General features: G+C 43.2%; 1 protein-coding gene, 1 long non-coding RNA gene and 1 pseudogene across 2 annotated transcripts; 2 read left to right on the top strand and 1 right to left on the bottom strand.

Annotated features, from left to right (window-relative positions):
* The first annotated feature begins 53,043 nt into the window (after positions 1–53,043).
* LOC101518752 (14-3-3 protein zeta/delta-like) lies at positions 53,044–55,341 on the top strand (annotated as a pseudogene).
* An 8,547-nt stretch (positions 55,342–63,888) lies between these two features.
* On the top strand, positions 63,889–179,165 carry CCDC3 (coiled-coil domain containing 3). The gene is made up of 3 exons (XM_004578843.2): positions 63,889–64,462; positions 67,734–67,908; positions 178,828–179,165. The coding sequence occupies exons 1-3, from the start codon at positions 64,089–64,091 to the stop codon at positions 179,098–179,100; spliced, it is 822 nt and encodes a 273-aa protein (XP_004578900.2). The 5' UTR covers positions 63,889–64,088; the 3' UTR covers positions 179,101–179,165.
* On the bottom strand, positions 129,867–234,930 carry LOC131481271 (uncharacterized). Its single transcript, XR_009246203.1, has 4 exons — positions 233,430–234,930; positions 200,654–200,771; positions 178,794–178,854; positions 129,867–129,967 (listed from the first exon to the last, which is right to left on the bottom strand). It is a non-coding gene; the product is annotated as an uncharacterized LOC131481271 (long non-coding RNA).
* Between the last annotated feature and the right edge of the window lie 432 nt (positions 234,931–235,362).

Consider the following 235,362-nt stretch of genomic DNA (forward strand, 5'->3'; position numbering starts at 1 on the left):
TGCTGGGCCCTATATAGTATTTGAAACACTTTCTTTGGATCTTGAAGCTCGTTTTGCAAATGAAAATCAGTGTTATTAATATGCTCAGTATGTGTATGGGTACACACATGCCAGCTGTTATATATCAATAATACAGTAAACTGATTATATTTTAAAATTTTTGTCACTATATACAAATCTAAATAAGAAGATACTGCTTTGGTATACTGGTGCTGTGGCCATTGTTAATGTTTAGATATAGTGCAATTATTATGCTAATTATAAAATATATAAAACATAAAAATAGGCTTTGTGTCTAGTGTGATGGCTAACTGGCTAAATAATCACCATGCAAATGCCGGGATCACATATGGCCACTTGTTCATGATCCAGCTACTGCACTTCCCATCCAGCTCCGTATCTGTGACCTGGGAAAGCAGTGGAGCGTGGCCCAAAGTCTTGGGGCCCTGCACCCGCATGGGAGACCCAGAGAAGGCTCTTGGCTCCTGGCTTTGGTTCAGCTCAGCTCCAGCCATTGCAACTACTTGGGGGAGTGAATCAGCTGATAGATCTTTCTCTCTGTCCCTCTCTGCTCTCAGTAAATCTGATCTGCCTTTCCAAGAAGAAAAAAATTAAATAGGCCTTATATCATGAGGCTAATAGAGCTTTCCTCACAGGGAAATGCTTACCTAACACTTTCATCCTTTCTGTTTGTTTATCTTTGACTAACTTTCTGGAAGCAATCCTCAATTTAGAAAGAAGTCCAGGGTTCTAGTGCAAGGAAGGCAGGAAAAATGTAAGGAAGAGAGAGAAGAAAGAATGTTCTACATACCTACAATATAACATTTGTAGTCTGAAAGTTAACACCCCTACATTCTATCCTGTAATCCTCAAATGCTTTTTAGCCGTCACTAATGAACTGTAGGTCCTTCATGTGATTAAAAACAAAATATCATTCAAGTCCAGAAATTGCATTTAGTTGTTGTATTTCTTAGTTTCCTTCTGTCAGAATGATTCCACAATCTTTCCTTGACCTTCATAAGCTTGAATCCTTTGAGTAGTGAAATCCAGTCATTTAGAAAGTGATGGTTAGGAGGGTCAGGAGACTGTAGTGCAGGAACATGAATATGACATCTGATCTGATATGAAGGGTTTAACATTTCCATTGCTTGCTCTTTGAGGGAAAAGACCAGTAACCATGTAGGGAGAAAAAAACCTAAAAAACCTGGGTGGTGATTGGCATAGTTGTAAAGACTCAGATGCCTGTGCTCCTAATCAGAGTATGTAGGTTTGCGTTCTGATTCTGGTCTGGAAGGCAACAGGTGATGACATAAGTTGTTGGGTCTGTTCCACCCATATGGAATACCAGGAATGGGTTTCTGGTTCCCAGATTCCACAACCACTTTGGGCATTCAGGGAGTAATTGGAGGCCTCATTTGTGGAGAGGAGCTTTCTCTCCCTACACCTCAAATAGTATCTGAAAATAGATCTACCATTATGACCCAACCATCACGCTTCTGGGAATTTATTCAGTCCAAGTCCACCTTAGTGCATCCACAGATCCAGACATTTGCTGCAAAGCTTGGCCAGGAGAGTTGTCCAACCTGTTCTGTTTTCGATCCCCCTATGTCCTCTGTTGCCCTAGACGAGCTGGCTGTCATGTCCCCATGTATATCTGGGCATGCTGTTGACTGCGCAGGAGTTAGCAGCTGAAGAAGCCTAGTCCTAACACATGCACTCCAAGGTCAGATGAAAGATCCTGTGTTTTCTCTGTGACCAGAGTCTGAGTCTGGTGGTCTAGTTGGGAATCCCTCAAGAAATCTTGCTTAATGACCTCAGACTTAACTCTTGTATGCACCAGCTAGTGCAAGGTCAGGTATAATCCATCACCTGCACCAACACATATACTGGTGGATGCAAGGTGCCTGTTCAGTTCCATCTCATTCCTGTATCTCATGTGAACTGACAGGTGATGCACCATTACCTAGCTGGGATGACCCCAAGTAACCCCCAATAGGCCTGCCCCCATCCCTGGTTTTGTGTGTGCCAGCCTCCGCTTTGGCCTAGCCTGACCCAGCTCAAATCCCATCTGACCCTCATGAGCACCTAAGGGGGTTGTGGCCTAGTTCAGCCTATCCTGCTCTCAGGCCTGTTCCTAGCCCCCACCTCCCGCAGTGCAGCTCTCACTAGCAGGAATAGCACCCTAGGCCAGACAGCCTACTCTTAGCCCTTACATTAAACTGATAGGTGTTGCAGTCCAACCTGGCCTAGCCAGTACTGCATCCTGGCTCTCACTCATGCCAGTGTATGCTGTGGAATGACTCTGCTTGTCCCACCTCCAGACCCAGCTCAAACATGTGCTGACAGGTGCTGCAGCCAGCCTGCCTTGGCTTACTCCCAGCCCAGGCTCTTGCATTCACCAGTAGGTGCTGCAGCCTAGCAGAGGAGTTCCCGAGGTTCTCCTTTCAGGTCTGCTGCTAGCCCCAGATCTTACATGGGCTGGTTGGTGCTGCTGCCCAGACTGACATGGATGGCCCCCTGTCCTGGCACCTACTGGTGGGTACTGTGGTCTAGCCCAATTGGCTTGCACCCATTCTGGCTCTCACTAATAGGTACAACAAACCTTATTCAGCCTAGACCCAGATCTCATGTGATCCAGCAGGTGCCACAGCTTAGCCTGGCTTGGCCCCAGACCTGGCCCACATACGTGCTGTCAAATGCTACAGCCTTGCCTGGCCTGCCTCTAGCCCTAACTCTTGTACTCCTCAGCAGAAGCTGCAGTCTAGCTTCAGAGTTCCCTAAGTTCCTCAACCAAACCTGCTTCTAACCTGGATCCTGCATATGATGGTGGGTGCTGCAGTCCTGCTTGGCATGGTCTTCTCTCAGTCTTGGCTTTTGCATGTGCCAGTGTGATAGCCCAACATCCTACCAGCCCAGCTCCCATGAGTGTCAGGTGAGTTCCTGTCAGGTATGTTCTGTGGCCGACCTGGCATGGCCCATCACCACCTGCAGCTCTTTCCATAAGCCAGTGGGTGCCACAGTCCCACAGAGGCAAGCCCACAATTCCCCTATAGAATCTGCTCCCGGATCTGGTTCTCCTGTGTTCTGGTGGGTGATGTGTCTCAGTGTGACCTGGCCCACCCCCTGCTCCAACACCCATATGTTGGTACTAAAGCCTAACCCAGCCAGACATGCCCCCTGCAGCCCAGCTTTTGCATGCACTGGTGTTTGGGGGGGTGGTGGTATTTAGCCAGGCCAGGCCTCCCATGTGGGCAGGTGCCTTGGCCCAGACATGCCCTCTGGTACCCCCACTCCAAACCACCCCATCTCAGCTCCCTTGCCTACCAGCAAGTGTAGTGGCCCAGAAGTTATCCTCCCCTCTCAAACATGCTGTCAGCTGCTGCTACTCCAATATGTCTCCAGACCCATTCCCTGGGTGGTTCGAAGTGCCCTAGCCAGGGGTAGTATAGTTTGTCCCAACCCGGTGTCCCTACCTTACCCCCAAACAACTAAGCCACTGTTCTGGCATGCTGGTATAGTTAATGCAAATTTGTCATTAATCAGGCCCAGAATGCCCTCCAGTTATTAGCTGCTTTTTCCCAGCAGAGTAACACTTGCCTGGGTGCGAAGCAACCTAGGCAGGTGCCTACAGCTGAGCAATCTGTATTCCTTTACATAAAAATCTCATTTCTTTTGTTTCTAGACAAAAGTTAGGGTGGAAAAGGAAAAAACCTCCTGCTTTTTGTTTTCAAGAATAATGTTATTTGAAGCTTCAGAGCTTTCTACCTGAATTTCCTAAAATCTCCAGCTGGGGAAAGGAAATTGGATCACTGCGCCCTCTGGTGTACAAAATAGTGAAGATACCCGCCCCCCCTTACAGATTTTAGGAGTTCTTTTTTTTTTCCTGCAAATTATCTTTAATATTTATTGGATGCATGCCCTATTTGTTTTTCTAGTAGCAAGAATAAATTCTTTCCCCATCATTACAGTCTCCTGCCTGTTTTCCCCCTTGTGAGCAGGTGGGTACATATATAAGGAAGAGATGAGTCTGTTCTGTGGACACAGGAAGAGAAAGCCAGTGGATCCTCCCATAGGGAGAGTGGATCCTCATAACTTATTTTGCTTACACGGCCTACTAATAGACTAACTGGTAGATAAAGACTGCAAATGATACTTTATAAATGATAACACTAGCTGTGATGGAAATCCTATTTATAAGAGGTTGCAGTCATTTCTAGTTTGCTTTTGCTTTAAAGATTTTAGCAAAAGCTACATATTTGGTTAGGACATTGTGTTACTGTAGGCTCTGTATGAACCACAGTATTTAAATTGCTTGCATTGATGGAAACACAACTTTTGGGGTTAGTAGTTTGGGTCTCCATGTTAGTTGAAAGATGAAGAAGTGATAATCATCTATAATTAAACAATGATAAATATTTGCTTAAAATATGTTGCTGGATTTGATATAATGAATTTTTTTTGGTTATGGAAATTCTGTTTTAGCAGACTGTTTTAGAAAAGACAATAACATATTAGAGTTTGTGTTTAAGTTTTCTTTATAATTTGCTTTAGTACCTCCATGAAGAACATATTAGCACAATTCAGACTCTCTTATCCTTCTTGCTCAATTAAAAGAAAAGATGAAAGAAATTATCAGGCACACTTTAATTTTATGTATGCCCTGAAAATTATTGATAAGTTGAATGTAGATAGAATACAAAGTTTAATATTAGAAACATAGATTTGGGATATGCATTCAGCATAGCAGTTAAAATGCTGGTTAAGAAGCTAGTTTCCTGCCAGTGCAGACTGTGCGATCTAGCATGTAATCATTTAGGTAGTTGGATCTGTACACTCATGTGTGAGATCTGAATTGAGTTCCTGGCTCCATTATACATTCCCAGTCCTGACCATGCAGGCACTTAAGTGAGAGCTGGCTCATGCCCTGCCACGTGAATAAATAAATAAATAAATGTTTTCCCAGGTACTCATCAAATTTTCCTTAAAACAACTTTTTCTCTGTTTGTAAAGTTATTGACTTATTGTTATTGCCATGACGATGGTGATGATTATAACTCATTACTGCTGTTGTTACTATTTTTATTATTTTAAACCATAGCAATATATGTGGCATAAAAACACTTTCTGTCTAATCCACACATTGTCTTGAGCTTTAGATGTCTTCTGAGAAGTTCCTGTCAACTTGACTCATAAAACATAATTGACTTATCTCTTTACCCATTAAAAGTGTTCTTTTTAATTTGTTTATTATTTTATGATACAGTTCTATAGGCTCTTGGATTTCCCTTCCCACCTCCCTAAATCTCCATATCCCCCACTGATCTCGCTTATATTATTACAATAGTATAACCCTTCATAAGCAGTCATAAGGCCATCATTTGTGTCCTGATATTGTCAGTGCAGATAATGGCAGAGTCTAGCATCCTATTGTCAAGATAAACCCATCAGTTTCATTGCAAGTCCATCTTTGATTTGGAAGTAGAAATACATACTGCATTGTATCCTCACATCCGGATATGACATCCTCTATTATACAGTCATTATACATTCCCTTAAATGAGAAGCCATGAAAAAAAATCAGGAATAAAGTTTAAAAAAATTTACAGCACCATAGATTTAAATAACATGCTGCTGAATGATCGGTGGTGTTGATGAAGAGATGAAATAGAAAATATTCTTGGAAAAAACGATGCTACTGTGTGATCTATGAGTCAATGAAGAATTTAATAAGAGAAAAAAACTATTTTTGAAGAGATGAAAATAAAAACAATATCAAAACGCATGGGTTGTAGCAACAATAATATTAAAAGGGCTATTGATTTTGTATTCTGCTTGAAGGTTGCCTTATGTCAGAGGAACATTATGGTATATGTCCTTTTGGGTTTGATATATTTCACTGACCATAATGGTGTCTAGTTGGGACCATTTGGTTGCAAATGATAGAATTTCATTCTTTTTAATGGCTGAGTAGTATTCCATGGAGTAGATGTACCACAGTTTCTTTATTTACTCCTCTTTATTGAACTTATATATTGTTCTTTTGGTCTCTACTTTTTTTTTTTAATTTTCTATTTGGTTTATTTGTTTCCTAATTTTTCCCCCCATCTTGGGATTGCTTTGCTGTTGTTTTTCTAGCTCCTTCAAATATATGGTTTGCACATTTACTTAGTGCTTTTCTAATTTCTTAACATAAGCATTGATTGAAATTAGTTTTCTTATTAACACTGCCTTGATCATATCCCATACACTTTGATATGTTGTGATTATATATTCATTTGTTTCAAGCAATTTTCTTGTTTCCCCCTTTGATTTCCTCTGTAACCCGTTGTTTTTTTAATAGCATATTATTCAGTCTCCAGGTATTTGCGTGAGTTCTGGGGTATATTGACCAGTTAGTCTCCAGGTTCACTCCATGATGGTCTGAGAAGATGCATGATATAATTTTGATGTTTTAAAATTTGTTGAGGTTTGTTTTGTGGCCTATAAAATGGACAGTCCTGGACAAAGCTCCATGTACTGATGAAAAAAAAAAAGCCAATGTATTCTCTGCAGGATGAAATAGCTATCTATTAAGTCCACTTGCTCTAATGTCTGGGTAAGCTCTGTTGTTTTCTTGCTGAGTTTCTGTGCCATTGATCTGTCCATTGATGTTAATGGGGTAGTAAGTTCCTCCACAATTATTGTACTAGAGTTTATTTCCCCCCTTAAATCCATTAATGTTTGTTTCATGTAGCTAAGTGCCCTGGCATTTGTTGCATATATATTTATTATGGCGATCTCTTCTTGCTGAGTGGATCCTTTGATCATTATTTGGTGTCCTTCATCTCTTTTAACATTTTTCATGCCAAAGATAATATTATTGATATAAGAATGGCTGTACCAGTTTAATTTTCATTTCCATTAGCCTGGAATATATTTTTCCATACTTTCAGTTTTAGTTTCCACTGATCTTTTTTGGTGAGGTTTGTCTTTTGTAGGCAACAAATTAATGTTTTGTTTTTTGATCCAGTCTGCATATCTGTGACATTTGTTTGATGAGTTTAAGCCATTTACATTTAGGGCTAATGTGGATAGGTAATAATTTGGTCCTGTCATTTTAGCAATGCTTTGTTCATTGTTTGATTTAGTCTTCTGTTGTCATTTTGCTGGGATGTTCTCCATGTTTGCCTTTGCTTTTGGCAGGTGATATTCCTTTTCTCTTACACAAGAACATCTTTAAGTATTATTTGTAGGGCAAATCTGGAAGAAGCATATTCGTTGAGCTTTTCTTTCCTGTGGAAGAATTTTATTTCATTAAAAAGACAAAGGAAAGTTTTGCTGGATACATTATTCTGGGCTGAGAAATTTTCCCTTAAAATCTGGAATATGTCACTCCATTCTCTTCTGGCCTGTAGAGTTTTCTCTGAAAGGTCAGGACAGTCTAATTGGTATTTCCTCTATATGTTAATTGAGTTTTTGATGTGCATATTTAAGGATCTTTCCCTTGTTGTTGACTGAAGAGATTTGCATGTCTCATGGTGAAGATTGCTTTTGGTCAATCCTATTGGAGTTCTGTTTCTCTCTTGTATGCTGTTTCCCAGTTCTTTATTCATATTAGGGAAGTTTTCCATTACTATTAGATTGAATACATCCTTAACCCAGCTTCTCTTGCTGCACCCTCTGAAACTCTCATAACTCTTATATTTGGTCTTTTAATAGTTAATTAAAAGATTCTTGAATACTTTTTTTAGTTTGATTCAGTTCTTCCACTTTTTTTTATTGTGTCCCTATTGTGGCAAGAAATATCTTCCAATTCTGGAGATTCTTTCTTCTGCCTCCTTCATTCTATTATTGAGACTTTCCACTGAATTTTTAATTTGCTCCATTGAGTTCTTAATTTCTAACATATCAGCTTTCATTCGATTCATTGTTGCTATTTCTTGCATAACATATTCCTTTAATTCCTTGAACTCCTGTGTGTGCTTCTCATTGTTGACAAGAAGATTTATAACATGGCAAGTTTAAAAAAATTATTTATTTCCCATTTCCTTAATGTATTAATTGCACATTAATTCCCATTTCCTTAAATGTATTCCTTAGTTAACTCTGAGGTTGCTAAAGGTTTTTTGCTTCTTTGCAGTAATATTCATTGTACCTCTGTCTCTTCTATTGCTCCTGGTTATTGCACTTCTGGTTAGCTGATTCTGTTCCTTAGGACAGATTTCTAAGCTGTGTTGCCCACAGCTCTACGTATCAATTTTACTGGTTCCTTTTGGTACCTGGTTCTTTATTTGCAGTCACTCATGCCATTCCCTTCAGGCCTGGGATCCTATGCTAGACTTCCACCAAGGTCTCCATAGCCCCAGCTCCTGGCTCACCACTCTTCACCCCATGTGAGTCTATGCTTTGACCCTACCGTTGCCCGCACAACTTTTCTCCCACTCCCAGCTGAGGCAGTGCCCAGGAGTAGGGAGTCACCAGTTGTCCTAAATCACTGGTGCTGGTCTTGTTGGAAACTTGCTGGTCATTAGGACTGAGGGTCGCCTGGACCATTTTGGTTGGAACCTGTAGGAAGCCAAGTTGGTACTGTTTTCCCTATGGGACCAGTGCAATGCGCTGAGGCAGAAGTGGATTCACTTCTCGCTCTGTGCATGGACAGCTCGCGGTATTCCCTCCAGACCCACAGCTTTTGACACAGTATACAAAATGGTGCCTGATATGGCACTGGTGGAGGTCTGGGCTGTGTAATTGTAATTTGCCTTGTGCCTTTAAGGCCGCTTGAGGTCTGCGGCTATGTCTCTGTTTGTAGTCGTATAAAACAAATCAACAGGATAGCATTTCTGTATCTGGGTTCACCTCTTGATCTCCCCTTCCTATCTGGTTACCCGTAGAGCTCCGATCACCAGTCGCTGACAGCTGACCACCACTGGAGCATCTGGTCACTGCTAAACTGCTCTGTTGTCTCAGCTGCTTCCCCATGTTCATGGATCTCCAGGTACCCCTCTGCCATCGGCCCATCCTCTACTATTTCCTGGAATCTGTCTTCTCTGCTTCACTCTGGTTAATTATTCTCCATCAGTTTAACCCTGTCCTCACCCTATGCTGCCATCTTAAATTCTTTCAGTGTGTCTTTTGGTACTATTTTCAGTTTCAAAACCACGAAGGAAAAGCTTATAATTCATTTATACAGTCACTTATAGGGAAATAATGAAAACATTTTGCCTTCTAAGTAAGCTATACAGTTTTGGTCTTATGGTTGTTTATTTTGTTTTAATAGTTGAGTCTTGTGTTAACTCTTTTCAGGTAATAAATATAACCAGAGAATGTAATTGATAATTCCAAACTTCATCCAGAAAAAAAAATTCCAAAACTTTATTGATGAAGAATGGAAATTTGTTATTAAAACCTTTCAGGCTATATTTCCCATTCCAATCCATCTACCCACCAACCCACCAACCCACCAACCCACCAAGGCTTCGGGCTGTTAAAGATGGCCATTTTATCTTTAAAAATTGCAGCCTCTTAAACGGATTAAAACTACTTTCTTTAAGTCCTCAAATATTTTGTTATTTTTTATTTTCATTGTTTTTTTCTAAAAAAATCATCTTTTATTTTTTAATTTAAAAATTATCTTCATTTTATTTTATTAATTTGAAAGGCAGAATTAGAGAGTGTAGCTGGGGAATAGGGAAAGGTCTTCCATTTTGCTCCCCAGATAACCACAATGACCATGTCTAAGCCAGACTGAAGCTTGGATCCTGGAATTCCATCCAAATCTCCTATGTGAGTGGTAGGGGCCCACTACTTGGGCCATCTTCTGCTTTCCCAGGTACATTAGCAGGTAGCTGATCAGAAGTGAAACAGCCAATGTTCTTAATGGTTGCTGGCATCACAGCCTGCAACTGAACTTGTTGTACCACAATGCCAACCCCCAAGATGCCACGCTTAAAAAAATTATCGGGGGCAGTGTATGATCTAATGACTAAGACATCACATGGGTGGTTTGCATATGATGTCCAAGTGTCTAGGTTCAAGTCTGCATGTTGCTTCTGATTCTGGCTTCTTGCTACTGTGTAGTCTGTGAGGCAATATCTGATGAGTCAGTTACCTGGCTCTCTGTCTGCCATGTGGGAGGCATGGATTGAGTTCTAGGCTGCCAGCTTCGACCTGGGGCAGACCTGGCAGGTATAAACATTTGTTGTGTGAACCAGCTGATGGAAGATCTTTGTGTCTATCTGTGTCTCACTGCCTTTCAAATAAGTAAAATTTTAAAGATGTTTTAATAAAACACATCATTCACAAGCAAAGTTTAATCCTCTTCAGTGCCTCCTAGCAGGCACTTATAAATCCAGCTTCTTCTAAGCCTTATGTTCAGCTAGGTAAACAGCTAGAATGTCCAGTTTCTCTTAATTATTCCCAGATGAGATTGCAGATTCCTAACCTTAACCACCAAATAAATATTCTCATAGAATCATAATCTTGTCTTGTGGCGTCCAAATCAACATTCTATGTCTGCATCGATTTAAAATTTAATTTCCCTTTTTTGTTGCTTCGGAGGCATCTTTGCATTGGTGTACTTTGTGGATATTTCATATGTGCAAGAGGAGCTCAGTGATCAGCACGCATACAATCTTTTTTCCTCTCGGCACATGCACAGTGAAGGATTCACAGCTGAATGCATGGCCAGTTCCCATTTGTAGTGTTGTGGTGAATGGTTATGACTTAGAGATTACACATTAGTTTCAGTAATTGTAGATTCCATATGCTTTGGTAACATGTCATGACTGCTGCATGCCACTGCTGAAATTACTCATCTGCCACGAGTGGCAATGATTATAGTAATAGCATTGATTCTCGCAAAGAGTAGTGATAATATAATAACTGTTTCTGTAGTAGGGGAGGTAGTGCTTATAAGTAATATGATTCCCTCATTTCTTAATGATTTGTTTCCCACTTCCTTTTGTCTTTCTTAGCAGTTGCTTTCTCAGTGGAAACTCTTCAGGTCTTCCTCGTCTAAAATTTCATTTGACATTTGTTATCTTCTTGCCCTAATTTATTTTTATTCCTTAGCATTAACCACTACCACCTGTGCTATGCAGTTTTCTTTATTTTGCATATCATCTGTATCTTCTACTGGCGTGTAAGCTCCTAGACAAGGATTTGTGTCTGCTTTGCTTATTCCATGTGTCTTTAGTGCTTAGAGTAATCATGGCACCCAGTAAATTTAGTTATTAACGTTTGGTTAATGAATGCATGATAAAAACAATTTTTGAGTACTTTCTATGTGCTAGCTACCGCACTTGGTATCTTAGCTAGATTATCTCACTTTATTCTGAAGTAACACTGCAGCCTCCTCAAATTATTATCTCATCTGAACCATACTTTCTCATGGTACACTTCTTCACAGAGGAGTCTAGCCTTATATGCTCAACTTACGGGCACTGTGAAACTCACATTTAGTCTGGTTTCCCCTCTGCTGTTCTGCGAACTGTTTTCTAGAAGGCTATTAGTAACTGCTACTGCTGCTGCTGCTGCTGCTGCTGCTGCTACTACTACTATTACTACTTATTTCAGTTGAAATTTTTTATTTAAAGCTAATCTTAATTCTATTAACTTCACAAATATTCTCATTTAAATATCCAATCCTGTTTATGTAAAGTGCACATTGAAAACATACAAATACCCTCTCCACATGTCATTGCTCCCTTATATGATGGTTTGGAAATGGGAAGAATAGGTTGCCATTAATCTACATGTCAATAAATGTTTTCCTACAGTTAACTTTAGCAAAATTCATACAAAATGGTAATTAATTATGATCTTCTTTGCTTGTCAACTCACAAGGAAATAGTTTCAAAACTGTGTTATGTTAAAGATTCTGTACTAAAGTGTGGGAAAACTGAATTGCACAAATACTGGAAAGCTAAGAGTTCCTCATTTTTTTTCATTCCTACAACCACTGCCACATTTACAGGGCAATATAATGATGTAATGAAAAGAAAAAGGTGAAGCTGCAGCAGATTAAAAGAGCTCAGGAAAATGCATCTGGTTGACACTACATCGCATTAATCAATAGCTGTGCATTTTGTAAATCATACCTATGACAGTCCCAAATAAGAAGCGTTCCTTGACTAAGTTATAGTGATTTTTTTGACCATCAATCATCACTTCTTCTCTAAAGCATTTGGAACAACCGTCTCAAAATAACGTGTCACTTTCCTGACAACCCTCCACTTTTTCTCCTACTAAGAATTGTAGTTTTCTGCTGTTTTTAGAACCTTCTTCAACCATACCTACCACTTTTACTACCAAATCCATAACTATCATCATAAGGATTGCCTGAGCTTCTTCCTCCAAGGCTACCCCCTTTCACGGGTCTGTAATTTGATTGTTCATTTTCTGTCTCATTAGGGCCTGTCTGTTAAATGTTAGTGAGTCTAGCCTCTGCCTCCTTCTTAATAAATGTTTGCTCCTGATGTAGTTATAAAGATTGACTTCTTTCTAAGCTTCTTCTATTGCCTGCTGTATATGTTTGCTTGGTTTACCCTACGTCTAGCTCTCCCATGACCTGGTTTCGTGTATGCTGTATTCACAGCCTCAAGTGATGACCCTGAAGTACCCCTAGCTGACTAACTTGGAAATTCAGGGGTCATCTGGCCACAGCCAGATCTACTTGTCATAAACATTTCTACTCCATCCATTCCACTCCTTCTCTGCTGTGACTCCTTGGTCTAGCACTGATATTCTTGCTCTGGACTGTCACCAAACCATAGCAGGCTCCTTTCCTGGTGAATAGGAATTATATTCTTTACCAGAATGGGTTGTAACATAAAGTTATTTACTTGCAGCAAATAAAAAGATACTAGCATTTCAAGCCATGGATCTCCAAGCAAGGGAAATGGGTATCTTATTTGAGGGGGAAATGAATATTCAGTAGAAGAAGTTTTTGTCCTCACATGTAGAGGTAGGAAGGTATAGGTAGAAATATGCTATCACATACAAAGCATGCTGTGATAATAGGTCTTAAGCTGATCCTGGGGTGCTGTTAATATTAAAATGGAGAGTAGGACTTCTGGACACTTTGATCCATTTGTGCAGGAATTGCTCTTGTCTGTCCTGGTTCATGGTAGTTGGTGGTTGTATCTCTTCCTAGTACATAACTGAAGAGCAATCCATTTATTTGACCAAGGGCATTATTTGCTGCTGTCTGAACATTCATGCCTCCCCTCCTAGGGAATGGTCTACACCTTCACCAGGATTTCTGATGCTGCTTACAAGGGATGTTGACTGGTCCTGAAGGTATACTTGCTACATGGTGAGTGTATATTATTAAATCCAGTTAGAACAGAAGTTTGCAGAAAGATGTAACAATGGATATGAATTACAGTAACTTGAAAACAGCTAGAATCTAGTATACATCACCAAGAGAAATTATACGAGAAGTATATACAAGACAAAAAGGGAAAGAAATAACAAACTCAGGCTAAGGGAACAAGATCAGCAAAAGGAGCTCAGGCATTACATTTAATTCAATCTGGAACATTACTATAATTCACCAGCAGATGGCAGAACAGAAAAAATATTTTCCTAGACATTTTTTCTAAGAATTATTGTAAAATACTGAAAGTACCCAGAATAGTAAAGGAAAAAAAATTAAAAGTGACCTCTAATTTTACCACCTAGAAATTACTGCTCTTTCTCTTAGTCATGTTAAATACACATATTTGATGTAATTTTATATATACAGTTTTTCCTCATAATTATAGAACAAGCAGATCCCAAGGCTCTTAAAGAACTTTCTGAACTTTGTTTCTAGTGACTGTCTAGTGTTCCATCATATTATTATCCTCACTGATTGTTTTCTATTGCCATTTTTATTGTTGTTTTTTAAAGGTGTAGACAGAATGATGAGTAGAGCTTTAAGTTCAAATGAAAGCACGGACAAAGAACTGAGATAGAAAAAAGGGCTGTTGGATTTGATCACTTGAAGATTGGAGGCTAAGCAAATGGTTGGGAGATGGGACTTGAGCAAACCCATATTATTTGGATTTATTGTGTGATAAGAAAGGGTAAGAAATACAGAGGTTTGACAGGATAGTGTGTTTTCTTAGAAACAGTGAGGGAGTGGTGTGCTAATGGAGGGAAAGACCTGCAGGAAGGAAGGACATGCATGATGACAGTGGGGCTTATTGATGGCATGTGGTCCTTCAGGTCAAGGGAGAGGGAGTCAGAAGCTCTTGGTAAGGTGCTATTCCAGATGTAGCAAGAATATTTCCTTCTCAGACACTTGAGAAAAGAAGAAGAGGGTTGAATGTTTGCCCTACAGTGTTCAAGTCCTGGTCCCAGTACTGTGTTTCACTTTCTACTAATGTATGTATGCATCAACAGGAGCTTCACCATTAATTAAATACATAGTCAGAATATTTTTTTTGGAGAAGGTGAAAGACTTAGTGAAGCTCAGATGAAAGTTTAAAGTGAAACACAGATCCATATATCACTGAACAACAGCTATTAATATTTTGGAAGGTAGAGGTTTAGTGGAATATGTTTACTGTAATTTTTTTTTACTATAATGAATAATAATGTCAAGTTGTATTTGATTGACATTACACTTAAGAAAATTACCTTAGTAAAACCGATGTGAGTTGGGGATCAGTCAGATCAATATCAATCAGAAAGAGTGATATGATTTTATGAAAAGAGAATGGAGATCTAGCTTTGTGGTGCAGGTTAAGTCACTGCTTGGAATTCCAACATCCCACATCTGAACTCTGGTTTGAATCCTAACCTCTCTGCTTCTGATTCAGCTCTCTGCTCATTACCTGTGAAGGCAGAGGGGGAGTGAACCAGTGGATGGAAGATCTCTTTCTGTCACGCCCTCTTTCACTGTCACTCTTTCAAATTAATCTTCAAAAAGGAAGAGAAGGAAAGTTAGTGTGAGAGCTGGCTTCAGACGTTTGCTGTGACAAAAAGATTTGCTTGTAATGTGAGACTCGGCCTATGATGTAGCATTATAGATTTTGAACTCCTTTCACTATCACTGAGAAAGGTAAATGAGCTTATAATAAGGACCTACCCAGGCATTTATGAGAAAAGTACTAGATCATACTTGCCTTTATCAGCCACCTAACGTCTGCTGCTGAATGCTTGCTCACCAGTGCATACCATCTAAAGCATTTATACAGGTGCTTTGACCAAAGATAATGCCGTACCCAGCTAGATTTCTTTTTCCTTCTTCCTAGTCTCTAAAAGACTCAGAACATCCACATCAGGGAGTGGCACACTGGGGCAAGAGCAAACAACACTTGAAAAGATGTAGTAGTGGCAATTTACTCTTACACAGGGTTTACTGTTTCCTAAACTCTCACAGGGTAGGGGAGAGGCAACATAGAACAGATACCCATAAAGGCTCTACAATCAGAGTTCTTGGATTGAAATTCTAGCTTTTCTTTCTTTTTAAAAAAGATTTATTTATTTATTTGAAAGTCAAAATTAGACCGGGAGGAGAGCTAAATATCTTCCATCCTCAGCTGGACCAGGCTGAAGCCAGGAGCTTCTTCCTTGTCTCTCACATGGTGTGGGGGCACAAACACTTGGGCTGGGGCTTGGGGCTTGGCAGCGTGGCCTGGTGGCTAAGGTCCTCGCCTTGATCCCATATGGCTGCTGGTTCTAATCCCGGCTTCTCCACTTCCTCTCTGTCTCTCCTCCTCTCAGTATATCTGACTTTGTAGTGAAAATAAAATAAATCTTTAAAAAAAAAAAAAAAACAACAAACACTTGGGCTGTCTTCTGCTGTTTTTCCTCCACTAGGGTCAGCTTCCCAGGTACAGAGTGGGTGGAGAGTTAGATTTCATCAATATGGGAGTTTTGCCAAGCAAGCAGAGCAGAATAATTAGCATGTCTCGGATGGGGTATCTGCTTAAAAGAAAGTGTTACTGCCTTTTAGCACTAGCCTGCCCTTTCAGTGTAACCTTAGAACACACATACACACATATGTGCGCGCACACACACACACACACACACAAATCCCAGTTTCTCCAGCTGTGTAACTTGGAGCCAATTTCTTCAGTTTATTCATCTGAAAAATCAGACAGTAACGTTTCCTTCAAAATATTGTTTGGATGTTTGAATAGAAACTGAATCTAAACCACACAGCACAATGACCCGCATGTAATGAGCATTTAATGCTTGGCATTCTTAAAACCACAGAACTAGAGAGCACTTAATACAAATTAACCCCTGGCATAACTTCTTCCCATCCAAGTACAGCAGACTGTCAGACCTCGTTGAGATTCTCCCCCGTCTGCTTTGCGTACTGTAAATATTACATGGTTTGCTTTAGGCTAGAACTCTTTGTATATGTGGTATTCAAGGCTACTAAGTGATAAACTCCTGGAGAACGATGACCATTTCTTACTAGTAACCTTGAGGAGTCCTGGGTATGAACTCCTACACATCTTATCTTTAAGAAAATACCTATGGATTTGATGAAATGTTCATGTATCTTGTTTAATTAAATAAGTATTGATCTGGAAAGCAGATGCAAGGAGAGATCTCTTATCTTTCCTTTGAGTCCCAAAATGCCCAAAGTGGCCACAAACCAGATCAAGTGGTTAAAGCCAAGAGTAAGGAATTCAATCCAGGTCTCCCACATGGGTGGCAGGAACATAGTTACTTGGACTATTCCAGTTGTTCTGCAGTAAAGGGGAGGTGTAGTCCGGAGCTGGAACACTGCATCAAAACCAGGCACTGCCATGTACGATGCGGTATCCCAACTGGTGTCTGAACCACCAGGTCGAACGACTAGCCCTTATCCAGTTTTTAAGGAATTTTTATTCTAAAAGCAGTACTTGTTCATGGGTAAAAGTAATTCTAGCAAAACAAATAAAAATCATATAGATATAGTTTATAAATGGGCTCATATATCACATATTCTTGCAGTCTTTTTAATTTAACAGTATATCTTCAATGTTGTTTCTCTAAAGTTCTTAAAAATTTACCACAGGCTTTTTTTTTTAAGATTTGTTTTTATCACAGAGTCAGATATACAGAGGAGGAGAGACAAACAGGAAGATCTTCCATCCGATGATTCACTCCCCAAGTGACCGCAACGGCCAGTGCTGCACCAATCCAAAGCAGGAGCCAGGAACTTCTTTCAGGTCTCCCACGCGGGTGCAGGGTCCCGACACTTTGGGCCGTCCTCGACTGCTTTCCCAGGCCACAAGCAGGGAGCTGGAAGGAAGCAGAGCAGCTGCAGTACAAACCAGCGCCCATATGGAATCCCTGTGCTTGCAAGGCAAGGACTTTAGCCACTAGGCCACCGCGCCTGGCCCTACCACAAGCTTTTTAACATGGAAAAGACTTACATTCTAACATTGCCTTATTGAGATGTACCTCAGTTTATTTAAGGTTTCCTATACCTGGCCATTTAGGATACTTCTAGAGCTTCTTAAGTTACTATAACTAGTTTTACAATGAACACAATGAACACATTGCTGTCCTTCTGTGAAGGATTGCAAAATAAGTTTCTAGAAGTGGTGCAAGGACCCTGGATTTTAAAATGTTACTAACTGTATCACTTACCATTCAATTAGCGAAGACCATGCAGTTTGGAAGGAATTGGCTACACAGTTCTGGATGGAATACGTGATTGTTAGACGTAGGAACAGTGCTAAGATGATTTCAGTAGCTATTTTAGTGACCTGAGTCTAAGTCAGGCAATCCCTGTCTAAAATGGAAGATGCTAATTTAGTTTCCAACTTCAGAGTTAGTGTATCTGCTGCAATCAGCAAGTCAAAACCAACAATAAGTCTCCATAAAAGAAACTTATTACTTTCATGACAGTGTTTCTAACTGGAGTGAGAGTATGGTTTCTTCTGCTTTCCAAAATTCAATTAGTAGAATCCAACTTACAAACAAAAATCTAGCTGCAGGGGGACCTGGGTGATGTACATTTTAACTCCTGCCTCTGCAATGCGGAAACTCACATGAGGAGGTTGGAATAGATTTTGAGTTTCACACATATCCACCGCACTTGTTCTTTTTAAAAATTCTTACATTTTGGTAATCTTTACATAGTTGATTAGGGCACAAAGGGTCAAGGGCTACAGGAAAGTGGGTAAGACCATTGTTTCCACATTAATATTTGTTTCCGTATTCACAGTAAGGGAAGAGTTAAAGGGAAAAGTCCCCCCAGCCTCCCACCCATCCCAGGTCTCCGATGTGGGGCATGCTCTGAGGGTCCTGCTCAAGCAGTTTTGATAGTCAAACAGTTCTGAATTGCTGTCAATCTCGCCGTTCCAATCATGATGAAATCTCTTCAGAGTCCACTGGCTGACAGAGTCTCTTCATGGTTGGGGTTCTGAGATCAGCAGTTCAGTTGGAGGGATCTCCAAAGAAACTTTGTCTGAGGTGATCCCAGACCTGATTCTTGTGTGTGCTTGCTAGTACAGGGTCCGGCACAGTCTGTCAACCCAATCAGCTTATGCGCATGCTGGTGGTTGCAATTGCTGAGTCAGTTCTGTTTCCAGCCCTGTCTTCCATGCAAACCACTAGGTGTTGCAGTCCAGCCCGATCCTGCCCACTTCATACTTGTCCTCACGCAAACCAGTGGGAGCTGCAGCCTAGTTGGGGCGACTCCCCATAACTCCCCCAAGGACTCCCCCCTACCCTGGTTCCCATGCTTGCCAGTATGTACCGCAGACTTGTTCAGTCTGTCCCACATCCCATTTAGCTCTCATACATGTCAATGAGCATTGAAGCCTAGTTCAAACCAACCAACCCTACAATCAAGTCCACACACAAACTGGTGGGTGCTTTTCTGTCTAGCCACTTCTACACCTGTCCTGGTTTTCATGCTTCTCCAGTGGGAGTGGTAACCCTAGAGGGAGGTGCTCACTATGCCCCTCCTAGGACATTCCCACTCCCTGATTATGCACTCTCCAGGTGGTTCTGTGATTTAACTTGACAGAATTAGCCCCCAGTGCCAGCCTCTGCCAGCTGATGCTGCAGCAAAGTCCAACCAACCCTCACCCCCTCTAGTTTTTGTTTGCAGCAGTTGGAACAACCAGCCCAACCTGGCTTTTCCCTGATCTGGCTCACATGAGGCTCACAGGTGTTGTATCCCTGTGTGGTCTGGTCTGCTCCCATCCCAACTCATGCTCTCCAGTGGGAATGGCTGTCCAGCAGGGAAGCCCTCCACATTCCCCCTGCTGGCTTAGCCCCCTCCCTCCCTGATTCTCATGAGTGCTGTTTGGGTGCTGCGGCCACATCTGATACAGCTCACATCACCTTGGCACTTGCCAGTGGGTGTTGTAGCCTGTTCTGGTCTGGCCCACCCCCAATTTCAGCTGACGCTGGTGAGGGTTATAGCCTAGCCCAGCCCACCAGGCATCCAATCCCAGCCATAATGTGCACTGGTATGTGTTGCAACCTAACCTGGCTTGACCCACATTCTGTTCTGGTGCTCGGATTCTCCAGAAGGTAATATGAACTGGTTCAGCCTAGTCTGCCCCCAACTTATGCCAAATGTATGCCAGTGGGTAAATTTCCCTGACCTGTTCTGGTCTGCTCCCTATCGTGGTTGTTGCCCTTACTTGCAGGGACTGTGTCCTGCCAGAGGAGTTTCCTAGGCTCTTCCATCAGACCCCTCCCATTGCCAGATCTCGTGCATACTTGTTGGTCCATGAACCAGCCCTACTTAGTCCACCTCCTGTCCTAGCAGGAACAGTGGCCTTTCCTGACTGGCCCATTCTGAACCCATTCTGGTTCTTACTGTTGGATGTTTCTGCCAGCCATGGCTCATCCATACCCAGACACAGCTCACACATGACTCAGTAGGGGCAGAGACCTAGCCTACTCAATCCTACATCTGCCCTGGTCTCCAGAGCAACAGATGGTGCTGGCGTCTAGCCCAGTTAGGTGTGTTTAGTTCAGTCCACACTTGTGCCAAGGGAGATGGCAGCTGTGTCCAGACCAGAACGCAGCCCCCACTCTAGCTCCCACACCTACCAGTAGGAACCCCAACCCACTTAGGTTGTCTTCTTAGCTCCCCAGTCAGACCTGTTCCCAACCATAGATCGTGTGCATGCCAGTGGTTGCTCTGACCCAGCTTGGCATAGCCCCTCACCTGTCTTGGCCTTTGCCTCCGTTGCTGTGTCCTAGTATCCCTGGCTCATGCAGACCAATCGGTATAAGAGCCTAGTTCAGCATGACCTGTGCTCCATCCTGACTTCTGTTCTTCCTTGTAAGTTTAGGTTTGACTGGCCCTGTCCGGTCTGCCCCCTTCCAGTTCTTGAATTCCTTCTAATGTCTGATAATGCAATATCTCAGTATTTTAGTTTTCCCTTCATTTAGTTATAAATCAGATCAAAGGTGTTTGTATTTATTGATTGTTGTTTCTTTTTACTATTTTTAACCCTTATCCATGAACTATTACCAAGTAACAAACTACTCTAAAACTCAGTGGCTTAAAATACGAACCTGTAGGACATCTGGGTGGTTTTGCTGATTGGAGCTGAACTTAACTTGTGTTAGTCAACTTTTCATTGTTATAACAAACACTCGACACACAGTATGTGTGAAGGAAGGAGGTTTATTTGAATACACAGTTTTAGAGGGTCACAGTTGACAGCCAGGCAGCCCAGTTGGTGTGGTGTCTGATGAAAGTGGTAGATGGTGGAACATGTGTATGGAAAGGATCATACTTCCAGCCTGGAAGCAGAGAAAGACAAGAAGCATGTTTGTGGTTTAATGTTTATAAAGTCACCACATTTAGATCATGGGAACTCCACTCCAGCAAATTGATCCCATCTAGTCACTTTCCAAAAGCTCCCACCTTCACACACTGTAGTTAGATTTAGTTTCCATCTTTAATCTAGTAAGTGTTAAGACTTTAGGGACCAATCCCCCAGTACATTAGCCTTTGGGGGAACCCCCAAACCAATATCCTATCTGTATCATACTTGAACCCAGCTAGGTTCACTGATGTATTGGTGGTCAATTGATAGATTTCTAGAGCTGGCCAGTGGATGGCCGTGGCTGTACTGTGTCGACCCTCCACCCCATGGATTCTTCCTATTTTGGGCTAAGCTCACCTAATTTTCATGACAATGGCTGAGATCAAGAGAGAGGACAGGTTCAAAAGATTTTTTTGTAGTGTCTGTATAGATGTTCCTATCTCATTAACCAAAGTGAGTCATATATATGGTCAAGCCCGTAATTAGTGTATTTGGGTACATCCCAAAGGCCTGGATTCAGAGAAGCCATTGATTATATCCTTAATGAAATAAGTTCTTGTATTTTTAAAGAGACCTATTTGAGAGGCAGGGAGTCAGAAAAAGATAGCTCTCATCTGTTGGTTCAATTCCTGTATGTCCTCAACAGGTGGGGTGGGACTGAATGAAACCAATGACCAGGAACTCAGTCCAGGTCTCCCATATGGATGGGAAGAATCCAGTTAGCTAGGCTGCCTCAGTGTCCTCCCAGAGTCTGCATTATAAGGAATCTGGAGTGAGAGACTGAATTTGGGTATTCTAACATGGGACATAAAAATCATAACCACTGTATCAAATGCCTACTACACATTAGCTTTTGACCATATTTTATTTGTTTGTAAGAATAATTTTTATATTGATTTAAGTACCCCTGGGCATTATTTCAAGAAACAACAATAAAAATTTTAGTAGATATGTGTAAGTAAAAAGAAAAGCAGCAGACTACAGAAATAAGAATGATCTCCTACAGATGAAAAGTTCAAACAACATGGAAAGTATGTATTATAAAAAAAAATGGTTTTTAATTTTTTGCAACAAAATGACATTTAATTGCATCTTCTACAACCATTTTGAAGTACTTTTTTATTGGAAAGTCAGATATACAGAGAGAAGGAGAGACAGAGAGGAAGATCTTTCGTCCTTTGATTCACTCCCCAAGTGGTATCAACTGCTGCAGCTGAGCCAATCCGAAGCCAGGAGCCAGGAGCTTCTTCTGGGTCTCCTACAAGGGTGTAGGGTTCCGAGGTTTTGGGCCATTCTCAACTGCTTTCCTGGGCCACAAGCAGGGAGCTGGATGGGAAGTGGAACCGCTGGGATTAGAACTGGCGACCATATTGGATCCTGGCACATGCAAGGTGAGAACCTTAGCCACTAGGCCACCCTACTAAGCCTGGAAGTGCTTTCATGTCTGCTTTTAGAAAATCTCCTTTCAGGCCTGTGCCATAGTGTGGTATATTAGGCATCCACCTGCTTAGCTGGTATTATGGAATCCTGTTCATGCCCTGCTTGTTCCACTGCTAATTCAGCTTCCTATTAATGGCTAGGAAAGCAGTGGAAAATGGCCCAAATCCTTGGACTTCTGCACCTGCATGGGAAACCTGGAGGAGGCTCCTGGCTTCTAGCTTTGGATCAGCCCAGCTCTGGCTGTTGCAGCCATTTAGGGAGTGAAGCAACAAATGAAAGATCTCTCTCTGTCTCTCCAAAACTCTGCCTTTCAAAAAAGTAAAAGGTAAGACAAATATTTTTTATACACATCCTTTGAAGACTCTCAGTATTAGCCTATAGTATGCATGATCTTTATTTTTCTCAATTTTAAAACTCCACAGTCAGCTAAGATGTAAGCAAATATACAACATCTTGGAACAAGTTGCAGCCTACAAGTCATCCTGCCCCTTGGGTTTACAGTGGTGTGTTTTCCATCTCCTCTCTTTTCTGCTGACTGATGCAGTCATGTGTAATTCAATTTTATAACTTAATGTTAAATTGAAACAAAAAATTTGCTTAGGAAGAGAGGTGTGTAGGTGAAGAAAAACATACATGCTCCAAAGAGCAAAGGAAAGTTCATCATTTGCACCCCACTTGGCTAGATACTATCTCAACCTTCTCCAGCCAACTTTGCTGCCATCATATATACACAAACACATGAACACAGGGAGGAAGAACAATACAATTGTTTTCACACGTAAGTACCCCTTCTCAGAGTCTGCATAGCACTCTGCTCACACTTCATTTGTGGCTAGCATTAGTTGGATATGAATTCTGCAATGAGGGACTGGTGTTGTGGTAGTGCAAGTTAAGCCACCACCTACACCATATGGGTGTGTGTGTGTGTGTGTGTATGTGTGTGTGTTTTGGCTGTTCCACTTCCAATCCACCTCCCTGCTAATACACCTGGGAAAAGCAGCAGAAAATAGCTATGCTAGTGGGTCCCTTAGAGGGGGCTCCTGGCTTAGGCCTTGCCCAGCCCAGGCTGTTGAAGTTATCTGTGGAGTGAACCAATGTATGAAAGATCTGTTTACCTCTGTCTGTAACTCTGCCTTTCAAGGAAATATTTTAAAACTCTGCATGTATAACTAATACCCAAAGTAGCACTGACATAAACTAAAATTGATTCTATCTCCTATTTAAGAGTCTGGCCATACCCAATGAAAGGATTGGGGTATTGGTCCCCCTTTTTCACGCTAAAGAAATACCTGAAGCTGGATAAGTGTAGAAAAACGAGGTCCATTTAGCTCACAGTTTTGGAGGCTTCAGGACATGGTGTGCTGGTATCTGCCTGGCTCTAGTGAGAACCCCACGGCAAATGGCATCACAACAGCAGGAATGCATAGTGAAGGAGATCACATCTCCAGACAGGAAGCCAGGGAAAGGGGAGGGATCAGACTGGCTTCTTATGTAACAACTCCTGCGAAATCTAACCTGGAAACAAACAAAAACTACCTGCATGCCTTCTGAGGGCATTGACCCTAATAGATTCCCACTAGACACCATGATAAAAGGTCCTCACCACCTGACATTGCTATATCAGGTGTCAAGCCTCCAGTACACGTTTGACAATGTCCATACAAACCTCAGCAGTTTGTTCAGTAGATCCCAAGTGTGTGGTAATTGAGGTTCTCGCTAATGGTTCTGCTATGTTGATTGTGTTGTCTCTTGTGTGGTTAGTGGCTATTCTCCAGCCTATAGAGGAGCCTGAGTGTGAAGGAAAAATGATGCGCCCCTTTTAAAGACACACACACACACACACACACACACACACACACACACCATTTCCATTCCATCATGTCCCACTGGCCACGTCTCAATCACATGAGTTCTAGAAGAGAACTGAAGAGAACGTAGTGCAAAAAGTTGAAATGTTAGGGACAAGAAAACAACCATTTTTTAAAAAATTCTTCAGTGTCACACCATGTGCCACGCTACATTGTGTATTATTTAAGGGGTCTGTTGTGAAAAATGAAAACAAAACATAAAAGTCAAGAAAACATAAAGGTAAGGCTGGACCAAGGTGGGGAGAAGGAGTCAGTATTGAGTGTGCTTTCATTGCTTCTGGATTCTTAGCCCCATGTGGTCATTTGGGAAGGCAGCATGCTGGTAACTCAGCCATCCCTAGCTACCCCATCACCTTCCAGGCCATCCTGGATAGTGACATTTAAAGAACTTAGCTATTTTTTCTTAATGCAGTTGGAAACAGTACACCCTACTATCTCTTTCACTTCTTTGGCCACAACATGGTCACCTAGTCCAATCTAAGAAGGAAACAGACCACTTACGTTCTGAGGCAGAAGCAGCAGCAGTTGCATTGATTAACCAGCAGTCATACCTCCATGTCCAGAACTGTATAAGTCACATGCATTCACAGATTGACTTTGGGCCTGACAGCACATAGCTCATCCTCATTAGGAAGAAGAGTGGGAGGATATCTGTGAAATTTAGACAATGTTTAGCAGAAAGCTTGAGCAAGTTTTCCCCAACAGTGAATAGAAGACACCTTTCCAGGTTGTGCACAACATCACCTGCAGCCCAGAATAAAAAGCAGCAGGGAAAGTTGCCCTGCACTTGGGATCAGAGTAACCAGAGAATAAGCATCAGAATTTGGCACTCTAGATTCTCAGTTGGCTTGGTAATCACAGCAAATGAGGAAAATCATCCGGACAAATACAAACCAAAATTTCTGAGGGTTGCTGTAACGAGTTCTTTCGCTGTATTTTTTTGTTTGTTTGTCTTCCTTTGAAATTCAAGGAGGAGTTGAACACAGGAACAATAATCTGATATGGGAAAAGGTTGTCCTAAGCAAATCTTAGCTGGCACAGCAAATGCCAGCCCCTCAAAGGGATATTAAAAGGCTTTTTACATCAGTTGGCTCAGCAAGCAAAGCAATGTGCTTAAGTTAAAGGAAGAGGCTATATGATGTGGTTAAGTTTATGAGTCAAGTAAGTAACTAGTAAGTTAATGAGAACTATTCACTGTAGGAAAATTGTTTCGTAAAGCTTTCCAGCAAGAACTTGCCTCCTTGCTGCATACACCTGTTTCTTTTTCATCAGGAGGTGGATTCCATTTCATCTTCTGTTGATTCTGGGCTGGCTGTGTGACTTGCTTTGGCTGACAGAATGCAGCACACAGGCAGGTTCTAGTCCCTTGGCACCCAGTGGTTATGCTGTGAGGAAGTGTCTTTAGGAAGGGGGAAAAGAGAGGCCCAGCCAAAAAGGAGTACCAGCTGCTTGTCATCTGGGCAAAGTCTGCATGGATGTTCTGGCTCCCAGCTGCCTAAGTGACTACAGTTCACACTACCCAGAACAGACTTGTTGATCTAAGGTCTGCCAACCTACAAAATCGTAAGAAATAATAAACGATGTTGTTAGCCGCTTCAATAGTGTGCTTTGTCCTGCGGCAGCACGTAATTGAAACACAGGATAAGGAGGATGGCCGAGGGCATGGCAGGGCATGAGACATGGCAGGGTGGACAAGACAAGGAGGCCTAATGAGCACTGAGATGAAATCCCTGTCTCCCATGGCATTCACTGAGAGATGTGAAAATGCAGTGTATTGGGATACTGGGCAGACACAGCGAGGTGGTGGGGAGGGGAACAATGGAAGCTATCCATATCCAAAAACTTAAGCAGAATTTACAATAAGACTTGATGAGCTGCTGGAGGGGATTGCCATGAAAAATCAAAAACATCACAGGCAGAAGGCAACTGCACAAAGGCATGAGAAGCAAACATAAGCGAAGGGCTACCTTGGGCTGAGTGGGGGAACACCTGGGGAGGTGTGTCCTTGCAGAATTCCCTTGTTCTGTGCCCCACACACTGTTGTCTGCCTGTGCTCTGTACCACATGATGCCAGGCAACACCATGTGTTGTGTGACCTTCACAATTGCCTACACAGCTTGTCAGGACCAAATGAAGCAGTCCTCATTTGGGGCAGAGTATTAACACAAATAGGGTGTCAGGTTCATGTTTGTAAACAACAAATGAATCTAAAGGGCCCTCCAGTCTGCTCAGCATCCTGCCCTGGAGAAGTGGTAGCCTTCATTGTTTTTATTGCCTCTGGCTTTGTCACACACACACACACACACACACACAATTGATGTGAGCTCTTTTTTTGGCACATAAAGCAGTGGCCATCAGATGTTTTCATCCCACTAATTTTAATTTTGCTAACTACAAGAACAATGAAAAAGCAACCTAATTCTTTTTCAAATTAGTTATTAGCAGAAAAAAATGAATTGCTTTTCTCCTAAGATTGGAGGGGGAAACCTCTTTACTTGATACCACCTCCTGTTTGGGGGACAGAAGAGTATCCAAAATTGGGTGTGTAAGAGGATTTGTGGGGATTTAAATGACCATTGTAATTTACTTGTGTGGGTTTTTATTTGGTAAGTACACTAAGCATGAAATAAAAAAATTTTAAGTGCTCAAGTTGAGTCTAAACATGACATTATGCAGCAGATCTCTGTGTGCTTGTTTTAGTCTAAGCTACACATAATGTGTAGCCAGTACTTATATATTATAAATCATCTTCCCTATGTGGTAGGAATCTAACCTAACCAGATAGGCACTCAACAAAGCTTGCTGAGTATATATGCTAGCAACCTGCACCTTCCATGCTCCTCCTAATGTGTCGTCAGGAGGACTCTTCTCTCCTCACTCTCAGTTGAGCAGTTGCACACACACCTGCAGGACGAACCTAAGGCAGCGTTTCTCTACCCCCCACAGCAGTAGGATCCTTGGCTCCAGCTTGTTTCTGCCCTGTTTTGTCTGCTCCCCATATGGTTGAGAGCCGTCTCTCCCAGCAGGTGACTTCACCATGAGACTTATGTTATTCTTTACATCCTTTCCCTTTCACTATAGTGGCTGGGGCACTGATTGTCAGCTGTGCCAGGTATAATCCTCCCTGCTGTTTCTAGCAGCCTCTCTTCTACTTCCACTCCAGCCTTGGCCCATGAATCAGTCTTGGTAACACTGAAAGTTTGTTCTTGACTAATGTCTCACCTAGGGATAGTATTTCCATTTATTTTGGCTTATATAGTCTGAGCTTTTAATGTAATTACACACGCACACACAAAATTGTAAAACACCAAAAAAATAATTGCCAAGGTCATTAACAAGGGGATTTCCTCCTCTTCATATGTTCTCTGTCAGGAATTTGATAATTTTAGGTCTTGTGTTTAGGTCTTTATGTCTTTTTTTTTTTTTAATGTAAGGGAGGAAGAGTATCCTGGTTCAATACCCAGATACCTGAAATGACTTAAGTTAGGATGGGCCAAAGATTGGATCTCAATTTAGTTTGCCCACGTGGGTGACAGGAACCCAGTTACTTGCACCATCATCTGCTTACTTTTTAGGGTCTTCATTTCCAGGAAACTGGAATTGGGGGAGCAGGAGCAAAGGCATAAACCCAGGTATTCCAGTATGGGAAATGGATATCATAACCATTGGGCCAAACTCCTACTCCCTGAAGTTTTGTGATTTATGTATTTATTTATTTTGCTTACTAAAAATGAGCTTATTTGTGTGTGCTTGTTTTTAAAATGAAATCATGTTCAACATCAAGGTGCTGTGGCATTTAGGTTCTGTGATAAAGATTTTGAAAAATAGCATTGCATCAGGAAGTCAGCCTTGTGGTACAGCAGACTTAGCTACTATTTGTGATACTGGTGTCCTGCTGGAACACTAGTTCCAAGCCCTGCTGCTGTGCTTCTGATCCAGCTCCCTGCTAATGTGCATGTAAAGCAGTGAGAAGATACTCCTTACCATCCATGTGGAAGACCCAGATGGAATTCCAGGCTACAGGCTTCCATATGGCCCAACCCTGGCAGTTCCAGCCATTTGGAGATTGAACCAGTTCCCTCTCTGTAACTCTGCCTTTCAATAAATCAGTGAATAATTTAAAAAAATGTTTGAAAAGGTCATATTGGAATTTGATTTTGAATATTCGATATTTTTTATTTGGCGGTTATATCCTATATAAGCTCAGGATGAAACATTTTAAACATTTAATTTAAAAGGGTGTGAGACACCATATAATTTTCAAAAGATTTTCAGAGATGCCCAAGCAAAAATTTAATTTTGCCTCCAAAATATCACTTTTTTTTAAATTGTTTATTATATAACTTCATTAATTGCATTGTATTATGTGACACAGTTACATAGATACTTGGGTTCTCCCCAAAATATCACTTTTGAATGAAAAATCGGGACTTAGAGATGGAAATTATATGGTCTGGATGATGCTTTGACATGTTCTTAACATTTCTTTCATATTTGATAACAATGCTGACCTAGACAGTTTTTCCCAAAGCTTGTATTGAAAACTCAGTCCCGGCCAAACAATGTTGGTTGGTGAGGTCTAGTGAAATGAGTAGGCCATGAGGACTCTCAGAGATCAATGGGTCAGTAATCATTACCATAGATGGGACTGGGGGGTCTTTCTTTTGCCCTCTCTCTGCCCTGCTGCCATGGGATGACGTAGGGAGGTGGCCCTCATCAGCCTCATCAGTCTTTGATTTTCTAATCTCCAGAGTGCTGAACCAAGACATTTCAGGTTTATTAAGATTTACCCAATCTCAGGAATTTTGTTATAGTAACACAAAATAGACTAAGATGTCACCTCATAGAAATTGTCCTGGGAGTGTGGTGGTATCCTTTGCTCCATAATACCCACCTTATTTAGCTGATAGCCCAAAGATGGCCTTTGTTCCCATGCCCTCTGCAATCACCACCCTCTCAGTCATCAACAGCCACCTGAGGATTTGCAGTTTTCATAGTGCTTGGGGCTACATTTTCTATTTGTTCCCCACTACAGCCTGCTGTGATGAATAAAGAAATTAGAGCACAGAGGATCTAAATGATTTTCCCAGCAAAAAATGGCAGAGTTGATACCTGGATCCAGGCCATCAGTCTCCAATAAACCTCCATACATTTTGTTGTTTCTGGGGAAGGCTGTTGTAATCCCAGGGTAAAGCAAATCATCAGGGATCTTTGAATCTGGGTGGCCCACTCATTACTCCTAGACCACCCACTGGAGATGGCAGAGGATGTTCCTCATCTCCTTTGATGTCTGGGCAACTTTCTGGGATCTTCCAGTGAGAATCTCCACCAGACACTTGGAATAGACTTAGGAGACAATGAGGGGAAAATCAACATACACAGATAGTTGACATTGAACAAGAAATCATGGTGTGGAGCCAAGACAAGAGGAACACAAACATTCCACATAAAAATCGAGAGATTTACTGTGAGTGGTGTTTTAGTCTATATAGTTGTACCGGAAATGAGACTTGGTCGGATGTCAAAATACCAGTCATCTAGCTTTAGTTTTTATTTTTAATGGAAGACAAAGGAGTTTAGAAACCAGTATAAGCACACAATCTGTTTCCAGTTAGCTCAAAGGGTATCAAAAGGATAGGTATTTCTGGATGAGTAAGCTGACTTCATGCTTTGTTATTTTTAAAAACTTCTGAGGATAACATCTTTATTGTAGTCCCTAAAAACACTGATAAAAACATATTGGATAAAGAATTAGTCTTTGTAGTCTCTGTAGCTTGATTCTGTTGTTGTTACTGTTCCTTGATGAGAGACATAACTTTTTAGTCTGAGTTCTCAAAGAACATTATAAAATCATCTGGAATTTCTAGAAAGGATTTATTCTCTAAAGTCTTAAAGGAGTAAATCTAAGTATAATTAGCACTAGAGAAAGAAAACAGTACTGTACTCATTACAAGGTCACCTTCAAAGGCCAGCTGACGTTTGTGCATGTATATGGCCAAGAGCTTAACAACATGTAATGTATCTCACATGTTCCCCATCTGGTTTGCTCCACTGCCTTCCTTTGAGTACAACCCACAATGCTGATTAGTCATCCTGTATTTATAGGTGAGATTATCTGCCTCTTCTCAGAGTCTATCTTGAGAGCTGATGAACATATTATCAGTGTAACAAATACAGATACTCTTCTACTTATGGTGGGCTCCTGTGCTAATAAAACCATCATAAATTGGAAGTATTTGTAAACAGAAAAATGTATTGAATTAACCTACCCTACAAAGCACTCCGTTTGAGCAGCACAGTGCACTGCAGAGCCTTGATTTCCCACCTCATGATTCCAGGGCTGACTGCAAGCTGTAGGAATCCTACTGCAGATGGCTGGCCAAGGGGAAGGTCAGTGTTCGAATTTCAACATACACTACTAAATACACATTATTTTCACAGCATCATAAAATTGAAAAATTATGTTGAACTATTATAAACTGGAAAGGATGTATATTAAACTCTGTATGGAACCTGTAAACAAATCTGGGCTGAAACTCTGGGGCTTTTCCCAAACAGAGTGTAGAAATTCTAAACAAAACAAACAAAAAAAATTTGCAAATGGTAGCTTGCATCCTGATTTTCTCTGCCCATCTTTAATTTCTGAAATGTCTTCATCAAGCTTTGTGCACATGGAATTCAACCCATGCAGACTTCAGTCCCTATTGTGATTGGACTTGTAGAGACTAATACTGACAGACTGTACACTGCTAAGATGCTACGGATTGTTTACCAGTGTTGGTGATCACCCATAGTGCTCTGGGCAGCTCCAGAAGCAAGATTTTCTTCCTGTAGATTTGTGTGTGTGTGTGTGTGTGTGTGTGTGTGTGTACGCATGCTCGACAAAGAGCATTCTGTCTCTTGCTACTACTTACATATGTATCAGAAATGCATGCAACACAGCTATAACAATTGAAAGACTGGGCATAAAGGGAGCAAACGTCCTACTAATTTAGCAGACAGTGCTTTTCAGAAAAGGCCTCTGGTTTGACTGTGGTTTGAGAGGGGACCCTAACGGTGTGTGTGTTGGAAGCTTGTTTCTCTGTGTTGCAGTGTTGGGAGTTGGTGGACTCTTTAAGGAGTAGGGTCCAGTGAGTCAGGTCTGCAAGAAGTAGATTAGTTCCTATGGATGTGGGTTGTTGCAAAAAAGCACATGTGGCACCTTGCCAGTCCCTTGCTTTCTGTCTTACTAGGTTATCTTTTCTACACTTGATGCCATCTTTATGTCTTCCATTGTGAAGACTTCACCAGCACCAGAGTTGGCACCATACTCTTTGGTCTCCAGAGCTATGAACTAAATAAACCTCTTTTCATTTATTTTCAGAGATAGATTCATGTATGTATATGTGTATTTGCTCATCCATCCCCTGGTGCACTTTCTGAATGTTTGAGATAGCCAGTTCTGGGCTAGGCCAAAGCCCATAGCCTGGATCTCCTATGGAGGTGGTGGGAGCACCAGTGCTTATGCCCTCTTACACTGCTTTCCCAGAGGCATTACAGGAAGCTGGATTGGACATGGAATTGTCAGGACTCAAAATGGCAGTCATGTGGGCTGCTGGTATTGCAGGCGGCAGCTTAGACCACTGCACTACAATGGCAAACCCATACACCTTTTTGAAAAATGAAGTGTTTAGCCTCAGGTATTTCATTAAAGCTATACAAAATGAACAAAAACAGTGAGGAAGCCAAGACCCAGGGAGGAAGAATAGCTTGTTCTCTTTCCTTTCTCTGTCCTTCCTTTAAAAGGTCAACTCAGTCACAAATTCTGAATTTGTCTCTGAATTCTTCTCAGTCTAATCCTTATGAAATTGTTAGAAAAGAACAGTCTAATTTATCTACTATGCACAGCAAATATTTAAAAAATGCTCTAAAGTCCTAGCAAATTGTATTAAATAGCTACCTCAAATAATGTATTAGTTGTTTATAGCTTAAACACTATTTGCATGGGTACAAATGGCAGGAGAATCATTTAAGTTGCAATCCACTCTGGAAGTACTTTTCCTAAAAAGATATTATCAGGATTTCACAGACTATTCCATGAGTGAAAATTCCTTGTCTGTTTATATACCCAGTGCTGAGCACCACATTGGCACCATGCGATGGGTGGCTAGTGTTTGCTCATCTGAACTGAAATGTGGGCATGCGAGCTGCTGCTCCATGTATCTCATCAAAAGCGTTCTTCTGAGAGTTTCTAATTACCTCGTGGATTCTCATTTGAATTCTTCTGAATTATGGGGGAAACCGGATCTTCAAAAGTAGCCCAGACCTGGATAGGAGCTATGAGCAGGCATGCAAAACGTGACCAAAAGGAGGCATAGGTGCTGCACACACACACCCACCCACCCACCCACCCACCCACACACACACACACACACACACACTGCTTACTGCTTCTTTTCTGATTCTGTGTTCTCTGTCTGTCAATACAAAGGAAGGGGTGGGGCTGGTAAGACAGAAGCCAGCTATGCCCCTGTGTTTGTGGGGAGAGTGGTGAGTTCTTCAAGACAATGAAGTCACTTTCTTCAAATGCCAGTTCCTTGCAGAAAGTGTTCTGGTTCTGGCTAAAATGTGATACTTCAGAGAATTAATAACCTTATACGAAGTTTCTGTTCTAGTTTTTAAATTGTTATTATTTTCCATGATACAATTTTGTAAGTATAGGAATTTCCCCCTTTCCCTCCACTTTGTCCTTCCCCACTACCCCCTCCCACCAGTTTCCCCCATACCATTACAGTAGTATAGTCCTTTAGTAACAGTCACAAGTTTAACATTCTGCTATTTATGTGCACTCCAAGGTTGGACCAAATATCCCATGATTTTCCCTATAGCTGGGGTTTAAGTCCAGTGCTTTAGTAGGGGAATCCCCCAAGAAACCTTGCCTGGGATGACCTCACACTTTGTTCTTGTACATGCCAGCTGGTGCAAGGTCAGGTTTGGCTCATTATATGCACCAGCCGACACGTGATGCAGCTGCCTGCTCAAATCCAACCCCAGCAACGTCTCACACGAACTGACAGGTTCGGCAGCCCAGCCCAACCTGCCAGAGGCCCAGCCTTCACACACACCAGCAGATGTCATAGACAAGTCAGGGTGACCCTCAGCTGTTCCCACCAAGACTTCTCCCAGCCCCGTTTTGCATGTGCCAGCATATGTTGGGGTCTAACCCAGTGTGTTCCGTATTCCACCTGGTTCTCATACACATGGGTGTTGTGGCTTAGCTCTGTGCACCCCGCCTCCAGATCCGGTCCATAAATATGCCCACAAGCACTGCTGTTTTGTCCAGCTTGGTCCACCTGCAGCCCTAGCTCTCATGCTCAGCAGTAGGAGCTGCAGCCTAGTAGGGCAGTGTCCACAGTTCCCCTACCAGGCCCACTCCCAGCCCTGGATCTTGCACTTGCCAGAGGGTACTGTGGTCCAGCCTGACATGACTTGCATCCGGTCCTACCTTTTGCCAGTGAATGCTGTGCTGTAGCTCAGCTGACCACACCTATTATAGCTGTTACATGCACTAATTGGTGCAGCAGCCCAGCCTGTCAGCCCGGTCCTCCTTCAGACCCAGTCCACATGCTGGTACACATCGAGGTCTCTAAGGCATCATCAGATGACAGTCTCCCACTCTGGGTACTGATGTAGTTTGACAGCAAGGAGTGACCCTTTCTCCTCTCTCCCCACTGACCCTGCCCTGCTGCCTCACAGATACAGAATAAGAAAAAATTAAAATATCTCTTTCTCCACATTTGACCTCCTCCCTAATCTGAGACCCACGTGGTATGTATCCCTCTTAACTATGTAAACAATGTTTTTAAAAAGATTTTTAAAAACTCTGCTATTTAAGTGCATCATGCCATTGTGCATATAGTCAAAGATAGAAAATCTAGTATGCTATTGTCAAAGTATATTTAACTGTTTCACTGGGAGTCCTTCTTCTATTCAGGAGTAGAGGTGCCTACTGCAATGTATCTTCACTTCCTGGTCTGCTAGGCTCCTTACACAGTTCATCTGTAATAATTTATGTATACACATGTTTACTTAATATCTATTATTTTGCATTTTGTGTGAAGGTTGCCTTATATCAGACAGAACATATGATATTTATGTTTCAAGTTAACTTTTGACACAAATATTGGGGAAGCTTTTATGAAGGATCAGACATCTTATGATTCGTTTTGGTGGATATGCTAATATCATTATGGTTGTATAAAAAATTAGCTGTTCTTTTGAGATGCCAAATGAAGTATTCAGGGTAAAATGACTTGAAAGTTTGAATTTTCTTTGGACCACCTCAGGTTAGAAAAAGTGAGGATAAATTAATCAGGTATGTAGGGCAAAATGTGGATGATTATTGAAACCCCTGTGAGTTTGTTCAATTCTTTTTTTGGGAAATTACTGTAAATTTCTATTTTAAAAAGTAACATGGAAGGAATTTGACTATTTTAATGAAAAAATATGGATGTTAGTTATATGATAATGACACTCAAAGTATATAATACCTTCACTTTGTCTCTGGTTTACAGAGAGCAGCTTTTGAGAAGTTGTCTGATTTATGCTCTTTAAGAAAGAGAATTCTGTTTGCAAAAGTTGCCATAGTTTGCATGAAGTTTAAAATTATGGATTTTGAAAGATTTATCTATTTCTTTCTTTGAAAGGCAAAGTGATAGAAGGAGGGAGGGAGGGAGTGAGAGAGAGAGAGAGACTATGGCCTTGGACCTGCAGGTTCACTCCATAAATACCCACCGCAGCCAGGTTAAGGCCAGAGCCAGGAATTTCATCTGGGTCTTGCACATGGATGGCAGATGCCAAAGTGCATGAGTTGTCTTTTACTGCCTTCCAAGATGCGTTAACAGGGAGCTCAGTTGGAAATGGAATGGCAGTGGGGACTTTGAACCAGCAGAACAGTGTTGGACGCAACATCGTAAACACTGATTTAACCCCCTAAACCATAATTCGAAGTACCGATTTTATGGATTTTAAAAAAGGTTTTGAGGGGAAAATAGTAAATTCGTTGATGTCAACAGTTTAAAGGCATTGGGCAGGATCCATCCTACCTCTTTCCATCTACGGCAGTATTTATTCCACATTTTTTTCTTATCATGTCATAGCATTTCATGACAGTCACTTCCTTATGGTATCACAGGCACTTCAGCTCTTCTTTTTTTGCTTAAAACATGCATTTTCAGTCGATGGTTTGTCTATTCAAACCCATTTTATGATGAGGCTTTCCAAGTTGTGCCAATTTCAGGTTCATTTAAGCCAAGGAGCCTTGAATTGTATATAAATAGTCACCATGACACTGCCATTTTCTACCTTTAAGACTTACTGATTGATTTGAGAGTTTTCATCTGCTGGGCACTGCCCAAAAGCCAGTAATGACCAGGATGGGATGAAGCTGAACTCAGCAACTTAGCCATGTCTCTTGTATGTGTGGCAGGAACCCAATTATCTGAGCCATCACTGCTGCTTTCCAGGACTGGCATTGGTATGATGCTGGAGTCAGAGGCTGGATCCTACTATTGAACCCAAGAGTTCCTACATAGACCATGGACATCCTCTAGATCAATGTCTGCCTCAAGCTGGATATTCTTGAGATTAAAGAAAAAAAAAACTGGGGGAGATAATATGGCCATTTCTTTAATAGGATTTGAACAGAACGTATTGAGTTCCATGGAATATTTGAGGGTACTTCAAAAAGTTTGTGGAAAAGGAAATTAAAATAAGTTTATTTGAGCACAAAAAATTATTTTCTAAAACTTTTTAACTTTATTTTTTTTTTTATTTGAAAGACAGATCTACGGAGAGGAGAGATAGAGATTGTCCATGCACTGGGTCATCCTTAAATGCTGTAATGACCAGAGCTGAGTCAATCCAAACCCAGGAGCCACAAGCTTCTTATAGGTCTCCCATGTGATTATAGGGCCTAAGAACTTGAGCCATCTTCTGCTTTTTCCCCAGGCCTTAATTAAGGAGCTGGCTTGGAAATGGAGCAAGGTGAAATTATCCTTTGTTTAATTGCTCATGAAGATATGTGAAAGGAAAGGAAATCTCAGATCTGGTAAGAGACTAGAAGTGTTCAAGAGGAGGAAAGGAGAGCGTGAGGAGTAGCCTCCTCAGGGAGGTCCCGGACGGCACTGTTGAAATCATGGAGTTTGTGGGAATGTTTTCTATTAGCCAGATCACTTACAGTGCCTCTCAGATGCATGCCAGAGTGAAGTCTTTTTTTTTTAAGCTTCTGTTACATCAACTATTATAAGATTAAATTAAGACATTCTGGGTGGGGATGGGAACCAAATTGGTCAATATCTGGCTGGGTTTAAAATTCATTTTAAAAAATAGCCTGTAGTTTAATCGAGGATTAGGTAAGAATGTAGAATATTTCTAATGTTTTAATGAATTAAGTCACTGCAGGGTTTTTTTTTTCAATCTTTATGTGAAAAAGAGATATCCCAGGTATTCAGTGCTAAGTATGGACTGTGTAACTTTATGAAGCATGAAATAGTCTTCTCTAAATGTATTTAAAGCTGTAACATGTCGCAGAGAACAAAATCAAACCTCTATTTAAAAGCTGCATCTTTGTTCAAAATGTTCTTTGGAATGACTACGAGCCTTTCAGAATTAATTTCTGCAGAAGAGCCCTACTAAAGCAGTCTGTAAAAGCTGTAAGTCATGAAGGCACAAAAAGAAAGCTCCACTGTATGTAATTTCAAGCCACACTCAGCTACCAGTGTCTTGTTACAGAACCGGTGAAAGGGTAAAGTGACAAACAAATCAACCCATCCACAGTATGACGCAGATGTTTGGTGGTGTTATGATGGTGGTATACCCAAGGACCAGCAGTCCCTATTCTCTCTTTCTTTTTTTTTTTTTCTGTGTATACTTCCTCCAAAAAGTGGATTTTCCTGATCTGTCTTATTTAGATGCCACTGTTGGTGAGGAAAAGTCTTCCCTGACAGGCTGTCTCCATATGGGCCACAGGAGGAGGATGAAGCAAGCCAACAGCACACCTGTGTTGTCCTCAAAGATGACTGGTAGGTGTGACTTCAGGAATGCCCTGTGCTCTCAGCAGTAAAAATGGTCCTTGTTCACCTTGTGGGAGTAGTGAGAAAGAAGAGAGGCAAAAAAAGAGGAGTAGGGCAAGAGGACTGAGTCAACCTATGTCCTCATAGGATTCATCGATTTGGAAAGAACAACCCATTTTAGGATGGGAAGTTAGGAAGCAACAAAGTCAAGAAGAGGCAGATTACTCCATAGTTCTTTCTTCATTTACAAGATGTATTTATCTGAAAATTGCAGTTACACAGAGAGAGGAAGGAAGGAGAGAGAGAGAGAGAGAGAGAGATAGATATCTTACATCTTCTGATTCACTCCCACTGTGGTTACAATAACCAGAGCTGGAATGGGCTCTTGTGTAAGCTAAAATTCTCAGAACTTCTTGCTGAAAAAGCTGCAGGACATTCTGAAGCTAACTTTGCCCAGAAGTCTTTGGATGGAATTAGGAGGGAATTGTCTTTAAGGGAGGATCTGGAGATCAGTGTGAGATTAAGCTGTGATTGACAGGAGTATAAAGATGGAAAGAAAACAATAACATGTTGAAATAGCTTATTTTATGAAGTTATTCCAGGGCAGACACTTAGCATCCCATTTTAGATGCCATTGTGTTCACAATCCCATATTGGAGTGCTAATTTTGAGTCCTGGTTCTGTTTGCAGTTATAGTTTCCTGCTAAAGTACACTTTGGGAGGCAGCAGGTAAATAACCCAAGTAATTGGGTTTCTACTCCCTGCATGGGAGACGCAGATTGGTTCCCTACTGTTGATCTGAGCCAGCCTCAGCCTGGCTTAGCCCTAGTTACTGAGGGAATTTTGGGAAAAAAAAAAAAAAAAAAACAGTGGTTAGGAAATCTCTGTCCATCTGTCTCTGACTCTTTGCTGTTCAAAATAAATTTATTCCAGAATTGTATCTAATTTTATTAGTGTTAAACTACTTATTTCCACTAAGAACAGCATTTTTTCAAGCAATGTGTTTATCATTATTTATCAAGCCAGTCACCTATTTGAGTTGGCACATACAAGCTAAATATGTAAGAGCATTTAAATTGAACATGCAGTTTTCGTGCTGAATAAGACTCCAGAAAGCTTAAGCTATTGTAATTTCAGAATAGACACATTCACTCACTCAATCAAGAAATATTTGAGTGGTTGAGCATTACCAGTCATTATGTCTACTGTTCGTAATATTAATGCAGGTTTTGGAAACTTATATTTAAAAGGTATAATGCATAAAATCAGGGCTGGCATTGTGATACAGTGGGTTAAGCCACTTCCTGAGATCTTGACATCCAATATGGGAGCATTGGGTAGAGTTCTGACTGCTCCACTTATTATCCACCTTTCTACTGTTGTGCCTGGGAAAGCAGCAAAAAATGGCTAAGTGGTTGGGCCCAGCCACCCATGGAGAAAATTCCCTGGATTTCCTAGCTCTTGGTTTCAGCCTGACCAAATGCCAGCCACCTTTACCTTTTGGGGAGTGGACCAGCAAATGGAAAACCCCTTTCTCTATTTCTCCATCTCTCTGTGTCACTCTTCCTTTCAAATAAATAAATAATCTTCTTTAAAAGGAAGTATAGGTTTCATCAGCCTAAACTATAAGATTTTGAAACATAACAAAGCCAATAATGTAAAATTCAGGGGAAAAAAAGCAGATATGCTACTACAAAGTACCTTAGGGATGGAATTTGCTGAAATATCCATCACATTATGTGTGCAATTAGAGAACAAATAGAAAGGTTAAGAAATGCTGAGTGTCGGTAAAAAATGACTGAGAGAAAAGCACACTCTATGTGCAATGCCTTTGGGGTTTGTTATAAACACGCAAGTTGGACTTTCTCCTGAAGTCAAAATCAAGGGCTGAGATCAGCACCATCTAATTTTATTTATGTTTCACAACCATCTTTAGTAAGTCCTTTAACACAGTGCGTAAATGGTACAAACCACTCCCCGAACTTCTACACTTTTCTGTTCATTTCTCAGCAGTTCATCACATGGTCTTACCAAGCTGAAAATCCCACAAAACCCCTTTCCTCTGCAATCACAATCCATTTCTCCTACAAGCCTTTCAACAGAATTTTGTCCTCTGAGTAGCTGGCAGAGTCCTTGAGTCAGCAAATTGAAAACACACTATGGTATGTGTGCTTAGAACCTCCACGAACTTTCCCATGTATGCTATTGCAGCAGCATTGCACATTCCCTAGTAGATACCAGTGTGGTGAGATGGCAGGCATGTGAGTCAGAGGTGAACACTGGTCTAATGTATATACAGTTTGTGACATTTCAGTCCATGGAGCCAGCCCAGCTGTGGGTCTTCCCTTTGGCAGGGGTGCTATCTGCTTTCATGAACTTTCTTCCACTTTGTGCTGGCCATGGCTTCTACTGTCACCTCCCTGGGAGACTTGACTTCCTATTGGAAAGTGGCCCTGGTTGACAACATCTCAAGGAAACTCTTATGATAACCTTGAAGTTTGCCCCCTCCCAGAACACGGGATTGTTTCCCTACCCCCACGCACTTCATTCCAAGGATGAGGTCATGAAAGTGAGCTCAGTGAAAACTTGCTCTCTGTTGGGTAAGAGCTCACCTGCAATGGCAAGGACTGCTTCATAGAGGTTCTCTTGAGGCTTGGGCCTACTTGATCTCAGTCTTACCAGTTCCATGAAAGTTTGAATGAAGATGTTCCAGAATTTGCAAGACATTATTTCTTTTTTATTTTTTAAATATATTTTAACTTGTTATTAATTATTATTATTATCATTTTATGATACAGTTCCATAGGCCCCAATTCTTTCTCTAGATTAGGGAAAATTTCCCTTATTATTTCATTACATACATTTGTGAAGCCAGCTTCTCTTTCTGCACTTTCTAGAACTCCCATAATTCTTACATTTGGCCTTTTAATAGTGTCTTTCAATTCTTGTGTACTTTTTTTGGCCTAATCCAACTCTGCTTCAAGCTTTTTGTGTGTTTCCCCCCTAATGACAGAAAATGTCTTCTAATTTTGAGATTCTTTTTTCTGCCTGTTTCGTTCTATTTTGTAGACTCTCCACTGTACTTTAATTTACTCCACAGTATTCTTCATTTCTAATGTATCAGCTTTCATTTGATTCATTTCCAGTGTGACATACTCCTTAAATTCATTCCTTAAATGACTGCTTTACGTGCTTCTCATTGTTAATTAGAAACTTTATAACAAGTGTTTTGAATTCTGTATCCTCCATCTTCTTGATGTCTTCCTCAGTTAACTCTGAAGTTGGCATAGTGTTTTGTTCCTTTGTAAGGGAATTTTTGATAATATTCACTGTGCCTTTGTGTCTTTTTTTGCTCTTGGTCATTGTACTTCTGGTTAGCAGAATCTTCTCCTTGGGGCAGGTTTCTGAGCTGTGTCATACACTGGTCTACAGTTTGATTTTACTTATTGCATTTGGTACACAACTCTTTGTTTGCAGCCAATTGTGCCACTCCCTCCAGCAAGTTCCAGATCTGGGTCCTTATGTTAGATTTCCACCATGGTCTCCATAGCCCCAACTCCTGGCTCACAAATCTCCACCTCCTGTGATACCGTGCTGAGGCTGCACCGTTGTCTGTGCTTCCCACTTTTGGTTGGAGCAGGTTCCAGGATTAATGAGACACCAGGAGTCCTATTTAGCTGGGTTGTTGTTGGTAGTAATCTTGCAGGAATTTGTTGGCTGTTAGGTTTGAGGGCCATACTGACCTATTTTGACCTGAACAATGCCACAGTCGGTATTATTTTCCTGTGGTACCAGTACAATGTACTGAGCTCAGTGAGTTCTCACCAAACTCAGCACATGCGCAGCTCACTGTTCCTGCAGTCCTAAAACTTTTGCCACGCTGTACAAAATGGTGCCTGATGTGCCATTACTAGAGTTCCTGATCTGCTGACCATCAGGTCTGCGGGCTACCTGGACCTGTCTGTAGGATGCCACGCTGTTGCAGTTTGCTGAGTCAGAAATGAGTTCACTCCCAGCTCAGTGTATTCTCAGTCCTTTCCCTTGCCTTTGCCTCCTTAAACAAAATGGTGCCCAATTTGGCTTTAGGGGGCTGACTGGGCTATGAAATCCACCCTGTTCCCACACTGCCTGTCTGGGATCTGGTGCTCTGTCTCTCCTCCTGGTCAAATCAAACAGACCAGCAGGATGGACAGTTCTTTGTCTGGGTTCACCTTCTGAGCTCCCAATGAAAGTCCCTTCCCACGTAGTTGCTGATGGAGTTCCGGCTGCCAGTAGAGTTCACATCACCCATTTATTGAGTGCCGCTGGAGTATCAGTCACTGCAACACCACACCATTGTGTCTGTTGCTTCCCTGTGTCTGTCAGTCTCCAGGTACCCCTCTGCTGTTGTTCTGTCCTTTGTTATTTCCTGGAATGAGCCTTCTCTGCTTCATACAGGTTAATGTTTCTCTATCCGTTTAAAGGTGTCCTTACTCTATTCTGCCAACTTGATTCTTCAAGACATTCTTTCTTTCCTAAGTAAAGCAAAGGACTACAAATGGCTTTGTCCACAAATGGCTCGTGTGTTTTCTCAGAATCTGTAGTTCACACCAAATTAACTGTGGCCAAAAGTAGGCCCCAAGAGGGCAGTCTCCTTGCCTTGTTCGTTGTTCTATTTCCAGTGCCTAAAATAGTGTTCCGTGCATAGTAGTTGGAAGGTAAACATTGAAAGCTATCTGTTGAGGAGCCAGTGTTGCTCAGTGAGTGGATTAAGCCATGCTTGGGATGCTCACATTCCACAACAGAATGCTGGTTTGATTGCTGATTCATAATCCTATTACTGCATCCTGGGAGGCACGAGGTAATGGCTCAAACTCTTAGGTCTCTGCTATCCACGTGGGACAAAAAGATGGAGTTCCAGGCACTTGGTTTCAGCCTGGCTCAGCTGTGGCTGTCTTGCAGGCATTTAAAAAAATTTATACATTTTTATTAGAAAGGTAGATCAGATTTATGGAGAGGAAAGACAGAAAGATCTTCCACCCACAGGTTCACTCCCCAAGTGGCCACAACAGCCTGAGCTAAGCCAATCTTAAGCCAGGAGCTTCTTCTAGTTCTCCCACACGTGTTCAAGGTCCTAGGGCTTTGGGTCATTCTCTACTGCTTTCCTAGGCCACAAGCGGGAGCTGGGTGGAAGTGAAGCAGCCAGGGCACAAACCAGCACCCATATGTGATCTCATCATGTTCAAAGTAAGGATTTAGCCAGAGAGCCATCACAGAAAACTCTGTTGCAGGAATTTCAAGAGTGATGTAGATGGAAGAAATAGGTCTCCCTCTGTGTTGTAGGACTTTTTGACATAAGTCGCAGCAGCAACCTCAGTTCTTGTCTCACATAAAAGAAGAATGTTCATGTGGACACACTCTAGTTTGCAAAGTATGATTTATTTAGGAAAGAGAGAGTTCCTGCCTTAGTGACAGGAGAGGGCTCCAAAGGAGGGGAAAAAAACAAACAAACGAGGAAATGGTGTCTTTTATGCACCATCTCAGGGAGAGGGTTTACATGAATCAGCCCCAAGGGCAGAAAGAAAATAAAAATGTATTCATTCATGACGGGCAATAGTTTGTACTGCCTTGCCCCAAAACAAAAGGTCAGACCAGTAGCTTCCTTTCCCCACCCTGAAGATAAACTTTTGACAGTGAGCAAAGTGGGCCAATCTGCTTGCTAAGGGATTGGGGTTGAGTTGTTAATCCTAGGAATCCTTGTTCTTTTGCATTTTAAAAGGTAGTTTTACCAGAGGAGCACAACTAACATGTTAAAGGTTACTTCACCAGGGACCAGAAAAATCTTTGCCCGCTGTCCTGACTCCTCACGCATGTGTCATTCTGATTTTCAAATTAAAAAAAAAATCAAGAAAGACATTTTGAAATGAAAATTTTAGTTGCAAAACAATTATAGAGTGTGAAAATGCTTATTCCATTACTAGTATTTGCATTTTGTGTCTAAAATTTTAAGCAAGTATATGTTGGTAATTTGGTTTGGTGACTTAAAACAGGAACCCTCTGAACTTCAGATTCAACCAGTCTCTCTATTTCCATTTTTTTTCCCCAAGTGAAAATTGCCTTGGCAATGTCTTCATCATGACTGCAGAATGGGGATGCAAGCAAACTGAAGGACTTAGAAGAGCTGAGAATGAGCAATGTGTTTCCATGAGGTACTTATCCTTTCTCTGAAATGCAAATGGTTAAAATGGCAAATATGATTTTATCAGGGCTCAGGCACCTCGCTTTGTACTCTCCTGGCAGAACAGAATCATTGTGTACTCACTAGTTGATCATTCACGCTAAATATTACTTCCTAAGCTAGATGAAATCAGACTGATCATAGAGAATGGTTACATGTGCTAAACCACTTCCTGAAAATGTAGTGTGCACCAGTGTTCAGGGGAAGAAAATGTACATTTTTTTTTTTGCCTCCACGCTCCCATGACATTCCTTTTATAGAACAAGCCTCCAGTGGAATTTTAACATGCTAAGTAATGTCTTGGGAACAAGTCCCCCTTTGGGAGCCAGAAGACCCCAGGCAGGGAGTCCTAACCTCAAGCCCCATTCCCAGCACCTCCAACTGCCTGGTCCTAGGCAAGGCATTTAACCTCTGGAGACTCCAACTTCTTTGCATATTAAACAGTACTGGCTTCCTGCCTCCCAAGGATATCTGAAGGAAGAGTGAGTTACCTTTGACACTGCCCCCTGGAAGCCTTCCAGGAGGGCCCTGCAGGCCTAGGGAACGTGATATCACAGGAAGAGTGTCTTTTGTTTTTGAGCTGTGCCTCTCCATTTAGGCTCTCTGTTTCCTAAGAATGATATTAAATTAGCAGGCAATTGTAAAAGAGAGTTCTGAATTTAACTCAGGGAGGCACACTGGAGTTACAGCTGTTGGGGTTTTTGTTTGCTCATTTGTTAACCTTGGTGTTAAATTTGCTGACTACCTGGGAAAGAATTGCTCAGCCAAATATAAAAAGAGTTTAGATAGCCTTCATTTCAGGGAACCATGGTCATGGGCTTCCCTTCCCAAGCAGCAGAAAGACAGATGTGTGAAGAAGTGGGCTACAAAGGAAGAAGAGCCAGGAAGAGATGTGCAGGGGCCTTTTAAGCTCTCCTTAACATGGAAGTTGAAACGGGGGTTGCCTCAGCCCTTATTTGGTGATGCGAATTTGTGCCCCTGATTGGTGCAATGGTAGTTTCACAGTCTGAAGGGTCCGCCAGAATTTTGCCAATGCTGCCCTCCTCTGGTTACCATGATAACCATCATTCCGGCCTCTTGGTAATAAGAAAGAGGGTGACCAAGTTGATTTAGCTACTTCCTGCTGAAGGGGGACATTTTCCCCAAGTGAGGTCCAGAAGAGGTTCCACGGACACCAGAGTGTGGGGGTGAAGCAGCATTCGGTTGAAGGTGGTCCATGAGTCTTTTTCAATTTTCTTCTGAACGAAGCTTAGGAAACAAGGGGCAATAGTTAATAAGAGACATAATTACTAGTGGAGTGAGCACTGGAATAAGCTATGATATGAGCGGTGATCCCTCAGTATCAACACTGGAGTTGCTTCCTGAATGGTGCAAATTGTTTAGTCTGTTTAGTTAACATGAGGTAGAAAATTATTAGTAGGATCGGAGGCAGGGGAGGCATTCTGGAATGATTGGGATAGAAAAAAAATGTTACATTTGAGTGGGGACATAGAAATGGAGGGAGGAGTTACTTATCCAAAGTTCTTTTGAAAATGTGTCTGGAGTTCTTCCTGAAGCTCATAGGAATATGTACTCTCTGCGGGTTGATCTTGAGGCGCTTCTGAGGGGTGTCTGCTGGTGGATAAATCATCATGGCAGGTGTTGACCTTCTGTGCAGACTCTGCATTCCCACCATTTTTGGATGGAGTGTCTGTTTGGCTTTGGAGGGAACTGGGGTCACTTCTACTCAACCCCAATACTTGGTAGGAGGCAAATGGATTGTTACTAGAAGTTTCTACATTTGGATCATGTTTGGACAAAAGCAGCTAGATCTTATTGTAGAACAGTGGTTGGCACAGATGGGTCAGTCTGTATTTGGAGCTCATCAGGATGGTAAGTTTTTGTAGGGTAGGAATTGTGTCTTCCGTGTTCATCTTTTCAGTGTCTGACACAGTTGCTACTGAGCTTGTGTTTCTTTAATTACCAGGCTTTGGCAGGTGCGTGTCTCTTTTCCTTCATAGGAAAGTCAAAACACTGTCATGGCTATTGTGAGGGCTCTGGGTTTTGTGAACTGCTCTGTACACCGACACACAATTGCACGAACCCTTGTGAGGACTGTTAACTCTCCTGTCTGTGCCTGGCCAAGGACATGGATGAAGATACGTATCTGCTGCTGGAGAGCAAAGGTTTACCCCTTTTGGAACATGATTCCTCATCTGTGTAAGAGGGTGCTGTCTTAATCTACTGAAAAGCCGAGTCTCTAAAATAGAAGGGGTCTGTGACAGGTTCATGGGAAAAGGCATATTATGGAAAAATTATGCAGGATTCAAAAAACTTTCTGCACCAAGTGAACTCATACTAACACATTATCACAGATCTGAACACAATTTGGTTTGAGGTACCAAGAAGGATAAGATATTAATACAGAAAAATCCCTATCAGAGTAATATGATTTCCGCAAAAATTGAAACAAGGACAGACATCCAATGAATGGTGAAGCTTGGTGTAAGAAAGGTCAAATCACTGATGCTTTATGGAAAGTTGATGAGGATAAAGCTCCAAATAAATTGGCAGTTCATAAAAAAACTTGTTTTAAGAAGGGATGAGATGAGGTTGGTGATGAAGCCTGCCACAGCAGATTATCCACATCAACTTAGGAGGAAAAAAGTTTTTTCCATGCTCTCCTTTAAAGAGGACCAGTGATTGACAGCAGAAAGTTCAATCAGCATCATAGACTCCCAGCTGGTTCTGCTGACATAATTCTGGCTGAAAAAGTGGAGCAAACTGTTTGCTTGATGGGTTCCCAAAGTCACACATGCAGATTAGTGGCAGATAGTGAAAAATGTAAACAAATGGGGACAAGTAGCAGAAGCATTTCTTCGAAGGATTGGGACAGGACACTTTGTCAGTACTTTCCTGAAGACAAAGAAATGGCTACCAAGAGATGGAAGTAGTGCAGTAACAATTTTGGGGATGCTCATAGCATTTTTTTTTTATTGTTGCTGTGTTTTTCCCTCAGTCTTTTTTTTAAAATTAATTATTTTGCATTATGTGACAGTTTCATAGGCTCTGGGAATCCCCCCACCTCTCCCCATGCCCCTTCCCCCGGTGGATTCCTCCACCTTGATGCAGTATTACAGTTCAAATTCAATCAAGATTCTTTCCTTGCAAACGTATACCAAGCATAGAGTCCAGCTACTTATTGTCCAGATGGGTTGAACAGTTTCTTGGGGAGACCATTTCCGGTCCGAAGTTAGAGCTGGTAGAATATCATCCCAGTCAATTAAGAGTCCCAGTATAACATCAACAGCAATTTGCAACATTATGGAATTGACATGGTTTTGAGTAACCAGTATGTTAAAAAAAAAAAAAAAGCAAGTTCTTAACCACAACCTATGATTAGCTCATTGACATTTCAATTTTAGTTTATATACAGGACCGGCTGCTATATATCTTAAAATGGCTATAAGGTACCATTCAGCTGTCTCGTGTCTATTTCATTTTAGTATTTAGCCATTTGTTGTGTTGAAGTATAATTTTGCTGATCTTGGCAAATTTTAGGATAATCTAGACTGGCTTGTAACTCTAACAAGACATTTGTGGACAATTAAGGTGCAGAACATTTTTTTGGGGGGGTGGGGTGTGCAGGAAAATCCCCAACACCATGGTGAGGAGTAACTAATCTTTGTGTCCCACCCAGTGAGGCAGCTCATAGTATTTTGATTGTTTCTTTTCTAAAGGATTGAAAAACAATTACATTTGTTTATTTGGAGAATGTTTTGGAAAAGTTAGACAAAGCTCTGTCAGAAAAATTTCTAGCCAAGTTTCCCTGAAGGGTCCTTCTTCACTGTGATATTCCTGTTCTTTCCTCTCGTCAAACAAGGGCAATTTTGTGACAGTTGTGTTGGGCAACCAGAAGGCATTCACTTTGCGTTGTAACTTTTTTCTTCCTAATATTAAAAAAACCTTTTAAGGACACTCATCTCACCTAACAATGTAAAAAAGTTGCATTGTTAAGTTCTCAGGTCCTTTGAATTCTTAGGGATGGACTAAATGGTTAGTATTATCACCAAAATGTCTTCAACTTGATAGAGCTTCTATTGAAAAATTAAATTTGTATTTTAAATTTTCATATTTTAATTTTATTTTTCTTTGGATGTTTTTGAAGTCCTGTTATATAGTCCAATATGAAAAAGAGCCCCAAACATATATATATATATATATTTAATTTTTTAAATGCAAGCTTTATTTTTCAACATGAATTCCATCAAATTTAAGACACTTTTTCATAAGTGATGATATTAGTTATTTAGCCAGTCCCTAAAAAACTGAGATTCCTGGGAATTAATGACATCAATGTAGTCTTTTCTGCATTGGTAACTGAATAAAAATGGGTATCCTTTGAAGATTTTTTAAGATGAGGATACAAAAAGAAATTAAGGCAGGATTGTAAGGTAAATGTCTTGGATATCCTTCAAAACTCTTGTGAAATCATTCTTCGCTGATAAACTGAAAAAGCAAAAATATTGCCTCTGGTTTAAGGCTTTCTTGGGAATTCCATTTATTTTTGCACATAGCTGTCTAGTTAGTAACTCTGCCCCCCCCCCCAATATATATTTTAAAACAGTGTTTAAATGAAACAGGAAAATGCATTACAATAGTGGAAAGGAATATGCAATCATATAACTGCCACCAAGTTCAAGCAATGGAACAGTGCCCACAACTCCCCTGTATTCCCTTCCATTTGATGTTAACCATTTAGAGTGTTTAACAATATATTTATGGCAGGCTATTTAAGAATATGAATATGCTACAACTTATAGACTACTCTCTGTCAGTGTGAATTGTTCTACATGTTATATTGAGTTCATATTTTAAAAGATCTGTCTTCCTAATATGGCTGTTGATTCTTACACTGTTTCAAACATAATCACTGTGCAGTATATCTGGAAAGGTTAGGCTAGGACATGCTGGGATGCACAGAAAAACAGAACTTGGGGAAGGCCTGGTGAGGATTTTTTGGGCTGCTCTGGCTGGATCACAGCACTTGCTTGGTGTGTGTGTGAGGGGCAGTGTGAGGGGCAGGCATGTAGTAGGCTGGACAGGGCTAGGCCACAGCACCCGCTGGTTCACGTGAGCGATGGGACTTGGAACAGAACTGACCATGCAGATGCATCTACCAGATTATGCATTGGCTCATGCGGGTGACAGACTGAACCTGACCCTCTACTGGCTAAAGCACACAAGACAAGTGTAGGGTCACCCCAAGTACAGGGTCCTGGGGGACTACTTATCTAGAATGCTGGATTCAAACCCCAGCCTCATGGAAAATCACGATATATGTGGTCTGACCTAGGAGAGCATGTATTAGGCCTTTGCCTCCTCAGATTCTGACACCTATGCAATAGAGAACATACCCATATGTACACAGAAGAGAAAACAGCCAGTCCATCTTAAGTCAAGAGAGGACTTCCAGTGCCTCATCAAAGATGGAAATCAGAGCAGGTTAAACAACTCTCCTGGCTAGACTTTTCAGGCAGATGTCTAGGCCTGTGGATTTACCAATGTACACCTGGTCAGCTAATATACCCTAAAAAGATTTTCTCAACCCTGGTGTGATGATGCTGACAGTGTCTTGGCACTATTAAGATCACTCAGGCAGCACCCTTGGAACATTGAGGTGACAGCAAATGATTGTCTCCACCCTGGATGCTGATGTAATTTGACAGCAAGGAGCAGGACCCTTTCTCGCCCCCTCTTCCCCTGAGGACACAGAAGGAAGGAAGGAAGCTGAGACATTTTTGCCACTTACCATCCTTCATACTTTGACCCTCCTTACCCTAACCAGAAGCCCACATGGGCATGCATCCTTCTCAACTATGTAAACAATATTAAGAAGAAAATTAGAAACTTAAAAATACATATATTTGATATTTTTCATATTTGTATTTTGAAACATTGGTATGCATATATCATAGAATTAACCCTACATTATATTAGATGGCACATATACCAATTTGTTTCATTACTCCTGATATTTAGTTTAATAAAGGTAGTATTCGCCAAAATCCTTCAATTTATAAAGTTGGTCTTGTGCTCTTTGTTACAGGTAAATATTTTGTTGGAAGCTACTGGTAATTATGCAAGTATCTTTAGACTGTCTCAGTGTTCATTTGTGTATTTACTAGAAAGAAGTCACAGTTTTCTTTCTTATTCTTCGAGTATGTATGTCATTGCTATCAGTATTAATTTTAAGTAATCACGAGGAGGGCCTTCAGGTACATGTGTTTATTGCATGTCTCAATTCTGTGAGCACTGCCTGACTTACTGGTACAAAATACCCCTGGCTCATCCAAAAATCATCGTGTCTACTCAACATCTACTCTCTGGAATGAGCTACCTCTCCAAAGAACTCAGTTTCCCTTTACTGAACAGTGATATTTAGAAACCAAAATGAGGGTGCTAAGTGCTCTCCTTGTTTCTAGAGTAGTTATGCTCTTGGGCCCTCCTTGTAGACAGATTTAGGAAATATCTATGTGTATGTGTATCTATATGTACATATAACAGGATGTCCCAAAAGTTTTAGTGTACTTTGAAGCTTTTATAATTTCAGAAGTATAAATGCTCTTAGCTCATCAACAACTTATTGATATATTTAGTTACTTATGCTTCTTTGTATTTAGTTTTGCAAGTATTGCATGCTAAAATTTTAATATAAAGGCTTACTTCGTGACACCTTTGTAGGTGAGAATTTCTGAGATCAGTGAGTTAGTACAAGAAGTATTCTCCTACTGTGTTACCCAGTCTCTCTCCAGGAGATATGTTCCTTTGGAATCACATCAGAACTGACTTGTACATATCAAGACATCACTTAAAAAACCAAGTTAGATCATCTAGATGGCACAGACTAATTTCTAGTGAAGCTCAAGCTAGCCAAACTAATGTCAAAATGAATAGAAAATGTTAGTGAATATATAAGAATAAAGAAATTGAGTCAGTTATCAATACATCTCCCATGATTTGGAACAAGACAGGGATGCTCACTTTCACTGAAATTATTATACATAGTGCTGGAAGTATTAACCAGAAAAAGTAGACAAGAAAAATAAATAAAAGACATAAACATAAGAAAGGCAGAAGTCATAGTATCCCTGTTTGAGATAATCTAATTCTAAATATAGAAAAACATGAAAAACCTCACTTGAACACTAGTGGCACTGATGAGTTCAATAAAGTTGCAGGGTACAAAATGAACACACAATCAGTAGCATTTTTGTATGACAACAGAGAGCTCACTGAGAAATAACAGTTTCATTCACAATAGCTACAAAAAATTAAATCTTTTTGAATAAAGTTATCCAATGTTCATTATACCATTTTTTTATTTGGTATAATGAAATTTACCAAAGACTAATGAAAGCAATGTAATGACACACAAAATGTAGACATTCCATGTTCATGGAGTAGAAGAATTGTATTATTGAATTGTATGCTTTATTAAAAGCACACACAGACCTAGGTTCACCTAACACAAATCCCAGAAGTAAATCCACATACATGCAGGCAAGTAAACTCAACAAAGCTGCTAAGAACTCAAAGGGGTGCAACAACAATAACAACAACAACGACAATAACAACACATTTTTAAAACAGCCAAAGGAATAGACACTTTTCAGAAGATGAAAGACAAATGGGAAAAATAGCTCAATATCAAGCACAAAGAAAATATTAGCCAAAACCATAGTGAGAATTCGAAAGAAAAAGTTAAGAAAAAGCAAATAACGCATGCTGGTGAGGATATGGAGAAAAAGGGAATTTTGAAACTCTGTTCAAGGGAAGCAAATTAGCAAAGCAATTATAGAGAAAAGTATGAATGTTCCTCTAAAAATGAAAAGTAAATCTAAAACATAGTCCATCCACCTAGCCTCTGTCTAAGTATAGGTCTCAAGGAAATAAAGTCAGCATATGAAAGAGATATCCACACTGTCCCAGGTTTACTGCAGCACTATTCACAATAGCCAAGATGTGGAGTCAACCTAGATGTCCATCAGTGGAGAAATAAAGAAAACATGATATGTTTACATTTACAATGGAATGTTATCCAGCTCTAAAAAAGAGTGGTATCTTGTTATTTGCAGCAGAACAGATAGAATATAAGATCATTATATTAAGTGAAATCAGCCAGAGAAAGACAAATACTTCATGTTCTCTCTCATGTTGGAGGTTAAATATTTTTTTTTAATCTGAATTTATAATACTGACTACTAGAGATCGGAGGGGAGGAGGAAGGCAGATAGAAGGAAATTGGATTATGGTTACCAAAGCAGTTAGAGTGAATTCTAATCTTCTTTAGCAGAGGGTGTAAATGAGAGTTCACAGGAATATTTGAGAATGAATGTGAAGAAATAGAAGACAGGAGTTTGCAGACTCTAAACAGAAAGGAAATATAAATATTGGAGGTTCTAAATATGAGGCCGGTGTTTGGCTTAGCAGTTAGGCCATGGGCTAGGGTGTCCGTATACCACACTAGAATGCCTCGGTTTTGTTCCTCCCTGTAGTTTCTGATTCCAACTTCCTGCCTCCATGGATACTAGGGGGCAGCAGTAATGATTCCCTTTGTTGGGTTGCTCATCCCCAAGTTGCAGAGTTGAAAAGGGCTCCCAGGTCCTGGTTTTGACCCCCTCACAGCTATTGGCAGCATTTGGGGGAGTAGAGCATTGTTTCGAGATTTCTCTTTATCTGTCTATATCATATTACTTCTTAAAAGGAAATGCTCACCACCTGATTGGACCAGTGCGCACTGTATGCTTGTGTTGGAATATTGCACAGCACCTGTGCAAATGCAGAGGTGTTCCAGGTTAACCACAAAGAAATCAGTTTAATAAAGGACAAGCTCAGCAATATGTGGGTTCACTGGTGATTTCTACCAAACATTTAAAGAAGTCACAATTCATAAACTCTTCCAAGAATAAAAGATGAGAAATAAATAAGAGGATTTTTCTGTCTCACTCCCTCAGGCCAGTATTACCCTGATGCTAAAATCAAATAAATACAGCAATAAGCAATGAAACTGCACACCAAGATCTGTTATGAGTACCAAAATGTCCAACCAAATAGTAGCAAGCAGAATCCATTAAGAAGGATTATTCTTCATAACAAAGTGAGATTGATTCCAGGAATTCAGTGTTGACTCAGCAGACAAAAATCAATGCATGTTATTAATAAAACAAAGGACAAAAGTCATATGACTTGTCAATAGACAAAAAAATTGACAAAGTCCAATAATCTTTACAAAAATGCATTCACAAATTAGAAGCACAAGTGAACATCCTCAGACTCCCCCTGACCAGCCCCCCAAATGGCCATAGCTAATGCATTTAACAGTGAAAGACTGAAAGCATTTGGCCAAGATCAGGACAAGGAAAAGGATGACACTCTTGTCATTTGCATTCAGTATTGCAAAAGTATGGCCAAAGCAATTAGGCAAAAAAAGAGAAACAGAAGTCATTGAGATTGGAAATGAAGTAAGTCTGTCTCAATCTGCCAACGAATGCTATTTCAGAAACAACATTCTAATAAATGACAGAACTGTTACAGTAAATATAAAGCCAGGGCCAACACAGTGACTCAGCAGGCTAAGCCACTGCTTGCTAGTGCTGGCATCCTAAATGAGTGCTGGTTCATGTCCCAGCTGCTCAACTTCTTGTCTAGTTTCATGCTTGTGGTCTGGGAAAGCAGCAGAGGATGGCAAAGTCCTTGAGATCTTGCACATGGGAGACTCAGAAGAAGTTCTTGGCTGCTGACTTCAAATCAACATAGGTCTGGCAGTTGCAGCCATTTGGGGAGTGAGCCCATTTTTAATTTTATTTTCATTTTTTAAATTGTAAACAACGTTTAAGGTCTAAATTTGAGACCTTAAACGTTGTAACTTCTAGAAGGTAGTTTAGTTGTATATCTTTGTTAACTTTATTAGGCAATGCTTTTATTTTTTAAGAGGTATTTATTTGAATGGCAGAGTTATAGAAAGAGAGAGAGAAAGAGGGAGAGGGAGAATCTTCCATCTGCTATGTCACATCTCAAAGGCTACAGTGGGCAGGGCTGGGCTGGGCAGAAACCAGGAATCTAGAACTCCATCTTATTCTCTCATTTGGGTGACAGGGAACCAAGAAATTGGATCTTCATCTGCTGTATTTCCAAGTACATTAGCAGGGAGCTTAATTGGAAATGGAGCAGTCGGGATATGAGCTGGTACTCATATTGCATGATAGCATTGCAAGCTATACCATATGCTAGTTCCTAGACCATTATTTCTTAGACACCTAAAACAAAACAAAAAAAAAAAAAAAGAAAAAATGGGGAAATGGCATTTCATGAAAATTCAAAACTTTGTGGGTGGAAGCTGTGGTATAGGGAATTAACATGCCACCTTGATGACCACATCCCATTTAGCAGTCCTAGCTGCTCCGTTCTCTATCCTGCTTTCTGCTAATGCTGCTGGGAAGGCAGCAGATGATGGTCCTAGTACTTGTGTTCCTGCCTCCTGTGTGGGAGACTGAGATGGGAGTTCTGAGTTCTGCCTTAGCCTGGCCCAGTTCTGGTTTCCATAGACATTTTTGGCAGTCAATTAGCAAGTGAAATTTCTCTCTGTCTCTCTCTCTCTCTGTTACTCTGCTTTTCAAATAAGTAAAGTTACTTGAAAGAATCTAAACTTTGTGCTTCCCAAGAAACTATCAACAAGTAAAAAAGACGACCCACACAGTGGAAGAAAAAACTTGGAAATCATATATAAATATCTATTATCCAGAATTAATAACTTTTTAAAATCTTACAAGTCAACCATAAAAAGAAAAGATACAGTTAAAACATGGGCAGAGTTTTTTTTCTTTTTTTTTTATTAAATTTATTCATTAATTACATTGTGTTGTAATTACATAGAATCTGGGATGGGCAGTTTTGAACAGACATTTCTACAAAGAACACATACGAAGGTCGATTAGACAAGAAATATGTTCAATGTTATTTTTGATTAGGAAAATGCACATCAAATGCTCACACCCATAAGGAGAGGAAGAATAAGGGCTGGAGGGAGGCCAGTGTAGAGCTGCAAAGATTCTAACGTGTAAATATGTACAAGCAGACCTAGGTGATGAAACCCCAGTGTTGCATTCTATAATTGGATGTGGTCAACTTATGATGTATGTTCTTGTTGATTGCTGGGTTCTGTTCCCCTCACATCTCTCTGTCTCTACTCGGCACAGCCAAGTCCGGTACATCTCCCTACTCTCTCTCTTTCTTTCTGCACCCTCTTCTACAACAACCCAGTGTCATAGATAAAAATGAGCTGATGCAGAAGGCCAAACTGGCCGAGCAGGCGGGGCGATATGATGACTTGGCAGCCCACATGAAGTCTGTAACCCAGCAAGGAGCCGAGTTATCTAATGAGAGAAGCCTCCTCTCCATTGCCTATTAAAAATGTCATAGGAGACTATAGGTCATCATGGAGGGTCGTCTCAAGTGTTGAGCAAAACACCGAAGGTGCTGAGAAAAAGCAGCAGATGATTCGTGAATACAGGGAGAAAATTGAGACTGAGCTAAGAGATATTTGCAACGATGTAGTGTGTCTTTTGGAAAATTTCTTGATCCCCAATGCTTCACAAGCAGCGAACAAGGTCTTCTATTTGAAAATGAAAGGAGGCTAATGCCGTTTACCTGGCTGAGGTCACCGCTGGTGACCTGGTGACGACAAGAAGGGGATTGTGGATCAGTCACAACAGGCATACCAAGATGCTTTTCAAATCAGCAAAAAGGAGATGCAGCCAACACAGTCCATCAGATTGGGTCTGACCCTTAACTTCTCTGTGTTCTATTACGAGATTCTGAATTCCCCAGGAAAAGCCTGCTCTCTGGCGAAGACGGCTTTCAATGAAGCCGTTGCTGAACTTAATACGTTAAGTGAAGAGTCATACAAAGACAGCATGCTAATAATGCAGCTACTGAGAGACAGCTTGACATTGTGAACATCTGATACCCAAGGAGATGAAGCTCGAGCAGAAGAAGGGGAAAATTAACGAGTCTTCTGGTGTTTGTCTGCCTCGTGCTAAAATTTACACAGTGAACCATTTGTCATCCATGCTGTCTCACAATTAGTTTGTTTTTGTTGTTGTTGTTTACAGTTTATGACAGGTTTATGTTACTTCTATTTGAATTTCTGTATTTCCCATGTGTTTTTATATTGAATATTAGGGGATTAGAGCCAGTTAACATTTAGAGAGTTATCTGTTTTCATCTTGATGTGGCCAATATGGGAATTTTTATATAAGTTATAAATGTCTGACATAGTACTTTTGATACATTGTGCCTTTACAAGGGCCAGTGTTGAAACTGTTTCCATATCTAAGCAAAGAAAACTGCCTGTATATGGGTTTGTCCTGGTGGGGAATAAAAGGGAGATACTGGCTCAGTCCCAGGTGTACTTCTTGTGGCTACTGGAAGGTTTGAACCAGTTAACCCCGCTGTGGGAGAGCAGGTGCTTCATGGGGGTTGCAGGTTGAGCCAGGTGGATGTGCGGGATGCTCGGTCGCAATGAGCACACCTTGGACTACAGCTGCAGGCCTGTTCCTTTAGACAAAGTTGGGACCTAAGTTGCTCTGGATAAGAGCAGAGACGGTTCACATTCCATTATTTGTAAGGTTACCTAGTAAAAATGCAGTAAAAATGAATCGCTTGATATCTATTACTTCATTTATGTATATCAAGCACAGCAGTAAAACAAAAACCCGTGTATTTAATTTTTTAATTTTATGTTTTTTTTGCTTTTGTGTTTTTTTTTTGATACCTGCCTAACATGTATGTGCTGTAAAAAAAATAGTTAACAGGGAAATAACTTGAGATGCTGTTTAATGCCTTATGAAATTTTCATGAACAATCCAAGCATAATTATTAAGAACATGTGTATTAAGTTCATGTAAATGGAATTAAAGGTTTATCCATGGACTTTTCAACTACTTTATAGCTTTTCATGCAAATTAGTCTTTTGGTTCTGAAACTTGGCTAGAGAAAATTGTACATTTTTGGAAATTTATTCCTTTTCCCCTCTTGGCAGCTAACGGGATTTATCCAAGTTTTAAATACAGAGTTTATCATAACAGCAGAAGTACTACTAATGACTATCATTCTCAACTCTTATATTCTTCTCTCTTCTCTCACCAAAAAGAAAAAAAAAGTTCTGGGGGAGGGTAGGCTAGTTTTTAAAAAGTATGTGTTCCATTTAAGATTTTGGTACATGGCATTTTCTAACTTAGGAAGCCACAAATGATCTTGGCCCGTCATGACACAGGGTAACATTGACTGTAAGTTTTGTGCTTCCATATGACTTTTGGTTTTTAAGAATGTCTTGTTAACTCTGAAAGCTTGGCTTTGATTTTGGTCCTTTATTCTTTCAATGTGTCAGGTGTAGAAGATTACCTTCCTTTTGAAATTGTCTATTTTGTCACTAACCGTTCCTACTGAGAGGCCATGGACAAGGAAAAGACTGCATGTTCTCTCTGGCTCCCCTCAGTGTCAGAGCCTGTGCTTCCTTTGCTCATGCCCCACACTCCTCCCAGATCCTCTTGACTGCAGCCAATCCTTCCTCAGTTGATGAGATCGTGTTTATCTACCAGTAGACACTGCCTATCTTGAATGGTCTATCACTGTTTGCCTTTTTTAAAAAAGATATATTTATTTTTATTGCAAAGGCAGATATATATAGAGCAGGAGAGACAGAGAAGATCTTTCATCCGATGATTCATTCCAAAGAGACCGCAACGGCCGGTGCTGTGCCGATCTGAAGCTAGGGAGCCAGGAACTCTTCCAGAGACTCTTCCAGGTCTCCCACACAGGCGCAGGGTCCCAAAGCTTTGGGCTGTCCTCGACTGCTTTCCCAGGCCACAAGCAGGGAGCTGGATGGGAAGTGGAGCTGCTGGGCCTAGAACCTGCGCCCATTTGGGATCCTGGCGCATTCAAAGCGAGGACTTTAGCTGCTAGGCCACCACGTTGGGCCCTGCTGTTTGCCTTTAAAATCCTTTCTTCCTGTCTTCAAATAATGATGATGCTAAATTATACCCAAAGCTCACCCTCTCAGACATTTCCTCAGTACTTTGCAGAAAACACCAAACAGCAATGAGATTTTAAAAGAGCTGTATTTTTTTCTTTTAGAATGTGCGCTCTTCAAGTGCAGGGACAATGTGTTTTGTATGTTCTAGTACACTGTACATGCTCAATAAATACTGATGGTGGGAGGCAGTGAGTGTTGATAATAAGGGTGAGAAACAGAAATCTCAAACACTGGTTTACTGTTTATTTTATTTTGACCTCATTAAATTGGGAAATACCGGTCCTTTTGGATAACTGTCCCAAATATCACATCAAATAAAAGTGCAATGGAGGTCTAATAAAAAGAAAAGTTTATACAGGAGAGGAAACAGCCAAAACACATTGATTTTTTTTTATTTAGTTGCTCATCTAAATGGAAAGAAAATTCAGGGTTCTGAAATGTATAGAAGTAGCCAAATCTTTTCCAGGCTTCTGAGGGATTTGAAGACACAGATGAAATTCAAAAGGTAAACTTCTTTTCTGTAAAAGTGACAGCATTGGACTAAAGTGGACTGGGGCTTCTAAGTAATATGAAATTAACATTAGGTCAGTTACACACTCATTGAGCCATCACTGGTGATAATGCTGCAGTTATTACTATTCATATACTCTCTATACATCCACTTTGGCCCTTCAAACATCCTATTTGTGTCTCTCCTCTTAGTGAGTAGTGATTGTTGAAACTTGAATCCTGCCACTTGCCAGCTCTGTGATCTGAGTAAGCCCTTTAGTCTTTCCTTACCTGTGAGATGAAGAGAACAGTCATATTTGTTTCAGACTGTTGTGTGAAGAATTAATTAAAATAACATTGATAAGGTCCTTATAACGACGTATGGCCCAGAGTAAGCAAATGAACAAATGCTAGTAATTGTTAATCCTACAATTTGGCAATGCTTACCCTGAGTCTGTCTGCCAGGAGGCAAACCCTATCCCTCCTTCTATAAACTAGCGAAACACCTGCTGAATCATTGCTGTGGACTGAGCTATATGCACAGCCCCACCCCATATTTTTGTATTGAAGCTCTAATCCCTCACTGTGACTGTATTTGGAAAATGGACCTTTATGGAGGTCATTAAAGTTACATAGGGTCATAAAGTGGTGTGTGTGTGTGTCTAACCCTGCAGGACTGACAGTCTCACAAGAAAAGAAATGGATACCGGATCTCTCTCTCTGTACAGCACACAAAAGGAAATACGTGCAAGCACATAGCCAGAAGGTGGCTGTGCACAGACTAGGAAGAGTGACCCCTCAGCAGATGTGAATGTGAATGCTGACACCTTGACCTTCAATGGCCAGCTTCCCAATCTGTGAGCATAAACCCACCCACTCTGCCATGTTTTGTTATGGTGGCTCTGGCAGGTACATGCAATCATGTGCTAAAATTTCAAAGTTGAGAGAAATCAAGATGGCGGAATAGGGTAAGGACACCTTTATACAGACGGAAAAACATTTAATCAGGATGAAGCAGAGAGGACATATTTCAGGTTGTAGGAAAGGACAGAACAACAGCAGAGGGGTACCTGGAGACTGACAGACACAGGAAAGCAGCGGACACAATGGTGTGGTGTTGCAGTGACTGATACTCCAGCACGACAATCTGAACTCCACAGCAGCCAGAACTCCACCAGCAACCAGGTGGGAAGGGACTTTCACTGGGAGATTGGGTGGTGAACCCAGACAAAGAACTGTCCGTTCTGCTGGTTCGTTTGATTTGACCAGGAGCAGAGACAGAGCAGCAGATCTCAGACCGGCAGTACGAGAACGGAGTGGATTTCACAGCCCAGTCAGCCCCCTAGAGCTGAACTGGGCGCCATTTTGCGTAAAGAGGAAAGGGCAAGGGAAGGGACTGAGCATGCGCTGAGCTGGGAGCTCATTTCTGTCTCAGTAAACTGCAAGGACCTGGCATTCTACGGGTTCCACCCGGGGAAGGTCTGGGATAGCCTTCGGATTTGACGGCCAGCAAATCAAGAACCTTAGTGGTTATACATCAGGCGCCATTTTGGGTACTGTGGCAATAGTTTTGGGAATGCGGGCGACAATAGTGAACTGCGCAAGTGCTGATCTCGCGAGAACTTGCTGAGGTCTGAGATTGCACTGGTCCCGCAGGAAAATTATACCGACTGTGGCATCGTACCAGCCAAAATAGGTCCATGTGGCACACAGACCTAACATCCAACGGGTTCCGAAAAGATCAGCACCACCAACAACCTAATTATATAGGACACTTGGTGTCTCTCTAATCCTGGAACCTGCTCCAACCGGAAGTGGGAGAAAGGTTGCAGAGACAACAGTGCAGCCTCAGTATGGTATCACAGGAGGAGGAGAGTGGTGAGCCAAGAGCTGGGGCTGTGGAGACCACGGTGGAAACCTGACATAAGAACCCAGACCTGGAACTTGCTGGAGGTTGTGGCACAAGTGGCTGCAAGGAAAAAGGTGTGTACCAACCGCAATAAGTAAAATCGCATTGTAGACCTGTGGGTGACACAGCTTAGAAACCTGAGCAAAGGAGAAGACTCTGCTAACCAGAAGAACAATGATCAAGAGCAAAAGAAGAGACAAAGGCACAATGAATATTGCCAAAAACTCCCCTGCACGGGAGCAAAACCCATTGCCAACCTCAGAGTTAACTGAGGAAGACATTGAGAAAATGGGGCACACAGAGAAGGTGAGTTTGCAAATGTATTTAATGAAATAATAAAGGAAAATTTCCCTAATCTAGAGGAAGAATTGGGAAACAAGTTCCAGGAGGGGCACAGAACTCCCAACATGCTTGACCAAAAGCGATCTTCACCACGACATATGATAATCAAGCTCTCTTCAATTGAACATAGGGAAAAGATCCTTAAATGTGCACGTGAATAAAATCAATTGACATATAAAGGAAAGCCAATTAAGCTCACAGGAGATCTCTCACGGGAAACTCTACAGGCAAGAAGAGAATGGAGTGATATATTCCAGATTCTAAAAGAAAAAAATTGTCGGCCCAGGATAACATATCCAGCCAAGCTTTCTTTCGTCTTTGAAAATGAAATAAAATTCTTCCACAGTAAAGAAAAGCTAAAGGAATTTGCCTCTTCCAAACCTGCCCTACAAATGATACTTCAAGATGCTCTCTTGACAGAGAAGAGGAATAGCACCTACCAAAACCAAAGGCAAACAGGAAGAACATCCCAGTAAAATGACAACAGAAGACTAAACCAGTGAACAACCCATTCCTAAAATGACAGGACCAAATTACCACCCATACATATTAACCCTGAACGTAAATGGCTTAAGCTCAATAAAACATCATAGATTAGTACACTGGATTAAAAATCAAAACCCATCTGTTTATTGTCTGGAGGAGACACACTTCAACAAAGATCAGCAGAAACTATATCACATGGGTTTTGTTGTTTTCTGTCAGTTTCATCTCTTCAAAACACTTCCTTCTGATTAAATCATTCAATGACTCGTAGATGATGCAGTGGCATCATTTTCGTCAAGAAGGTTCTTGATTTTCACTTCTTCAGCTACACATTAGTCATTTAATAGCATGTTATTTAACTTCTTGGTGTTGTTAATTTGTTTTTGCTCCCAGATGTTGATTATGTTTTGTGGCTTTTCATTTAAGGGGATGTATAGTAGCTGTGTAATGGAGACTGTCATATCTAGTAACATATCATTTAACTTCAGGCATTGTAAATTTCTATTTTTCTTTTCATTGTTGATTTTGTATTATGACTTTTCATTTAAGGGGATGTGCAGTAGTTGGGTAATGGAGACTGTCATATCTAGTAACATGTCATTTAACTTCATGGCATTGTAAATTTCTACTTTTCTTTCTATTGTTGATTTTGAATCATGACTTTTCATTTAAGGAGATGTACAGTAGCTGTGAAATGGAGACTAACAATCAGATGTGAGGATGTAGTGTTGTATGTATTTCTGCTTCCAGACAAAGATGGACTTACAATGAAACTGTTTACTGTATCTTGACAATAGGATTCTGGACTCTCTGCCATTGTCCAGGCCCGCAATGATGGACATATGACTGTGTATGAAGAACTGTATGTTAGTAATGATATAGAGAAACTGGGGGGGAGGGAACTGGGGAGGGGATAAGTGAATATGAAACTATTAAAAATAATAACAGTAATAAAATGTATTAAAAAGTACATTTAGAAGCATTCATCATCTTAAAAAAATTTCAAAGTTGAAATATTCTGCAAGAGACCAGTTAGCAGTGCTGACATTCAAACTCTGATTGCATCCTTGAACACCATCTACCCACTGGGTGGAGGTCTGGTACCTATTCGGCTGGTCAGGCCACATCTTCTATACCATTGGGTCTGTTGTCTGCTTGAATCATGGTTTGATAACCAGGCTTTCCCTTACAGGGTTTATTGAGTCTGGATACTAGATACACAGGGACACCGCACTGCCTTTGAGGAATTCTCTCTTCTTCCCACTTTGGGGCCTGTCATCAAAGGTTTGTGAGAATAAGAATTCTGTTGGGGGAGTCATGACAAGACTCTGAATGAGGGAGGGTGACCCTGCCATCAGTGGGAGCATTCCAGTCCCTCAGGAGCCCAATCAGGCTGCCTGGAGTTCTCATCATATCACTGTAAGGGGGAACCCCACCAATCAGGCTGCCTGGAGTTCTCATCATATCACTGTAAGGGGGAACCCCACCAATCAGGCTGCCTGGAGTTCTCATCATATCACTGTAAGGGGGAACCCCACCAATCAGGCTGCCTGGAGTTCTCATCATATCACTGTAAGGGGGAACCCCACCAATCAGGCTGCCTGGAGTTCTCATCATATCACTGTAAGGGGGAACCCCACCAATCAGGCTGCCTGAAGTTCTCATCATATCACTGTAAGGGGGAACCCCACCAATCAGGCTGCCTGGAGTTCTCATCATATCACTGTAAGGGGGAACCCCAAGCCCCCCTCCGATTTCCTCGGATTCCCAAGAGCACTGTGCTTCCCACAGCCCCACTTCCTGCATCCTTTCCACAGAGGCTGAACTTAGACCTGAGTCACCTGTCGAAAACTATGTCCACACAGCATTCCTGAATTTAATAATTACAAATGACATTTTGAGGCACCTTTGAAAGAGAGTTATGGGGAGGGCAGGTGTGGCCTTGAATTGTATCCCCTGACTTCAGTAGCCTTCCTTCTCTTTGCCTGACTTCCGCATTGTCCCAGAAACTTGCTTTTTTCTTTACAGTTCAAGGAAGAATGCAACTGGTTCCAAGGCTCAAACTTGCAGAAATCTAAATTAGCAAGATGCTTGCAGAACAATCTTTCAGGTTAAGGCATGTTCACTTATAAATCTATTTACATATATAAAATTATAGGTGATTTATAATATATACTTATAAGATACAAAAGTATAATTTACAATCTTGTAAATTTACAGTTTTATAGAAATTATAATTTTTGCAATTTATAATACTCATGATATGCATATTATACAAATGATAGTAGCATGATGTAATTAATGACTATACCATCAACATAGCTATAACTAATAAAAGTACTTTTTTTTAACTTTAAAGATTTATTTTTATTTGAGAGGCAGAGTTAGAAAAAAGACAATCTTCCATCTGCTGGTTCACTTCCCAAAGGACCACAATGGCTGGAGCCAGGCCAGTTTGAAGTCAGTAGCCTGGAACTTCTTTGGAGTCTCCCATGTGGGTGCAGGGTCTTAAGACTTTGGGCCATCCTCAGCTGTTTCCCCACCCACAAGCAGGGAGCTAGAAGGGAGGTGGAGCAGCTGGGACTTGAACTGGCACCTATATGGGATGCGATGCTGGCACTACAAACGGAGGCTTAACTTGTCAAAACAAGGTGCCATGCCCAACTTATTGTTTCTTCTTATAGGGAATAACAAGGACCCTTTCAAAAGCAAATTGAATTGTCCAGATCTGCAATTCACTGCATTGGGAAAGGCTGTTCGGAATTAGTAAATTGACTTCTCACCAGGTGTAGCTGTAGGAAAATCAGGGCAGAATGCCTCTGAATCTGTTCTCAAAGGCTTTGTAAGATAATTATGGAAAGGAGGAGAGGCAGAGAGGGAGAAAGGGCGAGAGGGAGAGAGGGGAAGAGGGGGAGGGATGAGAAGAGGGAGAGAAGGAGAGATAGTTTATTATCCCACTCTGAACTTCGCAGGTAGCCTCTGGGAAGTGAAATTAAGATTTGATTCACGTGTGTTGGACTCCACCTGAACTGTGTAGAAAATGTAAAAAAAAAAAAAAAAAAAAAAAAAAAAAACCTGAAGGACAGCGCTGATGCCAGCGCACCGTAATTATTTCGAGGACGCTAGCCTTTTGGAACCACGTGGGCGCGGGGCAAGCTCTGATTCCAGTGGTACAGGGGCGCTCGGAGGGGGGCCTCGCAGCGCTCAGCACGCCCGGGTCTCCGCCCCGCGCGGACCCGCCCCTCCCGGGCGGCGGGGGCAGGACTGGGGGCGGGCGCCCGGCTCTGCGCTGCCGTGACCCCTTTAAAGCGTGGCGGGCGAGGCCGGGCATGGTGAGGCCGGCGGTTGATCGAGCGGCGCACCTACCTCCTCCGGGTGCGGCTCCAGCAGCCAGAGCACCCAGGGCTGTCCCCCGCGGGCCTCTCCCGCACCCGGCGGCCGCCCCGCGGGACACCGCCATGCGCCCGGGCTAGCGCGCACCCGCCGCCGCCGGCATGCTGCGTCCGCTGCTGCTCGCCGCGCTCTGCCTGGCCGGCCGCCCGGCGCCCGCCGGTGCCTGCCAGTTGCCCTCCGAGTGGAGACCCCTGAGCGAGGGCTGCCGCGCCGAGCTGGCCGAGACCATCGTGTACGCCAAGGTGCTTGCGTTGCACCCCGAAGTACCCGGCCTCTACAACTACCTGCCATGGCAGTCCGACGCCGGCCAAGACGGACTCTTCTACTCGGCCGAAGTGGAGATGCTGTGCGACCAGGCGTGGGGCAGCATGCTGGAGGTGCCCGCCGGCTCCAGGCTCAACCTCAGCGGTCTTGGCTACTTCTCGTGCCACTCGCACACCGTGGTCCAGGACTACTCCTATTTCTTCTTCCTCAGGTGAGTCCTGCGCCTGGCCTCTGTCACCTGGCAGATGCGCGCCTCCCCCGCGGTGCCGTTAACCTGGAGCCTGCAGGGAGCCCTGCAGAATTTGTGTTCTGTACAACTGCCCTGCCCCTTATTAGTTCTCTCTGGCTCCTGGCTCCAGCAGTCAGTGGCAGGCGTGCCTTGGTGACCTGGTGCCTGCTTGAAAGTTATAGGAAAGCCTCCCCAGGGCTTTGCTATAACCTACTTGACTCATCTTGTAAAAAGTTGGTTTCCCTGAGAGCAGTGATGTTCCATTCCCAAAGGCCTGTAGTCGGTAGCCCCGGGCTGGCCAGGAACTTAACCCAGGTTTCTCTAGTTTGGTGACAAGAGCCTCCCACCGTCTGCATCAGCAGCAGCCAGAGCCACATAGGGAACCCACCTACTCCCACATCGGATGCTGATTTGCTAATCACTCCTCAAAATACGGCGTCACTGATTTCTGAGCTGGCTGCTTACCATCCCAGGAGCCTCCTCCCCTGCATGCAGTGAGAAGCACGGTGGGATGTGAAGAGAGCATTCACTCCTGCGAAGTGTGTGGTGCATGGTAGCTTTGCAACAAGTGTGCACTCTCTGATCTGTCACCCGTTTCATTGCCAAGATGGGAATGGTATGGAATGTGGTCTGGCTGGCCACTGGTTTCACTGTCTCCTTTCAGCTGCCAGGTTTTTCAAAATAGCTGGGGTTATAGGAGTCCTGCTGGGGGTAAGGACCCCCCCCCCCTTGCTCACAGTGGTTTGAGGAGTCAAGAAATTGAATCGGGCAGAGGCCCTCTCTGACTTGTTAACTCCTGGAATCCAGTGAAGTCTAATGAAAAAATGATTCCTGTTTATGATGGAATTCATCTGCATCAGAATTCAGTCAGTGCTGATTGATAATTCAAAAACTTACAAAAGGGAAGAGCAGGTGCAGCCCTGGATTTATCAGTTGTCTCCTGTTGTGATACAGACAGACTGAAACAAACAAGCAGAATGCCAATGTGGTATGTGAGTTCATCTAAAAGTCCAGATCCCTCATAGTGGTAGTCTTCCCGGTCTGTGAGCAGCACATCATGGATATTTGCAATGGTTCTGCCCTGGGTCTGCAGATTCACTTTTAGCTCACACTGCTCTGAGAAAGAAAACAGTTCCACAGAGAGGCATTGGTAAGCTCGCGGTGACACGTGTTTTCCATAGTGAAGCCAAAATATCTAAGTTTAGAACACATGTCCTGCTTTGTGTTGGTTTGAGCGGTTTGGTGAGATTATGTTGAACTCTTCCTTAAAAAAAAAGTATTGCCAGGGAAATAGTTTCTAAATAAAGTAGGCAAGAACTTAGGGAGTATACTGCCATATGCAGGGAGTTTTGACACTTTTATTTAGGGAAAAACCTGAGGACTTGGCTATAAAGTTATTTAGCAACAAGCTTGGTTTTCCAAGGCACAAAGATCCCACAGACCTGCACACACGTTGCTACTGTAGCTTTTAATCCTTACCACTTCGGTCCACTGGTGGCTGCGGTGATCAGCTGGCCTCTCTGTCTTTTGCTGTAATTGCCTTCCAGAAGGTGGGGGCGGAGATGCAAAGTGAAACAGAAGCTTGACAGATTTCCTTTTCCAGTGTTGTCTTGCTCTGAGGTGTCTTAACAACTGCACACAAATCATCCTGCGTGTGTTGTTCTGGGACCCAGGGAGACGAGAACAGACTCTGTTCCGTGTGTAGGGTGGCGGTTAGGGGAAGGTGGACTGGGGAGCACAGCCATGGGAACTTGCCTCACAGCTAGCTGCCTTTCCTTTGTCCTGACTTTCTTAGCTAACTATCAGGCTAAGTGAGGCTCTGGAACAATGTTTACTGATGTTTAAGCTGCACACACTGTGCTTTTCCACAGTTCCCTCCTATCCACCCCAAGGTTCCCCTATCAAGCCTGAAACCACAGAGTACCAATGTTATATACACGATATTTTTTTTCTACATATGCATTGCCTGTGCTTACTTTAATCTTTTGTGTTTCTAATGTATAAGTTAACTACAGTAACTCATAATGAAATAGAAGAATTATATTTCATATTTATAAGCTTTTTTTAAAAATACTTTTTAATCTGGGATGGTTGACCACAGATCGTGGAAATCATGGGAAGTGAAAACCTGGGTGAGAGGCAACAGCTGTACTTACTTGGGTGTTTTAATGCAGTCCTGACAACACCACTGAGAAAGTACTGAGGTCTTTTTTTTTTTTTTAAGATTTATTTATTTTTATTTGAAAGACAGATTTTACAGAAAATACAGATTTTCCATCTGTTGGTTCACTTACCAAAACAACCACAATGGCCACACCTAAGTTGATCAAAGCCAGGAGCCAGGAGCTTCTTCCCAATTTCCCATGTGTGTGCAGAGGCTCCAGGCCTTGGGCCACCCTCCATTGCTCTCCATGGAATGTTAGCAGGGAGCTGGACCAGAAGGGGAGCAGCCAGGGGCCCAGCACAGTAGCATAGTGGCTAAAGTCCTTGCCTTGCAAGCACAGGGATCCTATATGGGTGCTGGTTTGTATCCCAGCTGCTCTGCTTCCTTCTAGCTCCCTGCTTGTGATCTGGGAAAGCAATAAAGGATGGCCTCAAAGCCTTGGGACCTTGTACCCGTGTGGGAGACCTGGAAGAAGATCCTGGCTCCTGCTTTGGATTGGCTCAGCATTGGCCGTTGTGGCCACTTAGGGAGTGAATCAGTGGATGGAAGATCTTTCCTCCCGGTCTCTCCTTCTCCCTATAAATCTGACTTTTCAATAAAAATCTATTTTTTTTTAAAGTAAAACAACCAGGATGTGAACAGGTGCCTGTACTTCAAGTGGAGGCATAGCAGGCTATACCACAGCACCAGCCCATGCACTGAGGTTTAGAGAAAAAAATGTTTTGTGTTATGCAGCAATTAAGTGACAAAGCAGGACTTGAACCCTGGTCCCTGTAACAGCTGCCTTTCATCAGGAAACAAGGAGCACTGTGTGTTTCAGAAGGAAGGTCTATGGGGGGAAGGGGCACAAATGGACAAATGCTCACACATACACATACCTTCTCCTTTACCTTGGCCAAACTCACGTTTTTGAAAATCCCAAAGGTAGAGGTCGTCCCTGGAGTAACTCCTGCAGTGAGAGCCATGGGAGGCATGGAGGAGGGGCGGTGGGCAGGCCACGCTGGCTCAGGCTTTTGTGACTCCTGACTGAGGCCAGACCCTCCCCAGCTGCCCAGTTCACATCTCCATTGTTTTTATGTCCCCCTTTAGGATGGACGAAAACTATAACCTCTTGCCTCACGGAGTTAATTTCCAAGATGCCATCTTCCCAGACACTCAGGAGAACAGGAGGATGTTTTCCAGCCTTTTCCAGTTTTCCAACTGTTCCCATGGGCAGCAGCTGGGTACTTCCTCCAGTGACTGGGAGATTCAGGAAGACAACCGGGTAAGAACATGCCGCAGAGAAAGCAGAAGTGTGGTTACATCCTGTTTGAGTTTTGGGGTCAAAGGAATTGAGAATATTCATCCAAACACTGTTACTCTTCCCTGTCTTTCTGCCTTCTTCCCAACTGTTAGAAAACGTGGGTCAGAAATGTTGGAATCTCGAGACTCTGCTATTCAATAAGAGATTCCTTACAAAATATAAGATGGGATAAAGGGTGGCACAGATGTGCCTCAGTTTCCTTTTTTTTTTTTTTCCAAAATGGAGGCATTTGTGGCATCTATGTCATGTACTTCAAGTGGAGGCATAGCATGATTCGAGTATGTAAAGAACGCTCATGGATGAATGCCTTGGCACAGTACATGAAAGGAAGCTGAATACGTGTGAGTGGGTTGGTAAGACTATCGTCATTACTGTTGCTGATGGCATAGGGTTTTTATTATTTTGCATTACGTGACAGTTTCATAGGCTCTGGGAATCCCCCCACCCCTCCCCACTCCCCTCCCCCTGGTGGATTCCTCCACCTTGATGCAGTATTACAGTTCAAATTCAATCAAGATTCTTTCCTTGCAAACATATACCAAACATAGAGTCCAGCTACTTATTGTCCAGATGGGTTGAACAGTTTCTTGGGGAGACCATTTCTGGTCCGAAGTTAGAGCTGGTAGAATATCATCCCAGTCAATTAAGAGTCCCAATATAACATCAACAGCAGTTTGCAATATTATGGAATTGACATGGTTTTGAGTAACCAGTATGTTAAAAAAAAAAAAAAAAAAAGCAAGTCCTAACCACAACCTATGATTAGCTCATTGACATTTCAATTTTAGTTTATATACAGGACCAGCTGCTATATACCTTAAAATGGCTATAAGGTACCATTCAGCTGTCTCGTGTCTATTTCATTTTAGTATTTAGCCATTTGTTGTGTTGAAGTATAATTTTGCTGATCTTGGCAGATTTGGGGATAATCTAGACTGGCTTGTAACTCTAACAAGACATTTGTCGACATTTAAGGTGCAGAGCATTTTTTTGAGGGGGGGGTGTGCAGGAAAATCCTCAACACCATGGTGAGGAGTAACTAATCTTTGTGTCCCACCCAGCGAGGCATGAGCCAATCCACGCCAGCTTTCCTGTCAGATTTCAATCTCTACTTTCTGTTGTTTGTCTATTTATTTTAGGTTTTTTTTAGTTTGTATGATTGTTTGCTGTGAGGGGTTTTCGAAGCAATCCCGATGGTCATTGCGAGGGAGGGCGGGGGTCCAGAGTTGGAGCCAGGCTCGGACCAGAGAAAGCTCTCCTCCCTGGTCCCGAAGGACATTTATTGTTCTTCTGTTTCTGCGGACCGCTCAGGGCTTCTGGTTGTCTTTCCGATGACGTTGGTTTCTGCACGGTAGTGTTTGGACTTCTTCCATCCCCTGTGGAAGCTCCGGTTGGGGGTGGGTGACCTCAGAGTACTCGGCCTCCGAGGGCATCCAGTTCCCTGTGGCCTCCTTGGCAGTTGGGATATAGTCCTTGTTGCTCGTATTAATAGTTTGTGGTGAAGGTCTGGGAGTCTTCATGGTTGGGATTCAAGCTTCCTCCTTACCGCCTGCTCCACTCTGGAGTGGATGGCATAGGGTTTTGAGGACTTGTCATGGAGTGGATAAAAGCTCCCAAAAATAAAACCAAGTAACTATGACAGCTGACAATTCCATGGTTCTCCACTAAGATGCAGGTGTGTGGAGTGGCCAGAGTGTGTGGAATGTAAGGGTCGCGAGTGTTTTGAGTGTGAAATCAGAAAAAGATCTTCCAATTTGAGTCCAGTGCCAGAAGCACAGATGGATTTTTGAGGACTGTCAAAGCTGTGACACTGCCCCAACCACAGGCTGGCATGATAGGAGGGAAGGTGGGGTAGGTCTAGCTTGGTGAGATGCTGGCCTGTTCCTCCCAGTCCCCTACTGCAGATGTTTTTAGGACAAGGTAGTAGACTGCTGGAGAGGGTTCTAGAATGGGTATCCCTTGAAACCCTTTGTGTGTGTTGAATCACCTGCTTTTTACTTGCAAATGAAGGGTTTGAAGGAAGTGCCTTCCTGAACATCCAGGAGGCTGTCTTGTTCTTTTCAACCTCTTCATCTTCTGCCCAGCACTTGCTGGCCCCAACTTGCCATCTCCTCCTGGATGGAAGCTGTTCACATAATGGGGAGAGCTGTCTAACAAAGGGAATGTGTTTATTTTCTACCATCATTCAGAGTCTTGCTCTTTGGCTTGGCAGTGTTGACAATAACCTGGGCTCTTTTAACCCTCCTCCAAGCTTTGCTAGAATTTTCTGAATGCTTGTCAACAGGATTCCAAGCACCTGTTGCTTTTCCCTCCTTAATTGTTACTGTTTGCTGCCCACTCCATGTTAAAATGGATGTGCCAAGTGCAAGCCTGAGTCACCTCTCCTGCATATTGCAGATGTAGTTTTGCCAGACTTGGCCCGTGGGCCTGCTGTTGTGGGAGCTTTGCTTATATGACTAGATCCTTGATAACAGATTTATGTCAACACATCAGATACTATTCCAAAAATACCTCAGTAGCTTAGCCCAAAAGCTCTTGAGCTGCATAACTTATTAGCTCAACGGTCACATAATGAAACTATTAACATATTCTGGGAATTAGGTTTTTCCATCTTTTTGGGTTGAAAAAAAAATAGAACAATAAAGCCGTGGAGCATAGTTTCAGTGTGAAGGCAGATCTATTTTTGTGGATCAGATGTTGATCTTGGGGAGAATTCCTTTTCTCTTTCCTTTGATTCTCCTTGACCTCCTAGATAACAAAGTGTGGGAGAGTCTGAATTTGAGGGCAGAAAAAATCGTGGCAACAGATGGCCGAACTGCTGAGAGCCCATTTCAGAAGCTGGGTATGAGTTCGGTTTTTACTCCTTGCTGGCTTTGAAAGGGACCACATGGGAGCCACATTAAATCAGCCCCCTACTTTCGCATTTTAATTGACAGTCGATTGAACTTTCAAGAATTATGTAGCCCTCCTTAGCATAGTTTAGCATACTCGAGTGGTTGAAACAGGTGTTGATCCAGAGTTGATTCAGATTGATCCAGTTAGGTAATTATTGATGATTATTCCTCCTTAGAAGATCTAAAACTTTCTCTTTGGGGAAAGTAAGCATTGATTCTACCTAGGATTCATCTGTCAGAAGCATCCTGCTTTTCTTCAGCTTTTGGAAGGATCGGAATTATTACTCAGGTCCCTTTGTGTTTACTGCTGTCCCTGCGGAGCCTGGAGGTCAGCAGAAAGAGTCAAGCAGGAATAAGGATCCAGAGACTTGCTAAAGAGAGCACCCTTCCTGCTTGGCATGGTCTGAAGGTGGTTTTGAGGGGCTCTGGACTTTGCACACATACTTTGCTTGGGTTAGGTGCTGGGCCTCAGATTGCAAATGTCCCAGACACTCTAGCAAGCTCTGGGGCTTCTGTGGTCGAGGCTGTTGCTTTCTGAGCTTCCCCTGGCTCGGAGGGTGGATCCAGACTGTAGATACAGAGCCACATTTTGTTGTCTTCGCTCTTGCCTCCTCTTTCTCGGAGGAGCCCAAGAATCTGGGACTCTCAGTGGATCTTGGGGTGAAGAGTTCAAAGCAGAGGAAAATGTTACGAAAACTCTTATGATGCACTCTCTACTCGCCTCCACCCCAGGGAGACATTCTACTGGGGTTGTAGGAGCAAGGCCCTCCCACACCATGGGTGCCTTTCTAGCATTTTCTAGTGTCCCACCCACACCTTAGTCAGTAAATGCGATCCTGCTTTCAAAAGTTGCCAAGAAGTTAGTGTCACTGAGTATGCTCAGCACCTCTCCAGCATGGTGTCACGGTGTTAATGGGACTTGGGATGTCCTTGGCATGGCAGATCTCTTCCTGGCAGGCTTCACTTCACATCAGCCAAGGACATTCTTCCTTCCTCTTTGGTCTCCTGCCAGGCGAGTGTAACAGTCAAAACAGAAGTTGGATCCGTTTTGCTTTCAGCCAGCACTGTCCCCTAGGACCAGGTCTAGACTAACCCATCCTCACATCAGCCTGTCCCACAAATGTCATGGGATTAAAAAGGCATCTGGGAAGGTCTTGCTGCCCTCACTTTCTCTTGTTCCTTCTCTGGAGTGGGGCCAGATGATGGGGTGGGGTGAGGGGTGAGGGGTGGTGTGCCTAAACCACAGTAGCAGGAATGTTGGCCTTTAGATAGGCTCTGCCCGTTCCAAAAGGACCTTGGTCAGGTCTGTTTATTTCTCATGACTCCAGTCTTGGCTATCTATAAGACTGTAAGGCATAAAGTAATTAATATAGTGAGGTCTTTGTCAGGGCCTCATTAGCGCTCCTGAAAGTACTTCATAAGCTGTAGAGAATGATCCCAGGGTTTATGACTGTAAATTGATGTTATATATTACTTTGACATTTACAAAACTAATGATGTTGTACTACTTACCTGGGAGCTCCTAATATACTGTATGACAGAATGGGAGCATCAGGAGTGACAGGGATACAGGCTAGAAATGGTAACAGAGATGAGTAATTACACATATCTGTTTTTGTAAGATTTACATATTGATTTGTAACAGTGTCAGAAAAAAATGAAGAGACAGAGTTCTTCCATCAGCTTGTTCATTCTATGAATGACCACAAGGATTGTGACTGTACCAAACTGACACCAGGAGCCAGGACTCCATCCTGCTCTTGGACTTGGGTCATTGTCCACTGCTTTTACACGTGTCAGAGCAGGGCACTGAGGACTTGAACCAATTCTCTGGTACAGGATGCCTGGGATGCTGGCATTTAAGCAGTGGCTTAATGCACTGTACCACGATCCTGACCACATACCTCTTTCTTGTTCATCAAAATTTACTGGGTTCATGCAAGGGACACTTAAAATGTGTATGTAAATTATACACATAGAGCATATTGGCATGGCTTGCAATCTGAAAGAAAAAAACTGATAGCTGGTAGGGGTTCTTTGCTCCCTCCAATACTGTCCATCAGTTCTCGCCCATTTTCAAAACCAGGAGCTCGCATTACTAATTTCTTGCATAGATATTGTGTGCTTTGAGCTCACAGAAAATCAGAATAGACAAAAATGGTAGTGTGTCATGCAGGCTTCACCGTATTTTGCTTTATTTACAGATCTTTTCTAACATTTTAAAAAATTTATTTTTTATCGGAAAATCAGATAGAGAGGAAGATGTTCCATCTGTTGGTTCACTCCCCAAGCTGCCGCAATGGCCAGGGTTGTGCCAATCTGAAGCCAGGAGCCTCTTCCAAGTCTCCCACGCAGATGCAGGGTCTCAAGGTTTTGATCCATCCTTGATTGCTTTCCCAGGCCACAAGCAGGGAGCTGCATGGGAAGCAGGGCTGCTGGGATCAGAACCAGCACCCATATGGGATCCCGAGGCACACAGTATAGAATCCCCGCTGCTAGGCTATCACACTGGGCCCCGTTTATAGATCTTAGATGTTCAGTTTTTAAAAAGATGTGTTTATTTATTCCAGTGCAGAGTGGCACACAGAGGGATACACATACATACAGAGGTGTCTTGCAACACTAGTTTATTCCCGAAGTGCCTGTGACAGCCCAGACTAGCCTAAGTCAAATCCAGGATCATGGAACTCCATTAGTGTCTCCTGTAGTGGGTGGCAGAGATTCAAGTACTTGAGCCATTAACTGCTGCTTCTCAGGATGTATGTACATGAGCAGGGCACTGTATATGGAAGTAGAGTGTGGACCTGAAGTCAGGCACTCTACTATGGGATGCTGGTGTCCTGGGCAGCAGTGTAGCCATCATTCCAAAAGAATCTTGGTGAGGAAAGAAGTTTGGGGTCAGGTGTGTCAGTCACAATAGGGGAGCCTACCTGGCAGGGCAAGCAGCAGATGGGGAAGGGGGGAGAGCAGAGCAAGGGACCCTTGGAGCTGTATTGGGAGTATAGAGCAAACAGGCAGGTGTGAGCTCTGGAGTAGGCTGTGATTCCCGCAGTCCATGTGGAACAGGGTGGGGGTAGGAGCAGTGGAAGACATAAAGCAGGTTGGACCGCAGGCAGTCACAAAGGCATTGACCGTGTTGAGAAACTGCAAAGAAGTAGAGAAATTGGAACTCGGTCAAGGGTGACTGCACCATGCCCTTGGTGTGAGAAGGGTCAGCTTTTGTGGAAGATGGATGTCAAGGCGATGGAAGATGACCAGAATTCATTATATGATGTGAACGTGGGAGATGTGTGTGATGGTCTGGATTCAGATGGTAAAGGAGGAGGGATGGTAAGAGATGACCCTTGGATTCCTGACGTGAAAACTGTGGCCCAGCGAAGTGGCATAGAGGTTCAAGTCCTTACCTTGAACATGCCAGGATCCCACATGGGCACCAGTTCTAGTCCCAGCAGCCCTGCTTCCCCTCCAGCTTCCTGCTTGTGGCCTGGGAAAGCAGTCAAGGATGGCCCAAAGCCTTGGGATCCTGCACCTCTATATGGGTGACCCAGAAGAAACTCCTGGCTACTGAGTTTGGACTGGCTCAGCTCTGGCCGTTATGGCCACTTGAGGAGTGAATCAGCAGACAGAAGATCTTCCTCTCTCTCTCCTCCTCTCTGTATATCTGCCTTTGCAATAAAAATAAATCTTTTTTTTTTTTTACATGTGCCAGCACACACACTGAAAGGTTGGAATGGGGCTATTGTGGGAGCAGTCTGATTTGGAACATGAGAAATCAAGGTGTTTTGAGACAGATTCTGAATAGCTGATTGGACCTGGAGCTCTGGAACCTTGAGGAAAGCTCTGGGTGGAAGCTACAACTTTGGGACTCAACAATACTGAAATCCCTTTGAACCTGGGTGGGAGTGATATCCAAAGCAAGAGTACACAGACATGGGGAACTCTCGAATACTCTTTGGTGTAGCCATGCCGAGCCATCTGCAGACAGGACTGTGTTCGTGGGAGGGGGAAAATGGGTCAATGAATCCATAGCAGGCTAAGTGCTTTTAATTGGTAATTTTGCATATTTCTATATGAATGTCACAGATATCTGAATGGCCCTTGTCAGAAAAAAATCCCTCTCTGCTCCCCAACAGAGTCAGAAAAGTAAATGCCCTGTGCCATTTTAAAGATGGAAGCCACCCTGCTCAAATCATTCTGGTCTCCATTTTCTCACTCATCCAAAACTGTTTACTAGTGTGAGCCGAATTGGCCAAGGGCAGGAATCTCTGGTAGGTATGCTTTTATGTATTTGGTGCCTGTTTATGCTGTCTGAGCCATCCTGAAATGAATGTCTTAGCTAAAGAGCTGTATGGCCCAGCTCCACCCCTCCTCTCTTCTGAGTTTTAACTTGTCTATGCATACACTTCTCATAAACATTTATGAGCTAGACACATGCATGTGAGTGCACAATTACAAACACAGCTGAGAGCAACACAAACTTCCCTTTGTCATCGGACCCTTCCCCAGGCCAAACTCCCAGCTGCCACTGAGTGGCTCACCATCACTCCTATTTGGCCCTTTCCAGAGCGCCTTGGAAATGGCTAGAATGCCTTTGTAAATTTGGCTGCTTTTACTTAGCACCATGGACTTGGGATTCCTTCACATTGCAAGTATCAGTACCTCACTCCTTTTCATTGCTGGGAAGTGTCCCATTGCATGCCCACTATTTGTGGGAATATTTAGGTCATTTCTGGCACATAGGATCAGCCTTTTGCATGAGTGCAACCTTCATTTCTTTTGGGGAAATGCTTAGGAGGAGATTGCTGGATCCTCTAGGAAAGGATGTTTGACTGTATATAAAAGTGCTAACCAGTTTTCCAGAGGGGGTGCCATTTTGCATTTGCATTAGCAACATCTGAGAGTTACTCTGCAGTTACTGTGTCCTCATCAGTGCTTGGTATTGTCAGTTATTTTCTTAAATAAAAAAATGAAGGATGGGTGTTTTTCAAACAGTGAAAAGGGCTGGTAATCCATTTCATGTAGCATGTATTTGGTGCCAGCCTCTGACTCCTAACTTCAGCTTACTGCTAATGCAGACCCTGGGAAGCAGTGGTGATGGCTCAGGTAATTGTTTCCTGCCACTCATGCCAGTGACCTGGATTGTATTCCCAGCTCCCAGCATTACCCCCGGCCAGCCCTGGGTTTTGCAGTTATTTGGGGAGTGAGCCAGCAGAGAGGAACTCCGTTTCTGTCTTTTAAATTAATGTGTAGTTTTTGCCCAGAGTGGACATCCTGATTGGTGTGCCGTGGCATCTCATTGCAGCTGAACATGCATTTCCGTGATCCTTGAAGATGACTGTTTTCGCTTTTTTTCTTTGGGCAAATTGTCTATTCAAGTCTTTTACCAATTTTTAAATTGGATCTTTTATATATATGTATATATATAAATAAATACATATTCTTTGTATGTTTTAGATATCAGTCCTCTGTCCAACATTCTTAAGCATTTTCTTCCAATCTAAGACTTGTCATTTTATTTCCCTGTTCACAGGCTCATGTCTCACATAGCAGATGTTTTCAATTTTTATGTTCCAGTTAATCAATTGTCTTTGTTTCTGGGTCATGCTTTTGGTGTTATATCTAAGAACTCTTATCCAGCCTTATTCTTAGAATAAGTTCTGTTTTTATGTATTTACTTTTCAGATAAATATTATAGTCAGTCTCTCTCCCTCCCTCCCTCCTCCCCACGTTTGCACATAATACACACACACACAAGTTCTGTTTTTATGTATTTACTTTTCAGATAAATATTATAGTCAGTCTCTCTCCCTCCCTCCCTCCTCCCCACGTTTGCACATAATACACACACACACACCACACGGCAAGAGCAAGAGAGCCACCATGTGCCAATTCATTCCCCAAACTGCCTGACAGCCATGCCCTCCATCCTGTTCCCCACTCTGGGTGGTAGGGACTTAGGTACTTGGACTATATTACATTGCCATCCCAGGCACATTAGCAGGCAGCTGGACTGTAAGCAGAACAGCCAGGACTCGATCTGACTCTCAGGTATGGAATGCTACATTGCAAGCAGAAGCTTAATGCACTATACCACGTTTCTGATCCCCAAATCTATTGAAGTTATTTCAGATGAAGAGACACATAAATATCCTATTTGCTAATTCATTCCCCTAATGCTGCAGTGACTGGGGCAAGGCTGAGTATGGAGCCAGGAATCAGGAACCTCAAGCCAGGTCTACCATTTGAGTGGCAGGAATCCAATTCTTTGAACTATGATCTCCACCTTCCCAGGGTCTGCACTAGCAAGATGCAGCAATCAAGAACTGGAACCAGGAATTGAATTGAGGCATTCCAATCTGGAATATAAATGTCTGAACTGTAAATGTCTAAATGCTTGAACTGTAAGCCCCAATTTTTGTATATGTCTGGATTTCACAGGCTAATTTTTTTACTATATTTGTCTATTCATGAAGAATGTTGGTGTGTAGTTACCTTGTGATAAAGAGCAGAATATCATGGCAATGAAGATCTTGCAAAATGTATTGGAGCTGTTCTTCCCTCTGTGTGTTTGTGTGTATGCTAATCTCTCTCTCTCCCTCCCTCCCTCCCCACTCCTATTTTTATTTGAAAGGCAATTAGAGAAGGAGGGGGCAGTCTACCATCTACTGGTTCACCCTCCCAAATGACTGGAGCTGGGCCAGTCCAAAACCAAGAGCCAGGAGCTTCTTCTGGGTCTCCCACATGGGTGCAGGAGCTAGATTAGAAATGCAGCAGTCACAATATGAACCTGTGTCCATGTGGGATGCTGGCACTAGTTTAGCTTACTATGCTGTGGCACTGTTAAGGACTCCAGATGGATTGGACTAGGGGTGTTGTCATGCAGTCATATCGTGAGTCTGGGATTTAGGACTTCAGCATATGAATTTGGTCGGTTGGTCTATTTCTGCCTATAGCAGCCTAGTAGATTTTCATCAGCTGATAGCCTGGGCCCAGAGTTTCCATTGTTTGGAAGGTTATCTCTTTGCTTGAGCCACTGTGGCAGTACAGATGTGAGAGTAGGCTGACTTTAGTGCCAGGGTGGATAAGAAAGAAAAGTATGGGAACAAGATGAGAGTCAGGCCTTCTCCATATACTGGGAATCTTTTTGTAGGTCTCTGGAGGGAAGTAAGGGTTTTTCCCTGGAGTTTTGGCTGAGTAGTCCTATGCTTCAAGTTTCCATTGCTCTAGTTTAATTTTTTAGGGTTCAGGTTTTTTTTGGTATCCTGTACAGAGACTATAGCTTCAGGTGATAGGAAGTCAATAGGCTATGGCCAGCTTACTGGCTACGGCCAGCTTACTGCATCTGGACACTACCTGGAAGCTGAAATTCTTATTAAAAATATCTAGTCAAGTGGTGATTGCCTATGGCACGAAGAAGGAAACACACCGTGTTTACTTTGTCTTCCGACAGTTGAAAGCAACCAGGAATGAGAGAATCTGGAGTTTTGCAAGTGAGGTTTGAGCCCCCGAACAAGAATGTGCAAATTCAGGTCATCCAGAACTTCCAAAATAACCCTGGAAATATCCAACTGAGGGAGTCCCTGTGAATGACAGCCTGATAGGTGATTTGGAGAACAAAGGTGCTTATCTCTTAGGGATGCTCAAGTGGAAGTTTTTGTTCAGAGTATCTGAACACTGATAAAGTTTTCTTCTCAAACACCCAAAAAGGCCAGACTGAGGCAGGAACTCAATCCAGGTTGTCCACATGGGTGACAGGAACCTAGTTCCCAGAGTTGGCACTGTTGTTACCCTCCAGGGTCTACGTAAGCAGGTACTTGGAGTTGGGAGCTGGGGGTAGGTATTGAACATAGGAATGTAGGCATCTTAACCGCTAGCCCACAGCTCACACCTTACCTTTGTGCTTTGAGTGGATTTTAAAGATTAATTTGTTTTTATTGCAAAGTCAGATATACAGAGAGGAAGCTCTTCTGTCTGATGATTCACTCCCCAAGTGACCACAATGGCCGGAGCTGTGCTGATCCAAAGCCAGGAGCCAGGAACTTCCTCCTCCAGGTCTCCCATGCAGGTGCAGGATCCCAAGGCTTTGGGCCGTCCTGAGTGCTTTCCCAGGCCACAAGCAGAGAGCTGGATGGGAAATGAAGCTGCCGGGATTAGAATCATTGCCCATATGAGATCCTGACATGTTCAAGGCGAGGACTTTAGCCACGAGGCCACTGCATCAGGCCCCTGAGTGGATTTTTAAAATCTACACATGATTTCATTACTTGAGGCATTGGCCATTTGGATAATACTGATCCACAGCATCATGTAGATCTTCCAGATGTGACTTTAATCCTGTCATCTAAAAATCTTAGTCTCACCACTGATATCAGGAATGTCATTAAATCTTGGAGACAAACTCACTGTGGCAGCTTTTCTAAAATTCGAGATTTTGTTTGAAAGCTCAAATTGTATCACAGGCCACATACTGTCACTTGTGTGCTTTGAAGTGACAGGCTTGCTGGATGCCTTTTTGAAGATGTCTATCAGATGCTCACAGCTGAGTAAATGTGGCTTGTCAGTCTTTCAAACGTGGAGCTTGGTGAAGAGAGCTACTGGTTAGACTCCACTCAGTCCTGTGCATGCGTTTACTTGAGATGATCGCTATCCTTGTGCCGGCCACTAAAGTGCTTTTTGTGTTTGTCCCCATTGCTTCCTGGAGTAGTCTCAAAACATGTCTATCCAAGAGGCAGCATTTAATTAAGTTAATAGCTTGTACCGCTCCTACAAGTACATTGTGATACTGTCATTGTCTTCTGTCAGCCCACAGTGACCACTGGTGTAACTCTTGATTTGCACCGAAGGACCAGAAGTTTAACTCACTTTTGCTTTTGTACCAGTAGTGTCTGTGTTAACACAGCGGAAAAGACATTGGAATTATTCTGAAAATAGTTTTGATCTCAGTTTGCACTGACATGGTCATGGAAAGTCCCAGCTATTGTTGCCACTATGGACCAAGAGCTGGAGAATGGGAGGGGAGAAAGTGTTGATAGAGCCTAGCTCTTAAGATTGGGAATATTTAATGGTCTGAAAAAACAGGGTGACCTCAGTTTGGAGGCCAGAGTTTCAGAAGTACTGGAGTAGACACAGAGGGTAGAATGGCGTCAGCAGCTGGGGCTTCTTGGGGACAGTGTGAAGTCACACAAGTAAGGTTGTCAGGGGCTGTGACTATTTCTGAGGGTAATCCAGGGCCGCGAGTCAGCACACATGCGTTCCCATCTGGACTGAATCCATGGGGCTGTCTGTGATCTTGGGCGATTTAAGTTCATCTCTACGGATCTTTGCACTCAGCACATAATTAATACATACTTTGCTTATGAAAATAATCTTCCTTTCTGGAGAAGAAAGAGCTGTTTTCTTTCCTTGATGCTTCTATAAACACTAAGCATTGATTCTGTCCTGCATATCACTGGTAAGTCCATGGAGGTTCATGTTCATTGGAATATGTATGTAGATAACAGCTGAAGTGTAAGGCCTCCTGGCTAAGTTTCTTGCTGGTTCTGTGTTGTTGTTCTTGTTGCTTTTTTTTCTGAAGACTCATTTTTGTTTGAAAGGCATATTTACAGAGAGAAGGACACACACACACACACACACACACACACACACAGATGGAGCAGGAGATGGAGAAAGACAGATCTTCCACCTGCTGGTTCACTCCCCAGATGGCCACACGACCAGAACTGAGCTGGTCCAAAGCCGGGAACCAGGAGCTTCTTCCAGGCCTCCCATATGGGTGGAGGGGCCCAAGGACTTGGGCCATCTGCTGCTGCTTTTCCAGAGGAGCTGAATCAGATGGAGCAGCTGGAACACTACCAGTGTCCATATGGGATGCTGGCATCACAGGTGAAAGATTCACCTACTGTACCACCTTACCAGCCCTTGTTTGTTTTCATCATCCCACCTGCTACCTGGTCTTCTTTCTCCCAGAGCTGAGAGATTTCAGCTCACAGAGTAACTCTGCCTTTCCTGACCCGGTGCCACCTGCTTTCATTCCTTTATCAGTGATCTGGTTTTGCCGTCATGCAGTTAGTGAATTTTCATTTTTTCCTGTGGCTCCTATCCAAGCAGGTGGAAGGTCTTTTTCCGTCTCCTGCTCCATCTGTGTGTGTGTCCTTCTCTCTGTCATGATTGCCAGATCTAGTGGTTACAGATTTAAGCCCATCTGATTTGCAGAATGTCAACTCTTTTTATTGTTTTCTTCCTAGGACCTAGCACAGCTCCCTGCATTTATTAGGCCTTCGTGCAGATGAATGGCAGATTCAGTAAAACAAAGGCAATTATTATCGCAAGAGTGGTATGGACAGAAACAACTGCAAAAGGGTCCTCAAGTGATTACCAAGGCTTTGTTTATTGTAGGAAGATTTCAGAGAAAAATAGGACTGGATCTGGGTCATCTTTTGGAATGATCAAGGGTGCATTTTTCTAAAAATTTGTGGGGCAGAGAGAGATGCTGAGTTAGCTAGCTCCCTGTTGCTGATTCATTCTTCTTCTTTTTTTTAATTAAGAAAAAATTGTTTTTTCAAGTTCGACCCTCTTCTAGTGCTCCACCGGGGCTGTGGGCCGACCCCGGCGGGGCCAATCCAAGGGCCTCACTAATGCTGATTCATTCTTTAAATGTCTACTGGGACTGCGGTGAATACAGAAATGTGACCTAGGTCTTTCATGGGATAACAGGGACCCAATTACTTGAGCCATCATTGCTTCCTGCTGGGGTTGGCATTGGCAGAAAGTTGGAGGCACAAACCACACTTAAGCATTGTAGTATGGGATATGGGTATCTTCATGCTTAGGGTAAACACTTATTCCCAATATACTGTTTTCAAAATGCTTTTCAGATATCTAGCCTCATGCAGCTCATTACCATTTGTGTGGAAGCTATTAACCTATTGTCATTACCAGAGCACTCATCTAGCCAAATCTAGTCAAAGCTATGAAGTAGGTTGCATGGTGGTGTCATTTTCATTCATACCTTTGTTCTGTATGAACAAATATGTATGAAACATCTGTGTGTCAGTCATGGGGATGTATACAATATGACAAGAAAAGAACTTCACTTCCAGAAGCTTGTTGTGTTGGGATTGAGACGGACAATGCATCAATCAATATATTGGTCAGTAAGATAGGTTCAAGCTCATGATAAGCACTTGGGTAACAATCAGAAGAGCATAATACTAGCTTTACGTTGAGAAGGTATCTGAGCTGAAATCTTAATGGCATGTGGTGAGCAATACACACATTAGGAAAAAAAATACAGCTAGCCTCCAGAAGAAAACAGCTTGGTGTGCCCAAGAAATAGGAAAGAATGAGTGGGCTGTTGATGGATGGGGCAGGAGGAAAATGGAGTTATTGGGAGAGATGAGCAAGCAGAGGTTGAGATGTTGGTGCTCTGGGGAGCCACTGGGTAAAGTGTGCATCAAAAGGATTAGTTTTGTCATGCTCTAGCTGTTGCATGAACCATGAACTGTTGGGTGTCATGGGGCAGCAAAGAGACCAACCAGGAAAGCTAGGAAAATGACAAGAAGATCCAGGAAAAGAAAATGGAGGCCTAGTCTCGGGTAGCAGGCTGCTGGAGAGAACTGGCTGGGTTCAGGAGAGGTGTGAGAAGTGGAGCTCTGCCCGCATCCTTCCCATGTGTCCCTGGTCACAGTCCTCTCCTCTGGCCCTGCCTGTTAAGACACTTACATTCTGTGTCCTCCTCCTGCAAGGCCTCAGCCTCCCCCAGGCAGCTGGCTAATGCCATGTCTTATAAAATGTTAATGCTTCCTTTGGGAATATTTGTGCCATTAATACTTACCCTGTTGAAAACAAAGTTTTAAGGCATCATTTTGCAACTTGATTTTTCTTTAAAAAAACATTTATTATGATTTGAAATAAAAAGTTACATGGAAAAGGAGAGTGAGCTTCCATCCACTGGTTCACTCTCCATATGACTAACTGCTGGAGCTGCCGCTCTGAAACAAGGAGTTTCTTCTGGGTCTTTCACATGGGTGCAGGGGCCCAAAGACTTGAGCCATCCTCCACTGGTTTTCCAGGCCCTTAACAGGGAGCTGAATTGGAAGTAGTAAAGCTGCCAGAACTTGAATTGGTGTCCATATAGCATTCTAGCACCACAGGTGGAGAGTGTGGGCTATGCCATGCACTGATATCTTACTAGGTTGGCTTCTTCCTATCTTTCTCTTTCTCCTTATTTCTCTTTTCTTTCTTTCAAGACTTATTTCTTTTATCTGAAATTCTGGTTTGGAGGAAGAGATACAAAGATTAACAGATCTTCCATCCACTGCTTCATTCCCCAAATGGCTGCAATGGCGAGCTGAACCAACCAGCAGCCAGGAGCCCAGGAGCTTCTTCTGAGTCTCCCATGCAGGTACAGGGTCCCAAGGTTTTGGGCCTTTCTGTGCTGTCTTCCTAGGCATAAGCAGGATGTTTCAGAAGTGGAACAGCCAGGACATGAACTGGCACTCATATGAGATGCTGGAGATGTGGGTGGAGAATTAAACTTTTATACCACTTAGTAGAGTTTTAAAGTGAAGTCTCACCACTAGCTTTGTGACTGGCTACCACTTGACTATTCTGAACTCCGTTTCTTTTTCATGATGTAGGTTTAAGTGCACCCAGTTATTATAGTGCTTCATTTGCAGCGTTGTAATTTTCAAAACAAACCAACCTGAGGTAATAATCAAATGGTGCTTGTGTCCTGTTTTATCCATAAGATCTTGATACACACGGCCTTTAATCTACCCACCTGCATCTTTAAGGTTTCCCATCTATATTCTTAGCATTGTGCCACACATTCTGGAGAACATCGAAGAATTAAGACTTGCTACTAACTCGGGTTACTGGATAGAGTGCATTTAACTCACCTGGAAAAGGGTATGCTTATGCTGGGCCTTATAAGATGGGAAGGGTTTGGTGGAGATGGGAGAAGAATTCAGAAAGGGAAGAGCAGATATGAAGACTCAGAGGCAGGAGTGAAGGTGCTGAGGAAGAAGGAGGTGACACAGGAAAGCGGGTACAGTGCTGGAAGCTCTGCGCTTAAGGGAGAGGGAAGGCTTTGACTACACTGCGTAGGCTACCTTCTCCTGTTGAACAGAGACTTATTGAAATGACTGCAGACACATACATACACAATCTTCCTTCTCGCTGGGGCTGGTCCAGGCCAAAGCCGGGAGCCTGGAACTCCATCCGGATCCCCCACATAGGTGGCAGGGGCTGAAGTTCTGCAGCCATCATTGCTGCTTCCCTACGCTGCATTAGCAAGGAACTGGATGGAAACCTGGCAGCTGGGAGTTGATTGGATGATCTGATGTGGAGTGCCCATATGGCAACAGCAGGTTGAGCTGCTGTTGCCACAATGCTGGCGCCAACAGTCATTGTTAAACATTGGCTGATGTTCTAACTATGCCTAAAGGAAACTCTTCATTTTGATTTAATTAGATTCATAAGCCGTTGTAAAGGCAAGTCATAAATATTCCTCATCCATCTCCCCTAACATGGATGTGTTGTGTAACTGCAGTACAATGTCAAAGCCAAGTAATGAAGGGGGCAGGAGTTTGGTCCAGCCTGTATTTGGGACAGCTGTATCCCTCAGAGAAATGTCCAGACTCATGTACTTGGATCCCTGTTACCTATGTGGGAACACGGATTGAGTTCCTGGCTCTTGATTTTTAGCCTGGTGCAGTCCTAGCCCTCAGGGGCATTTGGGAGACACACTAGGAGATGAAACCCATTTTTCCCTCTGCCTATCTCTGTGCTTATTCATGTATTATCAGGTAAACAGATGTGTATGTTGGTAAGGCCTTATGCCTTTTTTGTAATCACCACCGCAATCAAGATACAGACCTGTCCCTTTACCACATAATTCTGTCATGGTACCTATGAAAACACCTAAAAGTATCATTGCTGAGTTGTATTGTAAATCCATTTTTTGTTTGTTTTTAAAATAAGCTTCTAACCTATTTTCCAAAATGCCTGTACAATATTATTTACATCTTGATCAGAAAAATATGAATGATTTAGTTTTCTGTGTCATTGCCAGCATTTAGTGCTACCACTAATTTTAAATTTTGACTGTTCTGATAGGTAAGTGCTGCTATCTCATTGTAGCTTAATTTTTTTTTTTGCAATAAGAAGTGCAGAGTTTTTAGGTTCATATATATGACTGTTATCACTTCCCAATCCCAGGGCATTTTCATAACCCCCAAAAGAAATTTCATTACATCCAATTATACCTTTCTCCCAGCCCTGGAAACCACTGTTCTCTCTGAACTTACCCATTCTTGGTGTTTGATATAAGTAGAGTCTTACAATATGTGGCTTTTCTGCCAGGCCACTATCATTTGGCATAATTTTTTAAAGTTCCATCCATGCTGTAATCAAGACACCATTCTTTTTTTTCCTTGCTTTTGAGAATCTATTTTTTAATTAATTATTTTGCATTATGTGACAGTTTCATAGGCTCTGGGACTCCCCCCACCCCTCCCCACACCCCTTCCCCCTGGTGGATTCCTCCACCTTGATGCAGTATTACAGTTCAAATTCAATCAAGATTCTTTCCTTGCAAACGTATACCAAGCATAGAGTCCAGCTACTTATTGTCCAGATGGGTTGAACAGTTTCTTGGGGAGACCATTTCTGGTCCGAAGTTAGAGCTGGTAGAATATCATCCCAGTCAATTAAGAGTCCCAATATAACATCAACAGCAATTTGCAACATTATGGAATTGACATGGTTTTGAGTAACCAGTATGTTAAAAAAAAAAAAAAAGCAAGTTCTTAACCACAACCTATGATTAGCTCATTGACATTTCAGTTTTAGTTTATATACAGGACCAGCTGCTATATACCTTAAAATGGCTATAAGGTACCATTCAGCTGTCTTGAAGACACCATTCTTTTTATGGTTGAGTAATATTCTGTTATGTTGCTCTCCTACATTTTGTTTATTTACTGAATGACATTTGAGTTTTTTCTACTTTGGTTCATCATAAAATGTTTCTGTGAATATTCATCTATGCATTTTTACATCAATGTAGATGCGTTATCTTGGATAAGTAACTGGGAATGCAATTGCTAGGTCATACGTTATTTCTGTGTTTGTCATCTCCAGGAATTGCCCAGCTGTTTGCTAATGCAGTCCCATCATTTTCCATTTCCCCCCAGTCTTGCATGAGAGACCGTTTCTCCCCAGCTTCTCCAGGTCTCGTATTGTCTGACTGATCCTAGCCAACCAAGTGGGAGCTGAGTGGGATCTCACTGGGGGTTTGATTGGCATATCTCTAATGTTGGGCTTCTTTCCTGTGCTTATGGGTAATTTAATGTCAATTTAAGTCCTTTGTCCATATGGAAGTGAAATTTTCTATTGTCTAGTTGAAATCACTTTTTTAGAGATTATGGGTGCTAGAACCCTATCAGGATTTGAAAACATTTTCTCCCTTGCTATGGATTGTCTTTACTGTGACTGTAATTATAATTCCCTAACGGTTAAGGATGGTTAATCATCTTTTCAGCTACATGTTTAGCTTCAGACTTAGTTGATGTTTTTAAATGGCTATGTATGAGAGAGAGCACGTGACGTTTGTTTTCCTATATTGGCTTATTTCATTTAGTGTGTTAACCTCGGTTCTATTCATTTTGCTGCAAATTACAGGGTTCCTCTTCCCACCCCTGCTTTTAATAAGACTTTTTTTTAAAGGCAGAGTTACAGAGTTACAGGGAGAGAAGAGATAGATACAGAAAGATTTTCTATTGGCCAGTTTACTTCCCAAATGGCTGTGTGGTTGAGATTGGGCCAGGCAGAAGCTAGGAGCTTAATCCAGGCCTCCCTTGTGGGTGCAGGGACCCAAGCACTTGGGCCATACTCTGTTTTTCCACGCACATTAGCAGGGAACTGGATCTGAAGGGGAGTAGCTGGGACTTGAACTGGCACCCATATTGGATGCTGGCATTTCAGGCAGCAGCTTAGTGCGCTATGTCATGATATAGGATTTCACTTTTTAAAAATAGCTGAATAATATCCCTCTGTGTGTGTATGTGCTGCACGCTTCATGAATTCATCCATTGATAAACAACTAAGTTCATTCCACATCTTGGCTATGGTGAATAGTGCTGCAGTGAACATGGGCCTGTATTTCTTGGTTATGCTGATTTGATTTGCATTGGGTAAGTATTCAGAAGTAGGACATTTATATTATAGATTTATGGACATTCACGTTATAGATTTCCTTTTAAGTTTTTGATGAACATGGGTGCTGTCCTCTACAGTGACTCTGATTTACATTCCCATTGTTGTTTGTTTGAAAGCAGCCCTTCTGACAAGTGAAATGATATCTGCTTGTTATTTGGATTTGCATTCTTCTCGCAGCCAATGATACGGAGCATTTTTCATGTTTGTTTTTTTTTTTTCCTGGCCACTTAACATTTCTTTTGAGAAATCTCTATTCAGGTCATTTCCCTCTTTTAAAAATTGGACTTCTGGTTTGGTCTCTTGAGTTCCTTCTACTTGCATACATTCATCAGATGGACAGCTTAGCTGTACTGTCCCCAATTTGTTGCTTTCTTTTTGCTGAGCAGCTTTTCGGCTTGATGTGGTCCTGTGTGCCCATTTCTACTTTGTTGTTTGTGCTTCTGGGGAGCTTTATCCTAAAAATCTTTGCCTATATATATACCAACATCTTGCATTTTCTTTTAGTTGTTTTGGAGTTTAAAGCTTAGGTTTAGTTTTTGATCCGATGTGTGCTATTTTTGATACAGGACAAGTAGATTTGGTTTGGCCTGTGGCTGTCCAGTTTTCCTAGCACTGTTTGTTGAAGCTGTGTTTTCTCCGGTGCATGTTTTTGTCATATTTATTGAGTGTTGGTTGGCTGGGATTGCATGGACTCATTTCTGGGATCTGTATTCCACTGGTTTGTGTGTTGGTTTTTATGGCAGTACCAAGCTGTTTGGGTTACTATAACTCCATGGTATATCTTGATATATTGTGATGCCTTCAACTTTGTTCTTTTTGTTCAAGATTTCTTTAGCCATTTGTGGTCTTTTGTATTTCCATATGAGTTTTGTATTTTTTTCTATTTCTGTGAAGAATATCATTAGTATTTAGATAATTGACGCGTTCAATGTAGTCATCATTTTGGGTAGTATACTCTTTCGTAGTATTTGAATTCATGAACATGGGTGATATTTCCATTTGTGTGTTCAATTTCTTTCATTAATATTTTGTAATTTTCATTATAGTGAAATTCATTCCAAGATATTAATTTTATAGCCATTCTGAATGGGTTTACTTTTTAACTGTTCTCAATAAGCTTGCCGTTGGCATGTAAAAATGCTGTTGATTTGTATATGCTGATCTTGGTAAACATCTTTGTCACTGAGTTTATCAGTTAAAACTGTTTTGGTGAATCTTTAGGTTCTCTGTGTATTGAATTGTCTGCAGACGGGGATAATCTTTATCCTTGTCTGCGTATGTGTCTTGTCTTTTTTTCTTGTGCCAATTTATTCTGGCTAAGACTTCTAGTACTACAATGAATAACAGTGGTGAGAGTACACACCCTTGCCGGCATGGGAGGGAATGCTTTCAGCTTTTGCTCATTTATTGTGCTGCTTGGGTTTGTCACAAAAAGCCCTTGATAGATTGAGAGGCGGGTGTTCCTTCTAAGTGTGTTGAGGGCTTCCTTCTCTTAATCATAAATGTATGCTGAATGACTTTTCTGAATGTATTCACATGACCTTTTTTTTTGTCCTCCATTCTGTGGATGTATGTGTTGATTACATAACCTTGAATCCCTGAGACAAACCTCACGATTATGGGAAATGTTCTTACAGTTGTGTCCTTTGCATTTGCTGATCCTTTGTTTAGAGAGTTTGTTTTTGGCATCTATATTCATCAGCCTTTTTTTTTTTAAGATTTATTTATTTGAACGGCAGATTTAGAGAGACAGAGAATGGGATCTTCCCTGGATAGATCTTCCCTCAAATGGCTGGGGGGAGGTCTGTTGCCTCTTCTCAGCACATTTGAGCCATCCTCTGTTTTCCCAGTTTATTAGCAGCGAGTTGGATTGGAAGTAGAGCTTCCAGGATTTTTTTTAACATATTTTTATTGCATTTCATTTTTTTAAAATTAATTACATTGCATTATGTGATACATTTTTTATGCACTGGGATTCCCCCCCGCCCCTCCCCACACCCTTCCCCCACGGCGGATTGCTCCACCCTGTTGCATTTCCATAATTCAAATTCAGTTGACATTCTTTCATTGGAGGTATTTACCAAGCATAAAGTCCAGCATCTTATTGTCCTGGTAAGTTCAATGGTTTGTTGGTGAGACCATCTCTGGTCTGAAGGTAGAGCCGGCAGAGTATCATCCCAATCAATTAAAAGCCCCAACATAATACTTCCAACCATTTACAACATTATGGCATTAATTGACATGGTATTGATTAACTAATATGTTACTAGGAAAATGCAGGTTCTCAACCACAACCTGTGACTTCTTCATAGACATTTCAATTTTGGTTTATATTCAACCATGTTCTATACACCTTAAAATGGCTTAGATTGCTATTCAGCTGTCTCATGCCTATTTTAATTTTAGTCTTTAGCAGTTTATAGCATTGAAGCATGTTTTTGCTGAACCTGGCTGTTTTTCAGGTGGTCTAACTCTATAATTCTAACAGGATATATGTCAACAGTTTAGGTGAGCATGTTTAGGAGGGGTGTGCAGAGAAATCTTCCATACCCCAGTTAGGAGTAACTAATCTTTGTGTCCCACCCAGTGAGGTATAAGTGCATCCCCGCTGACCGTTTCCTGTCTGTTTCTGAGCTTTCCTTGTTGTTCCTTGTCTATCTATTCTAGTATCGTTTGTTTGTTTGTTTTGAGGGGTTTCTGGAGCGCTCCTGATGGTTATTACAAGAGGGAGTGGGGACCCAAAATTGGAAGCAGACAAGGACCAGAGAAAGCGCCTCTCCCTAGTCCCGAAGGAAGTTTACTGTTCTTCTGTTTCTGCAGACCATTCAGGGATCCTGGTTGTTGTTCCAGTGACCTTGGATCCTGCAAGGCAGAATTTGGGCTTCTTCCATCCCATGTGGTAGATCCAAATGGGGGTGGGTGACCTTAGAGTTCTTGGTCTCCGAAGGCACTCCATTTCCCCGTGGTCTCCTTGGCGTAGGGATGTAGTCCTCGGTGCTCATACTGATAGTCCTTGGTGAGGATCTAGGAGTCTTCAGGTTTGCTTCCAGGATTTGAATAAGCACCTATTAAAATGTTGGCACTGCAGGTAGCATCCTTACTTGCTGTGCCACAGTGATGGCTCTGCTATCGAGGTAAATCTGGTTTTAGATTTTCTTGCTTTCACTTTTATGGAAGAGATAGAGAAAAAATTGGTGTTAGATCATTTTAAAGGTATCATAGAAGGTGTGGGAATTCAGCCTAATTGTCAAAAAAACATGTGTGCCATGCCAGAGTGTAAACCTTCAGTTCCTGACTCTGGCTTCTGATGCCAGCTTTTTGCTGGTATAGACCCTGAAGGTAGCCAGGAAGTCAGCTTCCGAGTGGAAGTGCATTCCCAGCTCTTGGCCCCAGCCCTGGCCATTGCAAGCATTTAGTGAGTTAACCAGTTATTCAAACAAAACCCAACCTCCTTCCCTCTCCCATGAAATCTACTCTTAACAAAATTTAAAATGTTTTACAGTATTCTTCACTTGATGTACACTGTGGTACATCAGATCTCTAGAATTTATTTTCCTGTCCCAGTCCTGACTCTTCCAGTTCTGGACATCACTGTTTGACTACATGGTGCTTCTTGGAGTGTAACTCCTCAAGATGTCTTCTGTAAGTGGACTCATGGGCTATGTATCTATTCTGTGACTGGTTTGTTTCTCTTAGCAGAGCGTCCTCAGGGCTCAGCTGGACTGTGGCACATGACCATAGCCATGGGCTTTCACCCACACTCTGCAGACTTGGATTTTTTTAAGCTCAGTGACAATCATGTAATCTCACCATCACTTGGTTTCCCCAACAGCAAAGTAGATAAGAGGAGGTTGTGGCGGGGGTGGGCCTGGTGAGTAACTGAAATGGAAACTTTGTGAGTGGCTGGTAACAAAGTCCCACATGCAGCCTCATGAACAACCGCGTTTGCAGTGCCTTTGTCAAAGCCACAGCCACCAGCAGAAGAAGCCCCTAATCGCAGCTGACTGAAGGAGGTCACAGTGGGACCATATTTCTTCTACATTTTCTATGTCTTTCCCTGTATAACCAATTTCACTCTGTAGTCCTACAAGCCTTTTGAGAGCAAACATCATCTGCTTGGGGTGGAAAGGAAGAGAAGCAAAAAAGGTCTGGTCTTCTGTAAAGGATCTTTCCTAACCCCCAAAGAGGAGGCAAATCAAGCCAGCCTTCACTGGGGCCCCATGACGCATCCCATCCTGGGATTGTTGCTATAGAAACATACCCCACTGCTAGGAAGAAAGCTTGAGAAAATGGAAATGCAGCATTCCAGAAGTCTTACACGCTGGGAAATGCAAGTTCTAACTTTGTTCCCAAGATCTCCTTGCAGGGACTGACTTTATGAAGCTCTCTCGAGGTCTCATTGTTGCCATGTGGATATGGGGGTTGAATGCATTGATTGACTTTGCAGGGCCTGTGCAAAGAATGAGATTTCATGAGCTCTCTGGGCAGAAAGTGGTGGTTTCAGATGATAAATGATTTGTCTCCCCTCTGTCTTGGAAACCAGGACATTTGCCACTCTGAACACTCCTGAGGAGTATTGGGCCAATGCCAGCTCCTTGGAGGGAAGGGAACCAGGATCTTGGCTTTGATTCTGTTGCCTTCTCCTCACCTCTTCCTCACTGGGAGCCCTAGCTATATATCATCCCATCTGGGAGTTGACCGGCAGCTTCAGTTCTCTTCTGACTCTGCACACACTGGCCCTTGGAGAACTTTCTGGAAATGAATTGCTGTAGTTAAAATAGCCCTGCCTGTGAGTCCTGGGCCGTAGGAGCTTTGCTCCTGCATCCCCAAATGGCATTGTCTCCCACTCGGCAGACCCGGGTTGGTTTTCAACTTTTAATTAAATTAAAAAGAAAAGTGTCACACCAGACATGCTTCTCCTGGGGAAATCTAACCAAACCCAGATGCTGCCTGCATGTTTAGGGACTTGGGGTTCCCACACATGAGGCCCATGTGCTTACTTTCCATGGACACAGGCTGAATGGTGCCACGGCCAGAAGGGATCCCAGAGACACTTTAATGTGACCTCAAAATGTAACATCCTGTAAGGACTTTAAAGGGAAATGGAGACCCACTGCACAGCTACCATGGTTAGCCTATGGCTCAGCGATGCTGTTGTAACTCATCTGAAGTTTAATGATGAGATGATTAAGACTGTCAGCTGTGGCTGGCATGGGATTCCAGAAGTGCAGAGGCCTTCGTCACATCTTCAATGCAAAAGCAAAATTGTCTGAAAGTTGAAGAAAGGCAGCAAATGCACATACACAGCAAAATGTGAAGAGCAGAAAGGAGGCATTGGTGAAGCAGCTGGGTTGCTCCAGGAAGCTTGCATTCCCTGTTGGAGTGCCTGGTGTGAGGACTCCCAGTTACTCCGTCTCTAGTTCTGCTTTTGCTGGTGTGCATTCTGTGAAGCAGCAGGCGGGGACTTGAGTACTTGGCTCCCTGCCACCCACATGGGAGACCCATGTGGAGCTCCAGGCTCCTTCTTGGCTTTGATCTGGTCCAGCCCTGACTATCTTGGGCATTGGGCCTGTCAGCCAGCACGTGGAGGATTCTTCCCTCACTCCCTCTCTCCTTCCCTCCCTCCCTCCCTTCCCCTCTCTCTCTTTCTTTCCTTCTTTCTTTCTCTCTCTCCCTTCCTTCCTTCCTCTCTTTCTTCCCCTCCCTCCCTCCCTCCCTCCCTTCCTGCTCTCTTGCTCTCTCACTCTCCTTTTCCACCTCTCAAAATAAAGCAAAGTAAATTCAAATTTTTCAAATGGGACGAAATTTTTAAAAAGTGAGGGAAGAGCATCCTCTTAGAGTACCAGGTGGTGGCCCTGTTGGTACTCTGTAACTTGTTTCTCTATATTTGCTCAAGGAGAGGACCCTGATACCATCTCCTTATTTTGAGGCTCCAGAGAAGGGTAGATTCCCCAGTGGTCAGGGAAGTGTTTGTAGCTGGATCTAGACCTAGCCAGTGTCTGACACCTGATTTTTCTATCACTTTCCTACTTCTCCCTGCATGTTCCAGGTTGACTGCTGCTGCAGCCCACCGTGCCGCTTGTGGGTTTTCATTTGCAGTGCTCCTAACGTCTCCCCTTTTCTTCCTTCTCCTAATCTCATCTTTTTCTTCCTTCTCCCTCTCTCCTTTCCCTTCCCTTTCCTCCTCCTCCCTGCTCTTCTCGCTCCCCTCCCATTCTTTGGGCCCCACAAATTGTTCTTGCGCTTCCAGTACCTTCCTAAGGTACCTTCCAGAACCCTAAGGTTCTGTTAGACAGCTGCACCTGAATCCATAGCACAGTGGGAGTTGAGGCGCTGGAGGGTAGTGGAAGAATGCATGACCTCCTCTTAGTCTAAATTTTAAAGCTCTGACCCTGTACTCCTAAAATGTGAGTGGAACTGGCATTTTGTGCAGGAGTGGGGAAAACAGCTTTTCATTTGGACACTGAGTTCCACAAGCCATATAAACAATACCATCCATCCACCCTCATGAACAAACTTTGGCCCCAGTTTACTCTCTGCTTTATTTCTGGGAGAAGGTTAAGGTCACGCTCATTCCCATCCATACATTTTGTAAATGTTCATGTGAACCAACTAATAAATAGCATTCCAATCTTTTATATCAAGTTCATTTCATGAACAAGAGAAATTTATGTGTCTGTGATGAAACAGTAACATCATTTTAATGGAATCAATAGTCTTTCCTAGCACTTAAAAACTGCATACAGTCTTACTGGGGGCAGGAATTTGGCCCATAGTGAAGCCAATGTCCCATATCAGAGTGCTTGGGTTTGATTCCTGCTTCCTGCTTCCAGCCAGTGAAGACCCAGGGAAGCAGCAGGTGATGGCTAAGATGACTAGGTTCCAGCCTCCCATGTGACAACCTGATTTTGGTTCCTGGCTTCCAGTGTCAGCATGGCCCAGTCCTGAGTGTTGTGGGCATTTTTGCAAGAAGAACTCACTCTGAAATTAAACTACAAAGAGCTGTATCTTCTTAGATGGGTCCTATGAGGGCTTAAATTTGATTTTAAGAAGATCACTGATTAATTCACTAGTGGAAACCCTCTGTGAGGGTCATCTGTTTTTTTTTCCTTTGGCCTCTCCCCAATCCTTATTGCAAATATGGTTCTCTCATGCCTGAGTCTTTGTGCTTTCTTTTTCTTTTATCTTTTTAAAAATTTTACTTTTTATTATTATAATTTTATGATACAGTTTCATAGGACCTGAGATTTCCCTTATCCTCTCCCCAATTCCCTTCACCCTCACTGAGTTCCCCTATATCATTACTATAGTATAGTTTTTCTTTTTTTTTTTTTTTGTCAATAAATGAATCATTACTTTTTTTTTTATTAATTATTTTGCGTTATGTGACAGTTTTATAGGCTCTGGGGTTCCCCCCCACCCCTCCCCATGCCCCTCCTCCACGGTGGACCCCCCCACCCCGTTGCAGCATTACGGTTCAAATTCAATCAAGATTCTTTCCTTGCAAACAGATGCTAAGCACATAGTCCAGCTGTTCATTGTCCAGATGGAATGTACAGCTTCTTGGGGAGACTATTTAGCTGCGATCGACCCCAAGTGGTTTTAATATTTCTCTAGATATGAATCACTGCCAGTCTCGCCACTCCCATTTTGATGAGGTCGATGTAGAGTTCACTGGTTGACACTGTCCATCATAGTCTTCATTTGCCCGGTTTTCGCTGCCAACATATATCTGAGATGGTTGATTGTCCCATTCTGTCCTCTCTTTTCTAGGCTAGGGTTCTGAGTCCAGCTGGTCATCGCCACAATCAGCTTGTAGGTGCAATTTCTGGACTGGTTTGTTTTCGGACTGGAGTTGCTCTGGAACCAGTGGGTGCTGCAGACTAGGTTGGTTCTGCCCAGCACGTACTCGGCACTTGCGTCAGCCAGTGGGGGCTGCGGCCTAGTCGGGGTGACCCACAATAACCCCCACCAGGCCCGCCCCCTATCCTGGTCCGCCTGTGTGTATAGCAGACTAGTCCAGTCTGTCCCACATCCCATCTAGCTCTTGCACTTGTCCCTGGGTTTCTTTTCTTTTTTTTTTTTTTTTATTTAACTTCATTAATTACATTGTATTATGTGACACAGTTACATAGATACTTGGGTTCTCCCACCCCTGCCCAAACCCTCCCACCATGGTGGATTCCTCCACCTTGTTGCATAACCACAGCTCAAGTTCAGTTGAGATTCCCCCATTGCAAGCATACACCAAACATAGAGTCCAGCATCTTATTGTCCAGTCAAGTTCAACGTCTTCTTAGGTATACCCTCTCTGGTCTGAAGACAGAGCTAGCAGAGTATGTCCATCATTGCGGGCATGGACAATGGCAGACAGTCCAGCATCCTATTGTCAAGATGCAGTGAACAGTTTCATTGGAGGTCCATCTTTGTCTGGAAGTAGAGAAGCATACTGCATTGTATCCTCACATCTGGATATGTTAGTTTCCATTACACAGTTAGTATACATCCCCTTAAATGAAAAGCCACAAAACAAAATCAACAACAGGAAGAAAAAAATTAACAACACATAAAGTTAAATAATATGCTACTGAATGACTAATGTGTGGCTGAAGAAATGAAAATCAGGAACCTTCTTGAAGAGAATGATGCTACTGTATGATCTATGAGTCATTTAAGAATTTAATGAAAAGAAAGTGTTTTGAAGAGGTGAAACTAAAAAAAGAAATAAAAAATCCATGAGATATAGTTTCTGCTGATCTTTTTTGGTGAGATATGTTTCCTGTAGGCAGCAAATAGATGGGTTTTGTTTTCTAATCCAGTCTACTAATCTATGACATTTGATTGATGAGCTTGATCCATTTACATGAATATGAATGGGTGGTAATTTGGTCCTGTCATTTTTAACAGTGTGATGTTAATTGATTTAGTCTTCTGTTGTTTTACTGGGATGTTCTTCACATTTGCCTTCGGTTTTGGTGAGCGCTATTCTTTTCTGTGTGAAGAGAACATCTTGAAGTATCATTTGTAGGGCAGGTTTGGAAGAGGGATATTCTTTTAACTTTCTTGACTGGAAGAATTTTATTTCATCTTCAAAGACAAACGAAAGTTTTGCTGGATACGTTACCCTGGGCCGACCATTTTTTTCTTTTAGAATCTGGAATATATCATTCCATTCTCTTCTTGCCTGTAGAGTTTCCTGTGAGAGATCTCCTGTGAGTTTAATTGGCATTCTTTTGTATGTCAATTGATTCTTTTCATGTGCACATTTAAGGATCTTTTCCTTATGTTTGATTGAAGAGAGCTTGATGATCATGTGTCTTAGTGAAGATCACTTTTGGTCAAGCCTGTTGGGAGTTCTGTGCCCCTCCTGGATCTCGTTTCCCAATTCTTTCTCTAGATTAGGGAAATTTTCCCTTATTATTTCATTAAATACATTTGTAAACCCAGCTTCTCTTTCTGCACCTTCTGGGACTCCCATATCTCTTATATTTGGCCTTTGAATAGTGTCTTTCAATTCTTGAATACTCTTTTTGGCCTGATTCAGCTCTGCTTCCAGCTTTTTGTGTGTTTCCCCCGATGACAGAAATGTCTTCGATTTTTGAGATTCTTTTTTTCTGTCTGTTTCATTCTATTTTGTAGATTCTCCATTGTACTTTTAATTTGCTCCACAGTATTATTCATTTCTAATGTATCAGCTTTTGTTTGATTCATTTCCAGTGTGACATATTCCTTAAATTCCTTGAATGGCTGCTTTATGTGTTTTTCATTGTTAGTAAGAAGTTTTATAACAAATGTTTTGAATTCTTTATCCCCCATTTTTCATATATATATATATATATATATATATATATATATATTTTTAGTCATTGATTACATTGTATTATGTGATACATTTTCGTTGGAACTGGGAATCACCCCACCCCTCCCCTCGCCCTCCCCCCATGTGGAATGTTCCACTTTGTTGCATATCCACTGATCAAGTACAGTTGAGAGTCCCTCTTTGCAAGCATAAACTAAACATAGAGTCCAACATCTTATAGTCCAATCTAGTTCCTCAGCTTCCTGGGGAGACCCTGTCCAGTCCCAGGGCAGAACCATCAGATTATCAACCCGATCAATTAAAGGCTCCAACATACCCTCAGCAACAATTAACTTCGTTGTGTAACTAATAGTTATAGTATTGAGTAACTAGTATGTTAAAAGCAATTGCAATTTCTTAACCATCTTCTGTGATCACCTCATTGTCAATTCAGTTTTAATTTATACACAACATATAACATAATATACATAAAATAACATGTTTTACATAACATCATATCCTCTTAACGCAAACATGTGGTATCTGACCTTTTGTATCCCCCATTTTTCAATGTGTTCCTCAGTTTGCTTTAGTGTGCACCGGTGAGTGGTAGTCAACTGTCATCCATGCTAACTAGCTCAACTCAGGTCTCCCATGTGGGTTAGTGTATCTGTCTGACCCATAAAGATCTTCCAGCTTCCCCTCTCCAAACTGCTCGGTCTCAGCCCCCTCGCTTACATGCCAGTACAGTGGCTTTGTCAGTGGGAATCCCTCAGAACTCATTCCTCACCTACAACATACTCCCTCACCAGTCCTCCCTCCTCCACATTCCCTTGCCCCTTTCGCTGATCAGTCCACAATCCCTGTACCCAGGAGCACATGGGTTCTCCAGCCCAGGCTTCTTAAGCCCAGCTGTCTGTGGGGTGGTGAGCTAACGTGGAGTTCTGCTCCCAAGCTCTCAGCATGTGTGCTTGCCTGGGACCTTAACCCCCCACACACCCAATATCCAGGTCCATTCCAAGTTTCCCCAACCCAGTCCATGAAGTACACCAGGCCAGTATGCTAATCTGGGGCTCTCCCTTCCCCTCCTCCTACCCTGCCCAGGGCCAAGCTCATGGGTATTTCACCTGCTTGGGTATGATCCTTTAGGTTGCCACAAGCTCCCACCAGTGCTATTCCCCTTGTTCTGCCAGCCCACAATCCCAGGCTTCCATGAGCTGGTCATAGGTAGCGGATCTGCCCCCTGCCACTCAAGCACAAAAAGGCATCCTTTTTGTTCAGCTGTCTCATTCTTCTTCCCTGAGTCTTACTAGAGTTTCTGTAAGATTTTGAATGTTTTAAATTCATAGACAACATTTATATCTATTTATTTGCCAAATAATCTTATATCCACATATTTTAAACCTCTTTATGTGTATTAACTTTCACATATGAGAAAAATCATGTAGTATTTCTATGTCTGGCTTATGTCACTTAGCACAACAATCTCTAATTCCATCCATTTTGTTGCAAATGCCAAAGTTTCTTTCATTCTTATGGCTAAGTAATATTCCACTGTGTATAGATTATTTGTGTATATGTGCTATGGATTTATTTCCATTTGAGAGAGAGAAGGACACATGGAAGGAGGGAGAGAGAAAGCCAGAGAGAGGGAGGGATGGAGGGGGAGAGGGAGAGAGAGAATGCTTCCAGCCTCTGGTTCACTCCCTAAATGGCTGCAAAGAGCTGAGCCAATCTAAAGCCAGGAGCCTAGAGCCTCTCCTGGGTCTCCCATTGGGTGCAGGGGCCCAAGCATTTGTTATGTCTTCTGCTTTCCCAGACACATTAGTGGGGAGCTGAATCAAAGTGGAGCAGTTGGGGTACAAATTGGTGCTCAGATGGGATGCTGGCACTGCAGATGGAGGCTTAGTCTGATACGCCAGAATGCTGACCCCTATATCACATTTTCTTTACCCATTAGTCTATTGATGGACATCTCAGGTTGGTTTCACATCTTTGGTTTTCTGAATTGGACTACACTAAACATGGGAATGCAGGTGCCTCTTTTATATGCTGAATTCATTTCCTTGAATTTATTCCCACAAGTGCAGTAACTAGATTACGTGTTTTTAAAAGTCTCCATACTGTTTTCCATAATAGTTGTACTAATCTGCATTCTCAATGGTAATGTATCAGGGTACTCTTTCCTCCACAAACTTGTCAGCATTTTTGATATTATTTTTGTAAATTGTATAGGGTACCTTTTGTGTGTATGCCTGTGGTTCTGACATTGACTGTTCTGCCTCGTGTGGTAGCATTCTCTGCGAAAGCTGGGCCATCCCCTGTCTGACCCTTGCCACTTGCATCCCAACAAACACGTTAGCTCTGTTACACCAGGGCACTGTTTCTTCGTCTTGGTGTCCTATAGTCGTCCAGCCAAAAGCTCAGTGAATGAATGATCAGCCACCAGCTCCTGAAACCTCACTTCTTTCATTCTTTCCTTCTGCTCCATGATCATCTGCTGACCTCTGCCACCCTCTACTCCCTCTTCTGCTACTGCCCTTATCCATTCTCTGTCCACTCATCAGAGGGGAAATGAGGCAGAGGTCAAGTCCCTGAAGGTACCCAGATGTGGCTTCTCTGTCAAACTTTGTACTTGTCCCTCCAAGCAGAGGAAACAAGGGCGCTGGCATTGTTGGTTAGGATGTTGCACTAGTGCCTACTCCATCCTGGGAAGCACAAGATTAGAAATGAATAACAGAGAGCTTACTTATGTAAGGATTCACATCTCCTGTGATATAGAAAGGTATGTTTTGGGGCCCATGATCATGATGGGTCATGTCCTGAATTTCCATCCTGGATCATTTCGTTCTTGAAACCAGGGTAAATAAAACTTTATAGCTTCAAATTGAGAATTGATCTCTTTGGGATAATGGAAAGAAAGGAGTCTTTCTGTGATAATTGTTGGTTACATCTCTATACACACACCTGCCAGGGATGTCCCCTTTGTGTGGCAGAGGGTGCTGGAAACTGGAGGATGACTCCTAATAGGGCTCATCCACCTGATGCCCTGCAGGTAGGCCACTGCCTTTTCAGAGCCACCTGCTGCAGGCCTGGTCATGTGCACAAAGTGGGGTTGACCAGCCTTGAAACCATGGGCAGGATGCTTCAGTACTTATCTGCCCATCGTTCCCCCAAGTGTAGGAACATGCTGGGGTGAACTGAGCAGGTTTGTTAACTCTTCAACAGGTCTTTCCTGTCGAAAGTGATGAAAACTCACGTTCTTACCCCTTTACAAGGCTGAGCCCAGCAGGTGGCGTTAAGGTGGAGTGGGATTCTGGATGGTTTCTGCCTATTCTTAGCTTGGGCTAGAAGACAGGCCTTACAAGAGCCTTGGCTTGTTTTCGCTGGAGGGAATTAGGGAGGCTGGGACCGTGTGTGTAAGTGGAGGGAGACAGCAGGGGATGTCTTCCTCACAAGTACTCATTCTCTCTTCTCCCATCCCCTTCTTCCACTGTGGCTCGGAAAAGCTTCCTTAACCACGGGAAGAGGAGAGAACTGCAGGAACCAGATGTTGGAGGACTCACATCTTAACTCTCAATCTTTTGCCCACTCATCTTGGTAGATTGAATGAGCACAGCATTCTTCCTGGTTGCTTGCCATACATCAGGTCTTACTCTCTGTAAGGCTGCACAGCTTCAGGGTTCAGCAAGAGACTGTTTCAGGAGGTTCTCTGGGACTGAAAGAAGGTGAGGCAAACATTGGCCCCATGGGGTGCACCATAGGACTTCTTTGGATTTCCAGGAAGAACTATTATTCAACGCTCCTCCCCTCACCCCAGATTCCATTTAAGATTCACAGGGGAGATTTGTCTCTCTGGGAAGAACGTGGCGCTCTCCTTGATCTCATCCATCCTTTTTTTCCCCTAGAAAGATGGGGCAATCATGTTGGCCTTGGAGATGAACCCAGCATGGACTTGCCTGGATATGAGCTCAGCATCCAGCCCCACTGTGACTCACAAATTGAACTTAATCCATCTTCTGCTCCACGCCCTCCTCTTCCTAGTGCCTCATGTTCCTGCTGGATTAGAATTCCCTTTCCATCCTACCTCACCCATCCCCTGCCTTCTGAAAGATACAGGAGGCTGAGTCAAGGTGGCTGGAGCGTGAGTTACAAATTCTGTACATTTGATTATATTTGGTAGTACCAAAACATAGAGATCTACTGGCTGCTCTGTCACTTCTGCTGGTAGAGATAACAACTGTGTAAACACACTTAGAAAGGGGAAATGGGAAGAGAAGAGTGTGGGTGGTCTGTGCCAGCATGACACTGGCAACCTCTGGCCTGTGCTGAGCAATCGTGAGCTTGCACTGTGTGGATGATGCCTTGTTTGCAACACATTGGCCAGACTGGCCTAATTCAAAGAGCAGCCTGTCTCTCTCAAATGGAAACTCCAGATGAGAAGTTTGCAAATCTGGCCCTGCCTCATGGGATGAACTTTTTCTCCCCGTAGCCAGCAGGCCTTTGCCAGCCAATGTTTTTCGTCATAGTAACCTCAGTTATTTCCGATTCTGTCCCTTGCCACTTACCTCCCACTGCTGAAGGGGCAATGGAGTGTGTCCCTCCTGGCCCTTACTCGAATGCTGCCTGGCACCTTGGGTACTTTGCTACTCAAACTCAAAAGCTTCCATTTCATGGAGTAGGATGTGGAGGTAAGTGACCTTTCCAGGGTCACAGAGATTGGTGATGGCTTGGAAAGATGTCTTGAGTCGGCTTGGTGCTTGGTCTGTGCCTTTTCCAATGTATCCTACTATTTAAAGGAAAAAGCTAAGGTTAGAAAAAGAGTTTAGGGGATGGAACACCTGAGCCACGTTTGTCTGTAGCCTAAACCCAGTGGAAAATGGGTGACAGGTGCAATAAGTACCTTACCCCTGGTCGTTGAGATGGGGCTAGCAACAGTTTTTGCTGATGTTTGGAACCCACCAAATGGTCACTTCTGGACCAAGAAGCCACTAGAGGAGACTTTCGTGTTGGAGGAATACATTTGGCTCCTGCTATATTTCCCTGAAATGACAGGCAAGAAGCAGTGACTGCCCCAGAGGAGTACCCTGAGGTCTTGAGGCTGAAGCTAGTATGTCTACTGTAGCCTGGTACCCAGCTTCATCCCTTGGTTCAGCCCCTGCCCTGCTGGGTGGTCTCTATTTCAAGGTTCTCCTCTATTCTTATGACATGTGCTGTAACCACTGATGCTGTCATTGGGTTCAGTACTAGGACACATGGTTTGGGAAAGGGTCTTGCCTTGTGCTGTGTTATTTTGTTGCCTGTATCTCTAAGGGCTGGTCTCGACTCTCTAGGAATTTGTATTTTCACTTTTATTTGAATGGCATGTGAAGAGAGACAGATCTTCCATCTCCTGGCTCACTTCTCAATATACTGTAACTATTAGGACTGAACTAGACCAGCATCCAAGAACTCTATCCAGGTCTCCCATGTGGGGGACATAGACCAAAGCATTGGAGCCATTGTCTGCTGACTTCTGGGTTGTGTTTTTGCAGAAAGCTGCATGGGAGATGGAATATTCAGGTCTTGAACCAAGCAGTCCAACATGGGATCTGCCACGTTAACGAGTGACTCAACCTCTGTATCAGTCACTTCAGATTATTTACAGGCTGTAGAACCTTATCTGCTGGGGAAATGGAAAATGTCATGGTTGGTTTTGCTCCTTGTCTTCTGCTCTGTAGCAGAGCACCTGGCATGGAAGGCTGAACCAATGGTAGCCTTTACAGTTATTTTGCTGTTGTCTTTATTCTACATGATTCTGAGAGTAGGATGATGTGCCCATTTTTCAGATGAGGATTCAGCCTTAGAGGAGAAGCATTCATGGAAAAGATTCAAATCCAAGCTGTACACATACAAATTGGGGTGCTTGCTTTAAAAAGCAAATTGGGGTGCTTTTTTTTTACACAACGATGTTCTCTAATGAGAAACTGAGCCAAGTGGGTTCTTTCATCTCTTTGGTTTAATATATTCCTAAGTATTGTACTGTTCTTGTAGCTATTGTCCATGTGGTGGTTTTATTTTTCCAGATAATTTGTTGTCAGCATATGCAAATGCTACTCCATTTTTGTTTTTGTATCTTTCAAACTGAATCTATTAATTTAAATTGTCTTGTGGCAATTTTAGAATTTTCCATGTGTAAAACCAGCATCATATTTTGTACAACAAGTAACACTTTACCTTCTTCTGATTTTGATGCCTTTCCTTTCTTTCTCTTGCCTGGTGCTTTTACTAAAACTTCCAAAGTATGCTGAATAGAAGTGCAGAGAGTGGACACCTACTCCTGTTTTTGATCTTACAAGAAAAACTGTCAAATTCTAACCTTTGAGTACAATGTAATCTGTGGACCACTTATGTAAATGACCTTTATTGTGTTGAGTTACATTCCTATCTACCTATTTTTGCCAAATGTTTGTTTTTTTTTTTATGAAGCATTAATGTTTTTCAGTTTTCAGCAGCCATTGAGACTATTCTTATTTGTAATCCTGTCAGTGTGGTATATAAGCATGTACATATCTCTGCAGGTTCAGTCATCCTTGTATCCCTGGCATAAACCCACTTGATTATGACAAATGTTGAATTTGATTTTCTGGTTTATGGTTGATCATTTTTGCAGCTATGTTTATTAGTGACATTTGCCTATAGTTTTCTTGCAGCTGCCCTGTCTGGTTTTAATATCATGGTATTTCTTGCCTCTCAAAGATGAGTTTGAATTTATTCCATCTTCTGGTTTTTGGAAGAGTTTGGGTAGGATTGTTATTTTAAAAAAATTTTAAAGATTTATTTTTTTTATTGGAAAGTCGGATATACAGAGAGTAGAAGAGACACAAAGGAAGATGTTTTGTCTGCTGGCTCACTCCCCAAGTGACTACAGTGGCTGGAGCTGAGCCGATACAAAGCCAGGAGCCTCTTCCTGGTATCCCACGTGGGTGCAGGGTCCCAAGGCTTTGGGCCATCCTCAGCTGCCTTTCCAGGGCCACAAGCAGGGAGCTGGATGGGAAGCAGGGCCACTGGGATTAGAATTGGTGGCCATATGGGATCCTGGTGCATGCAAGGCAAGGATTTTAGCTGCTAGTCTACTGTGCTGGGCCTTATTGAATGTTCTTTTAAATGTTGAGTGGAATTAAGCCATGGCACTTGAGGTTTTTTTTTTTTTTTTTTTGATGGGAGATTTTCTAGAACTGATTGATTCTCTTTAATCGTAGTTGGTCTGCATGGATTTTCTAATTCTTTATTCATCCTTGGTCATTTTTCTATGTCTAGGAATTTATCCATTTATCTTCTTGAATCTATTGGCACCTACTAATAATTTGTTAGGGTCTTTCCGTTGTATCAGTTGTGATGTTTCGAGATTGTCAGTTTTATTTTCTTAGTGTGATTTCCTTTCAAAGAACGAGGCCTTAGTTTTATTGGTCTTTTCTGTTCTTGTGGTTGCCATTTATTTCTTTTTTTTTTCTTTAAAGATTTATTTATTTTTATTACAAAGTCAGATATACAGAGAGGAAGAGAGACAGAGAGGAAGATCTTCCACTCGATGATTCACTCTCCAAGTGAGTGCAACGGCTGGTGCTTGCCGATCCAAAGCCGGGAACCAGGAACCTCTTCTAGGTCTCCCTCCTTGGTGCAGGGTCCCAAGGCATTGGGCCATTGTTGACTGCTTTCCCAGGCCACAGGCAGGGAGCTGGATGGGAAGTGGAGCTGCCGGGATTAGAACCAGCGCCCATAAGGGATCCCGGGGTGTTCAAGGCGAGGACTTTTAGCTGCTAGGCCACACCCCTGGACCCAGTCGCCATTTCTTAACTGTTTTGATTTCCATTTTCTGCCTCTGTTGATTTGGGGCTTGGTTTGTCCTCTTGGTAGTTCCCTGAGGTGCAACCCTGGGTTGAGATGTCCTTTTGGGATACAGATATTTATGGTCGTAAGCATCTTTACCCACAACTGATTTTGCTATATATCCTGTAAGTTTGAGAGTGTTTCATGTTTCCATTTTTACTTATCTTAATATATAGTACATTTGTTTTCAATTATTTTAGGGAGTGAGGGAGGATAGATACAGGGAGAGAAAAGAGGAACAGAGGATGGGAGGGGAGAAGAGGGAAGGGGCTATCTATCTTCTGATTTACTCTTCAGATGCCTACGTTGGCCAGGACAAAGCTAGAAGCCCAGAACTCATTCCAGGCCTCCCACATGGTGGCCAGCACCCAGCTACTTGAACCATCAGTGGTGCTTCTCAAAGGTGTACATTGACAAAAAGGTAGACTGAAAATGTAGGAAGCAGGATTTGAATCACATACTCCAATACAGGATGTGGGAGTCCCAAGTGGTGGCCTAACCCATTGTGCCACAATGTCTACCCCTGACTACTTTCTACTAGCCTGCCTTTGAGCTCAAATATTTTCTTCTGTTTGGTCATTGATACTGATTCATTATGCCAACACATTTTTCATTTCACACATTTATACTTTTCACTTCCAGAATTTAAATTTTTAAAATGATCATTTTACTCTCTACTGAATTTCTCATTTGGATGACTCATTATCCTCATGTATTATATTCTGTATTTTCTTGAAGTTAACTGAACCATCCTAACAATATTTACATTTTTGTCAGATTCTTAATGTATATCTTTAAAAAAACGTTTTTTTTGAAAAGATTTATTTTAATTTGGCAGGCAGTTGAGAGATAGAGAAGGTATTCCAGCTACTGGTTCACTCCCCAAATGGCTGCAATGGCCAAAGCTAAACTGGCCTGAGCCAGGAGGCCAGAGCCCTTTCCAGGTCTCCCATGTGGGTGCATAGTCCCAAGGTCTTGTGTCACCCTCCGCTGCTTTTCCAGGCCACAAGCAGGGAGCTGGATTAGAAACGGAACAGCTAGAAAGAATGCTTCAGGACAGATGACTAGCCTGCAGCAACATCGTGCAGCCCCAGTTACTGGTTCCCTCCTCAAATGACTGCAACGGTCAAAGCTGACCTGACCTGACCCAGGAGCCAGGAGCCCTTTCTTGTTCTCCCATGTGGGTGTATATATCTTGCATTACTTTGTGATGCTGGAAGATTATCCTGTTCTTTTGATGATATTATGACTTTTTTGTTTTCGTCTGTCTTTTTGTGTGCATGCATGTGGCAGTTGTGTTTGATGACCTTATTTTACCCTTGATTTCCAATGGTGATGTGTGAAGGTACTTGTTGGATGGGGTGAAGTGATTCTGGTACAGTGAGGGTGCAGCTGTGTGGTCTTTGTATAGGTTTCTCAACCAAGGTCAAGGATGACAGATTCCAGGAACCACCAGTCACTATGGATTTCCACAGCAGAAGTGAGGGTCTTGAGGTCTTCAGCAGTAATGGTTGCTGCCACTTTCCTGATATTTTTCCTCCTGCTGGTGAAGACACTACTGAGGAGATATCCTTGGCAGTATGTCTTGCTTATAGGCTTCCTTGCCGTGGTGGTGACATCAGGATTGCATGAGTGGCACTCTTGAAACAGTGGTGGAGGTGAAGGTTAAAGCCTGGGTTTGCACGATGAGCAACTATGGCTCTGAGATCCAGGGCAGTCATGGCACTGGTACCTTGTGGTGTGGGCAGCCGTACTGCCATGTTGGTGAGAGAAAATAAAATGTGGGTAGTTGTGAAGAGGTCAGTGAGTCCAGAACAGAAGGGTAGGTGTGAACAGACTTTGGATTGTAAACTATCTGCTGCTCCATGAGCAGGAGCAGTGGGGGCTTGGTTCTCGGGCCCAGAGCATGAACTATCTTCTTATGGTGATGGCTTTGGGGTCTGAGATGCGGATGACCTACTGCAGCCACTAGACCCAGGTCTTGGGAGTGGTCACCTGCATAGTGGGCCAAGGTCTGGGGGTTTGGGGCCCATGCAGGATTGGGAGAGGTAGTGGTTCCTTGCCAGAAGCACCTCAGCAGTGTCTGCTTTGGGGTGGGAAGAGCAGATAGTGTTGTGCAGCTGCATCTACCTCTTTGGGGCTCCGCAGTGGCTCTTGGTGAGACTGGTGTCCTCCACTGCAGGCTCCTGGGGATCACAGTGATTCCCATCAAATGGCTGATGCTAATAGCTTCCAACTTCCTTATTTGTCCTTAGATGCCTCCTTGCATCTCAGGTCTGCTGATCTCACAACAATCCGCTCTATGTGAATGTTATCCTTGTTTTTCTCCACTGCATTGTTGCATATTTTTTCATGGGCTCTTGAGCCCTCCGGAGCTATTTTGGTTAGTGAAGAACTGCCTGTGTTTGTTTTATTGGGTAAGGGGGAGGAACGGGAATGAAGGCTGTTGGTATTTCCTGTGTCTCCATCTTGGTGATACCACAAAGAACTTAAGAGTTTTCAATTTGAGCTGAAAATAAAAATTCACTAAATTAACGAAAGAATTACCTTCTTTACCTTATAGAATTGCAGTTGGGGCTTCCAAGAAATCAGTGTGCTTATTAAATGGCACAATACTCAACAAACGTGTCGTGTATTGAAGTGGAAGGCAGAACTGCTGTGTTAGGGAAGGGTGGGAAGAGACCTGGCTTGGGTGGATCACTCATGTATTGGACTCTTCTGGAGCTGGTGGAAGCCTGGGAAGGGTAAGGAACACCAGCCAGAGCTGCAGCCCAGGAGCAGGGCATGTGGAATGTGCCCTGGTCCTGCTGTCCCAGACAGCTCTTCAAAAATGTCTCAGCCTCCATTTCCCAGTAGAGTCCAACTTGGGAAAATCAACTTTGCCTTCCTCTCAGGTTTGTGAGTAGAGAGCAAGAGGGAGAAAGTAAAGGAAAGTACCTTGAATGTCATCATGTACTTGATAATGTCAGGTATGGTTTCTATATCTTCTAGTTTCATAATTATTAGGGTTTAAGTAAGCTCAATTAGTAGCGATGGGTTTCTCTCACGAATTCCAGTGTAACTGAGTTGAAGGTTCTACTTTGTGTATTCTGATTCTTTAACTGATTAAGGTGACATTGGAAAAAATGAATTCTATTGGTAGGCAAGATAAGAGATTCCCATACATGGACTTGCCCACCCAAGTATGCCAGGCCATCCCAGAAAAGTAAAGTTCCTGTCTGTGGAGTCTGATGGCACTAACACTGTCAGCTTGTGTTAGAAGCTTAGGGTGGGAGTGTCTGTGGTCAACTAGAGGAAAACCTGAGAGAGCAGGACTGAACTCCTATTTGCAAAGCCACAAAATGTAATTCACCTCTCATTCCTAGGATGGTGTCGGTATAGGTCTAGGGAGAGGCCAGCCACATGCCCTGAAATACAAGCCCTCCCTACACAGAAATTGGAGGGTTGGGAAAAGAACAAGTAGTAGCACTGAGGAGTAACTTGGTGGTCAATGGTGAGAATTGAAACTGATGCGTTGGACTTTGAATTCAGGACATCCTGTTGACAGCACTCTTGACTGCTGACCACAGACTGAAAACCACAGTGAGGCCCCGCCTTGAGAACAGCTGGAGAAAGGCTTGAAAAGAGGATAGGAGATGCCTGAGGTGGATAACTCATTTTTGTGTTGGAGAACATCAATCTTAATGATGTGTGGTCATTCAACTTGAATGTTCACATGCTGAGGACTCAGTGATTTACCTTCCAAAGTGAATTCTATTCTGAATCCAAATTCACTACATCCTTGAGAGTCGGCTGCTTCTCCTGGTGCATTCTGCAGCATTTGCATGTAACAAAGCTTTTTCCTTTATGGGTGAGCTTTCTCAGGGTTCTGTTTTGCATGAAACTTCTCGATAGCTAAAATCTTGAAACTACTACTATCAAAAGTTAGGCTCATGATTGTATCTGGGCATAAGCATAAAGACTTAACAGATTATTGCCATGTTATACTTTAACATGATGAATCAACTGTTATAAAACTACTAAAGAAAAAAAATGACAGTTGTCTTTCCACATGTCTCATGATACTGTCAGTAGTTTGTACCTGTAATCACACACATATACCCCAAACCTAAAAATCATCAGATTTATATTGAATTTTAGTTGATAAACTTGCTAACCATAATTTCAAGATCAATTGAAGAAGTATGATTGTGACAGTATATGCACATATTGATCATTAAATGTTGGTATTTTTAGGAGTCAGTACTATAGAGTAGTCGATTAGGGTGTTGCCTGAAGTGCTTGCGTCCCATGTAAATGCTGGGTTCAAGTTCCAACTGTACTGCTTCCAATCCAGCTCTGTGTTGATGCACCTGGGAAAGCAGTAAACGATGATCCAAGTGCGTGGAGACCCTGCACCCATGTGGAAGATCTGGAAGAAGCTCCTGGCGTCAGCTTGGTCCAGCCCAGCTCTTGTGACTGTTTTTGAAGTGATCCAGTGGTTAGAAGATCTCTCCCTCTGTCACTTCCCCCTCTCTCTAATTCTACATTTCAAATGCTTTTTTTTTAAAGATTACAAAGTCAGATATACAGAGAGGAAGAGAGACAGGAAGATCTTCCATCCGATGAGTCACTCCCCAAGTGAGCCACAACGGGCCGGTGCACGCCGAACCAAAGCCGGGAACCTGGAACCTCTTCCAGGTCTGCCACGCGGGTGCAGGGTCCCAAGGCATTGGGCTGTCCTTGACTGCTTTCCCAGGCCACAAGCAGGGAGCTGGATGGGAAGTGGAGCTGCCGGGATTAGAACCGGTGCCCATATGGGATCCCGGGGCGTTCAAGGCGAGAACTTGTAGCCACTAGGCCACGCCGCCGGGCCCTCAAATGCTTATTTTTAATGTTTATGAGGGGGAGACCTCCCCCTCTGGGTCTATGGAATAAATGACAATAGGCAGGCTAATAGTATAAAACTTATATAAATTTATTATATGCATGGAGCATCACAGAAAATAATAGGACTACCTCCCCAAAGCCCTGAGATTCAGGAGCTTATATACCTTCCCCATAGGGGAGATTTGAGGGAGGTGTAGGTAGTTTAGGGAAGAGCAAATCCCCTGGGTTGGGGGTGATGGGTGGGGCAGGAAGGTAGGAGGCTTGGGAGGCAGTATGCCTGGGTGAAGGGTTGACATGAGTCTGCTGTTCTGTGATGAGAACCAATTGTATTCTGTGATGAACTGCCCAGGGAATGGATGGAGGTCATCTGAGTTCCCTTTGGGGGAATCCAGCGACCGTCCTTCAGCTGCCTTCAGCTTGAAGGGAGCCAGACACCTGAACTCCATTTACTCCATTTTAACTTGTATCTTCAAATCTGAGTCCCTAATGTTTGCAAGTTCTTAGTACATTTGCAAAGTGGAGCTGAGTGAGTCACTTGCCCTCAGTTTCCTTCCCTGTGAAACAGAGCTGGTAATATCACCAAGGCTGCCTTTGACAACAGAGAAACTGGGACTCAGCCAGCTCACACGAGTCAAGAAAGCAGGAGGTGGGGCTGCCGTGTGTATGGTATAATCAGAATTTCAGGGTTCCTCCTGGTGACACTCTATTGGGTTGGGGTTCTCATTTCTCCAATACTTCTGTTTTGGGCCAGATTCCTTATCCTTTCAAGAGGGTTCCAGAATTTCTGGGCATCAACTTTGCAACTGAAAGATCAAAAAAAAAAAAAAGGTTCTCTCTTCCTATGTCATTTTCATTCAGAACAGGAACCAAAAAACGTTCTCGAACAAATTCTTCTCTAGGATTAGTATGTCATTGGCCCTCACATGTCCTTGGCCTGGAATTTATCAGCCACCTGTCTCTTGAAGTGCTCCACAGTAGGCTCAGACCCACCTCCCAAGACAGCCCACCCCAAAATAATGACCCTGTGAAAGACAGTGCAGCTTGAAAGAACGGGACCCTCTAGAAAGGGGAGATGGATTTAGGCAACCCATATACTAAGTCACGGGAGGTAGATAGTAACACATGATTTTAATGGATTCATGTATTTTTGGAAACTTCCGACAGTGCTTCAGTCATGAAAAGTGCAATATGTACAGTTATAGCCAAAACCATTAAACAGACAGTTGCCTTTCCACATGCCTTGTGCTATTGTCAGTTTACACCTGTAACTCTACTTGCTGTTATTACTGTAATTGGCGTGGATTGTGTAAGGAAAATGATGCAGAACAGAGATGCAGGCTAGGAATTCACATCCAAGTCCAATTTATTGTCAAAGAGAAATGAATTTGCAAAAGGTTGACCAACTGCCGACAGAAGGAACACAAAGCAGTGGCCCGGGCCTTCAGCAGGCCAGGCCTTTTATGGCTTAGGTTCTTGGGGTGTTTGGAGGTATGGAGGGGTGGGTGGAACTGATGTGGCTTTTCACAAGCATTTTAAACTTGATAGGCCTTACTCCATGGGGACTAGGTGGTTGGAGGGAATGGAGAGGGTGGGGGTCCGGGGACAATACAAGGTATGGGCTAGACTGGTGCTATGAAATGCAGTGCTGGAGGCCCCAAGGCAGCTGCCTGTTTGCTCTTTGAGTGCTCTTATGGCATGCAGAACCAGAACGGCTGAGGCTTCAGTCCTCCGCCAGCCGACTGGGTAAGGCTCAGAAATTCATACAACTCAAAAGTGGTGTGAATGATTTAATTTATTAGAAAGGAAGACAACGGGCTGCACAAGATGCATTGGGAGGTGTGGTGTGATGCTCAGAGGCCAAGCAGAGATGGCCTGTCTGGTTGTGGTCTGTACAGTGGGAGCAGTTAACACAGCTTGGTAAACGAAGGAGAATTACAGTTGCCCCCACATGTTCATGACATTTGGCTGCAGCAGCCTCTTTCTCACAGCTATTTTCTTTCACTAATTGAAAGTGATCATTAACTTTTAAAGTATTTTCCAAACAACTGAGATCCCTTATTAAAAAAATTAGATAGATCTCATTACTTTTGAAGGAAGAATGAAAAAGGGGGATGGTGGTAGGGTGTGTGTCTAATAACCAGGAGTATGCAAATTAGAATACGTTTATGCAAAACACAAACTTAACACTTATAATAAACTGTATATTGGGGCCAACATTGTGACGTAGAGGCTTAACCCTCTGCCTACAGTGTGACATTCTGTATGGACTCCTGTTTGAGCCCTGGTTGCTGCACCCCCCAATCCAGATCCCTGCTTATGACCTGGGAAAACAGTGGAGCATAGCTCAGATTCTTGGTCCCCTGTACCCATGTAGGAGACAAGCAAGACGCTCCCGGCTCCCAGCCTTGGCATAGCTCAGCTCTAGTCATTATGGCCATTTAGGGAGTGAACCAGTGAATAGAAGATACCTCTCTGTCTCTTTTTAACTCTGACTTTCAAGTCAAATAAATAAATCTTAAGAGGGGGAAAAAAAGAAAAGAAACCATATGTCAGTTCGTGGAGTCATAATTCCCTCACCCCCCAAAAAAGAGGCAACTTGACTTCTTGGGTTTTTCACTCAGACTATGAACTTTTCTTTTTGTATTTCTTTTTAAGATTTATTTCTTTTTATTGCAAAGTCAGATATACAGAGAGGAGGAGAGACAGAAAGGTCTTCTGTCCAATGATTCACTCCCCAAGTGGCTGCAACAGCCAGAGACATGCTGATCCAAAGCCAAGAGCCTCTTCCAGGTCCCCCACATGGGTTCAGGGTCCCAAAACATTGGGCTATCTTCAACTGCTTTCCCATGCTTTCCCAGGCCACAAGCAGGGAACCGGATGGGAAACAGGGCTGCCGGGATTAGAACTGGTTGCCATATGGGATCCTGTCTCATGCAAGGCAAGGACTTTAGCTGATAGGCTCTCTCACCGAGCTCCATGGCAGTTTCTTTCTAGTCTGTTTGCTGCATCAGTTAAAAAAAAAAACAAACAAAAAACAAACAATAAACCTTGGCATATCCCAAATGATGAGGTTTATCTAGAATTTTTCTGACTTTAAAAATGTTCCCTGTTATAGCCGATGGCATTTTATACCATTTGGGTATATTTTTATAGCATTTATACCATTTTGTTCTGACCCCTTGATGTGGCATTTTAAATGTAAAGAGAACTGCAAAAGCACCTGCTTGCATTCTTATAAGAAAAAAAAGGTGGAGGGAAGCTCTAAATGTGAAAGCTCATGTTCATGTGGACAAGACAGTTACTTTCCAGGGAGGGTGTGTGTCTAGCGGAGGAATTCGTCCTATCAAATCCTTCCACTTCAGCCAAAGAAGGCCTGGTGAAAGGCTGGAGTTCTGACTCTGGTATGAAAACAGCACTCGTGTTTCCATTCCGCTTAGGCATTTTTTCAAACTTTAAATCTTCTGAGAGTAATGCGCTCCATTATTTATAATCAGCCTCATTAGACCTTCTTTGGACCTGCTGCTGGCTGCGTTCTCTGGTCTGGTATTTTGCATGTCCAAGTCCACATCATCCTTAGGAAAGGAAGACCAGAGGTCTGCATTTCTTCCCATGCATATCCCTCATGGACAGGTCAGAGAGGGTCTGGCTTTCTCTACGTTTCCAGAGTGGTGGTGTTCTGAAGTTCAGACTACAGCTAGCTGTCTGGAAGCGCAAGGAAGGGTTGGTCAGCATGAGCCTAGGTTAGCAAAGATTGAAATGGAAATTGTGTTGATTCTATTTGATTATGTAGGGATTAAAGGAGTTGAAGCTCCATGAATTTCTTCCTGAAAGATCTTCCTTTGAAGATCAAGCTCATGGACTTCACCTGCTGTCCTGAGTGGCCTCTGGTTTCAGAGTCCATCAGACTGGCTTGGGAGCTGGGGACATTCAGTGGCCCCAGAGACTCTGGGAAGAAGCCGTTGGAAAAAGGAAAAAAGACACACTCCAATTTATTTATGCCACAATCCTTTGCAAAGGCTTACAATGACCAGTAAATAGGTTAGCTGCATAGACTGTTGCTAGGATGCTTGAAGACTAGTGGATCTTTTTGATTTCATCATTTTTATGCTGTTTGTACCCCATTATTAAAGAAGATGCTGGTCTGTAGCGAGGAGTGGACACTCTCTGCCTTCTTTAATGACACATCCTTGGGAAGAGTCAATTTTCTAGGCTTTGGTTGCTTAGGAGGCTGTTGAGATGCAAGAGTTTTCACAACCTCCCCGTGATGTGCTTAATGGCATCCATGAGGAAACCGAGGCTTGGTGGGGCTAGGCCCTTTGTCTGAGCCACAGAGCTTGGGGCAGAATCTGGGCTGAGTTCAGGTCTGACAATCTAAGCCCTCTTATGCAGGATCATGTGGAGCAGCAGGTGGTACAGGCAACCCATGTCACTAAGGGCAAATATACCTCTATTCTTTCTGCCTCTTGCTGGGCACCTTGGTGCTGCCTTGTGGCTCCTTTATCTCCTGCTGACACACTATTCTCAGATTGCTATTCCTGACAAGAAAGGGTAAGAAAGCCTACAGGTGACCATAAAATCCCTTGTGCTTGTATAGCAAGCACCTTGCTCGGTGTGGTCACAGTGGTGTGTTCCATGTGCAGGGGGAGAATCGCCAACTTGTGAGTGTGCAGCAGAGCTGTTCTTAAGCTGCATTGACTTGCCCAGACCTTTTGGCTCCAGGCGGGGAGCCTTGTGCACTTGGGCTTCCTGGACGCCATCCACAATTCTCACCTCACCCTAAGGTAGCCTTTCCCTCTCGCCCAAGTTGTGCTTTGTTTATGCATAATTTGCCAGTGCAGTGGAAAAGCTGCTTTTGTCTGGAACAAAAGCACTGGGAGCACGGAGCGTATTGTGGGCTGCAGTCTGTTTATTCAACATGGATCTGGGCTGGAACCTCACATTATTAATCTTCCTGCCTGGCAGCTGCCTTCCATGGGCCAGTAATCCGATAAGCTTGCAACACAGGCATGGGGAATTTCCATCCTTTGAGACATCATGACCCAGCCCCTTGGCTCTGGGTCCTAGTGATGCCCTTTCTGCCTCATTTTTCCTCTCTTCTCACTTAGCTCATCCCCATCTTCAGAAATACACAAAAAGGCAGTGCTGGAAAACAGTAAAATAATCCCAAACATGTAGAAGCAAAGGATTCCAAATGCCAACGATACTCAAAAGGAACATATTTGTTTTTCATTGCTTCTGTCCCCAAAGGACACTATAGCTAGGCAGAGAAAACTGTTAAGGAGGGAGAGAAAACTGTAACCCTCCTTGAGTCTCATGTGTTCTAGGGTACCAAGAGATGCCATGGTAAACCCTGGCCTAGGACCAGTTGTGAGCTTCGGACCTTACCGTTTACCTTCTATAGGCCTCTGGTGGTTGGGATGATAGAAAACAGTCATCTTGGATCTTTAGATTGCAGTTGGGAAATTATGTTATATGAGGGCAATTAAAGAATTCATGGAATGGAAGAGTCTGATTGTGTGGTCAAGGTGCTTCTTGAGGGATGCTAACATCCCATATAAGGGTACCTTGTCCTAGTCCTGACTACTGTGCTTCCTATCACATTCCCTGTTAATGGTCCCAAGAAGCAGTGGGTAATGGCTGACCCCGAAGTGAGAGACCTGGAATAGTTCTAGGTTCATGGCTTCTGTCAGGCTCAACCCTGATCTTAGCAGCCATTTAGGGAATGAACCACTGGATGAAAGATCTCTTTTTCCATCTTCCTAACCCACAGCTTAAAAAAATTATAAAAAATGGAATTGAAAAACCTTTATTCTAGTGTAAAACATACAAAATCCATGGAGACAAGACTGCCAAAAATTGTCACAAAATGCATATTATGAACAGAATTAAATTGGACTTCAACAAATGTTTACACCAAAATAAACTTACCTTTTCAATCCATTTTCCATAGACTAAAGTCTTGTATGTTCCATTTAATAACTTCTACATGAGAGATAGGAAATCCAAGATCATTCAAAGTAACAACTGTTTGTGTTGGGAAAAGTCTTTTTTTTTTTTTTTTTTAAATTTTATTTTAAATTCATTAATTACATTGTATTATGTGACACAGTTTCATAGGTACTGGGATTCTCCCCACCCCTCCCCAAACCCTCCCACCATGGTGGATTCCTCCACCTTGTTGCATAACCACAGTTCAAGTTCAGTTGAGATTCCCCCATTGCAAGCATATACCAAACATAGAGTCCAGCATCTTATTGTCCAGATAAGTTCAACGGCTTCTTAGGTATACACTCTCTGGTCTGAAGACAGAGCCAGCAGACTATCATCCCGATCAATTAAAAGCTCCAACATACCATCAGCAAAAATTTACATCACCATGGAATTAATTGACATAGTAACGAGTAACCAATATGGTAAAAGTAAATGCGATTTCTTATCCACCTTCTGTGACCACCTCATTGACATTTCAATTTAGGTTTATACACAACATATAACATTCATAACATAACTTGTTATACATAACATCGTGTCATCTTAAATTAAGGCAAACATGTGGTATTTAACCTTTTGGGATTGGCTCATTTCCCTTAGCATTATGGTTTCCAGTTTGGCCCATTTGGCCACAAAGAACTGCATTTTGTTTTGTTTAATAGCTGAGTAGTATTCCATGGAGTAGATGAACCATAGCTTTCTTATCCAATCCTCTGTTGATGGGCATTTTGGTTGCTTCCATGTCTTTGCAATTACTGATTGTGCTGCTATGAGCATAGGAGTGCATGTTGGTTTCTCATAAAACAAGTGTTCTGGATATATTCCTAGGAGTGCTATTGCCGGGTCATACGGTATGTTGTATTTGAGTAAAGTCTTTTTTTGAACCTTGTGTTTGTACTTAAAAATATTCAAATGTAGGGATAGGTCAGATAATGGGTATCATGGATCAGCTACTACAGTATGTGTCTTCCAAGTGAAGGTTTCCAGACATTGTTACATAGTGTCTTTCTCCATGTCACTTCAGAGGCCAGCAAACTATAGCCTGGGGGCCAAATCTGGTCAGCCAGTGAAATCTCCATCATTGGCTCTCTAAGGATTTAAAATGTGATTTTTAGAAAGGTTTCTAAAATAGGTTTTTCAAAGCAAAAGTATTTTGTGGCACATGAAAGTCATTAGAAATCCCAATTTTGCTGTCTATTAAATAGTTTTTTTATTGGACCACAGTCATGCTCAATCATTGATTCATGAAGTCTGTGACTGTTTCTATAGTAGAGTTGGATACAAGTTAGGGCTACAACTGACATCCCATGGAGCTAAAATTTTTGTGGGCTGGCCCTTTCCAGACAGCATTCCTGACCTCTAAACTGACCCTGTCTCAGACTTCATTACTCTCCTCTCTCTTGGGGTCAAACCTGAGAGCTTCTAGTGGTGTTCCCCAAGTCACAGTTCTGGGAGCAACATGACAGGAGTTGCCTGTCTAGCTTGTGGGCCCTCAACATGAAGTAGTGAGACAGGGTAGCATTTTCCTGGCCTGTATGTATTTAGTCAACCTGTGCCTTAGCAGTGGGCTAGGACACCATCAACCAATGGCTATTTATTTCCTTCTTCTTCAAACTGTATCCAGATTCGTGTGCCAATTTTTAAAGCTTTATTTTTATTTGAAAGGCAGTTTTTACAGAGAGAAAAGGAGACAGAGAGGTCTTCCGTTTGCTGGTTTATTGCCCAAATGGCCACAGCAGTCAGAGCTGAGTCAATCCAGAGCTGGGAGCCTAGAGCTCTTTTCTGAGTCTCCCACATGGGTGTACGGGTCCAAGGACTTGAAACCATTCTCTCCTGCTTTCCCAAATCATAATCAGGAAGCTGGATGGGAAGTGGAGCAGCTGAAACACAAACTAGCATCCATATGGGATGCCACTGCCACAAGTGGAAGATTAGCCTGTTACATCATTGTGTTGGCATCTGTGTGACTATTTCAATCTCATTTCAGCACTTCACTATATGTCTATGGATGGTAAAGTTTATGGAGGATGTAATAAGACCAGATAAGGGTGGGCAGAGCATCCAAGAGGACTGAATTATTCCTCCATTCATTGTTAATGCAAATAAATATGATGAAGTACAACTACTGCCCTCAAGGAAATCAAAATGCAGTGATAAAAAGAATTATCTACTTGAACAAAACTTCAATTATGTATTAAAAATGCCCCAGTGGACATGCACATAATACAGTGGCAACATGGTCAGAAACTTGCTTGGAGAGATTGAGGCAGATGGTACGTGGTCAGGGAAGAATTCAAGGCTGGCAGGATACTGCTGAACTCCGACAACTCACACTTCAGGTAGAGAGCACTACATGGTTCTATTGTCAGGTCATGCCCCAGCCATGTGGGTGATATAAGTCAGCTCATTATTGCTAAGCAGTGGAGTTCAGAATGTGATGAAAAAGAACATGTATCTGCCACCAGAAAGGCAGGCAGGAACGCGGATGGAAGGAGACGGCAGAGGCCACTCTAATGTTCATTCCAGATGATGAGATGCCATGAACATACTCCCAATAGAGGTCAACATGTCTTTGGCTGTAACTTACTGCTCTAAGTTGAGCCGGATCTGTGCATCACTCCTCAATGAAGTTTATTCTTCCAGGGTTAAGTCCCTGGTCTGTGTCTGAATATAGCTACATTTTAGTATGAGACTCTGTCCTACATTGTTCTTCCATGCTTTCTTCATCTAGTATGTTTCCTGAGGGCCTACTTTGTGCCAGCATCTATTCTAGAAACTAAAGATGGGGCAGTGAGCAAAGACATCCTTCTGTCTAGCATACTGATGCCCAGGCTGGTGCCCTCTAGTTCCACATGGCTGCCTATTGTGGTGCAAACACAGGTGTGAGGAGAGCTATCACAGTCTGCCTTTGGATCTTAGCTGATTTTTAAAAAAATTCTTTATTATGCTTGACAGTCAAACTTATAGAGAGACACACATCTTCCATCCTCTAGCCCCTTTCCAAATAGCCTCAATGGCAGAGCTGGACCAGTCTGAAGGTGGGAACCAGGAGCTTTCTCTAGGTTCTTCTGGGTCTTTTGTATGGCCTCAGGCCATCTATCTCTTGTTGCTTTCCCAGGCCGATAGCAAGGAGATGGGTTGAGAGTGGAGCAGCTGAGACTCAAACTGGTACCTATATGGAATGCTAGTTCCACAAAGGGAACTAATTTTACCTGATACTTAGCACAATCATTTCAGTTGTGTTCTATGTGAGACAAGAAGAAGTTATTTCTGTTCTGTGCCTTTGGTTTCCTTATCTGTCAAAAAGATTAAATGTTTGCCATGTTTGGCAAGAATAGCCTCAGAATGGGTCAAACATTGTGTGACTGGGGGCCGAGTTCCAGGGAAGGTGAACCCACGTAATACACCGAATGGAGTCCCCAAGAGCACACTGGCTGTCCATCATTGCCTTCTATCACGGGCTTCCATTTCTAGCTGTAGCCCCACACAGAAGACTTTTATAACTCCAGTGTCATGGGAGCACGAATGTCCTACCTGTCGTTTCTATTCCATCCTCCTCTGTTCATACACTCTGGGAGAGACCAAGGCCCACTGCTCTTGGATCACAGGTCCCCAAGGGAGACACAGTGCCTTAAACCCAGTACTCCTGGTGGGATAGTACAAGCTTTGCAAGTTCCTTGTTTCTCACAGCCCTCACTGAACACTTGGTGATGGTGAGAGGGATCATATTAACTCATTCTTAGCCTCTTATACCTGAAGCAAGTATGCAGATTGAAGCACGGCTAACAGCTTTTGTTTTATGAAGGAAACCTAGTGAGACACACTTTAGCACATACACTGTCCTCTGTGAGACAGCCCAGGCTTACCCAGTTACTGCAGTGGGACTATTAGTGGAGTCAAGTGTGATACAATAGGAGGCATTTCTTCTACCTTCCTTATTGCTTGCTATCCTTGCTGAGTACATGACCAGGTCACAGTACCTTTGAGCGGGTCAACTTGCATGGCACATGGCTGCTTCTGAGGGTTTCCTATGTAGATGAGGAGGTAAGGAATTGAGAAATGTTTGCCTTCTTGATTCTGATACTGTACATGAGATTTAGTGAGAAAATGCAAGATAAGGAGCAAAAATACAAGTTGAGTTTTTCTAGAATTCATCGGCACAACCATTTGAGAATAGTTGCTTTGTTTTTTTCATAAAGAATGCTTTGCCTCATTCTGTGCTTTCTGTGGGAGCCTCTCATGGTCATGATGGGTAGAATGTTTGGGGGGGCGGTGATAGATCATAATTCCCGTCTTAATGCTGATCAGCCCAGCAGGGCAGTGGCCCTTCATGATAGTTCTTGGACAGAGCAGTCTGCTGACTTCCTCCAGCTGATTCTTTCTCTTAAATACACTGCTTTCTGATTCCCTGGGGATTCTTTGGAGAGTGTTTCTGTTAGCCTGAACTCTTAGACCAAGGCCCTATTGGATAGTGTGATTTATTGATTCATGCATCAAGTACTAAATAAACACCAGCCTGAGAGTAAGGCATGAGTTAGCCAATACACAGGTGAGAGCCTATGTGGCAAACCAAAGCAGAAAAGGACTGACGTGGCCTGGTGTTGTATCTTGAAGAGAATAGTGGATGTGGGTGTGAGACTGGGAAGGCAGGCAACAACCCAAGCAGAGGTCCAGAAGGGAGTTTCTGGAGGTGGGCACAGGAGGTAATGATGGACCTGGATGTACTGGAACCAGCTAAGGGAGAACCCAGGTGTGTGGACAGGTGACTAAACCTCTCCGTGGTACCCTTGGCTCATGAATAAGTATTCAAGGGTGTATCCAGAGCATGTTCAGAGGTATACAGCTAGGTAGGCCTAGTCCATATTCCATCTACCTCTATTTAAAAAAATAATCAAGGGGATGCTTCATAATCTCTTTGCTTATCATTTCTTTGAAAGGAAATTGGGAGATTAATCAATCTTCACTCCCCCAGATACCCACAACAGCCAGGGCTGGACCAAAGCCAGGAGCCAGGAACTCCATCCAAGTTTCCCATGTGGGTGACAGGATCCTAAGGCCTTGGATCATCTGCTATCTCCCATGTGCATTAGTATGCAGCAGAGATGGTGCTGAATTCTAGGCACAGATATTGGGTGCAGGCATCCCAACTGGCAGCTTAACTTGCTGTGCCACACACCTGCCTCCCACCCCTTTGTTTGATGGCCCAACCTGTGGGTCTATACAGTCATAGTAGTAATCTCAGCACCCACAGTGATCTGTTTCCACAGTACTCAGCTACACTTACCCTGGTCGAAAAACCCAGCTCTATCAGGGCACACGTTTGATCCTATGGGTAAGACAACACTGAGGTTGACATCCCATGGGAGTACCTGGTGCAAGGCCTGTTCTGCGACTTATTTTTGTTAATATGTATTTATTTGAGAGGAAGAGGGAGGGAGAGGGTAAGAGAAAGGTGGAGTAGAGAGAGAAAAAAAATGGGAATTACTAGTTCACAGCACATATGGCCCACGCCAAAGCCAGGAGGCTATATCTCCATCTGGGTCTCCTACTTCAGAGTCAGGGGCCCAAATACTCAGGGCACCATTTAATGCTTTTCACAAGAACATTACATAGGAGCTGGATCAGAATCAGAGCATGCAGGACTCTAAACAGCTCTCTGATACGGGATGCAAGCTTTGCAGGCAGAGGCTTAACCTGTAGCACTACCACACCAGCACACTATTCTGCTTTTGATTTCCAGATTTCTGGTAATTCACATTTCTGGGAGACTACATAGAGTGGCTCAGGTGCTTGAGTCCATATCATCAGCTTGGCAAACATAGGTTGACTTCGGGGGTCCTCATATCTGCCTGACCCAGCCAAAGCCATATCTGTTTGAGGGCATTTGGGATATGAACCACCAGGGGGCAGATTTCAATAAAATGAAATATTTCATTTAAATAGTTCAAATAAAATGAAGATATAAAACATCTTAGAAACCTAGATAGAAGATAGTTATTAGTGGAATCGTCTTTTTAAAATTTACAAATATTCTGTTGTCAAATCTATGGGGTATAATATAATTTGATACTTTTTAGAGATCAAATCCAAATAATCAGCATTTCCATTTCTTAAAGTTTATTTTTATTGAATGGTAGATTTACAGAGAAGAAGCAATAAAAAGAAAAATCTTCCATTCACAAGTTTACTCCGCAAATGGCTGCAACATAGAGTTGAGCCAATCCAAAGCCAGAAGCCAAGAGATTCTTCCGAGTTTCCCTTGTGGGTGCAGGGTCCCAAGGTTTTGGGCCATCCTCTGTTGCTTTCCCAGGCCATAGCTGGGAGATGGATGGGAAGTGGAGCAGCCAGGAGACAAACAGGTGCCTATGTGGGATGCTGGCAGTTACCGGGGGTGGGTTGGGGAGCGGCATTAGCAAATTGAGCTGATACACCAGCCCCAGCATTTCCATCTTTTTTTTAAAGATTTGTTTTTATTGGAAAGTCAGATATACAGAGAGGAGGAGAGAGAGGGGAAGATCTTCTGTCCGTTGACTTAACTCCTCAAGTGGCTGCAGCAGCCAGAGCTGCATCTATCTGAAGCCAGGAGACCAGAACTGCTTCTGAGTCTCCCACATAGCTGCAGGCTCCCACGGCATTGGGCCATCCTCGATTGCTTCCCCAGGTCACAAGCAGGGAGCTGGATGGCAAATGGGGCTGCTGGGATTAGAACCAGTACCCATATGGGATCCCGGTCGTGCAAGGCAAGGACCTTAGCCACTAGGCTACCGTACCGATCCTACCAACATTTCCATCTCAAACCATCATTTTTACATATAGGAAGCATTGTATGGACTCTTCTAGTAGTTTTGTAATATTACACAGGTTGTTGGAGACTTCGGTTGCCCTACTAAGCTGAAGAACACTAGAATGAATTCTGACTGTTACATTGTTACATTGGTTCTCCTTAACCTCATTCTACCTTACCCGTCTCCAGTGACCAGCATTCTACATTCCACTTGTGAGATCCATTTTTTTCCAATGAGAATATACAATGCGTTTCTTTGTGCCTGACTTATTTTGCTTAAGATGAGGTCCCTCAGTTCCATCTTTGATGCAAGTGATGAGATTCCATTCTCTGTTGTTGCTAATATCCTATTGCGTGTGTGTGTGTATATATAATATCACATTTTCTCTATCCATCTATGAACAATGTTGGATTCCTTATCTTGGCTATTGTGAATAATCGTCCAGTAAACACACAAGTACAGGTATCTTACTGATAAGATTTTACTTTTGGGGAGAGATACAGCCAGTAGTTAGATTGCTGGATCATAGAGTTCTATTTTTAGTTCTAAAAGGAACATCTCTATTATTCTCTACAGTGTACTAATTCACATCCCCACTCATGTTCATTATTCCATGTATCCTGTCCCACATTTGTAATGTGTGTCATTTTGATAATAGCTTTTCCAAGGGGGGTGATATGACAGAGTAACTGACGTGACCTCCTCAAGTAAAGTCAGGCTATTCATTCCGTTGGTTTAGCACAGAGAACCTGCGGTTGTAATTTTCTCTCAGCAAAAAAAATAGTCATGTTTTGTTAGGGGAAACTTTTGTATGTTCTTTAGGATTAGTTCAACTGGAGAATCGGGAAACCCAAATGTAGTGGCCTAGGTAGAATCTTACTCATCTGTCATGGAAAATTCAGGCAGTTCTTCTGGCTGCTCTCCTGCTCGTGGCCTCCATGGTTAAGATCATCCATAATCCAACATGTTTTCTCCAGCTCCTGCCATCAGATCTGTAAGTCTAACCAGAAGGAATAGGAAAAAGGGAAGGACATGCCTTTTCCCTTTAGGAAGCACTTTTAGAAGCGGTACTCAGTACTTCTGCTAATGAATCATAGTCACATCTCAATCAGATGTCACACCTGGCTATAGCCAGGCTGGTGTACACAGTCTTTACGCTGGTCAGCTATGCACACAGCAGGAGCTCTTTATTACTGAGGAGAAGGGAAGAAGGAACAGGTAATGGTATTTGGCTGTTTTGCTACCTGTGGAGCCCTCCCACCATCCCTTCCTCTGTGATAGTCCAGGCCACTTACAGGCCCACCACTCCATAGGTATCCCCACAGTGTTAGAACAGAGAGTCAGCTTAGTAGTAACAATTTGAATTTTGACTCCTTTTGGTCTTCGGTTGGTACTCAGACTCTGGGTGCAATGCTTTAAGTTAGTAAGTGCAAACCTGCTTAACAATGGCCCTTATGTTGGGGTTGGAGGAAGAACTGAGCTACTCTAGGAAAAGCTCTGAAAGCAGAGAGAAAGGAAAAAACAAAGAGGATTCTGGTTTTATGAGGTCTGTCTCCTCTCTATTCACATGTATGCCTTGCCAAGAGCCACATCAGATTCTTCTCGGACATCCAGCATGCTTTATGAGTCATGGCCTGCCCCTCGTCCTGAGGGTCCGTTTAGCTCATGGTTGAGAGCAAAGCTATGAAATCAGATTATATTGGTTCAAAACCTGGATCTTCCATTGAATTGTTCAACCACCTTAGTTCTGTTTTTAACCCTCTATTTCCTCATCGATAGGCTGGAGGATAATGGTAATAACAAGTGTATCTCCGGACTCTTAGAAATCCATGTGTAGCACCCGAGGGTGACTATACAACGTTAGCCATTATTATCATGTAAAGAAAATCTGTATAAGCCATCTCTGCCTTAACTCAGTGTTTCATACAAAAGCCACTGAGCGATTTGTTGAGTGCTAAACCTAAGTCTTGATATTCTACTCAGTCATGCGTTGAGTACCTCCTGTTAAGTTCCTGAGGCAGAGTACAGAGTAACGAAATAGAAAACCTGGGTTTTTGCGGACAAGGAACTTGAAATTCACTTGACAATACAGAATGCCATATGTATTGATAAAGCACTAAGTTGTACATTACAGAAGTCAGCTGTGATTCTATCAGCACCAACACCCAGACACATGGGTGATGCTGGTGGAATATCATAGCGAGTGGAGCAAAAGACAGATGGCTATTTGTCAAGGAAGACCATTATCCTCTTACTGTTGGAGACTCACATCCAAATTGCTCACTAAATACAGGATAGGTAACACCCTTAAGCTAAAACTCCCATCTGCATCTCCCTTGTCTCCTGACATCTTCCTCCAGTATTGGCCTCAGAATGGGACTGGCATTGTTTGCTAGCAACGTTAAGGGCCGCGGAAGCAGGGCAGGAGACAGAGCTGTGCTTTTTCTTCGGAAACAGGTGGCAGGAATTTCAGGTTGACAGAAAATAAAGTCTGGAGGTGGAAATAGGAAAATTAGCAATAAAAGGAAACCTTTGTCCTTTTATTTTCTAAGATTGTTTGCCTTTTCAGGGTCGTCTTACCTGATCCAAGCAGAGTAAGCAGAGTTTTGAGGCAGAATAGGATGATATGAATGGGTCAGTGTGCTTTATAAGTAGTCATGTCACTGGGAAATGCATGTTGAAAAGGGGGGAAAGCAGGAGATGCCTTAGGGAGGGAAAACTTTATCCTGCCACAATAGCAAATGGAGTTTGAGTTTTGGGGTCACAGTGAAATGACATGTATGAAAAGAGACTTCAAATTAAACTTGATAGAATCAAAGAATGATTCAGGTAAGGGGCTTGTTCTGAGGGCTCTGCTATATATTCAACCAGAAGCAAAGCAGAAAAATCACTGATTGGCTACAGCCAAGCATTAGTCTTGTTTGAACATGGTATGCTCCGTTGGCTGCCTGTGACTGGCTGAAACCTAGCTATTTGTTACAAAGCATGTATTTTTCGATTGTGCTGGAGTTTGTTCTGGAGGAACTGAATGTATAGACACACCCTCATTACCTCAATAATTCTCCCCTTTTGGTCAGTCTCTCAGTCCTGGGTGATTAACCAAAACCCTAGGCATCATAACGGACTTCCCAAGTCATGATATCAGGTCAACTGAGTGATTCATTGTTTTTTGGGCTATACATGTTGCTGTAACTGGAATGAGAAAGCTGGTGCACAGAGGAGAGCTGTCTGCAAGCATTTAAGACACAAAGTGTCCCAGGAACACTAGCGTGGTGAATATAAGGAGGCTAACACCAACCAGGATGAAGAGTTCCCTTTTAATTAAACTGAAGAATGATCCAGAAGTGGAATCCATTTATATATTAAATAAGTATCCCATGGTTGTAGTTTTGTTTTTGTGGCAATTCTGTTATCTCCAATATTTCAGATATGTTTGCTGGGCAACCCTAAGAGTAGATAATATTTGAAAAAGATTTCTAAGTATAAACTCACCTACATTTGTTACAAATCATGGAAGGAGCAAGCAATGCTCACATTCAGAGGGATTTATACCTACCTGTAAATTACTCTTTAGTTATCCTCTCTTGATTTATACTAATGTTTAGCTTCCTATTGGCTATGCAGTGACAGTGGTACCCTTAAAATCCTTAACCGACATCACCCTCTCCACTAACTGAGATTAGAAGCTGCTCTCACATAGTTAACCATTAAATCCTCCACAGATGAAAATATACCCTAATGAGCAACAACAAGTTCCCTGTGGGGCACTTTCCACGTTAGGGGTCACCAGTTAGTAGAGCATTGAACACTAGAACTGTTTCCCTAACAGATGATTGCATGGTTAGAGGCCACCAACAGTTAGGGTTATGAATCTGTCTGCAAACTGTAATTATATTTCCCTTTGGCTTCCTTACACAATTTCTTGCCACATTTAATTATAAAACTTCCACTGTAAGGTTTTACTACTGTTAAAGAAACACAAGGATTATGAATGTCATTGTAAAAATTTCATTCCCATCAAAAGGACCAGGTATGCAGTTTGAAAAGGCAGTCATACTTGGACCATTAGAAACCTTGTCACAGAGTAAGCTACAGGATCTTAAAGGTAATTTGATAGATTTTCTATGGTATTTCCAACATTCTGTTAGGTTTTCTAGGGCAGCTGTCCCTTGTGAATTCCTAACCACAGCACCATCTTGCCGTGCATAAACAGAAAAACTTCACAATGAAAAGAGGAACAAAGGTTTAATGGTGGCAGAGAAGCCTGGATGTAGATCTTGGCACTCAGGGGAAGATATCACCCCAGAAGCAGACAACATCCCAGTCTGTTTGACTTTGAGCTCTCCAGTGGGTGTACATTCGCTTCTGGAGTTGAGATGTGGATCCAAGGCTTGAAACCCGGCAGGTTCTGCCCAACATAAAGCGTTAAAGGACTTGGTGTGGTCTCTTCCAGTGAAATGCACAGCAGTCTTTCTATGGTGTAGTTTCCAAGACATGAAGTTCTAGGTTCTAGATCATAAACGGCCTTTGACTTCTGAGCGGCTTCTTTTACCTGCTGAAAATATGCTTTGGCACAACACATTAAAGCTTGGCAATACTGAATCATATCAGAGTGTGTAAGGGTGAGAAATAAAGGAGATTCTATGATTAGGGACATCAGTCTTCTAGCAATTATTTTATATGGGGTAGATGTGTATGCTGAAGGAGATGAATTTGATTGCCCTAAAGGTAAATGATAATTCTTGTGAGCAAGACAATTTTGTCCTTTGAAGTATCAATGTTTAATACATTATCTTATTGGTTTCTGAAATCACTTCTGTTGTGTTTCCTTTCTAGGAGAAGTATTCATTTCTTTTTTAAAATGCTCATTTATTTTCACCTATGTGAAAGGTAGAGTTATTTTCCATGGTGGTTTTCTCTCTAAATGTTAACAAAAACCAGAGCTGGTGAGGCCAAAACCAGGACCCCAGAGCTCCATCTGTGTCTCCCTATGAGTGACAGGGTCCAAAAATTTGAGCCATCTGTTGCCTCCTAGGATGTATTACTAGGAAGCTAGATCAGAAGTGGAGCAGCCAGGACTCAAATTAGCATCCTGACATGGATTGCAGGCATTGCAAGTGGTGGCTTAACCACTCTACCATAACACATGTTCTAAGAACAGCTAGTATTGCAACATGGGCCTTTGTGTGCGGGAGAGCTTTTACTCAATCAGAAAACATGGCTTTGATATTTCATTCTCAATGAAAATAGAATGAAATCCATATTATAAATGTTGAGACAGCCCAGCAGGTGGTAGGAAGGAATCATCAGAAATTTTCATCATAAGATGGGATCATAAATGATGGTAACATAAGGTTACCAACATCATAGGTTTGATAAAGCAAACATTGAAATAGCATAAAAATGTGCTGAGGTGTTCAGCTGACATTCAACTAATTGTTTTTCTGACCTTGTTTAGAAGTATTTTTGAACCTATCAATTTCTTTGTTCCAGTATCTTAAAGTTATCTGAAACTGGTACTGGTTACAGTCCTTTTTGACAAGAAAACTTTCCATTTAGACTTGCTTGTAACAGCCTTCAGCTAAGTACCATGGTGAGAACAATTAATTGTGTGAACATAACTTGAGGTGGCCATGGTTGGGGCTGGCAAGTCTGCCTGCCAAAGCCAGTATCCCAGAGCAGCAGTTTTGGCCCCGGCTCCCCCATTTCTGATCTAGCTCCCTATCAATGCATCTGTGAAGGCAGTTAAAGGTGGCTCGAGGTGCTTGGGCCTGTGCACCCACATGGAAGATCAGATGGAGTTCCAAGCTCCCGGTTTCAGCCTTGCCCAGGCCATTACAGCCAGATAGTGGGCAAACCGAGAGATGGAAGATTACTTTTTGAATATCTTTATTTGAAAGACAGGGCTACACAGAATGAGAAAAGGAGTCAGTTACTCCTACCATACATACTATTTTAAGATGATTAATGTTATTATGTCACAATTCTATAGTATTAGATCTAGGAATTTCAGAAACATTGATAATATTTGTACAATGTGACTTAAATGTTCAGCATCATTTATTTTTTGACAGGGCTTCCCATGCAGTTCAGCTTATTAAAATAGGGATGTTTAGGCTTCAGTGATAAGAATGTCCTTTGAGATATTCCAGAGGTTCCTCTGAAAAATCCCGAAGGCTTAAATCATCTGATTAAATTACAATCACAGGTGCCTGTGAAATGATACTTGTCCATTTAACTACAAGACTTCAAAGGAAAATCCAAATAGCCATATAGCTGTAGAAAAACCTTACCCCTTTTACAGACAGGATTCAGTCTTCTTAAGTAATCAAAGACCTAATGAAGTCAAATGAAGCAAAGGAAATTCATCTTGATGAAACAACCTTTGTTTCCTAGACCAGTAACTTAAAAAGTAAAGAAACCCCTTAGTAGTCTCATTTAAACCGAAGCACACTTCCTTATGTTAATAGAAGACCAAAGTATAGTTTTACCTTAATGGGAAGTTTGGTATTAATGCCCATATATGGAAAAATCATATTTAAAACTCCTTAAGATTCTCACCATAAACCTTCTACTTTACCTGTTCACTTGCACTCCTGTATTTTAATGCCCTCTCATGGAACAGCAACGTTGCCATTCTGTATTAGAACAAAATTTTTTCCCTTAAAAAAAAAAAAACTCTTGTAACTCTTCTTACCCAAATCATATCTTACCACCTTAGTACACTTTCACATTGACTTGTTTCCCTTAATTTGTAGTAAAAATTAGACCATTGTAACTGGCAGCCACACCACCGTGCTACAGATTAGTTGTGCTTTCTCATGCCATAATCTTTCAGTGCAGCACAATGCATGTTTACTAACAGACCCAACTATCTGTCTTTAACCTTTGTGACAAAACGTACAGGAGACAAAATGTCATGCCTGGTCTCTTACAGTCTTGGGCTGTGCGGAAGAAATTATTTGTATGAGTGAATGTCTTTCAGTCTCCCTTGTTCGTCCTTCTGGCACACTGGTATGAAGGATCTCTTTCCCATGGGATTTTTACCTTATTACATTAAACAGCCAGAGGGTCTTACATTATTTTTCTTACATTTTCTAATGTACCAATAACATGAACATTTTCACTAATAAGCCTTGGAGAATTGTGCATCTGTGTTCTATTTAATGCTGACATCTCCAAAGACAAGCCTATTTCAATCAAACCGACCAACTGTAAACCAGCTTTAATTTACTAAATATTATATCACAGCACATTCACTTGGGAAACCTTTTGAATTCTGAGTTTTAAGAAATAATTTAAAGAGCTCCATTTAATTTTAGTAATACCACCCCAGAGGAGAAAAATAGCACATATACATAGCAATCGTAGAGCTCTCATTCTAAAGTACTAGCCATGTGCCAGATACAATGATACACAACTCATGAATTTGTAAAATATATGAATTGTGTTTCTGGCAGTTGGGAGAAATTCAGTTCACTTACCATAAGTGTTGTTTAAACACTTCTAAGATTTTTCATTTTCTCGATTTTCAGTTTTTCTTTTTTTCTCCTATAGAAATGAGTCGTTCCCTTTAGACTTTTCTCGAGGCCCTAGAGAAGACAGAGCAGAAAAATACGTTCAGCAAGACACTGAGCTTCATTCCCATCATCTGCCTGAACAAAGGAAGCAGGGCACGATGGGAGCCGCTGAAGCAAGAGGGCCAGCAGGGCACCTTACACACTGCTGGGGAGGTGTGTGATGTAGAATCAAGTGTTGCTTTGAAATGGGATCTCAAAATAATCAACTGAAAATAGTCCTTATGCCCAAGAGGCATATTTGAGACTAATTTGTTGCCCCCAAATACTCCCAATTAGATTCTTATTTGTTTACATGCTCAATCAAGTTCTTAAATGGGAGATTGGAGTATAGCAGCAACGCGAGGTTTATGGTCTTCTGTTTATTGAATGTGCCTTAGTCGCTCTTGAATGTCTGCTGTAACGGTCTTAACCTTTTCCAGGTAAGACTCCCCTTTGCGAGTCTTCTAAGAGCAATGAATTCTGCAGGAAAAGTATACATGCTACACTTTGTACATTGTCAAGGTGTTCACACTGCCCGCTGAAGCCCACCCCCAGGACTCCATAGGTTCAGAGGTCAGCGGTTCCTGGGGGGGGTGTAAACTCAGTGTCTCCCTTTCCCGTCGCTGACAGATGCTGGATAAGCTATGTGACATCCAAAGATGATTGCCCCAGCTTCTGAGTTTTCACCCATCTCTGTCTTCACAACTTGTAACAGGGATGGTTTAGGGCTCTTTTCTATCTGATCTCACCGTGTTTGGACCTAAGGACAGAAAGCATTATCATTTAAATATGATTTAAAGTCCCCAGGACTGTGATGTGGTGTTTGGTGTGGGCCCTTTAAGAGGTCTGGCTCAGGAGGAGGTCCACGCTAGGAAAAAAAATCCCACACTGCTCAAACTAACTTTCTCCTGGGACCCCTGTGCTTCAGCAAGAGTGAGCTGTGAGGGAGCAAGCCTGAACCCGGGGCTACCTGCTGGCTTCCGGCTTTGAGATGTGGTCTCACCTTCTACATGTGCTCCTGTTGTGACACTACGGGCCATTAGCCCTCCCCAGCCCGTGAGGCTCCCTAGTGTTAGCTTGCTGTTCAGAGTTCAAACTCAACCCTTTCCTTTATAAGATAGTTCCTTTTTTTTTTTTAAGGAAAATCAATTAACATTTATGTAATCATATTTAAAAACACAATTTTAAGATCTATATTAAGACTTACATATTAGATTGTATGTAGGCTGGCTCTGGCAGCTAAATTCTGATGGGTAAGTTGCCTTTGACAGTATAGTATAAAGAGAATACTTTCTAAAGGACATTGCAGGTTTTTCTTTTTTAACTTTAGAACTTAGCTGCCAGATATTTCATTACAGCAATGAAAAGCAATTCTGATGACGAAAGAAGAGTAAAGGTTCCATCTATCATGGATACTTACTGCTCAGCTTATGCCTTGCCATCAATATCGTTTATCATGCTATATAGTCCATTTTATGTCTTTATAAAAGTACAACTAAAGTTGGGTACTTAGAGATTCAACCGCAAACTGTGAACTGAATCTCTAAGATCCTGCACTTTCATCCATTCAGTTTAGTGAGGGCCCCCCTGGCTGGGTCTCATAGTAGCGGGAGCAGGTGCGAGAGGGAGTAAAAAGCATTGAGTGGCTGATGCTGCTGTTTTTATAACAAGTTACTATCATAAGGACAGCCATGCTCTCTCTCGAGAGCCACCTTAATCTCTTCTGAAGGCAGCATCCCCCACCCGCAAGAAGAGCTGATGATCTCCCACTTGGTACCACCTCTTGATGCCGCCACTCTGGGGACCGACCGAGCCTGTAGCACAGGAGCTTTTGGGGAACACAGCCAAACCAGGTGCAAGCCACAGAACTGTGAGTACACATAAGGCTCCCTGCAGCTAAGTGGTTATTTGGACAGTCGTGCAACTAATGAGTGGTCGAGTAGGATTGCGAACTTGGATGTGCCTAGCCCCAGACACTATGTTCTTTCCACTGTAGGGAAAGCCTCTCCCTGATTCCCTCCTTTATTTAGGAAACTGCCCTAACCTGTAAGTGGCTCTGAGCATAGCTCTCAAGGGGTCATAAAACTTTGAGGTCCTTGCAGATAGATCTTTTTGTGGAATTTTGCTGTGCACCAATGACACATTTGAGAAGCAGCAGTTGCCTTCACAACCCCCTTTCCGACTATAAAAACACATTCCCCAGAGGAACAGTAAACTGGAGCTTGGTTTAGGAAACAACAGTTATCTCATTTATTCCTTTACCAGATGTCTTCTTTTGGTGGTTGCCCTGTAACTGAAATTACCTGATTTATTTTGAGTTATTTTTTTTTCTATGTGAAACATCCACCAACAGGGGTCTGTTCTGTATCAGAAATATCAGCATGTTTCAAATGTTGTACTTGTTAAAACACAAGTAAAACGAGAGGATAGTGAAAGAGCAGAAATGGGCATTCAGCCATCATGATCAGGTCTGTCCTGTTTTTAAAGACCTGCAACCTTTATTCACTCGAAAAAAAAAAAATTCAGTATCTCTCCCTCTCTATCCAGGAAACTGACTTAGTCCAGAGCTTAAATTCTTATTAAATCATTGTGATTAAATCCTATTCAAAAATTTTCACAATGTGAGAGAAACTCTCCCAGGGTGTCTCTCTGTAGAAGCAGTAGCTGGACGGAGCCCATCCACCTGTTTATTAAATACTAATACCACGTAATAGAGCAGAAAAAGCTTCCTTATTGTACAGTTTAAAAATCTTCCAGGGGGAGGGACTGGACGAGGTACAAGCATGGGAATAAGACCTTTCTTACAAGGACATTTTTAAAAATGAGAATGGAAAGATTAAAAATGCATGTGTATTTAAGACAGTTGAAGAAGTTTGCACCTGGGGGCCTTTTTGTGTTTTCTTACAAAGTAGGAAGTGAGGTCATCCACCAAGATCGAAGAAGTCGTCCATAGGATAAGAGGTGTTTCAGCAAAGTGCCGCAGGATAGAGGTCAACCACCCAAAATCAGGGGAACGAGGGCTGAGATTCCGAATTTCCAATAGAAGGCCCAACATCTCGGGAGTCAGTGTAGCTAGAAATGGAAGGAGGTGAACACAGGAGCTCGTGGAATTTCTGGAGAAAGTGCAGGGATCAGAAAGAAATGAGGTGATCGTTAACATGGATGTTTAACCAGCTCTGACCTCAGGCTGAATATTTGCCTACATTCTTCGTGCTCATTCACTCTTACTTCCCGCAATAGCTCTGAGGCATGACTGTTGTCATTCACAGCTTCTAACTGTGGCAGGATGAACTATCTTGTCCACATTCTCACAGCTAGTGCATAGCAGATCTAGGATTTGAGCCCAGGAATTCTGGTATCGAGAACCAAGATTGTCACGCTGTATCTAGAAGGCTGTGATCAGGATAGGTTGAAGCATTTCAGAGGTAGAATGGTTCCAGGTAATGACATAGCACTGGGAATAAACACAAGGGACAGTAGCTAAAGCCACCTATTGGCACAGGTCCACTGGAGGCAAGATTTCTTGACGTATTTGTTATCTGTGTGGTTCCCAATGTGCTCTGGAATGACAGCATGATTTGGGGAGACAAGACTGGGAATCAGAGACTAACAGAAGGACAGCCAATGACAAAATGCAGAGGTGTGGCAAAGCAAGCAGAAGACCTGTTCAAGTGTTCTCTGCGTAAGTGGAGGAGGAATGGTTTAGTTACACTACGATGTGAGAAAGTGAATGCTCAGCCCTCAAGCCAGACGATTTCTGTTCTCAAGGAAGAGCCAGGCTTAACCAAAGGCGGGAACTCCTTGTGAGCCAAAGATGTCTGGGGACCCCTTTTCTACTTGGTAGAGTTCTAGGGATTTGGGAGGAAGGGGACCTGAGGGGGATTGTTTCAGACATGAAGCCACAGCAAAAACTGGAAGAGGAGGACAAGAGATGAGACTGAAGGGGCCAACAATGTGGATGATGATGGAGTGATGGACTGGTAGCCTCTGAGGTTCCACGTGTAAGGTAAACGCAGCCCCAGGTAATAACAGAAAGTGATACTTCAGGAGGGATCAGGGTGACTTTCTGAGCCACAACAGCAGACCCACTCCCCCACCCGCCCCAAGATGGGTACCTTTCCCTTAGCCACCTGCTCCTGAGTAGGGGTGTGTCGCCTTTCCTGGATCGTAGATTGCAAGGATACCAACTATAGTTATGTAAGCCATGAGAATATTAAAGAAGATTGCTCTAGAAAATAGGTATACTCCTTTGTTAACAACACACAAAAATCTAGCAGCAGGTCTAAGGACAGTTCTAATTCCAAAATCATGATTCTCATAAATAATGAGAAGTATTCAGAAAGTTCATGAAAAATGTGTATCATGAAAATAAAATCACTCATGCATTCTAAATTGTTTGCATCCAACTAAATTTCTTTTAACTCCACTTTCCATGAACTTTGGAAGTGCTCTTGAGTTCTGATGGTAGCACAATGATATTGATGGTTTCTACTGGCGACATCTTAAGTCCCACTATGATTGAAACAAAGTAATGTGGTACACCTTGGTTAAGAGATCACTGAAAATAAACACAGATTTCCAAGCTGATGTGTAGGGAACTCAGTGGTCCTAACTGCATCTGAACAACACACACTAGCTGAAAAACCTGAAACATCCACGATGCTCCTGAAATATGTCAGAGAAATGAGGTCAAAGTAAAGTGCTGTTCCTTGCCTTGACACAGGAGGGAGGATGTTGTGAGAATGGCTGGCCAGGGTAAGAAGCCACATGTATTGCTGGGGCCTCAGAGAAGCTGACAGTCATAGCCTCCAGAAGGGTGGGCAGGCAGACCTAAAGGGGCCCTCTTGTGGGTACCTGCCTCTAGGAGCTCCTGTCCCAGGGCCTTGTGCTTCTGGTAGGAGGGCATACATCAGATACAGCATCTTATTCTTATTGGGACTGGCAGGAGAGACTACAGAACAGGCCCTGAACAGCTGAGGTTTAATCACAGCCTATCTGACCCAGGCAAGAAAAGCTAAGTTTGAAGGGACTCAACAGGAATTGTAATAATCAGGTATGGCAGGAGTTCAGGACTTACCAGACAATGAGTTCTGTAAAACCCTTTTGGCCATGCTTAAGTGCTTTTATGGACAAAGCAGGTGGTATCCAAGAACAGATAGATAAACAGTAGAAATGCTAATGAATCAAAAAGAAACAACCCAACTATAATAGGAAAGATGATGGTCTTAGGTATCTTACAAGTGTAGAGAAGTAAATACAGCAATAGAAGCTTAAAAGCAGGGGCCACTATGCTAGTGCACAGCGTTAAGTTGCTGCTTGCAACACTGGCATCCCACGTCAAACCTTGCTTCTCCCCTTCCAACTTCCTGGAAACACAGTGGATGATTTGCCAGGTACTTTGGTCCCTGCCACTCCCAGGCTTCTGCCTGGTCTGACCTTGGTTGTTGTGAGCATCTGGTGAGTGAATTAGTGGGTGAAAGATGTGATCTTCTCCCACCCACCTCTGCTTTTAAATAATGAAAGACCGGAGGAGAAACAGAAGAGACTATTCAGACACTTTAGGACACCTACAAAACGTGTAACATCCATGTAAGAGGGACATCAGAAGAAAAGCTGGAAGAGGAACAATGATTAATGTTGGACACTATACCTTAAGTGCAAGAAGCTTGAACACCAAGCAGAATAAATTTTAAAAATGAGGCTAGGCATATACCATTCAAATTTAAGCAAAATCACTAAGTATTGAAAGAGGCCAGAACACAAAAGCATGTGCAGAAAGGAATAAGAAAAAATTATTTCCAATTTCTCCTCAGAAGCTATGCAAGCCAGAAGACAGAGTGAAGTAAAATGAAGGGAAAATACAGTGCTGTACCCTCTGAAATGACCCTTTTGAAGTGAAAGAAATATTTTCTTGGGCAAATAAAAATTAAAGTCTTATTGCTTGTGCTTTTCATTTTTTTCTGGCACCTGCTTTGTAAGAAATGTCAAGTTATTTAGAAAGGACATTTGGATATAGGTGGAAAAAGATAATATAAAACTTATATTTGTTTCAGATTAAGAATAAAAGCAATATTGTATTCAATTGCGTATGCTTATGTGATTACTTGTATAAGCTTACATTTTAGTAAAATGAATGGCATTAATGGCACAAGAAATTGGAATGAGGAATTAGGACTTTTGTTATTATAAAGTACTGCCTGGAAGGCAGTCTAATGCTATTCAAAGATAAATTTGTATTTCTAGGGTAACCATCAATTGGCAGGCAGCTAACTGCTAAGAAAACAAAGAACATGAAATCAAAGATTTAACATTGTCCCCAGTAAAACCACAGGAGATAGAAAAATGTGTGGAAGACAAAACTAGAACAATGAATTCGAGTAACAAATAGAAAAACAAATGTGATTATTTATATGGTTGAATTAATATCACTCTAATCATCAATGGTATATAGACCCCAATAAAGATTTTCAGAGTGGGTCAAAATTAGACTCAAATACTTGTTGTCATGTTAAACCTACTTTATATTTGAGGACACACATAGATTAAAAGCAAAGGGACAGAGAAAGATATTCCAGATAAAGTATGTTAACACTACTCCAAGAATATTTCAGATACAGCAGATTTCAGAGCAAGCAAAGTTTCCAGTAATTTTCTTTTTTTAATTTCACACAGAGAAACGTCTTCCATCCATTGTTTCGCTCTCCACGTGGCCACAATGGCAGAGCTAAGTCAATTGGAAGCTAGGAGCTTCCTCTGGGTTTCCCATATAGGTGCAGGGTCCCAGGGCTTGGGACCATCCTCTACTGCTTTCCCAGGCCACAGGCAGGGAACTAGAAGTAAAGTGGAGTAGCCAAGACAATCCAGCACCCATATGGGATCCCAGAAGTTTCAAGGCAAGGGCTTAGCCACTAGGCAACCTCACTGGGCCCCAGTAATTTTCTTAATGCTGTGGACCTAACAAGCAAGCAGCAGAAACAGTGCTACAAGAATCCAGTATCATGGCTGGAACCTTCTCCACCCCTCTCTTGCTTGAGCAGCACTACAGGGGAAGACAGACTTATGGGTAGTGGGGCAGGACACAAAGGCACATGAAGGGAACTAAGCACACAGCCATCTGTCAGTCTACCCTGAGATCAACCCTGCACCCAGAGTGACCTCACTCAGCAGGGGAGGGACAGGAAGGATTCCCCCAGAGACCCCACCCACACTCCAGGCATTTACTACTGGAAAATTGGAGCCCAGCCCAGGACTAGTGTGGAGGTGCTCCTGGGTCTCCACAGCACTCTACTGTGCTACCCCAGAGAAAGGGACCCGACAGTGGCTTCCCTGCCCAGGCTCTTGCTGCAGAGCTCCCTTGAAAGCCCATCATTCAGAATCCTGCAAAGAAGTGCTCCCAGGAACTGCTGGCAGCTAACCAAGAGGCTGCTTTCTACAGCCTCCAGAAAACTGCTGGATTCACACCACACCATACCCCTTTAATTCATTCACAACACCCTGTTTTGAGGGGCTCCTCCAACCAAGGCCCTTAGGAAGTAACTGTTGGTCTCTAACCAGCCTCCTGGGGCCTCAGGAAGCAGCAATGAATCTCAAAAGTCCAGCTCTTGGAGGTTCTGAGAAGTAGATCCTGGGACTCACCCACGAATGCAGCTGGGCAAACCTTTCAGAGCAGGTCAGCGCTGAGAGCCCTGTGACAGGTGCATAGCTGTATGATTGGCATGCTATGCTGCACCCACTGAGACCTACCGCAGTAACTCCATCCTCACATGACCCATGGAAACAGATGGGTGGCTCACGTGCGCAGCTGGTACACCATGCCCAGAGCTGTCTATCATCCCAGCTGGTAATGACTTCACTAAGAAATTCACACTTAACACTGGCATTGATTATAGCCCAAGACACTACACAAACACTACCCTAAAGCGCCCACACAGCATTGCACCAACACCCCAGGACACATGAGCAGCAGAAAATCTGACAAAACTCACGCTATGCTATGAGTATGAAGTGGCAGATACACCGGGTGCATCAAAGCCAACATGGGGATACCAGGAGTAGGAAAGGATGAGGTAAGACACAATAACCCTAAAAGTCACAGAATCCAAAAGAATAATTTTGAGGAAATTAAATGAGATCTGAAAACAAACAACTCAGTGAAATTAGACAATGATAGACATGAGAAACTTAATAAATTTAAAAACATATTAGAGCATCAATAGAAAAACTAAGCAGGAAGGACTCTGAGCTTGAAAACAGGTGTTTTGAAATATTTCAATCAGATTAAAAATTTGAGAAATAAAGAAATAAAGAAAGCCTTTGAGATTTGTGGTACATCATTAAGCAACCATTTCCTATTGTAGCTGTCCCAGAGAAAGAAGAAGAGGGCAAGGCTACAAGGCTAAATGTTCAATAAAGTATTTGTTAACATGTTTTTGCATCTTGGGGAAGATAAGGACATCTAGGGTCAGGATACTTAAAGTATCCCCTAATAGATTTCACCAAAAAAAAAAATTCTTTGAGGAATATTATAGTCAACATGTCAAAAATAGAAGACAAAGGATAATTTTAAAGTCTGAAGAGCTTTTAGAATAACTTAGCAAGAGAAAAGTGCTAAGTGACTTGGGAGAGTACTTATTAATGACACATTTCATGGACCTAGAGAAAAAAGAATGAAGAATTCAAAGTTATAGGCCCAGCGGCATGGCCTAGCAGCTAACGTCCTTGCCTTGAACGCGCCAGGATCTCATATGGGCGCCAGTTCTAATCCCGGTGGCTCCACTTCCCATCCAGCTCCCTGCTTGTAGCCTGCGAAAGCAGTCAAGGACGACCCAAAGCTTTGGGATCCTGGTCCCACGTGGGAGACCTGGAGGAAGTTCCTGGCTCCTAGCTTCGGATTGGCTCAGCACCGGCCGTTGCGGTCACTTGGGGAGTGAATCATTGGATGGAAGATCTTCCTCTGTCTCTCCTCCTCTCTGTATATCTGACTTTTTAATAAAAATAAATTAATCTTTAAAAAAAAACAAAGTTCAGAAAGACATAAAGCCAGTTGAGGATAGTAAAAAAAAAAAATCCTTCCTGCAGAATGAAGGAGAAATGAAACCTTTCCATGAAAAGCTAAAATGGAAGGAACTTTTACCACCAGACTGACCCTATAGGAAACGGCTAAGGGAGCCCTGCATTCAAAGCAAAAGGATATAGGTACCATCATGAAAACACTGACATCGCACAAATATCAACAGTAGAGCAGAAATCCTCAAGAAAGAGAACCAAACTTTCTACAAAAACCACCAAGTCACAAAGATTAACAATTACAGAGGAGGAAAGGACTCACAACAGAATGACAGGGTATACCTTATTAATGTCAATTGATTAGAGTCCTAATCAAAATATACAGTTTAGGGGTTTTTTAAATTAAAGACCCAAGGATATGTATGTGAAGAAACTTAATTCAGTGATAAAAACACTGAAAATGGAAAGGAATGAGAAAAATATGCTAACAGAAACCCATTGTGTGAGTAGCTGCAACTGTATCAGACAGAATAGGCTTTAATTCAAAAGAAATAAAAGTCCATATAATGATAAAGGGTTCAATTCAGTAAGAAAGAATTTTCTGTTATATATCCAACACTGAGACAACCAATTTTATAAAACAAGCATATTTAAATGGAAATTTTAAAGTCCAATACAATTATAGATTCTAATAGGAAATTTCAACAGTCCACTTTCACCAATTGTCAGAGTATCCATTTAATAAAAAACAAAGAAACATCAGTGTTACACTATACATTAGTCCAAACTGACCTAACATATTTACAGGCTGTCTCAGCCAGTAGCTGCAGAATACACAATCTTCTCATCAGTAACCAGAACATTCTCCAGACAGTCCATAAGTCAGGCCATAAAGCAAATCTCAGAAAAAGTTTTTTAAAAAGATTGAAATCATAGCATGTATCTCCTCTGATCATAATGGAACAGACTGGAGCTCAACAAGAGGAATCTTGGAATTTGTCCAAAACTTGGAAATTAAATATTCTCTTGAATTACCGGTGGAGAAATGAAAAAAATGAAAACAAGCAAAAGAGATGTAAAAAAGATTTCTTGTAATAAAAATAAAAGATGCATCATGCAAAAACCTATGAGATACAAGTAAGCTAGTGCTAGGAGGAAATTTCATGGTCGCAGGTGCCTATGTCCAAAAAAAAAAAAAAAAAAAAAAAAAAAAAACCACCTTAAAAAGCTAATGATCCAATCAAAGAACTACAAATTCAAGAACAAGCAAATGTTAGAGACTGAACAAATTTTTAGAAAGGAGAATGAAATGAATTGGGTTCTTTGATAACAAAATTGGCAAATCTTAACTAGACTAACCAAGAAGAAAATTCTCCAATAAAATTGGGTAAAAGAGGAGCCAATTGCAACAGATACTGAAGAAATGCAGACAATCATTAGGGACTATGATGAACTATATAACAAATTTAAAAAAAAACTATAAAAACTGATACAGTGACATATACACAACTTACCAAACATGACCCAAAACACATGGGAAATTCTAGACTTCTAATATGATTGAATCAGCAATAAAAAGTCTCCTGGTAAAGAAAAGCCCATGACTAGGTAGAACTTTGCTAATTCTTCTTTAATTCTTTCAAAAAAACAATGTGAATTCTTCTCAAACTATTTCAAAGTATTGAAAGGAATGAAACCTCCCACACTCACTCTATGAGGCCAGCCTTGATACCAAAACCAAGCAAGGATACAACAACAGAAAGACACTATCAGCTGATGTTTCTTATGAACACACAGACACAAATCAACATAATACTAAGCATACTGAATCCAGTAGCACATGAAAAAATAGCATACATCATGACCAAGTGATATTTATTCCAGCAACATACACAAACATACTCAACATACACAAACATCTCTGGGCACAGTGTTTAGCCTAACAGTTAAGATGCTGCATCCCACACCACAGTGACCAATTTTGATTCCTTGGGTGGCCTCTTGCCTTGATGAAGGGTGTCCCTGACAACGCATGTGGAGACTTAGCTTGAGTTTCACACTTTGGTTGACCATTTGAGGAGTGAACTATTTTCCTCAAATAAATAGCCAGACCAGACATAGGAGTAAGTGTAAGATTATATATCCCTTCATGATAAAATAAACCTCAACAATTATGGAAGGAATCTCTCTCAGCATTATAAGGGCTATATTTGACAAATGTGCAACCTACATCATAAGGAATGGGGAAGAGCTGAAGTCATTTCCTCTACAGTCTGGAGTCAGGCAAGGATGTCCACGTCTACCATTTAATATAGCATGGGAAGGTTTAGTCACAACAATCAGAAAAAAGAAATGAAGTTTGTTCACATTTGAGAGAATAAGATCAAATTACTCTTTTGTTCTTGTAATATGATTATATATATAGAGAGAAACCCTGGACTAAGACTACTGGAGTTGATAAACTCAGTAAAACTGAAAAATACAAAATCAGCCCATGTAAATGCTTTGTGTTTATACACCAATAGTAAACTTGCTAAAATGCAGTAGAGCTTCTATTCCTAATACTACCTAAAACAACTGGAATTAAATTTAACCAGCTGCTGTAGTTTGAATATGACTTTATTCCTGAACTCATGCAGACATTCAAACTTGAGAGTCTGCAATTGATACTAAGAGGGTAGAAACTTCACTTGAAGATGGTATTTTAGAGGTGGCCTAAGGGAAGACTCATGGGTCACAACTGGGAAGACCAGGAGGGAAGTTGCCATGAAAGGGTTGGATATCTAATCATGAGTTAGGTCCAGCCATTCTACCTAATTCCAACTCCCCATGTAATTGTTTGCACGTACCAAGCCATTCCTATCTCCCCCATCCTCATCGGGGGGCCAAACAATGAGATCACCTGATCTTGGACTTTAACCTCCAAAGCTGTGAGCCTAATAACCCTTTGTTCTTTATAAAGCGAGTTGCTGGCTGTATTTCACTGCAGTAATAAAAGATGACTAATACACCCAAGAAATAAATGAGGGGCTGGCTCGGTGGAGTAATGGGTAAAGCCACGGCCTGGAGTACCAGCATCCTGCTTATAGCTGGTCTAAGTCCCCACTGCTCCATGTACAATACAGCTCCCTGCTAATGTCCCTGGGAAAGCAGCAGAGGACAGCCCAAGTGCTTGGACACATGCACCCACATAGGAGACCTGGATGAAGTTCCAGGCTCCTAGCTTCAGCCTGCCTCAGCCATCTAGAGAGATCTCTTTGTAAATCTACCTATCAATTAAAAAATCTTACAAGAAGAAATGATCTTTATTACAAAAATTATACAACACTGATCTGCACAAACAGAACAATGTATAATGTTTCTGTTTAGGAAGATTTTGTGGAAATGTCCATACTCACTGAAGTATCTGAATATTCATTGCATTCCAACAAAACATTATATTCTTCACAAAGCTAAAGCAAAAACTTGCAAAATCTATACAGAGCCACAAAAGACCTCAAATAGCTGAAGTAACTCCGAGCAAGAAGGACTTTGCTGGAGACATAATGCCTGATTCTACAAAGGAATAGTAGCCAAAGGAACATGATAGTGTGATAAAAACAGATCCCCCAAAGGAACAGAAGAGAGAACCCAGAAATGAACGCATGCATTTACAACCGATTTCCAACAGAGGCAGTGAGTATACACACTGGAGAAAAAAAAGTCTCTTTGATAATTGTCTTGTGAAACTTGGTATGAAAGAAACTAGACCCCTTTTAATTGCAGACAAAAACGAACTCAAAATGGATCAAATACTTAAGTGTAAGACCAGAAACTCTGAAACTACTCAAAGAAAATACAGAAGAAATGTTTAAGAAAATAAGTCTGAGCAAATATTTTTAAACAATGATCCCCAAAACTGACAAACAGAATAATGCCAAATTCTAAAGTTTCTGTGCAGCAAAGGAAACAATCAAGAGAGTGAAAGACAACCCACAGAATGGGGGGAAATATTTGCAAACTATTCATCTGAAAGAGATTGACTTCAAGAATATTTGAGGAACTTAAAAGTGAAAAAAATACTCAGTTAAACATGCCAATGACCTCAGTAGAGGATATGCACACCCGGGGAATAACAGGGTTTTTTGTGTGTGTGTGTTTATTACCTTCTAATCGCCATGTGTTGATATCATTACCTACTAGAGTGTTAAAGCTATGATTGCAGAGTGCAATGAAAGCATGTTGTTGTAAAAACTAGAAAAAAAAATCAGGGAGGAGGAGGATGGGTGGGGTGAAGAGTAGGATGGGAAGTGTCACTGAACCCCTGAATCTGCATTGCAACAGATGTGAAATCGGTCCACTTTGCATACATAAAGAATTTTTTAAATGATATGCAAGCAAACATCACTAAGTAGATCACAAAGAGGATGCATCACTGAACACCACCGAATTTCAAGGAAATGCAAGTCAAAATCACAAGAATCTCTCGCTCCAGTTAAGATGGTTACTATGAAAAGTGCGCATGCGCGCGCACACACACACACACACACACACACACACACACACACACACACAGCCAGTGCTGGCAAGAATGCAGCAAAAGGGGAAGCTCACACAGTGTTGGTGGGCATGTAATTAGGATGGCCATTATGGAATACAGCATGATGGTTGTGCGAAAAAACTAGAAACCAGTGAGTACTGTGGTGCAGTGGGTGAAGCTGCCACTCACAACATCCTATAACATGCTTGGTTTGAGTCCTGGCTCCCCTGCTTCTGATTCAGCTTCCTGCTTGGAGGTAGTGGATGATGGACTTGATGGACTCAAGTAACTGAATCCTTGACCCACATGTAGAAGATTTGGTTGGAGTTCCTTGTAACTCCTGCTTCAGTCTGGCCCAGCTTCATCTGTTAACTGGCACTTGGGTAGTGAGCCAGTAAGCTCTTTCTCTATTTTTATCAATGTTACTCTGCATTTCAAATAAATGAACAAAAGGAAAAAGAACTAGAAATACATTATTACATAACTCAGCAATCCCACGACTGAGTGTTTCCAAAGGAATTGAAATCAGTATGGTGAAGATCTTCACTCGCAGCATATTTACTACAACACTAGTCACAATAGTCAAGATTTAAATCAACCAAGGTATCCATCAATGAGAGAATGCACAAAGAAAATGTATATATATGCGTATGTATCTATATATGATGGAGTACTATTCAGCCATAAAAGGAAGAACACTGTTATTTACAGCAGCTATAGACAGAATTGCAGGGCATTGTGTTGAATGAGTTAAGGAAGGCGTGATGAGAAAATAGTTCATTTTCTCCCTTGACTGTGAAAACTAAAATTTATCTCAGAGAAGTAAGGGAGACTATAATGGTTACCAGAGCCTGGGAAGGATGTAGCGGGGAGGCAGGTTGGAGAGTGTCCAACAGATGCAGAGTACATTTGGGTGTGAGGACTAACTTCTTTTAAGATTTACTAATTTTTTTATTTGAATGGCAGATTCAGAAAGGAGAGAAAGAGATTGAGATTTTCCATTCACTGGTTCACTCTCTGAATGGCCACAGTAGCTAGAGCAGAACCGATTGGAAGCTAGGAACTTCTTCCAGGTCTCCAACATGGGTGCAGGTTCCCAAGGATTTGAGTCATCCTCCACTGCTTTCCCAGGACATAAGTGGGAAGCTGGATTGGGAATGGAGCAGATGGGACTCGAACTGGTGCTGAAATGGGATGCCAATGCCCCAAGTGGAGGATTAGTGTGCTACACAATCATGCTGCGCCCTGAGGAGGAATAACTTCTAATGTGCACACCGCAGCAGGATAACTATGTTTGGCATTAATTAGTTTGATAGTCAAAATAACTGATAAAATTTTGAATGTGTCCAACACAAATGTTTGAAGTAATAAATTACCAATTATCATGATCTGATCATTTGATATCAAATCAATTACTGAAATACCACACCATTCCTCCTAGGTGAAGGTATTTCAAAAAAAAATCAGTGGAAAATTTAGTTAAGAGAAGTTTCTCAGAACAAAATTCAGTTTGGGGCCTGGCAGCATCGCCTAGTGGCTAAAGTCCTCGCCTTGAACGCCCCGGGATCCCATATAGGCGCCAGTTCTAATCCCGGCAGCTCCACTTCCCATCCAGCTCCCTGCTTGTGGCCTGGGAAAGCAGTTGAGGACGGCCCAAAGCCTTGGGACCCTGCACCCGCGTGGGAGACCCGGAAGAGGTTCCAGGTTCCCAGCATCGGATCGGCGCAACACCGGCCCGTTGCAGCTCACTTGGGGAGTGAATCATCGGATGGAAGATCTTCCTCTCTGTCTCTCCTCCTCTCTGTATATCTGACTTTGTAATAAAATAAATAAATCTTTAAAAAAATTCAGTTTGAAAGCTACATATAAATAACATGCATCACATAACATGAATTTCCATTAACTTTTTAATGTACCCTTGTATGTACAAATACCATGTGTCTTTTTTTCAAATGAGTTAAATTCATAGCTCTAATAGGCCAAATATCAACCAGAACATAACTGAATTCAATAGTACAATTGATCAGCTGAATATAATTTATATTAATACATTTCTTCAACAAGCAAGAGCAGAATACACCTTCTCCAACTCAAATGGAACACTGACTAAGAGATCACACTCTGGGCCACACGGTCATTCCCTAATGGTGCCTGCTCTCAGACCAGAATGGAATTCAATTAGAAATCAGTAACAGAAAGACACTTGGTAGTGCCTCCAGTGATACATAGGTCAAATAAGAAACTTCAGAAAAAATTATAAAACATTTTAAATTATTTTAAATGACAATTTTAGGATATAGAAAAGAAATTGTTAGAATATTTGCAGCACTGAATGAAAAAGACAAAATATATAAAACCTAATCTACTTCAGAAGTTTTATAAAATAAAACAAACTAAATCCAAAGTGGATAGAAGCAAAGAAATAAAATTTAGAGTATAAATCAATGAAATTGAAAATGAGCTCAATAAAGAATCAAAACTAAGAGCTGATTATGATTATTTCAAAAGATGAATAAAATCAACACAACTCTAGCCAGATTAAGCAAAGAGAAAACACAAAGTTACATCAAAAGTGAAAGAGGGAGAATTACTACAGATCCTATGAACATTAATAGGATAATAAACTAATATTATCAACAGCTCTGTGCCCACATATTTGATAATGCCACTGAAATGGGACTACCCTTTGAAAGTCATCTTCTGCCAAAATTCACACAGGAAGAAACAGACCATTTGAATAGGCCTATTTTTGTTAGACATTGAAGGAATAATTATAAATCTTCCAAAACAAAAGCACCAGGTCTAGGTTAGTTAACTGGTAAATTCTAAACATTTTAAGAAAAAACATTTTGATCACTTTCCTTCAAGCTCTTCTATAAGACATAAGCAGAGGGAATGCTTCCCAATTCATTCTGCAAGGCTAGCATTACCCTAAGAGCCAAACCAAACATGATAAGAAAACTAGGAACCAGTCCTATTACATGAACACACAGGCAAAAATCCTTAACATAATACAGTCACACAAGTTAAATCCAACAATGTATTAAAAACTGTATATTATGACCAAGTGAGACAGCAGGTATACAAAGCCAGTTCTCCATTCAAAAGTCAATGAAAGCAATCCATCACATCAATTGGTTAAGAAAAAATCGTGATTACGTCAAAAGATAAAAGTATTTGACAAAACCTAATATTTATGATAGATTCTCAACAAAATAAAAACAGAGGAATTTCTTCAACTTGATTTTTTTAAAAAGCCTGTTAAAAAGCTGCTGCCATAATATAATCCCAGTCTAAATATCAGCAAGTTTTTTCTGTGGGTTTTGATCCTAAAAAAGTTACATTAAAAAGCAAAAGAACCAGAATAGCCAGCATAACCCTAAGGAAGTGGTTGTGAGTTGGAGAGTTGACTCATCTTGATTTCATGGCTTCCTCTAAAGGCACAGTAATCCAGACAGCGTGATTTTGGCCATAAGTAATTCAGTCAACGAGTCCAACACACACATAGAATAACAAGTGCATGAACAGACCAAGAGGTCAACATATTTTTGGCAAAGAAGCAAAAACACCAGCACTAAAGATAGTTTTTTCAAGGGCTGGTGTGGTGGCATATCAAGCTAATCCTCAACCTGTGATGCTAGCAGCCCATTTGGATACTAGCTCAAGTCCCGGCTGCTCCATTTCCAATCCTACTGCCATATGGTAGTGGAGAATGGCTCAAGGCTCTGGGCCACTGCACCCACATGGGAGACCCAGAGGAGGCTCCAGGCTTCGGAGCAGCTCAACTATTACCATTGTAGGTATCCGGGGAGTGAACCAGCAAATAGATGAAAGGCCTCTCTCATTCCCCCTCTGTCTTTGTAAAGTTTGCTTTTCTAATAAAAAGAAACCTTTATAAAAGTCTTTTCTATAACCAGATAAATGGCACCAGAAAAACTGGATTTCCATGTGTGAAAAAGAGAGACCTTGTATCTTCCAAAATAGTTCATTCAAAATGGACCATAGTCCCAAGAGTAAAATACAAAACTGTAAAACTCCCAGAAGGCAACACAGAACAAACCCAGATGACATGAAGTACTGCAATGACTTGTTTTTAGATAATATACCAAAGGCACAAACAATGACCAAAAAAAAGATGCAGCAGACTTCATTTAAAATTCAAAACCTCTACTTTGTTAAAGACAGTGTCAGGAGAACAAAAACAAAAACAAACTAAAAATAAAACAATAAAACAATAACAACAAAACAAGTCACAGACCAGAAGAAACTGTTTGCATCCAAAATAAGTGGTAGCTTTACGTGCTACGCCAACATTGCTGGTCCCAGGTTACTAGCTTAACAAAATAAAATATTTACATCATAGGATCCTAGAACCATACACCTTACTATTTACCTACTTACCTAAATGAAATGAAAACATTTCTACACAAAAACCTGCATGTTTGAGAACATTGACTCATAATTGCCAAAACCTGGAAATCCTTCACTAGGTAAATAGAGGTACATAAACCATGGCCTACCCGGAGAATGGAATAGCATTTATTGCTGAAAATAAATGCACCAACAAGCCATGAAAAGACATGGAAGAAACTTAAATGCCTTTCAGTAAGTGAAAGAAGACCATCAAGTAAGAATTACACAACATTCTAGAGGCAAAACCATAGAGACAATGAAACGATGTAGGATTGGAAGAAATGAGGGATGAACAGGCAGAGGGTGTGGAGGGTACTGAGAAGACTGTTGTATGGTACTACAGTGGTGGATACATGCCATGATATGTTTATCAAACCCTGTAGAACTTACGACTGTTAATGGACACTGCGGGCCTTGGAATACAATAGTGTGTCAATACACTCTCATCAGCTATCACAAATGTTCTGCTATGACACAGTGTTTCCCCTGGGGAGGCTTTGCCTGTCTGGGGTCAGAGGAAACTTGGGAACTCTGGTCTTTCTGCTCAGTTTTGTTGTGAAGTTAAAACTGCTCTGAGTTTACTTTCATGTGTGTGTGTGTGTGTGTGTGTGTGTGTGTGTGAGAGAGAGAGAGAGAGAGAGAGAGAGAGAGAGAGAATATGAAAACTAGTGTGATATCTACCTGCTGGTCCAATACCCAAATGACTACAGAGGCTGAATCTGGGATCCAGGAGCTTCATTCAGGTCTCCCATGTAAGTGCAGAGGCTTAAGCACTTGGACCATCTTTTGTTGCTTTCCCAGGTGCACAATCAGGGAGCTGGATTGGTAGCTGGAGTTGCTGGGACATGAGGCTGTGCCCATACAGGATTTGGCGTCACAGGCAACAGCTTACTGCAGTGTGCCATTGCACTGGTCACTGGATTAATTTAATTTCTTAAAAAGGTAGTGTTTTCCCACCTAGATCCACAGAGCCTCTGAATTCCCCAGAACCCTGCAGAAAAGACACACAAACACACAAAACCTAATACTGGATATGGGAACAGATCAGGATTTCCGGCTTTCCTGGCTGTATCAGTTCCAGTTCTATTAGAGGAAATACTAGTTATTCTAGGAATTTCAAGGAGAAAATAGTTTAACATGGAGGGTTGTTCTTGCACACTTGTTGGCAAGGCAGCAGAAACAGGAATGATTCTCAGAAAAGCACAGACCCAGCCCACCAAGGGAGCAGCTGCTTCTGCCAAAATGTCAGCCATAGAGCCACCCAACCCATAAGCCATCAAGGAGCAGCAGCTGCTCCCGTGACCACTTGCCCTCCACCCCCTTTTGTAACCTCCGTCCATGTGTGTGATTCATGGACTTGAAATCCAACCAGAAGGAAATCTGTGCAGTGTCCTCTTTAAGCTTTCTACCCTGTACTGTCATAAAGTGAGCCCAGAAAAGTGGTGGAATCCTAGCCCATCGTGGCTACCTGAACTTTAAATCATGCATTAATTGCTTGTCCCCAGGCCATGGTGCCCTGCCTGCTGGGGAGGGGAGCACATTTCATCACCTGGAAATGATAGAGCCAGGCTGGGTTGATCCAGGACCTGGCTGAGCTTCCTTAGCCCTGCCCTGATTTGGGCCAGGCAGAGGTGTGGGGGCCCTGCAACTGCCCACCACTGCGTGCAGGTGGGATGGCATTCTGTGAACAGCAGCTCATGGCATTGAGAGCTCTCAGTCCAAGAGCAGGGCAGGGACCTTAAGTCAAGGTGCACCTGTGAGGGGCCTCCCATGAACCCTGCATTGCCCAGTCTGGTGCCATGAGGGTGGAGTAAAACCCTGCAGAACCCCAGGACAGTGCAGTTCCACAACTCTGAAACAGAACACCACCCTGGTATTACAGCCAGGCCCTCTGGGGTTTGCCTGGAGAGTTCCTTGTGTCCTTCTCCCCACAGCTCAGCATCAGGGTCACAGGCAGGCTGTGGCCCTTGCCACAGAAGAGGGTAATGCTAAAGACAACAGAAGCCTTCAGGAGATAAGAGTGGAAACCCTCCAGCAGTCCCCGAAGACAAAGCAAACGAGTCTGGAGAAGGAGCAAGGGGTCCTTAGGGAATGCCTTCCTGCACTGCCCGGACCCCACGCTGCAGCTGATCAGACACATCACTCATGACTAGGACCTTGGAGAGACATGGGCCCCATGTGGCTGTGTGGCCAGTACCGGAAGAGCATGCAGTCAGGCAGTGACTGTTCCCAAGGAGAGGATGGGGAAGCTGCCGGTCTTCTGTGGGGTGTCCAGCACTGACGGCAGCCCCTCCCTTTGCCTGCAATCCTCCAGGGTCCTGTCCCCCTGGGACTCTGAAGTTCCATTCTTCAGCCGCCTCCCGCCCGCCCCAGGCTCCTCCTACCCTCGAAGTACAGGGCTTCTCACCCTTGGCACCATGGCCATTGAGGATGGTGATTTGCCAATGCTATGTGTTCTGGGGCCTTTGCCAGCATCTCTGCTCTCTCTACCTGCTAAACACAATCCTCCAGGGAAGACAGCCAGAGTGTCTCTAAATACTGACACATATTTCCTGAGGAATAACATACCCCCCATCCCCACCTCTTCACTGGAGAATCCTCACTGTAGCCACAGCATCCACTATTGGTGCATTGAGGACAGCCATTGCTTGCTGTAGCCACTGGCAATTATACAAGGAAGTTTTTTTTACACATTCCAATGTGACACTCCTCTCCCTTGATGTCATAGGAATCTTACTAACACCACCCAGGAACAGGAGCACATCAGCGGGGAGCCCTCATTCTGGCTGTCCATGGGAAGACAATAGCTTCCGGGGTTCACAGTGGCCACCAGCAGAAGTTAGGACCTGTTTCCATGCAAAATGACATCTGATCATTCTCATTCTGCTAAGCACATGTAAATTACCTTCCTCTTGTAAAAAGTGGTTCAAAACCACATTGAAGGCAGGAGGGGGAGGAAGAGTGGGGAACTCCTTGGTCAAATAGAACAGAAACTGAAACATGCGACACCATTACTCAGAGAAACTCTACAGCTGGCCTTCACTGGACAGTATTTTTAAAAACCTTCTAGGTCTTTGTGCAGAAAAAAATTTGACTGAAGTTGGGCAGAGAGGGTTGGACTGGATACCACAATGCTTTGGAGCTTAGGGGAAGCCAAGACAGTCACCCAAGTTAGTGCCTCTCCTTATCACCTAATGATGTTTGAACCACAATTTTTAAAATGCCATTTTACTACTGAGAGGAAAGATCCTCTCTTCTGTTAGTTGGCTGCTTTCTACTTTAGCTCATGACAAAAAGGGATTTCAGTGGCCACATGAAAAGCAGAAAACTCTGCCATTCTCGCTTGTCTAGGTGGGCCCTCCTGGATGTCACCTTCTCCCACTTCAGTTGCTTAGCTTGCATTTGAGTGGCAGTACTTTTCCAAGTACTTCTGTTTACATTGTCATGCTTGAGGCCCATCCTAATTGCATTAGGTGGGCAGCATGATTACCATTTCAAGCAGAAAGCAAAGATCAGATCTGGAGAAGGCCAGGACACTAGCTCAGGAGGCAGTGGTGTCAACTCATCTTAGTTGGACCAGCCTGGAAGCATGTGGGAACTTTATGGGCCAAGGGAAGGGAGGTTGTTTTTTTTGTTTTTTTGTTTTTTTTTTTGTTTTTTTTTAAAACAACAACAACAACAACAGGGCCTGGCAGCGTGGCCTAGCGGCTAAAGTCCTAGCCTTGAAAGCCCCGGGATCCCATATGGGCGCCGGTTCTAATCCCGGCAGCTCCACTTCCCATCCAGCTCCCTGCTTGTGGCCTGGGAAAGCAGTTGAGGATGGCCCAATGCTTTGGGACCCTGCACCCGCATGGGAGACCTGGAAGAGGTTCCAGGTTCCCGGCTTTGGTTCGGCGTGCACCGGCCCGTTGCGGCTCACTTGGGGAGTGAATCATCGGATGGAAGATCTTCCTCTCTGTCTCTCCTCCTCTCTGTATATCTGACTTTGTAATAAAAATAAAAATCTTAAAAAACAAAAACAAAACAAAACAAAAACAGAAGCCAGTTCAGTGAGGGTGCCCTCCAATGGACAATGGCATGTAATTGAAAGTGGCAGAAAAACACAGGTGTCATTTCCCATGGAGTCTAACTTGTGCCTAGGCATGTAGGCTTTGTCCATCCATGAATAGATGGGCTTCCCAGAGACAGAGTGTGCGAGTGAGTAGAAGGGCACACTTGGAGCAAAGATGACGATCTCACACAATGTCCAAGGGTTGTTTCTGGAAAAGTCCTTCATCAGAGACACTGTGGTCCCCAGAAGGCAGCCTTTGTGCATCATTTCAGTGACCTTAAAGAAAAGGCAGAGGCAGAGTATGAGGCCAGGAGTGCTCAAACCGCAGGGTGCAAAAAAGTGACTGTGAAAGTCCATCCTCTGCTTGATTTTCAGACTGATATTTTGCTTGGATATTCCAGTTGACCCAGCTGAGGTCAACCAGTTGCCCCAGAACTGTCCTTCCCTCCTTCTGGTACATGTCAGAGGGACACCTCTAACCCACTCTGAACATTGCAGAGGACTATGAGCACCTTGAATGGAAGCAGAGTTCCCGGTCACACCTGAGCTGCCTCTGCAGGAGCCCTATGCATCAGAGTAGCTGATGCAGTCATGCCATGATGGTCAGAGGACAGGAATCTCAGGCCTTCACACTGCATAGGCAGGGGCTGCTGTGGGAGAAGTCCCTGCCTGCAGGGGAGCACTCTGGGCAGGCAGCCAGATCAGTGGACTTGGATACAAGTTACATGGCCCAGCTGTTGGTATTCAGTATACACCCCAAAGAGTCCTCAATGAAGGCTACTGAGATGGGCAGACCTCTCTTACTGAAAGACACAACTTTGATGGTAAACAAAGCACCATCAAAGAGCGTATGGTTCACTGGTAATGAACCGATGTCAGCTCCTTCAGCTCACTGACATGACCCGCCGAAGAGGTCAAGGGCTGTCAGGAAATTGCTCAGAAAACTGCTCAGGGGAAAGAAAAAAACCCAATCACTTCCTCCTCTTCCTTCCCATTTGTCATAATCTTTAGGAATTCTCTCCTGTGCCTGGGACTTTCTGAACCTTGATTTTTCTAAGATTTTTCGTTTCCCCGACTCTCTGAGAGAACAAAGCTTAGATCTGGCACAGGCAAGAGCTGGAAGCTGGAAATGGTTCCTCGTGGCCCTGATTGACCAAGCCTTGGGCCCACAGCTGCCAGGACACCTCCTCTAATCTCTGAGTGTGTCTTGACGGGGGTTTATTTGAGCATGCTGCTATGCCGTTTATGCAGCTGTGTCTTAACATGTCGAGGCCCTGAGTGTGCACACCCACATTCCTTGTCGTCTCTCTTATGCCCCTGCATGCCTTGAGGTTCAGAGGAAATTAGATCATTCCTTATGATTTGGCAATGTTCATGTCCTACAGCCCTCGCGGGCCTGTTCTTTTTCTGGTCTGCGTGTGCAGGCTGCAGTGGATAGGATCTACACATCATATTAGTGCTCTCAAAATGCAGATTGAATTTCACTTTGAAATGGGATTGAAAAAAAAAGTTTTCCACTCCAGATAATTCTAACGGGATCCATGGGATTTTAATGAGGTTCAAATGGTTCTAAATAGGTTTAGCATGTTTGTCTTAGTTGGGGAATGAGAGATAATCCTTTTGGAGCCTTTTAGAACAAAGAATATGCCTTAGAGATATTCACTGCTAAGCTCCCACATGTTTTTTTCTCGTATTTATGTGATAGAAATTGTTATGTTAACAAAGAATCTTCTGCCATCTTATAGCTTAACTGAGCTGATTTCTCTTAAGAAACCAAAGGCTTCTTCAAGGTGGGGGCAGGGGGAGGAGAAAATAGCAGAAAAGATATTCAGGAACTGAAGCCATCAATGGACCTTGTGTCTGGCCTTCATCTGAATCATTATTTAAACAAATCAAGTCAGCCCTCTGAGCCTATCAGTTCTACCAGCCACAGATCAGACATATTTGGGGGCAAATGTGTTTGTATAAACATGTACAGCTTTTATGGATCACTATTTCCTAAACAAGGTAGCCACTATTTATGCTACATTTACATCATGCTACTTATAAGCTCGAGTTGATATCAGATATATATGTGTCTGGCTTGTAGGGGGATAGGTATTGACAGTGTTAAGGCCCACACAGTGAGCTGACCTTTAATGCAGTGTCTAGTAGTACTATCTCTAGTACTGCTCCATGACCTCGAGTCCACTTTGCCTGATATCTGTAGACTCAAACGTGTTCTCTTACACCCAGTGATCATCCTTTGCCATCTCTTTACTTTCAGCATATTTGGATACGTATATTGCAAGTCCATTGCTTGAAAGTAGCTTTTCTATTCATCTCTAATAAACAGATTATTAAACTGTTATTAAACTGTTAAATCAATTTATGCTGAAGGGTTTGATTTGCCCTCCTGCTATTTGTTGTTTTCTCTTTGTCTCATCTGCTATTTGATCTTTTTTCCTGTCCTAATAGATGAGCAAGCTACGCATCAGGGAAAGTCAGTTCTCCATAGAGAGGCACACAATTCCATGGGACGTCATTAAATTACATTCTTGGGAAACTGTGTCCTGTGCAGTACAAATCCAACTCATCATGTTCTTGGCTGTTTTTCACCGGACCTCACAGCTATAGCCACTATTGCCTGCCATCCTTAGGTTCCATCAATTACAGTTCCCAGCCTACATCAGATAAAACAGCTTTAAAGGCCTAGCTTTAGTATCCCTTCCAGTAGTGCTTAGGGATTTGATGATCACAGTCATATACAACCCAGTGCATGGAGTAGAGACCAAATTGTTACCACGAAATCACCACTGTCTTCACACTCCACCGTGTGTTCCCAGATCATACCATGGCTCGATGCTCTTATTTGGGATCCTACTCTCTATCCAGAAACAAAACATTGCTCTCCAGTGGGGTCCACAAGCAGCCAGCTATCCTCTGCTCCTACCCAAACTCTCCTCTTGGGCACAGCACCTTTAATATCTGCACTGCACCTATAGGTCCTGCCTCTGCAGCTGAGCCAGGCCTCCTAAATCCTGTCCCACCTGATCTGTCCATCTTATGAGTGAGTGTTCCCTGTGCTCTTTACCTATCTGTTGTGGTAAAATCTGAGTTATCACACTGTTTAAGCAAAGTGAGCACCACAGTAGGATGACCTGGAGCATGAGGGGCCTTGAAGAATTCTACATGAGGAATGATCCAGCTAGCTGGCAATGTTTGCTGTAGAAGAGAGAAGACTAAGCTAAGAAAATGACTGGGTTCAAGCCCTTGGCAGTGCTACCTTGGAAACTGAGAGAATGGGTTTATCATGTGTGCTGTAGAAGAAAGAGGTGGAAACAGGTATGTAGTATTTTATTAAGATCTATTTTGTTGCATTTACCTTTAGGATGGATCAATGGGGTCAAGAACAAACGGAAGGAAAATGCACTGGCCACCAGATGTGATCAGAGTGTACTGCCACAGGGGTGCTGAGGTAGGGGCAGGTTGCAGGGGGACAACCTGCAGAGCACCATGGGCTTGCCTTCAGCAGGTGAGAGGCTACCTACATGGCCTCACAACCTGGGACTCAACAATCAGCAATGCATTTTCAAGAGGGAAAAAGATCTATTTTTGATAGGATTGGTGAGCTACTGAATGTAAGTCAAAGAGACAAACGGTATCACCTAGTTTGAGGACCTTCCCAGCTCTCCAACAGGCTGATTTCTCAGCATCTCTGCTCCAGTTTTCCTCCTGTGGCATCCCCTTCCCTGGAGACTCATGAACCTGACATAGGTTTGTTTTTGGTTTTTGTTTTAGCTCCCAGCTTGGTTTTCCTGGAACATTTCAAATAGCTTTCACCCTCTCAGCAGTATTGGTGATCCATGTCATTCTGTACCCAGGAGCTGCTGGGGCTTCAGACTAAACTACCATCTTCACCTGTCCTCAGTGTGAAGCCAAGGGCTCCTCACACTTGCTACATCCAGATCTTGCTTGCAAGAACTGCGAGTTTTCATTGAAAACATCTTGCTATCAGAATGGGCATTTGGCCTAACAGTTAAGATTCCTTCCTTACAATCAAGAGAGCTGCCGCCTCTAATGTCAGCATCCCATTTGGGCATCGGTTCAAGTCCTGGCTGCTCCACTTCTAATTCTGATCCTTGCTAATGTGCCTGGAAGAGTATAAGAAGATGGCCCAAATGTTTAGACCTCTGCCACCCATTGTGGGGACCCAGATGAGTTCCAGGCTCCTGACCATTGCTGCTAATAGGGCAATCAATCTCTCCCTCTCTCTGACTCTTCAAGTACATAAATAAATCTTAAGATGACAACAACAAGAGTACCTAGGTTCCATACCCAGCTCCACATCTTAACTGCAATTTCCTGCTGATGCGGACTCTTGCAGACAGCACTGATGGCACAAGCAATTGGGTCTCTGTGCTCATGTGGGAGCCTGAGTTTCCAACTTTGGGCCTGGCCGTTATAGGTATCTGTGAATTAAACCAGTGAATGGGAGCTTGCTCTCCACCTCTCAAATTAATAAACAAAAACCCTCCAGCTGTTCAAACTTTGTTCTCTTTCATTCTTCAGCTCTCATCTTTGGAGATCCACGTCAGCGGCATGTTTTGGACAGTCTTGCACACATCCATTCATACACCCACAGAGCATGATGGGAAAAGGAGGAGTTGCAGCATGTACTTCCCATCTGAAAGCCCATGTCCCCACAGTGACAGTCACAGGAAGAAGTAAGAGGGCTTTTCTGGGATCCATAGAAAGGCGGTGGCTTTGGAGAAAAAAATGGATATTAACTCCAGGCCCCTTGTGGAGCCTGCACCTGGCTGCTCCACTTAGGCTATTCTCAGAATCATCAGGGCTTAGATATTCTTAGGCCGAGTGAAATGTGACAGATTGGCTGCCATGGTAACACAGTTATAAATCCCATTTCGGCCGTGAATTTTTGCTTCGGAAGGCACTCTAGGATTCCTCCTTCTACCCACAGGCATAGGGTTTCCTAAAACCTAATGAAGTGAGCTCATTCCTGTTAGAGCTGTTGCAGCTTACTCCATGATACTCTTGTGTCTTAAACCACACTTTATGGTGAGGAGGTTTAAAGACAATCAGAGGTTTGATATGTCCTGCCTACTGTGGTGCAAAAGGTACAGACAGGGCTGGAAATGACCATGATATAAATCCCAAAGGTAAACCCAGCTATGGCCCTTACAACATCAAATTGATTTTATTTCTTACCCCTGCAGGATGAATGCAAAAGCAGGAGGTTCCCAGTGGCACAGGAGGCCAGAGGGGGTGGGTTACATGCAGACCAGGGATGCAGGACTGGCCTTGGATAGTGTGAGGTGGATATGTCAAGAAAAAGCATCAGGAGAAAAGATTGGGAAGTGGCATTTGGGTCAGTGTGGTTGTGATCTAGCTGCCTGAACAAACGCAACGATGCCACAACAGCAACACTGAGTGAGGCCCACTATCTTGTGGTAGCCTTGGGTGACTTTGCAGGCTTGGGGTGAGTTGCGATGGGACATAATGCAAGGGTCCCAGCATGTACTGCCCAGGCAGGAAACATCAAAGATGATTTTTCCTTCTAGAAGACAAGACTTGCACACAGTGGGGAGTCTGTGATAGGTGATTCCAGCCTGGCTGTGTCTACAAACTTCTCTCCCATGTTCTGAGGATCCTTTGAAAGCATCCAGAGGGTCCACTTTCCCCAGCTAATTTTTAAAAAAGAAATAATGAGGTGATTTACTCTTCAGATCCATCAGGGGACTGGCTGTCTTATCTCCTGCCCAAAGCAGAGAGGAAAGGAAAGGGCTGTTGAGAGCTTGTCTAGTGGATAACCGGCAAGAATCAGAGCTGGAGGAAGTGCCTCTTGAGTCCCCACTATCCCAGCCTTCCTTTCTGGGCTGTACATAGGCCTTCAGGGAATCATCCGTTTCAACACATGCCATACCATGAGATGGGACATCTCAAGTCAGCATTTCCTGCTGGATTCAGCCAAGGAGTGGCTGGTAAGTTAGACCCAAAAGCTCACTCTGGTCAAGTCAAGCCTGATTCCTGTTTTACTCCACATCCCAAGTTAACTTTAACATGCTGGGTTCCCACTGAAGGCGGCATATCACAGGCCAGGGAAGGGTGGGAGAGGATGTTGTGGACAGGGCTGGGAAAGGAGGAAGGGAGCAGGAGGGGTCCCTAGAGGAGGGCAGAAGGTCAGAGTAGTTTCTGGCATCAAGTACTGCAGTGTCTTTGCAAGCTTCCTTTTTGATTCCTCATCACCATCCCTTAATAGACCACAGTGTCCCTGTTCTATGGTGGTCAGAATAGAGTTGTTAAGGTTAGATCAGGCACCCCCACACACCCTTGCCATACACACACAAGTGCTAAGAAAGCACTGGGCAGATTCTCACCTGGGATGCACCATCCCAAAGCATCCTCCACTATGGAGCTGCCTGCACAGGCAACGGTTCCTGAGCCCTGCTGGGCAGGGAGAGTCTGCCTGGCCTGGAAGCAAGCGCAGGGCTTCCCTGGGGAACAGGGAGGGAGTCAGCACAGAACTCTGTGCTGCGTGGACAGATCACACTGGGAGGTGGATCCACAGACCCCCTGCAAGAAAGCGAAGAATCAGCTGGAAGAGCAGACATCAGTTCGTAAAGGCAGAAGCCCAGCAGGTGCTCAGAAGAATCAGAGTGGGGTGGAGTCATTCAGAGGTGAAGGTCTAACCTGACAGAAGGATGGCAGTGGTGACCACGTAACAGCAGCTATGCCCTTAGCTGCACACTTGGAAGTGCTGGGATGCTAGATTGCATGGCCTGTGTGTTTCACCACCAAAGATCAGGATAGCTCTGAAAGATGAGACACTGGAAATGGTTGCCCAACCATCTACACTGAATCCCGCTGGGCGGTGTACTTCAAGATGGTGAAGATGGTCAGTTTAGCATTATGTATGCTTTACTGCAATATGAAACAAACAAAAAAGTCAAGTCAAAATTAGGTCCCGATTTCTCCCCTATCAGTCTGTGAAGCCTGGCTGTGGAGAAAGCTTCCTGGTTCAAGCTCATTCACAGTTGTCTGAGTTATCTGGGTATTGGGCAGACCCTCACAGCAGACACACAGAAGCAGCTCAGGGGACAGGAGCACAGCCCAGAGCCTAGAGGTTGTAGTGGGTTTATGAATCAGAAGGTCGCCTTCTTGTGGACTAGGGTAGAATTTGAGATTCATTAACTGTGAGGTTAAGATTTATTTATTTTCATTGGAAAATCAGATATACAGAGAAGAGGAGAAATAAAGAGGAAGATCTTCCATCTGCCGATTTACTACCCAAGTGGCCACAATGGCAAGAACTGAGCCGATCTGAAGCCAGGAGCCAGGAGCCGCCTCTGGGCCTCCCACACAGGTGCAGGGTCCCAAGGCACTGGGCCATCCTCGACTGCTTTCCCAGGCACAAGCAGGGAGCTGGATTGGAAGTGGGGCCTCTGGGACCAGAATTAGTGCCCAAGTGGGATCTCAAGGTGCACAAGGCACCCTAGCCACTAGGCTATCTTGCTGGACCCAACTGCAAGTTTTTAAAAGCCAGGACTAACATCCTTCCCCAGTCAAGTAGCCTTTAATTTCATTTTAAATGGAATCCCCAGAGTGCCGGTGAGCAGCATTACAGATGGACACAAGGTGGCAGTCATCTGGAATAGTGGTTTGTACTTGAATTTTTGGCAACAAAAGGCGCCATGTCCCAAGCACATACCATAATATAGCTTGTGTGTTGTTTTCTTAACAGTAGCAGGAAGGTGAATGGTTTGTAGAATAGTTTGTGTTTACTGTTGTGGGGGAGGCTGCTGGACCCAGCCCTCCTCCCAGTCTGATTTGCAAAAGTCATCCCCATATTTAAGACCTCGGGTTTCCTGTGGAGATGATGGGGATGGAGATTGCTGATGTGATTCAGCTTGAAGCTCCGTCCACACTCATGGGGCCTCGAGCAAGGGACTTCAGCTCTCTGTGCTTCATGTGTATGAATTTATGCATTTTTATAAAAGGAAGGAAAGAATGCAACCTACCATCCCAGTGGAATGCCAGAATTGATGAAGGGTGTATTCACAGCTTACAGTCCAGGGCCTGGTACACAGTAAATGTTCAAGAAAGGTTTTACCAAGGCCAGAAAGGAAAGCTCTCTGCCCTGTATCTACCTGGGCCCCCGACTCCGTGGATGTCCCCTACAGCAGCCAGAGCCAGCTCTGAGCAACCTGCACACTAAACAGCTGTGCCCAGCTCACTTGACAGGACTGCGCTGGCCCAGGATCCCTTCCTTGCCCTCCAGGTGCATCTGTGCCTGGAGGGTTGGGAAACACGGATGGAGCTCAGGCTCGAGCTCCAAGTCACTGGCTGTGGTGGACCAGGCTCACTCTATTTCCTGAGCCAAGCTTTCCCTAGCTGAAGTTTCAGGGGTAAAGCTTTGTGATCCCTGCAGAACATCCCTGCCTGCTCACAGCGCATGTGCCTGGGAGCTGAGTGCCTTCTCATGCTAATGAACGCCTTGGCACCCTTGTGAGCCAACAAGTCTGTGCTGAGTGAGTAGACAGCGAGCTGCAAGGTGCTCAAGCACCAGGGTCAGTGCAAGAGGAATGCAAGCCTGGAGCTGATGATCCCTGTAAAAAACCACACACCACCAGTGAAGATGGGTACAAGTCTAAGCAGGACTTCCTTCACACCCTAAGCACAGACCCCACCCCAAACACAGCCAAAAGGTAAAGACCTGCTCCACTTCCCTTCCAGCTCCCTGCTAACACACCTGGGAAAGCAGCGAGCACAGTGCAAGTGCTCAGGTACCTGCATGTACTTGGGAGACCCAGATGAAGCTCCCGCCTCCTGGCTTTCGCCTGGCCCAGCCTCATTCGGAGAACCAGCATATGGGAGATATCTGAGCTTCAAAATAAATAGATCTTTAAAGAAGAAAAAGATTATTCTGGACCTTTTCACACATACATGCATGGACATTTGTTACTGTTTGTGTGAATGGGCTCATGCGATAGCAATGGATCTAAAATTCAGTGGGTCCTTTTTCTGCCACTGGATAATCCGTGTCAGCAAGTTTTTTCCTGTGATCATTTTAACTGCACATTACACCAGGTGCTTGGGTTGTAGTTTAGCTGTTCCTAATGGATAGACATGGAAGTTGTTTCTGTGCTTTTCTGCTTATAAACACTCCTGCAGCGTGAACATCTGTGCATATTTTTCTACATAGGTAATAAGAAGAGGGGGAATGCAACCTTTATAGATTAAATCCAAGGTGAAACCGTAACATTTCATGACTTGACTGTTAGGAATTACAGAAAGAAATCAAGAGTGTATTCAAGATAAAGCAATGGGTAGGAGAGATTGGCTGAAGAAGGATACACTTTGAATGGAGTATTCATCTGCAGGGTTTTTTTTTTAAGTTTCTCTTTTATTATTTAAAAAAGCAGAGTTCGGGAGAAAGAGAAAGATTGAGAGAGATTCCAGTCATCGGTTTTCTCTTCAAATTCCCACAAGAGCCAGGCCAAAGCCATAAGCCTGAAACTTCATCTTGGTCTCCCATTTGGATGCCAAAAAGTCAAGCATTTGGAATATCACCTGGTACCTTTGCAAGAAGCTTGATTGGAACCAGAGTAGCTGGGACTCAAACCAGCCCCCCTGGAATGACATGTGGTTATCATGGGAACTTCACCCTCTGTACATGTGCTACTGGTTTATAATTTCCAAATGAATTTCAACACACATGGAATCTATAGATGTCACACTATATTTTAAGATGTTTATGGAAAACCAGTATCTTAAAAACGTTGGGGCCGGAATTGTGGTATAGCATGTAAAGTCACCACCTATGATGCTGGCATCCCATGCAGGTGCTGGTTCAAGTATCAGTTTTTGCTCCACTTTTGATCCAGCTCCCTGGGAAATGCACCTGTGAAAGCACCAGGTCCATAGACCCCTGCATCCATGTGGAAGATGTGGATGAAGCTCCTGGCTTTGGCCTGGCCCAGGCCCGGCTGTTGTAGTCATTTATGAAGTGAATATTTTCTCTCTCACTTCTTTCTCTAGCATTCTGCTGTTCAAATAAGTCTTTTTAAAAATATCCAAGAAATGTTCACACATTATAATCCAATAAAAACCATATGGCATTGGTGTACTAACCCATTGCTAAACAAGACAAAAATAAGCCTAATCAGACCTTAGAATAAATGGAAATTCTAAAGAAGGAGGTAATATAAATATATGGAGAAGGAAGGAGTCAGATGAGACCTGAATAGTGTCAGCCAGCACAACCCCAGGCTTTAGGCCCACCCTGGTATTGGACCAGTGCCTGTGGACACAGGTAAGACATATGCCCTGTGCCGGGCCTACCTCTACAGCTTTATACTTGAAGACTCAGATTTCATCCCCAATTCAGCATACCTCAGTGCTGGACTAGTCCAGTAACAGCATGCAGGACCACTCTTGTGGGCCCAGTTCTAAAATAATCCCCATTGCCTTAGATCAAGCTGGTCCTAGGCTCCAAGACCCAGGTTTGGGTTCACTCAAAAGTCCCAGGTTCCAGAGCAGCCTTGATATACCCCAGGGCCAAGGACCCAACCACCAGAACTATTCAAGTATCTGGCTAGCCTCTGTGACACCTGTACTCAATGCCCACCCCAGTGCTGGTCAATCCTTCTGGACTCAAGACTATGGACAGCTCCTACAGATCCAATTCCTAGATCCACACTACTCAATCAAGAATCGATGTCCAATCCTGTAGACCCAGGGATCGCCAGCTTGCTGAAGGACTCATGCCTGTAAATCTATGCATGGAGCACACCAGACAGTCTACTCATCTTCTCTGGCTGGACTACTGGTGAAAGGCTTTCCCAGCCAACACTGGTATACAGAGACCATAATATGCCCCTGTGTCCTCAAATACAGATGCCGACACAAGCCATGAGGGACCAAAAATAACCAAGCAAACATGCTGCTACCACAGGGACAAAACAAAATGCCAGGAAGTGACTGTAAAAAAAAATGGAATTTATGAACTAAGTGTAATTCAAAATAATTTGTTAATTCATTGAACTTCAGTAACAGAAATAACTTCTGAACCAGGAAAACAACAAACACCCCAAAACAAGGAATTGAAGAGATTACAATTACTTTAAGAGGCTCAAACACAAAGATTAGAGGCAAAAAAAAATGAGAGGAATGAAAAATGCGATAGACAGCATCTGTAGAACTAACCCAACAGAAGAAATCTGTGACCTCTAAGACACACTATTTGGAAATAATGAAGAGAGGGAAAAAAAATGATTGAAAATGAATGAGAAAGGCTTCTAGAATGTATGGGATACCACCAAAAGATAAAATATTCTAATTACAGAAGTAAAAAGAGACAAAGGAACACAGGCTTACAGAAAACTTTTTGTCAATCTGGGAAAAAATAAACATATCAAGGTACAGGAGGGTCAAAGGTCTCCAGGCAGAACCAATCCAAACATGACTACATGAAAGCATCTTATAATAAAGCAATAAATCATGTTCAGGTCATCCTGTAAGCAGGAAACGAGGTGTTGCCCCTACAAGGAGGCTCAAATAAGGCGAGTAGGAGGTTTCTAATCAGAAACCTGACAGTTCAGGAAAAAGCAAGACAATATATTCAAAATACTGAAGGAAAAAGGGCTGTCAGCTGAGAACTTTACCTACCAATGCTGCCCATCAGAAATGAGAGACAAAGACTCCCAAACAGAAACTGAGGGATTTCAACTGTACCAGACTGTCTTACAAGAAATACTAAAAGGATTTCTTCAAGATCAAAGAAAAGGACCCTAAGAAGTAGCATAGACATAAAGTATAAAATTATTGGTAAAGGGCCTGACATGGTAGCTTAGGGGCTAAAGTCCTTGCCTTGCACACCTGGGATCCCCTATGGGTGTCAGTTCTGGTCCCAGAGGCCCCACTTTTCATCCAGCTCCCTGTTTGTGGCCTGGGAAAGCAGTTGAAGAGGGCCCAAAGCCTTGGGACTCTGCACCAGCACAGGAGATTCGGAAAGAAGCTCCTGACTCCTGGCTTCAAATTGGCTCAGCTCTGGCTGTTGCACTCACTTGGGGAGTGAATTGGCTGACAGAAGATCTTCCTCTCTGTCTTTCTTCGTCCCTGTATATCTGCTTTTCCAATAAAAATAAATAAATCTTTAAAAATTATGGATAAAGCTGAATATACAATTAAATTCAGAAGTCTAGCACTGTAACACTGATATATAAGCCACTGAATTCTTTGTTATGAAGGTTAACAGACAAAACTATTAAAAATGATAGTTACAGGGACATTGTGGCATAGCACACTGAGTTGCTGCCTACCATGTCAGCATCCCATATGGGCACTGGTTCAAGTGCTGGCTGATCTACTTCTGATCCAGCTCCCTGCTGATGTGCCTGGGAAAGCAGCAGAGGAAGGCACAAGTCTTTGGGCTTTTGCGTCTAAGTGGGAGATCCAGAAAAAGCTCCTAATTTCAGACCAGCCCAGTTCTGCTCATGTGAAGTGTAGGCCAGTGAATTAGAGATCTCTCTCTCTCTCTCTCTCTCCGACTCTGCTTTCAGATAAATAAATCTTTGAAAATGGCTCCATAGTTTGTTAAGATGTATAATATAAAAAGATGTCAAGTGTGGCTTTCAAAATCTAAAATGGAAGGAATTGGTTTTTATACAACCAAAAAGTTTTATGCAAGTTTCATGGCAACCACAGAGCAAAAGCCTACATTAACTAACAAAAGATAAAAAAGTATACCAGTAGAGAAAATAATCACAAGGAATTTATAAATATAAAGCAATCAGAAAACATTTAACAAAATAACAGAAGTCCTCATGTAGCAATAATCACATCAAATGTAAATGAATCAAATTCTCCAAAGTAGAGAATGGCTGATGGATTTTTTTAAAGGACCCAACCATATGCTTTTTACAAGAGACTTGCTACACCTTTAAGAACACATGCAGAATGACACTGAAAGAATGCAAAAGGATTGTCCATGCAAATAGAAAACTAAAGAAACAGGGGTAGTTATAATTAAACTAGCAAAGAGAAACTTCGAGTCAAGCACTATAAAGCAAGATACACCTTCTATATAATCTATGCAGTGACCAAGGTGTGATAGCTTTAAATACATATATACTCAATGTTGGGGCAGCTACATGGAGAAGATATTAGTGGAGCTCACAGGACAAATAAACTGCAACACAGTGATAGTAGGATGTCAGTACTCTGAACAACAGACAAGTCATCCGACAGAAAATAAACACTGAACTTAAGCTGCATTTTAGACCAAACAAATCTAAAGAACATACACAGACAGTTTCATCCAGTATAAAACACAATTTTCCCAACTGTACATAAAAAATTCTCCAGGACATATTAGCTCACAAAACAAGTTTTACTTTAATAAACCTAAGACGACTGCAACCATGCCAAGTATCTTTTCTGATCACAGTGGTATAAAACTAGAAATAAAAAACAAGAGGATTTTTAGAGTTCACAAATACACAGAAATTAATCAACATGCTCCTGAACAACCGGTGAATCAATGAAGACATTTTAAAAAAGAAACTTAAAGATCACAACAGAGATAAATGATTAGAAACAGAACAGATAAGAAAACAAATTAACTGAGTTGGTTTATTTTTAAAATTTATTTTATTATTTTATGATACAGTTCCAAAGATAAAGTGATAAGGCTTTACTAGACTAAGGAAAAAGTAAAAATCATAAATGTAAGACATTACAATTGTTACCACTGAAATACAATGGATCATAAAATTCATTAATACTGTAAACAATATATGTCAACTAACTGAAAAATGATTGACTAATTAGAACACATGATAGACTTCACTGTTGACTTTTACTAAAGTTTTCAAAACCTCACAGCAGTCCTTCAATAACACTGCCTTTAAACCAATTTTAAAAGGGCACTTTCACAGTCATTTTATGTGGCCAGCATAAATCTGGTCCCAAAAGTCACCCAGGGACACAGCAAGGAAAAACAAATTCCAGGCCCAAATCCTGGAAGAACAAAGTTGCAAAGAACTTCAACAAAACCTGCTAGTAAACTGAATTTTACAGCACCTTATCAATCATTCACCATAATCAAGCTGGGTTTATCCTAAGGACTCTAGCCTGGTTTAACTTGCCCAGATCTATAAATAAGACACCACATCAACAGAAAGGAAAAGAGCCTTACTATCATCCCAGCAGATACATAAAAAAAGCATTTAACAAAAAAAAAAAAAAAAAAAAACTCTACAAATTTGGTACAGTAAAAATGTACCTTAACACAGTAAAGGTTATACAGGACAAACCCACAGTTACTGTCATGCTTAATGGAGAATGGCAGAAAGCTTTCTCTTTAAAATCAGGAACAAAACGAGGCAGTCTATTCTCACTGCTTCTATTCAACTTAGTACTGGGAGCCCTAGTCAGAAGAGAAAAATCTAAGGCAAATAGGAAAGAAAGAAATGGAGTGGTCCCTATTAGCAACAAGATGATCTTAATGTTTATAGAAAATCCAAAATACTCCACGAGAAAGCTATTAGAATAAAGGAATTCAATAACACCGCAGGATACATGTTTGTGAGATACAACATTTGTAATTTTTATGCACAAACCACAAATTATCTGAAAAACAAGATTAAAAAAAAGCAATCTCATTTACAATAGTTACACCACCCTGTCCCCTCCACACAATTTACAAACATGTTAATCAAGAGATAAAAGACTTGAATACTGAAAATGGTAAGACATCAAAGAAACTGAATATGACACAAATAAATGAAGAGCTACCCTGTGTGCATGGACTAGAGGAATCACTAGCCTTCTTTATGTGTAGGTTTTATATCTGTGGATTCAACCAAACATGGTTCAAATATTATAAATAATAATAATTAAAAACATTACAGTGTATCAACTATGCTTTTAACATTGACATTGTGTTAAGATTTGTTGGCAACGCCCGCGCCGCCGTCACCGCGTACCCCGAGCCGAGCGGAGGGGCTAGGGTTACAGACAGACAACACACAAGACAACACAAGACAACACGCAGTGGGTCACTCTTGTACACAGAATGCCAACTTTATTTGGGGTCCACCTGCATCTTATAGTCTGCTTAGCCCCTCCCAGTATTATCCCAATGTTCAAGCAACACCTAAGCCCCCTGAGGGCATCTTAACAAAAGGCAAGTAAGGAAGAGCGAACTTGCAGTCAAGCCAGGGGCTAAATGCATTAGGCCAAGATTTCCCACTGTGTTACCTCTTAGAAACAAGCTAAGCTGTGGAGTTAACCCTTGGGAGACCGGGGCCTACAAGATTTCTAAGCAATCCAGAGATGATTTAAGTATGTGTCAGGGTGTGTATGGGTTACATGCAAATACTGTGCCATTTTATTTATCATCAGTGGATGCTAAATCCTGGAACACATCCTCTGTTCCTTAAAGGCATCTATGTATTATGTGCAATCTTTTTTTAAAAAAATCCAGTGATATTTTCACAGCAATAGACAAAATTGCTAAAATTTTTATATAACCACAGAAGGCCCCTAGTAGGCAAAAGTAATGCTGAGAATAAAAAGAGCAAAGCTAAGAGGCATCACACTGCGTGACTTCAAAATATACTACAGATTCTTACAAATCAAAGCAGCATGGTATTGGCAAACAGATAAACCCAGTTAGCTACACTGACCATTGGACAGAATAGCCCAGAAAGAAATCCATGATTTTTAACTAAGTTACCAATTTTCTTCAATAAATGATAGGAAAATTAGATAGCCACATATAGAATAATTAAACTAAATCCTCATTTCCTTTCAATTTGTCAACTCAAAATGGATTAAAAGCTTAACATTAAGACCAGAGACTACAAATATTAGTGAAGGAAATATAAGGGGTTATCTAACGACATTCTGGGCAGATTTTTAAGCATAATTTCTACAACGACAGCAACAATGGAGAAAACAGACAAATGGGGTTTGATAAGACTGGAAAGCTTCTGCACAGTCTGGGAAACAACAAAAGGAACAGACAACCAGTCAAACAGCAGAAAATATTTGCAAGTCATACAGTTGATACAGAGTGAATTTCCGAAGCAAGAAAAGAAAAATAACCCAATTTAAACTGGGCAGTAAATCTGAAGAGATATTTCTCAAAAGAAAACATGCACATGGCCCATAGTATCAGTAATCTCCACAGAAATGCCAATCAAAACCATCAGGAGATATCACCTCATACTCATTACCATGACAGCTACAAAGATAGTGATGGCAAAGAGGTGAAGACCAGGGGCCTTCGTGGGCTGGGGGGCGGGGCGGTGATATAAATTAGAACAACCATTTTGGGAAACAGTATGGATGATCCCCCCAAAAGTTAAACAGAACTACCACACAGTCCAGAAATTCTGCTGGATATGCATCCTAAGAATGTGAAATCACTGATGTTGAAGAGACCTGTGCACACTCTGTTCATGGATGCCTATTTACCGTGTCCAGAATAGGAGCCTCACCTCAGTGTCTGTCAACAGATGAATGGATAAAGATAATGTGATGGATGCCCACAGTGGATTTAGCCTTTATGATTTCAGTTAGATAGGAATAAGTTTGGAAACTCTATTGTATAATCAGACATTACAATGAATAACAGTGTATTTTTGAAATACACATTTAGATTTGGATTGAATACTCTAAAGGAGTGGACTTTTGAACTGAGCATACATACTTCAAAACTTCATGCTATGCTCCCAAATTTTACTGCTTATCAATACAAGCAAATATTTTCAAAATTAAGTGAACTTTGAAAGGGAACACACATCATGAGAATGAGTTTATATTGAGTGGTTCAGATTACAGGTGACCACTTTTCCGGTGATCACTTATTTTTAGAGATAAATAGCATATAATAGTTGCATAATATGTTGTTGTTGCCTTCAATAGTCACTCTTGAGAATTTAATATAAGCCATGCATTACTGGTAGAGAGAGAGAGAGAGATTGAGATTGAGATCAGGCTCTGTTGTAGAGGCAATAGTTGAACATTAATCAGGGGAAGTCATGTACAGGGTAGTGGGGGAAAATTCCCAGGAGGTGACACAGGAAGCCGGATGAGAAGTGAGCCTGCTGTGCAGGCATGGAACAGGAAAAGGGGCTGGGAATTGCTGAACAGATGGCTGGGAATGGCTTCTAGGTTGTTTATATAATGGAACAATTAAGGCATATCTAAAATCTCACAAATACCCATTTTTCATGTGTCACAGGGCTTACTCACAGGTATGCCCTGGATAGGGTTCTGTCATCTGATGCTTTCAACATATAAAGTTTTCCCTGACCATGGTTGTAATTTTCACGTTTGCAAGGATGGATGCCAGTTTCCAAGCCAGGAAGGGCAACCATTGAATTAGCAGAAAACACAGAGCACGGTGCATTTGGGATCCGTCTGTTATCTTTTGTTTACAGGTTTCCCAATGATATTTTTCCCCAAGTGAAATATTAACTAGTGAGAAACAATTCTGGGGCTGAGCCTGGTAGTGCGAGTAACAGTGAACATTTGGTGGCTTCAAGGCTCATGGAGAACTTCTACGCCTTCAACACCGAAAGCGTCGTCATCTCTACAGAGTCAGCAAATGGTAGAGCCATGCTGGAAGCTAAGTCTTGGCTAAACACAGTCTAAAGAGAGGCAGTTGTAGGCTGGTCCCAGCTCCAGGGCAGTGTCTCAGTTCAGTAGCAGAAAAACCCATGCCTGGCTTTGATAAACACTCCCGAGGAAGCAGTGAGCTGAGTCAGACCTGGGAGGAGGTGTGGGCAAGTCATCAGGTTCTGAGAAGTAAACAGGACCCATTCATAGCTGGTAAATTTCCATGGCAGTCTGGGGTGGGAGGGTGGGGGAGAAAGGCAAGAGTCCTGGCAGCCAGCAGTGCAATGCCAGGAGCATGCACACATGCAAACCCACACAGTCCGTGGGCAGGAAAGGCAGAACCCAACCCTTCACTGCTTTTCCCAGTTGTAGATCTAGAGGCTAAATTCTCTAACACCTCAAGGCTGCAAAAGGTGACCCAGAGAAACAAATGTCAGACCACACAGGGGTCAGGCTGACTGCTCTGGTGGGTGGGTGGCAGAGCAGAGGGGCTGCTGGCTTTGCTCTGAGCTGATCCCTGTCCAGGATTCCAGCATGGGTAGACCTGGGAGCCTGGACCTTTCCTCCATGGTCCAGCCTGACTGCTCCCAGCTGCATCTTTTGCTCTGATATGAGAAGAGGCTACTTTAAGCTCTTGCTGGGATCCAGGGACAAGGTGCAGGAGCAGGGGGCAGCTGGACTTAGCTGATGACCTGATGTTCCCTTGGATAAGCAGTGGTGACCCAAGACATGGAACTTAAAGGACTGATGAGTTGGCTCGGAGTCCTTCCGTGACCAGGAGAGAGGCAGGATTCCACACGCTGCACTCCCTTTGCGAACTCCCATGGTAGCAGACCTACTGCTGAGCTGTGGGCAGGAGGCTCCACCATCACGGCCTATTTCCCTTCCTCTACATTAGCCAGGGATATCATGGAGGTGAGCATACTCACATCAGCGGGCCAGCAGTCAGATGTTTACAAAGCTGAGACTGCAGCAGCTGAGGATTGCACTCATCCCAGCCAAGGACATACCTGCAACAGCCAGTGCACAGCAGCCTTATGGCCTTCCTGTTGTTTCCATGGCACATGAGCGTGACTGGCTAACAGAGGGCCAGGATCCCCAAGCAGCTCTGAGGAACCACTTGGAGATTCCAGAGCTGGCAGGCATCTTCCATATGAGCCCCGGAGTCCCTCTTCATTCCCAGCTATCTCTTTTCAGTGGGCACCAGCCTCTAAAATGTGCTCCTTGTACCAGTGTTCATCATGTCTTCTGTAATCCAGCATCTGTCCTCTAACGTGCCTTACAACATTTGCGGGGTTAGATATGGCAGTGAACAAAATACCCTAGTACTGGGAAGTGGGAGCTGGTAGGGGAATGGATTGGTAGGTAACAGAGATCAGGAAAGGAACAGGTACTCATTTCAGGAACCCTTAAAGCTATTTCTGGGCCTCAACAGAAGAGGAAGTTAAAACTAAGTTTAAATTTTGCAAACAGGGCTGGGAAAGGATGATGTTGAACCATGCACGGTCTTTAAAAGATACTTTCCCCTACTTTGACATTAGTTCCCAACTTGCAAGCTGTTCAACCTGATTTCAGCCTTTACTTCATCTTCGTTGCATTCTCCATGCTTGCTAGGTGCTAACTATTAAAAAAAAATAAAGAGATTCAGCCCTGTGCTCCAGTGGTCTGGGAGGTGGTCCAACTACACAACAGAGCACAGCATGATAACTGAACTATGGCATTGGGAAAGATGACAGGGCTCTGCTGAATTTCTATTTCACTCTCCAGAACAGACCTTATTGTGCCCATTTTATCAGTGAGCAGCTGAGCTAACACAGATTCACAGACTTGAGCATAGACCCACCATCAGAAGACAGGATACTAAGGACTCCATTCTGCATGGACTCTAAGAGCTTTCTGGTTCTGTGGGCATTGCATCCTCTGAGCCAGGACTTAGTCCCAGTTTTGATAACATCTTCCTATATGTTATGCCCAGCACCTGGGCAGTGTGGGAAGGAGAGAAACAGGCGATGCAACTGGGGCCATGCCCAGAAGAGCCCCGCACTCCAGCTCTCTCCACTAATCTCCTGCCTGACCTCCCCTCCCTTTCCCTTCTGACCATGGCAAGTCTAGGGCCTGGGCTTTCACTGCTGTGGAGCTCCAGGCTGGGAAGGCAGCTCCTTTGGACTTTGGGTGGAACCAAGAAGCTGCTGCCAAGTCAAACACAGTCACAGGAATCTCTGGCTGCTCCTCCAGAGAGTCCTCAGAAGAACTCCCCTGCTGTCACTTCCAACAGCTTTGGTTGTCATCCAGGCTGGACCTGCCGAGTCAATTTAGGAAACCATTCGGTATGAATGTGGCTCTCCCACCGACTTCCTCACCCATCTCTGCAAAGGCTTTCAACCAACACTGGCAGGAAATTGCACTTCCAATCTGTTTATGGAAAGGGCCAAACAGAATTGCAGAAGACCTGGGTTGAGGCTGAGGGCTTGACGACCTCCCCAGAGTTCCTCCATCAGCCAGACAGTGAAGGCCTCTTGGTTGACCTGTACTGGGTCAGAAATCCAATCCCACGTACTCATTTGAGAATGCACTGACCAGGACCATCTCCCTCACAGTGCTTCTCCACGCTGAGTTGATGCACTGTTGTAGGTGCTAGAAAGCTTATCTTTACAGTGTGTTCGGGACAACATTAAAAATGGGTGGTTCTTTACTTTTAACATATTGGTTACTCATTACTATGTCAATTAATTCCATAATGATGTAAATTTTTGCTGATGGTATGTTGGAGCTTTCAATTGACTGGGATGATACTCTGCTGGCTCTGTCATCAGACCAGAGAGGGTATACCTAAGAAGCCGTTGAACTTGACGGGACAATAAGATGCTGGACTCTATGTTTGGTATACGCTTGCAATGGGGAAATCTCAACTGAACTTGAGCTGTGGTTATGCAACAAGGTGGAGGAATCCACCATGGTGGGAGGGTTTGGGGAGGGGTGGGGAGAACCCAAGTATCTATGTAACTGTGTCACATAATACAATGTAATTACTGAAGTTAAATAATAAATAATTAAAAAAAAAAAAGAAAGAAAATGCATCTTTAAGGAAAAAAAAAATGGGTGGTTCTCCCATGGGAGGACACAAAATAACTAGGATGGGCTGGGGTGGCTAGACAGAGAAGCACTCAACAACATCCATTAGGGCTGGATAGTTGAGCTGGTTAGATGGAACTAAGCTTCAATACCCTTCGACATGCACAAGAGCCAAATGGGATATGGGGCAGACTGGACTAGTCTGCTACACATACTGGCAAACCAGGGTAGGGGCGGGCCTGGTGGGGGTTATTGTGGGTTGCTCTGACTGGACTGCAGCTCCCACTGGTTTATGTGAGGGCCAAGTATATGATGGGCAGAATCAGGCTGGACTGCAACACCCATTGGTTCCAGTGGAAGTCGGGGCTGAAAAACAGAACCAACCCAGCAGTTGCAATCACCAGCTGATCGGGGTGATGGACTGTGGCGGGCCCTGTACTTGCTAGTACATATAGGAATCTGGTGTGGGAACACCTCAAAGTTTCTTTGGGGATCCCCCCAATTGAAATGGCGGACTTAGAACCCTAACCAAGAAAAGACGAAGATAGAACAGGTCAATCAACCACCTCAGCTATACATTGGCAGCGAAATACCGGACAAATGGAGACTCTATGATGGACTATGTCAATCAGTGGATTCTTCAACAGCCTCATCAAGTCTGGAGTGGTGAGACTGGCAGCGATTCATAACTGGTGAACTATCACAACCACTTGAGCAAGGATCTCAGAGCATACCCCACATCCGGGACCTGAGGTGGGTGGGAGACTGGGTGGGGCTTCTCCCTCAATATTCCCTTTACCTCAGATATATGAAGGAAACAATAGGGAAATAGTGGTCTTATCCACTTTCCTATAGCCCTTGTACCTTTTTACCCTAATTAACAATGTAAAGATTTCCAAAAATATAATAAAAAAATGGGTGGTTAGCCCTACTGGGAAGAGCTGTTAACTTCCACATGGAAGTCTCAAGTTGGCAGTGGCCCATTAAGACAGAGTCAAAAGGACCCTGGATGTAGCTTATTGAGGGTGAAAAGTGTGAGCTGGCAGCCCAAGTCAATCATCATAAATCAGGAGTAGACAATGCTAAGCAAGGGATGAGGTCCAGGCATGAGGTCCTTGAACATTCTTCCATTCTCCATCCCTCTGCCATCCCCACATTCTTCCCTCCAAACTGATGCAATTGCCAGCTGTTGCCTTTCCACCTCCATTGGCCTGGTGTTCCTCCTGAGTGCAGGGTTCAGAATATTCTGTAAAGGATCAGGTAGTATATATGCCAGGCTTTGTGGACCATACTGTGTGTCATAGCCACTCTGCCAGCATAACACAAAAACCACCTCCACTGGTTATATATAACACACAGGAGTGTAGCTGTATTCTAATAAAACTTTATTCACAAAACAGCTGGTAGGCCAGATTTGGGCCAAAGGTCATACTTGGTTGATCATTACTCTAGATTTTTCTCCATTGTTCTTCATTCTTAAGAGCAAGAATGAAGTATTTAAAAGTCAAGCTATTTGTGTTTTGCTTTTGGAATATTCTTCCCTTATTTTTGTATTGCAGAAAGTACACTTTGACTTAATAGGTGGTTATTTAAGTTGAAAGCAGCTGTGGAGGCAGATATCTTCTCTGAGTATATAGTATGCTCACTGCCATGAATGAGCAATTTTCAGATTCTAGCTAGATGCAAAGCTTACTGGCACACTGCAGCCCCTCAGGATAAGTTTTAGCATGAAATGGTTCCAGAAAATTTCTTGCTGATATGAATGGACATGTGGAGGCTGAGGTGGCTTGGAAATGACAGAGGTGACTCTGGAAGTCATGGATCCAGTGCCTTCACCTCTCAGGCTATGGACTACATCACTCTCAGGGAACCTGAGCTTCCCAAGGAAGCCAGAAATCCAGTGAAGTGGCATTAGACGGAAGCACAGGAGAGGTCCTCTCCAGGAATTTGGCCTGTCTTTGGAGATGCCTGGCCCACGGGCCGCATTAAGATCACTTGTGAATGCAGAAGCACCAGTCTCCCCAGTCTCCTTTGGCCTGTGCTCACAAGCACAAAAGAGAGTTAAGAACTGGGGACCTGACCCTGAGTCCTGGGTTTTTCAGTGGAACCACCTAATACTCTGTTTCAACAGAACCAATGTCTGCAAATTGTCCTGATAAAAGTCAAGGGGCGGGGAAGAAAATCAGAACAGAAAATCTAGTCACAGCATGATTCCAATTTTGCTGAAAACATTTATCTCCATCCACAGAAGCAACACTAGGAAGACATAGATTGAAATGCCAGCGACAATTATCTCGGTGTAATTACACATGACTTTAATTTTCCTTTCATTTAGTTCCCTGTGTTTTTTATTGCGGTTTTTATGCCATCCGTATGTGTTGCTTTTATGTTTTTTTTAAAGTGTTTTACAAGATGAGGAAGAAGAGATAGCCCAGCCTGACTCTTATGTTATTGAAAAATAAACATCAGGCTCCCCAGTGACAATCCTCCCATCTGCCCTGAAGCAGGCTTCCTGTGGGCTGCATGGAAACTTCCAGAGAAACAAATCTCTACCACTGGAGGATTCCGGAGGGCTTGAGCATTGGCAGGCGGGTGTTCTCTGCCTCAGCCCATCTGAGCAGCCCTGCTGGGGGCCTAGGGACAGGTTTGGGAGGTGGGAGTATCTTGTGACAGAGTTGCCCCATAGGAATTTCTTCTGGGTTATTCTTCCAAGAAAAGGTTGCAAGTACCCGTTTCCACTTGCCTTGGCTTTCCCTGCCTCCCTCACAGTTTACTAAACATACCACAGAGTCAAACCATTAAAAAACATGTCTTGATGTATTGTTTCAAAAGTCATTTTTAAAAGAGATTAATTTCATTTGGAAAGCATTTCAGAAAAAGGAGAGTTTCTTAAAGAAACACACACATCCTTTAGAAAGCCAAGCCCTTTCTTAAGCAGCATTTTCTTTGGAGGTGATAGGATTCAGGAGACCTTGTATAGATGCCATTGGCTTCACTATCACATGGCTTTAGGCTGCACTCATATGGCCTAGGCATAGCCAACTTTGCCACAGAAACAGGGAGTTTGCCTGGTAAGGAGCCTTGCACTGTGGTTTCAGTGTTGGCAATATGGACGAGTAACTAGAATCTTTCAGTGTGTTTTTGCTGCCACTGAAACCCTACCCATGTCACAGGGAAGCTGTGAGGACCAGAGAATCACACCCCCACTAAGGAACTCCCATCATCCCACTAATTCCTTCTACTATCAATTTTGTTTTGGGACTTATCATTTCCACCTTAATGACACCTCCTATACATACACACACACACACACACACACACACACACACACCCTTCAAGGTGAGCCTCTGTTGTATCTTAGCTTCAAGTTATTGTCAAGTTCCTCTGCTTAACTGAACTGTTTGTCTCACTGAAGTTCATCCTCTTGCCCCTGAACTCCCCAGAGCAGGGAACAGATGTCCCTGTGGCCGCAGGGGTGCCAGTGAAGAAGGTTGGTATCTCATAGAAAGAATTCTATAAACTAATAGGCACTCAATGTTCACCATCCTTATCTGTCTTCATTACTTTAAAATGTATCTTGAAGAATGCTGTGAAACACACCTTCCATTCTCCTTGGTGTTATGATCTAGCATACTACTGTCTTTCTGTTTTACTAGACTTTGCTTGGATTCCTCACTCCTATTCTGAGAATCCATCAGAATTTATCAAAGCCACGAATTTAATGAGAGAGCAGCTATAACAGGCTTAGCTTTGTTACCTGGCCACATCAATCCTTCAGTGACTCCCAGATGGTTGTCTCTTCACATACAGGGAACCTAACAGGAGCTCTCCCTGGAGTCTGTCTTGTCCACCTTCTCTTCTTTTGGAGTGGATTTGTGTCCACCAGAAGAGGGCAGTACTGCAGGTGTGGTTCACCTGGTAATGCTGACACTCCCAGAGCCCAAAGGGCCTGACTAAATGGCAGGGGTTCTAGAATTGCTTCACGTAGCCCAGGTTTTCCACTAGGCATGCAAATGGCCAGACCAGGAACGATACAAAGACCAAAGTGAATGAAGCCTTGAGGAATGTGTGCTCAGTGGTGTTGAGACAGACTCCTCTGCTCCACAGAATGAATGGCTACACAGTGCCCTGCACACCCTGGAGGGGCACATGGTAAGCACCCCATGAAAAGTGGACCTGCAGAGCTAGAGCTGGACAGCTCTGCAGGCAGAAGGAACAAGAATAAAGGCAGAGAGCCTGATGGGGTAAAGGCAGGTATGCTGAGAAACCACTTGCAGACAGTTTGCTTGGGGCAAGGAGATGAGCATTCAGACTGCAGACAGAGGTAGGTGCAATCATAAAGGTTAAGAGACTAACAGTGATGAACACTGAACATTTGCTATTTATCAGAGCATGATGATTTTAAGTACCTTCCAAGTCCAACTTTGCAAATGCTGTTAGCAACCACAAGGCTCCTATGATACGGACACAGAGGCCGAGTGTTGCTGGTCAGGTTCTCTGGGAAGAAAACCAAGATGAGAGTTTTCTAGAGAGTTCTCCTGGGATCAACACCAGGGGAGAGGAGGGGGGTTAAAAGAAGTGGGAGGATGCAGGACTGGACAGAGGGGAAAAGTGGATGGCTACCCTAAGGTTGGGACAACCCTTCAGAGAGCTTTCATCATGGCATGGGTGGGTGGGGGGAGGCCTTGGCTTTCACACCCTCGTGTCAGCTAGGCACTGGATGCTTGTGCCCCAGAGAAGGGGGTGTGGCCTTGGATGGCTCCATGAAGTGTGTGTGGGAGGGAGGGAGCAGATTGTGGGAAGAGACCCAGCTGAGGGCTGTCAGCCTGCAGTACTCCTTCACAAACCCGAGGAAACAAATGCTTTGAGTCCACTGTCCTGAACTTCAAATGCTTACCCAGACTGCCCAGGCTCATCCACAGAAGAGCCAGGACTTGAAACCAGGGCAGCCCGGCCTCAGTCTGGGTTTAAGCACTTCTACCTCACCAGTCCACTGCAGTGTCCATGGGGGATTTGTCCCAGGACATCCACCTACAGGGATTAAGACCTATGAATGCTCAACATCTTTTTATCAAATGACAGATTATTTTCACTACACTACATAGATCCTTCCATAAGCTAGCTTCTTTATATCCTCATACAATGTAGGCGCTATACAACTAGGGATCAAGAGTCTACACCCATCCAGGTAACCAGCATACACCTAATTACTTCACATGTACACGAATATATACACCCAAGGCAAACACTGCTCCAACAACAGGTGCTGGAGACGGGGGTGGGCATGGTGGAAGGAGGGGAAGCTACAGCAGGGTATGACCACACCTCCCTTCACTTTCTTGGCCTCAGCACAGCCCTCGGCACGCCCCAAATTCAAGTTTCACTTTGTAAAAACTTTCTGGAAGTTTTATTTTTTTCCTCAAGTATTTTTTGAGTCGAGACGGGTTGAACCTGCAAATGCTGATATCATAGACACAGAGGGCCGACTGTGTAGACAGAAACCCAAGCTCAGGCCTTTTATTGAAGGCTCACTCTAGATAATGCAGAACAGGTGGGAGCACAAGGAGACGGGCAGGCAGACCCCTTCGTTTTAGGTAGATCTGTATCCTACCTTCTACATGCTACTGTACATCCTTCCTGCTTTATACATGGGTACACAGAATTCAAGACACAAGGATACACAATGAAAACACATCTCACTCCCGAGCTCTCTGCTTCCCAGACATGGCCAACGTCCTTGCCATGCCTTGCGTAGTCCACACACAGACACTGTATTTTACACTCTCGGTGTGACACGCACGGTTCTGCTCCATGCTTCTTAGACATACACCAAACACTCAGATACTGCCTTGCCGTCTCACAGAGAGCAAACCCTTCCATCCCACGCACGGTCCAGAACTGAATCCACCAGACCTCTCTCCAGTCTTTTATCACAGGCACGCCTTGTATCACAGGTAACACTCAGAATATAATTTCAAACCAAAGGGAAGAGCAGCACACAGCAGAGACTTGATGAGCATCTGAGGTCAAGGGGGGATTCACTGGGCAGAGAGCCACTCGGGGTCACAATCAGGGATGTTCTACGTTTTGTCCCCCCACCCAGGCCTGGAGCTGCGGGGAGCGGGGCTGTCGGGACTGGGGGGGGAGGGCATGAGACGCATGAGACTCACCTGCCTCTCCCATCGTGGGATTTCCTCTCCCCAGCTCATGTGCTCCTCGGTGCAGAAGGCCCTGTTTGAAGAAGAGGACCTTGTCAAGAAGCTGCAGCAGAAGGTGGCCACACTGGAGAAGCGGAACAAGCAACTCCGGGAGCGCGTCAAGAAGGTCAAACGCTCCCTGCGGCAAGCACGCAAGAATGGCCGCCACCTGCAGCTGGTAAACCAGAAGCTCAGCGAGAAGCTGGCGGCCGCTGCAGTGCCACTACACTTCAATGCACTAGGGCGGGAGCCCGCGCCTGCCCCTTACCTGCGCGGGTAGCACGGGGGCACCAGGTGGCCAGGAGGCTGCTGGGCGCATGCCCCGCCTCGCCTGTTCCGGGAGGAAGGTGGAAATTTCCGGTGCTTTTATGCCTGCACCTGTTTTCAAACCTTATCGGAGTTACTTTTATTAATGCACCTGGATAAACTAGCAAAAACTGGCTTTTCCCCGTGGGTGCTGACCACCCTGGCCTCAGTCAGGCCCCAGGCACGCCTGCCTGCAAGTGCAGGCCTGCGCTCTGACCCTTAGCTTCTGGGAGCAGTCCCGGGAGGGCATGAACTTGGGTACAATATAATAAGCGGCTTAGCATTAACGTCAGAAGAGCATCAGGGTTGCGCTCAGCTCTCCGATACCGACAAGTGAGCGGCAACACTGGGCCTGGAACTTGGGGTGTTTTTTAAAAGAAGGGTACCCATAAACTAATGCTTGCAGGGGGCCACTCCTGGCCCCAGCCAGTGACTCCCTCAGCCGAGGCCTGTTAAGGCCTGATTAACTTGTCTCAGCTGAGGGAAGTGAGTTGGGACTAGGGCAGCAGCAGGCAGTGCAGCAAGGTGATGCGGAGTGCCAGCTCCCTAGCGTTGCAGACGATGCATATGGCTAGCCTTAGAGGGCAGCTGCTGAACTGAGCCCCACAGATGTCATCCAACTGCGGTTGGAAGAACCTGAGAGCCACTGCAGCCACTGCTCAACTCTGCTTTGCTCAGTCATTATTTCTAGCATCTTTGCTAGAATCCAAAGTCAGATGACTTCTTCCCTGTCACGAATTTCCATGCTGCCAAGACACCCCCCGGCCCTCCTCATTCCCATCCAGGTCCCCCAAAACCTTCCTCCAGCCATTCCCAGCTCTGCCTTTTGACATGTGGGCCTCGCCCTACCTCCCCCACAAAGGCCCGCCCACACCCTGATAATCATGTCACCACCAGTCAGTACACTTGTCATTATGTTATCCTGGTTACAAAGAAAGTACCACAGTGAAGAGGGAGAGCATTCTCTCGCCTTACCCCTGGAGCACACCCAATCCAAAGTCCATCGAGGGGAGCCTCTTAACTATTCTGTCTCAGTGATCCCACAAACCAGCAGGTGCTCTTGCCTGCAGTTTCCCCAGTAGACACCACTACCCCTCATCAGGATGTGCCACCCAGAGACCCTCAGTGACACTGCAGGCTCTACCGAAGCTGTCATCTCCTGAGAAAAAAAATGGCGCAGATGGTCAGATTTCTCCTCATCTGCCTCTCGTAAAGCAGGTGCTTCCTGTGCTGGCAGCCAGTATGGCAAGGGAAGCTTTGTGCCACTGAAGCCTTGGTGACAGCTAATGCAACAAGGGGCACATCTGTGCCCTGGACCAGAAAGGAAGGGGACGTCCACCCAGGGCCATGCAGGTTGCCAAGCTCTGCCACCACTCTCTTAGCCATCGTCTTCACAGTATGGAAAGATAGAAGGTGCACCTGCTAGTGTGTTCTTGCTGAGGACTTGTCATTAAAGCAGGCTTGCTCCCACCCTGGGGAATGGGAAGGCTTAGGGTGCCATGCGGCCGGTGCCTGAAGAACCCTGCACGCTGGGTCCCTACAGGTACATGATGTTTTGCTTTTCCAATAAACCAGAGCGGCAGTTTCAACCGCAACAAAGAGGCCATGAGTGTTTTTCTGGGGTCAGGCACATTTTGGGACTTCCAACTTTGGCCTGAAAAGTGAAAATCACTACGGAGAAAATGCCTATGAGTCACACCTGGGAACTTGTAGGCACCTGCTCTGTGCATCTGGATGTTGCTTAACCCTGCCTCGCCCCCGGCTGCCATCCTTCAGCATCTGCAGGAAAGCAGCATTAGCTTGCCATGCTGCTCACAGGAGACAAGCAGCTTCATTAATCAGTGCCTTCAGAAGTGCACTGTGTGCTGAGATCTGTGGCTGGAGGGGACTGCCCTACAGTCTGCTGCCTGCAGCCCCAACATCTGTTCCTTGTCCTAATCGGACATCCGTATGTTCCAGACTCTGGGAATTAGGCAGTACTTGACATGTTTGAGCTAGCCTGGCTGGGCACCGTCTAGGAAATGCAAGTTGTGGTTGAGTTTCCCCTTATGGTCTTAGGAAGCCAAGTGACTTTTTCAAAGTCACATGAGAAGCAAGAGGCAAATGCGATCTAGAATCTTTACAAGTTTCTGGTCGTGGTCACAAGTAGGCAGCATGTGCAGCACCACTAGCTTAGGGCTGAGCTTTCTTTGGCACCCACAGTGTGTTTAAATGTGGATGCGCTGGGGGTTCCAGTGGAGGCCACCTTGCCTACACCAGCTGCTTTGTAATTCCCTTATTGTTACCTTTTTCCAACAGGCCACACGACAAGTGGAAGACCCCACCCAGGGACAGACATTCACACAATCCACATACCCTCATGTAAAGCCTCACCTAAGGGAGGAATTGCAAACTCAAACCATGGTGGCTGTGACCACATTGTTGACTCAGCAATAGTTCATATTCTTTCTTTTTGAAAAATCAAATATCTAGCATGTAGTAGGCTCTTTATTTTTTTATAAGATTTATTTTATTCTTACTTGAAAGGCAGAGTTGCACAGAGAGAGGGACAGAGAAAGGGCTCTTCCATCCACGGTTCACTCACCAATGGCCACAACAGCTGCAGCTGAGCTGACCCAACGTCAGGAGCATGGAGCCTCTTCCAGGTCTCCCACATGCTATAGGGACCCAAGGACCTGATCCATCTCCCACTACTTTCCCAGGGCATAAGCAGGGAGCTGGATCAAAAGCAGAGCAGCAGGGACATGAACAGGCACCCATATGAGATGCTAGCAACACAACTAGAGGCTTAGCTTACTACTCCATGGCTCCAGCCCCGTTAGTAGTAGGCTCTTTATTACAAGATATCCCATTTAATATTCCTGATCATTTTATAAAATAGACTGATCGTTGTTTTCCAAGAGGAACCAGAGACTTCAAAAGGTCAACTAAACTGCCTGCATCATGCAACAGTGCAGGTGGCCAACAAGGATTCAAACCCATCTTCATTTCGAGCTATACTTGCTCATACGTAAAAATAAGGGTAACATCAGTCTCTAACCCTCAAGGCTGTTGGGAGAACTGAATGAGATTCTGCATTCAGCCACCCAACACAATGCCACTACTCAGTAACTGACTTTTTCTTCAAGTTGAGTTCAATTTTGACAGCTACAGAATCCAGTGATACCATATTGGACAGTGCATAGCCAGAAACGCCTTTAGCATCTCAAAGGAAGAATTACACACAGAGAAGGAGAGACAGAGAAAGGGACAGAGATCTTCCATTTGCTGGTTCACTCCCTGTGGCCTCCACAGCCGGAGCTGAGCTGCTTCCAAGCAGGGCTGCCTGCTTCCAATCCACAAGGCTACTCCCAGCAGCCTGTTCTCTGCTCATTTTTGCCAAAAAACCCTGGCACCATGGCCAGTTAGATCTCCATTTTCCAGCCTACATTTCCAAGCCTTTCATCGGGTACCGAGTAACATACAAGCAAAAGCTGCCGAGTAGAACTTACGGGAAAACTCCCTAAAGCATATTTAACTTCACTCTTTGGACTTTCCCTTCTTTTCTTTTTCGTCTTCCTAGAGTTTCTAGAACAAGTTCTTCTAGAATTTCTATATGATGGCTTGAGCTCTAACGGAACTGTTTTTTTTTTTTTTAAAGATTTATTTATTTTTATTGAAAAGGCAGATATACAGAGAGGAGGAGAGATAGGGAGATCTTCCATCCAATGATTCACTTCCCCCAAGTGGCCATGATGGCTAGAGCTGAGCCAATCAGAAGCCAGGAGCCTCTTCTGGGTCTGCCACACGGGTGCAGAGTCCCAAGGCTTTGGGTTGTCCTTGACTGTTTTTCCAGGCCACAAGCAGGGAGCTGGATGGGAAGTGGAGCTGCCGGGATTAGAAGCAGCGCCCATATGGGATCCCAGGGGATGCGTACAAGGTGAGGACTCTAGCCGCTAGGCCACTGCGCCAGGCCCTAACAGAACTGTTTTAAAGTGAAGTCACCACAGGGTAGGAACCATCTACCACATGCAGACTTGGGATACATCTGGGTTCAGGGTGTCCCTGAGGCTGTGACCGCACACTGACAACAGATCTGCAGCAAATCTCAACTTGGTGTGCACCTAGTGCTTAAGTGGTAAAAGAGTCCCCAGACACAGGGGAAACATGCAGGTGGCTTAGAATTTTCTAGAAGGACAGTCACAAATGAAGTCTTAGGGGGAAAAAAATAACTAACCCTTCAATGTACAAGTGACATCACATGTCAACATGTTCAGCTTCTTCAGGGAACTATAACTTCACTTAGTTAACAAAGTAGGATTCCAGAATCCACCTGCTTGCCTCGTCAAATGAAGAATTCTTAAGATTAATTTCTTTTCTTTAATTTTAAATAATCCATGTCAGGTTGTTATCATTTCAAAACAGTACATTATACTCGGACTAACCAAAACCAAAAGTCTATAGTAGATTTACCAAAGTAACAGGCAAAGAAAAATCAAACCATACTCCTAGAACAACCACCAAGAGAGACTGTAATGGAGGGAGAAAGGAAAGAAATTAAATAAAAAATAGAAAACAAGTATCAAAATGGTAAGAGAACTAACTTAACTACTTAAATTGTAAATGCATCTAGTTTTCCAGTTAAAACCTATGGTAACCATGTGGATTAAAAAAGAGTGTGCACCAGTATATGATGCTTACCAGAAACTGACATAGTCCATGCAAATGGAACCCAAAAGAAAACAGGAGAAGCCATACTTAAGTTGGATAAAACATCTGCCATTGTCTGCACCAGCAATGTCAGGATACACTTAAATAGCAGAATGATGGACTTACGACTGCTTATGAAGGACTACACTACTGTAATAATATGGGGGAAATCAGTTAGGGGGAGGGAATTTTGGAAGGGGATAGGGCAAATATATTGTAAAATTGAAAATAGAAGGGGGAAAAAGCAGTAAGAGACAAGGAAAATCATAACATAATTATGATAATAACAATGGGCTCAACTGTGGGTAAGAAAATAGTACCTCTTAATATTTATGCAGGCATTCTCAGAAAACCCTAATATGTAAAGCAAATAAAGTTGGACTGAGAGATGAAGAGAATAAGAGCAAGAAAGAAAGAGACTGAGACTGACTGAGACCAATACAGTAAGAGCAGGCGACTTCAGCACTCCAGTGTCAGGACTAGATAGATCACCAGACAGAAAGTCCACAAGGAAACAGCAGACTTAAATCATGCTCTGGATCAGTGTCCTTAAGAGGTATCTAAACAACATTTCATCCAACAGCTACAGAATATACATTCTTCTCAGTAGCACATGGAACATTCTCCAGCATGGATCAAATGAGAGGTCACAAAACAAATCCTAACACATATTTTAAAAAATGTTATCAAGTGTCTTTCTGATCTCAGTGCAATAAAACTAGAAATGAATAACAATGTGTTTGGAAATGACATAAACGCATGAAAGCTAATAAATCTACTCAACAATTAATGAATCAAGGAGAAAAATCAAGAAGAAACATTTAAATGTCTTTACTCAAATGAAAATGGGAACATGGCCTTCAAAACCTATGAGACAAAGCACAATTCTCAGCATTATTACACATCCAGAACACATTATTCAAGAAGAAAGCAAGACAGTAATCCCATTCCCAACAGCTACCAAGAAAATAAAGTTCCTAGGAATAAATTTCACTCAAGAGATGAAGGATGCCTACAATAAAAATTATATAACACTGATGAAAGAAACTGAAGTGAAGGCAAAGAATTAGAAATATATCCTATGTTTGTGGATTGGGAAAAGAAGCATCCTTTAACTGCCTTTACTACCCAAAATGAGTTACAGTTCGGTGCAATCCCTGTCAAAACACCAATGGCCTTTCGCAGACTAGGAAAAAAAAAAAACTACCAAGAATTTGTGCAGTGCCACGAGATCCTAAAGACCCAAAGAAATTATTTATCCATTTGTATTTATTTATTTTAAATATATTTTTTTTAAAAAATTGGACAGATTTACAGAGAGGAGATACAGAGAGAAAGATCCTCCATCCTCTGTTTCACTCCCCAAGTGGCTACAATGGCTGGAGCTGAGTTGAGCCAAAGCCAGGAACCAGGAGCTTCCTCTGGGCCTCCCACATGGGTGCGGAGTCCCAAGGCACTGGGCTGTCCTCCACTGATCTCCCAGGCCACACAACTAGGGATCTGGAAGGGAAGTGGAATAGCTGGGACATGAACTGGTGCCCACATGGGATCCTGGTGCATGCAATGCGAAGACTCCAGCCACTAGACTACCATGCCAGGCCCTGTTTATTTATTTATTTTAAGATTTATTTTATTTATTTAAAAGACAGGGAGAGGGAGAGACTCAATCTTCTATCCGTTGGTGTTCTCCCCAAAGGGCCACAGTGGTTGGGGCTAGGCTAAGCCAAAGCCAGGAGTCTGGAGTTTCCTCTGGGTCTCCCACATTGGTACAGGGCCCTAAAAATACTTGGGTCATCCTCCACTGCTTTCCCAAGTGCATTAGTAGGGCCCCAGATCAAATGTGGAACAGCCAATACTTGAACCAACAGCTATATGGGATACCAACTTCACAAGTGACACAACATCAACCCCTTGTAAAGCAATCTTAACCAACAAGAAGAGTGAAGGAGGCATTATATACCTTATCTTAAAGCATATCATACAGCAACAGTAATTAAGTCACTGTGGTATTGTCACAAAAACAGAATCATACAGTGGAACACTAGAGAGGCCTAGTAGCAAACCCACACATCCACTATCAACCTGCAGCTCATTTTTGACAAAGGTGCTAAGAACATGGTTTGGGAAAGAATCATCTCTTCAATAAATGGCTTTTGGAAAACTGGAAATGCAGAAGAATTAAACTAGATCTTTTTCTGCCACCACATACAAATATCAGCTCAAAATGAATTAATGTAGCCACTGTGAAAAATATTATGGAGATTAAAAAAAAACTAGAAATAAACTAGCCATTCAATCCAGCAATCCTGTTAATGAGTATATACCTGAAAGATGTAAGCACAGTTTATCAAAAAGGTACCAATATCACCATGTTTATAACAGCACTGTCCACAGTAGCCAAAATAAGGACTCCATCAAGGTGTCTAGCATCAAAGGAATGAGTAAACAAAATATCTCTCCATGATTAGTATATATAACTACCTATATCTATACACAATGGGATGTCATTTGGTTATAAAAAAAGAATGAAATTCTACCATTTGCATCAAAATGGATGTCAGGCTGAATGAGGTTAGCTGGGCCCAGAAAGACAGACACTGTACATTCTCTTATATGTGGAAAAATCAAAAAACAAAAACAGAAAAGAAAAAAGTACCTATGTGTCAATACTGTTGCAAATAGTTTTTGCCAAAATTTGTGTTTTTTTGAAAATCAAAATGCAATTTTTTAATCCTCTGACAATAAAAAATGCCATTTTTTTAATAATAAGGTACAATAACAATCTTTGTCAAACCAGTGTTTAAAAATGACATGCTACTGGGGCCCGGTGGCGTGGCCTACAAGCTAAAGTCCTCGCCTTGAAAGCCCCGGGATCCCATAAGGGCGCCAGTTCTAATCCCGGCTCCACTTCCCATCCAGCTCCCTGCTTGTGGCCTGGGAAGGCAGTCGAGGACGGCCCAGTGCATTGGGACCCTGCACCCGCGTGGGAGACCCAGAAGAGGTTCCAGGTTCCCAGCTTCGGATTGGCGCGCACCGGCCCATTGCGGCTCACTTGGGGAGTGAATCATCGGATGGAAGATCTTCCTCTCTGTCTCTCCTCCTCTGTGTATATCTGACTTTGCAATAAAAAAAAATAAATAAAATCTTAAAAAAAAAATGATATGCTACTGCAGTCTTACTTATTTGTGATTATTTAAAGATTTTCTATTTATGAGTGAAGTGGATTATCTTTCATCTGATCATTGTGTATACCCCTTCCCTTTATTCCTGCTGAAATATGGGCTTTTTACTTTTTACACATTGAGCTCGTTATCTCCTAAGTATAATTTAAAGACAATAATCCAAAGTACAACATAAATTGGAAGGTTAAAGTGAACAAATTTAAAAAGAAGAAGATATAAATGGGAAGACACTTCAGGGATTTATAATGGGCAAGAATATCCTGAAACAGATTGCTAAATAAAAGTAAAAATTGACAAATATATTTCTTCAAATTATAGAGCTTCTCACAGTAAGGAAACAAGCAACAAAGTGAAGGCATCCAACACTGGGATCCAGTATGGGAGTTCTTGCACAGAAAGTATTTAGCCAATTGAGCCATCATGCTGGGCCCCCAAATATTTTCAAGTTGGCCATCTCACAAAGTGTTAATAACCACTGTATGTAAGGAACTCCACAGCAAAAAAAAAAAAAAAAATCTGATGTAAAAAAAAATGAGTAATATGTTAAAACAGACATTTCTCAAAGGAAGACATACAAATTGCCAATACGTGCATGAAAAGATGCTCAAGACCACAAATCATCAGGGAAATGCAAATCTAACCCATAATGAGATATTATTCATCCCAGTTAGCTTGGCTGCTATCAGAGAGACCGAAGACGACAAGTGCTGGTGAGGACGTGGGGGAGGGGAACCATTGCTCTGTCTTGGTGGGAAGATACATTAGTATAGCCATTGTGGAACAGTATGGAGGCTTCTGAACAAACTATAAGTTGTATTACCATATGGTCTAGCAATCCCATAGTGATATTCCAAAGGAAATTAAATACAGCTGCTGAAGAAACATCTGCACATCATGTTTATTGCCGCACCAACCACAAGGGTCCAACAAAGGAAACTTGAGTCTGAGGAACAAAGTAAATGTGTGTGTGTGTGTGTGTGTGTGTGTGTGTGTGTGTGTACTCAAGGGACTATTACTCCTCTATAAAGAGGAATGAAAGTCTAGTATTGTGACATAGTGGGTAAAAGTGCTGGCTGCCAACATCAGCATCCCAAATGGATGCCAATTCAGGTCCCAGCTATTCCATTTCTGAACCAGCTCTCTGCTGATGGCCTGGGACGGCAGTGGAAGATGACCTAAATCCTTGGAGCCCCTGTACACATGTGGAAGACCCAGAAGAAACTTCTGGTTCCTGGCTTCAGCCTGGCCTAGCTCCAGCTGTTGTGTCCAGCTATGAGGTGAACTAACAGGTGAAACTGCATTCTCCCTAAATATTTCAAATAAGCAAATCTTCTTTTAAGATGAGTTTATTTTTATTGGAAAGGCACATTTTCAGAAAGAAGGAGAAACAGAGAAAGATCTTCCATCCTCCAGTTCATTCCCCAAATGGCCTCAATGGCCGAGCTGAGCCTATCTGAAGCTAGGAGCCAGGAGCTTTTTCTATGTCTCTCATGTGGGTGCAGGGTCCCAACACTTTGGACCATCTTCCACTGCTTCTCAGGCCACAAGGAAGGAGTTGGTTGGCAAATGGAGCAGCTGGGACATGAACCAGCACCCATATTAGATCCTGGCACCTGCAAGGGAAGGATTTAACCAATTGAGCCATCGTGCCATGCCCTCAAATAAATAAAATTTTTAAAAAGACTTATTTTTATTGCAAAGTCAGATATACAGAGAGGAGGAGAGACAGAGAGGAAGATCTTCCGACTGATGAAAGCTCCCCAAGTGACCGCAATGGCCGAAGCTGCACCAATCTGAAACCAGGAGCCAGGAATCTCCTCCAGCTCTCCCACGCGGGTGCAGGATCCCAAGGTTTTGGGTTGTACTTGACTGCTTTCCCAGGCCACAAGCAGGGAGCTGGATGGGAAGCGGGGCCGTGGGGATAAGAACCAACACCCATATGAGATCCTGGTGCATTCAAACTTAGGACTTTAGCTGCTAGGCCACTGTACCAGGCCCCAAATAAACATTTTTTTAAAAAATTAAAATAAAACGGGATGGAATTTGGTTATTTGTAATAACATGGATGGAATTGGAGGTCATTATGGTTGGTGAAATAAGCCCACACAGAAAGACTAAGATTGCACAGAATATAGAAAAAAATAGCTCATAGCACTTAAAAGTGTAATGAGATTGGGGGAAATGGGGAGGGAGTGATGGGTAAGATTTAATCAATCCTTACTTAGGTAGGTACTGTTACTTAAGTACTAAGCTAGAATGAGAGAGGAGTAAAAGTTTTTGTGCAGGGACCAGCATTATGGGTTATAGTATAGCTGATAAAGCCACCGCCTGTTATAACAGCATCTTTATGGGTGCTGATTCACATCTTGGCTGTTCCACTTCTGATCCAGTGCCCTGCTAATGACCTGAGAAAGTAGCAGAAGACAGCCCAAGTGTTTAGCCTGCTACACCCACATGGGGGGCCTGGAGGTGTCTCCTAGGAGCTCCTGGATCCTGGTTTTTGTCTGACCCAGCTCAGGTAAGATTCTTTGTCTCTCCCTCTCTGTAGTTCTCCCTTTCAAATAAATAAAATAAATTTTAAAAAAACTCCAAGCACCAGCATTCTATATGGGCATAAGTTCATGTCCTGGCTGTTCTACTTCCTATCTAACTTCCTGTTTATGACCTTGGAAAGCAGTGAAAGATGGCCCAAAGCCTTGGGACCCTGCACCCACATTGGGAACTAGAAAAAAATTCCTATTCCTGGCTTCAGATCAGCACAGCTCCAGCCGCTGCAAACATTTGGGGAATGAATCAGTGGATGGAAGATCTTTCTCTCTCTCTCCTTTCTGAAAATCAGTCTTTCCAATAAAAATGAATAAATATTTCAATAGAAAAGTTCCAGTGTTTCTTGCACAGCAGAAGGAGAACAGATAATGAAAATGTACTGTAGATTTCCTAAAACATAGAAGAAGATGTGGCAGAATCAACATGGCAGAATAGGGTAAAGACATGTTTAAACTGATAGAGAATCATTAGCCAAGGTGAAGCAGAGAGGCCACATTCCAAGAAATAGGAGAGGACAGGTCGATGGCACAGGGTTACCTGGAGACTGATGGACGTGGAAAAGCAGTGGAGACAACAGTGTGGTATTGCAGTGACCAGATACCCCAGCGGCAGTCAGCGAACGGCCATCTGAGCTCCACCAGTGTCCAAGCTCCTCTAGCAGCCAGATGGGAAGGAGAGTTCACCAGGTCAGGAGTTGAACCCATCCTTCTGATTTGTTAGATTCAACCAGGAGCAGAGACAAAGCAGCAGACCCCAAAATGACAGTGCAGGAATAGGGTGGAATTCACAGCCCATACCCCAACCAGAGCTGCATAGGGCACTATTTTATGTAGAGAGGCAAAGACTGTGGGACAGGCTGTACATGCACTAAACTGGAAGCAAACTCATTTCTGGCTCAGTGCATTGCACCACCATGGCATCCTACAGATTCCACCAAAAATAGGCCCAGATAGCCCCCATACCTAATGGCAAGCATATCCAGAACTCCACCAGTGGCACATCGGGCACCATTTTGTATAGTGTGGCAAAAGCTTTTAAGACTGCAGGGACAACAGTGAGCTGTGCATGTGCTGATCTGGGAGCAAACGCAACTCCAGCACTGATCCCAAGGGAAAATAATACTGACTTTGACATCCTACATGTCAAAATAGGTCCCAGTGGCCCTCAAACCTAATGGCCAGCAGGCTCTGGCAACATCAACACCACCAACAACCCAGTTATTTAGGACACCTGTTGTCTCCCTAATCCTGGGAACTGCTCAAATTGGAAGTGGGAGAAAGGTTGTATAGACAATGATGCGACCATAACACAGGATTACAGGAGGTGGAAAGTGGTGAGCCAGAAGCTAGGGTTACGGAGACCGTGGTGGAAGGCTAATATAAACCCATACATGGAACTTGCTGGAAAGAGTGGCACAAGTGAGTACAAATGAAGAACTTCAAAACAGTTTTTTCTCATATTAAATTCTTCACTGACTCATAGGTCGGTCATACAGCAGCATCATGTTCTTCAAGAAGATTCTTGATTTTCTTTTGCATTTCTTCAATGAAACATTAGTCATTCAGTAGCATGTTATTTACCTACATGGTGTTGTAAATTTCTACTTTTCTTCCTGTTATTGATTTTATTTTGCGACTTTTCATTTAAGGGGATGTCTAGTAACTGTGAAATGAAGACTATCATACCCAGATGTGAAGATACAATGCAGTATGCATTTCTACTGCCAGATCAAAAATGGACTCCCCATGAAACTGCTAAATATATCTTGACAATAGGATGTTGGACTATTTGCCATTGTCTATGCCCATAATTATGAGTTATTACTGATTATGAAGAACAATACTATTGTAATAATATAGGGGGAGTCAGTGGGAGCAGGGAGAGGGGATTTGGTGAGAGGAAATCCCAGAGCCTACAGAACTGTATCATAAAGTAATAATAATAATAATAATAATAATAATAATAGGAAAAGGTAGATTTCCATGTTTTTCTCCTATGGAAATGTTGATTGTTTGAGAAGTTTAAAATGTGTATCAAATTGAACATTACACATGCATCTATGGATACAAACTTCACATGGGAACAAGAAAATGACTGTTAGAAAATGAAAGGAGTTTGAGGAATGTAAGAACTGTGGAGTTGAGCAGTTTCTTCTAACTAACTATACTAAAGTAAGCAATAGGTTCAAGGTTTCAGATTTTAATTAAGCCACAACAAAACAAACAAAAATGTGAACAAACTAACCAAAGAGTCCGTCACAAAGCTGACATGGTAAGAAGCATCCAACATAGGGCAGCCTTGGTTAAAGCTACAGTCTCCACAATCTCAGGGTCTGACTGGATCAAGGGGGATCTCAGAAATCTCTGTGCAGATATATTTGAGTCTGAATCCTCTGAACTGACAAGCCCTGTTGAACTTCCCTTGCTATGAGGAAACAGCAAACCCTTTCCTGGCTGACAAGGCTACCTCTACCTTGCCAAAGGACCATCACATAGCTTTCCTGAAACCAGTTATTGTGTACAAACAATCCCATCCTCTCTGTGATCCACTCCCAGGACTAGCTGCTTTGTCTGCGGGACTCCAGGGCAAAACTGTCAGCCAGGGTCCTATGTGACAATGCCCTCACTAAGAATTTCTAGGTTGTGCCTTTGAGCATGAAATCAATGTGGGGCTCTCTGAACACAAAGAGCAGTGGGACTACACTGGCCAGAAGCCCAGAAAGTTTGCCTTACATACTCTACATTTGTGTTGTACCTCCTGACTGTTATTTAGGGTAATTGCACAAAAGGCATATCACTAAGTCACACTTGGAAAAAGGCTCTCGCACCAAAATGATTTCAAGGATTTTCTGTTTTGTATTGCATAAACCCTTAGGATTACCATGGGAATATATATTTAGTATTTCTCCCACATTAGAGAAAAGTCCCCAATTTTATAGTGGATAAAACTTCTGGACTCAAAGTGCTAACTCACTAAAGCAGCTGTGAGTTGTTCAGTGTCTTGAAAAGAGGACTCAGTGGTCATTTATGCTGAATTAAATTGCAACACTGGAAACTTCAAGTTATAATTTAGGAAAGATAATCCACAGTATTACAAAAATTGGAAGGTTCAAATTGCAGCCTAGATACTTAGTTCCTAATGTGGCACTTATAAGATGATCCAGAATACATTCCCTTTGTAAAACATTAAGTGCATCTTTGAAAGACACACAAGCAGCCATCTTCTGAAGGTTGAAGATGAATTTGGGAGACCACTAAAATGGATTGATGATCTCACTCTAAACAGCAGTCTGACTTTCATAACTGAAAGAGACAGAAGGAAGGAAGGAATAAAGGGAGGGGAGGGAGGGAGGGAGATAGGTGGGGGGAAGGGAGAGAGGGTGGGAGGGAGGGAGGGAAGGAAAGGGAAGGGAGGGGAAAAGAAAAGATTAAAAATAAACCAAGATCTTGGAAATAGAAGTCTGCTTTACATCTCCATTTGTGGGAAAGCCATAACCATTTTACAAATTCCAAGACCCAAGCTTGATTAAAGCGAAGCCAGTAATGCTTAAACACACACACACTCACATACACACACTATGGTAATAGATAGGATTGTGTAAGCCTTCCCAATCTTTCACAGGGTTGCAGGTGCTCACCAGTGTAAATGTGTACCAGAGGAAGAAAATGCTGAAATCCTCATGACATTATTGAAACTGGTGCTGAGTCACCACAGTTGGGTGGTATGCTAATGAGAACCAGAGAGTAAATGGTGTTGGGGTGCATATCCATCACACAGAAAGTTTCATGAGTCTGTAAACCCATTCTATGGTTGTTTTCCAAGCTTCTCATTGGAATAGATGTTGGTGACTGACAGATGTTCACACTGCTCTTAACCATGGGGTTTAGGCTATTATTCAGGAAAGCTCAAAAAAGAAAACCCTGGAATTTTCACTCTTCAGTAATGGTGAAGTAGATGAACAGTAAACAAAGTAAAACCAGGAGAACAATATTACACAAGAGAGAGCATATCCACAAAAAAATCATAAAATGTTATTGGTTGGAAATTTCAAATTTGAAAAGTATAGTAGTTGAAACCAATAATCCATTAAAGGCACTCAACAGCAGATCTGAACAACCAGAGCAAAGAATCACTGAACTTAAAGTTAGGTTTATTGAGTTTACCCAGAATGAGAAGTTAAAAAGGATAAAGAAAAATAAGCAGGTTCTAAGAGACCTGTAGGATGCCATCAAACAGGCCATCATAAACTTACTGGTAGCTCCAAAGGAGAAGCGAAAAAGAAATGGATGGAAAACAGAATCGTGATTGACAGGTCCTGGGGGTCAATAGGGAATAGGTGTGGTGTTTCTCTTAGAATGACAAAAATGTTTGAAAGTATGTAGTGGTAATAGCCGCCCAACATTGTAAATAGACTGAAAACTACTTAAATATAAAATTTTAAATTGTTTGAAGTAGCAAAGTTCTGTTACACAATCTTATCTCAATTTTTAAAAAATCACCCCGATCTTAGCTCTTCCTGCCTTTTCCCTCTCATTGTATCCATGGTCTGAAGCAGCACTGGATGTCATGTCTCTCACCCCGCACTAACTTTTCCTTCTCCCATTGAGTCCCTCTGCTTTTTGCTGTGTTCTCTCATGGTTTACCTCCACCTAACATAACCCTGTACATGTTTCTAAATCTTATTTTAGGGCTAACATGATTTTTATTCAACCACAAAAAATGTTGAAATACTTTACGTTTTATAGCCTGAAAGTAGACAGTTATTGAGAAGGCTTGGTCTAGCTAGGCAAAATGTAAATGGAAAGATTTTCTAAGTGTCATTTTTTGAAAATGATGGCTAAAAACACAGGCTATATAAAATTTACCTGTTAAGCATATTCAGACCACTGCACAAAAATTGAGTAACATTGAAGCCTTGACTGAAGAAGACCTCTCTAATGCCCTCATTTGCATCAATTGCTCCTTTTTTCCTCTGTGATCCTATAGCATTTAGAAGCACACCTCCATTCTCATGTTAACCACATTTTTTTTTCTGGTTCATTTTTGTGTTTGTCCTTCCTTGCTGTGTCAAAAGTTTCCTGATAGCAGGGCTTGTGGCTAATTTTCCTTTGAACCCTCAGTGGCCAGCACAGTGTGACACTAACCAACCACTTATGAAGGAAAGAATAGCAGGGCAAAGATGGTAGTATCATGAATTGAGTCTCTTAGTATTGTATGAAGGGAGCAAAGGAGCCTATCATGTCCATCTGCAACTTGGCTTAGCCTGGATCAACAGCAGAAACCAGGAACTAGCTAGTTCTATGGCCAAGTCCTACAGTAGCTGAACTGCCATCATCCAAAGATACTTCTTCTTTGCTTAAGACTTAGCCTTTTTCTACCTCTTACCTTTTATTTATTTTGATCACATAGCACACCCTTAAGCAACATCCTCTCCCCCACTTTGTATAATGAACACACAAGAAGAGGCTATGTGACAATCACCTCTTGGTTGCCTAGACAGTATTTCTCAAAGGAGGGGTTTTAATAGCTCTCCTGCATGCACTCCATCTCCTGCCCCACAACTGCCACTTCTGTGGTTTCTACAGAGCTGGCTGACTTTAGCATTGGTGTCTGCACATGGCTAAAGGGTAAACTCTACTTCCTTTGAAGAGTTTCTTTGGTTTTTGCTAAGGGTTCAAGGAAGACATCCAAATGATGGGACCATGGTTCAAATGACACTTTCTGAATGCTGGAGGACCAAACAGCAACTCTAGAAATGCCAGATCATTATGTCAAAGATGACTGTCAGGGTAGGAGCCCCAGATCTTGGCTGCTCAACAGGAATGACTGAGAGTTGTAAATAAATGCAGCCTGACAACCATTCCCTCCCTACCTCAGTGGGGTCCCACCATTGGCATGAAAAGCAAAGGCAAGCAAAGTAGGTCTCGCACATCGTGTTCCTATGCAGCCAGGGTTGAGAAATCTCCGGCATACATACTGTTACCAGGATTGGGAAATCAGTGCTGCCTGGGTAACATAAAGCTATTTCTCTTTGGAATAAATACTTCATTATTGGAGAGAATATTTAGGAGAAGCCCCCTTTGAAAAAAAAGATACAAGTTCAGAGACTTGAAATAGCTCTATTACAAAACAGATGTGAATATTTGAAACTGGCATTTAAGACGTCTTCGAAGGGTTCATGAAAAACGCATGTTGTCAAAAAAGTAGGCATGGATTTAAAAAAACACTTTGCACCAAAATAAACTTATCCTTTAATTCCATTTCCCATGAATCTTTTAGAAGTATTCTTATATTAACTCTCTATGCTTTTATAACAATTTAGAAACAAATCTAGTGGCTTAAAATAGCATGTACTTATCATTTCCCAGTTTCTAAGGTTCACGAATCTGGGCATGGCTTAGCTGGTGAATAACAGGACTACAGTCAAGGAACTGTCTGCACACTGGATCTTAAGCGAAGCTTGACCAAGAAGGATGTGTTTCTAAGCTCACATGCTTGATGGTAAGATTTGCTTTCTTGCAGGCTATTGAATGGATGGCAGGCAATTCCCTGCTGACTGTTGGCTGCCCTAGATCCCATGTCAGGTGAGACTTTCTCAGGGGGCTATTGCTTCATCAGAACATACACATTGAGAGGCCATGGATAAAATTTACAAAAAGATATATCTTACCATCCTATGTAAATTAACAAGGAAATAATCTCCCATTGTCTTTGCAATAGTTTATAGGTTAGAACCAAGTCACAAGCCCACTCACACCCAATAGGGGAACAGTAAATGATGACATGAATGACAGGCAGTAAGGTTCTATGACAGCCCTTCTAGAGGTGGCCTTCTACAACTGCAGCTTGCCAACTCAACTTTACAGTATAAGATATCTCTTCGAGGGGTTACATCTCCACAGACACATGTCAATTGCATCTCCACCCATTTCCTCCCCTCACCCCTACTGCCTTGGTATTTCTGCACAGGACAACTGGTAAGCCAAGAAAGAACTGAACACCATAGAACCCCTAAGAAATCAACCTCTGCCACCTTGATACAATCCAAACCTAACCAAGAGTCAATAAAACATCAGCATAAAAAAATCCAGCATAAAAACTAGCTCTATAGGAGTCTGTTTTCCAACTGTAATCCTGCTCAGACCCTTTGTTTAGACAGCCCTGTGTCTCTGCCACTTCTGGCTGCTGTAAGAAAGCATCATGAAATGGTGGGCATTCTGGCATAACAGATTAAGCCTCTGCTGGCAGCACTATCACCCCATGTAGATGCTGGTTGAAATCCTGACTGCTCCACTTCCCATCCGGCTCCCTGCTAATGACATGGGAAATCACCTGAAGATGGTCCAGGTGCTTTGACCCTTGTACTCATATGACTCAGAAGTTCCTGGCTCCTGGCTTCAGACTAGCTCAGTTCCACCCATTCAGAAATAAACCAGCAGATGAAAGCTTTCTCTCTCTCTCTGTCTCTCTCTCTCTCACACACACTCTCAGTGTGTTTGTGTGTGTGTCTCCTTTGCTTTCTGTAACTCTGCCTTTTAAATAAAAGCAAATCTTTGAGAAATGAGAGAGATGAAACACCCTGGATTGGGTGGCTTTGGAACAGAACACAATTTTATTTCTCACAGTTCAGGAGCTGAAAATCTAAGATCTGATTTGCTCAAGTGTCTTTCCGCTGTATCCTCATTTGTCAGATAACAAGGCGAGAAGTAGCAATCACTGTAACAGGAGGGCTCTCCCACAGGTTCCACATTCATATACCACTGCCCTGGAGGACTGAGGGCTAAATATATGAATCAGAAGAACATATGCGGTTAGTTAGTCCATAGCACCCTTACTTTGTAGGCTCTCCAGGTTCAGTGGGGACAATTCCAAAGACAGAAAGAAAACAAGCAGCCATCACTATGAGAGTTTGAGACACAGTGCTGAGTTCTATTCCCTTTATAATTTTTCATTTGTTTGGGTTAGCATTGTGAAGCAGCACCACTTAGCGCTCCAGCATTTCCTATGGGAATACCAGCTTGAATCTTGGATGCTCTGCTCTGTCCAACTCCTTGCTAATGTGCCTGGGATAGCAATAGATGAAGGACCAAGTATCTGGGGCCATGCTACCCATGTGAGTAATCTGGGTGAAGTACCAGGCTCCTGGCGTCAGCCAGGCATTTGGGGAGTGAACCAGCTGACAAAAGATGCCTGTCTCTTGCTTTGCCTTTCAAATATATACATACATACATACACACATACACATACATACATACATACATACGCACACATACATACAAACATCATTCGGGAAAAATCAAATGTTTATTTCTTTTTTTGAAAGATACATTCATTTTTATTTGAAAGACAGATTTACAGAGAGAAAGATCTTCCACCCACTGGTTCACTCCCCAGATGGCCGCAATAGCTGTTGTTGAGCCAATCCAAAGCCCAAAGCCAGGAGCTTCTTCTGGGACTCCCATGTGGGTGCAGAATCCCAAGGCTTTCAGCCATCCTCTGTTGCTTTTCCAGGCCACAATCAAGAAGCTGGATGAGAAGTGGAGCAGCTAGGACATGAGCTGTCACCCATATGGGTTCCTGGCATTTTTTTGGGGGGGGTAGGATTAGCCAATTGAGCCATCGCCCCAGGCTCAAATGTCTATTCCTTTGAGAGGAAGAGGCAGAAATAGATAGAAACATAGCTCTAATATACTGGTTCACTCTTCAAATGCTCACAACAGTGTGGGCTGGGCCAAGCTGAAGTTGCCACCGGAAACTCCCTCGAGGTCTCCCACACGTGTGGCAAGGATACAGCTACGTTAGCCATCACCATTGACACCTAGAACCTGCATTAGCAGGAAGCTGGAGTTAGGAGTGGAACTGAGTATAGAACCAGGTACTCTGGTAAGGAGCATGAGCATCTTAACCAGCAGCTAGGTTAAGCCAGGCACCAAGCTATGAGTTTACTCTTGTTCACTCTAAATGCATTCTCCATGAGGCTGTGAAATTAGCCTTTCTGCACCACTTTCCTCATCACTACAAAAAGTCTATTCAACTCTCCACCATTGATCTATTCATCTATATTTATATCAATCATCTTTATAGCCATATCTCTTTCCAAATGGTTCCTGAAAATAGGTCAAGAGGATAAAATCTGCTCAAGTGCATGCAGACCTCAAAAGAGCAGCTTGACTTGAATCCCATATTATCACTTACAGCCTGTGCTCAAAAGTGGTTTTCTTTATAAGTTTGATTTTGTTTATAAGTTTGCTTATAAGTTTGGATTTCTCAAGACAGTGACCTTAGGGCCCAGCACAGTAGCCTACTGGCTAAAGTCCTTGCCTTGTATGCACAGGATCCCATATGGGCACTGGTTCTAATCCCAGCAACCCTGCTTCCCATCCAGCTCCCTGCTTGTGGGCTGGGAAAGCAAGGACATCCCCTTGCACGACCCCTTGGACGTCAAGGACGGCCCAAAGCCTTGGGACCCTGCACCCATGTGGAAGACCTGAAAGAGGTTCCTGGCTCCTGACTTTGGATCAGCTCAGCTCCGGCCATTTCTGCCACTTGGGTAATGAAGCATTGGATGGAATATCTTTCTCTGTCTCTCCTTTTCTCTGTGTATCTGCCTTTCCAATAAAAAAAATAAAAAAAATTTTTTTGAAGACCGGACCTTAGAGTTACTTACTCAAACCCAAGTGTATAGTTGGAGGGATCAGCTTATTGCAAATCTCTAGCTGACCCAGCCTAAGGCCAAGTGGAAAGTTTCTCTAAGCTTCAGCTGGAGGCAGGCCAGACTGACCCTTCCACGGCTCTCATCCCGGTAACCCCAGCCATGTCCCAGAGGCATCAACCTTTCTATCCACCCAGGCTGCCTGCATGCCAAGAAACACACACCACAGGGGACTTCAGCGCTGAAAGCAGCACATCAATTTAAGAGAAATGACTGCTTCCAATGTCCACATTTTTCTTTATTTTGATCTGAACATCAGTGATAAGTAGAATATTTGTCCTGCCATAGCTAGAGGCACTTTGTCTCACCTTCACCCCAGCAGGAGGCAGGGACTTGAGTAGCCCTTCACCTCTCCATCATGATTGATGGCCTCCCTGTGGCATGGAGCAGGGTCACTACTGAGAGTGGGGACCCTGGGGATGCAAATACCATGGCTGGCTTTCAGCTCAGGAAGAGTATTTTTAAAATGAGATTTTCTCAGATTCTAACTCTCATTTAATAAAACTTGTCTCTGCTTTAGAAACTTTCAGTTGGGGCAGGCCTTGGGTCTAGCGGTGAAAACACAGGTTGGGATATTCATATCACTATGCTGAAGTGCCTACCTTTGAATCCTGGCCCACTCAAGTGCACCCTGGGAGGCAGCAGGTGATGGCTTGAGCCCTTGGGGCCCAGCCACCTCTGTGGGAAATCCAGAGTGAGTTGCCAGCTTCCAGCTCCTGGCTCAGCCCAGCCATGGCAGGCATTTGGAAATATACCAGTGGAAGATATCTCTCTCATTTGCTCATTCTCCCTCTCTCATAAATGTGTAAGTCAACAAATTAAATAAATGCTGGTCATGGTTACATATTTTCAACAGATGCTGTTGGTCTTTTTTTTTTCAATTTACTTTTGCAGTGAAACTTTCAGACTAGATTGCTGTCCTTTTAAAAATTTTTTCTATTGATTTTACTTGGAAGATCAGAGTTACAGAAAGAGTGGGGGGAGAGAGAGAGAGAGCTCTTTCATCCACTGGTTGACTCCTCAAATGGCTGCAATGGCCAGAGCTGGACCTGTCTGAATCTGGGAGCCAGCAGTTTCTTTCAGGTCTCCCATGTGGGTATAGGAGCCCAGGACCTTGGGCTCTCTTCCACTGTTTTTCCAAGCCATAGGCAAGGAGCAGGACCAGGAAATGGAGCAGGCAGGATAGAACTGATGCTCTTGTAGGGGACACTAGCACTGGCAGGAGGAGTATTAGCCTGTTATGGCATCATGCTGGTTCCAGGATTACTGTTATTTATTTGGGGGGACATGTGGTCATGAAAACACATGGCAACCTGCAAGTCAGGGCACACAGAAAGTAAGTCCATAGCACTGGACTGAGCCATTCCTCACCTCTGAAGGCTCTATTCTCAACTCACCTGGACCACTTTGGTGTCAAATATCCATCAGAGAAAGCTGCATACATCATTCTGAGGTCCTCAGGTAAGTGTTTGTTAATGGGAGTTGAGGTTGTGGTGGTTGCCATGTCTTCCAACCCTGAAATGAGATACAAACATTTAATCCCTCACTTTTCTGCATTTTTCATTCCAAAAATCTGTGATTGTTTTTATTTTTTTTCACGTCATCATGCCATTGAGTGAGGAAAGAATTGCTGCATCTTATTTGGTGAACAACTCAAAAGGTGAACCACTTCCAGATTCTTGCTGTGTACACCATGATGTCTCAAGCCAGGAATTTCTACGATGATGGATATTTGAGTGAATATTCCCTTGGCTCTCCTCCTTCTTCCTCCTGGCTCTCCTGGCTCATTCACGTGGATCCAGAACAAGAGACCCTTACTTCAAGTTTCTAGTAGTCTTTCCTGTTTTAACTTCCCCTTGGAATTTTGTAAGTGGACTCCTCTTTCTGTCTTTCACCAGCCTTGCAGGGTAAACCTTGCTGGGCTACAGAGAGACCTCGGTGATATTGCTGACCTCCTCCACAAGGGCAGAGCCAGTGCTTGCTCAGCTTCCCTCATAGAAGCTGCATCTGGGCTACATTCCCAGAACTCTTCAGTGTGTTGGCTTGGAACACAAAAATAGCCTTCTTCCCTGCAGGGGACAGATCTTGATTAGAAATCTCGAATTCTTTCTCAATTTCATCTTCCATGGAAGGGACTAGATTAAAAACCAGGCAGCTGGCAAACAGCCATGAAAGTTTTTTTCTTTCTCTTTCTTTTTTTTCAGTTTGCTGCCAGAACATCTCATGAGAACAGCCCAAAATGCTTACAAAAAAAAAATCTTTCAAGAGCTTAGCAGGAGTTTGGAAGGGATCCATCCATCTTTGATTCATGCTCCTGCTAACAACCTCACAAATGTTCAGTGATGAGTACAGATGGTGCCCAGTGCCTGGTGGAGCTGGGACAGAAGCCATGCTGCTTCCTCCAGACCCTCCGGGATCTGCTCTTCATGCTACCTTCAAATACCCATGTATTGTCTTGGGCTGATTTTGTGTTGAAGGCTTCATGATCTGGGGTTAGGCTGACCCAGCTTATTCCTGGAGTTTCGATGAGTCCCCTTTAAACCATTATAGTTTGAGAAGTTCTTTGACGTGGACTTTTGTTGAGCACTGATGGACTCACCTTGTGGCAGTCGCTTTGCTAGCTATGGCTGCCAGTGATGACTATGGCGGGCATCCTTCCTTCCAATACGGAAACTAAGTTCTCCATGGAGGATGACAACAACGAGCATCATCATGATTAATTCATGCTTTGAATGAAACTAACTCAGTGCTGGTCAAAGAAATGCTGCAGTGAGAGGGACAAACCAACAGAAGGGCAGCAGTGGGCTTTCTAAGGGGACTTTTAAAGGGGTATCAGAAAATGGGAAGATGTTACAGGGAGTCTGATGATACTTCGATTAGAAAAGAAAGTTATCTGGTGATTGGCTATCGTGTCAGTTGAGAGCTTCCATTCACCTTGCCTTTCAGTCTTGCTTCATACTTCTGCTCTCTCCCTGCTTATCTCTGTTCTGGTAGGCACTTAGGGAGATTGAATAATACCTTAGAGGTAGAGAGCAGAAAGTGATGGCTTCTGTGATGCAAGGACAGGTACCAATGAAACATTCTCTTATTGCTATGAATATTCTTGTAAATCTTTAACATTTACAATAAAAGATTATTTATTGGAAAGTCAGAGTTACAGAGAGAGGGGGAGAGATAAGGAGAGAGGGACAGATGGAAGGAAGAAGGGAGGAAGAAAAAGAAAGAGGGAGAGACTGGGGCCAGTGTAATGGCTCAATTAGCTTATCTTCTACATCCAAGTACCAGCATCTCATGTGGGCACCAGTTCATGTCCCAGGTGCTCCACTTCCCATCTAGTTCATGTTTGTAGAGGATGGTCCAAACCCTTGGGACCATGTACCCACGTGGGAGACCTAGAAGAAGCTCCCGGCTCTTGGCTTCAGATCGGCTTAGCTTCAGCCATTGCGGCCATTTGGGGATTGAGCCAGAGGATGGAAGATCTTAAGAGAGAGAGAGAGAGATATCTTCTATCTGCTGGTTCACTATCTAGATGGCTGCAAAGGCAAGGACTGGGCCAGGTAGACAGGGTAGAGGGAGACACAGGTCATGGGTCATCGTCTGCTGCTGTTCTAGGCACATTAACAGAGAGCTGGAAAGGAAGTGGGGCAGCCAAGATGTCAACTTGTGCTGATATGTGATGATGTGATGTCAGGGACACAGGCAGTAGCCTTAGCCACTACAATGCTGGCACCTTTTTTTTTTTTTTTTTTTGAGAGACAGACAGAGCTCCCATCTGCAAGCTCACTTCTTCAAATACCCGCAGTGTCAGGGCCAGGGCTGGGAGCCAGAAACTTAGTTCAGGCTCTCCACATGGGGGGCAGGAACCTAACTACTTGAATGATGACCACTGTTTCCCAGGGTCTGCACAAGCAAGAAGCTGGAGTCAGGAACTGGTATCCAGAATAAAACCCAGGTTCTCTGATGTGGTCCATGGGTATCTTAACTACTAGGTAAAATGGCTGCTCCTGGACACTCACTAATACCTTTAGCCTTGGCCTTGCCCCTAAACTCTAGACACTCACATTCAGTTGGAAATGTGATACCTGCATGTTACTAGGTAACAGGCATCTCAGATTTGGCCAGTTGCAAGCAGAGCTCTTGACTTCCTGCCTGAGATCCCCTGCCCTCTGCACATGGCACCAACATCAGGCCAGTTACATTACCTCTAAGCACTCATTTTCTTTTTTCATCTCCTCATGTGATATGTAAGTCTTACTGACTTGACCACCAAAATGTACTCAGAATCCACTCACTTGGCTTATCCTCAAGGTCCCCAACCTTGGTCCAAACCCCAACACCTATGCTATTGTAACAACCTCTCACTGCTTCCTGCCTTCCTGTTTCCCTGTCACCAACTTCCCACAACATTGTCATGGACCCATGCTCCCTTTGGATATACCTCGAACCTCATCTAGGCTCATGACTCTGCAGTTATACTGAGCTTGCTAATTTTTTAATGATTTATTTTATTATTTTTTTGAAAGGGAGAGAAGGAGGGAGAGATAGAGAGATCCTATACACTAATTCATCCACCAAATGGCTTCAATGGCTGGAGCTGAGAGCCAGGAGCTTCTTCCAGGTCTTCCATGTGAGTGCAGGAGCCCAAGGATTTGGGCCATCTTCTGCTGCTTTCCCTGGCCTTTAGCAGGGAGGTGGATTAGAAGTGGAGCAACCAGAATATGAACCAGTGCCCATTTGGTATGCTGGCACTGCACGCAGAAACTCTGCTGCATCACAGTGCTGATCCCCTTTCCATTCTTGACTCCCTCCACTCGCTGCAAGCTCAGGGCCTTAGCATTAAATGTTCCTTCTTGCATAGAGCTCCCTTTCTTCAAATTGTTGCCTGGTCTCTTCTACCTCTTCCCCTAAAGCTTGATTCAGTCACCTCTTCTGAAATCCTTTCCCTGAGCACTCAAACTTACCTCCTAGCTAATGGCGTTGCTTTATTTCATTTGATTCACAACTAAGTAGTAGATCAGCTCCTTGGCACAGGGCCCCTCTAGTTTTTAGTTCCCACACTTCCCAGATGGGGGTTTCAGCCTGCATACATAGAACATTGCTGGATGTACAGTAAGTGTTCATTATTTGTTGAATGAATCCATAAACGAATAAAACACAGCATGCAAAAATTACATAACCAATAACTTGTGAAGGTAAGACTTAGGCCCAAGTGTTCTGACGCTAATTCTGCTACTTCCTATGTCCTTTCAGCACCGAGTACTTTTTACTTTTCTTGAAAACTTTCTAACTACTTAGAGCTGGTGTTGTGGCTTACCAGGTTAAGCTTCCATTTTTGATGCTGGCAGCCCATATGAGTGCTTGTTCAAAACCCTGATGCTCAACTTCCTATCCAGTGCCCTGCTAGTGCATATGGAATAATTAGTGGAAGATAGCCCAAATACCTGGGCCTCTGCACCCACGCGGAAGACCCAGTTGGAGTCCCAGACTCCAGGCTTTGTCCTAGCCCAGCTATGACATTTATAGTCATTTCGGGAGTGAACTAGCCCATGTGAGATCTCTGTGTGTGTGTTTGTGTGTGTCTCCCTCCCTCCTTCTCTTCATCCTTGTACCTGAACTACTTTTCACTACTAAGGAATATGTCCCATCCCAGACTTTAGGCATTGCATTTGTAATATGCAGATGGTGAAAATAGGGTGTATCTTCCTCATGGGTCCACATTAGAATAGTAGCAGAAGAGTTGATGGACAGAAAGAGCTGAGGCTGCTATTTTACATTGGTGTTCTCATGCTGTCTAGCAAAGCACTACACGCTGAGGCCACAGAAAGCTTTTTTTTTTTTTTTTTTTTTTTGTAAGCCTGGAGGTGGGAAGTCCTGGCTGCATTATCCCTTTGTGACTTTTTCTTAGTGCCTGCATACTGAATGAAAGAACTTTTTGTATCTACTCTCCCTCTTATAAAGACACCTACTATTAAACCTCATGAAGCTAAATTACCTGCCCATGTCTCTACCTCACAACACAGTATCACACTTTAGATAGGGCTTGATGACATGAACTTAGGTGGGTGTGTGTCAGAGAGCACACAATGATGTCTGTATAGCCTTCACTATCTCAAGCTTGCTCATTCCATTACCGTAGACTTCTGCCCTGTTTCCCAAAGCCATAAACAGTGACAGAGGGAAAGTGTGTGCTCTTTTTCTGCCTTGCACTGTTGGTATCTCAAGCCTAGAGGGGAGAGAAGTCAACTAGAGCAGGAGAGAGGGGCAGAGAACCCTGGAGCAGAATCTGCACAATGGCAATAATGACAGTTATTCCCAGCTGGGCCCAACAGGGATGGCAGGGCCTGCTTGAAAAGATCATAGCTAATCTTTAGGGGGTGCTTAGTCCCCTAGTGACACAGGGACCCTGACCATGTGGCTTTGTAAATCATGCCTATCCCATCTGCCAACACTAAGCCCACCCAGCACCATTCTTCTCCTTCCCCCAATACTCTTCATAGGTCTCCGCATGTTACCATGGCTACTAGGTGATTTCTAAGAACCTGGATGGATAGCAAATCCTAAATCAGAGGCCTCTGCCACCAATCAATAACTTTGATTGATTCTTGGAAGCAACACAAACAGAGCCACAGTGCAAGAAATACCTATAAACAACTATTTAGTCTCCCAGGAGACAGGGGTCCCTCAGTAGAGCTGAGCTTCACACTCCAGGGAGAAAGCTCCTACCAGTTGGACAATGGAAGGAGCACTTTTAGTAGGGAGCCCTTTTTGCATAGCAGTAGAGCCAGACTGCAAGTGTTTAATTAAAAAAAAATGCACCACTCTGTCAGAAGCCAGTGTCATGGCTTGCAGAGAAAAATGTGGTTGGTGCTCTTTCTAAAGAGAAACATTTCTCCAGGCAGCAGCAGTGGGCTCTTGGGAGACATTTGGCCCTTTTTAAGCTAGAGTTAAATTAGATGCTTAAACTCTTAATTTAGGGCAGCTGGCCTTGTTGGACACTGCCAAGTTCTTCCTTTCTTTAAAAAGAGTGCTGTGAAGAGAGTGAAGGCTAAAACAAGGGCAATGCGTTTATAAATCCCATGCTGTTGGAAAGATGTTGAGCATCAGGCAAAGGCTGCACTGTAACAAGTGACTGTAGAAGCCCACTTGATGGCATTGGCCCCTGTGGAGGGGTCTCACAGTGCAAGGTCCTAGGCTGTAATGTACTAGGCACCAGACCCTGGGTTCAGTGTTTTCTCCACTGTTATCTTGCCAAATCTTCACAACTGGCCCCAAGTATTTTTATAAACACAAATGGAGCCCACAAACTAGATACTAAGTCACTGTGATACACATTCTGTGATGGTGGAGAACCCCCCATACTGGAGGATTATAGACAAGGTACTTTAAGGAACTGGGGTATGCAAGAGAGGGAACCCACTAGGAACTCTTGCCTTCTAACTGATGGTGTATTGGACTCTGAGTAAAGTCTTTCTAGCAATAAGTGCCTTCCCACCTCCACCATAAAATTCCACTTAAATACTCAAATACTTCAGAGAAGAATACCAGGAGTGGGTAGAAAATCAATATACAGCTCAATAAGGCGATGAAAAGAAATAAATGACACAGGATTTCATATATGAGAAACCAAAACCTACCAAGTTGACAGAAACAAGCTAAATATGTAGTGGTTACAAGTGCTAGAAGATCTAAGTCAAATTATGTTTGGGCTTGGGGGGTAGAGTGTAGTCTTGATTCATTTTTAAATTAGCCATATATTCACATCCCTCCACTGGTATCCAGAGGCAGGAAGTCATACCTTATCAAAGAGTATGTCAAGGAAAGTACGATCTTCGAGGGAACACAGCCAAGGATTTTCCCAGAGGATGGGAGGGGGGAAGCTAACACCTATACTTTCAGCAGGTGGAAGGAGAGGAGCCTGACAGGTAGCAAGGGCTTGATCTTCTTGAAGGTTCATTCTCCACTTGACAGTGTCGAACATTCATTTTGATTTGAGGATTCTAGCACTATTTCATTGTTGCCAACTGGGGGAGCTGGAAGAAGCCCCCACCAAAATGAGAGGCCCCCATGCTCCTTGGCCCAGAGTTCTCAGTGAGGTCCACCAAGATGGATTTCAGTCCTATAAGCTGATCAAGGCTGCCCTGAACTGAGTGGCTGGAGATGGGAGAGGACTGCTTCTCAGGTTGGGGGAAGATGTTCACCAAGAGGCAAGAATGTTTCGGGTTAGCAAGGGAAAGGAGGGTTGGCAGGCAGTGCTGTGGCTATCATGATTAAAATAACTTTATTTCCATCTTCAAGATCCAGTATTTTTTCTTAGGATTACATGAAAATGCAGAAGAGGGGTATCAACAGTTAAACTGCCACCTGCAATGTTGGCATCCCATGGGGGTTTCCCATTTGTCACTTCTGATCCAGCTTTCTACTAATGGCCTGGGAAAAGCACAGAGGATGTTCCAAGTGCTTTGAGCCCCTAACACCCACATGGAGACCTGGCTGAAGCTCCTGGTGTCAGCCTGGCCCAGCAGCAGCTGCTGTGCCTACCCAAGGATGAACCAACAGATGGGACACCCCTGTCTCTCCCCATCTCTTTGTAATGTGGGCTTTTTTATAATACTTATTTTTTTCCATGATACAGATTTGTAAGTATAGGGGTTCATATAACAGTGACTTTCAAATAAATGCATTTTTTTAAATGCAGAGGTGTAAAATCTTCACTTAAGATGTGCAGATTGAGACAACAGTCCTTTATTGCCTCTGATCCTTGAAAGCATTCTTTACTTCAGCTCAAAATCAACTGTCAGGGCAGGCCCTGTCTTTTGCAAATTCTGTCTCCCTGCTGACTAGGGCCAAGGTGCCCACATTTCAGGAGGACATGCGCATGCCCATTCACTTGCCCTTTCTCACCAGCACTGCTGTAGCTGTGCTACCACTATTATCATCAGCAAAATTCTCTGCAAAGTGAGGACTCTGCCTTTTTTTTTTTTAATGAAAGCTTTACTTGTTTGAAAGAGTTGAAGAAGGAGACACAGAGAGATCTTCTATCTACTGGTTCATTTCCCAGATGTGCCGTAATGGCCAGAGCTGGGCTGGTCTGAAGCTAGGAGCCAGGAACATTTTCTGGGTCTTCCATGTGGGTGCACATGCCCAAGCTCTTGGGTTATTTTCGGTTGCTTTCCTCAGGTACATTAGGAAGGAGTTGGACTAGAAATGGAGCAGCTGGGACTTAAACATCCCATGTGGGATTCCAGCATTGATGGAGGTGTTTTATCTGCTATGTCACAATGCCAGCTCTGTCATTCTGGCTCTTTAAGAGTTTGGTGCCAGATTCTCCTTTGATCCACAACATGAGCTCACCTTCTTGGCTCTAGAGTTGGGTTTTTTTCTTAAAGATTTATTTTTTTTAATAGGAAAGTCAGATATATAGAGAGGAGGAGAGACAGAGAGGAAGATCTTTCATCCACTGATTCACTCCCCAAGCAGCTGCAATGGCTGGAGCTGAGCTGATCCACAGTCAGGAGCCCGGAGCTGCTTCCAGGTCTCCCATGTGGGTGCAGGGTCCCAAGGCTTTGGGCTGTCTTTGAATTGCTTTTCCAGGCCACAGGCAGGGAGCGGGGAAGCAGGGCCACCAGGATAGAACTGGCACCCATATGGGATCCCAGCACATACAAGGCAAGGACCTTAGCCACTAGGCCCCTAGGGTTGGGTTTGCTATTTTTTTTCAATCTGATTTTGAGACAAATGCTGCAGTTTTGTGATAAGAGCCTACTTTCTTCCTCCTTCTAGGCTGCTACTTCTTGGCACTACACCATAGTAAAAGTCAAGAGGAATGAGGTTGCAGGAGGGCTCAACTGGCTAATCCTTCACCTGCAAGAGCCAGCATCCCATATCAGTGTTGGTTCATATCCTAGCTATTTCACTTGCAATCCAGCTCCCTGCTTATAGTCTGAGAAAGCAGAGGAGGATGGCCCAAAACCTTGGGACTCTGTATCCATGTGGAGATCCAGAGAAATTCTTGGCTCCCAGCTCCAGATAGACTCAGCGCTAGCTGTTGCAGCCATCTGGGGAGTGAACCAGTAGCTATCTCTCTCTCTCCTTCTCTCAGTAAATCTTTCCAGTAAAAATAAATTTTAAAGAAGTGAAGAGGAAGAGTAAACTACATTACTATAATGATTCCACTTCTAACCCATGCATATCTATTCAGAGATCCACCACCTCTTAGAGACAGGACCTCATCTCTAACTCCATTTATGAGAAGCAATCAATTGTAGTAACACACACACACACACACACACACACACACACACACACACAGATGAGAAGCAGTCAGTTGTAGGACAGGGGAAGGGGGGGAAGGAGAGAGATGGGGAGAGAGTGGGAGGGAGGAAAAGAGAGAGAGGGAGAGAGAGGGAAAGAGATGGAAATTGAGGGAGAGAAGGAGAGAGAGAGAGAGAGAGAGAGAGAGAGGGAGGGAGGGAGGGAGGGAGGGAGGGAGGGAGGGAGAGAGAGAAGGGGGAGTGGAAGGGAGAGGGAGCGAGGGAGAGAGACTGGCAAGAAAAGTCAAAACAAGCAGACTTTGGTTAAAAGTTCTTCATGAACTTTCCCCGAGTTCCTGGACAGATCCCTCCATCTATGAGTCTTGTTTTTCTCATCATCTTAACAATGAATGGGATGGCACAGAAGAGCAGTAAGATTTGTCCATCATAACATTTTTATGTGAAAAGTGGGATTGACTTTTCCAACTCCTCAAGACAATCAGTTAAAAAAAAGAAAAACTAGTATGAAAACTTAGGAAGTTGTGACACGCAAAGACAAAACCTCAGAATTAGTCCTTGTGCCTCACCCTTGGACTTGGGTGAATATTGCTGGCACACACATTTCCTGCTCGCTCCCATATGTTTGCCCCCATGTGTTAGAGCCCGACCATGCTGCTTTCGGGGAGTTGATTTTGTGCTTCTCCTCTCAAGTCCATGCTCAGTGACCTCATGCTAGTAGCTTGAAATTGGTCACAGGAAGAACATTTACACCACAGGGGTCAGCAAATGCTACGAATCAGGAGCACAGCATGGCATCCGGTAGTCATTATTCATTGTGATGAATAATTTTCTCTGTCAACTTGACTGGGTCAGCAGGGTGCCCAGATGGTGTAGTTATACATCATTTCTGAGTGTCTGCGGGCAGGGGTTTCCACAAGGGCCTAGCATTTGAGTAAGTGGGCTCAGAACAAGCAGATGGCCCTCCCAATGGAGGTGGGCATCTCCTAGCTCAGTGAGTCAGAATAGAATAAAATAGCAGGAGACAAAGAAGGCACCCCAGGGGCTAACTGTTGAAACTGGTACACTGATTTTCTATCCTTGCCATGACCTTCAGACTCACAGTGCAGTTCATATCAGCAGAAAGTGTACCACTGACTTTCCTGGGCACCCAGCCTGCAGACAGCACTTCAGAGACACCTCGTAACAGCATGGGCTGCTGCTTTACATCAAATCTCTACATACAGTACTGCACCCATGGATCGCAATTATGATTCTATGGGTCCTGTTTCTCTGAAGAACCCAGACTACTAATCCATTCAGAAAACCCATGTGTCAATCATCCTCACTTCCTGGAATTATGCATATTGCCAGAAAAACAAAAGGCAGAAAAACTTAATTTCAGCATAGCTTATTCAAATAAAATGCTAAAGACACTTAGAGTTGGAATAAACAGAAACCAAATCCCCAGTTTCGTGGCCTAAACAGAAACAATGTTAATCTCTCCAAAGTGCTGGCCATGCTGTTTTCCTCCAGGGTCATTCCCTATAAATTAGATAGGTTTCTCCCTGGAGCTGAATTACTGCATTGAATTTGCCAGATTCACCAGCTTCCAGCTCCATTGGATTGGCTTTGCATCTCCCTGTGATCTCAACATGTTGAAGGAGAACCATGGCTCTCTTCCACTATAAAGCTTATCTGATACTTCATTCCTCTGGGTGAACAGATTGCCAGCTCAGGCTGCCAGTAGCAATGAGCAGTAGCCAAGTGGGGCAGACATTAATGGTTTGGGGCTCCTCATCATGTTCTCAGCTTAACTTGGCTGTGGACTCTCTGTCAGAGTCCACCAGGCGGTCATCCAGTCCTGCCTTGCACCTGATCTACTGACCCATCTTCCTCTTGGAGCCCTGGGCCTACCTTGTCCTGGCAGCCCTGTTGACATAGAACATACTTCAGGTCAGCCTTGCAGCATAGCCTCACAGCTCGCATCAGGATCTGTTTGTCCCATGCTGTTCCATGGCAAAGCCTAGATCACCCAGATCAGTTACTGGAACCAACAGCAGACATAGGAGGCGCGGAGCAATGTCAGGAAAGGTTACTTTTCCCAGCACAGAATTTTCAGCTAAACATAACAAATCTGAAAACAAAATGAAACCAAAACTGATGTAGGTGAGAGGCTTTGGATGGAGTGCCTGAGTGTAAGTCTCTCCTGCTACCAGCTTTCTGCTAATGTGCACCCTGAGAGGTGGCAGCTGGTGGTGGCTCATGTAGTTGGGGCCCTGCCACCCATGTAGGAGGCCTGGACTGATTGCCTGGCTTCTGCCTGGACCAGCCCCACCACTGCAGGCATCTGGAAAATGAACCAGTGGATGGCTGATTTCTCTCTTTTTTTTTCTTACACTTAAGCAAATCATACAAGACTCTAGTAGAATTTTTTAAAAGTTATGCTAAGTATCCTCCTACTAAAAGCAGAAATGCATAGCTAGGCCCCGTGAATTGGGATCAAGTTACTTTTTTCTGTGGCTAACTAGGAGTGTGCCTCCCTGGCCAGATCCATCCCTGGCAGTTGGCCAAACTGAAGCACAGCTGGAAATCAGAAGTGCTGGTCTCCGTTGCATGCTGCACTTCAATCTTCCTCCCTGAGCCTCTGCACAGAGAAAGCATATCATTCCTCCCTTATGGATAGTCTGTCCCCATGGACAAAACTCCTCATGGCTGCCATTTCCTCCCAGTTTGCCTCTTCCCGTGGTGAGATGGAAGGGAAGAGGGTGGAAGAGTGTTTCATATCAGAACTCAGCTTGCAGGAGTTTCTAACATATGCTTTCTGGAAGGAGTATGTGCTGGCTTGGAGGCTTTTGCTGAAATCCTGGGTCCTCAGTTGAAATTCTTGGAGAGCAGGAGTATGGCCCAGCGGCACTATACTGGAAGCAATGACCTCAAGCTGGTGATGGACTAAACTGGAGTTGTTGAAGCACCTGCTTCCTCCCTCCCCCTGGCGTCTGGTAGCCATCACTGTGCCAATGCCAGTCCAGCTCACCAAGCACCCTCTCCTCCTATTCATTGGCCCACTTCCCTCTCAGATTGCCCATGTCCCATTCTTCTGGCAATAAGAGACCTGGCCCACAGATGCCCTGGAGTTCAATACACTAAAGTATCTGCTTTTAGTAGCCCTGAAGCAAAGGGATGGATGTACTTATAGACAAGTGGGCCTTTGGATGCCCTCCCAAGAAGATCATGCAGGTGGCAACCACAGGTCAGACCAAATCCATCCCTCCTTTACAGGGGGATGTCCATCAACCCAGAGTGGAAGCAGAACCACCTCCTGTACTACCTCCTTGCATGCTATAGCTCCAACCTCTGTCAAGTCTAGCAGGTGGGGAGACACAGTGATGATTTGCCTATAACTCACACGATACCAGGCATGTATGACAGGAAACCAGATTCCAGGATTAGGTCCTTGAGGTATTAGATAGGATATTTTTCCTCCTCTTCTGCAATCACCATGGTTGCTGGCTAGAAGAACTGGGCTGATGAGCACAGACCAAAAAACAAGAAGACCACAAGGCAGAGATGGGGACCCAATAGCAACCAGATAATTTATTGTCCATGTCAGGACACTTCTAAGACGGAAAAAGAGGCATTCTGACATAGTGATCCTAGAGCAATACTTATAAACTGGGGCTGACCCAAGTAAAATGAGAGTTCTTCCTACCTCTTACATCTACAATGCTGTAAGAACCTGCATGTCATGTATGGCCTTGTCCTTACCAGACTGCGTCAGTAGCAACTAATCACACTAAATAGAAACGGACTGGTTACTGTGAACATGTAACATTCAAAATCACCCTCCAGGATGCTACACCAATGTCAAACTGTCAAGGCTCTTTTTAGCCAGTGCTCGATTTCCGTATTTGTCTCTTGTCATAAACTACACAATGAGTAGCATAGAAGGCTACACTGCACTGGAGGCTGGCTTGAGAATTCTAACTATGCAAAAAACAGTCAATATTCCTTGTTAGTGGGGCTCACAATGGAGAGAAGAGCCACAGGAGTGGGATTCCAAGCTCTATGGAATGAAGAGGAGACTAGAGGGTAGTACGAGGCTTTCAGCATGCCAAGGATTGAGACAATGCCAGCGAAATGGGATGAGCAGGTGTTCTGGAAGCCACAAATGGAAAAATCTAGAATGTCATAGCGAGGAAAGCTACTTGTTGGAAGCACAGGTGTTTAGCAGATATAGGATCTACACAAAGTACCCTCTTCTCAACATCTATGTTTCTTTTCCCAAAGACACTCTCATAAGTGATCCTTTGCTTTATCAAATCATCCCCTTGAAGAGTTTTGTCTCTAGCTGTGCAGTCTTTGTTTTCAAATTATAATTTTAATATGGTTTTATTCTACTTAGATCTATCATTTGAACACCTGTAAGTTTCCTTGGGATGTTCTTTAATGCAAGTAAAATAACATACATCCCCCTCTTTCCTGAATCTCCCAGAATGGAAAATTATGTCAAGATTCATGAGCTGGTGCCCAGAAGACTAATACTGTTAGAGGTCGCATCTTCTGCTTTACCTCGGGCCTCGGGCAGTTCAGCAAGGCTCACCAGGAAAGCTCTGACTCGGGTCCCCGTTACCTCACACTGTAAGCTCAGTGACCTGCCCTTTTTTACACAAGGCTAGGTGTGGGGACAGGACAGCATGTTACACCCCCCCTCCCCTGTAACCCAACCCACAGACCTCCCTCCTCTCTGTCCACTGTGAGTGGGGACAACTTCCAGCAGAGTCATGCCACCTTGACAGAAGACAGTACTGGATCTGGAGGGTGCTTCTGGGTCAGGGTCACTTAAGGCCCTTCTAAAATGGAGCAAGGTCCGGGGGTGCCCATGCAGACCTGGAGACCAGAAGAGAAGCACATGAAGTCTAGGATCAGACAGGAGGGGAGCAGGGCTAAGAACAGAGAGACAAAGTAAAGAAATGGTTTCTAGGAATGTATCCTGAAAGGTATCACGTGCCATTTTCTGAATTCTCAAACAGTTGTATCTCTTCCTGATAGGAGTTCAGCAGCTCTGTCACCAATTCTAAAATAGCAACTTTCTGTCCTTGTATTTTGTAGGATAAGGAGCATCTGGGAGCATGCACTGTGGCACGAAGGTTATGACATCTCTTGGGAGCTCATATTCAGGTGCTTGGGATTGAGTTCACCTCTGCTCTCAATCCACACTATGGGGTTATATTTTCATATCTCAGTCTCTCTCTCTCAGACTCTTTCAAATAGGTATTAAGAAAAAAACTTTAAATAAGTACTAGGGACATGTGAAGCAACAAGACAGGCACACTAGTGAGGGGACTTTGTAACGGGTACCACTCAATGCTATCTGTAAAGTAGCTTCCATTTGTATTCCTGGTAGAAACTGTAGCATGGTAGGAGACAGTCTTAGGGACATGGCAGCTGCTGAACAGAGAGACCAGTCAGGATGTTGTGATAGATAGGACAACTGCAACAGGCATCACCTTCCCTGCTATACTTTATCCTACGTTGCTGAAGGGCCTTATGGGACTCTGGTTTATGCCTCAAAGCAAAAAAGCTCTTTAGTAACACAGAAGCATTTTGTATAAGGCTCTGATGTTTACACAGTACATGGCTGAGTTCCCAGAGTCAAGATCCAGCCCCTGACAGGTTCTCTAAGACTCAGTCACCCCTATCTCCTGCCATCTGGAGTTGGCACGCAAAGCTGCAGAGCACACTGCTACCCCAAGTTCCACCAGTAGCTCTCAACCTTGGAAGTGTCTTGGACTTCCCTGATGATTTTCCTGCTGGGAACTAGTGTCTGCTCCCTTGTTGGTGGGTGGGCCAGCTCACCCTCCAGATTCTCACCCCTTCCTGCCTCTTCTCCCTGATCCAATAGGCAATCTTCGGGAAATGCAAATGACAGTCCTCAAAACTCACCACACAACCAAAGGAATAAGGGCACGAAGCACAATGGACTAGATCTGCTTTTGGATCATATTCCATGTGTGCTGCTTTATAAGGCAAGTGCTCGACTCAGGAGCTCTGTAAAAGTACATTGTAGCTATCTCTTCCTTCTTACCTTACTCTTTGATTCTTCTCTTCTCTTTTTTTCTATCTTTTCTTCCCTCCTTCCCTCTCTCATTAAAGTATGGTTGACTAATAAAACGTACATATTTACATTCAGTTTTGCTATTTCCAAAGGGATAGATCTTATCATTTTTATTACTACAAAATACACTGCAACTATACCAGTTTAGTTGGTCAGTTTCCTATGCATGTACACTTGGGTTGTTTCCACAAGGAAGGTTTGCACATGATACAGTGGTTAAACCATGGCTCGGGATGCTGGCATCTCAGAGTGTTGGAGTTCCTGGTTTCAGCCTGGCCCAAATCTGGTTATCTGGTTTTATTGTGTGCCCTCTCTCTCTTTCTCGCTCGCTCTCTCTCCCTGTGTTACTTCACCTTTCAACTAAAGAACTCTTTTAAAAACTGAAGAAATAGTGTTGCCTTATGTCCAAATCTGAGTGTCTCTCTAAGATTGGTGTTGAGAAGTGCAATTCCTGGGTTCGGAATACATGATCTAGAGTCTTGCCAGGTAATGTCAAATTCCTCTGCATTGCAGTTGTACTAATTTGATTTCCTGCCAGCAAGAAATATCAAGAGTTTTGTCCTCATGTCATTGGAAACCAAGTATGTAGTCAAAGTTGAAATTTTTGTTTGGCCAATCTAACAAGGGAGAAACTGTAGTTTGAATTTGCATTCTTATTATCACAAGAGATGTTGATCACTTCTTTAAATACATCCTCGAGCTTCCGATGTACATATTTACATTGTCATTACTTGGAGGAACTTCTACATGATTGTTTCGTCCTTTTAAGACAGGATCTGACAACATTCAGTTGGCAATGCCTTGTGAATGGACAGTGTGGTTTGCAGTGTGTCCTGTGTTTCATGACTGTATACCTGGGTGCTAGAATCTGTCTCAGCTGAAAACTTCTGCCTTTTTGGTTTGTTTTCTTTCTATAGAATCTCTGGATAGACAATGCCTTTCTGTCTTGTTCAAGACAAGTGTGTTTACAGAAGAACGTTCCTTTATAGGACAAAAATAGTGAAACTAGCAAAAGACCTGATTGAGTATTGTGAACAAGAAAAAATTCAAATAGGTCAAATAAAATAAGGAAAAGTACTGAATCTCATTAGGAATTAGGAAAATTCAGCTTGAAACCCAAGCGATATTTAAATATCCAACCACCCACTTGGCAAACATTTACAAGTCTGGCAAGAGCACAGGCTAGAGTAGAAATAATAGGAATAATACAAATACTAAAAGAAAAAAACTGCTAGGGAATTTATAAAAACTGGAAAGTGCTTAGGAAAATTAGTTGACATTATCAAATCAAATGGAATATGCATATATCATCTGACCCAATAGTTTCTCAGGCTGTATCCCATCCTTCAGAAATATGAGAACATAACCAAAAGCTCATGTACTAGCCTGGGAAAATACATTATGGTCGATTCAGTGGATCATGGCAGATGTCTAATGGCAAGCAGAGAGGCCCTGATTTCTAACACTAGCCAATTTCCACGGTGTAAATACTCACATCATGGCCAATTTCAAGCACCCAACATGGCCTCCATTAGCTCACAAATCTGCAAATATTTAGCAATCAGTCATCATGTGTCTGTACAAGTTGGCTCCAGCAATCATTGTGTTTCTCTGCTCTACTACCACAGAGCCAACAGAATGACTAAACTAAGGCTGGAAATAACAGCATAAATGTATCTCACAAAATGAATGCCAAACAAAGTAAAACACGTAACACACTGAGCATTAGTCCATTATACAGAGTTCAAAACAGACAAAAGTAGGCCACAGTGTTTGGGTTTGGGCATTTAGGTAATAAACATACTGACGGACAGGGGATGGGCCAGCACTGTGGCACAGTGTGTTAAGCCAATGCCAGCAAAGGCGGCTTCAATATCCTGGTGCCAGTTCCAGTCCTGTCTACTCCATTTCTGATCCAGCTCCCTGTAATACACCTGGGAAGGCAGCAAAAGTTAGCCCAAGTGCTTGGGCCACTGCCACCCTTGTGAGAGACATGGATGGAGTTCCTCACTCTTGGTTTCAGCATGGCCCAGCCCCAACTGTTGAAGCCATTTGGGGAAGTGAATCAAATGTTCCAAAATAAAGTTGTAAAATTTTCATTAGTTTCCAGGGCAAACTGGAGGGAAAATCTATATCTTTCTGCTCCTTTCTCTGTCATTCTTTAGAACAAATCTCTTTTAAAAGGCAGACTAGGGAATAACGTGTTCTAAAAGCGAGCATATTGGCTATCTCTAATGGGACTGATGGGGATTCCAAGTGGACAAGGGCATGCAGTGGACTTTCTGAGTACAAGCAATGTTCCTTTTTTTCTAACAGATTTATTTTAAATGTGGAGTCACAGAGGGAGAAAGAGACAGAGACACACAGACAGAGACAGATCTTTTCATGTGTTGGTTCACTCCCCACATGATCTAACACCCGGGCTGGGCCAGGCAAAGCCAAGAGCTTCATCTATGTCTCCTTCATGGGTGTAATGGCCTGAGTGCTTGTACTACCTTCTGCTGCTTTTCCAGGTGCATTATCAGAACTGGATCAGAAATGGAGCAGCCAGGGCTTAAACTGATACTTACATGAGATGATGTCATTAAGGAAAATGGCTTAACTTGCTAAACCCCTATGTTTTCTTTATTTGTTTTTTGTTGAACCAAACACAGATACTACATATTTTTTGTGTATAGTGTCAAATCAGTGGTGTGCCGGATTCTGTAGGTCCTGTCTCACATAGACCTGACAGTACACTGTGCATATTTCTTTCCAACATAGCATACGCCTATTCTTTATTGAAATCAGCCACATGGAAATATTTATACTCCAGAAATGGGCATAAACCAAACATACGAACTCATTTAAATAATCTAGAATATGGGTTTAACACAATGCCACAGGTTACATTTAACAACGTATTTTTAAAATGTGATGTACAGGGCCTGGCGTGGTAGCCTAATGGCTAGGATCCTCGCCTTGCACATGCCAGGATTTCATATGGCCACCAGTTCTAATCCCGGTGGCACCACCTCCCATCCAGCTCCCTGCTTGTGGCCTGGGAAAGGAGTCAAGGGCGGCCCAAGGCATTGGGACCCTGTACCCACATGGGAGACCTGAAGAAGCTCTGGGCTCCTAGCTTTGAATTGGCTCAGCTCTGGCTGTTGCGGCCACTTGGGGAGTGAATCAATGAATGGAAGATCTTCTTCTCTGTCTCTCTTCCTGTCAGTCTCTTCTCCTCAGCCAATTTTCCTGTCATAACTTGTGAAGCAGATGAAAAAACACACTTTTTTTTTTTTACCTACATATTATGTGAGTTGTTGCTCTGAAACAACTCACTTTTATGATCTAGGACAGAGAGATACATTACCTTTGTTCATTTCAGCTTTGCTGATGGAAAATAATTTACAAACCTTACTTGATATATTAGAATGAGCTGGAAGATGTCAAAATATAGCGTTTGGGCCTGGCATGGTGACCTAGTGCCAGGATCTCATATGGGTGCTGGTTCATGTCCCAGCAGCCCTGCTTCCCATCCAGCTCCCTGCTTGTGGCTTGGGAAAGCAGTCAAGGACAGCCTAAAGCCTTGGGGCCCTGTACCCACGTTGGAGACCCAGAATAAGCTCCTGGCTCCTGGCTCCAAATTGGCTCAATTCCAGCTATTGCGGCTGCATGGGGAATGAATCAGCAGATGGAAAATCTTCCACTTTGTCTCTCCTCCCCTCTCTCTATATATGTGACTTTCCAATAAAAAAGAAATATATATTTTTAAAATATGGCATTTAAAATTTTCATTAGCTTTTCAGGGACATGGAGATTTGGGGCATGAGAATGGCTTTTTCAGATAGTGCCTTATCTTTCTAATATCGAGGATTTCAAACTCTCACCATTAGGGGTTTCTCAGCAGAAACATTTCCCTGCTAGGACAGGAATCTATGTTTTAAAATGATATTAAACATGAGGCACAATTATCATTTCAACTAAAATATGAATCTGAAAATGATGGATTTGTTTATATGTTATTATCCTTATAAATTATCCCATAATGTGAAAATCTAACTTCAACAGAAAATATTGCTCTCATGTGAGAAAGGGTGAGGAACAGAAATTGTCCTTTACTTTTCAAAAAATATTTATTTAGTAGCAAAGAGGGAAGTGTTGTTGGGAGCAGATCTCCTCCTCACTGATTCACTTCCCCCAAATGGCTACATTAGCTAGGGCTGAGAAAAGTCAAAGTTAGGAGCCAAAACTTCATCCAGATTTTCCATGTTGGTGACAGGGATTAAAAGGACTTGCAGCATCACTGCTGCATCCCATGGTCTGCATTGGCAGGAAACTGGAGTCAGAACCAGGGATAGGTGTTCAACCCAGGCATTCTGATACAGGACATAGGCATCTTACCAGCTGCGCCAAATGACCCTCCCCTTTCCACTGGTTTTCAAAGTGAGTTGTTGACCTTAAGTTGACCTTGAGGGAAGGAAGAAACTTACATACAGTAAACCTTCTTTATGGTTGTTGACAAATAGAACACTAAACCGAGCTTAGATCTGATATGTAAGAACACACTGTCTGGATTGGGGTCGGGGAGCAGTTTATGAACCTCTTAGGCTGTCACCTTCTTTCCTGTCCTATCAGCCTGGTAACCCCCTCTCACTGTATGGCTTGGCCTTACCCTTTTGAGTTCCTGAATCTTTCTGACATTGGTGAACATACTTTGTTTCATCCTGTTTGTATCATTAAGTAGCACAGAACATACATCTATCACTTCATTTGCTATTTATGTCACCAAAGGCAGTCCTACCACAAGATATCAAAAACATGACAATCATTTATTTCCTGAAAGTATGGTTTGCTCTTGAGTTTTGTCCCCAAGCTCTGTCAGAACCAAACCTAAGCCATTATTTTTGTGTTGTTATTGTTTTGTTTATTTAAGATGTATTTATTTTTATTGGACAGGCAGATTTACAGAGAGAAAGGTCTTTATCTGCTGGTTCACTCCCCAAGTGGCTGCAATAGCTGGAGTTGAGCCGATTAGGAGCCAGGAGCTTTTTCTGGTTCTCTCACGTGGGTACAGGGTCCCAAGGCTTTGGGCCATCTTCTATTGCTTTCCCAGGCCATAGGCAGGGAACTAGATAGGAAGTGGAGCAGGCAGGGCATGAACAAGTGCCCATATGGAGTCCTGTCATGTGCAAGGCAAGGATTTAGCCACTGAACCATCATGTCAGGCCCCAAACCTGAGTCATATTAATAAGGGGAACTATCTGCTTTAATTAAGTGCTCTTTTCTGGAAGTCTCCATTATGCGTTTCTACAAAACTATGGCTAGATATGACTCCTAATGATTAGCAACATGCAACTTGCAATAAGCGGATCTTTCTACTAAGTTATTTCCATCACAACTGTGGCATACAATTGCATGAAGGTGGGCTTAAATGAAACTGCAAGCATTGTTGTTTCAGACTTAGTTCTATTTTTCCAAATAATAAGAGCTATTTCAGAACTGTGTTCAAAGCTTATCATAACTGTTGATGGAGCTCTTCAAAACATCAAAGCAACGACCCTACAAAAACTTTCTGGATGGGTGGTCAGTGTGGTACAACAAGTTAAGATGCTACTGGAGAAGCCAGTATCTCATTTGAGTGTTAGTTTGAGTGCCAACTGCTCCACTTCCAATCTAGCTACACACTAATGCACCTGGAAAAGCAGAAGATGGCCCAATTATCTGGGCTCCTGTCATCTATGTGGGAGACTCAGATGGAGTTCCTAGTCTTGTTCTGCCCAGCCCTGGGCATTGTGGTCATTTGGGGGAGTGGTCTGGCAAAGGGAATATCTCTTTCTCTTGAACTCAGTCCCTCAAACATTTTTTTTAAAAGATGGTAAATGAGTTCACGGAAAAATTAAGTTTAAGGATAAGTTTATATTCATACAAAAATATTGAAATCCATGAGTGAAGAAGTCTTCAAGAAGCTCAATACAGAAAAACGCATAGTTTAAGAAACAAAAAACAGCTAAGCATGAATGTCATCATTTTTACACCAAAAAATCCTTTAATCCTTTTTTGCCACAAAGTTTTTGAAGTTCTTTCACTTCATCCAAATCCAGTCCTTCATGTCAACCTTTATAATCACAATGTCTCCCTTTGCCGAGAGGTATGTTGTAGAAAAACACTGGTTTATAGCTACTGGGGATAAGAGGAAGACAAGGCTCTTTCTTACCCTTCCAGGCACTGAAAACACACATCCAAGCCCTGCATAGCACCCCTTGGAGGAATACAAAGAATTATATTGAAGCAATTGCAATAGTGGAATAGTCCTGAACTCAAATATTGTTGGAATCTCACAATACAAGGTAGAATCGGGCAAAGGACTTGCAAATCTCCTGCTTCTAGCCCTGGGAAGCATAACTGGATGGCACAAGTCAGCTTTTCATCACTTAACACAACATCTAAGAGTAGCTGCTTCTGATTGGAGGCAGTTGACTTTGGCTTGGGTTTTGGGAGACTCACAGTCTAAGTCCCGGAGGGTGCCTTGGCTTAGCAACTGGTGAAGCCAGAGAATGACAATGATATGGAGAGCCAGTTACATGGTGAGTGAGGAAACAGAGTGGGTAACAGGGCCTCATGCAGCTCACAAGACCAGCCCTCTCACTGAAACAACCTTCCAGGAATATGCCTTAGTGACATAAGGATCCATCACTGATCTCCTGAGCTCCTGATTGAATTCAGTTCTCATCCCATTGGACAGCATTCCAAACAGGAGTCAACCTCACTCCTTGCTGATATTTCATCAACTAAGTGTATGTAATAGTCTAAACTCTTTGCTGCCATGTTCACAGCATGTCACCAGGAGTAGATTCCAGCTTAAGAAAACCTTTGTTTCACTCCATCAGTGAAGTCACTGCCAATGGCAACTGAAATGCTACAAAATGGATTTAATAGTAAGACCTACTCAGTGTTACACCTTGAACCATGGGCAGCAGAGTGGATATTGCACTAACAAGTTAAGAACCAAAGTTCATCCTATGGCACATCTCCAACCAGGTACATTGTCAGTGAGTACGACTGTTTTGAAAGGAACCCCTTTTTATGAGTGTTGGCCTCCACACAATAGGCTTAAAATATTCAGAAACCATGTTGTGAACAGATGTACTGTCACCCAGGCTTTGTGGCTCCATTACAGAGCACTGATTGAGTAGATTTAGCATCATTCTTAGAATCCTCAGATTATCAGGATGATAAATGAACACTGGCTCAACTTAGAGTCGCCAGCTGCAGTAATCCCTAGCAAGAGTCAGACAATCTTTTGAAGCATTTGAGCCACTGACTTTTCAGGCTTTGGTTGTGAAAATCCTGGCTCGCACGCCTTGCCTTCCAACACAGGGCTGACCGTTTACATTTGGTGCATCCGCCTTCATCAGGGAGCTTAGCTGGATCTTCTGGGTAAGCTGCTGCAGCTTCTCCATCAGGACCCACTCCTCATCTTGCCCTCATGCTATGGAGATAGCTTCCCTTCTTAAACCTCCTGAACTTCTGACTAACGTTTGCTAGTTTCACACCACTTTTCTGTACCTTCCTCACCTCTCTCAGCGCTTAGAGAATTAAGGAGAAGTGGGGCCTAGCTCTGGATTGGGCTTTGGTGTGAGGGCATGTTGTGGCTGGTTTGGTTGTCTATCCAGGCACGACAACTTTCTCCATGTCAGCAATGAAGTCATGTTACTATCTTATCATCTGTGTGTCCCTAGTGTGCCATTTCTAATTTTCTTCAACAACTTTTTTTCTTTGCATCCATAACTTGGCTAACTGCTTATCTCATTTACAACATGCCTCCTCACTAAGTAAAATGATCTCTAACTTTATTTATTTATTTGATCTCTAACTTTAATAAATTCTTATTTAGGATTGTATCTAAGGGCCAGTTTGAATACCTGTAACTCTGCTTCTAATTCAATTCCCAAATAAAGTACCTAGGAAACAACAAATGATAGCTCATAGAAGACCAGAATAGAATTCCTGCTCCTGATTTCAGCCTGGCCCAGACCTAGCTGTTGTGGCCATTTGGGGAGTGAGCCAATGGATGGAAGATTGATCTCTGTCTCTTTCTCTCTGCCTTTCAAATAAACAGATTTTTAAAGTAAGAAAGAACTCTCATTGATTGACTCACTCCCCCAAGGCCACAACAGCTAGGCAAGATCATAACTAGGAGCCAGAACCTCAATGCCACATGGGCGGAAATGACTCAAGTATTCAATCCACCATCCACTCTCTTCCAGGGTACATATCAGCAGGAAGCTAGATGGGAAGTAAAAGAGCTGGGGCCCAAACCAGACAGTACAACATAGGATGCAGGTGTCTCAAGCGACACCTTATCTGCTATAGCAAATGCCCACCCCAATTCTAGCATATATATATATAATTCTAGCATATATGATGTATATACAATAGAACAGCAACTTTTTTCACTTTTTATTGGAAAGTCAGATATACAGAGAGAAGGAGGGACAGAGAAGCAGATCTTCTATCAGCTGGCTCACTCCCCAAGTGACCTCAATGACTGGAGCTGAACCAATCTGAAGCCAGAAACCAGAAGCTTCTTCCTGGTATCCCATGCTGGCATGGGGTCCCAAGGCTTTGAGCTGTCCTTGACTGCTTTCCCAGGCCACAGGCAGGGAGCTGGATGGGAAGCACAGCAGCTGAGATTAGAACTGGTGGTCTAGATCCTGGCGCATGCAAGGTGAGGACTTTAGCCGCTAGGCTACTGCACTGGGCCCCAATTCTAGCTTTTTACTTCAAGTGAGAGACATGGAACTTGTCTTCCACTGGGACACTTAGAGACCATTGTTAGGCTATATGTTAGTTTAATTCTGTAATTTTTTGTGTCTTAGAGAGTAGGGTAACTTAAAAAGAAGAAAAAGAGGGATCCTTATCAGTGCATCTACTACAGAATTCCTGGTAGTGTTTGGATAATTTTTTAAATATATTTTTATTTTGAATTTTGAATTATGTGGTACAATTTCATATAGGCTTGGATTTCCGCCAAACTCCCACCCACTGACAGATTTTCCTCATTTTACTACAATGGTGTAGTCCTTCATAAAGAATCATAATTTTATCAGTCTCTTATTTAAGTGTACTCTGACATTGCTGGTACAATGTCAGACAGTTTAGCATTCCATTGCCTACACATGTCCAACAGTTTCATTGGGAATCCATCTTTCATCTGGAAGCAGGGATGATGTTCCATTATACCCCCATATATGTATATGATAGGCCTCAGAAATCCATCACTACATTTTCATAATTTAGAAGCCATGAAACAAGGTCAGCAACTGGTATGAGTTAGAACAGCCACAACAACAACAACAAATCACAGCACCATGAAAAGACATGCCACTGAGTAACCAACATATGAGTGACAAAAAGGAAACACATAAGTCTCTTGGGAAAAATGATGCCACCATGTAATTTCGACAACAGAGATTATTTGGAATAAACAAAACTGAAATAAAAAACATGAAAACACATGGGATACAGCCAAAACAAACAAAAAACAGTATGGATCGGATTATTGAAGTTACACTTTCCCTGCTGGTTTCCTTATATAAGAAAGAACATATGGTATTTGCTTTTCTGTGATTGAGTCATTTCACTGAGCATAAGGGTCTCTAGTTGGGACCACCTAGTTGTAAATAGTACAATTTCATTCTTGTTAATAGCTGAATAATATTCCATGGAGTAGATGTACCACAGTTTCTTTAGCCACTCTTCTTTGGACACACATCTGGATTGCTTCTATGTCTTTGCTAGTGTGGATTTTGCTCCTGCAAATATAGGATTACAGATCCCCTTCTCATATGCAGATTTCATTTCTATTGGGTATATTCCTAGGAGCGGGATAGCTGGGTCATATGGCAAATTTATTTGTAATTCTCCAACTACTCTCCATACTGATTTTCTCAGTTATATCCCAAATATTGCAAAGGACACACTTACACTAAAAAAAAAAAAAAAAAGCAAGAGTCATCGGTTACTTGAAATTCCAATCTAAGCAGGTGTCTTGTATTTTATCTGACACCCTGAGTACAATTTGTATAGATATTGCTTTAAAATTCTTTCAGGAAGAGAGCAGGGGCTGGCATTGTGGCACAGCTGATTAACCTGCCATTGCAGTGCCAGTATCCCACCCTGTAGTGCTGGTTTAGGTTCAGGCCACTCTGTTTCCAATCCAGTTCTCTGCCAACAGACCTGCAAAACAACAGCTGGCAGCCTGACTGCCTGGGCCCCTGCCATCCATGTGAGAGACAGGGAAGGAGTTGCTGACTGTGGCTTCGACTTGGTCCATTCCAGGCTGGTACAGCCATTTGGGCACTGAAGCAGCAGCTAGGGGATTTCTCTGTCACTCTTTCAAACAAAGAAATGGATCTTTGAAAAGTAAAAAGAAAGGAAGAAAGCTTTGGTGGATTTGCTCTTAAAGAATATGGAAAGGGCTCGGCGGCGTGGCCTAGTGGCTAAGGTCCTCGCCTTGATCCCATATGGCCGCTGGTTCTAATCCCGGCAGCTCCACTTCCTCTCTATCTCTCCTCCTCTCAGTATGTCTGACTTTGTAATAAAAATAAAAGTAAATCTTTAAAAAAAAAAAGATGGAAAATAAACAAGCAGTGTTTCTCCAGAGCCACATTCAAAAGCATCTTAGTGGCATCTGTGTTCTGCAGGTGGCTCTTGCAGTGTGTATACCAGGAGGTGGCAGGGTGCCCTGGAGTCAGCCAGTCAAATCCCCATCAGAGGCCTCAGAACTGCCAGCCAGGGCTTCCCATTTTTCTGCCATTAGAATCACTCGAGGGATCTTTCAACCTTTCTACTGCCCGAGTCATACCCAGACCAAAGAAATGAAAAGCATGAAGGCACACAGATGATTTCAGTGTGCGCCAAGGCAGAGGACCACCGACCCAGGCTTCAGAGAGGACTCACAGTCAAGTTGGAGGTGGCAGAACGCCCTCCTCTTGTCCCTCCCTCTCTAGATGAACAACTACCAGAAACAAGCAAATGACACCCAAGTGGGAATAGCTAGCAGGCAGGCTGCCTTGCTGGCTCCCCCACCACAGGGAGGTGGGTCTGCATGTCAACTTTACCTTGAGTGACCATGTGCCTGGCAGGTGCCAGAGTTACTGTGGAAGCAGAAGAGGAGGCTGCCCCTGTTTGCTACCATATCAGGAAGGCACAAAACACTTGGCAGAGTGGAGTTGGAGTTCTGATGTGTGCAGTCCTGTTCATGCTCCCAGTACAAAGGTGAATCCCCATGAAGAAGCCAGAGGGAGGGATGGGGAGGATGTGGGCCAGAGGGTTTCTGAGGTCACAGTGTGGAGACAGAACACAGCCCCACTGGAGCCAGGTCCTGATCCGTGGCTTTCTATTCCTGTTCATCAGTCTCATGTGGGAGTAGAACCTACTGGGAGCCTCAAGTTAACTAGAAGGCTCCAGGGATGGTGGGAGGGGGTAGTACCTACTCATCTCTCTGCCTGCAGCCCATACAACCTTTGCTTCAGTGAGTCCTTAGGCCACCAAAGTCCCCAGCATTCTGCCAGGCACTCAGCATCACACAGAAAAACATCTAGAGATTTTTCCTAGGAAACATCTAGTTATTTCTGATGACTTGACGTGGCCTATGGTACACTGACACTGCTATGAAGACCATCAGTAGGAAGGCATGGCTGTAACTGAAGAGAGGGTGACCATTCTGGAGGTGGGGTGGCCTGGGGCAAGGTCCCAGCAGGCTACTGGACTCCTGCTCCCCATGGAGGGAGGGGCCTCTAGCCATCTCCCAGGTGCTGTGGTAGTTCTTGCCCAGTAGGCTGGAATGCTTGGTTCTGACCAAGATCTCTTCATGAAATCAATGTCTAGGGGGAGAGCAGAGCTTGGACAAAGAAAACAGGAACTAGAACTGAGTCAGCCATATCTACCAGCCCAGACTGAGAGAAGCAGTATCCAGAGTGGTCTTAGGGCATCCAGCGTCTATCCAGGACCTGGGACGGGGTGAAGGGCCTATCAGTAAAGTTGTTTTCTTCAACAACTTAGTGATTCAACAACTGGATCATTCATCCATGTACTGAGCTGCCACTGGTGAAGTGTTTCTCAAAGTTAATTGTGCATACGAAACACTTGGGCTGTTCGCTTGCAGCTCTTGCTGAAGGAGGTGCAGGTGGGCCCTGATGGCCAATATTTGTAGCAAGCCAGCTCCAGAGACTTCACGTTCCAAGCCCTTGCATGTAGTGGATAAAAATGCCTTGCACATGTGCTATTGATACTCAATCATTACTTTGATGCCATGGGATGAACAGAATACAAGCTATTTTTTAAGGCTTTTTGCACTGTCTTTTCTCAGTCATCTCCACTCACTAGTCTCCTGGGTTCCATGAAAAGGACCCAGATTGACCAAGAGTTTGAGAAACATTTTTCTAGTAGTCTGAAACTCCACATTTTCTGGAGTGCCTTAACCAAAACACACTACTTTCTGTATTTTCAAAGGTTTTGAGTCTCAGTTAAAAGTTAATTATAAACAGGGATCTCGGTTTTACAAGGAAATGGAGTCTTTAGGGGAACAGTTTGTATAGGTGTATGTTTCTAACTTGGGACATCCCTTGCTGACCAATACATTGGCCATAATAGTGGAGAACCCGACTCTCCAGCTTTTGTATCCTTCCTACTCACTCTTTGTTGTTTAGGTTTGTAATAGAACAGCCAGGGCTAAGGGGAAGCAAGAGCATGCTGCTGCCCATCTTCCTAGCAAGTCAGATCTGAGTGTGTGGATCTATGAGAGGCTGCCTTGGAGAGCAGCACAGGCTAACTCACAACCCCTTCAGCTTCAACATCACCCTGTTTCCCATGGGGAAACCAGGACCGCACATATTTGTGTTGGGGGCATTGGGGCAGCTTGCTTGAACTTAACCACGTTCAATGTCTGCAACATGAACGTTTCTTTATGGTTGTGATAGAGGCCCAGGGATCACCACAAAACTAGAGGGTAGATGTCCCCAGAAAAATGGCAGTGGAGCCCGGGTCAATGGCCTGTGATGCTGGCATTTCATATCTGAGTGCCAGTTTGAGTCCCACCTGCTCTTGTTTCCTATCTACCTCCAAACCAATGTACCCAGAAAGGCAGAAGATGGCTGAAGTGCTTGGACCCATAAAACCACATAGGAGATCTGGAAGTGGCTCCTGGCTTTAGTCTAACTAACCCAGCCAGCTGTTGTTGCCATTTGGGAAGTAAACCAGCGGATGAAAGTTCTGCTTCTCTCTTACTGCTTTGTAAATAAATATTGTAAAAGGGTGGGGTGGGGATAAAGGCAGGGAGGAGTCACAGAGGTTCTCAGTGAAAGAGGTGGCCCTTGGGTCCTACCTTACAGGTGCAGGACGATTCCGGAACCAGCCCTGCCCAGCTCTCCTGCTACCGCTGTACAATGGCTCCTGGGTCCTCAGCAGGGATTCCTCTTTCTGAAGAGCAGCTGTGACGGAGTTGTGCGCCAAAGACAGCCAAGGATGGGCCTGTCTCACTCCCACTTCATCTGTGGCTGCCTCCACCCTCTTTAGCCAGCTGCCTCTTCCCTACAGGGTGTCTGGTGCCCAGTGGAGCTTCCTGTTAGTGGTGGTAGGTGCTGCAACGTCCGTGAGCGAACTCCTACTCCTCATTCTGCCAGTTACCTCTGCTCCTTGGAGGGGTAGAATTGAAAGCTTAATTCAGAGTTGCATTCAGCTGGAGGTAGTTAGTTGGCCTTGGCTGCCAATCCCCTCATGATTAGCTGCCACCTGCAGCAACTGGGCTTCCCGCTTAACTCACCAGCTCCGCCATCAGCTTGGCTTCCACCCCTCTGGCGACCCTAAACGAAGTGAGATATGCCTCAGGGGTGGGGCTTCCCGTTGAAAATGCAAGTGTGTGTGTGTGTGTGTGTGTGTGTGTGTGTGTGTGTGTGTGTGTGTGTGTGTGTGTGTGTGTGTGTGTGTGTGTGTGTGTGTGTGTGTGTGTGTGTGTGTGTGTGTGTGTGTGTGTGTGTGTGTGTGTGTGTGTGTGTGTGTGTGTGTGTGTGTGTGTGTGTGTGTGTGTGTGTGTGGTGTGTGATCTAGAAGCAGCATTCTGAGACCTTTGTACTTCCTGTAGGTGCACAAACCCAACTTCAGATCTCAATCATAACCTGTAGGTTAACAAGCACTCAGGTGTTTCATATGCACACTGAAATTTGAGAAGCACTGAACTAGGCTACATAATGTATGCCTCAGTTACATCACAGGTGATTCTCTCTGGATAAGCATCTAATCTGCACTGCTTTGCCTTTTTCCTAGCATTTTCCTTTTGGCCATCAACAGACCATAAGGCTCTTTGAGTGCAAGACTTGTCACCAAGTAACAGACTTGAGTGTTCAAGACAAGCACTAAGAGGTCTAGTCAGCCACTAAGGAATCCCAAGCCCTCTCCTTCCCACCATGGTGTGAGCACCACGGGTCTTGGCTGCAGTCCAGGCACCATGAACAGACTGCCAGGGCCTTTTGATGCTGAAGTCCTCATGTTCCAAGCCTTTGCCTGCAGGTGGATGAAATATTCCTAAGACCTGTGCTGACTGCTACTCAATCATCCTACAAATGCCTTTTTGGTGAGTAAAACACACATCCATTTGAAAGCTTTTTGTACTATGTCTCTTCTCACTGGTCTCCTGGGCTCCATGGAAAGAGGGTCTCTAGCGATCTGAGATCCACACTCCCTGTAGTGACCTAACCAAAGGAAAGACATTAGATGTTTTTCAAAGTTTTTGAAAGATTTAAGTCTTTGCAAAGAGTAATATGTAAACACAAGCCTGTGTTTTACAGAGAAATAGAGTCCTTAGGGGAACTACTTATATCATGATTAAGATTGTATGTTTATGGGAGGTGATTTAGCAGGATACAGGGATGCTTAGCGGGAAGTGTGGAAGGACAGGGAAAGAGGAGGGCACCTGTGATGTCCTTACCTTTAGTCTTCTAAGTCTCCAGTTTGTGTTTGGTCGTGTCCTGGCAATAGGCTTCTTCCATCTCAACCTATGTATTTTTGCATGATAACTTGTTCAGATACAATGGCATGTAAAAGCCAAGAACTTAGGTGAACTAGGCTGGGGGTTTTATTCAACCATAAAATAGCACATAGCTCTGACATTTGCAGCAAAATAGATGGAACCGAAGCTCAGAATGTTAAGTGAAAGAAAGGCATAGAAAGACAGGATGTCAGCCTCCACGTTCTGTCTTACATGGAGGCATGTGAAAAAGAAAAGTTCATCTGAAGCTGGAATTGTGGTTACTAGAGGAAGGAAAAGGTGAAGGCCGGAGGGATTGAGGGAGGTTAGATAAGGGAAACCCAACAGAGATGGAGTAGTGAGTTCTTGCATTCCCCAGCATAGTGGGGGTGTGGGTAGTTTCCAACATAAAGGACTGGAGGAGAAAAGCTGGCAATACACATAAAGACAGGAGATGGAAAAACTGGTTGGTTGGTCCGTTTGGTTTACGCTGTACACGTATGCTGAAGTATTGCACTCATCCCTTTAAAATGTAGATATAATGTGTTAACTGAATTTTAAATAATAAAAATATTTTGAAAATAAATGAGACTTCAGATTTTCAGATTGCTCCATATACTATAAACTCCTAAGTCGCAGCTAAAATAAAAATGAACAAACCTCATCAGATCACGTTAATGCAACAAAGACAATTTTGGACTTGTGTAAAGAGTTTCTTTTATCTTGATCTTGTCCCTTTTGTTCTCTGCATATGTTTTATATGCTCATAATTAGTTACAGTACTGACTGCCTGTAATTTCCAAACATCAATATTCAGACATTAGGAATGTGATGCTTAAATATTTTATCAGAAAGCTGCACAATCAAAACTGTTTAGAGATCACTGAACTAGATTAATGATCTCTCACTGTCTTTCGTCAACAAATAGATCAGAGAAGTCCTCTCCTTGACATTATTTAAAGAGTCATGCCACCAACATTCTCCAAGCCTGAATCAGCCTTGTTAATGTTCACATTTCAGCTTGTTAATTTAGCGCCAGACTTGGAAAGAAACAGCAGGAAATGTGCTTCTCATGATGACAAGAATGTTGCCTCATGTTCTTCACTGCTCGTGGCTGGGATCCAAGACCCTCCTGAACCGTCCCCCCCAAACACAGAAAAACCTCACATACCCAAAATTCACAAGTTCAACCCAGACTTTTCTCTAGATTTCACAGGAAGCAAACACAGTACGTCCCATATGGCAACATCTTCCACCAGAGAAGGGCCTGCAGCCCAATGCTGCTCTAACAGGGAACTTGGCTGTGCCTGAGCTCAAGGGAGATTTAAAGAGCAACAGAACTTGGGGAGGGATAGAGTGGTCTTCTTGTCCAGTCCATCACTGTATAAGTAGGAAGCAGATCAAAGGTTGAAATGAGTCACCCAAGGTCACATAGCTTGGTAGTGGCCTATTCAGGATGATGACCAAGGTTCCAGACATCCCTTGGGCTTTGAGCTTATGATGTAGGGGGGGCACACCACATTGATCACAGAGCCTTCTTGTCTAAGCATTAGACAGCACTACTAAGGAACGTCTGGTATTCAGTGACCCCAGACAAGGTTTTAACAGAAATCCTCTATGACTTAGGGGGGCATTTGTGCAGGGCTCATTGTGAGACATTCCTGGCATTAGACTGCAAAGAGTGGCTTTGAATAGCCCTGCCTAGGGAGAGTAGATGGCTGGCTCAGAACTTCCACTTCCTGGAGAGCATTTTTGCGCTAGGAACAAACTTGAGGTTCCCATTCTGTGTCAGGGCCTCCAGATGCAACTAGTAGTCCTGGAACTCACTGAGGACAAGGGTATGTGTGTGTGTTGCTCACTGCTATATCCTCGGTGTGTGGCATGTAGCAGGTGTTCAGGAAATTTCTGTTAAATGAGAAGAGACCTCACTCTAGAAGCTGGAGGTCTTGTGGATGGCAAGGAGTTGAAGGCTGGAGTCCAACTCAGCAGCAAAAAGATAAAGGAACTGAAAGACATTTCAGTTGCTCCCCACTCCCCCTCACCCCCGCAATGCCTTGGCTTGCTCTGCATCCATCTTTGATCCTGGAGGCTTTCATGAAAACTCATTTTACATTCTTCCAGGCCTTCCTCTCTGCCAGGTTTCTGGGGGGCACTTTTGTCCAGTTGGATTGTGGGTGGGAGGGACCCCAGACCCTTTGGGTTTTCCTGTCTATAAGCTCAGTCTCCCTGTGCAGGAGGCAGAGGCAGCTATGTCTGCGGTTTCTGCTGATCCCCTGCGGCTGGTGTAAGGCCCGAGTGGCATTAATGATAAAGTATGTGGGTGCAAATGTGCATACACACATAATCCACAGAAGCAATGGAGGCTCACTTCCAGGATTATGTCTGAGAAAGACTGTAGCTTCCATCTGGGTGCCTGTACACTGTGTCTTCTCTCCTCCCTGGATCATTCCCACTGGGGGACACAGGCTGCCCTGGGTGAACACCTCACAGAGAACCCACATCGAATGGGAAGGAACAAGACTCTCAGTTTGCTGTGAGATGAGAACTGGTGCTGCTGAGGGCCACATGAGAGAGTTTGTAAGCAGACCCTGCCATCCTGGTCAGGTCCTAGGAGGCTGCAGCCCCTGCCCACAGCAGCTTGTACAGTGGCTGGTACATGGCACTGAGATATGACTGTCAGTCATTTCCTACCATACAGCTGCACATAGTGGTCCTAACATGTAGTGCTGGTGGATCTCACTTGTGAGCTGGGGGCTTTGACCTACAAGGATTCCTTAAGTTCTCAGATGTACCAGTCTCACCTCGTTTGCAAGGAAACTTCTTGCTGAATTAAAGGGATTCTGTTGATGAGGGTCCATGAGTTTCCAAAGGTATCCAGGGAGGCTTGGGAAGGCCAAAGTATCAGTTCAGAAAAGAGGCTGCCTAATTTGCTGGTAGAAGTTAAGAGCTTGAAGCCTGGGCTGGAGTTAATCCCAGACCCTCTCCCGAGGATGGCTATAGTCTGGCCTTGTTTCACTAGAGGCTGATGCTCATGATCTCAGCTCAGTGTGATGTCATGATTACGGGCCATGACCTCACTTTGGTTACCTTTGAGAACTGCCAGACAGTCCCCTCCACATGACCTGGGCTTCAGGGTATTCTAAATGTTTCCAAGGATTTTAGAACCTGTGGTCAGAGGAAGACTCTCCAAAGGACCCACGGTCCCCACAGCAGCAGCACCACCTGGGAGCTTGCTGGAAATGTGTAAGTGTTGGTGCCATTCCAAAGCTGCCCACAGCTAGGTTGTAGAGGGAGAAGTGAGAAAAAGCTGAGGCTGCAGCTCTGAGGGAAAGTTTGGGGTGGTCTTCATGCTGGGGCCCCTGCTTCCTCTATGGATGGGAGATGGGAGTCCTCTCTGGCATCTGTCAGCTCTGGAAGAAGAGCACACAGAGGTCAGGTAACAAGTACCTTAGGCTAGCAGGAGTGCAAAAGTCTTTGGTGGTCCTCAGGAGGGGGCCCCTGCTACAGTTTTCTGGGTGGTTAGAAGCCCACTGGCTGGGGCTCAGGATCTCAGGCAAGCAGTCCTCTGTGTTACTTGATACAGACAACGGGACCCAGCAAGAGCCCTAGGAAGAATGAGATCCTACACCTTCAAGAAAGAAACCTAAGATCAAGGCAAAAGAAAGGATGTGGGGGGGGGGATAGGAAATAAAGAGATGAGTGAGAGAAAAGGGTTAAACAAGGACCAAGGCCTGCCTTTTCCTGGCCCATGCTAAGTCTTTCTGGGACAAGTCAGCCTTAGAAGATGAGCTCATGCTCAATACAGTTCCTCTCAGGGGAAGCTGGAGGAACATAAGAGCTCACTTTCTTGAAAACAAATCAGTGGCTCTGAGGATGATCTGGGAGAGAAAAACAGATGCCAGGGGAGCCTGCATGAAAGGAATTGAATACCTGGTACACAAATGGCACTTTCCAAAGTTACTCACCAGGCCCAGAAAACAGGCTAAAAATAAACAGAAACAAAAGCCTAGCAGCGTTACCATTGTCTGTGTCTTTGCTCAAGTCCCACTGCCTTCACTGACATTTCCCCTGAGATGGAACAACTGATTGGAGCACAGAATTTGTGGGCTGGGCTGGTGACATGATAATGATGCTGTTCCCTCTGGGCTCTTTGTTACTGGACTTCAGGTGAGACCAGGATGAGCTATTACGGGAGCTCAGTTGATCTTGGATATGCAGAATGGACTCCAATGAGGGTGATGTTCCAAAATGCTAACTGGATTGAGCATGTCAAGTTGGCTTCTTACACTTAATACTTTGTCAGGGGCTTCCTACTGTATGAATCCACTTGGTTACTATAACAAAACTCCCGAGGCTATATGCTTTCTAAAGAAAAGGGGCTTACTTAACTCACAGTTTTGAAGGCTGAGAATCCAAACAGCCTGGTCCTGGTGCTGGTGAGGATCCCATGGGAGATGGAGTTCTGGTATGAGCACATGTGAGAAGAGACCACTTTATGAAACAGAAGGCCAGAGTGTGGGGAGGAGTTTGCTCACTCACAACTTACTCAGTTAAGGACTAACTCAGGTATCCAATAAGAACCACCTTAATCCCTCCAAGGAATTAGACAGCGCCTACCAGGCCACACCACCTCTTAGTATTGCCATGAAGAGGATGGAGCTTCTACCACGTGAACCTCTGCAGAACATGCTCCAACTGCATCCAAGTACAGCATCCACTAAGGCCAAACACTGC

Source organism: Ochotona princeps, chromosome 10 (genome assembly GCF_030435755.1).
Source record: "Ochotona princeps isolate mOchPri1 chromosome 10, mOchPri1.hap1, whole genome shotgun sequence".
Lineage (NCBI taxonomy): Eukaryota > Metazoa > Chordata > Mammalia > Lagomorpha > Ochotonidae > Ochotona > Ochotona princeps.

What these genes read in the sequence shown, in the direction of transcription:
- CCDC3 (XM_004578843.2), top strand. Translation starts at nt 64,089, where the DNA reads ATGCTGCGTCCGCTGCTGCTCGCCGCGCTCTGCCTGGCCGGCCGCCCG. An exon ending in TCCTATTTCTTCTTCCTCAG is followed by an intron (nt 64,463 to 67,733) that starts GTGAGTCCTGCG and finishes GTCCCCCTTTAG; the next exon opens with GATGGACGAAAACTATAACC. An exon ending in AGATTCAGGAAGACAACCGG is followed by an intron (nt 67,909 to 178,827) that starts GTAAGAACATGC and finishes TCCTCTCCCCAG; the next exon opens with CTCATGTGCTCCTCGGTGCA.